Source organism: Rhinichthys klamathensis, unplaced genomic scaffold (genome assembly GCF_029890125.1).
Source record: "Rhinichthys klamathensis goyatoka isolate OS25496 unplaced genomic scaffold, OSU_Roscu_1.1 h1tg000098l_1, whole genome shotgun sequence".
Taxonomy (NCBI): Eukaryota; Metazoa; Chordata; class Actinopteri; order Cypriniformes; family Leuciscidae; genus Rhinichthys; species Rhinichthys klamathensis.
In genome coordinates, this window is record NW_026606637.1 from 6810063 (window position 1) to 7098420 (window position 288358).

The 288358-nt window shown below is 39.3% G+C and overlaps 1 protein-coding gene across 1 annotated transcript; it reads right to left on the bottom strand.

The window, feature by feature from the left end:
* Positions 1-86328: 86328 nt before the first annotated feature.
* suclg2 (succinate-CoA ligase GDP-forming subunit beta) lies at positions 86329-217540 on the bottom strand. Its single transcript, XM_056252827.1, has 11 exons — positions 217416-217540; positions 196337-196478; positions 162395-162494; positions 160322-160412; positions 156845-156997; positions 155443-155532; positions 151088-151184; positions 148565-148726; positions 146092-146234; positions 95436-95556; positions 86329-86572 (listed from the first exon to the last, which is right to left on the bottom strand). The coding sequence occupies exons 1-11, from the start codon at positions 217497-217499 to the stop codon at positions 86457-86459; spliced, it is 1299 nt and encodes a 432-aa protein (XP_056108802.1). The 5' UTR covers positions 217500-217540; the 3' UTR covers positions 86329-86456.
* Between the last annotated feature and the right edge of the window lie 70818 nt (positions 217541-288358).

The window sequence follows — 288358 nt, forward strand, 5'->3', positions numbered from 1 at the left end:
CGCTAATTTGATTTTATTCTGTTTTACATTGCATTTTCAATGTTGTTCATTCCAAATCACAAGGTCTTGGGATAATATTGTGCCTGAAAATACTTCAGTATTACTTAGATTCAGAATCTCAGGCAGGCTAAATAATGATTTTTATTTTTAAAAGTCACTTGATCACTCGCATTAGACCATTTTCTTTGTCTATTTAACCTTTTGTCAAACAGTGAAATATAATATTTTGAATGTTTGGAAAATGTGATAATGACCATGGAATGGCAAACCATAATGAAAGAGGCAAAAAACTCTCCCAAGGACAAAAACATGGTGTCAGATCAGGATTTACTATGTAGCCATGACTGTTTGGAGCTTTGCTCAATTTTTCACGCCAATTAGAAAGCTGGGTAACAAGTTTTGAAATGTCATAGCTAAAGGCGTGACTAGCTAATGAAGCGAGCCCCGGATGTTCTGAACTAGTGGCTTGGAGCTGAAAACTCTCTATTTCTCTTTCTCTCTCTCTCTCTCTCTCTCTCTCTCTCTCTGTATTTTTCTTTTTCTCTCTCCACACACACTTTCTCTCACATTCAGCAAATTGCCAAGCCAATAAATTAAGCAGGCCCTGTTCAAGGTCTGGGGACAAGGCAAAGGACACAGAAGAAAGCCCTTGAGAGAGAGAGGCTTGCGCGCTAGCTGAGTGTGGTTGTCTCTGCTTGATTCCCGACCCCTCCACACCCTTTGTATTTTTCTGTCTTTTACGTCCCCCACCCTCGTCATCCATCCCCTAGTGCTTTGGTTTGTAAGTGTTGTCCTTCATGGTCTGGCTTTTACAGAGCTTTCCCTTTTTTATGAGTCTGTGTGTGTCCAAAGGTTATGAAATGACCCATACCAGAACACATTAATATGCACTATGACCAAAAAAAAAACTAAAACCCAGATCAACTCCACCATTTATAACACTGATGAGAATAATGTGGGTTCAGAGCTCATGTATAATGTTCAAACGTCTTCTCTGCTCTATGATCCGTTTAGACCAGTGGTTTTTAGAGTGGAAATAACTGGGTCGCGCAAAGTGTGAAAATGATGCTGTGTTTATGTCAGAAATACGAAAAATGTAAGTTCTAAATATCAATTAGCAAGTTTGCAGGCATAACTTGTACTTACATATTTCTCACATGACAAACCACAATCGTGTCGGTGATCTTTTCAGCTGCGAGAGCCGCATGAGCTGCAGGAAAACACAGATAAATGCCCTTCCTTTCATGTAAAAATTACTTGAGGTTCTTGTAATGAATCAAAATTACTCAAAACTCAGCGGTTGACTGTTTGAATCAGTCAATTAATGAACTCACAGAATCGTCCAGAGCTTTTGCTTTTGATTTGCTGTTGCTTATCTTAAACACTAGGGGCCTCATTTATAAAATGTTACGTAGAAACCGTCCTACATTTGATCTTACGATAATTTCTCAAATGTGCGTATATGTGTGATTTACAGAACAAACGTGCGTACGCCTCTCTTCCAGAAGTGAAACTTATAAATCGTAAATGATCTTGAAATTGTACGCAGCTGAATGGTTTTGATTTTTGCTTTGTAAAAGCCGCCTAATTGATGTCATTAACATATGTCGTAAATATTATGGCCAGAGCACCAGTCAACGTCCAAATCCTTTACTTGAGAACGACTCGCAGCAATAATTGCTTAAATTTTCAAATACATGCAGTTCTCTTCAATTTTCCAAAGTGTGTGAAGTGTGTAAAGTAGTTCGGCATAGACGGCATAAAATATGTCCAAGAGTTTTAGACACGGTCTGTTATTTTAGGGACATCAACGCTGCATTTTCATGCCCCTACAAAACGTCTCGGAACAAAACAAACTGTTACATGTCAGTCAGACAGCCTGGCGGTGCATGGCCAATGAAAGCTGCGATAGAGTTCAGACCTTAGAGTATTTACTTCCGGAACCCGACTGTTGCACTCTAATACTCGTCTTCAGTGTCACATGATCAGAAATCATTCTAATATGCTGGTTTGATGCTTAAGAAACATTTATTATTATCAGTGTTGATAAGTTAATGTTGCTGCTTAATGTTTTTTTTTGTTGTGGAAACCATGCTACATTTTTTTACAGGATTTTTTCATGAATAGAAAGTTCAAAAGAACAGCAAGTGATAAAGATTGCAGAGGTTTTGACGGAATCCTCCAAACTGAGTTGTCACTGGAGTGATGGAAAAAAGTTGCTACAGAGACGTTTCCCTATGAGACTGCCATGCCGAGATCAGCATTTAGACTTACTGAAGTCTTCACACGCCCCTGCGGAACGATACAAGATCACAGATAAAATAAACACCATTCAGCAAAGATCTGTTAAAGCTGAAAAAGAGGTAGAGAGCAGCAAAAAGGATAAGAAGCATGAGTTTCCGTGTGTGTATGTGTGTGTGCCTGTTCAGCCCGCGTGTTGCTAAGGGAGGTATTGAAATACTGCTTCATCAGTCACCACGCTGTGTGTGTCCCATCTCTGGAAAAGGGGAGGAGATGAAAGTAATTTAATGTACATCTATAATTAATTCCCTCTGTGTGTGCATGTGAGTGTGTGTGTGGCGGTCGGCCTGGGCCGTGGCGAGGCCGCTGTGATGGAGTGTATTTATTATGTGCTTTTGAAGGAGGTGGCATGATGGGGCGCGGCCCAGTGACATCGCAGCACAAGACTCATCAGTCCTGCAACGGGCTATGGCACAAATGTGGGGCACGACAGAACTGCAGTGGCACTTTCTTTCTCTATAATTCTCTTTCTTTCTTCTGCGTCCTTTCCAATATCTTTACTTGCAAGCCTTTTTTGTCACAATCTCCTCTCCTTGAAGATCCTTCATTAGATTCTTGGCGCCACTCAGAAAGCGATTAAGGGTACATTTACACGACAAGGATGTACTGAAAACCGAAACGTTTTTCCTTTGCATTTTCTACGTACAGACGTCACCATTGTCAAAACGATGTCCATTCACACGGGATCTGTGAAAATGACCAAAAAGGCTGCATTCTGCTGCCAGGCCAGTAGATGGCGATGTCACTTTGTAAAGAAACATTACGCGCCTATAGACTGCACACGTAATAGAGGGGTGCAGGTATGACGTCACTTTGTAGGCCAATCGGCAGTTAGCAGTTAGTGTCTCTATAGCACTTATTGTGTATTATCGTGCAATTTATAAGCGAAAATTAGTTTTTACGTGCATATGATACGCAGTTTTTCGCGTGCATTTGATACGCAGTTTATTTACGTGTAATACACACGCACCCCACACCACTAATTCTACCAAAACGTATAATACACACGCACCCCCCCACCACTACTAAACCTACCCTAACCCATGCGTATCCTATGCACGTAAAAACTAATTTTCGCGTATAAATTACACGATAAACACACTGCGTGCTATAGAGACACATTTAGTGTGATCGGGTTGTCACACTAGTTACCTCGGAAGAAACCCAATAGGATTTTCTCATAGGCTTTTGGATTATTGCAAAAAAACAAGCTCTGTGATCAACAAAAGTTTATGATACTGCACTTACACGTTTTGTCCATAAATATAATTTCACAGATTAACACAACTTTTATGATTTTTGCAGCCTAAATCGGCAGAAGTAAAAAGCTAAAGGTTTAGGCTATAAACGAACTACACCATGTCCCACAAGTTCAACGTTGTCATCACTAAGCTTCTTTCAGTTTTTACCTAAAGACATTTTCCCTGAGAGTTTGAGTTAGAATAGTTTATAAGAGCACGATTATAAGCATAGTGAGGCTGTGCTTACGTGTTCATCGTGATGACGTTTGATGTCCCCAGGTGCCTTTGTAGTCCCATTTAGCCACTTGTTAGCAAACACCTTTTTCAAGACACGTAACAGCTTAAAAGATCACGAGTGGGGTAATACTGATGTATTGCATGTTGTAGAATAAAACGTGAAAGTGTCTTTAGCTTGTGTTCACCACAGACCTTATTTCAGCCATTAAACCAAAATCCCACTCAAAAAAACAATTGACTTCGGGACGATGGAACCAGAAGTGTTAAATGAACTCGTTTTCATGTTTTGGCCTACAAATTAATGTCATACTTGCACCACTCTATACGCATGAGCATGACATCACCGTTTTCACAAATTCACGTTTTTTTTTACTTTACACGGAGATGACAATGGTTTAGTTTTCAAAAGCTTGCACTTTGAAACCCATTTTCAAAGGTTTGCGTTTTCAGGCCCCCAAAACACTGCTGTCTTGTAAATGAACGAATGGCCAAAACGCCTAAAGTTTTATGTTTTTGAAAACGGTGTCGTGTAAACGGCCCCTAACCTGTCAGTTCAAATGCTCTTAAAGAAGCATTAGTCTCTCCTGATATCAGTAATTAATGCATGGTAAACAGATGTTGAAAGAGGTCAGCTGGCATTAGACAGGTGTGAAAACAGGTAATTGTAATGGGCGGCATATGGAGGTGTGATGGATGAATGTCTTTCCCCCTGTGGCAGCTGGTGACACGCGCTCTCTTTTGACCCACCACGAAGAGCCGGCCAACATTTTGGCCAGTGCTCTATGTCCCCTCCTTCTCATGGATCTTTTACTCTCACACTTCATATTTACTCACAGTTTCTTAAGTTAAATGGATAATCGACCAATATATTGGCACGGCCAGTTTTGTCATATTCACATATTTGGCTTTTTTTTTTTTCATCGACGTTGATCAATAACCTTTTCTGTTTGGCCGATAAGTGTTGGAAACAAGACTTTTTTTGTTTGTTATTTTGACAGTTCACAATCGAACATAAGCTCTCATTCTCCATCTTCATTAGCTTTCTGTCTGTTTAACAGTTCAATAATTGAATAATTGATAATTGTCTGTCCAATAATTGAAAGGCAAATTTTACTTTTTTCATATACTGTCGACATTCAGAAAAATTATTTTAATCAATTCTTTATATGTCCGATAAACATTTAATACAATAAATCTTCGCGAACTTTGGCAAATCCAGCTGTTAGATTGTGTGTATAGCTATATACAGTACATAGTGTATAGCGTATAGCTATATATTAATTTACAAAGTTAAAAAAAATTCTAATGATTTTTTACAAATACCATGTAAATATTACGTAAAATTAATGTAAATGTAATTGCAGAAATCATTATACATGTGTTATTTGCTATCTTTACATTAAATAGTGTGTGCCACCCTGCTTTCATTGTCATGGGCATCGGCCATCAAAAAAATCCCTGTTTTTCTCCAAGTTACATGAAAAACTCACCCTAAAATGGAAATATTGTCATCTTTATTCATTCTCATGTCATTCCAAACCCATATAACTTACTTCTATTGGATCATATATTATAAATCCAACCCTAGTTTCATCGGAAAAGAGAGGCGTTGAAATTCTTCAAATCATCTCCTTTTGTTCTCCACAGAAGAACATTATATAGATTTAGAATGACTCTAGGATGAGTAAATGATGACAGAATTTGAACAAATGCAAATATTAATAAAAATGCATTCTAAAGAATATCTGCTTTTCCATTAATCTCAGTCAGAGCACCAAGATCAAGACTGCATGGTTTGATAAATTTGATATCTAGCTGTAATTACTTCATTGTCTTCAGAAAATGACCTCATTGCCACCAAGCTGTTGATTACTGACAGCTATACAAGCACTTCTTATATTACATGTCTATGTCGCAGCAACTTCCTTACACTCATACAAACACACACATACACAATGCTGTAGGTATTCTGTGTCACTTGGCGAACTCTCAGCAGAGCTTGTTTTTACGGTGGAGATTATTTCATGTAATTGGGCCCTCTGTGGTAATGACCTTGCATCTTTTTTCCCCTTCTCTCTGTAAATTGGAGAAGGGAAATCTAGTTTGACATGGAGCCCAGAAGATGTATTAGGATTCTATGGTAACTGCCTGGCACAATAAGGTCGTGGCGTAAGTGTTTAATTAGAGTAAGTGCGGCCATCCCTAAGGAGAGACATTTTATTACCTCAATATGTCATAGAAAAGATTCACCGACAGGGAGAGAGAGGGCACAGTAAAATATAAAAATGAGTTATTTTTCAGGTATGCAGTAATTACAACACATAATGTGGTTAGTGCGGTGTAAAAACGTTTAAACGCAAACCAAGATTATCAGATATATTATAATAAGGCCGCTTAATCCATTTGCACCAAACCACATGCCTTTAAATTTAGCTATCAACTATTTCTGAAGCATGCACCAAATATTGTTTCCAAACAGGTCTCCCAAACACTTTACAGCCCTAATTTTTGTGCCATGTGTTCCCCAGGCTATTTCTTAAGAGTTTTTAGAATGGGTGTTTTTGATTAAGGCATATTCGATTTGTGGGTAACATTATTACCTGAAGCGTTCTCCAACAAAATATACACATAAGTGTACTTCAAAAATAAGGACTACAAGTAGGCTAGTAGTACCACAAGGATGTGAGTTTGTGTTTGAGGAATCAGACTACTGTTGTATTCCTTATAGCATAACGACTCTTCAAAAACATCAGTCTTTAAAATTCAAGTAGCTATGAATGTGTAGCCTTATGTTGTAGAACAAAAGCTCTCTTCGAGTATGTTAACCAGATTTTATTTGATTAATAATAACCTTATTTTAAACCCCCATTCGAAATCCCGAAAAAACTCATTCAATATAATTGTTTGGACAAACAGATAGACCCGCCCACAAACGCACACCATTGGCTGAGAGTGGATTCTGAGTTTTCTGATTGGTTATCACATCCTGGCTGCCAGAGTCAGGCTGTAACAAAGGCGAGTGTTGCTATTCAGGAGGGCACTTATTTTAATAAAATCAGTCAGTTAGGTCAGTTTCTGCCTGGTATAATTTACAGCATTTTAATTCAGAAGACTAGTAATCTTAGAGCGTTTTGTGCTAATACAAACTCTTTTTGTCAAAGTTCTAACTCGACGCTGACTTGTTGAAGCTGACTTGTCAATACATTCACTGAGGTCTAAACTCAAATATGGACGTGTCAGACACTAGAGGTCAGTATTGCTCCATCAATCAGATAAACACGTCTGAAATAGTTTTAAATGTAAATTTCTGTGCGAATTGGTCACAGGTGTTTTCTCTGTTAGACTATTTAGGGGAAACAGTTTCAGTCAGCTGCTGAGAAAGAACATCATCAGTGAAATGTCAGAGTAATCTCACTCACCTCAATACCAGAAACACTAGTTGTGATTTAAAGCTGTGATCTTTTATAAGAAAACAAACAGCACATTCCAAAGCTGGTTAGTTACAGTGTGGAATCAAAACACCAATCACAAACTGAAAAATTGAATTGACCTTCTATGAGAAGATAAAAAGAGTAGGCCTACTTTTATACAAAGAAAGTTTTGAGTAACAGTGTTGTGGAAAGCTATTCCGGTAACACTTTATAATTCAGTAATAAAGTATTTACAAATCAGTTGAAAACTCTTAGATTATAGTTAATCATAATAGTTTATAAACTGTAGTTAATATATTAATAGCCGATACACACAGTGAGTTGTTCATTCATTGTCACTGTAATTAACACATTATTGTGGTTTAATTAGCTCATTAAGAATGCTTTGCTAACAACTTATTAACTGTAAATAGTTCTCACTTTAGATTACGTAACGGGATATCGGAAAATGTCATAAATTAAGTGCTTTAAAACCAACCTTTATTGGACATTAATTACATAAGTATTAAAAGTTCATTAACTAAGTGTTAAATAATTGTTACCATTATTTCTTCTCTGATTGATTTAAGAAAACTTTTCAATTTTCTTTTTTTGTAAATCAAGCTTGTTCTATTGATTTAAAATCTCAACATTTACTAATACATTATGAAATCAAAACTTGTATCTGTTCATACTGGACCTGAGCTAAAATGAACTAACAATTGTATTTTTTTATAACATTAAGTTAATATTAGTTAATAAAAATCCAACTTTTGATTGTTAACAATGAGCAATACATTTGTTACAGTATTTCATCTTGGTTAACATGGGACCTTATTGTCAAGTGTTACCAAAATGAAATTTGGGCATTTGAGGTCAGTCGAGGTAAATATAAATACAGAAACATCGATGGTAATTTGTTGGTTTGGCTGGGTTGGCCTAAACGTTACATTGCAAAATAATAACAGTCTTGGACTTCATGCCACTGTAATTCACATTAGAAACACAGTCTCTCTCAGTATAGGTACCAAGTGCGGTCAGAGAGATGGATAATTAAAATTCAGAAGGGAAAACATGACCATTTCTCCCCCTGCAATTGATTGGCGAGGTGTTGTTGTCAACATTAAGATTTGATTACTGCTGACACGATGGCCTGAGTGGAAAACAAAGTCGCGTAATGCCAGTGATGCAGTGTGCATATTAAATATAGCACGGATCCTGTCGCTGTAATTAATATGCTGCTGTGGTTTATGAACTTCCTGTCAAAAACAGAGGACCACAGCAGCATGGACAAACATGTTGTTTCAATGCGTATTCATTCACTGTTATACGCTTAATAGGTGGAAAAAGAGTTTAGCATCGCAGCATTTCTGACATGTTAACTGACTCCATACAAGGTTCCCAATTGTTTGAGCTAAATTGATTAGTAAACATTATTATTTTTCACAGTACAATTGACATCAAAATAAGTACAGAATGTATTCAGCTTGGTTTTCTCACTCTCTCTCTCTCTGTGTGTGTGTGTGTGTGTGTGTGTGTGTGTGATGATTCGTTAATCAGAGTTTCTTAGTTAATAGTAGTTACTATGTTAATATTCCGTTACTCACTTCTTCCTGTGTAGTTATTCATCAATGAAGGAACAGTATTCTAGAGTGTTACCTTAATGGATTAACGTCAATATAATTGCAAATTTGAGCACTGAAAAGAGTCAGATGATTTAATCCAAGGTTAATAAAGGAGAGGTTGCCATGCACCTTACTTTATCTTTTTGTAAATTCCATTGAAACATAAACTTACTGTTTAGCATTTTTTCAGAAAAGTATATCCATGTACTTCTCCGTGCAATATTTCCTGTAGAATTGCATCGGTGGCGAGGCCAGAAATCTCCAAGTGGATGGACCTTAGTGAAATCACTATCACTATTTTGTGTGTCCTCTCTTATTTCATTGTGAATAGTATAAAGTGTTCCACATTTCTTTATGAGACCATATTTGATCATTTTACACAGCACGAATGTATAATTGCACAACAGCTTAAAATATGAAAATATTTTAAATATCTAAATATATACATTTTATTAAATCTTGAAAACAGAAAAATACATTTGAATAATAAACAAATATAATTTATTATTTATATAAAGATATATAGAGCAGAAATACTACTATTCAAAACGTTGGGGTCGATAATATTATACATTTTATTTTTTAAAGATATCTCTTATTCTCAGCAAGGCTGCATTTATTTGATCAAAAATACAGATTTAATATATTACAATTTAAAATACCTGCTTTTTATTTTAACATATTTTGAATTGTAATTTATTCTTGTGATGCAAAGCTGAATTTTCAGCATCATTACAGTACAGTCTTCTGTGTCACATGGTCCTTTAGAAATCATTCCGATTTGCTGATTTGCTGCTCAAGAAACATTTCTTATCAATGTTGAAATCAAGTTGTGCTGCTTAATATTTTTGTGGAAACCATGATACATTTCCCCCCCCAGGATTCTTTGATTAATAGAATGTTCAAAACAACAGCAATTTATTTAATATTGAAATGTTTTGTAACATTATAAATGTTTTTAATGTTCCTTTTAATAAATGTAATGCATTTATTATGAACAAAACTGATCTAACTGACCCCAAACTTTCAACCATAATGTATCAAAACCTAATACTTTTGAATATAATATAATGCAGTTTCAGTCACACTTTAGTTTAGAGTCCAATTCTTACTATTTACTATTAACTAGGACTTTTGCCCCAATAAACTCATAATTACTGCTTATTAATAGTTAGTAAGGTAGTTGTTAAGTTTAGGTATTGGGTAGAATTAGGGAAGTAGAATATGATCATGCAGAATAAGGCATTAATATGTGCTTTATAAGTACTAATAAACCAATATCCCAGTAATATACATGCAACTTATAGTGAGAATTGGTCCCTAAACTAAAGTGTTACCGCAGTTTCTTATTATTTCCAAACAAATATTCCACCAACTTTGGGTGGATCAACCGCCAATCTGGATGGATGGACCAGTGCGATCCTGTCTTTATGTGACCTCACCGTTGAATTGCATTATTTGGGCTCACAAGCCTCTGACTTCTCTTTCACAGATACTCCCATTCAAAAGGTCTCTGTATATAAAGCACATATTTCAGTGCACATCTCAGGTCAAAAGCACTGCTCCTGAGATTGTTTGAAAATAGAAAAAAGTTCTTTCAGGCATTAGCCCTACAGAGCAGTTTTGTCCTTTTTTTCCTCCTACTGAGGAGAAAATGAGTGATTCGGCTGTATCTGGGCTCCTTCCTCACTTTCTGTCATTTTCAGGCCAGCGCTCCCCAGAGAGTCCTCCAGCCGTAGGCGTGACATATATAACGCATGGACTCTGTCACGCTGCCTTATTTTAGAGTGCCCCGCTTGGCTGCGGGAACTTTAACTTTATGTAAATCATATTAATAAATTTGCACCAAAGTTGCTCAAAGGATTTTCACCCACGTTACTGGAGGGTGACAAAGGGGGGGGCACCGTAATCCCTTTTGTTCAGTTCCGGCTCGCTGCGAATACTCTGTGTACTTTTGTATAAACGATTGTAGTATGTATGTGTGCAGGCAATACTTTGCCACCTAATGTCATCTTTCCATTCATTACTCATTAGGACAACACACAACAGCATACAGTGTCACTATAATAATTACAGATGTGCCAAAACATCAGTGAAGGCATATTATGAATAATTGATTCCGTTTTACCCTTTTAAGACCTAATTTACCACCTGAGCACCGTTTGCATTCAACTTTCATATAAAACAATTATTTCAGCATTGCTGACTGAGTTAAAAGCATTAAAAGTGTTCCCTTGGTAATGCAGGAGTGGAGTTAAGAGTGATAGATGGATTCAAACTGCTGACATGAATGCTAATCACATATGTAAATGTGGTTGCTGTCTTGCTGCTTGCTGGCTTGTTTGCTAAGAGAGATTTGTTGATTGGTTGGTTAGTTGGTTAGACGGTTGAGTTACTGGTTGAGGGAATTTTTTCAGTGCTCCTGCCACTGTCAGATTGGCCATTATAGTCCACACACACACACACACACACACACACACACACACACACACACACACACACACACACACACACACACACACACACACACACACACACACACACACACACACACACACACACACACACACACACACACACAGCCTGACTCTCAATTATCAGAGCTGTTAAAATATGGAAGTTAATTAGCTCCCTGCAGGGGAGTTTAAGTTTAGAACAGTTAAAACTTAAATGTGTGAAGTCTTTTTTTGCATGAACTCAGACTTACTGATTATACATACTCATACAAACATTGACGTAAGGGATAATGTAGACTGTCATTATCATAATTATTATCACAAAATAAAGCCTGACGGGGGTCTTGTGTCACCTTGAAGATGTTTATGTGATGATGACTGCATTATTCCACTTATTACATAACTATTCACCAAATAAACACATAAATCAAATGTTGATTTAAGATTAAATTATTTCGTGTTACTTGTAGTGATCATTGAGAGACATAACACAGGGACAGGATGAGAATCAGTTATACAACTTTGCCCTGGACAATGGTCTTTATTTAGAATGCTGCAACTGACCAATCAATGAAAATGACTTAGTTTTTTTTACAAACAGGAAAACAGGTCTCATTGCATCCGCTTGTCGGAGAAAGTGAAATATATTTTTATTTTGCACAGTGTATTCGATTTGATAACCAACAGTGAAAACAAGGTAGCCTATTCCAGAAAGCACGTTGCACAAAGTACAATATTGGATGATTTCTGTACTGCAAACATACTTAAAAATAGATGATGAATATGCTTCTAATTTTTTTTGTGCTTAATTTGTGTTTAGAAGCTGTATCATAGTAAGTATGAAATCATAGTAGTATGAAATCCAAAGAGTGTGATATATTTTTCTTCATTTAAATCATTCTTTTACAATATTTTCTTTTTAAAGCAAATAGTCTATATAGCCAAGGAAGTTATTTGTCTATGTAGTTTAACTATCCTGCCTTAAAAAGTACATTAGGAAATATCAGGTTGCAACAGGGGACGTACAGTCTTCAAAAGTAAGTGACATTGAATGTAATACTCAAATAGTCCCTCAAGGCTTTTTTTCCATTTTAGATTCTTTTTAGACCATTATTCCAAGTAGGACAGTGATCCAATTCACAATGGACTAAAGACTGGACAGAGGGCGTCTCCTACCAAAACCTCTGCAAATTCACATGGTGTCCTAGAAAATATGCTGTTTGAGAACTATGTGATAGATAGATAGATTCATTTGTGTATGCTTGCATGTCAGGAGCATTGATTAGTGTGAGCTCACCCTCATGTGATCAATACAGCGGATTAGGATAATTATTAAGCAGAACGGAGATGTGTCAGCTTTAGATATGGTGAATAGGGAAGAAGAAAAGACTTGATGTTATCTTTAGCTCATCATTATTAGCTTTCATTGAGTGTGTGTGTGTGTGTGTGTGTGTGTGTGTGTGTGTGTGTGTGTGTGTGTGTGTGTGCGACTAAGACAGTCCAGCTTCTAATTGACCACACATGTTAGTGTCCTGATGAAGGTCAAGGCAGACATGGGTTTCATGCTTCAGTACTTGAAGAATACAGACAGCATGACAAAAACCAACTGTATTCCTTGTAAAGACATTGGGGTGAAATACTGACAGGGAACCTAACAAAGCAGAACATTAACATGAACCTTGCAGTGCAGACTTTTTTAACAATGTTTATTTACAATACAATGTATTTAACAATACAAAATATTATCTGTGAGAATTTCCAATATAATATCCATTCTTACTGGTAGAAATAAACTAGTGACCTATCAATCTAATTAAAACAGTTCAAAATTATTAAACAGAATCAAAACTATTAAACAGATATGGATATTTAACTGTGACCAGCTGCATAAACTGGTTAGACAAGTCTTACAAGTTACTCATCAATTTTTTTTCTTCAAGACGGGTGAAAATTCTTTAAAGTCTGTTACATAAAAAGGTAGATTGGTCTAATTTGAATAAGACTGATTAGCACTATAACTAATTGCTAGTTGGTCAGACTAGTTCTTAAGACACAGTCTTAAATTGAAGGCATCTATCATGAATAAGCACTCGAACAAGCTCAGGAAGTGTATGCTTCTGTGCCCAGGTTTTTGACATCTGACGACACATGACCTGTGCATTATGTGTCTGGGTGAGGAGCACGTGCGTTCAGTTCTCGGGAGATCTGAAGAGGCCCATTATGAGACATTCACAATGAGGAAGCTCCGTTCATGCTTGGCTCTATTCTCGAGGGTTGTTGGACAAGTGTCTGCGCCCCTTTGCTCAGGCCAAGTGGTACCTGAGGCACAGCGGAGATTGAAGTCATGGGGAACATAGGTCGAGCTGGCTAAGGAGTTCAAGAAAGGTATGTCTCTCAAGTGTTCCCAAGTCACTAGCTCGATCTGCTGGATCAGGATGTACTCTCTCTTGAGTCTTCAGATACAGGATAAGGTGGATGTGGTTGAAGAGGGTGAAGATAGTGCTTGTAGAGAGCCCTCTAAGCTTGCCAGCCCTGCATACAAGGAGTTGCTGGAGGTAATGGCCCACGCCACGACTATATTTGATGAGTGATGAGCGATACCTATTGGGCTAACTCGCTCCAACGTCTGCCTAACAGCAAAAGTGCAAACAGGTTGTGGCCGGGGTGAGAGGGGTCTGTGATGATGCTACCTGCCTGTTTCTTCACTCTTGCGTTGTACAAGTCCTGAAGGTTGGGTAGGTGCATACCAATTATCCTATCAGCTGTCCTAACAGGCCGTTACAGTCTACTTATATCTGATTTGCTAGGTGACCCAAACCAGACAACTATAGAAGTGCACAGAACAGACTCAATAACAGCTGAATAAAACTGTGTCATCTGTGCCTGTGGCAAGTTTAATTTTTTCAGTTAACGAAGAAAGTACAACCTCTATTGGGCCTATTTCACAATGGAGTCAACGTGATTGTCCCACTTAAGGTCCTGAGAGATAGTGGTGCCCAGGAAGCTGAATGACTCCACTTCTGCCCCAGTGCTGTCCATGATGCTGAGTGGGGGGAGTTTCTCCTAAAGTCCACAATCATCTCCAAAGTTTTGAGCGTGTTCAGCTCCAGGTTGTTGTGACTGCATCAGACAGCCAGCTGCTCAACCTCTTGTCTGTAAGCAGACTCATCAAAGTCTTGGATGAGGCCGATGACTGTGGTGTTGTCTGCAAACTTCAAGAGCTTGACAGAGGAGTCTTTGGAGGTGCAGTCATTTGTGTAGAGGGAGAACAGCAGTGGGGAGAGAAAACAACCCTGAGGAGTGCCAGTGCTGATAGTGAGGGTCATAGATGTGAGTTATCCCAGCCTCACTAGCTGTTGCCTGTCTGTCAGGAAGTTAATGATCCACTGATAGATGGGTACAGAGGGGCTGTGTCAGTTCATTCAGGAGGGTATCCGGGATGATGATGTTGAAAGTGGAGCTGAAGTCCACAAACAAGATCCTTGCATAAGTCCCAAGTTTGCTTGATAAGCAAAATGTAGGGGGTCCAACAAGTGTCCAGTGATGTCCTTCAGGTGGGCCAACACCAGTCTCTCAAATGACTTCATGACCACATACGTCAAAGCAACCGGTTTGTAGTCATTTAGTCCTGTCATTTTTGGTTTCTTGGGTACAAGGATGATGGTAGAGCATTTGAAGCAGGGGGAGACTTCACACAGCTCCAGTGATCTTTTGAAGATCAGTGTGAAGATGTATGACAGCTGGACAGCACAGGCTTTGAGACAGGCTGGTGAGACACCGTCTGGGCCTTTTGCTTTACTTATCTTCTGTTTCCTGAGGACCCGGCATACATACTCCTCACAAATCTTAAGTGCAGGCTGAAAGGCAGGAGGGGGTGTTGATGGTTGTGTGGAGAGACAGTCAGAGCGGGTGTGGGGTGTGAGATCAGGCTTTTCAAATCTCCAGTCGTTGATTCTCCACAGTGCTGGGGGATGGTGTCTTGTGGCTGGTGATGGCTTTTCACAGTAGCTTCTCTTAGCTACTGTTATCTCCTTATTTTGGCCTGTTTGTACAAGGCTTTGTCCCCACTCTTGTAGGCATCCTCTTTGGACTGGCGAAGCTGTTTGAGTTTTGCAATGAGCCATGGCTTATTGTTGTTATACGTTAAATAAGTCCTGGTGGGAACACACATGTCCTTACAGAAGCTGATATAGGATGTCACGGAGTCAGTGAACTCATCCAGATCAGTGGCTGTAGCCTCAAAACACTCCAATCAGTCGAAACAGGTTTGTAAATCGCGCTCTATTTCATTGGTCTATCTCTTTACAGTTCTTACTACAGGGTTAGCAGATTTAAGTTTCTGCCTGTAGGCTGGGAAAGGATGAACCAACAGTGATTAGAGAGTCCCAGAGCCGCTCAGGGGACAGAGTGATATGCATCCTTTAACATACTGGACAATTGCTACACTGTTTTACTGTCCCTGGTGGGGCATGTGATGTGCTGTATTTAGACAGTTCACGGCTGAGATTAGCTTTATTAAAATCACAGAGAATAATGAAAGAGTCCAGGTAACGTTGCTCCGTGTGTGTGATCTGATCAGCCAGCTGTTGCAAAGCCGCGCTTACACACGCGTCAGGAGGGATGTACACACTCACCAGAATAAACGAGGAAAACTCCAAATACTGGCAAATAAAAAAGCTTACAGTTACTGAAGAGTGCTACCAAATTAGGGCAGCACATCTTCTTTAACACTGTCACATCTGTACACCAGCCTTCGTTGATATAAAAACATAATCCACCGCCTCTCATTTTCCCAGATAACTTGGCGACGCGAATCGCTCTAAACCACTTGAAGCCCGTAACGCGCTGTCTGGAATGGCTCTGTTCAGCCATGTTTCTGTGAAGCAAAGAGCAGCAGAGTTTGAAAAGTCCTTGTTTGTGCGGGTGAGGAGGAATAGTTTGTCTGTTTTATTTGGTAGGGAGTGGAGATTCACCAGTTGAATGCTCGGCAACAGAGTCCTGAATCCGCGCTGTCGGAATTTCACAAACACACCAGCGCGCTTCCCTCATTTACATCTCTTTGAGCGCTTATACAGGATTGTAGGTTCGCCAACTAGAATGTCCATTAAATGTCTGAATGCTCAAAAGTCGGCAAAAAGTTGTTTGGTGTGCTGTTCCTGATGTCTAAGAGTTAAAAAAAATGGATGTGCTATGGTCCTCGAGTTCGACAGTCCAGCCCAGTAGTGTCTACCCAATAGTTCCGCCTAGAACTTTCTTGCCCGTCACTCCAGCTCCCGACCAGTTGGCTCTGCCTTAGCTCCTCGCCCCTTTGGCTCCACCTAGGACCATCATCCCTACGACTCCACCAGGCTCCCTTGTCTCTCCGGCTCCACCTTGGTCAGTCGTCACTCTATCTGCGCCATGGACTTCCGGGTCTTCAGCTGCGCTTCGGCCGTCCATCCCTTTGGCTCTGTGTCGGGCTCCGCCTTTCACCTCAGCCCTCCGGCACCCCGGCTACATCTACAGTTGCTCGTCACTCATATCTACACATTCTTAAATCAAGATAATTTTACTTGAGTCTCCAAATAACTTAAAAAAATAAATCTTGTTTTAAATTAAGTGAGTTTATGCCTAAAACAAGAACAAATAACTAAATTAATTAACAATTCAATTTTATTAATTAACAATTTTCCTTAATTCACAAGGAAAACAAGTTTATTTTTCTTACCCCATTGGCAGATATTTTTTCTTGTTTCAAGCATAAACTCACTTAATTTTGATATTGTTTTTGCAAAAAAAACCAAGGATTTATATCTAGTGACATTTTGCTTCTAGAGTAAATGTGTCTATTTAAGATTGTTTAGATATTTTACTAAAAATGGGGTATTTTTTCAGGAGAAAACCTCATAGGAAGAATAAAGTCTCCATTTGACTTCCATTTAACTTCATTGCTGTCTAGAAGAAGCATTTGTGATTTTTCTCTCCTGTTGTCAATTAACTTTGATGTGTCAAGTGTTCTCTACTGTTTACAGCTGTGTTTCTACAGTTTTATGTGTGGGAAGTATCTACTGTTACACCATGAATATACTCTTATTGTCAAGGTAACAGTGGGCTCATGGATATAGAGAAATGTCTGGTTGGATCAAATCCTCTAATAGAAAATGGGCAGCTGACTTTGTTAAGTGGATATGATGAAGAAATAGAAAGAAAAAGAGATAAAGAGAGGGGAAGAGAGTCCCCCGCAGCGTGCCCTTCATGTGCTCCTGAGAGCTTTTAATGGGAGTAAATGTTGCCCTGTCTGACTTCCATCCTAAACTCACACACTCGTCCCCCTCAAAGACCCCTGCTGTCCTGTCAGAGAGAGTGTGTGTTTGTGTAAGTGAGCAAATTGCTGTGAGGGCAATGTGAGAGGCCAGAGGGGGTCAGTCATGACCATTGGATGCTGTGACTGAGTTTGTGACCACCTGCGGGGCCGAAAGTCTTCCACTCTGCTGAATCAAAGCTTGTATATTTGTTTAAGTTGCATGATTCATGAAGGGTGACATGTATTGGCACAGCATGAGGAACTGTCTGTTTGTGATGTGATGTGTGTGTGTGTGTGTGTGTGTGTGTGTGTGTGTGTGTGTGTTGAAGAGAGACTGTTAAGGGTGAAGGTGACTGTCAGGATTCCACCAGCTTCACTCACTCCTCCCACTCGTTCACAGTCCCCTGAGTTTTAATCACCATCACCTGCACCTCAATAGTTCACCTCCCTATATATTTAACTCCTTTTCACACACTCATTGTATGGTCTCGTCTCTACATGACACTACAGACTATCACGCTACTTACCTGCAACTTACCCGCTACCTACCTGAGTTCCATCCGTCGATCACCTGCTAACCTTCACACGGAAGTTCAGTCTCCAGTCTCCGGTCATCAGCATGTTCCCAGTGACTCTCTGTCCGCATCTGTATACAAAGACTCTGGTCATCCTTCAGCTAAGTTCCTTCCTGAATATCGTCTGCTTGCATACTCACTAGGGGTGGCACGGTACATGAAAAAACATCCGAACCGTTCGGTTCACTTGTCTCGGTTCGGAGCGTGTGTGCGTCTCACGGTTCGACGCATGCGCAATGTAGCCTCGTGCCCGTATGTGACCTCAGACGTGTGTTTCCTTTTCGCGCGAAATAAGACGTGTGGACATACATATGAGGCTTGTTCGACTTGAACCGGTGCTGCACAGAGCGATCGGTGAATGACATCAAAGTACCGCGAGAGTGACGGCTCCATATGCTTTTCAATAACTCTCGCGGTACTTTGATGTCATAAACCGATCACTCTGTGCAGCGCCGGTTCAATTCGAACAACCCAGTAAAAGTGGAGTATGGAGTGCAGCAGGTCACGTCACGCGTAGAAATGGCAAGTGGGAGAGATAAGGAAGGCTAACCGGAGTTGGAGGATGCGCCAGCGTCTTATAAGTCCGGTGTGTGGGAACATTTTGGATTTCATGTTATGATATTTAAATATATAGCTACAGTGGCACTTTAAGTTTAGATTAGAACTCCAGTCATATGTTTCCAAATACTGCACTTTAATTTCAAGTGAAAAAAAATGTATCCTCACTCTCAGGGAATAGAAGCATTGTTGATACTGTGTTTTTGTGTTGAGGTTGAACTTATGTTTCACTTTATGATTATGGCCTTTGCTATTGCTATAGCCAGAGTTTCCGCTAGAAAAAAATGGTGCCGGTCAAAGTGACCGGCAGAGGTTTCGTTTAACGGACATTTTGATGACATGCCGGTCAAATATCGCCTCTTAATTAGTCAAGTAGAGGAAAACTGGAGGCAGGCTATGTAACTTAAAAAATTACATAATCAGGCCGTATAGAATGCAACATGTTATTATTAGCCTAACTTTCAAACAGACGGAAAAAACATGAACGTCCGATTGGCGTCAATCAACACCAATTGTTTTTTACTATGGTTTCACACACATTCACTTTTTGAAACATTGATGCACGGATGTACCTAATACAAATAAATAAAACATCTCTAGTTAACTAGCAGATCATTAATTTAGTTCACTATTAAATAAGAGATCTAGCGCTAAAATCAGTTGTTTTTGAAATCAAGCTGAGCGCTCGTGTCCGCTGCTATCAGTTGCATGGACGACGCGCTGCGCGAATTGCGCAATCTTCACTCGGACGCGCGTTTCAATCTATCGCCGTTGCGGAGACTCTACACAGGCGAAGTACTGCTACTTGGGCCGGAGATATCACGCAACACCTGAAATAAAGCTTGCCACAAAAAACCGGCGAAAGTAATGATTATGCATGAAACATTTGAATTGTTGATACATTTATAAAGTTGATGATGCAGACTCGCCATCTTCGCAGTAGTGAACGCGCCTATAGAGAGAAATGCACACTTCATATGAAGTGTGCACGCGCCGGCGCCTCCGTGTCCTGATTATATTGTCCACTATATTTGCTTCTCATTTATTAATCCAGGCAAATTTGTTGATGAAACATTGATTAAAATGAAGATACAATTTATACAAAATGAAATAAACTTTAAAGAAAGGCTTTCTACAAAATAAAACTTAATAAGTGGTCAAAATCTGACCCATTTCAAATGTTTTCCGATATGGTCATCTTATGATCCTATCTTACTCATCTCATGCGGTTCCCTTTTCATATAATCAACATAGATGAAATAAAAAATAATAACATCATATTATTTATAAATATGAAACGTATGTTTAAGTTTTTCAACTTCTAATAAGCGTCACACCGCTCCGCTTTGCTCACATGCTCTGGTGTGTAGCCTAATGCATGTGTGCGTGCATGTGGTGGAGGGGTGGGATTTTCGAATAATAATCAACCCAGCGATCTTCGAATATTATTTTTGCTTGAAAATTTAGTTTTGTATAAATTGTATCTTAATTTTAATCAATGTTTTATCAACAAATTTGCCTGGATTAATAAATAAGAAGCAAATATAGTGGACAATATAATCAGGACGGAGGCGCCTGCGCGTGCACATTCTCTCTATAGGCGCGTTCACTACTGCGAAGATGGCGAGTCTGCATCGTCAACTTTGTCAATTTATCAACTTTATGAATAATTCAAATGTTTCATGCATAGGCCTAATCATTACTTTCGCCGGTTTTGTGTCAAGCTTTATTTCAGGTGTTGCGTGATATCTCTGTGCCCAAGTATCAGTGCTTTGCCTGTGCTTCCAAAAATGCATTTGCCCACCTATCTAAATGTAGGGGAGACCGTGAATAACCCCAATTAAAAAAAAAAAACGGTGGAGTGTTCCTTTAAGGCTAGCCTGCCTGGGCCTGGCCATATCTGAAACGTCTCACTCAATCGTTTGTTGTTTAGGTCTATATTAGGCCTACAGCCGTTTTAGGCGTGCACTTTATTTGAAATGCAGCATGCGATGTTGTTTAATAACTTTCAAACGGTAGAGGCTGTTCCTTTATAACATAGCCAAAGGTCGGTGTATTTTTGCTTTATACATTTTAGGCTTATTCTCAAATAAATTAATATTGTGTTAGGGGGGCGGGATTATTACGCAATTTTAATCTGACAATTTGACCGGAGAGATTTAATTTTGTCGGACATTTCTTTTTTTTCCCGGCCAATGTCCGGTAATTACCGGACAACGGAAACCCTGGCTATAGCCTAATTATAGGCAATTATGTTTCATGTATTTTGACTTATTTAAAAGACAGAGTTTTAAGAGTTCCTCTCTTTTTCTTTTAAAAGATAAAAATTTTGTAAGAGCTACACTTAAGTTGGCAGTTTGGTAAATTAAAATAAAAGTTAATTTCAATCTTTGTGTGCTAAAAATGCATAAGTTCCTGTAGTGATAGTGATACACATACTTTTTTTGCCAAATAAATGAAAAGTATCTCATCAATGTCTTCTCTCTTGCTGTATCAAAATCTCACCTAGCTTTCCTCGGAGATGGTCCCAATAATGTGCTTAAAGTCAAGTCAAATTCAGTTTGTGCATGATTGCATGATATACCATTTTTTTTTAATACTGTATCCTAAATTGTGGATAATTAAGCTATATATCATATGCTGAAGTACATTTCTGGAGTGTTAAAGATTAAAAGAAAAAATAACAACAAGAACCATACAGAACCGAAAACCGTGACCCTAAAACCGTGATACAAACCGAACCGTGGGTTTTGTGAACCGTGCCACCCCTAATACTCACCATATCTCTGTCTGGATCTGCAACCTGTAAATAAACACTATTTCACTGTCACTCCTGTGCCATCCGTGACAGTGACATTATTGCTATAATAAATAATTATAATTATTATTGATACAAATTATCAAATTGATTATATGCTGTTTTATTTAATTAATCACAATTCCTTTGTTTTAATTAATTGCATAGTACTGAATAAATAATTAATTAAATAAAAAATAAATAAATATTGTGGCAGAGATATTAAATATATTACAAGAAGTTGTCTTAGTATAATTATGAAACATAACTTGAGTCCATTCTTTTGTTGTAGCTGTCCAAGAGCTTGTGCAAAAAATGCACAATGAGATTGTAAAATACACCGCAAGACTGTTTTGACTAATGTAATCAGATGTGAGATGGCAAAGAGCAAAATCTCTCCAGAGAATGTCAAAGAGATATAAAATGCACAGACACAAACACAGACTCTCACAAACAATAGGTTACTGTCGTAACCCTGGTTCTCTGAAACATCGAGTGGAGAGATCCACCTGTGGGAAGGGCATCCGTACCTGACCTCTGCAGAACCGGGGTTATGACAGTTACCTATTATTCTCTTTTATCATCTCTTGTTCGAGATCCACCTATGGGAGAGACATGGACAGCTCCCCAATTGCCCAATACACTCACAGTGAGGTTCTGTAAGCCAGAGAAAGACGGTCACCCAAAGGGGCGGTGCCTGACAGGTCCCGTAATCATGAACCCACCATACTGACGCACACACATAACTGCTGTGTACAGGCAGGACATGAAACGTGTGTGTAACACACAAGAGAAGGAAGGGTTAGGATGACCCCACCCCCAAAACAGAATGTGCTACCGAGGTTCTAGTGACATCCAGCCATTAGTAACACACAAACGTATGGGGAGAAGCTCAGCTGGCAGCAGAGCAGATGTCCTGCAGCGATACTCCCTGAACAGAGCCCAAGAGGCGACTAAGCCCCTCGTGGAATGAGCTCTGATGTCCCCTGGGGGCTGAACTACCTTCGATTCATATGCCAAAATTATAGCGTCCACAAGCCAATGTGAGAGGCGTTGCTTAGATATGGGATTCCCCTTGCAAGGTGCTTTGGGCCACCTGGGTGCTAGCAGAATGAGAGACAGGCCCTGCTCTCTCACCCTGGCCAGTGTGGGAATTATCAGGCACAGAGGAGGAAAAGCATACAGCAGCACTTTGGGCCATGGGTGGGCCAGTGCATTTACCCCGAGGGGAACGTCCATGTCCTTTAGCGAGAAGAACATAGGACAATGGTAGTTTTCGCACGAGGCGAATAGATCTATGGTTGCCTGTTCGAATCTCATCCATATCATACCCACTATCTGAGGATGGAGGCGCCAATCTCCATAAATTGGGTTTCCCCTCGATAGAAGGTGCGCGCCTCTGTTCAGAATGCCTGGAACATGAATCGTGCATAACGACAAGAAAAGACGTCTGCTCCATCAAAAGCTTGTGAGCTGGAGCGTGAAGTTTCGACGAACGCACGCCGCCCTGACGGTTGATATAAGCCACTGCCGTGGTATTGTCGCAGCGTACGAGCACATGATGTCCCTGCAGGCGAGGCAGAAAATGATTCAGAGCTTTCCATATGGTCATAAGCTCTAAATAATTTATGTGCGCTGAACGTAGTTTGCTCGGCCACAAACCGCTCACCGTTCTGCCCTCCTGGGTGGCACCCCAGCCTGTTAAGGACGCATCTGTCGTCACAACTTTCCGCATCATAACCGTCCCCAGAGGGGTTCCCTGTGCGTAAAAGTCTGTGCGTAAAAGTCTGTGCGTAAAAGTCTGCGCTCTTCCAGTGGTGCAAAGTTGTTACACTGTGTGATGGCCGACAACGTGGCCACACAGCAAGGCGGTAACTAACCCATGCAAAAACAGACATCTTTTCCTTTTGTTTGTTTATATGTTATTTTGGTTACCTTTTAGTACATTCCATCCTTCAATATTTTTTTACCGATCACCTTATATACATTTCATAATAACGACAGACACAGATTGATTCATTACATTAACTTTATTTATCATTTACACTTGTATCATACATGACTAGGTTGAGTGCACACTCTCTAGTTGTCAGTGGTATATTGTGCTAAAGGAGAACTCCGGCGCAAAATGAACCTTTGGTCTAATTACACATTGTTACCTACTCAACCGTTATCTGAGATTTGTTTTCATGATTATCGAATGTAAATAGTTTTATCTCTAAAAACAGTTTAGCCTATAAAGCTAGTATAACGCTAGTATATTGGGCATGGAGTAATGACAAATAAAAAATCGCTTGTTAATACCACTAACAAGGCTCAAAATAGCCCCACGCTAACACGGTAGCATAATGAGGGTCCCTACCTTCAAACCGAAACATTAAGAACTTTGTCAGTGTCCAGACAGTTTAATAAGAAGATATTTTATACATACAGTCAACTTCGCGTATACAGGCAGAAGCCATCTTTGAAAAACAGTCTCTACCAGTTGATCTACGAACGCCGATCGTACTCGTACTCCACCCACCCCTGATCCACGTTCTATGAATCCAAGTCCAGAGGAAGGGCAGGATGGTGACCCTGATCTTGATCGACCATTTCCGGAAAGGAGGGAAAGAGTACTTCAACACATGGACCAAGACAGAGGTCAGTCCTGGATCAAAGAACCCAGATTAGAAAAGTTAAGTGACTCTGATGACATAGAACATTTTCTGATAACCTTTGAGAGGATTGCTGCAGCATGTGGCTGGCCTAAGGCTGACTGGGCGTTCCGCCTGATTCCCCTACTGACCGGCAAGGCCCGAGTGGCATATGTGCTTATGGACATTGATGATTCGCTGGATTATGAGAGTGTTAATTCGGCTATTCTGAGAAAGTACGATATTAATTCAGAATTTTATCGACAAAGATTTCGTTCTCTGGAGGTTGAATCATCGGAGAGTCCCAATGAATTGTACGCCAGGTTGAAGGAGCTGTATGGGAAGTGGATTCGACCTAAAGGTAAAACTATTGAGGGAATTGGAGAACTAATTATTCTGGAGCAGTATCTGCGAATGCTCGCTCCTGAGCTTCAGGTATGGATCCGGGAGCGGGGACCTGATTCTGCTGCTGAGGCTGCATCCTTGGCGAATGTGTTCGTTGCTGCACGAGGAAGGAACCAGCCATGGAGTTGGCGGGGTGGGAGAGATTCTGGAAAGCACCATGTCTTTCATCCGCCCCAGCATTACCACTCTGGTAAGCCTCCTGTAGCAGGAGAAGCTGAAGCGGTATTGCTCAAATCACCTAAGAAAGTGCCTATTTGTTACCTGTGTGGCCAAGAGGGTCATACCAAGCCTGTTTGCCCGAAGAACGTTGTTAAGCTCTCTCAAGTCTGTTATGTGCCCAGAAGTAATGCAGCTCCGGTGAAGTCCGAATTGTCCGTAAAGATGACCACTGTGGAAGTGAACGGAAAGGAACTTCATGCTCTGGTTGATACTGGCAGCGACCAGACGTTGGTACACCGACGGTTTGTTTCACCTGCCTTGATTAATTTTACTGACCAGAGATTGATATGATGTGTCCATGGTGATGAGAAACTGTTACCTACTGCGGGTCTTTATATCACAGTACAGGGACAGACTTATCTCATGGACGTGGGGGTTGCAGATAATTTGCCGTATCCTGTGATTCTGGGGCATGACCTACCCATACTTTTGGATTTACTGCAGTCAGAACAGCTTTGTAATGTTGTGGTAAAAAGGGCCAAAAAGAAACCGGAAGAGGAACCGACACAAACACTCAGTACTTTGCCTTTCTTTGATGTGGATATTGAAGTGGAACCTTCAAAGTCACGGAAGTCCCGTGGTGAAAAACGACGAGACAAACTTGCATATAATGTTTCCAAGACACCGACTAACCCCTCGTGTGACTTGTTTCAAAGTTTCCAGGTGCCTACTAACATGGTCAAGTTACAGCAGGAGGACGTCAGTCTAGCTCCGTACCTCAAGAAGGGGGAACAGGAAGCTACAGCCAATGCGGATGACACTGACTCTGCCGAAAGGTATTTGTTTTCAAAAGGTATTCTGTATCGTCAGTTCGAGTCAACAAACCAGCTTGTCGTGCCACAAGGTGTCCGAGAGGTAATCCTCCAGTTGGGTCATTCGATTCCCTGGGCTGGCCACCTAGGGAAACACAAGACCTTGGCCCGCATCAAGAGACACTTCTATTGGCTCGATACTGTAAAAGTTGTCCTGAGTGTCAGAAAGTCTCCATGAGAAGTCCTTCCAGAGCTCCATTACAACCTCTACCTGTTGTAGGTACACCCTTTGAGAGACTGGGGATGGATATTGTAGGTCTTGTAGAAAGGAGTCGAGCTGGAAATAAATTTGTGCTTGTTATCACTGATTATGCAACTAGATATCCTGAGGTGTTCCCGATGAAGTCCATTAAAGCCAAGTACGTAGCAACATGCTTAATACAACTCTTTTCCCGAGTTGGATTCCCCTGTCAGATCCTTACTGATCAGGGCACTAACTTTGTCAACTCTCTTAAAGCAGGTATATCAGCTTTTGGGTATCGAGAGTTTACGTTCCACTCCTTATCATCCGCAAAAAATCATGGCCTCACAGAACGTTTCAATCAAACACTGAAGCAAATGCTTCGCAAGTTCGTCAGTGAGTTCGGCAAAGATTGGGACCAGTGGTTGCCATATCTCTTGTTCGCATACAGAGAAGTTCCCCAGGCCTCGATGGGGTTCTCTCCCTTTGAGCTTTTATATGGACGTGAGGTGAGAGGCCCTTTAATCCTGCTTCGGGAGCTGTGGGAAGGAGCACAAGGTAATGAGAATTCGGTAAACGTGATGTCTTATGTGCTGCAGATTAGGGAACGGTTGGGAACGATGGCAAAACTGGCTCAAAGTCACCTGGCTGAGGCATAGAGATCTCAGAAGTCATGGTATGATCGGTCTGCCTGTGAACGAAGTTTTAACCCTGGCCAGCAAGTGTTGGTGATGTTACCAAGTCAGGAAAGCAAATTATTGGCAAAATGGCAAGGTCCATTTGAGATCCAACGGAAGCTGGGACGCACCACCTATGAAATTTCCACACCCGGCTTGGGACAGCCTTGTAAAATCTTGCACGTTAATTTGCTGAAAGAGTGGATTCCTCGTCCTGAAAAGGAGTCACAAGTCTTGATGATTCAACAGGTGAGGGAGGAGGAGGAACTAGAGGAGCAATATTTGCCTCAACCGGTCACGGAATGTGTTGATCTGGAGCATTTGCCCAAGGATCGCCAATCCCAAGTAAGAGCCATTTGTCACTCTGAACTTTTTTCGGAGTATCCAGGAGCCACAACATTGATTGAACATGAGATTGTGTTGAAAAATGATGCTGTTGTCAAAAGAATGAGTTATCGAATACCTGAGCGATTACAAGTCTCTTTGAGGGAAGAGATTGATTTGATGCTGACGTTGGGAATCATCGAACCCTCTAAGAGTGAGTGGTGCCACCCAGTGGTTTTAGTCCCCAAAAAGGATGGAACCTTACGGTTCTGCATTGATTTCCGATACTTGAACTCTGTTTCCAAGTTTGATTCCTGTCCAACACCCCGTATAAGCGACCTTATTGACCGTTTAGGTCGAAGCCAGTATCTGACCACCATCGACCTCGCCAAAGAATATTGGCAAATTCCTCTCACTCCTCAATCCAGAGAGTTGACTGCCTTTAGAACGCCCTGGGGACTATTCCATTTTAAGGTTCTTCCTTTTGGCCCGCATGGGGCTCCAGCCACTTTTCAGAGGCTCATGGACCAGATATTACATGGTGTGTCTTTTACGGCCGCTTATCTAGATGACATTGTTATCTATAGTGACACTTGGGAACAGCACCTACAACATCTACAAGAAGTTCTGCGGCGACTACAGCAAGCTGGTCTTACCATCAATCCACTCAAATGTGCTATAGCACGGACTGAAATTGAATATCTGGGCTATGTCATTGGTAAAGGGGTGGTCAGACCCCAGGTAAAAAAGATTCAAGTGATTCAACAGTGTCCTCTACCTCAAACACGGAAAGAATTGAGGTCGTTCCTGGGTATGGCAGGTTTTTATAACCAATTCATTCCTAATTTCTCTGGCAGAGCAGCAGCCTTGACGGATGTGGTGGGTTCCAGATGCCCCAGTCAACTTCAGTGGTCAGAGGGAGCAAAGATGGCTTTCCAAGACATCCATACTGCACTGGGTGAGGACCCTGTGTTGCATAATCCTGATTTTAATGAACCCTTTATTGTGCAAACAGATGCTTCCGAACGAGGCATTGGAGCGGTGCTACTGCAAGGGAGAGGTGACGGACGACAATTGGTGGCTTGTATTAGCCGTAAACTTTTCCCGAGAGAGGTCCGGTATTCTACCATCGAAAAGGAGTGCTTTGGCTGTGAAATGGGCTCTGGATTCCCTGAAATATTATCTGCTGGAGAGAGAGTTTATTGTGGAAACTGACCATAAGGCTCTACAGTGGTTGAAAAGGATGAAGGACACTAACAGCAGGATTACTCGGTGGTACTTGGCCATGCAGCCCTTCCGATTCATCGTCCAGTATGTTCCTGGAAAAGACAATGTCACAGCTGACTTCCTCTCTCGCTGTGTTGGGGAGATTTCTGAAGTGGGGGGGAGTGTGATGGCCGACAAAGTGGCCACACAGCAAGGCGGTAACTAACCCATGCAAAAACATACATCTTTTCCTTTTGTTTGTTTATATGATTGATTATATTTTAGTTTTGTTTATTATTCTATTTACATTTTGTTTATTATAATTATTTGAGGAAGTTATTTTTATGACCTCTTTATTGATAATTTGAGTTAATTACTTTATTGTAATTGTGTTAAGTGATGATTGTGGTGTCCCCTGTGTGTGTTTAATGGACTAGTCCTCTGTATATATAAGTTCCCCATGTGTCTCATTAGGGAGGTCATGTTGGTTTGGTTAGTTTGATTTGATTTCTGTTAAGTCTGGTTCTGTTCAGTTGACCCTTTTTCTTTATGGGCCCAAGACCTGACTTTATTTTCATTCAGTTTTCAATTATTTTGATTTTGTAACTTTATTTTTTGTATTTAATAAATAATTTTTGGTTGGAAATCCTGTGTCCTTTGCCCTTGACTGCTTGGTCCCTCACACACTGTAACAACAAAGTTGTTACACTGCTCACTGTTACAGAGTGGCAAAGATCGCGAATCGGGCTGAAATGTAGTGACAAAACCCATTTCATGAACGCTCTCATCCTCAGGATTCCCAGTGGAAAAACCTGGATAGATGAAGCCATAAGACCCTGCAGCCTGAGACATGTACGGTATTGTACTTTCGCCCCCTCTTTGAACTGCGGCAGGCAGTTCATTAGAGAGAGAATGTCCTGGAACACTTTCTCCTTTGATTCGGCTATAATGAGCCAATCCTCTATGTATATCAAAATCCTCAGACCTGACATTCTCATTGGTGCTAAGCCCGCCTCCGCACACAGACAGAAACTTCGAAGTGGAGAGGAGGAAGGAGAAGTTCAGGGCCCTGACAACCAAGGCCGAGGACTTGTAAGGGGCCTGGTGAACTGAGGCAAAAAAAATGGTCCATCTTGTTGGCCTGGCTTAGGGTGAGCGAGCAGCCCGCCCTTGGCGGGGTTAAGGTGCCTGGTGATGGAGGGCTCGATAGCGGGGGGGGGGGTCACCCATGCCAAGAGCCGCCATATCCTTCACCTCAAGGCACATGAGACTGTGCTTGAGATCGAGCGGGTCGCTCCAGTTGTGCCTCATGTGCTTCGCGCACGCTGGAAGGACGGGGAAGAGTTGTTTCCTAGTACCGGGAGGGGGTCCCAGCACTTCCCCGTCGTAAATGTCCCTTTCCTGGTCGGTGCCGCTCTGTGGAGCCGGCCACTCAATGTTGAGGCGAGCGGCCGCTTGCTTACGCACTTCCTGGAGGATAGACTGAGGCAAGGCCGCAGGGGCGTAGGCCTGGGGAATGCCAGAGGGCGGGATGGCCTCCTCGTCCTCTGAGACCCCAAGAACATCCTCATCGCCGGGTCCGGCCGGTTCGTCAACGAGCGGGAGGTTGCCCGCGAAGATGTCCTCTTCAGTGAACGCAGGATTGGGCTGGTCAGCCCAGATAAGTGAAGTAGTGCCCTGGGAGGCCCCCGGTAGCGCTGTCGTCACCTTGTCCCTCATCGCAAAAGCTTCTTGGGCAGCGTAAGGCACTGACTGCACTTCTCCAGGTTCTCCAAGGCTTCTTGAACGTGTTTGAGGAGGAGGAGTGGAGTGGAGTGAAAGTGTGAGAAGGAGTGAAGGTCCTTAGACGCGATCAGTGCACCACACGCGGTCGGGCAGGTCCGTGATAGGCTGTTCCCCGGAGAAGCGGCAGATTTAGACAGCGACATACCGGTGAAAAACTCAGAAAAATACCTGGCAGGCAGCCGTGGAAGTGGGAGCAAGTTAGAAAAGCGAGAGTGTGGGCGGCTCCGGATGCAGAACACAGCTAATCAGGCTGAATAAATGACTGTCACGTCTGGTGGAGGCTGATCTGGCGATCTGTCCTCCTGAAGACACGCAAGTGAGCAGTGTAAATCCAACCGAACTGTGTAAGTGCAGAGATCGCGAGAAGCGAATGTCAACTGGAGAACAGTAGCGCATGCAGGCTTTATATACCCTCAGGTAAGGGGGTGGGGCCTTACCTGGCATTGGCTGCGTGCTTCTGCCTGTCTTGCCAGACTTGGTGCAATTGAATGCTTCTGCAGAGGTCAGGTACGGATGCCCTTCAAATAGTAATAGGTGGATCTCGAACACGAGATGATGAAAGAGAACTCTATACTTTTCAAATATTCAGATGAGTACTGTTCCGTGAAATTACTAGAAACAGGTTCCATGTAAAAGGTGTGAGTTATAGATATATTAATATTAATATGAGATATTATATATATCATGCAAATGAAAGAATTAAATCCATGTGTTATTACAGACCAAGCAAAGGTATGAAGGCCCTTTTATAGGGTGTTCCTCCACTGGGGAATCAATGGCTGCTCATAGAACCATATGGTAACTGGTTGTGAAAAAAAAAAGCTATTTTTGTTATAACAAAGCATAATTTTGCTCTTTGATTCTTTTGGTCATACAGAGTGATGTCCAATATGCTTAGGTCAGCCAGAGTGCCTTTTGGCCATTTTGATTTTGTAAACAAAATAATGTATTTTACCAATACTTTGTTCTATTGAAACAAAACATTGCAATTTTCATCATGCACATGTCCTGGTGTTATTTGAGCAGTTTTTAGTAGAGAAAATTCTAAATAATACTCTGGTCAAAAAAGTCATGATTCACTTTCTCTCCTTAAGTAGTGAGTGCAGTGTTTTTGTAACCTGTTGTGAAATCTGAGTAAGGGAATCTTTTACCCACACGAAAAATTCTAAATCGGTTGGACTATATTGAAATTATTGGATTTCACCCTTGTAAAATTGTTGAACAATGTGACCACACCTTCAAAGCTTGGCAAAGTAGATTCCAAATTTTGTCCGCTGCTCATTTGCATCAAGTTGTCATGATGCCTCAAATTGCCAATGCTCATCAAAAATTCATGGATTCCAGTTAATATGAACCATCACTGTTACAGTTTTCTTTGTTTATATTCTAAGTCAATATGTATTCCAGGCTTAAAAAGGGTTGCTGTATTTAACAAATAAATCAAACCCTTCCAATGTCGAAGAAATCTCTTGTTCTTCCATAACTAGTCTGCAAATTAGATGCATCATCTAAAGTGAGCAAATATGAGCTAGGCAGACTGATGACTCTAACAGTTAATTTGTTTGTCACAGATTAACTGCTGTCTCTACACACAAACACGACTAAACACACACCCACTTGCACAAACAGAAAGCTGCACTAATCCTCTAAGCAAACTCCTACTTAAACATGTCCACTCTCATTGTTTGGTTCTAGAGGAGATCCAGCCGAGCCATAATGATTCATTCACAGTCTGACAAGCTGATTTTACACTATCAGAAAGGCCAGAGCAAACAGTCCCAACATTTGTTATACAGCAAGTATTTTTGGACAGGCAGAGAAGGAGCCATAGAGAAGGAAATGGTAAGGTTATCAAATAATATTTGGAAGGAGAGAAGCAGGAGAAAGAATGCCAGCCAAACCCGGTCGCATTAACCATGGCACGAGTCCCAGTAACCTGCTCTGTGGAGGCCAATCAAATATTCTATTACATTACACCCCAATTTTTGCCCTGCGCTCCATCCTGTGCCAATTTGAAGGGGCTCAGTGGACCAAGAGTGTTGTGTATATGATGCCTCGTGGAGGAAGTGTTTACCCTCTCGCCATCTGTCTGCATAGTTGGACATATTGGAAATCAAAGTGGGGGGACAGAAGGGGACCAGGCTCCAGGGTGCTAAAGGCTCTGGCTCGGGCCGGCACCGTTAACCAGCTCATGAGTCTAGACGTACACATGGAGCCAGTGGATACAGAGTGTGTCTAACAGGTAAAGAGAAGTCATGGGCCAAACACTGAACAAATGCCCAAAGTCTGAAGACAAACAGAAAAGTACAGAAGGGTTCTTAGCAGCAAGACATTTGGATGTAACCCCAGACACATATGTGTTGATGAAAAAGTTATGTATGCAAAAATTGGAAGGCCATCCTGAATGAATATTTGACCAATATTAGATCTGGAAGAAGAAGAAAAACATGATCTCTTTCAGGCTATTCTAAATCTTGTTATCAGTAATGGGAAGTTTAGTTTTGTAAGATTGGAAAAACTAGTTGAGGAACGACCACTCCTCGAGTGGACAAAGGACTTTGCTGCAAATTAACATTTGAACTCCCCTTCGTGCACTATCGAGACAAAGGTCTCACCTCCCTCATCCTAATCTACATTTCTTCCCCTCATCCCCCACTCTTGCTGAGATCACCCAAACTCACCCAATAATCTATATGGTTTAATGTGAATAATTATCATCGAGTATTATACAATGTTTAGTATCATTTGAAATGTCTCAGGGCGACTGGTATAAATGTCTCATTTCCAAATACGTAAAACAAAAGGTAATAAGGTTTTTAAGAGTTTTGAGATAACTGATACACGAAGGAAGATGGTCTCTAGAAAAATGGTCACCTACCCTCAAAGGGTGTGAACTCTGAATGCAAATTACCATTGTTAGCTAATGTTTCCATGTGAAAAGCTATATAATGAAATACAGCAAAAGGATCGGGCCTTCTGTACCTCAGATCACCCTGTGAATGTTGAGAGCCGCTAGGACTCTCAGCATCATGTATCTCCTAATGTCGGGTTCGCATCTCTTCTCGGATTTTTGCTGAACCAACACAACAAAATCAGTCATTTCAACTTTTTTCAAGTTGTGTTTTTTACAGTGTTCCAGAGCATTTGATGTTTTGTATTGATTATCTTTGAATTGATTATGAAATTCACATGATACATTTACCTGACATAATAAATTGTAAACATTTGATTTTATTCTAATCGACTCTGACATTATTTCCAGTAAAGAGTTAAAAGAATAGTCAAACATTCGCTCATTCAATGATGCACAGATATCATTAAAACCTTTTCATTTATGGAGTCAGATGAATATACGAGTTAATACATGAGACAATGTATTGCATTTAATCAAATCCCTTTGCCACACGGAAAGTTTTTAATGATATATGTGACAGTAACGCGCAGAGACCTTCCCTGCTGATTGGATGAGCCTTTATTGGGCCGATTTTGCCGGGCTTTATAGTTTGAAGTCATACAGTGCAATGGAAATATTTCATCAAGCCATCTGAATTTTCACCAACATTTTTGACTTGAAGTCAACAACACAAAACTTCGCATTTTTTTTAGATTTTTGACACATAAACAGTCAGTCGGGTACATAGACGGACAGATATTTGGTTGACAGACAGACAGATATTTGGATTACAGACACATACACAGTCAGTCGGATAGATAGATAGACAGTGAGTCGGATAGTTAGACAGACAGATAGATGTGTGTGACCAAACTACGCAAGCCCACTGGCGGAGTTCAAATGATTATGAAACATTTGGTGAAAAACGTTCCAAAAAATCTACTTCAGTGAAAGGCACTTATCTGAGTAGGTGAGAGCATGTGATATCAGCATGTCTTTCTCTCGGAGATGATCAGGCTAACATTAATATATCAGTGACTGTGTAACCCTCAAAAAATTCAGAAATGCCCTCACAATAAATACGATTGAAAATATGAAACTATATGAAATGAGCCATATGAAACTATTCCTCTGCTCCTTTCCATCACCTGCTCCCTCCTCCTGGCACAGACAGGTGTCCGAGCAAACATCCATCAGGGCTGGATGACATCAGGGCTTCAAACTGATTTAGATACGGGTGAAATGCTAAGCCCGTATCCCAAGTGGAAAGTACTAATTGCTCAGTGCTGGTCTGAATCCACCAGGCAGGCTGCCAGGGGCGGTCGAGAGCAGTATGGAAAAGGAAAAAGAGGAAAACTAGACACATCCACAGAACCCTGGAAGCTGGGACTGAGGAATGAAACTTGATGATTCCTCAAATTCCAATTTCTTACTTAAGACCCATTTCCCTTTCCTCCTCTAACAGTTGGGGTGGCTAATTAAGCACGCCCCGTGCCCGATGCAGAGGGCTCATACTGTTATCGACTGGCATATGCTCCAGTGACTATGGGCAGATTGCACGTGGAGGGGTCCATTAGAGAAGCCAAGCTGCAGGAGCGACTGCAGAGCCCACTGAAGATGGAGAGGAGATAATTGGGGAGTAAAGACATAGATCCGGCCATCCCATGAAGACCCTTAAGGCAGCAGCCAATGAGCAATGAGCTTCCAAACAGGCCACTCTGTGGTGCCTCTAAAAACCTCTATAGTGTCATTCACCCACAGGCCTATTAGAAAATACTGTTGGAAAACTATTAAATTACAATTAATCTCCAAAGTGAGAGTTTTAAACTCAGAGCTGTTTCTGCTTTGCAAGTAAACATTATTGGTTACTTTGTTCATTGTATATTGTTCATATATGTTAGTTCGATTATGAATATAGTGTTTTATTTTATTAAAAAATATTGGTTAGTATTTTCATTGTTTATATGTTAGTTTAATTATGAATATAGTATTATTATTTGATTTTAGTCAGATGGGCTTCAGTATTAACCAATAAATGCATACCTCGGGTTCCCCTTCAGGGACTACCGCTGCGTGTAATCGCAGTGGGAACGCCCTCAGCGTGACGCGTCTGAAGCATGAATGAAATCAGTCAATGGAGAGAATGAGCGTACGGCGAGTGACGTCATCGACCAGGAAGCTATAAATATCCCCTGAGTACACAATACGCCAGCTTTTAGTTACTTCAGCAGCTCTGTGTGTGTCTGAATCTGTCGATTGTGTTTGTCTGTTTTGTCAGGAGTTTTCACTATATATATATTATATAAAAAAACCAATATGAGCGAGCAGTATAAGAAGTGTGTTGGGAAGTGCAGCAATGCCCAGTCGGCTCTCGAGGGAGTCGATTGTCAGCATTGCGAGTGTTTTCCCTTGAGAACTCTGCGCTCGCGGCGATCGCTCTTCGAGGAGAGTGATTTGCTGCGAGCTCCCCAAGGCTCGGGTCCCGCTTCTGTTGAGGCAGAGCGGCGGCGCTTGTCTTGGGGCTCGCAGATGGATCTCACTGGCGACGTTGAGACGGGCTCCGGCCTATCTCAGCTATCTCCGCCGAGATCTAGTGCCTCTCACCCGGCTCTGGAAGCACGCGCTGCGGCGGTTACTTCTGCCCGGGTGGAGGCACATGATGATGTTGAATTGAGATTTTCCAGTTCTGAGGAGCTGGATGTCGAAAGTTTTGCATCAGAGAAAACTAGTTTATCACATTATACTGCAAATGAAGAAGGTTTGATGGATGTGTTATCTCGGGCTGTTGAAAAGCTGAAAAAAAAAAAAAACAGTATCGAGTGGCCAGCTGATAGACAGGTTTCTAGAATTAAAAGCAATCTAGATGATAGATTTCTGTCTGCACGACTTCAACCTTCTCGCCGGTGCTTACCGTTCTTCCCAGATCTTCATACTGAGGTGTCAAAGACCTGGGTTAGACCGGTTTCAAGCAGAATTTACACAAATCAGTCCAATGCTTATGGTAACATTGTTGGTGCTAAATCTGCTGGTTATGTGACGATACTGTAGGCGGAGGAGACGCTCGCGAGCTATCTCTCTCCTACTTCATCGTCTTCACTTAAAGCACCGGCTCTTCCACCAAAAATAAATAAATAAATAAATATATATACCTCTGTGCTGGTGGGGAAGGCTTACTCGGTGGCTGGGCAGGCGGTTGCATGTTTGCATACGAAAAAATAAAAATAAAAATAAAAAGACTTTTATGCAGGCTTTTCAGGCCGATCAAAGGAAAATCTGAGGGGGTTCCCCGCCGAGAGAGACTTGCGTTCACCTCTCTTAAGGGTGCCCTGTCTCTCCCGGCGCCCTCAGGGGCCCGTCCTACTAACCCTGCCGAAACAGGGCGTAGAAGGGTCTGGCGAGTGCTTTCCCGAGGGACGCTCGCCGCCTCTAAGGAGGGTTCTAGTGTGTTCAGACCAGTCGTTCCCTGCTGGTGCGCCGTTACAGGGCACTGTGTCTGTCACGCAGAATGTTCAACCAGAGCAAAGTTTTTCGTCGAGTTCGTCTTCCAAAAGAGCACAGCAGAAGCGGAGTGTCAAGTCTCGTGCCCTCCTGCAGAGAAACTGGAGGGACGAGGCGGGCGCTCTCCGGCGCGGCCTTCTCGGGGCAGGACTGATCTGAGGACAGTCATTGTCGCCAGAAAGGCCGCGTCGAAAAAGTCCTGACGGGCTGAACGTCAGGACTCTGAGGGTGGTCCCCATCGGGAAAAACTTGAGTTCACCGCACAAAAACACGGTGCCCTGTCTTTCTCGATGCCCTCAGGGGTCTGTTCTACTAACCCTGCCTATACAGGGCGTAGAGAGACTCGGCGAGCGATTTCCCGAGGGACGCTCGCCCCCTCCAAGGAGGGTTGTGGAGTGTTCAGACCAGCTGTTTCCTGCCAGTATGTTACAGGGCGCTGTGTCTGTCACTCGGGATGTTCATCCAGAGGCCAGCCTCGAGAGGCTGGTTCCCTTAGTAGAGCTCCTGGCGGAATGGGTCCCCCACCCAGCAGGGAGTTAGGATACTACTTCATCGGGAAAAAGAAAAATCCTGACGTGCTAAACGTCAGGACTCTGAGGGTGGTCCCTATCGTGAAAGACCTGAGTTCACCGCACAAAAACACGGTGCCCTGTCTTTCTCGATGCCCTCAGGGGTCTGTTCTACTAACCCTGCCTATACAGGGCGTAGAGAGACTCTGCGAGCGATTTCCCGAGGGACGCTCGCCCCCTCCGAGGAGGGTTGTGGAGTGCCCAGGCCAGCTGTTCCCTGCCAGTACGTTACAGGGCGCTGTGTCTGTCACAGGGGATGTTCAAATCAGATCCGAGGACTGGTTTGTCATGATAGATCTAAAGGACGTTTACTTCCATGTATCTATCCTCCCTCAACACAGGAAGTTCCTGAGGTTCGCTTTCGGGGGCGAAGCGTACCAATATCGGGTTCTTCCGTTCGGCCTAGCACTGTCACCCCGAACATTCACGAAGTGTATGGATGCTGCTATAGCCCCGCTGAGGTTACAGGGCATCCGCTTTCTGTACTATTTAGACGATTGCTTGATTCTAGCTCAATCGGAACAACAGGCGGTTCGGCACCGAGATGTCGTTCTTGCTCATATCAAGTGACTGGGGCTGAGGCTCAACGCCAAAAAGAGTGTTCTTTCTCCATTACAGAGAACCACTTTTCTAGGTGTAGTGTGGGATTCAACGACGATGCAGGCACTATTGTCACCTGCTCGTATTGCTTTGATTCTCGCTGCAGTAGATCAGGTCAAGCTAGGCCAGTCATCCACTGTAAAACAGTTCCAGAGACTGTTAGGTTTCATGGCAGCTGCGTCCAACGTGATACCTCTTGGCCTCTTGCACATGAGACTGTTACAGTGGTGGCTCAGGACCAAGGGATTCTCCCCGAGGGGAAATCCGCTTCGCATGATCGTGAGTTCGCGACGGTGTCATCACGCCCTGATCATGTGGAAAGATCCTTGGTTTCTGTCCCAAGGCCCTGTGTTAGGAGCTCCTTGTCGTCGCGTTATGCTAACGACAGATGCTTCTCTCACGGGTTGGGGGGGGCGATCATGGATGGTCGCCCGGCTCAGGGTCTGTGGGAGGACCATCATCGTCTGTGGCACATAAACTGCCTAGAGATGTTGGCGGTGTTTCAGGCTCTGAAACACTTCCTCCCAGACCTAAGGGGCCACCATGTTCTTGTCCGGACAGACAACACATCGGTGGTTTCTTATATCAACTATCAGGGGGGTTTGCGTTCTCGCCCGCTTTACAAACTGGCACGTCAGATCCTTCTATGGTCCCAGGGGAAAATTCTTTCTCTGAGAGCTATTTATCTCCCGGGGTATTTTAATCAGGGGGCAGACATCCTGTCAAGACAGGGGCCGAGGCCCGGGGAATGGAGTCTTCACCCCGAGGTGGTGGAACTCCTATGGAAACATTTCGGTCTTGCCGAGGTAGACCTATTTGCTTCTCGAGAAACATCACACTGCCCGCTGTGGTTCTCTCGCAGCCATCCAGCCTCGCTGGGGTTGGATGCGATGGTACATCCGTGGCCGAGGTCACGCTTGTACGCTTTTTCCCCGATCGCTCTGCTCCCAGGAGTTCTGGAGAGGGTTCGCCGGGACGGGCTCAGTCTCCTGCTAATAGCCCCGTTCTGGTCGGCCCGGGTATGGTTTGCGGACCTAGTGTCTCTCCTCGACGGCTCTCCCCTAGAGATACCGATCAGGAGAGATCTGCTCTCTCAGGCGAGTGGGTCGATCCTTCACCCCCGTCTAGAGCTATGGAGGCTGTGGGCTTGGCCTCTGAGGGGGCCCAGCTCATAGATTCTGGTCTCTCGGCTGAGGTCGTTGAGACCATCCTCCGATCCAGAGCTCCCTCCACGAGGAAGTTATATGCGCGAGGTGGGAACTTTTCACCTCTTGGTGTGGAGAGCGCCAGCAGGACCCAGTTAACTGCCCGGTTGGTACAGTGCTGGATTTCCTGCAGGACCGTCTCTCCACAGGGTTATCCCACTCCACACTGAAGGTGTATGTGGCGGCCTTAGCTGCTTACCACACCCCTTCAAATGGAGGTTCCCTCGGGAAACACCCACTTATGTCTCGCTTCCTTCGTGGCACCTTGAGGCTGAGGCCTGCAGTTCGCACGAGGGTACCAGCTTGGGATCTGGCCATCATCTTAGAAGGTCTCTCCCTTGCTCCTTTCGAGCCCATCGAGGAAGTTTCGGAAAAGTTTCTTACTCTAAGACTATCCTTTTTCTCGCTATCTCATCTCTAAAAAGAATTGGAGATATTCAAGCACTTTCGGTGGCTCCCTCGTGCCTGGAATTTGCTCCTGGTTGGTTAAGGCCTTTCTCTTTCCGAGACCAGGTTATGTTCCTAAGGTTCCAACTGTTTCTGTTAGACCTATAGTTCTGCAGGTTTTCTGTCCTCCGCCTTTTCTGACGTCAGACCAGGAGAAAATTAATTTGCTGTGCCCAGTTTGGGTTTTAGATGCTTACGTCCACAGAGCTGCCCTGTGGAGGAGATCGGAACAACTGTTCGTCTGTTTGGGTCACCTAAGAAAGGGTGTCCTGCATCTAGGCAAAGGATGAGCAAGTGGGTGGTCGAGGCCATCCCACTTGCTTATGGGTCGGCCCATCAGCCTTCACCTTTGGCTGTAAGGGCTCGTTCCACCCGGAGTATGGCTGCTTCTACAGCTCTTCTTTCAGGAGCTTCTCTTCAGGACGTTTGTGATGCGGCAGGCTGGTCCTCACCGCACACTTTCGTTAGATTTTATTCCCTCGATCTTAGCTCCACTCCCGGGGCTCAGGTTCTCTTGTCGGCTTGTGTCTCCTAATGACACACGACGGGGATTTGGTCGTATGGGGATGTGGGTATTGCGTTCCCACTGCGATTACACGCAGCGGTAGTCCCTGAAGGGGAACGTCCCGGGTTACGTATGTAACCCTAGTTCCCCGAAGGGACGGACGCTGCGTGTCCTGCCATACTCTCGGCATCCCCTTGGGTCGCTGCTTCAGTAACTTTTAAGCTGGCGTATTGTGTACTCAGGGGATATTTATAGCTTCCTGGTCGATGACGTCACTCGCCGTACGCTCATTCTCTCCATTGACTGATTTCATTCATGCTTCAGACGCGTCACGCTGAGGGCGTTCCCACTGCGATTACACGCAGCGTCCGTCCCTTCGGGGAACTAGGGTTACATACGTAACCCGGGACGTTTTAGCGACCTGGGACGTCATCCACTACTCTCCCCCTCTCATTTTTTTAAATTAGACCCCCACCTTCTTAATGTTCCTCAATCTATTCATTATCAACAATATGACCAAAAAACAAAAACAAAAAAAACCCTGAATGTTTGTTTTCAAATAATTTTTTTTGTAAAAAGTATATAGGTTCGCTAACAACCTGAGGTATGTAATAGTGTCCTTTTTTCTGCGTCTAAAGCACACAGCGGAAGTGCACTTAGGGTGTGTCCGAATCCACTATTGCTAGTTTAAGGAAAAATGGTCTGCACGCCCGATGCATGGTCTAAATATAGGGTTGTCCCTATTCTCTTAATGAGTCATGGGTGTGTTTTGGGCGTAGCCTAACATGCAAAACAACAATCAGAGTATCATCTCCCATTCCCTTTAAAAGCCAGTTGTGTTGCACCATGGCGGATTCACTATTTACATGGCGGAATTTGCAAACGGAAAGACTGAACGCGTCTCCAGAGAGGAAACGGATCTGCTCGTGAGCGACGTTAAAGCGCGCGAGCAGATCATCTACGGGACAAGTCGGATTCCACCATATCTTTATGTACACAATATTAATCTTTTACATTGTAATCATTTTATTTTTAATATTTGGCATGTTTGTGTGCTGCTGGGCGTCCCTGTGTGTGTAATAAGCAAAGTGTACCCGCGTTGTGGACCCACCTATAGGCGCATATTACTAACGTACTAAAATACTGTGCCATTGACTTTAGACCAGGTTTCAGTTGGTCAATGGCGCAGTCTATTTCAGTTGCCTCAAAATAGCAACGCACCAACAATGCGCCTGAACACACCTCGGTTTCAGACCAGCACACCCATGGGCGCACAAATGGGCACAAATGCATTTGCTATTTAAACAACATGGCTCAGGATGTGAAAATGATAACTGCGTCGGACTGAAACTAGCAAAAAACACTTGTCACGCCTGGCGCTGCATTGCGCCGGGTACATGATAGAGCCCTTAATCTCTGACATCTCAATAAGTATATTTAACCTTTCTTCCTCAAGATGGCAATGTCTGATAAACAATGATGGCGTGATGCATCAATATAGTAATAAAAAAACCCCTAAAGAATTCAGAATATTGACATGGCTCAGCGATTTTCTGCAGAGCACGTAATCAAGTGCTAGCATCGCTTGGTAGTGGATCAGATGACGGAGCTGTCAGTGAAAAATAGTTTGATTTTGAAGTTGGTAAAAATTATGGTTTTGAGAATAATGTAGTGAATGGTGAAGATCCAGGATCCGGCGACTCAAAATGGGGGTTGGAGGTAACGGAACAAAAAAAAAAAACACTGCCTACGTAGGTCTCTGACTAAAAAAACCTAAACAACGCTGTGTGTACATCAGGGCAATGTTTATTTTAATTTCATAACATGCACTGCATGGGTGCAAAATGTGAATAAAAAATAAAAAAAATACACTTTAACAATCGTTTTCACAAGCAACAATTATCCATCGGACAATTAAATTAACCAAAAAAAAACACTGGATGAGACAAACACTCCATCATGTGACCATATATCCAGCAACAGGCTACTTGTGGGACTTAAATATACACATAGAAATTAAATGAAGTTTTATGTAAACAAAGTTCGGGAGGAGCATGTTCAGGTAATCATCCAATCAGCGCAAGAAGAAGCCAGTATAAAAAAAGCCTTCCCTTACCTCCTGTCTCATGACTAATTTCTCAGCATCTGACTCCGCCTCCGTGCAGTCATGTCCGAGTTAGAGCTCTTCCCCTCCGACGACGAATCTTTCATCACGGAGTCATCTCAACCGCAAAATGCAGATCCAGCAACCCTTCCTTCTCCAGCAGCCAACAGCAACATCGAGCCTCCATCCTCAACCAGGGGACGTCGGCCCTCCAGATCCTCTCCGCATACTCCAAGGCGCCGAAGACTCCCCTCACCACCGCCAGCGAGGAACTCATCATCTTCATCATCTTCCTCCGCGCCTTCCCACCTTCCAGCTCCCCCTAACATCCCTCCCATAGGGAAGTGGACAGTTAAGGGGCTAAGACAAGCCCTAATTAATTCTGATGCAAATTTCTCCCGCAGGATGAAAAAAGCAGAATTATTTGATTTATATGTCACCTTACAATCTTCTCACCTTTCTGTTTCAGCTCCAATTCCTTCGGCTCGAACGAGCAAGGCTCGCCGGGCCCCGATCGCTCGTCCCGCAGTACCTCCTTCCTCACTTGCAGCGCTAGGCTCCGCCCCCGCGCCACGGCGTCACAGACCTTCCGCTAGCCTGGGCCGCGCCCCGGAACCAGTCACGGATGGGCGCCAACCTCCTCCAGGTCAACTCCCCTCCTCAGCCCCTCCCATCGTGGTACCTCACACTCTAGATCCCGGCAGTTCCACTTTCTTACACGATCCCCAAACGTTTTTCTTCCCTTCTACATCTTTCAGTTTTCCTCCTTCCCAAGCGTCAGGTGCTTACCCTAACGTGAGGATGCCTCCGTTAGCCGGTCAATCGCCGGCGCATTTCTTTCCCCTTCCACACTATGCTCTTCCTATTCCTCCTCCTCCACCTAACCCGGGGGCCGATCTCCGCGTGAGGATGCCTCCGCAAACGGCCACAGCCCCGATTTCCCATCCCTTTAACCCTCTCCAAGTGCGTTCTCCTTTCTCTCTCTTCTCAGCCACTCCTCAACCAGCCCCTCCGAATGCAGTAGCGTCTGAACCTCCTCCAGTGACGAACAACATCAGAGCTCAAATCCTAGCAGGTGCAGATGTTGATTTGGGTTCTCTCCTGTCCTTGTTTCCTCCGGCTGAGTCCAATCGCCAAGTAGACTGCGGCGACATTTCAGTCACTCTAAAAAATAACTCACAGGTTACATCACGTTCATTGTCACTAGCCGAATTCTGTATTGCCTTCAGCCGTTATACAGAAATCATATGCTCGTCTTTTCCCCATAGACGGCGCGAGCTGAACGACTATCTGTCTATCATAGCGGAGCTCGCGTTGTCTTACGGGGGTAGTCATTTTTATACTTACCACAAGCTGTTTTCCGCAAAATGCGCCGTCCGCGTTTCCCAATGGAATCAGTGTCCCTATTGGGGAGCGTTGGACACCGATCTCCATAACCGAGTCTTCCTCGGGTGCAGAAATATCTCCTGCGCAATCTGCAGATCCACAATCCATGCCACCACGGCATGCCCCCAAATTAATCCGTCGATCCCTCCCTGCCCAGAGCAGAATGCCATAAAATCCACAAGTTACGTTCCGCGTCACGCAAGAGAAGATTTTTCAATCAGAGCACCATACTCGGCACCCGATAGACAAGTTTGTAGGAACTTCAACGAAGGGAGATGCCCAAGACAACGCTGTCGTTTTCTCCACGTCTGCGATTTCTGCGGCGGCGCACACGCCCGCGTGATATGCCCAGTCAAAAAATCTGTCAATAAAAATGCAAAAAACGATCTCTCGACTCCTGTGAATGTTTTCCGTCTAGCCGAAGAATTATCACACCACCCAGATGCCAACTTCACAAATTATTTACTGACAGGTCTCAATCAAGGCTTTAAACCCGGTGTAGAAAGCCATCCCACGCAAAATATTATCTGCGCTAACCTTCAGTCCGCCTTAGCAGAGCCCGGAGTAGTAGATAAGCTAATTAAAAAAGAAATTGGCAGAAAAAGTATTATTTCGCCGTGCGCTTAACTTTCGGCTGCAAAAGCAGCCCAAAAATCTTTGACACTCTCTCTGAAGCCATATGTTGGATCCTTTCCAATAATTATGCAATTCCTCATCTTCTCCATCTGCTCGACGATTTCCTAATAATTTCACCTCACGACATCATCCCCGAGGCTCACCTCCTCATAGTGAAAAAAGTTTTCGCCGAACTAGGGATTCCGTTAGCCCACGAGAAAACATCGGGTCCAACTACATCCATCGAGTTCTTGGGCATCAATCTGGACTCAGCAAAATTCCAGGCCTCACTGCCTAAGGAAAAAATCCATCGCATCATTTTAATCGCATCCAATTTTACAGACAGCTCAGACTGTTCAAAACGCAAACTTCTCTCGCTGCTGGGCCACCTAAATTATGCGATGCGCATTATTCCACAGGGCCGACCCTTTATCGCGCATCTCCTAGCCCTCTCTTCATCCGTTTATGGGCTGGAAGATCGGATCATCCTTTCCGACGAGTCAAAAAAAGAGCTAAAATTATGGATTAATTTCCTCAATCAGTGGAACGGCGTAACTTTTTTTTACGACGACTTTATCTCTCTCCCCCTCGATATCAAACTGTTCACAGACGCAGCTCCCTCGATCGGCTTCGGCGGCTATTACCAAGGACGCTGGTTCGCGTCTCCCTGGCCCCCTCAGCTCCTGGACAAACCCCAGTCTTCAGCCTCCTCTGCCCTTTTCGAGCTCTACCCAATCGTCGTCGCAGCTTCCCTATGGGGGAAAGAATGGTCAACCAAAAGCATCCAAATCCATTGCGACAACGAAGCAACTGTACACTGTATCAACAAAGGTCGTTCTCGCTCACCTGCGCTTATGCCACTCCTCAGACGCCTCATATGGATCTCCGCATGCGACCAGTTCTTAATAACTGCAAATCACGTTCCAGGGGCTCAAAATCAAATCGCTGACTCTCTCTCCCGTTTCTCTTTTCAGAAGTTCAGGATGCTGGCACCAGAAGCAGACCCCACTCCAACTCCAGTACCTCCTTATTTTCAGCTGATCTTCCCATAAACCATCCGCTAAAATCCCTCCTGGACACGTCCATCGAATCCATCCTCCAAGCCGTCTCTCCCAGAACCCTGCAAACTTATTACACCGCATGGAAATCGTTCAAATCATTCCACCTCTCTCACAACCTGTCGTTTCCCGAATTTTCTCTTTTAACAGTTACTTCATTCATATCTCATCTTCATAGTATTAAAGGTCTCCAAGCCGGATCCATTAAAAGCTATCTAAGCGGCATTCAATTCTTCCATAAATTAATCCACGGTAAACCTACACCTGCAATAAATAACTCCCAAACGTCCCTTCTAGTTAAAGGAATCCAAAGATCCCGCCCCACGCGCCCAGATACCAGACAATCAATCGCAATCGATATACTCATCAGATGCATCTCATCACTCCGTCTTGGATACCACTCCATCAACACCGCATATACATTAGAAGCTATGTTCATCCTAGCATTCTTCGGTTTCCTCCGCTGTTCCGAACTGACCATTACTTCCTTATTCGACCCAAATATCCATCCCTTCATTTCAGACCTCCAGATCGTAGATAATGAAACCATATCATTTTTCATTAAACAAAGCAAAACGGACAGAGATAAAAGAGGTCACTTCGTTTATATTTTCAATCTACAAACTGCCATCCAACCGTACCATGCGCTTTTTAATTACCTGCAGTATAAACTTTCCTCGTCCAAATCCCCACTCGACCCTCTTTTCACTAACGACTCCAATCATCCAGCGACGAGATTCTGGTTCCAAAAGCATCTTAAAGCAGTCCTCATCAAATCCGGCGTCTCAGCAGAGCATTTCTCTAGCCACTCATTCCGCATCGGAGCAGCTACCACAGCCGCTCAAAAAGGTCTCTCCCAACAACAAATCAAAACCCTCTGTCGCTGGTCATCGAATGCCTTCAAAACCTATATTAGGTCTAGCCGGTTTTTCATCAGAAATGCTCACCAAGCCCTAACTAATTAATTAATTATAATTATCACCTGCTGCGCCTCATTTCAGTTACATCCGTTTTACACAACCTTCCGATTACATCTGGGCTCGCCGCTTGCACACTCGCTTAATATTCATAGTGTACGTTTTTTAAACATATGCAGACTCCCCCGTTCGCACGCAGCGATGACTCACCCGTTCGAAGGCCGGGTTCCGTCCCCCTTCCAAAACGCTGGTTGAACCCTCCCGTTCGAATTGCAGTGAGAGTCTGCCCGTCTTAGTCGTCGCCGGACGACCGTGCTCGTGTCGCCAGGCGGGCTCCCCATTCGTCGGGATGTGAGGGGTCTTTCCCGTGCCCCAGCCCCCCTTCGAAGCGCCGGTCGAGCCCTCCCGACCGAGTCCAGCGGGCGCCCTCCGTCCAACCTGGCGAGGCTTACCCGTCCGATGCCGTGAGCATATAAGTTCCCGTCGGACGCTGCGAGAGCCCTCCCGGGTGAACGGTTAAACTCGTCCACAAATTCACGCTCGCATAATTCTTGCGTCAGCGAGCTGTCAGTTCAACTGCAGAATGGGCTTATCCGTCCGATGCCGTGAGCATCCAAGTTCCCGTCCGTCGTTGCGAGAGCCTTCCCAGTCGAACTGGCAAGCTCGTTCCTTGGTAAATACATACCCTTCACTTTTTGGGGGGTTAAATTCTACGCTCGCTGTCCTTCGTTTATCTGGCATTTTGGGGAGTACTCTGGGGTCGGGCCGAATTCTGAGCTCGGAGCCCTCCCCCCGGACAGCAAGCCAAATACGCATTATAATATTACATCAGATTTCATTAACATGTAAACTCGTGAAATGAAGTTTTATGTAAACAAAGTTCGGGAGGAGCATGTTCAGGTAATCATCCAATCAGCGCAAGAAGAAGCCAGTATAAATAAAGCCTTCCCTTACCTCCTGTCTCATGACTAATTTCTCAGCATCCCACCGCCACCCCTTCACCCCACATTCGGCTGGGTCCGCTCATAGTTACCTATGATCTCTAAGGTTATGGGGGGAGTACTCTGGGGTCGGGCCGAATTCTGAGCTCGGAGCCCTCCCCCCGGACAGCAAGCCAAATACGCATTATAATATTACATCAGATTTCATTAACATGTAAACTCGTGAAACCATATATAGTAGGCTATATATTGCAATGATGACCACCCAATAATAAAAAACACAAACACAGCATGGAATAATTGTGATTTCTTCCTACCGTCATTAGCCTATTTGTCCAAAACGGCCCATACAGCATCGATAGAGCCCCGGGCCTCCATTCCCCTGCTTCTTTCTCTACACCTAGTGTCCAGTGCAGTTCTATGTCCTTTTGCAATCCATGACCTCACGTATGGAAAGGGGTTGAACCAGGTAAGCGGCGGCCCGACAAGGCAAAGGAAGAGTAGGGAGGAGATGGTAGAGGGGAGAAGAGACGCCCTGTTTGCTGTACAGATTAAGTTCATCTGGGAAAAGCCCCTCTCACACTCAGCACTTGAGATGGGGACAGTGTTGACCGCAGCCAAGAGGTAAATCAGTTCATCTGGGATTAATGTCCCATTATTGTCACGGTATTCCCTGAATGCCCTGATGACATTTCGCGGGCTATCAATCAGGGGCGATTCTAGGATTTTTTCAACTGGGGGGCACAAGAGGGGCCACAATTATTACAGAGGGGCCATTCTTATGTTGTGTATTTATTTATGTAGATATCCAAATCATTTCAAGTTCAGTAAGCTTTAAAATCAGCAATGAACAGTGATACCCTATTATCTTTTAATAGCAGTTATTCACTGCTCAAAATTTAAAACAATAAAATACAATTTATATTAACTTTTCACTTTACAAAAGTGAAAGAAAAACTGTAATAAATAAAATAATCCAATGTATTAGTGTACAACTCACAAATAATAATAGAACAGCCTTATTTATATAAATGCATAATTATATAAATCATTCAAATAATAAATACACAATTAATGAATTCATATAACTGTAATAAAATTGTAATAAATCTTTTTTAAATCCTTGATTATGCGGCGATGGAATATGCAGGATATTTATGCAATTTTATGTGATGAAATTGCGGGAACTTGCAAAAACTGCGGTTTGATGAAAAAGAGAGAAAAAGTGATTCCCTAACACCCTGTTCTCACTAGGCTACTATCTTAATGTAAAGAGCTATTTCTTATTACTTCCTATGATAAGCAAGCATACTACATCACAGAAAGTGCTGGAATTTTTCATTTTGTTTTATTTCAGACCTTAATAAACACATGGCTCAAACTTACAAAACATTGATGAGTCAAACAAGTTCTGTAGCTTTACAAAAGGAATATGCTACAACTTCTGTAAAAATTGTGACGATCGTCCTATGCACTCATCAGCGTTGCCCTGGAGAAAGACGCGAAACACCTGTGCTCGCTCATCATGGCTCGCTCGGCCACACCTGTCATCAATTCCCACACGGCCATATAAGCGACATGAGGCTGAACAACGGGGAGGAACAGGCTTCTTGAAAGCTGAGAACTAATGTGTCGTCTCTTGTTCTTTTTCCAGAAACCAGCGTGTGACCGAGCTGGACGAGTTACGAGCACAGCACCGATTCACCGCACCAAGGAAACCTCGAATTGAGAATACCGCCTCACCTCAAGAAAGCCGCTCTTCACTCTGCACTCTTCAACTTGCACTCTGCACTTATTCCACTTGTAAATAAACAATTAATCTGAGCTCTCCTTGTCGCGTGATACTTCCGCCCGTCACAGTGGTGGCCGTGTGAAAAGCAGCGATTTCCTGGTCAGCCTGGTTCTGGCGTGTGGCCAAATGCTCCGCAAACTGTTGCTGGCGCACGCTGACCTCCGTTAATTGTCGGAGAAGCTCTTCCATGTTGAGTGGAAAGAGTACCGTTCGTCAGGAAGGGAATACTGTGAGTATCCGGAGATCGCTTATCGACGGGAACTTCCTTTCACCCCCGCATTCTCCACCACTGTGACGGGCGGAAGTATCACGCGACAAGGAGAGCTCAGATTAATTGTTTATTTACAAGTGGAATAAGTGCAGAGTGCAAGTTGAAGAGTGCAGAGTGAAGAGCGGCTTTCTTGAGGTGAGGCGGTATTCCTTGGTTTCCTTGGTGCGGTGAATCGGTGCTGTGCTCGTAACTCGTCTAGCTCGGTCACACGCTGGTTTCTGGAAAAAGAACAAGAGACGACACATTAGTTCTCAGCTTTCAAGAAGCCTGTTCCTCCCCGTTGTTCAGCCTCATGTCGCTTATATGGCCGTGTGGGAATTGATGACAGGTGTGGCCGAGCGAGCCATGATGAGCGAGCACAGGTGTTTCGCGTCTTTCTCCAGGGCAACGCTGATGAGTGCATAGGACGATCGTCACAAAATGAATAAATAAAATATGAAAAAATGTTTCCTGTTTTACAGCTTTTCAATGATGTTCATGTCGCGTAATTACGTCACTTCATAACGTTCCCATGGCAACAGGGGGAAATGGCTGCTCTTGTGTGAAGTAAACGCAACATTTTTCAACTTTCTGCTAAGATATAGCCTATGTGACTTTCTTTTTTGCAACAAAAATGCGGGGATTATGAAATCATACAAGCCCCGCATATTTTGCGTAGAAATCGGCAATTTATACGGCAAAAGTGCGGCGTATTTGAAAAAATGCCCCCGCATAAATATGCAGACTTTGGCTCATTATGCATTGAATCATGCGATCGCATAATCGCGCTTTTCTGGAGGGACTGAAAGGTGATGTTCATAATAATAAATTCTAGATGGAATAGCAATTGGCATTTTACAGCACCCTAGTGCCAATTTTGGGAACATGCCATGATAGCTTACAGCAACCTATTTTTGTGAAATCATACTCGAAATAAAAATATATTGCAGGACTTGGGACTTTCAGACAACTGTGGACATCTATACTTTATTTTTATGAAATAAAGATATTTTATGATATTTACAATATTTCAGTTAAACTACACTTGAACAATAACTTTTATCTTACTTCTTAACAGTTGGACAAAAAAAAGTGTTCAATGAGTAGTATACAGATTACATCTAGCCTACAGTCATTTTATACAACAGACATTTTATAAAAATATATCAATAAAACCTAAATCAATGTATTCGGTATTGGACATCAATTTAACATTGACATAGATGTTGAATTTACATTGAATTTTGGTCACCCGACGTCGCAACTAAAATTTAACCAAATATCAACGTCTTATGACGTTGTGTGCCTGCTGGGAATAATCTGTTATGTCTCATTTAACAGACGCTTTTATCCAAAGCAACAAGTAGGAGAGCATTTAACACACACTCGGCACAATCCGGCGCGACGAGGTCCATACGGGTTCTGTTGTCTTACACGTCTTACTGCGTTACAGTAGGTTAACAAGGAAACTTTATGTGTGATTCATGTCATCGCGACATACTGTAACACATTATACAGTGTGTGTCAAAAAAATGATGTAATCGTCCTCTGTTTTTTTTCTGGGGTGCTTGCATGGAATACATTAGACGGCCAAACTGCAACTAAACGAACACGAAAATTCGCAAGAGCAACAAGAGATTTGAAGCACATGGCAGACGCGCCCAATAGATGCTTCGCGCTGTGATTGGCTGAATGTTAGTTCACTCAAGTCTAAGTAACAAATCAGAGAACACGGGCGGAAATATTGGCGCTGGGTCAAAAAAAAATGAAAAAGAAATAGAAAAAACTCTAGCTCGCTATTCTTGGTCCTCGTTGAGAAGCATCGCGACGCGGAATCATGAATTATTCTACTACAAACTGAAAGATTATGATTTGAATTTTTGAATGACAGACAAGTAGAAGGGTGGGGGCACACTGGGGGGCCAATCAGTTTTCAGCAGGGGCCAGTGCCCCCATGGCCCCTCCCCTGTCTACGCCACTGCTATCAATGCAAAACTGCTGGCAGAGCGTCTCAACTTCACTCTCCCCGAACAGCGCGTCACCATCCTGTGGCCAATATTGTGGATAAAGCACTTTTAAATCCTCAATTAGCTTGTTGTATCCTGTTTGGTCTTTCCCCCTGATAACATGCGTTTCTCCAGATTTCTTGCCAGGCTCCCAAAAAACATCCTCTGGTCCAGGGTTTTGTCAGTGAGCCGCCCTGCATGCTTTCAGTACGCCCTCCTTTCAGTACACCCTGAAAGGAGTTTTCCTCGACCCCGCGCTGGCTCAATAGGCTGTATCGACCGGGCCGCTCAGACATAGCCTCGAACACCCTGATCTGTCGGCAAAGGGCTTTATGCGCCATTATGATATTGCATTCTTGTTTTTGGAGCTCGAGAGACAGCTCTGACAGTTCTTGCAGCGCGTCATACATGAGTCCTAAATTGTAAACAAATGCATGGGATGAAAGGCGCTTTGCCATGCCATTGTAGCTTTCCCGAGTTGCGCTCTCGCGAGCAGAATCCTCCGCTGCGTGCGTAAAATGTCTGTGGAGGGCAGGATAACTTCTCCACACAGCTTCGACTGTTCTGAGACTAGATGCCACCCATCTGTTGTCTAACACCCGACCAATTTTACACAATTGAATGTTCAAACCGTCAGCACACTCTTTGAGCTCCATGCACTCGGTTTTTGTTTGATGTGCTGTACAGTGCGTAAAGTTTATCCATGAGGATTTTGAAATGATTTATAGCCCCCATTTCTTTCATCACATCACCAACTGCAAGCTCAAGTCGATGCGCAGAGCAGTGCCACACCATGATGTTTGGGAAGCGAGTTTTAAGTCGAGTTGCCACCCCACTCTTGCGTCCGAGCATCACTGACGCACCGTCACATGTGAGACCGCCGAGTGTTTTTGAGAGGAATGCCTCGTCTAAGTTTGCGTGATCTAAGGCATCCAACAGTTTGCGGACAATGCCTTCTGCGCCAAAATCATCTAACTCCACAAGATCAAAGAATATGTTCTCGGGAGATTCCATCTCTGGCAACTGCATTCGTAAATACACGATTAATGCGCTCTTTTTATTTAAGCCTGTGGCCTCATCCAACATGAGTCCGATTTTTGGAGCACAAGTGACAATCCTCTCAAGCAGTTTTTTTTTCATGTCAGTTGCAATATGCTGTTGTATCTGAGAACATGCCACGTTAGAGTGGAGAGTCCTCCCCATATCCACACCATTCATTTCCTGACAGTTTATTTCATGTTCAAAGCCGTGAGCTGGCCTGTGACGCTTGGCCTCTGTTGTAAAGTTGACAAGACGGGGGTGGTGGATGGAAGAAGAACACAGGGTTGGCAGTTTGGAAACTCGTGGTTTATTTAACTCCCGGTGCGAATCTAGTTCCCCTGTTGTATAGCCGGCTTTGTTTGTCCTGAGCCTGTAACAAATTCTCCATGGAGAGCCGCCCCAAAGTGTGGAGTTTTGTTCTCAGTTCCAGGACATACTGAATTTCATTTTTACTGTTCGAAGGTCCGTCCTCCCAAGCTTCTCGCAGGACATCCAGCACCCCGCGGGGCTGGCGTCCATAGAGAAGCTCGAATGGGGAAAACCCAGTGGAGGCTTGCGGGACCTCGCGCACAGCAAACAAGAGGGGTTCTAGCCATTTATCCCAATTTTTGGCGTCTTCGTGAACGAACTTACGAATCATGGTTTTCAAAGTGCGATTAAATCGTTCCACCAGTCCGTCTGTTTGTGGGTGGTAGACGCTGGTGCGAATCGATTTAATGCCCAATAACTCGTACAGCTCGCGGAGAGTCCGTGACATAAACGCCGTGCCTTGGTCGGTGAGAATCTCCTTTGGGATTCCCACCCGGGAGATAAAATGAAACAGGGCGTCCGCCACACTCTTCGCAGAGATGCTGCGGAGTGCCACTGCCTCCGGGTATCGTGTTGCATAGTCCACTAGAACTAATGCAAAGCGATGCCCACGTGCAGACCGTTCTAATGGCCCGATGAGGTCCATACCAATTCTCTCGAAGGGGACCTGCATCAAAGGGAGAGGGCACAAAGGTGCTTTTGGAGCGACCGGTGGGTTAACCAACTGACATTCACGACACGACGCACACCACCGGCGTACGTGCTCATGAATGCCCGGCCAGAAAAATCGAGTCATTAGACGGTTTAGTGTCGCCGCTTGTCCTAAATGACCAGCCATTGGATTACAGTGAGCCGCCTGGAAAAGCATTTCCCGACGGCTTTTTGGTACCAACAATTGGGTTGTATCCTGTTTGAGCTGAGTGTCTTGGGTCACTCGATACAACCGATCCTTTATCAGAGCAAAATAAGGATAGACGAGCGGTCGATCCGGTTGGAGCAGCTGACCATCGATAGAACGGACCTGTTCAAAAGCGTTTTTGAGCGTTTCATCCTGGGACTGTTCCAGGGGAAAATCATCGTGCTGTGTAAGAATGGTTCTCTCGATAGCACTCCGTTCCCCTGAATCAGTAACCAGTGGTCCTGGTTCAGCCTCTCCCACCTGAGCGACCGCCCCCCTTCCCCGCTCTCTATTTTCCCAAGAGACATCCGCACCTAAATATCCCAATAATACCCTAAAACCCGGCCAATTGGTTCCCAAAATGAGCGGATGTCGGAGGTGTGGATTAACCGCCACCTCCACCCTATGTTTTTGTCCCCGAAATTGAATATCCACTGGTACTATAGGATAACTCACCACATCCCCGTGCACACACCGTACTTTAACCATGCGGCTCGTATCCAATGCCCCCGATTGAATCAGGCTTTGATGTATTGAGGTTTGGTTACAGCCCGAATCCACCAAAGCCTGATAAGTACCCCCCTTAATACTCACAGGTACTTGGTACAGGCCAGCTTGATCGGGGGCAGCCTGTGGAGTGTCTGGGACCCGGACTAATGTCCCCACCTCCATCTCCGGACACCGGTCAATAAAATGCCCTGGGTCCCCACACCGCCAACAGGCCGGCCCAGGCCTACCCGCCGCCCTAGTGGTAGAAAGTGGGTTAAGGGATTGATGTGGAGAGAGAGGAGGTGGAGAGCCAGACATAGAAAACCCGCCGGGTGGTCCCGAGCCCCTCGGCGGTGCGCGCTGGCCAGCCGACAGTCCTGCTGGTGGTCCACTTTTCCAGCGGGGCATCGGACGCGGCGGGGCACCTGGCCGGGACCTGGGTAAAGGGATAGGTTTAAAGGAGGAGAGAGAAACAGATGGGAGGGGTCCACCAACCCCTGGGCACGCCACCATTTGATCCTCTGCCAGGTGGATGGCCTGGTCCAGCGACGTCGGTCGGTGGCACTGGACCCATTGTGCAGTTTCCCTTGGCAGACGGGCGACGAACTGCTCCAGTACCACCAGGTCGAGGATGTGATCGACGTCGCTCCCCTCGGCCATCAGCCATCTGCGGCAGGCGTCCCGGAGCTGTTGCGCCATCACAAAGGGTCGGCCGTTTTCCCCCAGCTCCACAGATCGGAAGCGTTGTCGATGTTCCTCGGGGGTGCGGCCGACCCGCTGAAGGATGGCGCGTCGAAGATCTCCATAGACCAGGAGGTTGGCGACTGGTAGCTGCTGTGCGGCGATCTGGGATTCCCCTGACAGCAAGGGAATGAGCCGCACTGGCCAGTCCGTTTGGTGCCACCCACATGCCTCTGCGGACTTCTCAAACAAATCCAAAAATGCCTCAGGATCGTCCTGAGGGCCCATCTTCTGCAGAGGCATATGCTGGGCCGGGGTCGATGGTGGTCCCGCGGCCCGAACCTCCCGGTCCATCCAGCCCCGGAACAACTCCCGGTCCTCCTGCTGGGCTTGGACAATCACCCGGAAACATCTTTCCTGATCGTCCCTGAGGCCCAGCAGAGCTTGGTGTTGTTCCTGGTGCAGCCCCGCGAGAGATTGAATTACCTCCGCAAACGGCGATCCTGGCACGGACATGTTGGTGGCGGGCCTCGTTCTTCTTCACTCCCGGGTTTCGGCACCAGCGTTGTAAAGTTGACAAGACGGGGGTGGTGGATGGAAGAAGAACACAGGGTTGGCAGTTTGGAAACTCGTGGTTTTTATTTAACTCTTCTCAAAATGAAACAAAAGCTTGCGCACACAGCGCCTTCACCGTATCTCAATACAGCATAAAATAAAGTTGCTTAAATCAGCAATTCTCCTTGTCTCCGTCCGTGTGCACGAGTTCCCAGGTCTCTCTTCCTCAAACATTCTCCGTGGATCCTCTTTATCCTGTCTCTCCACACCAATCACTGCAATTAGACACAGGTGTTCATCATTTGCACTTAACCCACTTACAAGCCACTCGTTTCCTACCTCTCTCTCTCACTGCAGTACCAGCTGGACCACGCCCCCCTTGCCACAGCCTCCTTGTAAGCGGTGCGAAAAATTCTGCCAGTCATTTGCACCTGGTCGTTTTGGATATTGATTACTGCATTTACCTATATATTTTCGTTTGCTTTATCACAAATATTTAATGCCATTACATGTGCTTTAGTACTCCCATGCTCAAAAACTTTTTTCCTTAAGGCTCTTTGCTTTTTTCTTAAATCGGGCGCAGATGATGTCACTGAGCCCGAGATCCATTCTTTTGCCAGTTTCACACCTGCAGTTTTTTCCGGACCGAGTGATCCCACTTTTTTAGAAATGGCACAGCCCAGTCCAGTTTTGTCCATTAAAAGCCAGGGATAACTTTTTTTTATACTGAGCGTCCGTCCAGATTTGCCCAGTTTGAGTGTTCCCGACAAATGTACCTGCTGTGTCGCCATCACAATCTCTCGCAGATTCAAAGTGCCCATCAGCCGTCTCGTCGTCATCTTAATCTCCTTCCCTGTATGGGTCATCATCATCCCCGCTAATGACAGGTGCAAAATTAGCAGCATTAATGGTAGGCGTACTACTGCTGTGTTCACCGTGGTCTCCACATTCTTGATCGGTGGAAACGATTTTTGCTTGTTTGGGATTTGACTGGCCAGCGTATTTGAAAAGTTAAGTAAACTTTGCTGTCTTTTTGACATGTTTTACCCAAAAACGAGGCTAACAAAAATCTCAGCACAAGAAGCGCGCATAGCATGTGTCACTTGAAGTGCCGCGCCACCCCTCCCCCCTCTTGTCTTACCCTGAAAAAAAATCACGTCAAAACGCATCGAAAATGCAGACACAAGATTTTTGTGGGACTTCAATGGGGAATAAAGACTAACAAGACAGATAACAACATTGAACACTACACAAACAGTAATTTTATTTTTTCAATTTAGGCGATTCATTTTCCATAGTGACACAGAAGGTGCCGGATCCAATAAAAAAGGTTCCGGATCCAACATCGGAGGTGCCGGAACATGTTCCGGCGTGTTCCGGCTTAAATTAATCCCTGCTTATCATAGTAATAAGAGTAAATTATGCATAACTACACGCAATTAACCCTCAACCAAAACCTAATCCTATCCTAGCCCTATAGTAGGTACATGTTGTTAATTATTATAACTCAGTAGCTACTTAAATATATAATTACACTGTAACAATGACATCTTAAAATAAAGTGTAACCGATATACATTACAGGTCGCTAAGCACCCGAATATGTAATAATGATTGGCAAAACATCCATGCATTTAGGAGTTAAGGAATCAAAAGAAAACTTTTTTTATACTTTCAAAATAAAAATAAAAATAGCTGTACGTCAGTGCTTTATTACGTGCATTAATTTAACTTATGTTCTAAGTCTAGTACTTAAGCGATATGAAACATTTTCATGGGTGGCGTTTTTGTAAAAGAGCAAAGTCTTTTCATTACCGTACAATATTTTAAAAATGTGGGCTGTGAATGAGGCAGTCAGGAAGTCAGCAGACTGAAGATGATTTATGCTATCACACATAAAAAGTGAAATACAGTAGAACCATCCGCAGGGACAGAGAGAGATCTGCTCTCTGCTTCAGGGGTTTAGATACCTTACTCTCCCCCCCATGAGAGTGTTTACCACTTCCTCTTCCTCCATCTCTCTCTCATGAGAGTCAACCCTTTCCTTCTCTCTCTCACTCTCAATCTCTCAAGAAACTCTGGTGACCCACCCTAGAGAAGAGCCATGCATGACTAATATTTATTCAGTTATTCATTCTATCTCTCGCCATTTGTCTCCGTATCTCTTTCACTCTTTGAGAAAATGAGAGTTGATGCTTGTAATGAGCTTAAAATACAGAGCCGACCGACAGGCTCCTCAATAACCTCAAAGCTGCTTCAACCTACCATGTCGACTCTAATTTAGCGCAGCATCAACCACCAGATATTTTAAAACCATAGAACTTGATGAGCATGAGAGTGTATGAAATACGACACTGCGCAGAGCCACACACACACACACACACACACACACACACACACACACACACACACACACACACACACACACACACACACACACACACACACACACAAGCTTGTGATCAGTAAGATGGGAAATGAACACTGTAACACATGATTCTTAGATCAAGTTTACTGCATAAAAACAACCAGAGATTTACTTCAGTTTTTACAGTAGTTTTTTTATGTTCTAAACTAAAGTATTCGTAACACGAATAAAGCATCTCAGTGCAGCCTTTAAATTACGATATACTATATAGCCTATAACTGTTTTCTTTTGCAGTATAAAATATCAAATTAAAATACGAATGAATCATTAAAATATAGTTTATTCCTGCAATGGCAAAGCTGAATTTTCAGCATCATTACTCCAGTCTTCAGTCTCACATGATCCTTCATAAATCATTCTAATATGCTGATTTGCTGCTCAAGAAACATTTCTTATTATTATCAATGTTGAAAACAGTTATGCTGCTTAATATTGTTGTTGATATGATTTGAACTTTCATCTTTCATCAAATAATCCTGAAAAAAAAAATCAGGATCATTTGATGAAAGATTAAAGTTCAAAAGAACAGCATTTATTTACATTTTTTGTATCATTATAAATGCCTTTACTGTTAATAATAATAATAATAATAATACATTTTATTTAAAGCGCCTTATCAGGACACCCAAGGACACTGTACAAAGCAGATAAATTTTTTTATTTTTTTTTAAACCATTAAAACAGTAATCAATAAAATTGGCAAGACAACATTGAGGTGCGGGACAGGTGGAATATGATTGTCTAAACAGCAGAGTTTTGAGTTTGGATTTGAAAAGTTTAAATGAGTCGATGGAACGAAGATCAGGAGGGAGGGAATTCCAAAGATGGGGAGCAGAGCGACTAAACGCCCTGCTCCCCTTTGTGACAAGACGAGCAGGGGGAACAGAAAGCTGGCAGGTGTGAGAGGATCGGAGTGAACGAGTAGGGATGTTTAAATGGAGAAGATCTGAGATATATGGAGGAGCCATGTTATGAACTGCTTTGAAGGTAATGAGAAGTATTTTAAAGATGATCCTCTGTTTGACAGGAAGCCAGTGAAGTTGTTGCAAGATGGGAGTGATATGATGAAAAATGGGGGTCAGAGTAATCAGGCGTGCAGCAGAGTTCTGTAGGAGCTGCAGCTTCTGGAGCGACTTATTAGGGAGGGCAAACAGGAGTGAGTTGCAGTAATTTATTAGCTTTGGAGAGGGTGTGAGGTGTGCCCACCAGGAGGACTTCGGTTTTTTAACTGTTCAGTTTGAGAAAGTTGGATGAAAACCAAGAGTGAATTTCTTGGAGAGAGTGTAAGAGAGGTTGGTGGGAGTAAAGATGATGGTTTAGTAGAGAGGTAGAGCTGGGTGTCGTCCGCGTAGCAATGAATTTTAATGTTATGTTTACGGAGGATGTGACCAAGAGGGAGGATGTATATGATAAAAAGGAGAGGCCCCAATACAGAGCCTTGGGGCACTCCAGTGGAGGCGGGGAAGGTAACGGATTTCTGGGTTTTTAGTTGTATGAACTGTGTGCGATCAGAAATGTATGAAGTAGACCAGGCTATGGGAGTCTGGGTGATACCAATAGATGATAATCGACAGAGGAGAGTGGGATGAGAAATGGTATCAAAAGCTGCTGTGAGGTCCAGAAAATTGAGAATTAAAAGTAACCCAGAATCAGAAGCCATGAGAAGGTCATCTGAAATTTTAATGAGTGCGATTTCAGTGCTATGAAGGGGACGGAAGCCAGATTGAAACTGCTCGTAGATGCTATTCGACATGAGGTGATTATGAAGTTGAGAAGCAACTGTTTTTTCCAGAATTTTGGATATGAAGGGTAAGTGGGGTCCAAACCTGTTTTTTTCAGAATGGGTGTGACCGAGGCAATTTTGAGTGAAGGGGGGACTGAACCGGAGCTTAGGGAGGAGTGGATAATCTCAGTGATGAGAGGGGCAAGTGAAGAGCAGCAGGATTTAACCAGGGTGGAGGGAAGTGGATCGAGCTGACATGTGCAGGGTTTAGATTTATGAATAATGTCCGAAATGGCTTGAACAGAGGGAAGGTCGAAACTTGAAAAAGTAGTAGTTGGGGAAGGATATGGGGTGTTATAGTTGCCTCCAGAAGCTGCAGCTCCAGAGGAGGTCAAGTGTTTATGGATGTCTGTAATTTTGGAAACAAAAAAAGACATAAGTTTATTGCAAAAGTCTTGGGATTGCATATGGTAGGGAAGAGAGTCAGGAGGTTTTGTAATGGAGGTGAGGAGGGAGAACAGGGTTTTAGAATTATGATGATTAGAGTGGATTAAGTGAGAGTAATATGCAGATTTAGCTGAAGAGAGGGAATCCTTATACAAATTGACATGTTCCATGTACATATTTTTATGAATGGTGAGTCCAGTTCTGTTAGCAAGACGCTCCAGCTGACGGCCCTGGGATTTCAGAAGGCGTAGGGCGGGAGTGAACCAGGGTGCTGAGCGGGTGAAGGAGACTGATCTGAATCTCATAGGAGCATGGGTGTCCAAGAGAGTGTGAAGATTTTTGTTATAGTAAGAAACTAATTCATCAGGTGAACAACAGGCAGGTACACTTGGAAAATTATTGATATCAGATGCAAAGGTGACAGTGTTAATGTCCTTGATATTCCTGAAGGAAATGGTACGAGGGAGGGTCAGTTTAGATAGCGGGAGGGTGATGTTAAAAGTAATAAGCATATGATCTGAAAAGGCAACAGAGTGAGTTTTACAGGCAGAGGGGATGACACCAGAACAACAGACTAAGTTCAGTATATGCCCCCCACAATGAGTTGGAGAGTCGATATATAAGTGCAGACCGAGGCTTTCCAGGGAAGATGAAAAGTCTCTGGAGAGCGGAGAACTGATATTATCCATATGAATATTAAAATCACCCAGGATGATTAAGTAATGGGATAGAGTTGAAAGATGAGTGAAAAGCTGAGAAAATTCATTCACAAAATCTTTGTTATATTTTGGGGGACGGTAAACAGTGACCACAACTGTGGGCGAGGGTCCGGGCAACAGTGAGGCAGAGTACTCAAACGATGAAAATAGAGGAGAAACAGGAATCGGCAAAACTTTCCAGGTCTCGTGATGAAACAATGCGAGACCTCCGCCACGTCCAGAAGCACGGGGCTGGCAATTGTAAACAAACCCCGGCGGGGCAGACGCGTTAGGGGGAATAAAATCATTAGTCACCTGCCAGGTCTCAGTCAAACATAAAAAGTCAAGATTATAGTCCATAATGACATCTCTGATTAGTGGACCCTTGTTGTTGAGAGAGCGAATGTTCAGGAGACCAAAGTTGACGGTGGCAGAGCTACTTTTACAGGCAGAGTTGGCCACTTTAGGCAGACTAGCCAGACTACTGTGATTAGCTCCTCGGCTAGCGTTACGAGAACGACGGCGGGTGGTAAACCAAGTTGGTATGGAAGAATAAGAGTTCTTATAAAAGCGCTTACCGCACAGTCCACGGTGGATATATCTCCGGTTCGGCTGGAAAAAGATGTCCGACGGAATGGAGCAACCTGATGGGGGCTGGAGGACATCAACATGGCGTCGGAGCTTCAAAAGCTCAGCAACAGAGTACTGGAACAGAGCGTCGACCTGCAGGTGGGCAAGAAGCCAGCCAAGCACGAACCAGAAAGCCGACCGGTGGATCGACGCCATCCTGCACAGGAGAGAAAGAGAAAGGCCGGGGGCCGGAGATCCCCAGGTAAGCAGCAGCGGTGAAGATGTTAGGACGCAGTCAGGATCACAGAAGAGCGTTAATCCAACAGATACTGGTCATAAGCAGCAACCAATGTTGTACAGGCGATATAATGATTCAATTTGATCAGAGTGAAGCACTATCTGTCTGGAAATTCGCTGGTGTTGTCAAAAATGTATGCCAAAGTTCTACCGGTGAGTAGCGGCGACAGTCACGCCAGCGTTCACTCAGGCCGCCATTCCATGGTGATTTTGATCAATGTAATGCATCCTTGTTGAAGTACTAATTTATTTCACACAAACGCACGCACGCTCACATACACACACACACACGCAAAAATAAGTTCAGGCCCAACATTTATAATGTAAATTAATTAAACTAAAAAAAGGCATGCAAACTGTCTCCTCCAATTTCTTAAGTTCTTTCTCTCTTTTTAACAGTGAAGTGTAAGACAAAAGATCGATAGTTGTGTGTGTGAAGCATCCCGAGAGGTGCGGGTCGAGAGACACTTCTGGAAGGCCAAGGTCCCCCATATTTTTTTCTGTCACTGCTCTCTCACTTCCAATACGCTTACTCCTGAATGAAGGTTAAATCCACAGCAAAAGCACAGAAGAAGAAAAAAAAACTGTTCTTCAGACCGTTCTTCCCTGGGTTTTAATACAGAGCGGATAAAATCTTTAGTGTGAATCTTGTCATGTTCAAGCTGCCAGTAAAGTTGAAATCATGCCATGAATACTAAATGACACTCATAGCCCAAAAACATTTCATGATGTTTCACATTACACCTGACAGGTGAGTAAAATTACAGCTTCATATCAGTGTTTCCTGTGCAATAGTCTGTATGATAAGTTGTAACGAATATTTTCAAAGGACTCTTTTTTTTCATAACCCCAATGTCAATAGTCTTATTGTTGCTGATTTATACAAATTGTCATTAATTTATGCATTGATTCGTTCCATTAAAAGTAGGCTATACAGTTATGTACTCTGAATTTTGTTTAGAGTTTTTAAAATACTTTTCGTAATCGTAAACCCCTTGGCTATTTGAGATAGATCCTAAATTCCAAAAATGCTGTTATACTGTAGACCTTCATGGAGCGAAAATGCAAAAAAACGTATCACCCATACACTGTCTGAAAGCTATATTACCTGGCATCATTTCCTCTGGTTGCTTTCCCTTACAAAAAATACGTTAACTTCAAGTTAATTTTATTAAGGATACTTAAGTAAAGTTCAAGTATATATTTTTAAATATACTTTATGTAAGTATACTATGTACAAGAAATATAGTTGTAAGTGTACCGTTTTAATACTTTTTTTTTGTGTATAAAAGTATTCTTTTAACAGTAGTAAACTTTTAAAAAAAAAAAGTTTTTCATTTGTATTGCAACTATACTGCAAGTGAACTTATCGGTATACTGATAGTTAAGTTTACTAGTTAAATATATGTAGCACATGTATTAGTTTATGAAAGTACACTTTGAAGTATAGGCCTACTCTCAGTAAGCTGCTAGTTCACTAGTTTTATACTGCAAGTAATATAATTGTAAGTTTGTAAGTTTTCTTTAAGTGAACATAACATCATTACAGTTTACTATATGTATATATATATATATATATATATATATATATATATATATATACATACTTAGTTTAAGTATACTACTATGTACCTTTAACTTTAGGCTGCTTGAACTCTTTCCGTTTTAAAAACATTTTATTCTAGCTTCATGCATACTTTTTGATCAAGACTTGAATGTGGGCAAGTTTAATTAAAAAAGCAAAATTTTAAACAAAAAGCTGAGAAAATTGCATGTTTGTCAAAGACTAAGTCCGGATCGGATTCAGAATGATGATCAAAACATAGATGGAGAGTAGATCAAGTCCATCAACACACTCAAAGCTTCACTGTCGTAAACCCTTCATGGGTCGACATTTCATTCGGTAACGTTAGGCAGTTTTGAACTTATTTGCTGTTTAATGTTTGATGCACCTTAGTTAACATTTGAGTAAGCAATCTTCTATCACTTGTTTCTGCTTCTTCACCTGTGTTTTGATCCAGAGATTCTGTACTATTTCAGTAGATACGTAATAGCGCCCCCCTATCGGTGAAAACATGGATAGCCAGAAAATTCTGTCAGTGGCTGGGAAAGAGTAAAGTAGATTTGAAGTAAATTCCTATGTACACTACAAGTGGACTAGCCAACACAAAAATTCTGATACTCAGAAATAGAAACATCTGTTTTTTTATTTTTTATAAATCAATATTTTCAAACAATGTAAGTCTATTAGGACAGTACAGGTGAAACTCGAAAATTACAATATCGTGCAAAAGTTCATTTATTTCAGTAATTCAACTTAAAGGTGCAGTGTGTGACTTTTAGCGACATCTAGCGGTTCGGTTGCGAGTTTACACTAAGGGCTCAGCCCACCGCTCACCCCTCCCTTTCGAAGAAGCTATGGTGGCTAAAACGGGACAAACATCGTCGTCTGAGACAGCAGAGAATAGCCAGCGTAAACCAAGTTTCTGTACCACAGTCCATTATAAACCACATCATGGATAAAGTTTCAGGTGAGGATCAAGGGTCTTAAAGGGATACTCCACTTTTTTGGGAAATAGGCTCATTTTACAACTCCCCCAGAGTTAAACTGTTGAGTTTTAATGTTTTTGAATCCATTCAGCCGATCTCCGGTTCTGGCGGTACCACTTTTAGCATAGCTTAGCATACATCATTGAAGTGGACAAGACCATTAGCATTTCTAAAAAAAAAAATGATATGACGCAGCGCGTGAAAATAGGCTACCTTCCGTCAACACAACGGAACTATTTGCAGGCGCTGCGTCATATCATTACGCCTGCTGCACTCATGGTACGGCAGTAAAGTTTCTTGATTATTACGCAGGAATGGGAGTATAGTTCCTAGCCATATCAGCCTAGAAAATCGCAACTTTACATTTTCCGTCGGTCTAAGTGCACGATGTAACTACAGAAGAGTCAAGTTTTAAATAGGAAAATTATCGAAACTCTTTGGTCATTTTTTTTTTTTTTTAGAAATGCTAATGGTCTTGTCCACTTCAATGATGTATGCTAAGCTATGCTAAAAGTGGTACCGCCAGAACCGGAGATCGGCTGAATGGATTCAAAAACGGTAAAACTCAACAGTTTAACTCTGGGGGAGTTGTAAAATGAGCCTATTTCCAAAAAAAGTGGAGTATCCCTTTAATACATAATATAATAATAGTAATCAGCTGATTGTCTCACGAACGTAACCAGCACATTCTCCCCACATAGCAAACCCATAATACAGCGAGGGAGAAGAGCCACATGAAACTATGCAACTATATATTTTTTCTAACAGGGTAGTAAAAGTTTAGCTGGCTAATATGAGCTGTTACTGTGGCTGAGCTGGTTAAAGCGTTAAGCCTTGTTTAAACTCGACGCATCCGCATGAGCCCAAAGGTGCGTGCGGCAAAAATGACGTGTTTGTAACAGCGCGCGCGCCTCCGCATCCCCTAGACACCACTTACTACACACAATAGGCTTTTTTTCTCTGACTTAAAATGCTTCCAAGATCGACGGTTTGGTGATTCCTGTAACTGTTTTACGGTCAATGACAAGAGTAGCCTACTAATCAGCTGTCTCACGAACTTAATCAGCACATTTATCCCCACATAGCAAAGCCATAACACAGCGAGGGAGAAGAATTAAGTTACATGAAACAATCCAACTACATATTTACACCACTGACAAGGGAAAAGTCACTACTCACGGTGTTTATGACTAGCTTCTTCTAGCTTCCTGTGGCACACCGAATAATGATAATAATTCAGGCACATTGTTGGCGCGTTGCTAGTTTGAGACAACTGAAATAGACTGCGCCATTGACCAACTGAAACCTGGTCTACAGTCAATGGTGCAATATTATTATTTTTATTTAAAGGGAGCATTAGTAATATGCGCCTAGGCGGGTGCACAACGTGCGTACACTTTGTCCCGTAGATGATCTGCTTGTGCGCTTTAATCTCAGTACGAGCAGATCTGTTTCCTCTCTGGAGACGCGTTCAGTTTTTCCGCTTGCAAATTCCGCCATGTAAATAGCGAATCTGCTTTTAAAGGGAATGAGAGATGAGACTCTGATTGGTTTATTGCACGTTACGTCCAAAACACACCCATTACTCATTAAGAGAATAGGGACAACCCTTGCACCGACGCACCGACCATTTTTCCTGTCGTTAAACTAGCAAAAGTGGATTGAGACACGCCCTAAGTTCACTTGCCCCATGTGCTTTAGACCATGCTCTTAGATCCTTAAAATAGGGCCCTTAGACTTTTCTGTCAGTACAAGTCAAGTATACTTCATTGCAATTTTAAGTAGGCTATATTTCTGAGAAGTGCATAAAGTATACTTCTGAGAAGTACACAGACTGAAAGTATACTTTTTTATTTACTAGTTGAAAAGAAATACACATTAATAGCACACTTCTTCTAATAGCACATTTCTTTTTCGTAGGGGTTGGTAAACCCTTTGATGGCTAATTATCTCGACCATAACCACTGAATGTTAATTAGCTTAGAATCATTTGAAAAATGTATGCTAGTCTATTATTGTGATATCCACCTTGATTTACCTGACAGAACATTTCCTGTCACACCAGCCCTAATCATCCCATTACATTCATCTGGAATGCTTCACTAACCTTGTGTTTAGTTAAACTGGCGAACATGACTAAAACCAACTTGGCGTAACGACAATTTAGCTTAAACAAAACAAAACAATCTTAGGACAAACTGCTCTTTGTCTCAGCAGATGCATACTTTGCAGTCGAACGCTCACAGTTTTAATTAAACTGACCAAGTTCAGTTAAAGAAGGCTACATGAACATATGCAAAATGCTGCCCAATGCGACTCGATCCAGCGGGCTGCTAATATGCCGGGTGATTAGCGCGCAACAGGTGTGCTAGCTAGCTGAGGGGAAGCGTGCAGCGCTTGGCTTCATTCTGCCCACTTATTACACTGTGCTAGTCAGGCCTGTTCATTCACTCCAGCAACATCCATCTGCTCTGACATTAGTGGCTAAATTAGCCGCTTAATGTTGCGTATTTGTTTAAGTAATTGGCTAGTAATTAATAACCCGAAATCCTGCGGGCTCACAGTTTAAGAAGTTTAAGCTGCCTCTTCTGAGACCATGCGATGGCGTTTTGATGTGATCGCATTAATAATTGTAAGTATTTGAACGTGTGGTGCTAGAACACATATTAGCATAAGCTTAACAGCATTTAAATGGCTGTTCATATTTTACATCAAATTAATGTTAGGAACATTTTAATGTTTACAATAATTTAGATACTGTCAAAACACACATACACACACACGTCACACAGACACACACGCGCGCGCACACACACACACACACACACACACACACACACACACACACACACACACACACACACACACACACACACACTTTAAAGTCGGCATGAAACAGAAGTTGTGATAGTCTTTTCCTCCCTATTTTGACGTATATGAAAGTGAAACGGCTTCTCGAACAACAATAACAAAAAATGTTTTAAATTCCATTAAAAAATTATTTGGATTTCATGGTGACTAAGTATGAATACAAATGAGATCACCCTAGCTGCTACATAGAGGTCCTTTTAAGATAACTAACTTGTATACTTGTCAGTGCAAACTGTGAAGGGATTAACATTTTACAGACTTAAAAAAATAGGATCATCACATTAAACAGAATTGGCAGAAGGAAAGGGGGAGAAATCCAAGCGGTTTTTGCAAGGTACTGTAGCATGCAATTTGGATGCTCTGCCCTCGGCAGTTAGGGTTTGGAAAGCAAAGCTCGTTGGCATACTTCCCTCTCCTTCTCTGGAAAAAGCTGCCAGTGAGGTGGGAATTGCTGAATTAGTGCCACATTAAACCTTGACACTAATGACTGTGTTCAGAGGTTGTTTTTTATAAATATTTGATGTATCGTCATCTATGGAATAGCGGGGAATGACAAAGTGAGGGAATGAGCCAGAGGGAGGTTGAGGGGAGAGAGAGGGAGAGAGAGAGAGAGAGAGAGAGAGAGAGAGAGAGAGAGAGAGAGAGAGAGAGAGAGAGAGAGAGAGAGAGAGAGAGAGAGAGAGAGAGAGAGAGAGAGAGAGAGAGAGAGAGAGAGAGAGAGAGAGAGAGAGAGAGAGAGAGAGATACAGAGATAGAGAGAGATACAGAGATGACAGAGAAATAAAACACAGCATCGCACCAGAGTGAACGCTGCAGCTGTAGGATGAGTATTGCTGGAATTATTACCATCTAGTCAAGGTTTTTTTTTAAAGAAGTTTCTTATGCTCAACAAGGCTACATTTATTTGATGAAAAACAGTTAAAACTGCAATATTGTGAAATATTATTACAATATAATATAATGGATTTCTATTTGAATGTATTTTAAAATGTTGTGTATCCCTATAATGGTAAAGCATCATTACAGCATCATTACTCCAGTCTTCAGTGTCACATGATCCTTCAGAAATCATTCTAATGCTGATTTGGTGCTAAAAAACTTTTATTATCAATGTTGAAAACAGATGTACTGCTTACTATTTTTGTGGAAACCATGATGCGTTTTTTTCAGGATTTTTTGATGAATAGAAACACACACACACACACACACACACACACACACTTTATTTGAAATAGAAATCAATATGTAAAAAAATATATAAACATCTTTAGTTTCAAGTCGTGCAATATGGCTCTATATCAGCTGGGCTGTGATTCGGACGCAGGTAAAATCACCATATCGCATTACCCTTTCTATGAAGGCAATATTATGCCATAAAGAATCGCATGCGCAGGGTAAGATTTGTGAAAGTGTACATAAGATTGCAAGTGTAAATTAAATTTGCATGCGCAAGAGAAGATTTGTAAAGGTGTAAATCGCCTTTAAGAAAAGAAAAAGAAAAAAAATATTTGCAGGATTTTACTGTATCAATCCTTAATACAACTATATAGGGAAAACCCGTAACCCCAAAGATGGCGGTTGTATGCACATGTCCCGCCCCTCCCGCTGGAAAGCCAATCGTCTGCTTTTAACAGTCAAGCCGGGGAACATTTAAGCCTATCGTCTGGTTCCACTGACGCATGCGCACAGTTGAGGTTTGCGACAGCGCAAAATACGTTACTGTTTGAAAAGGCGGCAGATTTGATATGCAGTGTATGTTTGAGTTGTGTAAATATCAGACATCAGAAGTCTCCCGCAGATTGATAGCGGCTCCCTGATGCCCGCAAATTAGTTCAAATCTCCCGGAATCTAGAGCGAGCGAGCAAGAGCTCGCACATACTGTGCTTCAAACTGTGTAGCGCGCGCACGACAGAGGGAGAGAACCCTTGCACATGCGTAGTAAAAGTATAACCTGTGGGGAAAAAGGCCTTTTAAACCTTATTTTAAGGGGAAAGTCATCAAACTTTTTCAGTGATTTTTATCATAATTTACTGTTGTTTCTATACATGCAGTTTTTATGTCCCGGTGACCAGTGAAACTGCAGTTCTGACTCTCTGCCCATTCATTTAGATAGGAGCCTGGTCTTGTTAGTCCGAAATAGCTGCCCGGAGGCGTTGCCAAGATAGCGGACGAGTGGCATGACTTGCCTAAAAGGACTTTGGTGTAATTCATGTATTGTGAAGCTGCAGCTACATGCTAACACAAAACATAGGATCTGTTTTCCTCTGACTTCCATTTTTCCGCGCTTACACTTTTGGCACGTTTTTTTTGCGCACAGATACGGCCAAAGGCAACAAAGCCTGTGAACAGCAATTTGCAAGCGAAAAAAAACAACAGAGACAGGAACAAAACAGATTGATCGTGTAAAACCAACCTTTGTGTAAAAAAATAAACTGTTGCAAATGTCTGAATGACTTGTTGTGTACAGTTTCCGAAATAACCCTATTTGTACAGTTGCGTTTTTCTTTTAGCTGCGCTTACAGCTTTGGCACGAGTCTCTCACACAAGCGCAAAGAGGAGAGCGGGTCCACCTTCTTCATGTAGCCAAACAAATGAGTTTCTCACTGACTCTCGATTTACTCTTATATGATTGGTTCAATAAACACACCAGTCGCCAGAACACATCTTTATCTTCATTTGGCTCAGCATCGTTCTCAAAATGGTACTTTTAATGCACACATAGCTGTTGAGTAGCTGTTCATCCATTTGGCTTTCCGCGCTTGTTTGGATACCCCGTTTCTATTGGCCACGCGGGTAATCGTCACAGAGCGCAGCTGCGAAAGTTGAACTATTTTGAACTTTGTCGCGGCGCGTGCGCAAGCTCACCAATGGTGCGCTCCGCTGCCTGCGTGTGCGCTTTGGTCGACGCAACAACAAATTTTTTCCTCGCGCGGCGCAAGCCATTTAAATAAATGGGGTTTGCAGCGCATTCCGCGTCCTGTCTGAAAGGCGCTTTATACAACAGTTTAACGTATGCAAATAAATTCGAAACACCTACGCTTTTGTATGTGGAACACCACGGATTCAAAGCTGCCGTTGATAGTTAAACAGATGCGCATAAACCTCTGTTACTAAAACTCAAACATCACTTTAGAACAAAGCTTGGGCCTCGGCCTTGAAGTAGCTACATTAGTGCCAGTCCACTTTTTCAACACCGATGGTTCCTGAAGTATTTTTTCCATAAATTTTTCCCATAGGGATTTTCAAAAAAGTGCTATAAGCCATGAACCAAGCAAAATATGTATTTTTAAAATCGGACAAAAAGACAAAGGTACAACTTACAAGACGGCTTTAATGATGGAAAGAACTACAATCCCATATGAAGCATTGTGAACAACAATCAAATTAAAAACGATAGAGAAATATAAAACTATTCATTTAAAGTTGTTGAGTATTTTCTATGTAAAAATATATTTTCAGTTTATTGCAAAATATGGATATTATAGTTGGGTGTATAATATGTATTCAACCAGAAGTTTCAGCATGAATTAACTCCTTCTTTTACACCGCCCATTTTGGCAGAGGGTGCATAGCCAAAATAAAAAGATTGCTGCTCATGAGTAACAACATACGGTATATTTCGAAAGCTGACACTTTTCTAGAAACATATCTAGCGGGTTGTCAAAAACTCTTAAGGTTGTCTGAATACTAAGGCATATATCTTTAGTCACCCAAAAACTATTCACAGATGGAAAATAAGTGGTAGAAACTTTGGCACCTTTAGGTGTCCAGAGGCATAGCACATGTTACTTGCTTTAACACATGCAGAGTGAAGGGATTAAGATACCTGGGATTTCCTAATCCATCCATGAGAATTTCCTTTGACACTACTAAACTTGACAACTTTTTAAGTGTAAAGTGACTCTATAGGTGGCGATTTTTCTCCCACAACTTTTCCAAACTGTCATTGTCAAAGACAATAGTGTACAACAGAAAACAATAACCAGGTCACCTTTCCCTGCTCTTTGAACATGTCAGTTTGAATGGTAATACCCTAGAGTTGCGATGCTACTGCTATCTAATTTTAAATCTGACAAAAATACAATAAGCAAACATGCAGAGTGTAATGAATACCGCTCACGGAAAAATCATCCTCGCTGTAAATTACCGAGGGAGACATCTGATTCTGTGTGAAATTCTAATCCATATTGATCCAGTCAAGCTACTGATAAGAACGGAGATAAATATTCTTAGTTATTAAAGGAAAAGCCCCAGGCAATTACTAGCGTGATGGCTTAAGCTATTAGTTGGAGTTGAGTTATCAATGGTTGGAAGTGGATGAGGGAATAATCAGTTCGTATAACCTTGCGAGCGTGACAGTGACCTGTGAATATTGTTATAATATAGAGCAAACTGTGTGTATTTCACAAGCTGCACCCCTGTGGCAGCAGTCCAGAGCAGCAGACTCATTAAAACAGAGAAACTCACAGAATGCAGCTTTAAATAGGAAAACAGACATGACCCTCGGATATCAAGACCAACTTGAAAGGACTTTTCCTCTCCCATTTTAAAAGAGAAGAAAGTGCCTTTTCATGATGGGTAGTTTGAACTGCATTAGCTTGCATAATTTAAGGTTAATGAGACAACAACCCAGCATGAATATATAATCTCATCTCATCTCTCATCTCAGCTACTCCACGACTGTGGGCGTTCATTAAAAAGGGATCGGGCAGAATGTTTTAATGATTTGTGAAACCATTAGAATTTCAGAGCGCTATTACATCATATTCGCATCCATTCCCCAGCGTTTCCCTCTCAAAGAGAAGCTGCAGACTCATTTAACATCCTCTCAAATGTTGGGGGAGATAATTTGCTGTAGAGTAACGCCATGAAAACGAAATTATCACTGGCTCAGGATCAGTTGCTTGCATTTGTAACTTGAACCTCATGGAATGAAGGGAGTCCATACAAAGTATTCATGTTAGCGGCTATACTGCTGATTTCACCAAGTGCAACATGTTCCTATATCAACATCTTTGTTGATCCTGGAACAACATTCCAATGAACCAATCAGATTTGAGAGAGACATTTACAGTGTATGTCAAGTTGTGGCTTACAGCCAGAGTTAGGTGCTTCTACATCTATTAATCTATAATTTCCCTCTTATTTTAGGGATAACTTGTAGGTAGGGTTAGGTTTAAGGGTAGGGATAAGACTACTTTTCAGACAGTAATGTTGTATGTAGTATATACTGTATAACCATTATGTACATCACTTTGTTTTGCTGAATAAACATAACCACAGTGTAAGTTGGCAGGGTAGTAGGAAATGGTATGTGCAGACAGATTTTTCATATGTAAGAGCACATCATCAGCATAATGTGATATGAATCTGCCCGCAGAGGACTATCAGACAGGAAACCATCTGCGTTTGTCAACCAGACTGACCTTCTCTAAACAGCAACCAACACTATAATAACTGATTAATCAGCAATAAGTAACTTAATCAATCTGAGATTTTCTGTTGAACCGTTTTATGGAGTTTTAAAACCAATACAGATGCTTAAACCAGTCTGAGATGTGAATTTCAAAAGGACATGCTAGTGAGCTATCAGCATTGATATAATCAGAATTTATTTTCAAAAGCACGTTTATATTGTATATTCATCTGGTTTAGGTATATGAGCAGAGCATTTAAAGGGTATCAAAAAAGGAACAAATCTGTGGGCCGTATTTTAAGGATAAGCGCATGGTCTAAAGCGCACTGCGCAAGTGCACTTAGGGCGAGTCTGAATCCACTTTGACTAGTTTAATGTTGGGAAAAATGGTCTGCGCGCCCGGCGCATGGTCTAATAGGGTAGTCCCTACTCTCTTAATTGGTGTGTTTTGGGCGTAACGTGCAATAAACCAACCAGAGTCATCTCCCATTCCCTTAAAAAGCCAGTTATGCTCGCGCCATGGCGGATTCACTATATTTACATGTCAGTCAAGTCAAGTCAAGTCAAGTGCAATATTGCTTATTGCTTGAATTTGCCAGGACACTCTTGAAAAAAAGATTTTTAATCTCTATGAGTATCTTCCTGGTTAAATAAAGGTTTAATAAAATAATAATAAACGTGGTGCAGGACATGAAACAGATAACTGTGTCGGGCTGAAGCTAGCAAAAAAGACTTGCGTCGCGGCTGGTATGATAGGGCTGTATGATAGGGCCCTGTCTCTTTAATGTTTTCTTTTTTCTTTTCATTCAATAAAAGTGGATGGTGACCATAAATGCATCATAAAAGAAATCCATTTGCTATATTATAAACTTTCTGAAGCCATATGAAAAGTTTTACGTTATTATTCACAGAAAATCTTGCTTGATAGCTGTGCTCACCATTCACTTTTTGTATCTATAAGAGCAGCTTGGACATTCTGTTAAACATCTCCTTTTGTGTTCCACAAGGAAGAAAGATACAAACTTTGCAAAAGACTTGGTGATTAAATGATGAAAGAATTTACAATTTTGTGGTGAACTAGCATTAAAAAAATTGCTAAATCATATATTTGTCAAGGATCACTACATTTTTTTGGTGATTTTAGTGTTTTTTCAGTCAGAGCTTAGTGTTATAATTACAGGGGTTGGACATTGAAACTGAAACTGTTTTAGACGACAGTTATTTATTAGTAAGTTGGAGGGCCTTTTTTTGCAGCCAATGCAGCAACAATTCGTCTTGGGAATAACAGATACAAATCCTTCAGTGGCCAGAGGGATTTTGAGCCATTCCTCTTCCAGAGCAGTCGCAAGGAAAACGTCTGACTTGCTCTTCCAAGATACCCCAAAGTGGCTCAAAAATATTTAGGTCTGGTGACAGTGCAGGCCATAGGAGATGTTTAACTTCACTTTCATGTTCATCAAACCATTCTTGTCACAAGTCTTCCTGTGTGTATTGGTCCATTATAGTCCTGATACATGGCACCACCTTTAGTGTACATGGTCCTCCAGAATGGTTCAGTAGTCTTTGGCAGTGATATTGCAGCCCAAACCATCACTTATCCACCTCCGTGCTTTACTCTGGGCACTCAAAAGTCTGGGGGCCAGATGTACTAACGCTTTTGCGCCCACTTCAGGCGCATCGCAAAGTGCGCATAAAACCATGGCGAGGTATGTACGAACGGGATGCACCAAGATGAAAGTGCAGACTGCCTGTCGTGGGAACTGAAAATGGCAAAATGCGCTTTTCGTGTCATGCATATGCATTCATGGGATGGTCAAGGGGAAAGTGGGAGTGTCACATAAAGAGATGGGAGGGGAAGCTTAAACTGCGCCTAATTATGTATTCCGCGTTATGTACAGAAAAAGCCGGTGAAAGCGCGCCTCTATTTTGCGCTAAAAATTCTCCACCTCTTAAAAGCAGGTGTAACTTAGGAAGCGGGTTTCCTGGCATATGCCTCCTGGTGAAATGGCAGCAGTAATCCGAGCAAGACGAAGACATAGAATCACACTTTTTCAGTTGAGTGAAAACGAAATCATTAAGCGTTACAGATTAAGCAGCTACGCAATATTACAGTTACTGGAAGAAATCAAAGATGACATCGAATCTCCGACTCAGCGTTCACATTCCATTCCAGCAGTTTTTAAACTCCTCGCTACATTACAATTATTGATATCAGGATCATTTCAAATAGTCATAGCATCAGCAGTGAGAGGAGGAGGCCCATTCAATTGCGCGTTTAAATACATGCAATTTACGGTATAGTGGGTGGGGACAGGCGCTGATTACCTGATGAACTGCAGGTTTGGTACATAACACGCACACTGCGGTTTCACATCAAGCGCTTTCTGCGTCTTGGCCTGCGTTCGCAAATGTACGTACATCTGGCCCTGGGTGTTAAGTCTCTTTGGGTCTTCTCCACAGTGTATGTTGATTCATCAGAGAACAATACATGTTCTACATTGTCTACAGCCCATGACCATGAATATTGACTCTGTGGAGCTCCTGATGAACAGTTTAGGTGGAAACAGGGGATTCGAGGTGCATTTAATTCTGCAGTGTGTTGGTTTTATGCAGATGTGGTTTTATGTTTTTTGGATACAATTTGGGTTAGTACCCGGACATCCATTTCAGACAGCTTCCACTTGCGTCGACAGTTACTCTTGTCGGGTGTGGTTCTTCCTATTCGTGGTGGTATGCCGACATTAGCCTGGATACCATAGCTCTCGATACACCCTGCCCGTTCTCATCCTTTGGCGTCATACACGTGACGCTTTGTACATTTCGTTGAAATCTTACGCACATGGCATCCTTTAGCATCAATATGAGACGCAGAACCCAAGGCGTCATTCAGGTGACGCGCGTCTAAATCCAACGCACATGGCATCGTTTAGCGTCAATATGAGACCCAGATCCCAAGGTGTCATAACCGTACCCTACCCCAGACCTAAACCTACCCACATAACAGTGCGTGTTATATTGACGCTAAAGGATGCCATGTGCGTAAGATTTCGACGAAATGTCATATGGCGTCACCTATATGACGCCAAAGGATGAGAATGCGTTGATACACCACAAAGACTTGCTGTCCTGGTTACAGATGAACCAGCGAGACGCGCACCAACAATTTGTCCTCTTTTGAACTCTGATATGTGTCCCATTATGTTCTGTGGATTGCAATATTTTAATGTACAGCTGTGTTGTTGCTCTGCTAATTCAAGCTTCACACTCTGCTCTTACTGATGGAATGTAAAATCAGTAAAGGTTGGCCACCAGGCCGCACATATAGGCTTGAATCCTCTAAAACTATAGTGGCTAGTCAGTTTTTCAGTTTCATTGTCCATTGTTCATTTCTGTATTGCAATTATAAGTCTCCAGTGGCTAATGTGTGGATGTGTTTCCTGCTTTACTCTTCATTAAATCTTGAGTGAAAGAGGATGTCATGGGCACAGACAGGATAGAAAACACAGAAATGATAGTCATGTAATTCCTCCACTCGGCCTCAGCAGATCCACTTGTGTGTGAGAGGAAGGGCCTTCCGCTTTCTACTTAATGACATAGTCGTGCAGACGGGCCGTCATCCCATGCTGCTGTAATTGGACTGGGGGGGGGGGGGGGGGGGGGGGGGGGGGGGGACAAAGTGTCCTAACCCCTACGCTGTTCCACCAGCCCAACACGACAACTAATCACCTAGCAATTTGCATGGAGAGCTTCGCAAATCAGCCTAAATAACGCCGCACCAGTCTGAGAGATGAGTTTTTAATCTCTGCGAGATGAGATACTGACCCGAGTGTTTTCTTCCCCCCTCCTTTTTTCCCTTCTTCTTTCAGGTTTTCATTTGCGCTCTCTTCTCATTTTTGCAATGGACTGCTGAATAAATGTGCAGAGGCAGGAGTCTCATCCCGAGGAAAAACAGGCCTCTTAAAAAAATGAAAACGAAGAAGCCACACTTGTCCCTGTGAATAAGTCTCCTCTAAAATGCAATCAAAGTGATGACAGATATTTTAGCAGGAGGGAAATATTCTAGTTGAGCCTTTTTCAGATGATCAGACAGTTATTCATCTCTCATTGCCCCTGCTTGACCCGTGTAATGGAGAATTTTACAACTGGAAGTGTCTGAAATATCTAGTGGATGTAAGTAATGAGAGCGTTTAGGGGGGATGGCTGCTGTGAGATCTATCTGAGGGCCATGGATCAGGACTAGACGGAAGGGTTATGAGACACACCTGTCTGACATGGCTGTTGGATTACAGTGGGAAAGTTTTCAACGGAAAGTTTCTGGAAGATTTCTTGAGACCCTTCATATACTTTATTATCAGGACAGCACTTAATATGCAAGTGCAAGCCCACATTCATCTGCAACGTACTCCAAAAGTCTGAGTACACTTTTAGAATGCTTGTTTGGCATTTTTTCTAATTGTATTAGAAATTAGCATAATGGAGTGAAGAGTAGAATTAAAAAAAATAACATACATTGTATTGACTTTGTTTTGAATATTCTTTAGAATAGAAACAAAAACATTTTTTTTCATCCATCCATCCATCCATTCATTTATGTATTTTTGTATTAATGTATTTATCATATGATTTTCCTTAAGTATTTGTATCCATCATTTATTTTAATTGTTTCCTGTTTTCTTATTTTATTAGATTTTGGGCTCTAGAAATGTACTAAACAAAACAATCATCTTTACTCTTTTTATTATTGTATACACTAGTAGGTTATCTATTATATACTGTAATAGAATAAAGGAAATCTATATAAATATACAGATTTATTTATATAGTGGCTTTAGAAACTAGGGTAGAGGTAACTTTCTTTATGATAATAATTATTAATAATAATAATAATAATTATTACCGGTATTATTATCATTATTAATGCAGAAAGATACATAGTTACCAGTAACTTGGGTTCTAGAAAGGAAATATATAAATAAAATACAACACTTTACAATAAGGTTTCATTTCTTAACATTAGTTAACATGAGCTAACAATGAACAATACAGCATTTATTAAGCTTTGTCCATGTTAATCTCAGCAATTACTAAAAAGCACAAGTTATTAACATGAGTTCATGCACCATGAACACATTTATTAATCATTTTTTTTACCAATACTTTATTTAAAATCTTGTTGACATTACTTACTGCAGTGTGAACTAACATGAACAAACAATGAACAGCTTTATTTTTATTAACTTACATTAACAAAGATGAACAAATACAGTAACACATTAATTGCTCATTTTTAATTCATGTTAGTTAATACATTGACTAATATTAACTAATGAACCTTATTGTAACGTGTTACCACAAATGCTGCAAAGATATATTTGCTCATTGTTAATGTTAGCTAACACATTAACTAATGTTAACGAATGAGACATTATTGTAAATCGTTACCAATAAATGTTTTATTAATTTGATTGCAGAAAGTTTCCTGGCTTCCTGCAAAGCAATGTTCTACTGATTTGTGTTTAGATGTTTTTGTTTGTCCAAACAGCATCCCTTATCACCAATGCAGCATTCCAGTTGTGCAGCAGGTGCAAGAGCAGCTTAAAACAACATTCATATTAGTGTAAACCCTCTAGAATAAACAAAACAAATTCACAAATGCGATCCTTCTCTTCACAGCGCACACACACCCACACATCAAAGTGCAAAGCAGCAGGGAGCTCTCGTCACGGGCGAGGATGTCAGCCCTCATCACCTTCAGAATTTGTGGAGAGGTGCCGCGCTGTATATGTAGCCTTCATCGTCTCATTACAAACCTGCTTCATCAGACGGCCCAAACCACTGCTGACAGCACACTCTTCCTCCGGTCGCACTCAACACACTCGCCACGCCACGCCACACACTCAGAGCTGTTTTATCCCAATGACATTTGACATGCACAAGCTTTATATATTCCCCTTGAGCAGCAGGGCAGGGAGGAGGAGATTGAAGAAACAATGGGCAAAAAGAGAAAGTCACCTTTGTCCTTTTATTCCTCATAAGTGTGTTTGTGACATCTGGGTGTATGCTCCAAATCTATGATTACAGAATTCAATTTGGAATTGTAAAAACAGCAAGAATTTGTTTGTTTTTTGAGTGATCACATCAAATATACGGATTTACACATTTAAAAAAAAATATATAGGCTATATTTAAAGGGATACTCCACCAGTTTTTCTTATTAAACTATGTTATTCCCTTAACTAAGACGAGTTGATACATACCTCTCTCGTCTCAGTGCGTGCACTATATCGCTCTGTATTGCCGCAAAACTATGTTAGCACTTAGCTTAGCCCATGCATTAAATATGGGCCAAGCAGAGAAGCGACCAAACACTTCCACGTTTTCCCTATGTAAACACAGTTACTCGAGTAGTGTAACTTGACCTGGGCTGGTGACACAAAATAAACCGTTGCGCTTTTCTAAGCGTTTAAAATTGATGACTATATTGTATGGCGGAATACCATAACAATTGCTTTTGAGCACTTCGACTTGGCGCAATAATATCTTCACTCGTGAAAAGTCCTCTTACCGGTTCCCGCTTCCTCTCCCCCTCCCTCTGACATTTCCGTCAATACAACCAACGTGACATGCGCCGGTAGTAGTAGTTCGAGCGGAGTTGACGAAGTAACAGGTTGTTGGAAGCTAGTTTGTGTACAATAATGGTTAAAGCGTGCATCGTAAAGGGTTGTAAAAATAAGGAGAATGTACATAGTGCTGTCATTTTTCACCGAATTCCAACACAACACATACAGCGGAGAGCTTGGTTAGCTGCTTTGAACAAGAATCCCAAAACACCATTGATGACTCTGAAGAAGTGGCGTGTTTGCTCCGAACATTTCACAAAGAAGGACTATACCTGCACAGGAACACGCCTAAAGGATGAGGCTACACCAACAATATTCAGATCACTTACAGAAAGCCCGTGGTCTTTCGCCAGCTCCGGTCTGTTCTGGATCATATCTTTCTTGCCTCTCACGGTCCACAAGAGCTAATGGTGCGTTCTATTATAGCCAACGAACCGACTTCGACCTCGGATATGACGTCACGTCCACACTTCAAGCGTTCTATTATGTTTTGGGCGTCCGAGTCGGAGAAAAAAATGGACGCCACCCGTTGTAATGGTAGCACTGGCTGAGTACCAGGCGCTGCAAAATAAGTATGTGCTTCACCTTACAGAACACCGAGGAAGAACTTGAACTTGAAAATGTTCACTTTATTTCATGTTAATCTTCTGTTAGCAACGCTAGCAACGTAGTAATTGCACTCACAACAACCGATTCCCATACCTACAGGGGACGCAGTAATACGAGTGATTATAATCGTCATTTAAAATACCAAAGCGGTTCAAAAACAATGAAAACAATTCATACTTTCAAGTCACACAGGGCGCAGCCATCTTGAATTCCGAAACGGAATTCTTGCTCGGTGTCCTCACGGTTGTCCGACGTCCGAGAGGAGAAATCCGAGGAAAGGGGGCGTGTTGCTACGCAACGTCTGTCTTCCGATTCGGATCTCCGAGACGGATAAATAATAGAACGCACCATAATTCCTCCTCCGTGTACTCGGGTTCAAACAGATATGGCTCTGGGTCTTCTAAAAGAAGTCATAATCATCTACAAAGTCCGCCATTGCAAATGATCTGCAGTTTTCTAATAGCACAGGTAGTAAAAGTCACGTTGGTAGTATTGACGGAAATGTCAGCAGCTGGATGCTATTGGAGGGAGAGGAAGCGGGAGCCGGTAATCTTTTCACGAGTGAAGATATTATTGCGCCAAGTCGAAGTGCTCAAAAGCACTTGTTATGGTATTCCGCCATACAATATAGTCATCAATTTTAAACGCTTAGAAAAGCGCAACGGTTTATTTTGTGTCACCAGCCCAGGTCAAGTTACACTACTCGAGTAACTGTGTTTACATAGGGAAAACGTGGAAGTGTTTGGTCGCTTCTCTGCTTGGCCCATATTTAATGCATGGGCTAAGCTAAGTGCTAACATAGTTTTGCGGCAATACAGAGCGATATAGTGCACGCACTGAGACGAGAGAGGTATGTATCAACTCGTCTTAGTTAAGGGAATAACATAGTTTAATAAGAAAAACTGGTGGAGTATCCCTTTAAGGCATAGGTACACAATCAGAACATACTTATTAATTTATTTATAATATTCATAAAAATATTAAATATGATATTATACATAATAAATATAATATAAATACTATTGTATACTATAATAGAGTAATATATATTATATATATTCAAATATAATAATAAATATACATATTCAATAAAATATTTTTCTCTAAATGTTCATCACAAACAAATGCAGTTGTAAAGTTGTACGATTTTGATGAAACTTGGCCACTTAATTCAAAAGACTGTAAATCATTTTATATAGACAGTTTGCAGTAACAATCTGTGATATTTGAGATAATGTGTTATAAAAGTGTCACTTAATATAATATACGTATGTATGTGTATAAGTTTTTAATGTTGTTTATGTCTATGTAGTGTTTTAAAGCCCCCCTGTGGTGAAAATCAAGCTTTTAATGTTGTTTATATGTCTATGTGTTATTTTTAATATGCTTTAAGACAAACCATGTGCAAATTCCTCAGTCAACACCATTGCTGAGTATTTTCTCCTTAAAACTGCAGTTTTTGATTGGCATAATGGATGGGAATGTTAATGTATTTGGTCAAGTTTCCTCTACTGAGGACAATAAAGAATGAATCTGAAGTCTTGATGGAATAGATCTGCTACGCTGCTGCTGATTAATGCTGCTGCAGAACAAGTAAAGAGACTTTCTATAACCAATACATTCACAGACATTGCTGTGAGCATGTAAGACTTAAATACAATGTTATTTTGAAAAACCTGACACGATACAAAATCATGGTTACATGAAAAGAGTTTTTACTATTATAAAAATACAGATTTGTGAGCATTAGCGGAACTGAAAGTGTGAGAATAAACACAAAACACACATCATCGTTGTCATCGTTGAATCCGGCCAACCATGTTCGCAGCGCCGCATGAAGTCGAACACACCTATTGGCTCAAAAAAATGAACCACAGAACTGAGTGCTTCAGGCATTATAGGCACAGTATAAACCAAATTTAAAAACCAATAGTGATTATCACAAACTTTAACTGTTCAATTAGTTAAACCACTGCATTTTAGTTGAATTCCTCTAGCCATCTGATCTGAATGCATCAGCGTGTCGGCTGTTTTTCCAGTGTGTTTTTGTGTTGGGTGTGTGTTTATGTCATCGCCGCACCTGCTCCAAAGTCCACCAGGACGCTACAACATCTCATTATCGGGCCGTTTTAAACCAAACGCTCCTGCTCTCACTTCTGTTTTAATTAGAGAGGCTTTTTCAGAGGTCACATGAAATGAGCTTTTAATTAGTGTCAGCCATCAGTTGATTTCCTCTTTATTGAAGCCGTCTCTCTGGATACCTCTTTGTAGTTAATTGGATCAGAGAAGCACTCACAAATACACATACAAATCACTGTCAAAAGTTTGCCGGAGAAGAAAGTTTGTCAAACAAAAAGAAACTAACAAATATTTGAAAAGACGGCACGGTTGACTGCCAGCAGTGTATTCAGTCAGCACCTTTGTTGCATCCTCGTTTAATTAATAAAGGGCCATTAAGCGCTCGTTGACAAAGGAGGATAATATACAGCCCCAGCTGGTAAGGGGGGAGGGAATAAATTGAGGGAAAGAGAAAGGAGAGACGACCATTTGGAACTTTTACAATACAAATGAGGGTATAGAACAAGTACAATCGTGATTGAAACAGTAAGAGCAGGAGTGGCTGAAAAGGCTGACTCTAACTCTGTAAGACATGGACAGATAAAAGAGAGGACACATGACAAGCGTGGGAGGAGATGTTAGTAAAGCCTCAATGTACTTCCCCAAGAAGTTTAGCCTTGGGTAAACTAATAGAATCCTTCATAAGATGAATATGGCATTATAGTGACATTTGAATGTTTGGTCACACTTTAGAACCGAGTCCAATTCTCACTATTAACTACAACTGTTGCATCAATAAACTCCTAATTACTGCTTATTAATAGTTAGTAAGGCAGTTGTTTTGTTTAGGTATTGGGTGAGATTAAGGGTATATGATCATGCATTAATATAAGTTTTGTAAGTACTACTAAACAGCCAATATCCAAGTAATATGCATGCTAATAAGCAACTAGTTAATAGTGAGAATTGGATCTTAAACTAAAGTGTTACAGAATGTTTAATACGGTAACAGATTGGCATTGTGATGCTGCTTTTACACTATATGGACAAAACTATTGAGACACCTGACCATTACACCAACAAAGACGGTCACTGCATTCTAAATACATAAACATTAAAATGGAGTTGGTCCTCCCTTTGCATCTATAACAGCTTCCACTCTTCTGGGAAGGCTTTCTTCAAGACTTGGAGTGTTTCTGTGGGAATATTTGCCCATTCATCCAGTAGAGCATTTGTGAGTTCAGGCACTGATGTAGGACGAGAAGGCCTGGCTTGCAATCTCCGTTCCAGTTCATCCCAAAGGTATTTGATGGGGTTGAGGTCAGGGATCTGTCCGGGCCAGTCACCAAACTCATCCAACCATGTCTTTATTAACCTTGCTTTGTGTAATGGGGCAGAGTCATGCTGGCCTTCCCCAAAATGGTCCCACAAAGTTGGAAGCATAGCATTGTCCAAATTGTCTTGGTATGCTGAAGCATTAAAGGGCATTTTGCAGGTTTTAACCTTGTATGTTATATAAAATACCATATGAAAAGTTAATGCAGGATTTTAAAATAGTTTTGCAAGACATAAGGGCACAAATGTAGTAGAAAATTGTGTCAGTTTCCTTGACCGCTTTGAAAAAACGCTTTTTTTTTTTCAACATCGCGTCATATTACGTTACGAGAGGGAGTCGTTTACCGGGCTCTGCGTTTGCTCAGTGCAGAGTAGATTGGTATTCAGTGGGAGTGGCCGTGATTCAGTGTGTTTTCGGTAGTTATTGTATTTCAATTTATCATCGTCATGGTAAATTATTGTGAATTATGGCCTGTTAGGACATCGAGTCCAAAGGTTTCTGAACAAGAAAAAGGATGGTGCTATTTTTTGGGTGCGTTTTGTGCAGGTGAAGAGACGGGACTTCACTTCTGCACCTGCTTCGAAAAACGCGGTAGTGAGTAGCGTTCACTCTAGACCGGATGATTATAATCCAGGCGATATGATGGAGTTCAACATGGGATGCCAAAGCAAGAACCAAGTGAGACTCTGGGCTGGTGTGGTTCCTTTGGTGCACACTGTCACAGCACCTTCATCGGGTCCGCCCGGTCCGTCGTCAGCATGTGGTTCGGCTGCCGGCGGGAAACATGACGGTCACGGATCCGTCAGAGATCACTTACTGTAGATATGTTTTACAAAATGTCCCTTGTCTTAATTTAATTAATCAACATTATCCTACATAAACTTGTAATGTAATGCATTTATGTGTTTGTTATTAGTCTGCTTGAACATCAACCCATTCCATGAAGCTCCCGCTGGTGTTTCTGTGCTGATATTAATGCCAGTGGAAGTTTGGAACTCTTCTGTTATGGAATTAGAAGAGCGTTGATGACTTTTGTCCATATGGTGTGTTTGGTCACATGATGCTTTAAGCATAAGAAATTACTTTAAATCCCTCAATTAATCCTAAAACAATATGATCAATATTATCATTACGTACATAATATATAATTTTATTCATTATATTTTATATAATAATAAATAGAATAATAATGAATGAATAAAATATATTATCTATACTCCACTATCTAGCAACACTGCAAATTGTGAAGCTTCACACTGACGAGGTCAAGAGGTCAGACTGTGACATTTGGAAGCGTTATTGGTAAAATGTTAATTCGCAATATTAATTTATAGTTCAGAGTTCATCAAACTAAAAGATCAAAAATTATAAAGGAGATGGAAAGATATTTCCTCACTGAGTATAGATAAAGACAACATGGATGTCCTTTTTCATCCAACAACAAGTTCTATCAACCTAATATTCTAGCATAAAATGCTAAATAATCTAGGTAAAAGGTACAGATTAGGACTATTTACATACTGTGAAAGTTTTGATATGAGGAAGGCATGCCACATACATGAGGAACAAATAAAGATCAGAAATAATCACAGTTATTGCATCGAAGAACAAAAATAAAGCTGGAATAGAGAATTCAAGACTGTGAGATGTATTATTTCAGGCAAAAACAAAAAGTGAAATAAATTTTCATTCAAGGGATCAAGTGTGTCACTTTAGTAACTTTTTCCTTTTTCATCCTCCACTAACTCAACCCCTTGTTAAGGAGACAAAGAGTAATTTAAATCGATCTAAAAGTGCTGCAATTACAGAATCCCAGGCTGCAATTCTATAAGAGGGAAATGGATTTCTCTGCCCATCTGTGCTATATGGCCAAACCATGAGACCTGAATATAAAGCACGGACTAGATAACAAAACCAACCACCTGAGAGCGCTTTCGGCCAACATTTTCCCTTCAGCTTTGTTGTAAAACATATCCAGCACTGTCTTTTATGGCTCGCCGCAATAATGCCGTGCAGAAATCCATAAGACGAGCCTCTTTGTGAAGTTTTACAGTGACAGAAGGCAATCCTTTAGACGACGATACTTCCTAAAGCTCAAGGACAGCAAGAGGTCAGGAAACTGGCAGACTTATTCCTCAGGCAAGTTTTCTGGAAACTTCTACCTGACCTTGAGAAGTACCCAATGCAACTTCTGTATTAAACTCATACAGAAGAGCTCTAGACGTCCATTTTAGACTCCCACCATAACGTACTGAAGTGGCAGCACATAATGAGTGAATAGCCCATGTGTCTGACAAGCCAAATACAACCGCGACACGCCATCTACAAAGCACATTGCTGGTTTATGAACTAATAAATTTGTGGCATTACCTCTAAACGACACAATAAATAACCAATATTCCTGAACGGATGACTTGACCTTACTGTCCAGGAAGAAAATTGCGCTTTTTACGAAGAGGCTGGCGATCAGTTTCACGCTAAACTCAAAAGACAGATTCCCAAAGTGGCAATTACCGTTTTGACATCTATTCTGGAGGAAAAAAAAGTGACCGAAATACTTTCAAAACTGAACAAATACAAGGGTGTTTAAAGAAAGATGGCTCTTTAATGAGATCAGGATATGGAATAGCAGCTTTCAAACCACAATATGGCAGCTAGCTATTATTATCTGTTGTCTTCACAGTCAGTATCATCTCAAGGGTTGGCGATAAGACGATCCTAGCGGTTTTCAGCTCATCTATATTTATATAAGAAAGCGGCACTAATTTTGGTCATTACATTTACCTTGCCCGACACACACACACACATTCAATGACCTCTGAATTATACAATGACGCAGCAAGAGCGTATTCTAACAAGACTCAAACTCCACAGTGTAATCCATCAACACACTCGTATTTGACACGCTGAAGGAAGAGCTTGAAATAGGCAATTATTGAACCATCTCCTCGATTTACACCAATCCGCACTTCACCTTCACATGTAACTTTGTGGATATGTACGCCATGTCAAGACATCACTGGGTCAAAAATCAGCACTTTGTAAGGCCGAGTGGGTTGGTTTCGCCATTCCCGCCATCAATTTGACTTCGAGACTGAAGAGTGAGAAGTGAGCGGATGAAAAAGAGTAAGAAGACGAGGAGAAAGTGAGACCGAGGTCTGTTGCTCGAGGCACTTGATCTGGTGCGAGTGTGCTCTCGGATCGCCTGACAGATAATCCATTAAATGTTTCAACCCGCTGACAAGCATGGATTTCAGAAAACGCCAGTGAACACACACTCTTGTATGTAATTATGGCTAGTGGATTAAAAACACATTTTTCTTAATGATACTCTTATTTGCAGACAATTATTCTAATGCTCAATCTAAAAAAAAAATAAACTTCAACTCTTCTCAAAAAAGTAAACAAAAGAGAAAAAAAAGTTGAATTTTTCATTGAAATATTTTATTTTCACTATTGTTGACTCATTTTAGATATACATTAACTTTGAAAATACATTCAGGATTAAAAAAAGCTATTTATATATTCATCATGGGTGTTTAACTTGTAAAACATCCTCATGATAGGCACAGTAGAAAAACCACACCACTTTATGTTTAATAAAAAAAATCTTATTGAATATACAATATAATGCACTGATTTTTTTTTACATGTAATCAGGAAACTTACTTCAATAACTTCAATATTGCATTTAATGTTGAATAACCATTTGGCAGTACTTAATCTAGAGTTTTAAATCTTATACCCATTAAAAGTCTTATCACACTCTTATAAACAAGGCAAACCAAAAATCAGACTGGGACGGTGATATCATATGGAGATTAAGAAATCAATATCAGATTCGAGATGTATTTCACAGTTCAGTTGCATAAAAACGAGGCTATTCCACCACATGCATTGTTTCATGGTTTACTTAAGGCGATACAAATTAATATGGAATGCAATTAAGCATTTTTTATCTTAATATTTTAACTTGAAAAAATAAATCCATACTCATAATCAATAAAGGAAAGTTTCCATTAAAATGCTTAAAGTAAGGCAATGAATGAGTTATTTATTTAACTATAGAAATGGCTGGATTAGATTGAGAGCCGGATTTTAGGGGCTGTGAAGAAGATCTCAAAAACAGTTCTGTTCCTGGAAAAACTGGGCAGACTGGTATGTAGCTGTGGTTCAGAAGGCAGGCGAGAGAAGAGGCTTCTTCTCAGGAATTGTGTGCAGTTTTCTCTGTGAATGAAGTGTGTAAGGCTGTTTTGTTTATGTCATGGGGATGCAGGCCACAGCTCTATTGGTGTATGTATAATAATGGTATGTTTGTTTTGAGAATGTGTGAATGCATGTATGATTTTATTTCCTGGCAATGGCAGCAACAGCTTTCCTGGCCGCATCATCGAGGTCACTGGCAGAGGTGATGGGAAGCCCGCTCTCAGACAGGATACGCTTCGCCTCATGAACATTGGTTCCTGAACATGGAAATATAACAATAGCAAAGACACTTTGGTTAATGGGGATTTTTATGCCTTCACTTTTATTCTGACACACAGATTCTTATACCATCAAGGATGCACAATAGATTTTAATTGGCATCTGTATGTATATATATATATATATATATATATATATATATATATATATATATATATATATATATATATATATATGTATTTTATATATATATATATAGGATATTAATAATATCCACTGTTGGATATTTAATATTGGACTAATTTCCAATAACAGTTTTTCACTTGGACATAACATTAGAAATGTAAAAATTATTTATGTGCATCTCAGGTTCACGAATAATTATAGTTGTAGTATGCATGATATATTATAAAAATATCATTTTTATTATTATTTATAGCTAATATTTATTATCCAATTGTGTTTACTTATTACAGACAAACTTGAACAATTTCTGTAATACCAAACTTATACTTTAAATATATTGATTATATCTAGGCCCACAAAATATAAAATAAATATGATATATTAAATATTATCAAATACAAATATACACAAAAATATATTTTTTGTGTGATAATTTTTTAGACAAATTAGTATAGGTTTTAAATATAACCTATATCATAATTAAAAATATAAATGATATTATATAAATACAAAAAATGAAAATGGAAAAAAAAAAAATACAAAAATGAATAAAATAAAATATAAATAATATAATATATAATTTTGCATAATATCAATATCATTTGCATAATACCAAACTTAGCATTAAAATAAATAATAATACATTACATAAATAGGTTATGCCATATTATAAAATAATATTAGTAAATAAAAATATTGCTTTTTTTGAGAGTATTTATAGTTCAGGTCAGTAATATTGCCCATAACTAAAAAAAATATATATATATATATATATATATATGTAGAAATAATATTATATAAATAGAAATGTAAACAATAATAAAACATAAATAAATAATATAATATATAATACATATCATGAAAAACAGTTTAGTGATATAGGCCAACAAATTAGGTTAGGTCTATAATATTGACCATAACATAATGAAAATATAATATGACATAATATAATATAATACTTATTTAAAAAATATATATTCTTGAATATCTTCGCCTGAATTTGAATATCAGTGCATCCCTATCATGATGTAGCCTACCATCCTTACAATAAGGCCTAACGAGGAAAATCTTTCTAGACTTAAAAAAAAAAAGTGTTTTCTCCAAAAACTGACGGGCAAGGATTGAGTTTGGGGAGTGCGTCTCTGCTGGTTTGAAGAGTCAGTGGTTTCGAAAATGCGTTAGGATCGTTCCATTGGCTAAAAAGGACAGGAAATGTTCCATTGGCTGAATAGTAATAGCGTTGTTCGTTCCATTGGCTGGAAATGCAAGTGCTCCGTTTGCTGGCCGGGGGGACGTGTTGGTGCCAGCTGCAGAGGTCCCGAATGAGCACGCGCTGGATCATTTTGCATGGGCTGCCCTTGCGGTCTCCACAGTGACTCTGAATGTCACTGAACTATGGCCCCCTGACACACGGCCAGGGGCCGGGGCCAACACAATGAAACAAATCAGAAATCTGAGGATGGAATGAGAAGGAAAGGAAGAAAGACGACAAGGATAAGGAATGTCAGGTGTGAGATGAGAGGAATGACAGGCAGAGCACATGTTGAGCAGCTGGTGATGACAGAGGTGATGATTTCACAGGTGAATGTGCAGCTCCAGGGGGAGAATATCACACTCACAAAACATGTGAAACGTGAACAGAACGTGTCAAAAGAAAGACTAAAAGATGGATATCTCTCTCTCCTCTCTCTCTCTCTTTTTTTTTTTTTACTTGAATTTGTTTTTAAATGTCTGAAAAGATAAATTGAGCAAAAAGGTTGTCTAATAAATATTATAATAATGTTTTCCATTACATTTTTAAATTTGCTTTTAAAATTAATGTAAAACTATTTTTTTCACTTTATTATGCAGTTCATTTTAATTTATAACCTATATCATAATTTTTTAACTTTATTGTATTTTATATTTTATTTGACTTTTCATATACTTATTTAAAAGTTTCTTTTTTATTTAACTATTAGGCTATATATTTTATTTACGTTTTATATACTGTATTATAATATATTTAATGCTTTAATTATTCATTAATATACTTTAAACATTTACTTTTTATTTAACTATTATATTTTAAATTTATAAACTATTATATTGTAATATTTTATTTAATTATTAATATACACACCATACACATTTTTAACTATTATATATTTTATTTTAATTTAATTTATTTTGTTTTATTTTATATTTTATTTAACGTTTTAATTTATTTTATTAACTTTATTATATTTTAATGTTATTTAATTATTCATATACTTAATTTTTTTTAACTATTACAATTTTTTATTTTTTTATTTATATTTTATTTTTATAACCAGTTTTATATTGTATTTAATGTTTTTTTTTAATTATTCACATACGTATTTAAAATGTATTTTTTATATTATGCATTCTATTTAATCATTTATAACTTTTAAATGCATCTTTGATTTTAAACGTAACTTTATTTATATATTTAAATTGATAAATATACACTTTACTGTAGAGATTGACTAGAAAATAACAGAAGAAAAGGGGGAATGGGGTGAGCCAGGCTTGAACCTGCATCGCCCACATGAGCACCACAGATCTACATGCTAAATGCTAAGCCACGACTCCAAATCCTCATCCGTTTATGATCCATGTGGCAGAAAATTAGTTTAGAAGCATGCGTTATCCTGCATATTGGCCTACATATAAATCTGAACATTATTTGATTAGTTCTGGAACTCTACCTGTGCGAAAATGTCTTTTAATGTTTCAGTATATTTATATATATAATGAATCTCTATAGCCATGTATTAGTATCTCTCCACGTACACGTCTGTCTGTGTGAGTGTGTTGTTGTTGTCCTGCAGTGTAATTATGATAATACTCGCTCTCTCAGGAGAGAGGATGTTCTAATCAATAGCAGTTTCATGAGGAATTCAATTACCAGCACCACTTAACTACTGATATTTCAGCGCTTTTGTCCGCTCGCACAATAACTCATTTCTAACACGTCTCCCACATTTGGCAGCACAAAACAATCAATTGTATAATTTCATTAGCAGAGGACGAGGGCGAGCAGGGCCGTGTGCTGGGAGGATAGAATATCCGCCGACTGACACCGCTTCACAATGCTGAGTCGTCTAAGGGCACCGAGAGCAAACTTAAACAAAAGCCATGAAACATACTCACACACACACACTGAAGAGTTTTATGCTCAGACTGCTCTGATCTGCGGCACTTTGATGGCCTTGTGTGTTGTATGTTTTCTTTTTAAGCGTCAGTATACATACAGAATAAGTTGTGAATGTGGAGATGTGTACAGTATATTGATCTCAGCTTCTAAGAGCTGACATGACCACAGTTTTGTACTCATTTACTGCCACTAGGTGCTGCTAGAGACCAACTTAACACCAAAACCAAACAGAATCAATCAATATGGAATGGCCTATGAACAAGGCATACATTAGAATGAACTAATCTTTAAATACACACGTATTGTAAAAGAAAAAAACACTTTTTAAAACCAAACTGATATGATTTGCCTTAAATTATTGTACGACTTTCAAAATGAGTGATACACATCATATTTTAGGAGATTTTCATGCAGAAATCATGCTTTTACATACTTTCTCCTCTCAGTAGTAATTCTATGATATTTTTGGTACAAACAAGCAATTTACACTATTGAAAAACACAAAAAATATAAACATTTTATATCATATCTAATTACAATTTGAATAATGCTTTATGCATCTACAGTATATGACATACATAGCCGATTCGTTTACACAGACAGTGCAGAATCCGAATATATAATATATGCAACAGCCTTTAGGGCAGCAATGCCAATATATCTGTACAAGCAAACAGAGGTGATCAACACAATTATTAAATTCAACATTATTCTGCTTGCCCTTAAAGCTTAAAGAGAGGTCAGTTTTTGACTCACAACATCAGATTCAGCACTCAGTTTTGAGCATAACAATCATAAAACCAGACGGAGCAGTTCAAGTGCTTATAAAAAGACGAGAGGACGAATATTGATATTAATCAAAATATTTCGATTTTTAAATTTGAAATCTGCCCAATGGATTTGAGTAAACTTTGATGGCAACTAGGTTGCACTGTTGGCTTGAACTGAGTACTATTGAGTACCACAGATCATCCAGCATGTTGAAGAACAAAATCTAATATCCATAACAGGATGTTCATTATGCGTCATTGACAGCCTTAGGTGTCTATATGAAGGAGCTGATTGTAGAAAAGCTGGAAGAAGAGAGTACGAGTTTCACGCACACATGTATAACTGTAGTCTTTCTTGGAAAGGTGGGACTTATGGAGAGGCTGGGGTAAGAGAAGGGCCTGAATCAATAGACAGCTAATACAAACTAAACTCCAAGCTGGGAACCATCTTATAGTGATCTGTCAGACATGATCAGCCACAGACAGAGAGACAGAATAGAGGATCGATCTGTAAGCAGCATGCTGCCTCTTACACCCATTACCAAGGGCTTTCAGGCCACTGTGGCTAATTCACTTTTCCAGAGACGGCAGGCGAATCTGAGTCAGTATTGCTTTAAGGCATTTTCATTTGGATGGAAAATGCTTCGTGAAAATGGTGTCTCAGTAATTACTTTTGCACTGTGTATGATAAGAAGGCTTTTAGCCATTTAATTTAAAAGGGTAGTTCACTCTCAAAAAAAATAAAAAAAAATAATATACATTAGGGATGTGGGAGAATATAGACGAATAGTTGATTAAACGATACTGCTGCTAGTCGACTTGGAATACTAGTCGTTATATGTACAGTGGGGAGAACAAGTATTTGATACACTGCCGATTTTGCAGGCTTTCCCACTTATAAAGCATGTAGAAGTCTGTAATTTGTATCATAGGTACTCTTCAACTGTGAGTGACAAAATCTAAAACAAAAATCAGGAAACATTTTTTCAAAGAATGATTTTTAAGTAATTCATTTGCATTTTATTGCATGACATAAGTATTTGATCACCTACCAACCAGTAATAATTCCTGCTCTCACAAACCTGTTAGTTTCTCTTTAAAAAGCCCCCCTGTTCTCCACTCATTACCTGTATTAACTGCACCTGTTTGAACCCGTTACCTGTATAAAAGACACCTGTCCACAACACTCAATCAAACAGACTCCAACCTCTCCACAATGGCCAAGACCAGAGAGCTGTGTAAGGACATCAGGGGTAAAATGGTAGACCTGCACAAGGCTGGGATGGGCTACAGGACATTAGGCAAGCAGCTTGGTGAGAAGGCAACAACAGTTGGCGCAATCATTAGAAAATGGAAGAAGTTCAAGATGACGGTCAATCTCACTCGGTCTGGGGCTCCATGCAAGATCTCACCTCGTGGGGCATCACTGATCATGAGGAAGGTGAGGGATCAGCCCAGAACTACATGGCAGGACCTGGTCAATGACCTGAAGAGAGCTGGGACCACAGTCTCAAAGAAAAACATTAGTGACACGCTACTCCGTCAAGGATTAAAATCCTGCTGCGCACGCAAGGTCCCCCTGCTCAAGCCAGCGCATGTCCAGGCCCGTCTGAAGTTTGCCAATGACCATCTGGATGATCCAGAGGAGGAATGGGAGATGTGTCATGTGGTCTGATGAGACAAAAATAGTGCTTTTTGGTCTAAACTCCACTCGCCGTGTTTGGAGGAAGAAGAAGGATGAGTACAACCCTAAGAACACCATCCCAACCGTGAAGCAAGGAGGTGGAAACATCATTCAAGGGGACAGGACGACTGCACAGTATTGAGGGGAGGATGGATGGGGCCATGTATCGCGAGATCTTGGCCAACAACCTCCTTCCTTCAGTAAGAGCATTGAAGATGGGTCGTGGCTGGGTCTTCCAGCATGACAACGTCCCGAAACACACACCAAGGGCAACTAAGGAGTGGCTCCGTAAGAAGCATCTCAAGGTCCTGGAGTGGCCTAGCCAGTCTCCAGACCTGAACCCAATAGAAAATCTTTGGAGGGAGCTGAAAGTCCGTATTGCCCAGCGACAGCCACGAAACCTGAAGGATCTGGAGAAGGTCTGTATGGAGGAGTGGGCCAAAATCCCTGCTGCAGTGTGTGCCAACCTGGTCAAGAACTACAGGAAACGTATGATCTCTGTAACTGCCAACAAAGGTTTCTGTACCAAAAAGGTCTGCTTTTCTGATGCATCAAATACTTATGTCAATGCAATAAAATGCAAATGAATTAAAAATCATACAATGTGATTTTCTGGATTTTTGTTTTAGATTCCGTCACTCACAGTTGAAGAGTATATATATATCTTTTTTTTTGCACATTTAATGTTTTGCTTTATATTTTTCTTACAAAGGCTACATTTAATCACCCTCATGCTTAAGGCAGGGTAGGCGATTTGTTTAGGAAACATTTTTTTGATATGCTGGTTGAAAGACTTCACATCCTGATAGCAATCCCTGAGTGGTCTAAATTTATTTATTTGTATATACACTCACCGGCCACTTTATTAGGTACACCTGTCCAACTGCTCGTTAACACTTAATTTCTAAGCAGCCAATCACATGGCGGCAACTACGTGCATTTAGGCATGTAGACATGGTCAAGACAATCTCCTGCAGTTCAAACCGAGCATCAGTATGGGGAAGAAAGGTGATTTGAGTGACTTTGAACGTGGCATGATTGTTGGTGCCAGAAGGGCTGGTCTGAGTATTTCAGAAACTGTTAATCTACTGGGATTTTCACGCACAACCATCTCTAGGGTTTACAGAGAATGGTCCGAAAAAGAAAAAACATCCAGTGAGCGGCAGTTCTGTGGGCGGAAATGCCTTGTTGATGCCAGAGGTCAGAGGAGAATGGCCAGACTGGTTCGAGCTGATAGAAGGGCAACAGTGACTGAAATAACCACTTGTTACAACCGAGGTATGCAGCAAAGCATTTGTGAAGCCACAACACGCACAACCTTGAGGCGGATGGGCTACAACAGCAGAAGACTCCACCGGGTACCACTCATCTCCACTACAAATAGGAAAAAGAGGCTACAATTTGCAAGAGCTCACCAAAATTGAACAGTTGAAGACTGGAAAAATGTTGCCTGGTCTGATGAGTCTCGATTTCTGTTGAGACATTCAGATGTTAGAGTCAGAATTTGGCGTAAACAGAATGAGAACATGGAACCATCATGCCTTGTTACCACTGTGCAGGCTGGTGGTGGTGGTGTAATGGTGTGGGGGATGTTTTCCTGGCACACTTTAGGCCCCTTAGTGCCAATTGGGCATCGTTTAAATGCCACGGCCTACCTGAGCATTGTTTCTGACCATGTCCATCCCTTTATGGCCACCATGTACCCATCCTCTGATGGCTACTTCCACCATGTCACAAAGCTCTAATCATTTCAAATTGGTTTCTTGAACATGACAATGAGTTCACTGTACTAAAATGGCCTCCACAGTCACCAGATCTCAACCCAATAGAGCATCTTTGGGATGTGGTGGAACGGGAGATTCGCATCATGGATGTGCAGCCGACAAATCTGCGGCAACTGTGTGATGCCATCATGTCAATATGGACCAAACTCCCTGAGGAATGCTTCCAGCACCTTGTTGAATCTATGCCACGAAGAATTGAGGCAGTTCTGAAGGCAAAAGGGGGTCCAACCCGTTACTAGCATGGGGTACCTAATAAAGTGGCCGGTGAGTGTATATCTTCTGTGGAAGGGGTAGGACCATAAAATGCCCGTCCAATCATTGCATCCGGTCCGAATGCAATGATACGATGTTCTACCTGCCTGTCAATGTATGCATTTCTATACCTCCGCGCACGCGCAGACATCACACGTCATCAGTGCGTTTCAGGCTATGCCGAGTTAGACAGACGTCAGTCACAGAGCACAGGAACCGAAACAGCAACCCCCTTTTACAGTTCTTCCAGAAACAAAACAACGAGCTTATGCTACTTTCACACCATAACTACTGTAATTCGACATGAGGTGTCGAAATCACGTGACCAACTTGAACCTGTTGTGAAATCTGCATGGAGAGATTTTTCACCCTCCCATTGAATTCCAGAGCGCCTGAAATGACTGGATTTTGCCATGCAAAAATTCGCCAAACGACGATAAATGTGCCTGCACCTTCAGACAGAAAGTCATACAGGTTTGAAATGACAGGAGTAAATGATGACAGAATGGGTGAACGGTTTCTTTAACCATTTAAACTGTGTTCAATGATGTATCAGGCAAATCGCCATCAGGTTTGGCGACATTAAAAGTGCAAATATTATCAGAAAATTAAATATAATGCGTATTTAATTTAGCTAACTATCTTCATGCTGCTCTTGTCCTATATTTAAGCGATCCTCAGAAGGACAGGCTACGGCATGGACAAACGAGGGGCAGAAAACTAATGGAGTGGAGTATATGACTCTCTCTGGGCAAAACGACTCAGCTGTTTTCTGCCAATTATCCTAATGGCCAGATGGGATCAGGCCGGACCCGGTGTCACACGAGCAAGTAGCATTAGCATACACAGGTGAGAGGTCCCGCAATCAACGCCTGGCCCCTCTGCTCCTCTCACAGCCACCAACAACTGCTGTGTCGTGACGCGCTTGCTAACCAACACCAACAAACTCTTCACTTGACAGACATGGCTTTTGTTAAAGGGTTTTACTGAGCACATTTGAAAAATTAAAAGGTAAATTGGAACCTTTGATTCCAAAAATGGCAAATATTGTTTGGCCACACCCACCTTCGAGTCTGACCACCAGGGGAACCTTGAGCTCCAGTTCTCGGCAGGCCTTGGTGATGCCGTTAGCAATGATGGCACAGTTAACAATCCCTCCGAAGATGTTTACCAAGATGGCCTCTACCTGAATGCGGAAATAGAAGTGAAAAAGATGCTTTATTGAGATAGAAACGTAGCCTGTCTTGGCAAATGCAAAATTTAAGAAGATAAAAAGGCAAGAAAGAAAAACCTTCAGGGTTCTTGCATATTTTAACCAGCACATGTCTATTATTACTGGATAATGTAAAAAACATACAAAAAAACAATCGATTTCAATGCAATTCAACATTTTAGAGTTTAGGATACTAGGAAAGCTCATATTCATGCTGAAAGATCATGGGAAATTCATGGCAATTTCTATTATTTATAAAATGATATAACATTTCCAATATTTCCAGGCTTTCCATGACTGGAGAAAACCCAAAGCTCACATGAATGAAGAACAGCTGCCAAATCGGCTATTAACACTAGTGTGCTAAAACCTTCATGGGGTTGGAAAAGAGATTTGGGGTGCTTAAGTCCTGAAATGAGCAGCCCACCTAAAGAGAAGCTGGATATTTGAGTCTCGCACGGTATCAGCTGTGCTAACAATGCTATATAATGACCATAATTCCTCAAAAGAAAATAAGCAGATTATACTTCAACACGATCTGACAATAATTTACATAAATGTATAGTAGCAATCAAAGGGATATTAAACTGTGCAAACACACACACACACAGTCATAGCACAGCTCATGATTGTGTTACTCTTACAAGGGAAGAATTTAAATAACTCAATGTTAATTCATTTCAGTCAAATTAGCATGCCAACAGATCAGATTAATTTGGCATGTTTACTCAATCTGTGCTAATCTGTGGGAGTGACTGCTGGTAATGATGTTTACATGTCTGAGGATTAGAGAGATATTGGCAGATTATTATCGAAAAATGCTGTTACCCACCTTACCGTCTAATTGTATATACCGTATATTCGGAATAAGAATTTAGGCAATAGCAATGTCTTCTGAACATTGGGATGCTAATAACTCAATCATCTGAGGTCACACATCACATATAGCTTGTACTTTGTAATTTCACACTATAACAGCATTATGCAATGTCATTTTAGGTATTTTAAAAGCACTGTGACATTATTAACTGTGTTCATCCTGCATTTTAAGCAGAAATTGTGAAATTATAAATATAATAATAATAATAATAATGACAAGAATAATACTAATACTAATAATAATAATGTATATAAAAAATATCACTACGAACTGTGTTGATCCAGCATTACAAAGGGTCATGGAATGTAATAATAATAATACTAATAATACTAATAATAATGTAAAACACGTAAAAATTTTACAATTAATTTTTTTCAGTATAATGAATAATAATAATTGGATAAAATAAATAAAATGAAAAGTGGTAATGGAATGTATTATTATTATTATTTATAATAATGATAACGATGATGATAACAATAGCATGTAAAAAAAAAAAAAAGAAGCCATTATTAACTGTTTATCCTGAATTTTTAGACCCACAAAATTATGTAAAATTATAAATAATAATAATAATGCATTAAAAAATAAATTAGGTTTTTCCTACATGTAGAGTAAAACGTAGTTATTATTATAATTATGATAACTATCATTATTGATGATAATAATAATCAAAATACATATATTGAAAACCTTGTTATTATATTAAATTGTTAACATTATGAACTGTTTATTCTGCATTAAGCACAGATTGTCAGTAAAATGTAATAATAACAACAATAATAGATAAGTAAAATAACATAAAAAATAAACATTATACATTTTAATATTTAAATATTATATTATTTAACTCCAATTCATATATAATACATAATAAACAAAACACAAATAGACTTTGATGCCTTCAGAGATTTAAGACAACATTTTCGATAATTAAATAGATTTTGCAGTGGATACAGGAAATGCAACAATTCTGACAGCCCTCAGAAAGGCTGATTCCCTGCACTTACTAGTGAGCAGACTGAGACCCAGCCACACATACATGAAAAGAACAAAAAAATCAATGATCAACCCAAAGTCTGACAGAGAGGAGAGGTGAAAAGACAGAGACAGAAATAGATAGAGGCCGAGACTGACAGACAGGCAAGACGCCTCCTCCTCCTCCTCCAACAGGTACAAGCCCACCTGAGCAGCCAGATGGCACATCCACATCTTTACATCCTGAGATATCGCATACAGCTAGTGTCTCATTGTCAACTTGAGATATAAATAAATCCACGCCAAAACAAAAGGAAAAGAAAATACACCTGGCTTGGGTGTTGCTGACACAATAAAGGGGCGCGCGGTGCCAGAGACTCCAGCATGTGACCCTGGAACGGCAGATTCCCACTCACACAGCAGATGAGTGTAGGGTCTGTTAGTCGATCTGACAGACTGCATGGAGACAGAGAGAGAAAGTGTCTGTAATGTCCAGCTGCTGATACTGGGACTGCCAGGTATTTACCATGACTGCAGAATGTCTACATCTGTTGCGCGTTCCCCATCAATCCCCATCTGAACTACTGCAGATTACACATTAATGTACAACTCTAGCAGGATGTGGAGAGGAAAAAGCATGACATGTATACAGACTAGGGCTGTCCCCTAATAGTCAACTAAACGTTAGTCGACTAGAACAGGCTTAGTCGAACGAAATTGTATTAGTTACAGTTACAGATATGGCGAGTCAGCATCGACAAATTCGTCTTTGCAGCTGAAACTGACTCGGAAAACACTAGCTTATAATAAATAATGAAAATATCTTCTTGATATTTTTTCCCCGACACATTCAAAATTATTACTTTTGCTGGTGCTTTGCGGTAAGCTTTATGCGTGCGATTTAGCGTGGAATATGCTATATTACATCTATTAACTCTTTACCCGCCATTGACGGAAATTTCCAGCTTTTTGTGTTTTCACTGTTATACGGAACGTGGCGCTATTACACATCTTCTCAAAGATTACGGAATAATCTCCTGATCAAAACACATGCAAAGAAGCAGAAACAAGCAATAACATATGTAATCATATGCATATGTAAAATAAACAAAAGTGATATAAAATGTTACAAAAGATTTCTTTTTTAAATAAATGCTGTTCTTTTTATTCATAAAATAATACTGAAAAAAGTATCATAGGTTATAAAAAAATATTAAGCAGCTCAACTGTTTAGTAATGACGCTGGAGTAATGACGCTGGAAATTCAGCTTAATCACAGGAATAAATTACATTTTAAAGTATATTAAATAATAAAAAACATTATTTTATATAACATTTCACAATATTAAAAAACTTTTCTGTATTTTTGATCTAATAAATGCAGGCTTGATGAGCATAAGAGACTTTAGATGTAAGGTGAAGTATAATGTAAGGTGAATACAAAATATGAATTACAATACATACATAAACAATTATAAATGATGTGATAAATCTACAAGCAACTAAAATTAAGATAAAAACAAAACAATTTGTGATGTATTTTCTGTCAACTTAAGACTGAAATACAGGTAGATAATTAATAGTAATTAAAATTAAGGCGAGGATAAAATGTTAAGATTTAAGATATATATTGAATACATATGAACTATATATTTAAAAATGATCAAATACGTGATTCAAATACAAGAAAAGAAGATTAAGATAAAACAAACTGATTTGTGATGTCATTTCCTGTCACATTTGAGTGACATCTGGTGCATCATAAGCTCTGTGCTGTTCCCAGGAGCTTGAGGTTTTCACTGACATCAAGCTGGTTCTTTACAGTCCCCACACTGGCACTAGAGGGCAGCACAGATCCAAGAGCAACAGCACAGTCTCTCATCCTCCAAACTATAGCATCGACAGAAGCAGCATATTTTTCAATTCGGCCTTTATTGTGCACAGTCATATATCTTCCAGTCATGCGTTTCCTATTGACATCTATGTTTATTAATGATACAGGAGGCATGATTTATGCTTTCTCGTACATGAGTAAATGCTGCTTCGTAAAAATATAGTGCACTTCGCTCAAACTGCCAGTGGGATTTCGAATGAAAAAGAACAAACGCGATAGAAACTGTCAGAGGTGCAGGATCTTGTTTTCTCATTTTTCTTTTTTTTTTTTAAAACAAACTCGTTTCGTTTCACCGTTGGAATGTCGACTACACCTCCAGGCTTGCACATTCTGAAGCACATTTCAAGCATATTGAATTAATGTTAAAGTGGAGCACACGCAACTCAGCTTAAATAAAAGCAGCTTTGCTTATGACAGTGAGATGAAAAGGACGGCTGAATGTATTACAGGTAATGATGCTAAGTGGCAGAACACAGAATACAGTGTATTGATCTAGAAAAACAACTTTTTGTGTATATGCTACACATGAAGCTTCTTACTCTTGAGTTTGCTAGTGTTGGCTGTCCACTTATAGATAACACATCAATTCTTACATTTATAGCTACAAAGACCCATTTCATCAACTCATTGCTGTGCACAAGCTCAAATCATATCAATTTATAACCAATTAAACTAATTAATGATTCAATCAGCATGTTTAATAAATGAAAATAAGCAGTACAATACAGCAGTAGAGCTTTGAAGACATCATTATGTCATCTGTACTCCTAAATGATACTGTAGATAGACAGACAGACATACAGAGAGAGAGAGAGAGAGAGAGAGAGAGAGAGAAAGAGAGAGAGAGAGAGAGAGAGAGAGAGAGAGAGAGAGAGAGAGAGAGAGAGAGAGAGAGAGAGAGAGAGAGAGAGAGAGAGAGAGAGAGAGAGAGAGAGAGAAGCTTGTTGAAGCCATGAACAAAAAATCTAATTGGTAAATGCTCTTTTTTCTTGCAGTTTATATATCACAATTCTGAGAAATACAAATTGTGAAATATCTCACATTTCTGACAATTTCCCATGCATTTCTTTGTTTATATCTCAGAAGAAATAAAGTCAGAATTGCAGTACAAGTACAAACTCACAATCAGTCAGAACTATGAGATAAAAAGTCTGATTTGCCTTTTTTTTTTTTTTATATCCCATTGTGGATACAAGCGTTTATAGCTCTTCCATAGAGAGAGAGGAGAGAGAGATACAGATAGATATACTGTACTATGTTTGAGCCAAACAATCTGCATTTTGAAGGATTTTCTGCATCCAAATAAGCAGAAAGGTGCCTCAAACAGTATCAAGCTCTCTTAAGCAAAGTATCCCATCTCAGCTACTCTCAAAGTTGCTGTTAGTTTGCAGTGGGTCTAGCTGTGAGCAACTGCATCAGTACATTGTCTTTGTCTGTTTTCCCTTTTAAGTAAGCAGCCTACTTTTGACTAGGCCTTTTCATCTTTATTTGCTTTGGAGTATCTTTCGTTTCAGGGAACGTTCTGTTCTCTGTGAAACGAGACGGCTCTGGCGTTGGCATCGGGTTTGTCAATAGCTTGTACACTCACTGCACCCACTGGTCAGTCATTAGTTTCCTCCAACATACTCTGTGATGTGTTTTATAGCCTTGGAACAATAATTCCAAAAACAAGATGAAACAAAAGCTGTTTGGTTTAAAAAAGGAGGCAAATTCCGATTAACACGCCGCCCATTAGAAATACCGTTGTGCCACTATCAGTGCCAGGACGCCTGTGGTGTGGTCGGGCAACGCTGGCATTATCTTCCAACCGCACATTGGCAGCTGTGCTCCCAGAGAAAAGAGTGTCTTGACCAGCGCTAATCAATCCGCGCAAGTGCATCTGTCTTTTGTTAAGGCCTAACAGATTGTGCTAAAGGAGTGAAAACGTGCGTCTCTCTGTACCCTATTAGCACAATTGTTCCAGTTTATCTGCGCGATGCAGGCTTCGCGCGCTAGCTTTTGAATGCTGTCTCACCTTAGTCTCATTTTTGATGTGGAATGCTTCAATAAGCCAGAGGTCAAGGGTTAAAACCCAACATTATCAAATAAAGAGGGGCGGCTGACAGCCGTCATCAATCTGAAAAAAGGAGCGGAGGGCAATTGTTTGTTTTAGCACATGATTAGAGGACCAGAATAATGGCGTTTCTGTACTGCCCTACAAAGCAAAAAGGCAGTAACTGCATTTTTGGTCAAAAATGAGTTATTATCATTTTCATGACATTCAAGGCATCCTTTGTTATGTGACAAAACATCTTATCTCAAATGTGTGTCGTTTTGGAGAAAAATGGTAGTCGTTTGTACAGTAACTGCAAAAAGCCCTAGTGAAACAAAGCAAGAGTACAGTAACATCCATTACTGTATTCTTGTTATGTTTTACCTAACAAAAAATAACTGTGTTGCTGCGCAGTGTAGTTACTGTTGCCATGGTGAACACACAGCTGATTTCGCGGCATCCTCACGGGACGGTTTTAACATTCGCGATTTCACGCTTCTAACTTCCACAAATTTTGTTTGAGATGCAGTGTTTCCCCTAATTGTTCCCCTACCAAACTAACACACACACACACACACACATACGCGCGCGCTGAAGCACGTGTGTGACGCTCGAGCTGTTTTTTTGCCTATATGAGGACACGGTCTTCACGGCAACCCGTCAAAATAAAAGTTCGGTTTAACTTGACAAGAAATAATATTACTGCTGTACAGTAGAATTTAGAAACGTCGCAATGTAATAATAATACTAACACTACAAATAAATTAAGATTAAAACTTAAATTTTAAAGGAATAATCACAATTTTTCTTCAATGTAATTTTAACAGTAAAGCTCATTGTGCAGCATGTTGTTTGACCAAAAATGTTTGTTTTTAAAATATTGTTTAAGTTTAATAATAGTTTATAATGAAAGTTTCATGATTTCAATTAATTAGACATGATTTTTGATTACTAAAAATGTACACCCCATATCCGTAACACGCCCGCTCCGCAACACTAGTTTCGCAACACAAAATTTTTGAAAATGTTGTCCAAATGGTTCAAATTATTTCAAACACAGTGTATCAGACTCAGAGCCCAAGTTGTGGCAAAAAAGTTTTTGGAGAATCTGTAGTTACTGCCTTTTCCCTTGGTATGGTGCCACGTTTTTGGTAAGTAATACAAAGCAAGAATACAGTAACTGCAAAATAGGGGTAAAATATCAAATTAAATATGAGGATTGATATGTACAAAGAATAAGCTAATATAAAGTAACAAAACAGCCACATGTCCAATAATCTACCTACAACTACTTAGGCTGGATGACAGGATAACTTTAAAGTCATTTTTCTCTGTTCTGCACTCTGCGTAGTTACTGCCTTTTTGCTTTGTAGGGCAGTGTAGGTATGTAGACCGTAATAGATGGATATCATGCAGATCGCTTCCTTAGCAGTCCGAGCATCAATACAAAAGACTCCTGACACTTTTTTTTTAGGAAAAACAGCATGTTATCAGAGCTGGGGAACACTTCTGATGGACAAAATGCTTTAACATGTGCCATTTAAACAGCTTGGGCTTCATATCTCCTCATATCAGTCACCCAAACTTGGCATAATCATACAGATATGACAATAATATTCAAATATTTTGGCGAAGTGTAAGCTTAGTGACAGAAAAGCCAGTCCCGTCGATAAGAAAGTTAAAATGCTTTTTTCCTTTTTTGATATCTCCGTCTTTTGGCTCTCCTCATTTGGCACAATCTTATCGAATCTAGAGGCTATTTTCCCTCTTCTGCTAATCCATTGCCAGTGGTTCTGTCGTTCCTCTGGAGCAAAGAGAAAGGAAAAAAGGGACGGGAGGATAGGAAGACGTGGTTTGGTCCCAGGCTGTTATTGAGGGCTCAGATTGGGCCTGGCACAGGGGATAAGAGAGAAATAATTATCCAGCCTGCTGAAGCATGACAGCTTCTCTCTTCACCCAGAGTGAAGGAGATGAAGCATTATGTCAAAAAATCAGCGGGCAAAACATAGACAAATCTTGACACCGCCATTCCGGGTATCACTTCGTGTTAGGAGACACTTGAGAACTGCCGGTGGACTTTTCTTGATTGACAGCTTTTGACAGGATCTTTCTTCCGGCTTTTGGCTGGAGCTGAACGTATCGAATGCTTCTTGGTCAACATAAGTTTCAGCATGTACGGATGCATAAAAAAAGAGAAATGTTAGAATTTTGGGATTGTCCATCTTTCTCAAAAATAACAGCTTCATGATGGTGGCACACGGATCCCTTTATTAGGGCTCTTTGATTTCCAAAGGTGATGCAGAAAATGAGGACGAAATAATGGAATTGAGTCATTCAAGTCATTCAAATATACAGTAAAATGCAGAATGGCATGAAATTTGAAAACTTTTGCGTGTAGAAATGAAATGTAGGGCTGTTCATTTATTCAAATTGAATATTAAAGCTGCAGTCCGCAGTTTTTCCTCTTTGTCGCCATCTCTGTTCGAAATCTGCAATTGCAGTTATTCGCGGAATTATCAACTTTACGCGAGTTGTAGTTCAACACCGCACAGTGCGGATGAACACAATGTTGAGTGTGCAGCTGTCAGTCGCCGCGCCGGTGTGGATACTGGCATTCAGAATCACAGATTATTATTTTTGGAAGTATGACCAACATAATAATTTTCACCAGGAAATGTCATCTGAACAAGTAAATAACATCCACTTTTGTTCTGGTTCTGACATTGCAGTAAATCGCGCTGATTAAATCTAAAAATCGCTTATCATCACGCAAAACCGTGCAAATTATACTTTGTCCTCAAATTTTTAATGTTAACAACGTCAGCATTGGGTGACTACATGTAATGTCCTTCCGATATTTATCATTGTTTTCGCATGGGCCGGTTGCTTTTTCTGTAGCCAGTCCGAAGTCCGAACAAAGTCTTTTGCATTTTACAGCGGGTGAATCTGCAGTTGTCACTGGTGATTGTCGTTTGAACCTTTCTGGATCCGCCATCAAATTGATAAGTTTAATTATATCAAGTGCTGTGAGAAAAGGCTATAAATCTCCACCTCCAACATCCTCACACGCAATATAGCCTATACTAGCCGAGACTCTTCTTTATGTGTACAGATGTGACGTAATGACTCAAAGACATGCTCGAATCTCCCGCGGAAATCCACCAGTACCACTGGAATTAAAAACATTATTACAAGCTTACCGCTTTGAATCGAGCTATGGCAAGCAGATAGTTTTGAACACTGGCTGGTTATGTATTTTCACAAATATGTATTTTGGATAATTTTTACCTAAAAAACCACGGACTGCAGCTTTAAATTGCAAAAAGACAGCTATTTAAATAAGTCTCTGTGAATGTGAGTGGCTTAGTTGCATCTACTAAACATCCTGAAGCAAGAGTGATGCTCATGGTTTCAGGATCTGACGTTTCATATGAGGACAATCCACATGATCATCATCTCCAGAGCTGCTCTCATATCATATTCAAACAAAAATGGACTGAAAGGTCGAAAAGCCGTCAAAATAAACGTTTTGTTTAACTTGAAGAAACTGTGACAGAAATATATTACTATAGTGCAGTAGAATGCAGATCTCAAAGTATAGAAATAAAAGTGTTAAAAGTTAATTTTTTTTAAGGAACATTAATTTTTAAATATAATGTTTTTATTTGAACTGTAAACCTCCGTTGTGCAGCACTTTGTTTGCCAAAAATAAAAGGAACTCATTTTTCAGTAACATTTTTAAATGTTAAAATATGATTAAATTGCCAATGTTTTTTTTTTAATACCACTGCTTTTGAAATCCACAAAAACATTCTGTAAAAACATTTTTTTTAATATAAAAAAATCCCCATTTTTGTAAAAGTTTGATTAAATTGTTGATTTTTTATGAATTCAATTCATTAGTCATGGTTTTTTTTATTATTAAAATGTACTGAAACCATTAAAACAGAAACCATGGAATTCAAGTAAAATGGAATTTTGGGAAAAATTTTACGGATTTCATAGGGCCCTACGTTTCCCTGAAAGACCCTCAATCTCCCTTATTCCAAGAATCTCTCTTCTCCGTAGAGCGGTTTCCCACTGAACCGCTCTCTCGAAACACGTGCCATTTTCTCTCAAAGATCCAGCAAATCAACAGCGGCTACCCTACATTGCTAACGTCTTTTATCTCCCGTACCACGTGAAGTTGCAGTCAGACACGTGCCTGCTCTCCTTCTTTCCGAGAAAGAAAAGAAACCAATCAAAGCAGAAATGGATTTGTAGACATTGACTGGGAGAGGGGGGATTTGCAGTGTGTCCTGGTGAATTGAAACCTTGCGTCGGCTGTATCCGCTTCAAGGTCTGCATCTCTTGTGCCTTAGTGGTGGGGTTGTGAACTGTGACAACTACCGTTTCAGGTTGAAGCATAACAGAGATGAGCTAGACCATCCTTTCAGACGGCACGTCATTCAATTCTCTCTCAACAAACAGAACTCAATACTGTCAATACAGAGAAAGACAGACTGAGTTTTATGAGGACGTGAACACTCCTCATAATGTTGCAAACAAACACATGCGTAAACTCTCCAGACGATGTCAGTAACGTGTTTCAGCTGTTGGTAAAAAGTCGGATCATGGAAATTTGAATCATTTTGACCGGACGATCAATGAAATGGCCTTCAGTATTTCCTCAAACCTGTCATTTAAATGTTTGAACAAGTTGCCTTCACCTGTTGATATGATTGAGCATTTATTTTGTCATCATTAGCTATATCCAGCAAAGTAAACTATCATTTCTTAGGGTAAATGTACATGTCTTTTCAAAAAAAGGGACACTTGGAAACTCCAAAAGAACACCTAATATCCAAATGATATAAGGAGTCCATATAATTCATACATTTACGCACACACGAAAACATTACTGAACAAAACTTTTCAGAATTCAGTGTACAGTATGTGTACATTTCAACAGCAAAGAACTGGTTTAGAGCTTTTTAGAGCTACAGCCATTTGTAGTGGTGTCCGAAACCATAGTGGACGTTATTGAGTGCACTCATTCAATCCCACATGTACGCTCAACGGCTGTCTGAATTCGCTCAGTCGTTTTCATTCATTTCTTTAAGTGAACTGTATTAGAGGACTAACATAGGGAATAGTGATTGAGGGTTTAGGGAGCGATTTCGGATTCAGCCTATGTCTCACTTGTGGACTTTCTGCGCGAGAGCTGCCTCCAGTGTCGAGTATGAATGAAACAAAGTACATGTGAGAGTTCAGCGTTCCATAATGCTCAAATTGCCCTATTTTGGGTAAAAAAAACACAACATTTTTATCCAAATGAGCAAACTTTTGGACTAAAAGACTCAAGCATTGTAAATATAACAAAAAACAGAAAGGCGTCAGCAGTTAACAGGTTAATGTAATTTTTCCCGACTAACAAAACTGGGTAAAACTTTACTTGAAGGGGTGTGCATAAGACTAACATGACACCTTCATAATCATGACATGACACATGTTATGAATATGAAGGAGGTTTTATGCATGTTTGTGACAACTGTCATTAAGTGTCATTCGCTCAATTATGACATTTTTAATGCAAATAGGACATTGTTTGAGATGTCTTTGTTATGACACCTTGACATAAACCAATACATCATAACCTGTCAGTGTCTTTGTCATGACAACTTGACATTACTAAGACAACACAACCTGTCATAAACATGACATAGCAGATTAATTATCAAACTTAAAAAAACACTTAGCTTTATTGGTTAACATTACATTAAACTGTCAGGTGGTTGGTTTTGACATTGGCTGTCATGAAGCCATTATAACTGTTTAATGACAAATTCAATTTGTACCACTGTAGTTGAGGTCACGAAAAATATTCATGACACAGTTATAATGGCCTTATGACAGCCAATGTCAAAACCAACCACATGACAGTTTAACCTAATTTGATGTCAAGTTGTCATGACAAAGACACTGACAGGTTATGATGTATTGGTTTATGTCAAGGTGTCATAACAAAGACATCTTAAACAATGTCATATATGCATTCAAAATGTCATTATTGAGCGAAAGACACTTAATGGCAGTTGTCATAAACATGCCTAAACCCTACTTCATATTCATGACATATGTCATGTCATGGTTATGAAGGTGTCATGTCAGTCTTATGCACACCCCTTCAAGTAAAGTGTTACCAAACTGTTGATCGGCAACTCCTGTAGACTGGGGTAGACCAAAAAACTCCCATACTGGCAAACTTACTTTTTTTTGGAGTGTGGGTAGAGACAATATTAACACTATATTGATATTTCATGGTTTGAATGTCACGGTTATTGTCAATACTGGTATACTGGTTTTGAAATCTTATTGGTCCAAGATTCTGCTCAAATATATGCTGATGCTTTTCGCTTTCAGTGTGTACAGAAAAAAGACTGGAGAACCTGTGATGTCATGCCTGGTTAGAACACCATGACTTCTGCCGCCTGGCTTAAAGGGGCTATAAAACATACTGCCGTCTCTATGTGTGTGTGTGTGTGTGTGTGTGTGTGTGTGTGTGTGTGTGAGTTCCTCTATGCCTTTAAGTCATTTTATGTTTCTTCCAGAATTTTCTAATCAGACCGTCTTTAAAAAAAAAGAAAAAAGATGCACGCGACTGCCCATCACAGCTCAATTTAAAACCTGACGATGGATGCAGGCTCATTTATGAGAGAAATCTGAAGGTCTCAAAGGTCTCGGAAGACAATGTGCTGCAGATATAAAGAGAGAAATGGAAAACTGATAAAAAGAAAAAAAATACACACTACAGGCCCCAATATAGTCTTTTTCGTTCTTCGCTTAGGGGTAGAATGAAGTTCGACATACGTGACTGTTAGCGAATGTCCAACGCCGCCCACACTGCTGAGAGCGACGTTTAGATGAATATGTAAATATGTGCTGCGAAATCCCCTTTCTCTCAATAACAAAACACACAACAAAATTGAGAAAACAAGAAGCATTTAAATAAAGCATAAGAAAAGCATCTGATCATAGCAACGTAAATATGTTTGCACAAGCTCTGCAATTCAGCACTTAAGTAAAGTCATGTCATGTTTTATAGCACTTTACACAACAGATTGCTTAAAATCAAGCAGATTTACTGTATCAAACATGAAAAACAGTGTCAGAGACTCATTTAACTTCATTTCTACTATAAAGCAGCTCCTCTAGTGTTCATGTCTTCACTCGCGGACGTCTTACCTCGACGGACTGAACAGGAGAAATGAATCAGAGAAGAGTTCAGCGTGAAAGAAGGCGGAGCCTCCGCGCACACCTACCTATTACGTAATCGCCACGGACCAATGGTAGCACAAAGGTGTTTACCAGCCGGAGCGAACTTTTCCAGAAAGTTGTTTTGAACTCCCAAAAACGTACTCCAAACGAACTTCGTTTCAGCCTGATTTTGTTCGAAATTACATCACATTAGTTCAATCTTCTTTTTCGCTTTCGCGCGTCAGTATTTTGACCTCCCAAACAATGGTTTCATTTATATCTTTTGCTGTAGTATGTCAGTAGGAAATTTCAATTAACATTTCCAAACAATCATTTTGCCATGAATTGTAATAATCCAGTGAGATTTTTGACACTCAAATACATAAAGAATATGCAGAAATGATTAAATGAAAAACAGGATAAAAAAATTTGAGCAATCAAGCAAGCATGATGAGAAATCTGACACGTCAGTCAAGACGGCAGATTTCATTTCCTCTCATGAAGCCTTTCGCTCATGCGCGCACACACACACACACATATGCGCGCACACACACACACACACACACTGCTGCTGTGTTGAGCGGCTGACATCAGCAGACAGCGGCAGGAACATTATTCATCCCGGAGAGAGACGTGTCGTCAGTGACAGACAGACATAAATATCCCATAACACCCTCAGAGGGGTTAATGTGTGTCGATCAGAGAGCATTGAGACAGGGGAACAGAGATGTTCAACAGACAGCAGATGTATCACACATGCACAAGAGCACAGGAACACATGCAACACTCACAGGCCCGTCACTACACGCCGAATACAGGAGAGCAGAGAAGCACTTCGGAGTGGAAATCCTGCTAAATATAGGAAGATACCCGACAGAGAATCAACTGACACATTCACAAATGTATGAAGTGGGATCCTGCTAAATTTGAATTGACTCGAATTTCACTGAAACAGAACAGCTATGGTATCTGACTGACTCACTGTCATTTCTTTAATATCAGAACTTGTTGATGGTTTAAGACAGGTGTTTTACCATATGGAGATGGTGAAGACAGGACCTAAAGTACCTTCTTGATACATTACTGACATTACTTTCCTTTTTGACTGACATTTACCTAGATATCCAAATTGTAAAGAATTTAACAGTTTCCGATTCCTTAATGGTTACACAATGACGATTCTTTTAGTACTAGAATATAAATTAAAGCCGTTTAATGACTTTTCATAAGTCTTTTAAAAGAAGGCATAAATGCAATCCAATAACTGGCCTTAATTAACATATTAAACAACAATACTGAACAGAAAATGTGGTATTTTTTGAACCACCATTCAAAAGCTGGTAAGACTCTTAATGTTTTTGAAAGAAGTCTCTTATGTTCACCAAGGCTGCAGTTATTTAATAAAAAATACAATAAAAATGTAAACAAAAAAAAGCTGAATTTTCAGCAGCCATTACTTCAGTGTCACATGATCCTTTAGAAATCATTTTAATATATTTTAGCGGAAACCATAATTTGTGTTCTTTGATGAATAGAAAGTTGAAAAAAAGAGATACATTTAATGCATCCTTGCTGAATATAAATATTCATTTATTTAATCATTTTTTCTTTATAATACTAATAAGAAATTCATAATGTGAATTATTTAACTAATCTTTGGAATAAGGTTCCCAACACTAGTTTTAACCAACTTAACTAGTGCAACCAGAATTTCAGGAGTGGAAGAGAGAAGTTATGTAAAATACAACATATAAACATACAAATATTGAAGCTCTACATACGAACTACTACTAACTAATCAACAAGTTGACAATTCAACCATCCCTGTAATTGACTGCAAACGCTGGAATGAAAAGTCTGCTTTTTACATTCCTGAAATGTACATTTGGAAATCAAGAAAAGTGATTTACAAATGCTGTTTGATGTTGACATGAATACACACAGACTGTTACATTTGACTCACCTATACCTTCCTGAAGTGAAATGTATCATCCAATACACCAAATAAAATCTTCACCTCCTCAATACAAGACAGAATTTTCAGACAACCAAATTCAATGCAGACAGATCTAACCGAGGCCATACAACCCTCGCACACACACACACACACTCTCCACTGCTGGCCTTGAGATCTGCTAGCTGTACTCAAGCTGTGTGCGTTTACAGTTTTTCCCATGACAGGCCTGGGGTTGAAAAATTTATAGCAGTGCATTTCCGCACAGGACGTTCCCAACATCTACTTCAATCATGGAGTCCTGCCACAAGTAAACTGCGGCGCTGCGTTTTGCTGCGAGCCAGAATTACTTTATTAAATTGAGAAAATGCATAATACACACAGAATGGCATGCATAATCACCTCTGAGACTCGTCGCAACAAACCAACACCGCATATAAAAGGCCGACCCTCCTACTTTGTTCGCGACGCTCCGTGGCCAATCAAAATTAATTTATTCTAATGTATTCGTGCAGAAGGTCAATTATCCAAATGATTCAGATTGCGATTGCTCCGGACCTTAGAAGCCAATGAGGCATCTAAAGGGCATCTGTGTGTTTTTTGCAAGGCAAATCGTCCTCTTTTAGTTACAGTTTAGAGACACGTCTCAGCCTTTGTAAAAACGACACTCGCTAATGGCAGCAGAACCGGTCTTTAACAACAGCCGTAAATGCAAACCTATTAAACATTAGCTGGCAGTGGAAGCTATTGCCGGACAAGGACGGGGAGCGATGGTCAGCTATGTTCCATTAAAAATGTGTGAAATGAGTTTGTAAAGTTGTAAATAGCTTAAGATACTTTGTATTTATTAAGTCTAAATAGTTCTTCTCATCTATTGTCATATGGACCATATATTTACAAGGTGCAATCAGTAATCTTTCCCTCATAAAGTTCCCATAAAGAAATCAACTGCACGTTTGAGAAACGTTTCTAATGGGACTAATGGGAGTCAATATATACTTGACCACATAACCAGCTGAACCCTACTGGCTTTTTAAGTAGCACTTTACAATAAGGTTTTATTTGTGTCAACATTATTTACATTAACTAACAATGAGCAATATATTTTTATAGTATTTATTAATCTTTGATAATGTTAGTTAATAATAATGCCCATGTTAGTTCAGAGAGCATTAACCCACTGTAAAAAGCGAACAGTTGACTTAAAGGAGTGGTTCACTTTTGAAAAAACTTTTGCTGATAATTTACTCAGCCCCATGTCATCCAAGATGCCTATGTCTTTCTTTCCTCAGTCGAAAAGAAATTACGGTTTTTGATGAAAACATTCCAGGATTTTTCTCCATATAATGGACTTAAATGGGAACCATACGGTCCAAGGTCCAAAATACAGTTAATAACAGTTTCAGATGCAGCTTAAAATGTCTTTAAACGACACCAGACGATGAATAAGGGTCTTATCATGCGAAACGATCGCTCATTTAAAAAATAAATAACAACGTTTAAGTTTTATAAGCTCACATGCTCGCCTTTCTCTGTTCTGTGTGACTCTCCTGTTCGAACTCGTTCATCAAAATGAACAAATCTTTTTTCGAGTCATTTGATTCATTTAACGACCGAAATGAACGAATTGACTCGGAAAAAGATTTGTTCATTTGTTATTAACTGTATTTTGGACCTTGGACCGTATGGTTCCCATTTAAGTCCATTATATGGAGAAAAATCCTGGAATGTTTTCATCAAAAAACGTAATTTCTTTTCGACTGAGGAAAGAAAGACATAGGCATCTTGGATGACATGGGGGTGAGTAAATTATCAGCAAAAGTTTTTTCAAAAGTGAACTACTCCTTTAACTGAAACTAATAGAAAAAAATTGTTCTTAACATATGTCATCATAGTTGAAAATGTTTTCATAAAAAAAAATATTTAATGTAAAAACTATTCCAGTGCAACATTAACACAAATACTGAAAAAATAACGAATAAATATGAATATACTGTATTTGGCATTGTAAGACAAAATTTTGCGTTTTTAAAAGAAACTTACAGTAACAAAAATACAAAATAAAATTACTGAGCGTGTCCAAATGTAAATCAGTCATTCCCATATTATAATTAGAGATTATATAAATTAACCTAAGAGCATCTTATCACATATTAACCCTCACATGTGTGCATACTGTATTTATAGCCGTGATGATAAAGCAAAGAAAAAAAAATTGTGCACAGAGACTGGATAATTCTCTTTTCTGCCACTGTTTAGCGTGCAAGGCAATTTGGCCAGGATGAAATAACCCCAGAGCGTTTTAATCCAGATAGATGGAAAGCTATATTGATATGGCGCATTGGCCTTCAGCAGAGCCCACTCTAAAAATAGGGCCTTTTAAGACCACTAATTTGTTATTCATCTGTGTGAATCACTGTATCACTGCACTTATTGAAATGCAATGACTGGTTTCTGCTGCCTCTCCACCCAAACTAAATGAGTAATTTAAAAATTGATAGAATTTTCTCTCTTTCTCTCACCCTTCTCTCTTTCCTTCCTACCCTTTTCTTTATCGTTCCCTTGTTCTCTGTCTCAGACTTCTCAAGGCCGCCCCACAGAAATATCACAGCCACAACATGTGGATCCAATCAACATCAAATTTGTAAAAGTAAAAAAAAAAAAACAGGAGATGTGGACACCTATTAGTGGCTCAAATGATGTCATGTTACCTCGCAAAAGAAAACACCTCCATTCTGACATTTCTCCAAACCAATTGCAGAGAATCCAGTGAAACTTTAATGATCCTTGGACCTTGATTCGGAGACTTCGGTTAACTATGAATATCATTGATTTTGCAATATACTAGTATTTTAAAGGGGTCGCATCATATAATAAAAAAATAAATGTGTACCAATAAAAAATGCAATGTTTACCTTGAGAGATTAGGCTGGTCTTGTACACATGCAGGTAACGCTTCAGTCCTGTTACCCATGTACTTACTATGTACTTATTATAGTAACTATAATTACTGGGTAATAACTAGGTACTAACCCTGAACCTACCCCTAACCCATGTACTTACCTTATATTAGCCAGTACTTTCTAGGTAAGTACACTGTAAGTACACGTAAGTACTGTACTGTAAAAGGAAACGTTACCGACATGCATAACTGTTTTCATTTGTTCATTTAAAATGAATGTGGAAAGAGAGGGAGGGAGAAAGAGATGTACTAAAATGGGTACGAGTCTCTCTATGGCAGGACCAAATGACTGAAGCTTCAATCTGCTTGGCTCAGAAGCCCATCAATTAGCCATTGCAGCTTTGCTCAGGTATTAAAAGGATCAAATCCGCAAGCTCAGGCTCAGATGAGCTGAGGTACTCGATTCATGAGTCACTGAAGTCTTCACACTGAGCCCAATTCCCTGTCCAGCAGCCATTAAAGTCCAGCATGGAGGACACAGTGCTCATGTAACTAAGGCCAGGTTAATGAGACAGCTAGAATATAAAAAATAGAGGTACACAAAGATGTAGTCTTCTGCAGAGACCGAATAAAGACAAAGGACCCGTGCTAAAAAACAAACGGGAGCAATTGCAATCAGCACAATGCAAACTATTATTTTAACTATTTCCAGCATTTAAAAGAAAAATTGCCAGCCACCGCCACTTGATCATTTTCACCAAAAACGTAATGGCCCGCAGAACATTTTGTTGTATGAATATCTGAACATGCAATATATCAAAAGAAAGAACAAAATAACCGTTTTATTCTAGCTTTATGCATTCCTGTTTTTATGAAGCCTTGGGTAAGTTTCATAAAAAAGCAACATTTTGAGCAAAAAGCTGAGAAAATGACGTCTTTGTCACTACGTCTGGATTGGATTCAGAATGATGACCAAAACATAGATGGAGTAGATCGAGTCCATCAACACCCCCAAAGCTTCACCGTCCTATAACTCGTCCTGGGTCGACATTTCATTCAGTAACCTTAGGCAGTTTTGATTTATATGCTGTTTAATGTTGATAATTGACCGTTCGCAGGCCCCTCCCCCAAAACGGCTATTGTCCAATCACACATCATAGCAACCGTTACTATGTGAGCAGGTCCGTCAAACATTGACTCCAAGCAAGATGGTGAAGCGGTGCGCCCTAGGCGTTTGTAAATCGGACACTAGGTACCCCGAGAGATTGTCTGGAGGAGTTGTGTTCTTTCCGTTTCAAAATCCGAAAACACAACGTGCGCTGTCCCTACAATGGATAAAACAGTGTGGACGGCCCCACTCCCAGTTAAATGTGTCGATTCGAACATGGTTAACTCGCGTGCAGCGTGCGTGAGACTGAGACAATGAGATTAGTCAAAGACACATGGAGAAAGCAGATCAAAAGGATCCACAAAGGAAGTACGTTTTCTAAAGTGTTGTTGTTAACATGATATTTTCGGGGGGAAATGAGCAGCAGTCACTAGCAGTGCAGGTAGCACCTGTAGACTAACGTTACAGTTTAGACTAACGTTAGAGGAGTGCACGTTCGCAACGGGGAACGCATGAAGCTTACTTGACAACATCAGTTCATATCAATATCGTAACGAATAGAAATAATGTATGGTTATCTGCATCTTTCCGTCTATCATGTATAGTTACTTTTTAAACACGAAAATCGCAATCAGCATGACGCAAGCGGTTGCCGTGGTAATGACCAACCTGCTTGTTAAAGCGAATGAATAATCCTGTATCTGAGGCAAAATTACTAAATATGCAGCGCGAGTTATATATTTCTAACTCCAAACAATTAGCCACTGAAACAGCTTATAGAATCTTCTTCAAGGCTGTGCTGGTTGCATTTGAGGTAGCTGCTAACGTTACAGGTCATGGGGTTTCTCAGATTTCGCTTGAGACCGGTTTGAGAGCTTGAGAGCATTATTAGCCTCGATAGTAGTCGTGTCTCCTTCATTGCGTATTTTTATATTTTGAATATATCCCTCCACTGCATACTGTAACCCCTTTTGCCTCGATCTGGAGGATATCGCGGAGGTATTGCTCCAAAAAAGGTCACTGACGCACATCTTCCCGTCATGGCAATCTGTGGCGCTGGTCGTGTTTGACCATTTGTTTGACGGGCGTAGCAACAATAACTAGGGGGCGTGGCTTTTGCGAACGGTCAATTGTGTTATTTTACAAATGCATATGATTACATATTATATCGCTTGTTCCTGCATCTTCTTCGCATGTGTTTTGATCAGGAGATTCAGTACTTTTTCAGAAGATGTGTAATAGCACATTGAACCGTATAACAGTGAAAACACGGAAAAGCCGGAAACTTCCATCAATGGAGGGGAGAGAGTTAATCAAATTCATTATAATATGCTGATTGCAATTAATTGCAATCAATCAAACATCAATATTTGATCCGAAAAGCCTACAAATGTTGAGAACTCAACTGATTTATATATTAAATACAAAAAAACAGCTTTTATATATAGAGTAAATTGTATATAACATACAGGACACATTCTGCACATTCTGTTTTTTATTTGTTTGTCTAAACATCCACCAGATGGATATCAAGATAATAAAAGAGGCATAAGATTAAATGCATACATTTTTCTGGACTAGAATACATTGTACAAAATGACTGTGTTAGATTTGAGAGCGCAAATAATTTGTAATAAAAAAAATAATTTGCATTGCATTACAAAAAAATGCAGAATAGAATCATTATCTGAGCAAACAGTTTGAGTTTCTGCCTTTCCTTATTGAAGTAAACAGAAACTGAACTTGCATGAATAGCTGCCCAGGGGCATTACATTACCAAGATGGCCTGCCCTGAATTCACATTCACTCCCATCTACCTACCATCTAAAAACAAAAACAAAAACATCTTACTTCTCAATATTACCCACACACTTACACACATACAACAGGTAACCCTCCCGTCAGCCTCTGATGCAGGCCTTTGAAAGCCTTCCTAAAAGATGAGCTTCAGCGATTACGGGAGTGGACAGTTTTCTAATTATTCTGTCAAACATCAATCCGGCCAGCTGATGCGGACACTCTAGCTCCTGATGGACAATGTAATCACTTCTGTACTTCCAAACAGAGGAGCTGGAGCGCAGACAGGTCCTGACAGAAGTGGTGAAAAATGTGAAATGTGAAAGCTTCTATCAACTGAAAAAAGAAAACCACATAAAATGTAGCTGAATTTAGGGGGAGATAAAAAAAGGAAGTTCCATTCACAAAATATTAAGGATCAATTGAAAAATGCCACCATAAGAAACCTTGAACGTATTGAACTGCAGACCAACTTTGGCCCTGTTTACACCTGGTTTTGTCGGTCGGATCACAAGTAGACAAGGTAGATTTCTTTGAGGGGAGGGTCTATGGGTGGGTAAATGTATGGGCTTTTTCAGATCTGGCGATCTAATGGACGAAATAAGCTTGCGGAATTTACATATGAAAGCGAAAGGAGACGACGGAAACATACAGAAAATGGCAGCTTTTTTTTTTGCTCTGACAGCCGCAAGACCATGCTGAACACTGAGTGTGTGTTAGAAATCAGGAATGGTGAGAGAATATTTTGCTTCGGACTTCAAACCAAGCTTAGGTCTTCAGCTGACAAAGTTTAAAGCACGTCTGGCTGGCGTGCTTCTTATAAAGTTTACGCATTAGGTCAGTAGGTGGAGAGTAGGTGGTCTTTTGTGGCTGTTCGAATGCATTCGACCACACAAGCTTCTATACACGAAAGCAATCCGGTCAAATTTGTTTTTGACTACCTCTGGAAGTGGAATAAATTGGACAGGCTCAAAATGTTTTAGACCCCATTTACACCTGTATTTAGCGTCATCCACTTTTGACTGGATTGACAAAAACGCATCTTAATACCAGGTGTAAACAGGGCCTTTGAGGTTTTTGAGAAGATCAAGGAGCAGGTACTGGTCAAAAGCATCCCAATAGAGAAATGCAAAAGTAGAAGAACAGAAACTAGACAGTATAATATCATAACTGTTAGCCTTCATTAGAGCTTGAATGTGTTCCCGTTTAGATTTTGAAAGAATTAAGTCCATTAAGTCAAAAACTGACTCCGTTTACTCTTTTCTATGAACTCTGTTCATATTAGGGGTTGAACGACTTCAGATTTTTTTAAGTCGACTGTTATGACATCAAAGTCGAGTCGACGTCGACTAGTCGATGACGTCATTCATAAAAACACAAGAGATGGGACTGCTTTGCAACATGCCACAATTTGCAATTAATTAACAGAAAATTATACTGATGCTGACAGACAGCTCATAATGGGGCCGTTTACACCTGGTCACTTCATGTTTTTTTACTGATCTGATTTATCAAAACGATGCCATTTAGCCTACACCTGGTCACATAAATATGTTTTCGCAAAACAGATATAAATCCGATCTTCAAACAACGCGCTATGCAGATTTAACGGAGTTCACGTCACCGAAAGCAACAATAATGAGCTGCATTTTATTGATCATCAGAGCTCAAAATCAAAGACCGCAATAAGAGAAACAGCACTGGTAAGATCATTTCTGTTTCTTTACTTTTAATGAAGATGATTGTGTGTTAAGCGTCTGCGACTTACTTTCACTTTGATTTGCGATAGTTTGCACGTTGGCTTGATGAATAGATGCTCGAGCTGCTCATATGCGGCGATGCGTGTTGCCATAGCTTCATCGCTATAGGCTAATACGCTCTCACACGTTTATTTTTAGCATTGTTGGGAGAAGTCCAGTTTCAACAACCAGATGCATTGATTTACACTTGTCCAGTTTCGTCTGTTAAGCGGCCCAGACCTCCTCCTGAGGCGGTTTGAGCGATCGGATTTAAATCCGTCTCGAGTGCGTTTCGGAGGGCATTTACACCTGGTCTTTTCACGATCGGATATAGCTATCAGATCACAGAAACACTTGAAGTGCCCTGGTGTAAACAGCCCGCAGTTACATCATCATTTAGGATGAAAAGAAAAGGAAAAAAAGCTATAAATTCACATCTGTGCCTTAGTGATGCGCAGATCCAAGTAATACAAAATAATATTCCAATTAACTGCGGGTGAATTAGCTACATCATTAATATGTTTAAATAAATAAATGAAAAAAAAATGTTTTAATGATTTTAATAAAGATACTGAACTCTCATTTCCGGTAGTGAGCGTGCGTCATGCTTTTACTTTCGTTTTCAACAATATCTAGTGTTAGGTTAGTAAAGTATTTACACACATTTGATGTACCAATGCTGCTTTCTTGCTGCAATGACCCTCTGGGCTCTTCATCTGTTGTCGTCTGCAACATGTTAGTATCAAAAGTAGCGCAATCATAGTGTCACATGATCATCGCGACTAGTCGACGTCAAGCTTAAAGCGTCGCGGTGTTTCATTAAGGTCGACTAGTCGACTAATCGACTAGTCGGTTCAACCCCTAGTTCATATTATGAAAAAAACACCAGAGCATACTATTAAATATATATATATATATATATATACACACACACTCACCTAAAGGATTATTAGGAACACCTGTTCAATTTCTCATTAATGAAATTATCTAATCAACCAATCACATGGCAGTTGCTTCAATGCAGGTGTGGTCCTGGTCAAGACAATCTCCTGAACTCCAAACTGAATGTCAGAATGGGAAAGAAAGGTGATAAGCAATTTTGAGCATGGCATGGTTGTTGGTGCCAGACGGGCTGGTCTGAGTATTTCACAATCTGCTCAGTTACTGGGATTTTCACGCACAACCATTTCTAGGGTTTACAAAGAATGTTGTGAAAAGGGAAAAACATCCAATATGCGGCAGTTCCGGGGGGCGAAAATGCCTTGTTGATGCTAGAGGTCAGAGGAGAATGGGCCGACTGATTCAAGCTGATAGAAGAGCAACTTTGACTGAAATAACCACTCGTTACAACCGAGGTATGCAGCAAAGCATTTGTGAAGCCACAACACGCACAACCTTGAGGCGGATGGGCTACAACAGCAGAAGACCCCACCGGGTACCACTCATCTCAACTACAAATAGGAAAAAGAGGCTACAATTTGCAAGAGCTCACCAAAATTGGACAGTTGAAGACTGGAAAAATGTTGCCTGGTCTGATGAGTTTCGATTTCTGTTGAGACATTCAGATGGTAGAGTCAGAATTGGGCGTAAACAGAATGAGAACATGGATCCATCATGCCTTGTTACCACTGTGCAGGCTGGTGGTGGTGGTATGGGGGATGTTTTCTTGGCACACTTTAGGCCCCTTAGTGCCAATTGGGCATCGTTTAAATGCCACGGCCTACCTGAGCATTGTTTCTGACCATGTCCATCCCTTTATGGCCACCATGTACCCATTCTCTGATGGCTACTTCCAGCAGGATAATGCACCATGTCACAAAGCTCGAATCATTTCAAATTGGTTTCTTGAACATGACAATGAGTTCACTGTACTAAAATGGCCCCCACAGTCACCAGATCTCAACCCAATAGAGCATCTTTGGGATGTGGTGGAACGGGAGGTTCGTGCCCTGGATGTGCATCCCACAAATCTCCATCAACTGCAAGATGCTATCCTATCAATATGGGCCAACATTTCTAAAGAATGCTTTCAGCACCTTGTTGAATCAATGCCACGTAGAATTAAGGCAGTTCTGAAGGCGAAAGGGGGTCAAACACAGTATTAGTATGGTGTTCCTAATAATCCTTTAGGTGAGTGTATATATATATATATATTTATAATATTTAATTGAAATGTAATAACGGTTTTAATAATTGATTATTGTGATTACTATGAATGATTATTCTCATTAAATATGCAGTTTCAGACAGAAAATGTCATATTATGGAAGTAACATGAGTTTTTAATGCATTTTCATGTAGATTTTTATAGAAGAGCAGCAGAACTACAGAAATCAGGGTTAATGTCTAGCACATGGTTGTGTTTCATTGGAAATCTTCCCTGTTGAGTGCGAAACTGAGCATTGTGGCGGGCCAGATAGACAGAAAGTGAGGGCTTGACCTAAGTTACGAGAGACAGCGTGCTTCAGCAGCCATGTAATGAAAGAAACATTTCATGCGATTCTCATCATCTTTCCATTACAAGGCAAAAGAGGTGTGCTGATCAGACACAGGCCTGATATCAAACCAAGCCACTGCAAGCCAAATTACGCTGACAGTAATCTCAGTAAACACCTCTCAGCATGCTTCATCATATCAGAGAGAGAGAGAGAGACCGGGATATAAGTTAAAAGTATTCAAACGCACTCATAAAACTACACCAAATCCAATTAATATGGTTGCAAAACTTGAGTACAGAGCCGATCTGAGGTTTACAGTGATGCGGCTAAATGTGATGTGACGTAAAGATTGAGGAGCCTTGGGTGAGGGTGACGAGTCTGTCTGCTTGCATCAGTTTTATCATACATCATTAGGTTAATTATGGCACAGGCCCAGGCCCACAGAGGGTCACTTCAGGACCAGGGTCTCCACATGGCCCCCTCCTAATAAAGAGAAGTACGAGAAAACGTAGCTAAAGTATCAGCCTACAGGCAAATCAAGCTCTAGACTGAGATGAAGATGCGAAGAGAAAGAGGCTTGGAAGATTATGGTTTATTGATGTAAACAAAAACAAAAAAATCCATTGGCACGTCTAAGTAGATACTGGCAGGGAAATAAACCACCTAAACGGAACAGAAAGGCGCTTGTGTGGAAGCTAGAGGCAGGAAAACACAGAAAGTTCAGCTATTTCAACAAACGCTACCTTTTTGAATATTTGAATATGGGATTGATATGGACTGGCCAGAGGGAGCAACAGGACTTTTCCCAGTGAGCTGGTCAACTTTGGGCCAGCTGCTGAAAACAAATGCATAAATAATATGTGAATATACAAAGAATAATTTAGAAGGAATGAGTCCTAGCAGGTAACTTTTCCCAAGCAGTAATGCTGTACTTCCCATGCCAAGACAGATGTTATGAAAAAAAAACTTCATCAAAATTGTAAAATAAGTGGAATGAAATGTCCAGGATTTGAACCAGAGTCTAAATATATTTCACATGTTGATGATTTATTATGTTTTAATTTTCGCTGTATGTATTACCAAAAGTTTTACATATGAATTGATCGGTTTAATCATAGTGTTCTGAAGAGAGACAATTTCTTTTTGTGATGCACATATTTAATTTAGGCTTTTATCCATGCACATGATCAACGCACACACATAGAGCACATCAAACATGGTAAACGCGGAAGCTCAACCATGCTTGCTTGAAGCATTAGAACCAATGAGGTTTTAGGAGTAAGAAAATGAAAGAATCTAACACTAAGTTTTTTATGTTAAATGCCAATACAATACCAAATTATTTTGGTTCAAATGAATTTGTCACTTGACAAAAATAATAATATAAATGCCTTTTAAAAAGTTCAATTTATGTATATCAAATTAAATTGCTCTGCATTTGCAAAAAAAAAAAAAAAAAAAAAAAATCATTTTTTTTTGCTAGGGAATCAAATCAAAAACCAGTGAATTAACTAACAGAATTTAAAGATACCCATCCCTACACACTAGACAGATATCAACATAGGACCAATGTAAAATCTCAGTCCTGAAGTGAGAAACTGAGAACTACTGCAGAAGGCAATAGTTATGCATTTATGTGATACATATAGTGTGGGATGATGTGGTGGGACGGCTTTAATCTGAATCGATTAAAACAGTTCTGCTCTCCATTCTCAAACCATCTCTGCTTCAGCGGTCTCACAAATAAACAACCAGATGATTATTAAATTACTGAGGTGAAATTTACATTCCACTGCAGTGCATGACTCACATCTAACTTAAAGGCATTTTGCACACGTTAGTAGGTCGTAGCTGGCAATGGAAAGCCTTTACTGGCGGAAGTTCAGATATAAGGCTTACTTGGTTCATTTTAGACACGCAATGGTTGTTTGTAAATGCACACGCATGCAGCCTGTGACGCGAGCTAACGCTTGTGGCTAGCGCACAATAGTGGGTCATTAGCTTAAAAGCTGTATCAGTACATAATGGGGAATTGAAGGACATCAGTCAACTTTCTGCTTCATAAAGCTCATCCGAACAGCCATAATGCCATTGATTGTAGCCACTAGCAAAGAAGGAGATCTCTTGAACATATTCATCAATGCATCCCTCATGCTGAGGGCTTTGAGGTGATTGTGGCAACAAAGAACGCAAACATCTGCTTCATTGCTTCTGAACAAGTGATAAACCGTGAGTGTTCATGCCGTAAGGTGGTATATTAGGAGTGGATGAACGGTTGGAGGCAGGATGGATTGGACAAGCATGACGATGCAACAATGGCCAACGTTGGATGACGTTGTCTTTATTAAGTGATCTAAGACCATAATCAATGAAAACGACTAAAAATAACAGATTCTGCAGAACGTAGCAAACTTAAAAAAATTATGAATACATACATACATGTAAATACATACATACATGTTGGGTTTCAATTTTTATGGAGGACATTCCATAGACATGATGATTTTTTTATAATGTATAAACTGTATTTTCTATTCCCAAACCCTAAACCTACCCATTACAGAAAACATTCTGCATTTTTACATTATCAAAAAAAAAAAAAAAAAAAAAAAAAAAAAAAAAAAAATTGCACGATTTAAAAGCCGTTTTCCTCATGGGGACCAAAAAATTTCCCCACATGGATTATTATTGTTTCAGATATTGCCATCTTTTTGGCCATCTCTCACATGCACAAACACACACGCAACGCACACGTTTCCATGTTCTATGGGGACGTTCCACAGACCTAATGATTTTTATCCTGTACAAACTGTATATTTAATCATCTAACCCTAAACCTAACCCAAAATACAACCCTGCATTCTGTACATTTTCACAAAATATCATTTAGTATGATTTATAAGCTGTTTTCCTCAGAGGGACCAAAAAGCAAACAAACAAACAAAACAACACTTCTTTATAATGAATAACTTTTAAGTCAGTTTACTTTATATAGCAAACACTGAAATTATACTGCTTTAAAATGACTTAAATGTTATTCATTTTGTCTCAGTTGGTAGTTTTTCCAAGATATTGGGTGTCCGAAATGTTTGTTTTATTGCTGCAACCACTTAAAAAGGTTTGTTTCCCAGCTAAAGACAGTCATGATGAAGCCTTTATAGAGTCAAACTCTTTATGATTAGTGTGATGATATAAAGAAAGCGATCAAAAATATCCAAGTGGTCTCATACTGTCTACCTCCATGCATTGCACTGGAATGCTAGCCTTGCACTGAACTCAATTAATGGGGAGCTAAATAGACAGCACTGAATTTACCAGGACTAACAGGAAACTCTTTGAAATGGTGAGCTACTTTAGGAGGACTGCACATCATAACCTTCCTAATGTTCCATTTAGCAACTGAGGCAATAATCGCCAACTAAATAGTCTGTGGTATCATGCTCGAAATTGTCAACCGTAGGTGTTCATATAATGATGGAGGTGCACTGTAAGGTGGTGGAATGAAAATTGAACAAATTGGATCTCATCTTTACACACCCCAGGATCCAAACTCCATCCATTGTTATTGTTATGTTAGCAGGGAAGGATTGGACACGATCCACGCTAATGAGCAAAATGAAAAACCAATCAATGCACTGCACAGTCTGAGTGTATAATTCACTTATTAGTAGGAATCAGTAGCTACGTTCACATGCTGCCCAATAATCTGACTGACAGCTCACTCAGAAAATCATCAGACGGAGTGCAATCTAAATGTATTTCTATCCAAATGAGAGAGGTGGTGCAGATGTTAAATAATCCATTAAATAGAAGCATAATTGTGATGTATACTACCTTCATATCTGGATATCTTGTGAGAAAACATCTTGTGTACATGCTAAAAGCAGTGTTCAGTCAGGAGGATTGGAGGTTTATTAAGTAAAGTTGGCAACATGAGAAGAAAGCTTGCTTAGCTTATTTTTTAGATATGTTCAAAAAGGCAAACACGGCAATTATACACTGCAGTGCCATGCAGAGTCATCTAATGTCTTTAGTCAGCGGATTGGGTGGACCACTGACAGGACTCAAGCTTCTTTCTGTTGTGTATAACATTGACAACACTTGCTGCTTTGCGCGCGCAGACAATCCATACAGAATATGCAGTGCAAAAGTAAACATTGCAGATTTCAGGGAACATAAACAGCACATTTAGAACCTGCAATCGGATTGAATTGATTCAGATTTTCAGAGAGAGATGATCATAGCTAATCTTAATATTTTAAAAGTATAATATTATTAACAGAACTTAACTGCAGTGACCATTTAAACGTGTGATTTACCGTACACTGCATTTTAGATTTTTTTTATTTATTAGTTAGTTTAATTATGAATTATAGAAGGCTTGTTTTCAAAATTCAGTCCGAGAACATAGAAGGATTTAAAGTGTTGCTATAAATGCATTATTATCGCATCACTAATGGGGCAAATATTCATGTTGATTATGTAATGCAGGCAGTGCTGAAGGTCAGGTAACCCTCAGTAAAGGACACGCTGATAAAGCCGAAGCTTAGAATTCTTTATGAGACAGTGTAAGACAGAGTTACTAATAGAGAGACATTTGAAGTGAGAGCAAATGTCACATAATTGAATTATGACACACTGAGTTGGGTTTTATCACAACAAAATTCAATAAAATGCCACAGGGGATCAGAGAACTGAGCAAATAAATCTTTAAAATGAAAATAATTAAAAAAAACAAATCAATTCATTCATTGGTTCCTGTCTACAAATGATTAGGGTTGGTAAGATTGGTTTATTGTTTTTGAAAGTCGTATATTAACTCTTTCCCCGCCAGTGTTTTTGAAAAAAAGTTTCCAGACACAGCCAGCGTGTTTGATCATTTTCACAAAAGTTTCATGGCCGCTAGAATGTTTTGTTCTATGAATATCTGGACATGCAATATATCAAAAGAAAGAATAGACCCTCTGCTTTTAAACAAAACAAAACACTTTTATTCTAGCTGCATGCATTCTTTTTTTTATCAACACTTGAATGTGGGTTTCATAAAAAAGTAACATTTTGAGCAAAAAGCTGAGAAACTCAAGTTCGTGTCAAAGACTACGCCTGGATCATATTCAGCATTATGCTCACCATGTCTTCATTTATTTAATAAAACTACAGTAAAAACAGCAATATGATTAAATATTTTTACAATTCAAAATAACTGCTTTCCATTTTAATATATTTTGAAATGTAATTTATTCCTGTGATGGCAAATTTTCAGCATCATTACTCCAGTCTTCAGTGTCACATGATCCTTCAGAAATCATTCTAATATGCTGATTTGGTGCTCAAGAAACATTTCTTACTATTACACATGCATTGAAACATATTGGTTTCAATTACCAATATTGAAAACATTTGTGCTGCTTAATATTTTTTTTTTCTATTTTTTTTTTTTGTCAGGGTTCATCGGTTGAATTGAAAGTTCAAAAGTACAGCATTTATTTGAAAGATAAACTTTTTATAAATGTTTTAATGTCACTTTTTATCAATTTAACACATCCTTGCTGAATAAAAGTACTACAAATCTGAATGGTAGCTTACATATAGTATATACTCATTTAATGTTACAATATCTGATCGAATGTTACCATAAAAAAGAGACGAAAATACAAGAAAATAGGGAAGTTGCAAAAGTAAGAACGTTTTTTCCCCCCTTCTTCACCAGCGAAATATGATCATCCCTTGTGGAACATCTGGCGATGAACTAAAAACTTTCTCCAGAAAATATGAAACTTTCAGCTCACCACACATGCATACTTTTCAATTTTTAATGGTATCGTGTTTCTGAGTGGTATGGAGAAGAAAAAAAACAAACTCAGGCCTACTGAGAAGAAATGGTCTGCAGTTTTGCTAGTGGGAGCGAGAAGTGCTGGGCCTCGACAGACTCACTTCATTATGGACTTAACTCCCTTTGGTCCCTGTGAGGGAGAACGGAAGATGAGACTGACTCCGAGAGAGAGAGAGAGAGAGAGAGAGAGAGAGATGAGAGGGTAGAAAAGGGAGAGAGGATGAAAAAAAGAGAGAGTACTGCTATATCTGGGACAACCGTTGACATGACAAAACGGTTCTCTACGCAATAACAGTAAAAGAACGACTCAATTAGTGTGGCTCCTATCTCGGCTCCTTTATCGATCTTCTCCAGATGAAGAACAGCAGACGAGAGAGTTTTCAATCAACCGCTACTTTCTGAAGAAGGACAGAGGCGAGGTTCACGCCGGGTGAAAATCCATGGCTGGAAATATAAATAAATATGCAAAGCATATATACAAACGCTTGGTAGGCAGGGTGTGTAGGTTCGTCTGACCCGATATGTCGCAATTGAAATGCCTCTTCTTTCATGGTTGTGTCGAATACAATTGCTGGGCCTGAGTCGGACACGAACGGAAAGTGTCCCTGCGGATAGATCAATCGGACAACTCATCAGAGGCAGGGGGCACTCAGGACAATTCAATCCCTTTCAAAATTAACCTTCAAGATAAGAAGAAAAAACCTCGACTGCTGGATACAGCGCTGCGACGCCCCCAAAGGGAATGTTTTTCGGGTTTCATGCCGAGTTTAAATGCTACAGCAATCTCTTCAAACGAAGTGGAAAACAGCATGTAATGAACGTAACTGAATTTGTGACCGTTCTCGGGGCGTAATTTCAACGTCATTTAAGGAACCAGTGGACAGATGGTTTTAGTCTCAGCGGTAACACGGACATTTTCATGCGTTTTTTTCAATTTGCGGACTACACGCGCTTTCCGTAATTCACGCCGCCCTCTTGGTTAAGGAAGTAATGAAGGTGCAAATTTTAAAGAGATGTGCATATGAGAATTTATGTTTCTATTGCTACAGATGTGTGTGTGTAAGCGAGTGTTGTTCTGGCATCGCCATCTGTCCCCGGCATTGTGTGAGTGATTGTGTGTGTGTGTTTCTGGAAGAGCTCCAGGCGAGGACTCATCTGCTTCATCAGGCCTCCATCAGTCCTTTGACATCGGAAAAGAACAGCGACAAGTGCCCGAAAGCCCAACAATGCTCCCTACAGCTGCGCACCTCGCAGACACCGTCTAGTGTGTGTGTGTGTGTGTGTGTGACGGACATGAGCTAAAGGAACATGTCTAACATCATTAGATGAATATATTGTACCTCTCTTAGGTATCTGAAGTCACACCCACACACACACACACAGTCTCACTCACAAACACGCTCACACATTCAGACAGTCAGACAAACACGCTCACACATTCACTCACTCACTCAGTCACTCACTCAGTCACTCACTCACACAGTCACTCACTCACACAGTCACTCACTCACACAGTCACTCACTCACACAGTCACTCACTCACACAGTCACTCACTCACACAGTCACTCACTCAGTCACTCAGTCACTCAGTCACTCAGTCACTCAGTCACTCAGTCACTCAGTCACTCAGTCACTCAGTCACTCAGTCACTCACTCACTCACTCACTCACTCACTCACTCACTCACTCACAGTCACTCACTCAGTCAGTCACTCACTCACACAGTCACTCACTCACACAGTCACTCACTCACACAGTCACTCACTCACACAGTCACTCACTCACTCACTCACACAGTCACTCACTCACACAGTCACTCACTCACACAGTCACTCACTCACACAGTCACTCACTCACACAGTCACTCACACACACAGTCACTCACTCACAGTCACTCACTCACAGTCACTCACTCACTCACACAGTCACTCACTCACACAGTCACTCACTCACTCACACAGTCACTCACTCACACAGTCACTCACTCACACACACAGTCACTCACTCACAGTCACTCACTCACTCACACAGTCACTCACTCACACAGTCACTCACTCACAGTCACTCACTCACAGTCACTCACTCACAGTCACTCACTCACAGTCACTCACTCACACGGTCACTCACTCACACGGTCACTCACTCACACGGTCACTCACTCACAGTCACTCACTCACACACACACACAGTCACTCACTCACACAGTCACTCACACACACATTCACTCACACACACAGTCACTCACTCACACAGTCACTCACTCACACAGTCACTCACTCACACAGTCACTCACTCACACAGTCACTCACTCACACAGTCACTCACTCACACACACACACACACAGTCACTCACTCACACAGTCACTCACACACACACACATTCACTCACACACACAGTCACTCACTCACAGTCACTCACTCACACAGTCACTCACTCACACAGTCACTCACTCACACAGTCACTCACTCACTCAGACATTCACTCACTCACACACTCACTCACACACACAGTCACTCACTCACTCACTCACTCACTCACTCACTCACTCACTCACTCACTCACTCACTCACTCACTCACTCACTCACTCAGTCACTCACAGTCACTCAGACATTCACTCACTCACACAGGCACTCACTCACACAGTCACTCACTCACTCACTCAGTCAGTCACTCACTCACTCACTCAGACATTCACTCATTCACTCATTCACAGTCACTCACTCACACAGTCACTCACTCACACAGTCACTCACTCACTCACTCAGACATTCACTCACTCACACACTCACTCACACACACAGTCACTCACTCACTCACTCAGTCAGTCACTCACAGTCACTCAGACATTCACTCACTCACACAGTCACTCACTCACACAGTCACTCACTCACTCACTCAGTCAGTCACTCACTTACTCACTCAGACATTCACTCATTCCTTCAAATTTATTTATTAGGATAAACCCCTTGAGATGCATCATCTCGTTTTCGAGGGGGTCCTAAGGTACATCACAGCCGTCACAAAGAACAATTAAAAAAAAAAAAGTACAATTATACATATTGAGCAAACAAATACAGAACCACAAACACAAACACAAATCAAAAAAAAAAAAAAAAAAAAAAAATATATATATATACATAAAAAATAAAAAATAAATAAATAATTAGAATAACAAAATATAAACCGGAATATACAGAACTTTACAACCACTAAATAAGATTGGCAGAAATACATTTGAAATTGAATGTATATAGTATATATATATGTATTTGGATCACAAAATAATAATACAATTAATAATAAAAATATAAATTATAATAATAATTCAACTCATTGTGTCAGCATCATACATTACAAGAGCAGTCAATCACAAAGTAAGAAGACAGAGTATGCTTAAACATCCCAAATGAAGTGATGGATCTAATATCGGAAGGTAAGTTATTCCAATCTAAAGTGGCTTTAAACATAAAAGCTCTTTTGCCAACTGTCTTCTTGGCTCGGGGGACAGAGAAATAAAGCTGAACAGAGTGCCTCAAATGATAATTTGAAGTAATAAGAACAAAATACTGTTTTAAATAAGAAGGGTAATTGAAATGGATACATTTGAATATTAATTGAAGCCAGTGGATTTGTCGTCTTATATTTAAAGATGGCCAATTAAGGGCTTGATACATTGTGCAATGATGTGTGAGAAAAGGGCATCCAAGGACAAATCTGCACAGTCTGTTATATGCTATTTTAAGACGGGAAAGGTCTGATTTTACTGAGTTTTGATAAACAACATCGCAATAGTCAAAAATCGGAAGTATAAGTTGAGAAGCGAGTTTCTTGCGCACACTTAAAGTAAAACAGTTACGAGATCGATATAAAACATTAATTCCATAATTGACTTTACGTAAAATATGACCAATATGAATTTTGAAAGAAAGCTCAGAATCAAGCCATACCCCAAGATATTTAAATTTTTCAACTTGAGGCAGAGGAGTACTGTCAGAACAAGTTATTATACAAGAATTGGATTCAGATTTGAGTTTTTGTCTGGTACCAAAAATCATGAGATATGTTTTAGTTTTGTTGAGCAATAATTTGTTATAAAAAAGCCAATCTTGTAGAATTTTGAAATCATACTGAAGACACGCTTGGATTTGAGGAAGATCATGTTTAGAAGTATATAAGACAGTGTCATCGGCATAAAGTTGAGCACAACAGTTTTAAAAAATTGATGGTAAGTTATTGACGTAAATAGAAAAAAGGAGTGGTCCCAAAGTTGAACCCTGGGGCACACCTCTATGCTGAGTTAGCAGATTAGATTTATTTCCATGTATAATAACACATTGTTTTCTATTGTGGAGGTATGAACTAAACCACAATACTGCATTTTTAGACAGGCCAATAGCATAGAGCTTATCTAAAAGAAGATAGTGATCAACAAGGTCAAAGGCTTTTGTCAAGTCAATAAATATTGCACCTGTAAGTTCACCATTATCTGCAGCAGAGAAGACATCATTGGTGAATTTAAGAAGGGCTGTAGATGTAGAGTGGTTAGATCTAAAGCCAGATTGAAATGGTGATAATATGTTGTTTACACTAAGAAAATGTGAGAGTTGATTATAAATTAGTTTTTCAAACACTTTAGCAATAGAACATATAATAGATATGGGTCTATAATTGTTAAGATCTAGTACATCTCCTCCTTTATGTATTGGAGTGATGCGTGCACTTTTCCAGATAGCTGGTAACTCACACGAAGACAAAGAGAGATTGAATAAATCAGTTAGTGGATACATAAGTATATGGGATGCTAGTTTGATCAACTTATTATCTAAACCATCCAGTCCAACACCACTGTTCCCTTTTAATTCATTTATGACATTTTGCACTTCATCTGGTTGAATTTTCCTAAAATAAAAAGAACTGTAATTGGGCAAAGGATTATTTAAAAAACCAGTACCCAGATCAGATTTGGGAATTAAGGTAGAACAAACAGAAGAGAAATGATGATTAAATGCTTCAGCAATAGATAAAGAGTCATGTAGAATTGTATTTGAGACTCGTATTTGGTTAATACAATGTTTATCTGATGTGTTGGTAATAGTTTTAATTTTTTTCCAGAATTGTTTTGGATTCTGAAAATCATTACTAAGGCTATCCTTATAGTAGTTGGACTTTGCATTACGGGTTTTAGTCTTACTCATATTTCTCAGCTGCCTGTATATTTCCCAATCTACATTAGCCCTTGTACGACGAAAAATTGACCATGCTTTATCCCTCTGCCTAAAGAGAGAAATAAGTTCAGAGTCAATCCAAGGGAGGTGTTTACCCTTGACCAGGACAGATTTCCAAGGAGCATGTTTGTCCAGAACATCAATAAACTCGGTGTAGAAGAAATCCCAGGCGTCTTGAACATTAGGTATAAGTTGGTATCTGTCCCAATTTATAGCGATCAGATCCTTAAAAAATAAATCTGAATTCAGTTTCTTATATTGTCTAATTTTGATAAGTCTTGGTGGTGATTTAGGTAATTTGATCTTCCATACACAATATACTATCGAGTGATCACTAAAGCAATCAGACATAACACCTACACTTAGAACTCTATCTGGGTGTGAAACAAGTATCCAGTCAAGCAGGGATTGAGATGTAGGAGTGATACGAGTTGGTTCCTTAATTAACTGTGAGATATTTAAATTACTAAATAAATTTTTCACTTTATCAGATGATTTATCTAACCAGTTTTTATTGAAATCCCCAAGTAAAATAATTTCATTTTTACTGGAAATGGAGTTAATAGTAGATATCAGGTGATCAAAAGATTCAGCTGGCGAAGAGGGTGGTCTGTATATGCTCCCGATAATTAAGCTTTTATTTTCGTGAAAAATTACTTTAACAAAAGCACATTCAAAATGTAGAGGCTCAACTGTAGGTATGGTAAACTCAGATATGAGCTCAGAGGAAACATATATAGCCACCCCCCCACCTCTGGAACTCCTATCAGATCTATATAGGATATAATTTGGAAGATTAATTTCAGTATCTGATATATTACTATTTAGCCATGTTTCAGAAAGAGTAATTATGTTAGGTTTATGTAATGCAACCCATGTACGAAGTAGATCAATTTTAGGGATAAGACTCCTAATATTTAAATGTACAATTTTTATTCCTTTAGCATCACTCATAGAAAAAGCTAATTTTAGTACTGTTACTATAGTCACTGCTGCTCAAACATAACTGTAAAAGTGGTTGGATCCAAAAAAATAATACACAATTAAAGAGGTTGCAAGATTCATTTGATACAATAAAACAAAAACACGAACACACATTACATAGACCCACATACAAAACTAAACACAAGAGAACATTACCCAAGAAAGACCCAGCAACCCCAGACACCATGTTCCGGGGTATTTCTGTGAGTAAACAAAATTATGCTGGAAAAGAACATCTATTAGTCTCAAGACTCAGTCTGCATTAATATGAAATAATGGAAAGTGTAGCTCAAAGAGTATAGCAACTTCACAGGCAGCATTTAAAGTCAGTAAGGGAAAAGAAAAGGAAAAGCAAAACAGTCAGCATGATGTAAACCAACAACAACTGAAACTAAGAGCAGTCACCTCTTGTCTACCTATAACACAAGAAGAGTGTCAACACCTCAAAAAAATAAATAAATAAAATAAATAAATAAAAAATCCTTTGTAATCGTGTTGTTCACATATTATGAATAGGAAGAAAAAATAAATAAATACTTGTGACAGCAAGATGTAAACAAACAACCACTGAAAGCAATCAACGGTTGCATCAAACAACAAACATTCAAGTATCAACAACACCTCAACAAACTTAACAGTTGCGTTGTCATATTATGAACAGGGAAAGAGAAAGAAAAATGCTTGCAACAGCAGCAGGATGTAAACAAACACAACTGAGAGCAATCACTCGTTGCATCTAATAACATCTAACTATAACACAAAAGGAGTGTCAACAACACCTCAAAAAACTTTACAGTCTCGTTGTCAAATGAAGAGAGAGAAAAAGAGTCATAATTTGCCGTTCAACAGTTTTGTTGGTATACTCGTATGCAACAGCAAGCTCATGCCTCACCTCATCGGGTAACTTATGGAGAAGTTAAATTGCACATGAACGCAGCTTCGGCGGCTTTGTGGCAACTGAAACGCTGCTGTTTTCCATCAACAATAACACACAGCGTACAAGGAAACCGGAGAAAGTACTTCATATTGAGATCACGGAGCTTACGTTTGACAGGATCAAAGTTCCGGCGTCTTTTCGTCAGATCAGCACTGAAATCTGGATAGATGAAGATGCGACTCTCGCTATATTCCAGCGTCTTTTTCTCTCTAGCGAGGCGAAGGATTTTGACCTTATCCTGGAAGTTAAGCAGTGTGATCATAATTGACCTGGGGCTGGCTCGATCACTCTGTCGGACAAACGGAGTGCGGTGGGCCCTCTCAATGATCGGTGTCGTAGGGAAGTTGCTTCGTCCAAGGAGTTGTATGATCAGCTGGGACATGAAACCGACGATATCACCGCCTTCAGCGGTTTCATGCACTCCCACGAAACGAAGGTTACAGCGACGGCTCCGGTTCTCCAAGTCATCAACTTTGTCCAGCAAGTAAGAATTTGATTTCTCTAGTTGCTGAACCCGAGCCCCGAACTCATGTAGATTGTCCTCATTAGCTCCCACACGCTGTTCTAATAAATTAACTTGTTCTCCCAAAGTGGTTAAAGAATTCTGAATGCTGCTCAGACTACTTTGTATGGGATCCACTTTAGCATCAAAGCGTGTCAGCATATCAGTCTTGATCTGTTGAATGGCGTCCCACAACGTTTGTAATGAAATGTGGCGCTCCTCCATTGTGGCAAGGACGCATATGAAATGTCCAAAATATATCTCTTGACTGTGTAGAACAGCTTTGTTTAATGCTTGACTTGTTTGGATAGAAGTCAGATCACAATCACATGGATCAGCATAAAGGATCACTTAAAAGGCTACTATACCATGAATAAACAGACTTGTGCTTGAGATGCGTTCACTCACGCAGCAGCCATCTTGGAGCAATGATTCACTCATTCACAGTCACTCACTCACACAGTCACTCACTCACACAGTCACTCACTCACACACACACACACAGTCACTCACTCACACAGTCACTCACTCACACACACATTCACTCACACACACAGTCACTCACTCACACAGTCACTCACTCACACAGTCACTCACTCACACAGTCACTCACTCACTCAGACATTCACTCACTCACACACTCACTCACACACACAGTCACTCACTCACTCACTCACTCACTCAGTCAGTCACTCACAGTCACTCAGACATTCACTCACACACACAGTCCCTCACTCACACACACAGTCACTCACTCACACACACAGTCACTCACATAGTCACTCACTCACACACACAGTCACTCACTCACACACACAGTCACTCACATAGTCAGTCACTTACATAGTCAGTCACTCACACACACAGTCACTCACACACACAGTCACTCACACACACAGTCACTCACACACACAGTCACTCACACACACAGTCACTCACTCACACACTCACTCACTCACTCTCTCACTCTCTCACTCTCTCACTCTCTCACTCTCTCACTCTCTCACTCTCTCACTCTCTCACTCTCTCACTCTCTCACTCTCTCACTCTCTCACTCTCTCACTCTCTCACTCTCTCACTCTCTCACTCACTCACTCACTCACTCACTCACTCACTCACTCACTCACTCGCACTCTCTCTCACACACTCTCTCTCTCTCTCTCTCACACACACAGACCCACACACCCCTAAGGTAAGCTGAGGAGGACGATGACAGGAAGTGACTAAACAAGACTAGGATATTTCATCATTCATAAACCCCATCGCACAAACCCATAACTAAAGGCTTTTCAACTCATTTTTTTCTTACGACTTCATCCACTTCACATTGCTCTCTCGGGCCCTGGAACGCCATTATCTGGCAGCCATTGATAAATGAAGTAAAGATAAAGGAAAGAGAAGCTAATTAATATCGAGAGGAGCTCCAGGTTGCACATCGATACAGTGCCTTAAAACATGATCTAACCTAGGAGAGAGAGAAAGAGAGAGAAAGACAGGGACAGATAACGGAAGAGCTCGAGCATAGCGGCCTTCCTTTGAGCCACGTGTGTAATGATCGCAGGAATAATTCGGAGGAGATAGCAGGGAAATATCGGATGAACATTTTACTTTGCGCCCTCCTGTGCATTGTACGTGCTCGTGTACGACCAGATCAGATTTAGCATTTGTATTGGACAGCGATACACTCAGGAATACACGAACAGACCTTATCGGGCCGAGATTTGTGTCGGAAGGGAAAAAATAAAGAGACCCAAAGGAAAAACTTCATACACCGCGATCAATACCTAAACCAAATTAGACAAGGGTATAAAACACCAGAATTGCACTTAATGAATAAAGTGTAATCTATGGTAAAGGATGGAGTGAAAGTAAGGTTATCTCATTTCACGGGGATGGTGAAGCAAGATAAACCCAGTATCCTTCATTATTTCAAAAGTTTAGTATACAGATAAGTTAAGTTTGGGACAGATCCTACAAGTGTCCTTATACATGAGAGTAGAGTTGAAACGATACCAAAAGCGTTAGTAGTTGATACCAATTCAAGTGAACTTTCACAATTCTCTATACCAATTTTTATACAACAGCATAACATTTGTAGAAGGATTTTTTTTTTATTGTAATATGTATTATATTTAAGTGTATTTTGTTTTGTGATGGCAAAGCTGCATTTTTTGCAGCATTACACCAGTCTTCAGTGTCACATGATCCTTCAGAAATCATTCTAATATGCTGATTTGCTGCTTAAGAATAATTTCTTATTATTATCAATGTTGAAAACAGTTTTTGCTGCTTAATATTTTTGTGCAAAGAGTGATATTTTTTGTTTTGTTTTCAGGATTCTATGATGAATAGAAAGTTTTAAAAAAGCATGCATCTTTGGTAACATTATAAATGTCTTTACTGTCACTGAATAAAAGTATTAATTTCTTTTAAAAAAACTGACCCTAAACTTTTTAATGTATCATTGTTTCAATAAAAATATTAAGCAGCTCAACTGTTTTCAATAATAACAACTGTTTTAATAATAACAACATTACAGTTTTTACTGTATTTTTGATCAATGCAGCTTTACTGCCTTTTAAATATTTTTGTGGAAACCATGATTAAAAAAAAAAAACACTTTTATTCAGCAAGAATGCATTCAATTGATAAAATGTGATTCTCAATACAAAAATATTTCAAATAAATTATGTTCACTGAACTTTCTTAAAATTATTCGAACGTATTCTTAAAATAATACTGAAAAATCGATCACAAAAATATTAAGCAGCAAAAACTGTTTGTATATTGATAATAACAATAACCATTGTTAATAATTGAGCACCGATTCAGCATATTGGAATGATTTTTAAAGGAATCTCTATCCATTCTACACAGAAAAAAAGTCAGTGCTTGGTTGAATGATCTTTTCTCAGCGCATAAATGGACAAGACGATTATTCGCTTTTCACAGCACTGCCTGCCCGTCAAACGTTTGAGGTGCATTTATGCTCAAAGTTATGACAAACTCTCATGCATGGAGAGATTGTGTGAACACCAGTTAAGTGGTCCGTATTTGTACTCCTGTTGAGTATTATGTAAGGTCAATGACGGGGAGATCATTAAACAAGCCACATTTTGTCAAATACAAGTGAGTTTGAGTCCAGATCCTGTTCGCGCCGCGTCACCCTATCATGTTGTATCTCTTCTCTTAAAATCAGGAAAGTTGCCAAAAGAGCAAAAGAACCACGTCTAAATGTCAGTGAACATCTTCCTGCACATGGACCTACGCACACATTATTTAAACCAGAACAAAAATGACAATGACAGTACAAGAGTGGCTGTACTGTTGAACAGATATCACACTGATCAAAGTAAAAGGCTCGATGAGACAGACAGCAACCTTTCTGACAAAAATAAAATAAAAATACAACCCATTGTAAGCAGATCATCAAATGCATCTGTGGAAAGCCTCTTCATTGAGGTCTTGCATTAGTCAATGACAGCCTGACCAATGGAGACTCTCAAACTAATTGGATATATAGTAGTCCTCTATGAAGTTCCTGAGAAAAAGATCACAGGCCATGTTTAATAAAGTAATATCAAAAGCTAACATTTATGCAGAACACCCACTTTTATTAGACACTGTCTATACACAACAAGCGTATTATTCTGCATGGGGGTCATTTATGTATTCATCTCTTGTTATCAATCAGGCTTTCTGACTAAAAGGCATATCTGGTGCCGCTAGATCTAATAGAGATCAAAGAGCACTGGATGATGTGTTTGGATGGAAACATAGCCATGTTCATGTCCCAATGTTGCGAATTTAACTAATGCTCAAAATTGAAATATCGCATTAAATATTTGCGGATAAAGCACCGTTTCCATCCAGTGAGTCGAAGAGAACAAAATCGTCACTTCCTGATAAACTGCGGATAAATATCACTAAGAAAAATGGAAGTTGAAGCAGTAGGAGAAGCCATTGTGTAATAATTTTCATAGTGCTGTCAAATTAACACGTTCATTTTTCAGTTCAGTTTTCAGTTTAACGCGTTAAAAATATTTAACGCAATTTAACGCAGTATACGTTTTTTCCACTCATAATTTGACAAGCGTTACATTATATGACCACACTCTTATTCATGCAAATGCTTTTAAACAATTCAAGCATGATAAGACACAAAAGAAAAAGACGTGCGGTACTGGAGCGCGTCTGTGAATCTTCACTGACACACACACGACTCGTGCACAGAAAGCTGCTTCAGACGGTGCTTGAACGGACAAAAACACACACAATTATGCCAAAATGCAAGTATCCTCACAATTTGCAAGTATCCATGCAATTTAATCCTTAAATTAGTTAAATGAAGCTTTAAATTGGATGCGTGTCAGATCCATGTAATGTGCGGCAGGTCTTAAAGTGACAGCAGCCTAATAAACCTGCTGCTGTTTGTCATTAAGGATAATTAAAGAAAAAAAGAAAAGAGAGAAAATCACTCACTGCTCTTGACTGAATAACTTTTTTTTAGCTTTAATTAGGATTAATCTATGTTTAATTTATAATTTATGGACTTTTTTTCTGTACATATCCTACCTGCTGTTAGACCTACCTGAAAATCTTAAAGCACTGTTTAGTTTGCATGGGTCAAAAACAATGAAACCAATAAAACCTTTTGTTCATTTTGACAGGGCAAGTAACAAATCTGAACCAGTCTGACTAGGCTAATATAATTTTTTTTTAAAAGCTACGCTTCATTAACCCTGAAAAAATCTCCACAAAAATATTAATTGGCAGAACTGTTTCCAACATTGCTAATATTACAAGATAATTCTTGAGCACTAAATCAGCATATTAGAATGATTTCTGAAGGATCATGTAACACTGAAGACTGAAGTAATAATGCAATGTAATGTAATGACACACTTGAGGTGAATTAAGCAGTATAAAAATGCCGGGAGCTTTAACTTTTTAGTGTTAATGTTACCCAAATATAGTACAGAATAACAACACTTCTCTTAAGTTTTGTGCTAGTAACAGCGCCAAATGGAACCGCAATGTCAGACCCCAGTTGGCTCAACCAATGACAAGTCAACCTGAGCGAGTATTTGATGTTTGAAACAGTCATTAGTTTTGCAGTTCTATTTGGTACTGTTTGTGGCACAGAAATTATACACCTCAGCTTTAAATTTAACATTGCAAAGTGCTATTTATTGTGTCAGAAAGATCACATTTTGACTCTGCACTGTGACGTTTCTGGTTGTAAGGCCAATGACTGCAAATCACAGTTTATCCTCATCTCATCACTGGTTCAATATAGCAGAATGTGGACTTAACAGAGAGGTTGTGATCTCACCACATTTCTTCTTCACAATAAATCACTTTAATCTTCAGCCCTAAGACTCGAACCACTGCAGTGCAAAACCCCCCCCAAAAAAACATCAGACCCCAGAGCGAAACCGACTTATTAAATCATGAGTCATTTTACAGTTTGCATCCCCTCTAAATCTGCAAAAAATTACCTGGACTTAAAACAGAAAAACTATTTTGCTACTTCCAAGAGATCTTACTGAAAATCCAATAGATATTGCCTCATTCAAAAAAAAAAAAAAAAACATGAAGGATTTGCATTTCTGAGCAATTTTTTTCCCCTCCCAAATTTGCATAACAAGCTCTCAAACCCCTTTTTTGAGAAATGCCTTACGTGAAGAACATTTTCAAAACAAAACAAGCATACTCCAGAGACCTCATGCACGCAAGGTAATACTGAAAGTAGCTTCTTTGCTGCTCGCTTGCTAGCACATCAGAACGAACAGCGCTGGGTTTTATTGTTTTTTTGTAAAGCATCATCCATCATTCTCATGGGTGGGAAAGAAAGTTTTGAAACAAGTGTTGACATTATTGAAAAAGCGAGAAAGCTCCCGACCACTTAGAAGCTAACTTGTTTTGCGGGACTGCCTAAACAGGTGATTACTAGCGAGTGAGGAAATCACATAATAGAACACATGCTCCACGTGTTCAGACTGGCAGCCGATTGGCTCAAAATGATGCAGACGCCATTCAGCCCGTGTGTAAAGTTTAGTTATTGTTTGATTATGTATTCTCCGCTGTTCCTTGAGCTTCAGCAGCCCGGACACAAAATAAATGTGTCTCCTGCCAGCGAAACATCGTTCTATCAGTCAGCATTAATGGTCTGAGAGCAGGGGCCGAGGATCTGGCGATGCGGGGCTCTGCTGAGCGCGGTCCGGGGCCAGACAGTCAGACGCAGGGGAAATGAGCTCCATTACTAAGGTGGCCATGTTGGGGCTGGGAGATTGGGCTGGCTCTTATTGCCTGTGTTCGGAACAAATGGGAAATGTGATTCCCCCGGGCCCCAGACAGCCAAGAAGGGACGACTGATCATTATACACTAACATCACCAGCACAATGGAGATGACAAGGGCATGGAGGCCCCAAAGGATACAAATGATGGAGTATGTGCAAGATGGGAGCGAGAGTATATTTGTGTGTTTGTACTCGTATATATAAAGGCCAGAGTCGTGCCTAATGTTGAGCAGACAGTGGCGCAGACAGTAATGAGGAGAGCAGAAAGAGGGCTTCTCATCCCCCAACGTTCACCTTTCTCTCACTTTTACATTACGCTACCGCATCTTTCCATCCCGTTTTCCTCTCTTACTCGCATGCAGTCGCCATGCTCCTGTGAGAGTCCCTGACCGTGAAGCAGGACAGAACGAGCCAATAGGATTTCTCAGCTCAGCCACCGAGGATGTTGAATAAGATATGAGTGATTCTGGAAACAGAGCAGGTAGCTGTTCAAGAACAATCAAAAGAATCAAATTCTGAATCAAAGAGGTGCAAAAGTATACATGAACACCTCAGGGTTCCCACACATATTCCATTTTAATATTTCATACTTTTCCAGACTCAAATGATCAGGCCATGCTTACCATAAAGGTTTTAAAATCCAACTGTTAATATGTACTGTATGTTATATTTTAAGTCATAATCTCTGACTATGTATGCTATTATGTTGCCAAATAACTTCCGGAAGATTGTAGCTACTGACAAATCAATTAACACCAACCCCAGACAAGATCAATGCACAGCATTTTATTAAAACCGCAATGCTTGTTTTAGCAACATTATTTATTTATTACAGCCCATGACCGGTTAAGAGTTAATAAGATCTTCCAATAGAGTTTATATGTGGATGTTTCTGGTCCCAGTAAATCTCAGGTGACCTGAGGACAGTTCTGTTGTGAATTATCTGTCTTTTTAATGTTGCTGTATTAAAATAACACATTGCTATGGCTATTGTTAACATTAACTTTAATGATAATACAATAAAAACTGTAATACTGTGAAACATTATTACAATTTAAAAGAACCATGTTCTATTGTAAATTTTAAATGTATTTTTTTCCTGTGATGACAAAGCTACATTTTCTTATTATTATTATCATTTTTTGAATTGCTATTTTAAATTGTAGTAATGTTTCACAATTTTAAACATGAAACAAACCTTACAGACCCCAACCCTCTGAATAGCAGCATATAAAATATAATTTGTAAATAACTGGCTATACATTTTATTTAGATTTATATTTGTTTACCGGTATATATATTTATATAACTATACAGGTACGTTCTCTAACCATGTAAGACTTGTAAATTCTGGCCACTTCCATCTAAAATAAAACTATTTACAAATATCATTTGTTAATTAACTGCTATACATAATATTTGTTATACTGTATATAAAGTGTACATTCTCAAAAATCATAACTTGTAAACTCCAGACACATTATTTTCCATGCAAGTCTAAAATAAACGATTATAATTTACAAATATAAAATACAAATTAGATCATATTTTATAATAATATTTATAAACATTTGATTTGTTTTGATGTGGTAGCATATATAAGCTGAATTAAACTATTTGGGATGTTAAAATATGTTTTCAAAACATTTAATCTCATTTAAAAAAAAAAGTTTGTCTGTGGAAACTTTATGCTGCAATGAGTTATGTCATTATCTGGTTTTCAGCGTGGACCCAACACTGAAAGAGGCTGGCAGACTCCCGGGTCAAGCACCAGCACCATTTTGGAGGCATATTCAATTCCATGATGCCTTGAGCAAACATGTGTCATCTCCAGTATAGACTGATTGAGCCATAGCTCCAAGATAACATATTAATGTGCTGTACGGGACATCCCACATTCATGTAAACAGTGTTTTGACCAACAGAACTGACACACAACAACATTTGTTTCAGATTTACCTTGCAGCAGCAAGCAAACAGTATCAAGCTCCAGCGCTGGCTCCTAGTTAACCTCAAATACACATCACACAACCCGGTGCTGCAGCCTTCTCTACCCAGGGCAGGTGAAATCCCCACCGGTCACAATTACCCAGCAAAGCACCTTCATCAAACATCCAGTGCCTGGGAGCACGTCTGACGTGCCACAGCCCTAATTCACTCCCACTCCAAACTACACTGCATAGGGACCAAATAGCCATGAGCAAAAACATCTATCCATCCACGTCTCCCACATCTAACTTCGAAGGGAGGGAGTGGGATAATAGCGTTGTTTAGCCATTGCCATTTGGATTCAACTAGCAGGTGCTTTCGGCTTTTTCTAAAACCGTGGCAAATGTGAAATGTTTTATTCATGTTCTATGATAAAACTTTGCAATGTACTGTGTGTGGTGCGTATTGACAAGGTTACAAAATAAAGAGTTCTCCATCGCTCTTTTTCCACATTTCAGTGGCATAAATAAAAACCCTGAACAATGGTTATTAACAAAGACTGACTTATGTAATCCAAGTGTTACAAAATGTGTCCACTCTGCACACACTTACATGGTACTGCATTAATGTATCAACCTACCTATTATAAAGACAAATAAAGAAAAAAAATGGGAGAAAATGCCCCATGTCTGATAAAAACAGGAGAGAAACTAAGAAAGCAAGAGTGGGTGACAGTTCAAGAGTCCCTCTACTCGGAGTTGCCAGGGAAGGTAGCTTTAGTGAGTAAGAATAAAATGAATCTTGTTTATCAAAGGAGTGCATTTACACAATGCACTTGCCTCCCCGCAGACTCTAAAGAAAGGGTTTCACAGAAAGACAGTACATCAACTTAAACCCTCCATGTTTCAATGTTAAAGTCCACAATAGTACAACACAACAATTCTAGCTGTACTTAAAAGAATTCAAGTTCAATCGACAGCATTTTTTCGCAATATGTCGATTACCTCAGACATAATTTCACTCATCCCTTAGCTCAAAACATTTGTCTGCGTCTAGAGGGTTTAAAGCAAAAAACTAATATTTGTATTAAAGGTCTTACATTAAATAATATCCTCATAAGTGACTTAATGTAAACAAGGAAGTTATACATTACTTCCTTTCTTGATATCCTTACACAAACATTGCACAAAAGTTTTCATTGGCAACATAGTTTGAAGTTAGCTATAACTTTACACAGGTTAGTAGTAGGGGTGTAACGGTTCACAAAATTCACGGTTCGGTTCGATACGATACACTTGTGTCACAGTTCGGTTCGGTACGATTCGGTACGTTTCCGATACAGCAAAAAGAAAGAAATGCCAGAGAAATTTCCTTGATTTAATCTTTTTAATTATATTTTTATTAAAACTAACATCATAAAGTATGATATTTTTTAACTTTGAGCAATGATGGAGCTATACTTGACTTTTCTTAGGAGCTTATAAAACAAAACAGCTCCTTGGACAAAATTAAATGTAATATTGTAGTAGTTATAAACAAAGGTTTATTTTAGTTCAGATTAACATTTGAGGGCAGCAATTGTATTCATAATGTCAAAATAAAACCGACGTGATGTTACTTGAAAGCATTATAGCCTACTATTCCTGCCAAACTTCCATGGTTACAGTTAGTAGTGTTACTACAGTAAACCCATGGTGAATGTTGCTGATCTGTGGACACTGGATAGTTCATTCATGGCACAATGTTTCTTCCTGGTTTCCACGTCAGCGCTGTTTGATCCGTTAATAACGGAGAAATGCGAATGTTTCTCACTAGATCTTGCAGCGATGTTATTACTTCAGTGGCGAATTCAAATGCTTTCTTTACTGGATTTGGCTGTGTAGTAACAGTGCTGATGATTAAGATCGGCTCGCGCTGTATTTGTCCAAACTGATAAACGGTCCTTCAACCACACAATAACGAGTGGTTTCGTTCCGCTTACATTACATTTGCCATTTGATGTTGGGCAATGTTGTGGTCACGCACATTATGAGCGCGCTTGCCACGCGTGACGCGCCTTCATTTGAAATAACGAAATTTTGGTCGGCAGGAAAAATGGTCCAACGAACCGTTCGGTTAAAAAATGCGTACCGAAAACCGAACCGAAAGCCTCGTACCGAATACGTGTATCGTTACACCCCTAGTTAGTAGGTAATTCTTTCACAGTTGTCTCATGTAAACATATAATATTTATGTATTTTATGTCACTAATGGACATTATTTATTTTCTGTAGTAATCAGCATTATACATCAACTGTTGTTAGCTAAGCTTACTTTGTATTGAACCTCAGAACATTCTTTAAACTAATATAATCCTATACTTGAAGAGCGGTGTACCTCAGGTTTCGGTTTTAGGGCCATTATAATTATAATTTTTTAGTCTATTTCTCTAGTTTTTTTTTTTTTTTTTTGACAGGTGGGGATGGGTTAAGTCCGAACACTAATCAATTGGTAAATTAATGAGAATGATTTGAAGGAAGCAAGGGGAAAAAAACAAACAAACCAAGTACCAAAAACAAACAATCCAAACATTACCGATGGAAGATAGAAGGGAACTGCGTATTTCATCACGCCAGAGGATCCAATAATTAACATTCCCATTAATATTCCTTCCACAGAGCCTGGGTGGCTCTGAACGCTTCTGTGAAATGCAAATTGCTGTACACAGAGGCTTTAGAATGGGAACTGCGTGACTGCAGGGGAGGGCTGCCACTCTACCCCAATAGAGCTCAGACATTTTCAGGTACCTCATTGATGACAGGAGGGCATGAGAGACAGGAGGAAACTGGAACTTTGAGAAATATTCAACACAATTTTTCTGCATTATTTATCTAATCAAGTATAATTCAGTCAGCAAAAAAATATTAAGGACATCCATCCTTATTTTTGTCAATGGTTTGGAACAATCATTGGATTGACTTTCTGGAAAGGGACAAGGAGAAATACCTTTAAATAAATTGACCGTTGTGTTTCATAGTTTTCTTTGTTTTCCTTTGCTAATCAATTCATTGAAAAACAAAAAAAAGTGTATCTTCTATCTGACGACAACAATATCACTTTATGAGCTGCAAAACTCAAAAAGCAAGGTGTGCTATTAAAACCCAAAACTCCTGTTTACTGATGCACAGTGAGCATGATACTAGATGAATTCCATGTTTCACATTATTGTAAACAGAGTTCTGTTATGAAGACATCAGTGTGCATCCCGAATACAAACACACTGAGTTGAAACCAAATCAGGTGCATATTGACGTGTGCTTACAACAAATACAAGCAAATTATCAGCATCGTGACAAAAAATCCGGTCTGCTTCGGCAAAGGATCATTATCTGAAAAACAACTCCACAGCTCATAAAAGCTGCAAGCTAAAGGATCTTGTGCTCCAGAGCGAGTAATCAACAGGAGGAGGACAGGAAGTGTGTCTGGGGGAGAAAAGGATTGGTGAAAAGATGAGTTATGAGGTGTGTGTGTGTGTGTGTGTGTCTTGGTGTGTTTACAATTCCAGAGCTAAAAAGTGTGACTGTAGCGAAGATATTGATCAGAGCACAAACTCGTAATGATGGTAAAAAAGAACTAGGTTCGGCCGCAAGCCCAGTCTTTTGTGGTGCCTAAGGAGTCAACAAAATTTCAAATGGAGAAAACTTCAAAGAAGTACTAAATTGAGAACTGTAATGAAGTTAAAGGACAGCAACTTTTATTTTATTTCTTATCAAACTCTAAAAACACCTCTATATGAACCTTCTATGGGGTATTTACATTTTTGGTTTGGATCAACATACGGTTTAGTCATTCATACCTTGGGATCGGCAGTGAGAAGCTTGAAGGCTACGTACACCTGATTCTCCTTTACACCTCCACCCAGGTCCAGGAAGTTAGCAGGCTTTCCACCATGCAAGTCGATGATGTCACATGTTGCCATAGCAAGGCCAGCACCATTTACTGTGGATACAGATCATTGTTCAGACATTAAAAATGAAAATTGTATCATCATTTCCTCACCCTCATGTCGTTCCAAACCTGTACGACTTTCTATATTCAGTGGAACACAAAAGGAGAAATTCTTAAATAATGTGCCAGTCACTCTTTTGTACACAATTACAATGAATGGAGACCGGAGCTTTCATGCTTCAAAAAGCACATTCTGTAAATGCACAAACTTGCACACTATATTCCAAGTCTTCTGAAGCTATGTGATACATTTGCATTTTGAATAGATGGAAATGTAACTAGTTCTTACACTGATAACCAATGTGTTCAGTGAGTTCTATTATTCGGATAAGTGAGATTTATGAAAGAATCACAGGGACTATTTGTGAATTGGATCAATTGATTAATCGAAAAGACCAGACTCAAATAATGTGTCCATGATTCAGAAATTGCTAACTCCCTCTGTCAACCTTTTTAGTGAGCAACAATCTGTTCTTTATACAACACTAATCTATGGAGTCATATGAACCGTTTAACATTTCATAGCCCTAAAATCGACCTCATTATATTAAAAAGAATGTTCACTCCATTGCTAATTCTAATTATTAATGTAGTGAGAGAGAGAGAGAGAGAAGAGAGAGAGAGAGAGAGAGAGAAGAGAGAGAGAGAGAGAGAGAGAGAGAGAATAAGCGTATGTGAATCAGTCTGTGCGTCTCTCAACAGTGTTCGACAGCAGCCTTTCGACTAATAGCATAACTAAGTTTATCTGCTCCAAGAATAGCGCCGTTATTACTACGCTAGGGAGAAATGTCATGTAGCTTTTAAGTTGTTAAACTATTTTAGTGATACAATCGTAATAGCAGTGCTGACAACACGTTTCTGTGCGAGTGTGTGTCCGTACTGTGCGTTTGAGTGAGAGAGAGAGAGCGATAGGAAGAGAGTATGTTTCATGTATATAATAAAATGTAATTTTGTGGGGAAAAACACAGAAATAATTTGTCGTTTTTATCCTATTGTTTACTTTATTTATTTGCGTGGTTAGTGTCCTTGTGGGTTTTGGTTCTTTTGCTGTTGTAGGCTGAAAGGACCTTTGAAACAACTGAAATCGTTTGGTGAAGTGATATGGAACTGTAATGCGGTCAAGACCTGCCAGGAACTACTTTTCACTGAAAATAATTGCACACCTTAGAACGTTTTTCAACCAATCAGATTCAAGCATTCAACTGCCCCGCAGTATAACATTTAATAATATTCAATATAACACCAGAATATTCTGTTAAAAAATACTGTTCCATGGAAGAAAAAAGTCATAAAGGTTTTGAATGCGAGTAAATAATTACAGTACTTTAATTTGTCCTAATTTTTTGGTAAAGCTAATGGGCTTTAAGTTGCTTCCAAATCATGGACTCATGTTACGTATATACTACAGCCTGAGCCATACAGCACATTTACAAGAAAAGCACAGGCAAAAGCAAATAAAAAAGTAATTTGAGATCCCAACCCCATTGAAAACACAACTTAGGCTCTAAATCTGCTGCCCACTGCTTCCCAAGGAAAGCAAATTGTGTCTGGCTAAAAGTATACGGGGTGTCAAGAGTGGTTGTAGTATCTGTGTTAGCCGGCCTGGTGAGCCCTAACTCGTGCTTGGAGTTGAACGGCAGCCAACTGATTCAGCCATTTCCTGCTCATCTCACCTCTCCTGGCTTCACACATCTCCTCTTATTCTGTTCTTCAGTGCTGAGCTAACGTGCTGGCACAGGCTTTGACACTAGACTCAATAAAGTGAAATTCAGCTGAACAGCTGTCGCTTTGCCAGTTTACAAAGCTTTTAAGGTGCGAACTAACTGCGAGTAAATTGTGCGTGAGTGTGTTTGTGTCTACACGACAAGGTCAGTTAGAGTCACTTCTGCGCTCGTCTTGTCTATACAGCTCTTTCTTGGTGCTTTACTCTGAGAGCGGCGTGATTTATAATGAGGGACCACTCAAATGTGTAGACTAACAATCATCTTGGTTGAGTCGTTTTCCGGAAGATTCCTGCTAATTAGAGCCCATCGGTTCAGGCAGGTCCCTTATGGAGCTGTTAGAGAACTGCAGGAGATGATGACTGGATCGGTGCCCATTTGGTAACACCTTCAACAAAATCCTGTTCTCAAGACTAAAATAAAAGCGTTTGAAACTACTAAGAAGAGCATGTCTAAAGCTGGATTTGAAATATCCCTTGAGATATGAGCGTGATGTGGAACCGGTTTCTGAAACCTTTGAAATTGGAATGTTTTGAAGAAGTTCATCTTATATCGTTTTATAATAACAAGCTAATGTATATAGGAAACATTAAAACAAACCAAAACAAGCTATGTTTCCGTCCAGTCCGATGTACTTGAGGTCATATTTGGCCGCCTCGGTCTCCGTGGGGTCGCTCTCCGCTGTGTCGTCCATGGCGAACACGGCTTTCTGTCTGAACTCAGCGTTGTCGTCAAAGTTGATTTTAGCATCGAAGCAAACGACTGTGGACAGACAGCAGAATTCAGTTAATCATATACTGGCATATTTATATTTTACAGTTAGTCAAGTTTCAGATCTGTTCAATTTGTTCAATGTGCTACCCTGATTATGTGGGAATATAGCACAAAGATATCTTATCACGTTTTCTAAGTAACTGTGAGCGCTCTCCTGAATAATAATAATAAACTCAAGAAATTGATAAAGCAAAGAGGACCAAGTAGTCGCATCAAGGTGATGCATCTTTCCAATGGCTTTTCAAAGCATCTGTTATTCTTCAAATATGGGAAGTGCATGTGGCAAATTGGCAATGGCAGGTCCAAATCTAATAATTCACACTGAGTGAAAGGGAGCTGCATACATGTAAACACAGCCATATAGATCTAATGACAAACGCGCATTATTACGACACGATCTTCACTGACATCATATATACATCTATATATCTCACTTTATACAGCAGGACTATCTTATTCAACAAACACAGATGCTGTATAAGAAAATTAGCTTGGGGAGTTTTTTTGCGACTGTCGTCGCTGTGTGTGACCAGACCTAGCAACTCTCTCATTTGTAGTGTTTTGCAGTTTCTCGCTGTCTCCAGAGTCTGCAAGGACCCAGAACTCACTAACAAAGATAATCTCTGTAGGGAAGTACACTGGGTTCACTGACCTCCTATCAAACTCAACTGTACACTGTTACCAGGAGATTTGTGTTACTTACTTTTGTAGAGAACTGAGTCAAGCCAGCCAGACAGTAACAAAGAACTAGATCAGTTTCACCATCACACAAGCTGACAAAACAGTGTCACAGCTGTTTTTTAATGAAAGCATGCAGCTTGACGATATGTTTGAAAGTACTTTAAGTAAGGGAGACAGACTTTTTTTGTCACTTTTTGACAAATAAAAAAATTAAAAAGAGAACAAACAATGCATCTTAAGACAGCCAAAGCAATTTGTAGACTTTTATTTGGAGGTTGCTGGAAAAATGTCAGTGTCAGAGTGGTGTTTCCTAAAAAGATCTATTATGATTTTAGAGAGAAAACTAACAAACTTACATTAGCAAAAAAAGGAATGCTTGAAAGACACATACACACAACCAGAAATACAAAGACTAAAGAACAATAGAGAAATGTGTAAAAAAAAAAATATATATATATATATAAAAAAATAGTAACACTTTACAATAAGTTGTTATTTGAAAACATTAGTTAATGCATTGGCTAACATGAATTAATAATGAGCACTATATATTAACGCATTTATTAATCTTTGTTAATGCAAGATAATAAACATAATTGTTCATTGTTTGTTCATGTTAGTTCACAGTGCATTAACTAATGTTAACGAATACAACTTGATTTCAATAATGTCATAAAGTAATGTTAAAATTAACATTAACTAAGATGAATAAATACTGAAAAGAAAAGAAAAGAAAATGAAAGAAGGACAGGAAAGGAAAGGAAAGGAAAGGAAAGGACAGGACAGGACAGGACAGGACAGGAAAGGAAAGGAAAGGAAAGGAAAGGAAAGGAAAGGAAAGGAAAGGAAAGGAAAGGAAAGGAAAGGAAAGGAAAGGAAAGGAAAGGAAAGGAAAGGAAAGGAAAGGAAAGGAAAAGGAAAAGGAAAAGGAAAAGGAAAACAAAACAAAAAGAAAAAGAAAAATGAAAAGGAAAGAAAACAAAACAAAAGGAAAAGGAAAAGAAAAGAAAAGAAAAGAAAATGAAAGAAGGACAGGAAAGGAAAGGAAAGGAAAGGAAAGGAAATGAAAAGGAAAACAAAACAAAAAGAAAAAGGAAAGAAAACGAAACAAAAGGAAAAGAAAAGGAAAAGAAAAGAAAAGAAAAAAGGGAAAAGAAAAAGTACAGAAAAAGTGGCAGCACTTTTGTGACGGCCCCTATGAGGACTAAATCATTTTGCCATTATGGTGTAGGGCCGGGATGATTTCTCTCCCCTTCTTTAATTTGACAGGCTAATACTGCAGGCATTACCCTCTCTGGACCTACTGTATGTAATTTCATACCAATAAACGTTACAACATCCTACATCATTTCCTAACAGGTACCTATAAAAACAAAACAAAAACAAAAAAACAAGTGGAAATGGTATTGGAAGTAGCATTTGGTCATATTAAGAACATATTTGTGCCAGGGTTACGTTGGAGAAGCCCTGTAAAGTTTTGCTGAGGCAGCCCTCTACATATCCATGTGTTTAATATAACCATTAGAATGAAATGACATTTATCCTTGGAAGCTGCAAGGTCTTATTTGGATCTTTACAGGAGCTCTTCTGCAATCTGTGAGCAAGCGTTTCTGTCTGTCATTCATGCGTGACTACCCACCCACACACACACACACAAGCGCGCCTTACCTTGTCCCTCAGGTGTTTCTCCGAGTGGATTGACTTCGACTTGAGTGGCGTCGACTTTGAGGAACAGATCATAGAGTCGTTTAATCTGATCTGCAGCCTGTGACAGAACCACAGAGAGAACTAATTACCCCAGATGCACATTTGCAGAAGAGCTCTGAGAGCTTATATAAGCCTTGAAATCTCTCAAGCGAAAAAACAACAACAAAACAAACATGTATATATTCCTTCTTTGGGTCATTTACTGTACACTGTCCAATAATGAGGATGCATCTTTCACCGAACCCTCACTCTGCTGGTCAGAACGTATACTCTGGGTCACTGCCAAGACAATGAGAAGTTGCCTTGGAAAACTTCAAATGTGACAGAAATTGATTTGGAGTCGGTAGAGCCAGCAGGGAGTTGAGTCGCTGTGGCAGTTAAAGCGTCCCTGCTGAGAGACACGCCAATGTCCAGCGGCTCTCTCCAATTCTCCAGCGGCTAAGTAAATGAGGCTTATGACAATTGGGAACATTTGAAAATTGGCTATTGAGATGCCAGATTTTGCTAGCTGTATGAGATTCTGTAATACTTTTAATTCTGTACTTCTGTAACATTTTGTTGATGATTTCGTATTTTCTGCTTTCGTAACAATTTCACTCTACAATTGATTGTTTCCTCATTTTTGTAACTCTTCCGTAAATTCTGTAACTTTCCGTACTTTTATAACACTTTCATGAAACGTTTCATAATATTTTAGCATTCTGTCATTTTGTGACACTTTCATAGATGATATTTCGTCCTTTAGTAAAAATTATTTTGATTTTGCAATGCTTTCGTATTTAATATGTTTGTGATACAACATAATATTTCATACTTTTGTAACATTTTGTGAAAGATTTTAAAACACTCTTGCAAAACTTTCATAGATTTCTTAATATTTCATGTCTTAGTAACACTGTCATGGACGATTTTTAAGTACTTTTGCATTTCGTCTTTTTGTTGCAATTTTCATGGATTTCTTAATACTTTAATATTTTATAATATCTCATACTTTTTGCAACACTATCAAGAAGCATTTCATAATGCTTTTATACTCTCTTTGTAACATACATTTTCATATTTTGACTTTCTGTAACAATTTTGTAATGTTGCAGTACTTTTGTAATTCAAATACTTCCATAGATTTTGCAATATTTCATACTTTTGAAACAATTTAGTTAAAATTGTTTAAAAGTTTTAATATGCTGTACTCTTGCAAATCGTTTATTCCAAAACATCAGCTTAATTTTTTCATCCTTTTACAGTGGATTCCATATTAATATTTCATTTGTAACACTATCAGGGAAGACTCCATAATACAATGAAAATCAATTTTGTTGATTCATGTTTTTAATACTTCTGTAGATTTCGTAATATGTTATATGATTTTCAATACACTTTCATACAAATCAAATTTTAATATTTTGAAAGATTCTGCAATACTTTCGTATTTCTTTCGTTTGGTATGCTTCCATAGATTTTGTAAAATGTCATACTTTTGTAAGACTTTTATAGAAAATTTGACGATTTATAGTTTGTAACATACAATTTTTATATTTTGCCTTTTTGTCGAATTTGCATTACTTTTGTAAATAACATTAATAGATTTTCCAAAATATATTTTTAGCAATACTTTTGTCCAAATCGGCTTTCATGGTCCTAATCACAGCAAACTCCTAAATTCCCCAAAATGTAAAGAGTAATAGTTAAACAATATTACATGTAAAGTGTATTTAAATCTATCTACAGTTATCTGTTTATTCTTTTCATTAATAAAAGCAGCACCCGATCATTCCACAACAGCTGATGTTTGAAGAGAGGTTAAGACAGGAAAGATAACCAACTGCTTATCGCTCTACACTTTGCCATCTCATGTGCTTTCTTAAAGCACGTCATCCGAACAAATTCTTCTTTCAAAGCATTTAAGAGCTGAAATGACATCTCCCTTTCCCACAGCCAAAGGAAGCTCTTTTGATAATGAGCGCATTCTGACAGAAGACACTGTAGCGCTGCTCTCATCAGCACGCACAGGCGAGCGCCGGCTCTTTGTCATATCACTGCACTTCAAAGTGGAGAAGCCAAGTCAACGGTATGCCGCATCCCAAACATTCTAATTAGCATAGACTCAAATGGATGCTCGCAAAACACGCGCAGTAAAGGGGCGACTTTACGAGAGCCAAACTGACAAGCTAGACATTTAGCAGTAATTTCCATACCGCCAACACTCCGAATGTCTATGCGGACAGAAATATACGCTTGTATACACAATTATGACATGAACTAAAGCAGATTCCTGTAAAGTGCTTAGCGTGAATGGACCTGTGCAGTTGGAAAACACTGATTCTTTACAATCTTTAGCTGCCAAATTTTGAAGGGAGGCGAGGTTCATTTAAAAAATGTGCCCATACAAGGTTAAACAGATGTCCCCATACTTTTTGTCAACACTGTCAAAAAGTTATGTAAACAAAACAAAATATATGATCATGAAAGTCGTATTTCCATATTTCACCTGCTATCAGTTCAACAAAGTCTCACCATGGCTCTGGTGGGTTTTATATAAAAAATATATATATATATTAAAAATGTAATTAAAAATAAATGAAATATTTTAGAATTACACAAATTATACATTTATGTACTGTATATATGTATGTTTGTATACAGTCATGGTCAGAATGATTGGCACCCTTGGTAAATATGATCAAAGATGGCTGTGCAAATACATTGTTTATCCTTTTGATCTTTTTTTTTTTTTTTTTATCACAAAAATTGTACCTTTCATTCAAGTAAAACAATTGAAAGTGTGTGTATGTGAGGAGGGGGAGGGGGGATTTACCCAAAGAATATAGTTCTGATGGGCAGCAAAAGATTGTCGAGCTTCACAAAATAGAAAGTGGCTGTAAGAAAAAATAGTGAAGCATTGAAAATCCCCATTTTGACCATCAGGGCAAAAATTAAGAAGTTCCAATCAACTAAAGATGTTACGAATCTGCCTGGTAGAGGAGGACATGCGTCTATGTTGTCTTAATGCACAGCGTGGAGGACACTTTGAGTGTCCAAGGCTTTTCAAGGATCACAACTGGAGAATTGCAGAAATTAGTTGAATGGCTTCTATGGTCAGATAAAACAAAAAGAGAGCTTTTTGGCAGCAAACCCACCAGATGGTTTGGTGCAAACCCCATGCCCACGGTTAAAAATACTGCTGGATCTGTGAAATTGTGGGCCCATTTTTCTGCTGGAGGTCCTTGACACCTTGTTCAGATACATGGCATTACGGATTCTATAAAATGCCAACAGATAATAAAAATCTAAACATCTGCCTCTGCTAGAAATCTTATAATGGGCTGTAGTTAGATCTTACATCAGACAATGATCAAAAACAAACATTAAAATCAACATAAAAAAAAATGGGTCATGGCTGTCCCAGTTCCCTGTCCTGAACCCTATAGAAAACTGAAGAGGAGAGTGTATCAACATGGACTTGCGAATTTTAAGGATCTGGAGATCTCTTTTCAGGTAGTCAAAAGGAGGTTGCAAAAAAGTATTGAATAAAAGGGTGCCATTAATTGTGGCCAACGTGTATTGGAGAAAAACATTTATTTCAAAAAAAGATTGAAGATTGAAGAGATTTCCCCCCCATTTTCAAATCGTCTACTTCAATGAAAGATTCTTGTGAATTTTTGGAATAAAAGATCAAAAGGATTAACAATGCAGATTTATTTTCCCTGGCTTCTTTGTTCATACTTACCAAGGGTGCCAATAATTCTGACCATGACTATATGTGTGTATGTGTATTATATAAATAAATAAATACATACATAAATTATAACAGATTGACCTGAAAATCTGTGTTAAACCATCCTGCAATCTTAGTTCGTTCATTCAAGCGGATGCAAGATTCATCAATATATTTGCCTTTATTTTTCTTTCTGAAAAGTGAAAATATGGAAGACCATACAGAATCTACTGTGCTAGAGTCACTCTGAGAGGCCTGAGGGTAAATGTCTTTAAATCTTGGAGATTTCAACTTATCGTTGCCGCAAATCTGGGCCTTTTTTATAAGTGGCGGTTTATGTGAGCGATGTAACGGTACAAATTGTTGATGACCGGTGATTTCTGCTCAGGCCTAAACACGTATAAGTAATGTTTAATGACTGTATTGGCAGAGACATCATGTCCAGTACTCTCGCTTTTTTTCCACATGACTGAAATGGAGACATAGTGGATGGGGGGAAGGTGAGGAGAGGTGAGGTGAAGTGAGGGCCACTGTGCTTCTGTTCCGACACACACTCTAATGGCACAATCTCTTCGGCAGCGATTCAGGCCAAACCCATTACCTGTCTCTCCAATGGTCCTTTGAATCCCAAATTAGCTGCCATACGTAGAGCCTGGTCGTCTCGGACCCCTTCGAATATATCTATGACTTCCTGAGGCAAGAGATGGGAGAGAGAAGGCAAGAGGAAAACCAACCATCAGCTATAATTTGACACAAAGAGGATGTTCGTATTAAAATAAAGAGAGCTGCAATTAAGCGCTGGCATGCAGCCAACCTCAAACGAGAAAAAGACGAGAGCTGGAGAACAATGGCTTACAATGGCTTTCCAATTATAAGGCCATCTCTAAAAGATCACTCATACACAGAGATAGACACACAAAAGAAAGATAACGCATAAGACCAGATGTCACTAAGAGCTACAAGAATGAGACACAGCTTTTACATGTCTTAATGAGGAAGACGTCCATTAAAGGGGACATATCGTACATCTTTTTTTATCATATTATTTTTATTTGTGGTTTACTTATAAGGGTAGGCATGTTTTTAGGCAAGTATCCTCTCTCTGACCCTTAGAAATAAACCCTTTGTTTTTTTGCAGCTTTGCATTTAAGACTTGTGTGTAAACACAAGGGTGAGCATCCTTTTTGACAAAATAATTTCCATGACATTTTGATGGCTTTAGTTTTGTGATACTTCTACAGATTTTGTCACATCTCATACTTTGTAACACTTTCGTGAGTTTTTAAACCATTTATATGCCATATGTCCACAAAAAGCTTTATATTTTTACACTTTTGAAACCTTCAGTTTTGAAGATTTTATTATACTTTCATATTTCCTACATTTATAATAAGTCCATATATTTTTAAATATTTCTAACTTTGGTAACACTTTCATGAATCATTTCATAATGCTTTCATACAAAAATTTTTATATTTTGATTTTATGTAACAGTTTTGTAGATTTTGTACTACTTTTGTATTTCATACAATTGTAATACTTTTTTTGTCAGGGAATTTAGTACTCTTGCAAAACATTTGCAGAATTTACATTTCATCCATTTTTCATAGATGTCACAATATTTCATACTTTTGTAAGACTTTCATGGTAGATTTCATAATACATTTTAATACATAAATATCTTTATAGAGATAAACTAAATTTGTAAGTGTATTGTATTAACAAAAAAAGTGTTTTGTACAAAAGTAAAAAAAAAAGTGTCAAAAACAACTTAAATGCAGCTTAGTGAAGGATTTGGCTTTATCAGATATACATATACATATATACATAACATTCTTCTAATTCTATATTTTGTTTCTATAAATAGATTTATGTGGCTTTTTTCTATAAGGAAGTTTAGTTCGAAACATCAAGAAGAAAATACACCCCTTTAGCACAAAATCTCAAAGAAACTCAACTCCTACACCCTTGAAATCCGTTTCAGTCAGATATAAGTGAGATACCTTGAAGATGAGCTCTGGTGTGGTTGCAGCCACTTCCTCTATGTCCACACCACCCTGAGGGCTTCCCACCATCACTGGTCCATTACAGGAGCGGTCCATCAGGATGGCGAAATATGTTTCCCTGGAGATATCCAGAGCTTCTGCAACCATCACCTGCTCAGCACAAACACATCCACCAGGTGAGACGGCGATTCATCATTGTGTGCTATCTATTCATTATGGTGTATCAACAGACACTGGTTTTTTGAAGCAGGGCACAAGTTTACTGGCTGCAGGCCACTGCTGCTACCTCTAATACAAGATAATCAGCCATCATTAAACTCAATGAGAGATGGCAAGTGGATAAGGAGAGAACCACCAATAACAGGGTTGAAATGACAACTAATAAAAATGGAGGAGTGATGGGAAGGAAGTGACACAAAAGAGGATGAGGGAAGGATGGATGAAGAAAAGCAAGGGAAGACAGAGGTGTGGTGTAGGTGTTCGTAAGTTTGAGTTTCGCCCGCAACACAGTACAATCTTATTTCCCCATGGAAACATGCTTTCTCACCATTAGGTTTCTGTCGCCTCTACACTGTCAAATAAAAGGCGCAAAGGCTAAAAACAAAACAAAACAACAATAAAAATAATTGATTAAATACATTTAAGACACAGAATACAAGTTTTGCCGCTAGAGGTCGCTTATTCAAAACAATAACAATTAGCGAATGCTAATGAGAGAAACCTGCACAACACACCGGCCTCGAGTGGTGAGAGAGAACCCGGCCTGGGACATTTTACGTTGCTGTATTTATTATGCTTATATGTTGTAGTTGTACGCTGCTGCTTCTTTCATTATGTTGTTTATGTCTATATTTAACGTTTGCTGGTTCCCGCCTCCTTTCCTGAACCTGAAATTTGTTACATTTGATCACTTAAATTCACATCATTTGATCTCATTCTAATGAAATAGCCACAAGTGCTGAATAACTACTCATACAGGTCACTTTATTTGACAAATTAAAATTGTGGGGTAACAGCGCTTTTTTACTTACTACTCAATACATTTGAGTGTGTTGAAAGTTGTTATAACGTTACTCTGTGCATTCGCTCGGTGGCTGGTATGACACACTTAAGCTAGATCGATATTAGAATATTATTAATAAAAGCTGGATAACTTGTGTTGCTAAATGGCATGTAGTTAATTTTAAAATATACTGTATGGCAAGGAAAACGCTGTATCACTGTTACTTTTAGGCATGGTACAAACATGTTGCTCGTGGTAAATCAAGAAAAGAGAGTTGAGCTTTATAACAATGATTCATTTTCTGTCGATAAAGGTATCCAAACAGCTCACCTGTCTAATAAAACGCATAATATATTAAAAGGACTTTGGTGTTTCCATGGTTTTTACAGAAGTAAAACCAGAAATCGAGGGTAACACGGATGTGACGCCATTGACAGGCGACACAATGACAACGGGCTGTTACACTGGTTAAAACTGTGAATTTCTCTGGATTTAAACATCGTTGGAAACATTCGGTAGCCTATAATGCAAGTACACAATTGAACAAAATATTTAAAACTATGCTAGTGGTTTTTGGATATTTTAATGCAAAAATCTTACATATTGTGCCTTTAAATTACTAAGCAAGAACTCTACTGAGCATGTGTTGAAAGTGTCATAACTCTTACTTGCGACTAAAAAAAAAAAAAAAAAAAAAAGAAGAAGTAGCGTATTACATTTGTCCCAGTTTACCCTACATTCCAATCTCCAGCACCTATGTCCATTTTTATCCTTTTCAGCTTGAGAAGGAGGCAACAAGAGGCAAACGTTAGCATCTCTGTTCATTCTATTTCCAACATCATCCTTCCATCTATTTTATCCTTTACTCTATTTCTATGCTTCTCAGTCTATTACAGCAGAAAAGACAGAGAAGGCCAACAAGACCTGAGTGAAACACGGCACATTGACGGCATTCCTCTCTGAGACTGACAACACAATGACATCCTTTTAACACAACTAATATTCAAACTCTCATCCATTTTCAAACCCCTATAGGGCTGAGAGCTATAGAGGGGAAAAAAAACTCTATTTAATACATATTTTAATATTTATGTATTTATTTCAACCAAAATGGTATTTGAAAGAAGTTCTGTTTTCTATTTTAATATTTTTTAAAATGCTATTTATTCCTGTGATGAAAAAGCTGAATTTTCAGCATCATTACTCCAGTCTTCAGTGTCACATGATCCTTCAGAAATCATTCTAAAATGCCAATTTGCTGCTCAAGAAACATTTCTTATTTTTGAAACATCTTATTCTATTTTATTCCCCCAGGAATATTTGTGTTGGGGGATGTCTAATGTTCAAAACAACAGCATTTATCTGAAATTGAAAACTTTTGAACGGTAGCATAATACATTGTACTTTGTTTATGTACTGTATATACTAGCCTTTTTGATATTCGCAATGTGTAATTGCATTTCACTAGCAAACTTTTCACTCATATATTGCTGCGATTAAGTATAACAACAACTTCTGAAGGCTTAGAGAAGGGCACCAATTTTACAAAACATATTTTCTTCTCAATAAACCGATACTGAATTCATGAGGAAAACCTCATTATACAATAACGCATCCATGTGAGAAGGAAACCAGAGGGCTCTTGAATAGCAAATGTGACACGCTCTCAAATGCAGTGAGAGAAGTTTGTGGGGGGATGCCGCACGCTCGAGCTGGCATTTTCAAAGCATTTATTTAGTTTTTGTTTGTATGCCACCTCTGTTCCTCCTCACCACCTCCCTTATGATTCCTCCTCACCACCTCCCTTATGAATCTGTCCTACTCTTTCAGCCGTGCACTTCCACCCCCCATGGCTGTTTCAGGAAAATGATAAAAATGTGATGGCGTCCTTATGCAGAAAGTTTTTTGGCGGTCGCGTGAGAGAGGTTGGCGGGAGTAAAAGCGAGTGATGATGGGGAGCTCTAAGTTGTGTTTAAAGAAGAGAGGACAAACACATGCTAAGCGCAGGAAGCCATCATTACCTCCTGAGGGAGAGGGAGATAAACAGTGATAAACATACGGGGTGGTTGTAGGAGAACGCCATCTGTGTGGGTGTCAGGCATAGAGAGAAGCAGAGAAAGAGGGAAGAAAATGATATTTCTGCTAGTTAGTGACGCATGGAAATGCCTGTTTACCAACATTCCCTGCACACCGAGATCTGACTCAAATGGTTTATTCATCTCAATGACCTATGACACCAAACCTAAGCTAATTGTAAAAGAAGGTTTCTTAAAAATAGAGCATATTTAAATGGAACAGGATGATACAGCTTTGTCCTGAAGCCAAGAAGTCAAGGAGAGTAGAGAGAGAGAGAGAGAGAGAAAGAGAGAGAGAATTTCACTTCCAAGTCCAAAAGCGATTATTTATTCAGTGGAAACAACGTTAAAAAGAAGAAATTATGCCTGAGATAAACAAGGTGCTCTCCTCCGTACCGTTTTTACTTTCACTCCTTCCTTAGGGGTCTGTTTGGTGGTCAGATTGAAGCCGAGCATCTTACCAGCCAACTCTCCAACAACAGCAGGACTGAAACAGAGATATGCTTATCGTTTTAATTTACTACAGTACGACTGTTTCACGCAGCTTTCAAATGACAAATACTTCTAATATATGTATCTGTAAGCATTAGTGTTGCAACATAATTCATAGCACGCATAACATCAAATAATCGCAATAAGCTTTGTGCTTAGTTGCTTTTGATAGGAAACAAACTCTTTCAAATTATGTCAATTTTATAATGAAATTCAAACAATATGGTTTTGCCGATCTTTAATGTGGCATGACAGATCGATGTAGAACGTGAATCAATCATCTCTTCCCATGTATACTAGTTATAGCACAAAATAAACATGAATGAACATCAGAAGGTACGTTGAAAGATAAAGTATAACTTACTGAAATGTTTCATGCCTCATGTAAACGCTGAGATTTTTTTTTTATGTTTCGAACTTGGGGAGCATTTTGCTAAATATATGCACCATTAAATATTCACTATATTTTTACTTAACCCATTGTCTTCATGACTTAATGCATGTTTGAACAAATGTCATTAAAGTCATTACAGGCACCGTGTAAAAGTGAAGTTAATTATAATTATATCATTAAAAAAGTTTATATAAATTTTTAAATATTATATACAACTTAGTTTTTACTTGAGTGTTCATTATTAAAAACATGATTAATTGATTATTACATAAACTATTTTTGGTTTTCATGCTTAAAACTTTAATTTTGGTTTCAGTGTTTCGGTAAAAAGAAAAAAAATTGTTGCATCATTAATAAATATTACTGTTTTCTAAGAATATTTCTCACTGTTTGGGGGGGGGGGACAAAAAAGTTTATTTATTATGGCTCTCACAAAAACAAAGATTGGACTTCATATACTGTACAAAATAAACAATCACTTTTTGTAGAGAGTACATTTGAACCTTTTTTAGAATAGCATTATTAATAATAGAATGCTATTAATTTATACATCAAAACTAAATTTTTTATAGTGTGAATATGTATTTTTAATTACACGTCATTTGAACAACCAGTCAGTAACAGACTGATGTTAGTCTCTCAAACCTAAAATATACATCACACAAACTAATCTTGATTAATTTTGAATCAGAAATGACTTGCGGTTCAGTGAGGGAGTCACTCAGAACTTTGATTTGATCACTCAGAAGTTTGATTCAAGCTGCTGATTCATAAACAATCTTGAATGTTCAGTGAATCTTTTTCACTCACGGATCTAATTTTCACAGATCAGACATTGCAGCTGAGCTCACGCTGTGTTCATTGTTGCGTACAGTACTCTAGCAAGATGATATTGGATGAAACTGCATGTGGACGCATGTTTTCCAGACTATTTTATATTTCATATATCTGTCTCAAGGCATTCTGATACCGTTGTCCTATCTCTCTCCTCATAAATTTCTGTCATCTTTTTAGTGTACTACTACTAATAACAATGATACAGGCCAAAAAAAAAGAAAAAAGTTTCAGTTGTTTAAGAAACACATACTAGCAAACTCGGGACGATTTCTCAGGGACACAGAAAGCGATGTGCTCATTTGCTAGATAAAACAAATCAGGCAGCGTTTCAGAGCGTTTCCTCTGGACGATTCGCTTCATCCCAAATGCAGAAGTACACTATGTGACAGTGATACACGACGCAGGCATTCAGTCATAAATCAGTCCCTACTTGAGGAAAACTCGTGGCTTTCTGGTAAAGTTTTAAGAGATTGCCATATTTCACATGTCTCCTTCATTCTCAAGGGTTTTTCACAACATTCTTATAGTTTCTATCACACTTATAATTTGCTCAGCTGAGGAATCCATCATTCCACATTACAACGGAGTTTTAAGAACATCACAAATGCTGAGAGCAGCGTGATATTCTCCGCTATTTTCTTGGTGAGAAATACAGGATGTCAAGCAATGGCATGAGTTTGAGAGGAATGAAAGACTGGAAAGCAGGTCTATTCTTTCTCAGAAAATGGGTCTGGGCAGGTACTCACTCTTTTGTTAAATGCACCCCTCCTTTCAGGCCGCTGTCGAACAATCCTTTGCCTCTTCCTCCAGCTAAAATCTGAGCTTTCAGGACAATCTCCTTCGCTTCTAAAGTATCAAAAGGGATAAAAAGGGTTAGAGCTCCAAAATGCCAAGAAAAAAAACTTGCCCCGGACACACTGTGGTGCTTATGCGGGTGACGCAGGTTCAAATCCCGCATGCAACAGTCCCATTTCCCCTTTATGTTTTATGGTATCTACTCATACCACAACACATAATCTCAGCAAACATAAAGATAAACAAGCGAGCAAAAAAGATATGAGATCGGAAGAGGTGTTTTCAGATGTAATTTGATTTGAAATATTATGATGATCTCCACAGGCATGTTTTGATGATGCGTCTTCCAGAGCGGTTAGCAATTTTGTTATTATTTCTTTCATCCCGGTAACATCACTGAGACGGAAGCACACGGATGAGGAAATAATAGCTTGTCATGAGACAAACATTTGATCAATATTGTGGCATATGAATCATTTTATACAATTTTGTGAAAAGGACCATATACTGTTGAGCGACAGCAGAGTGACTGAGATTAAAAGGACCTCAGAGAATTTTCTTTTTCTCAAGGTGAGCGATTTATTTATTGTGTTCTATAATCCACATATTTGACTTACTTTTTCCAAAGGTAAGCTGGAAAAAACAAAGTAAAATAATATACCCAGAACAAATCTGCAATATTTATTAACTAAAAACAAATAAATAAATGAATATTTAAATAATGAAATAATTATTTACTTATTTCTAGTATTTAAATAATTATTAAACAAATAGATAAATTATGCATTTCTATTTTATTTACATTTTACTTAAGTTTTTCTACAGTAAAATTTCATATTTCATTCAATGTGTTACTTACAATTTGCAATTTCTGAGTGAAAATTGTTTCAACACCAAATACTTTTCAGTGTAGTAATTCAACATTAATACAACAACAATCAATAAACAACCAACAAAAGTAAGCAAACAAAAAAAGTGTACTGTATGTTCGGGAATAAATTGTCAAAATAGTTTTTCTAGTGTCAGAAAACGTATAAGCTTCTCTAGTGTCAAACTTATAAGCAAACATTTTTGCAAGTTTGCGATTTAGGGTGAGGAGGAGGTTTAAATCTTGTCACATTCCCACAGCATCCAGATAGACTCATCACCTCAGCTCAGACAAAAAGAAAAAGGAAGGGAGACAATTTTGAAAAACCAGAGGAATAGATATTTGACAGGTGCAGTAAACCAATAGGGGCACCTGCAAGATGAAAAAGTTGAGAGCTCTGTGAAAGTAAAGTTTATTATGAATATACTTTAATTCAGCCTTGAAAAAGTATCGATAACAGTAGTTCAGTCAGTGTAATTAGAAGTATTTTATTTTGATGGTCCCCTTTAGACATTCTGTGTACTACTGTAAGTAACTTTGCTCCTATGTATATGTCAACTACTATCTTTAAGGTGATGATACACAGGGCAACTTTTTGAGCAATGTTGCTGGGCAATCTTGCCGAGCGATTGTTGCTTGGGCACTTTCCCATTGAAAATGGGCAATACGTTTCTATCTGGATAATTTAGATCGGTCGTGGGCCCTGTGTCTCAACTGGTTCCCCGTTGACGGCAACATTGCCCAGCAACATTGCTCAAAATGTGGCCCTGTGTATCATCACCTTTAGAGTATTGATTCTGAGTCAATAATTGAGTCTGATTAATATCTGCTAACACATTATTTTGATGCTCCCCCAACAGACATTCTACTGACTATAAGTAACTTTGCAAGTATAGGTCATCTTATTCTACTAACCTTAAACCTGTCCCTAAAAATCTACTAATACTCTAATGAGAGTTAGTTGACATTTAGGTGCAACGTATAGTCAAATAAAGTATAGACGATTATTGTACCTGCATTTTTGTGCATATTCAATTATCAAAACATTAACTTGCTAAACTCAATAACCTTCCTTGGCTTGAGCAGAAGACTATAGTTACACTTTAGATTAGGTGTATTTAACAACTATGTATACTTACATCAGACCAAATCTTAGTTACAATGTACTTATTGTATTAATGTTATATTGCAAAACCCTTTTGCTGATATTGAAGTGGGATACGGGAAGGTTAGGGACAGGTTTGGTGCTATTTTTAGGTTTGAGGGTTGGTTAAGGTGTAAGGAAAGGGTCAACAGTGTAATTGTTGCCTACAGCTGTAATTTCATGCAGGTATTTTTACAATACAAGCAGCACCATGTAAAAGAAAAGTATGTAAAAAATAAGTGCATTGTATCAAATAATGGTAGCACTTTATTTTACAGTCCTGTTCCCCATCATGTAAATGCTATGTACTAATTATAGTAATTGCAATAACTGGGTAATAACTACTAACCCTGAACCTACCCCTAAACCTAACCTTAACCCATGTAGTAACCTTATATTACCCAGTCATTTCTTAGGTGAGTACACTGCAAGTACACTTAAGTAATAATCAATAAATAATCATTTATAAAATGTTAATATATTAAGTAAAATGGGACCAACTTCATACAAACAAAGGTTGTGATTGGTAGGATTTTTATGTCTCTTATATTCACCAAGGCTGCATTTTTTAATCAAAACAGTCAAAAATAAGTAATATATTATACATAATAAAAATCCTTTTAAATATTATAATATTAAAATACATAATATACATAATATAAATCCTTTTAAATATTATAATATTTAATATTAAAATAACTGTTTTCTATTCTAATATATTTGTTAAAAATCAGGATTGTTTGATGAAAGGAAAGGTAAAAAAAAAAAATATTTGAACAAAATTTGAAAAATAAATATTTTATAACAATGCAAAAGTCTTTATTGTCCCTTTTGATCAATGCAATGCATCATTGCTGGATTTTTCCAAACAAAACAAAAAATTATCTTACCAACACCAAACTTTTGAACAATATTGTATATGTTTAATTTGTAATATTTTTGACATTTTAATAAATCAAAACATTTGCAACAAGGCAGGAAATGATGAAGATAATAGAGAGGAATGATATTCAGGTTTAAATCCACAACAGCACCGCAGCTCAACATGATGGAGCATGTACGCTAAACGCAAGGCCATGGATCCCACATAAGTCATTCTTAAAGAGCCACGCTGCTCTTCATGACCCTCGGGGTGGACATTAAGAGTTCTCACACTTTAGGTGCTGATTAAGACTCACTATCACCACTGGGACTCACACAAACCACAACTCAGCCACTGACTGGAGTGCATGCATAATTTATCACTGCCACACAGAGCTGATAGCATTGATCATGTGTGCGACCGTGAGGGATAAGAGCGCAGAAGCGGCATAAACAGAGATACAGAAGACGCTGGATCACTTCATCTAAACTAAGAGAGATATATCAAAACAACTGAGGAGAGGGCTGGAGAGGGTGAAGATTTAGCAAAAACAACTCCTGTCCTGATAAGAGATCTGATAGTGTTAGACAAAAAACTCCTGCAATTGTGATGAGCGCTGTAGAAAGACAGAGATGAGAGTGATATGGAGTGAGTGAGAGAGAGACATTGAGATTGAACAATATGAGGGACATAGTTGTCAAAAAAAAAAAGTGGTCAACAGGAGTTAAGATGCATTTACACTTGTAGTCCGGTTCTCTCGGTTCTTTTGATCCGGACCAAAAAAAAAGAAAATGATACATTTACGACACCTGTACAGAGCTTTAGTGGGCAACGTAACTCCTATGACAAGAAAAAACAAGTATGATTGAGCATTCTGTCCTTTTTAGGTCGCATTTCATGGCATCACATCCTGCTTTTGGTTCCTTTAGATGTCTTTAGTCTGCGTTGCATTCATATTTCGGTCAATCCGCACCAGTTTGTTTGGAAGAGGACCGAGACCCAACTTTTTAGCAGTCTCGGTTCGCTTTTTGGTGCGCACCAGGGTTCGGATGGCAGTGTTTACACTTATTCAAATGAACCTTACTAACAGAGCACCAGAATTTCCCACTGTAGTCAATCATTTTGTCCCTTAAAACTCACCTTTGATCACCAAGATGACATGTAAATGTTTAGAATGCCTTAAAATAGCTTGAATATAACTCACCGCCCTTGCCTTTAGTATCCGCGGTTCTATTAATATCCAAATTATCCCCGCCTCCACTCACTCACACCAGCTCAGAGATCCACTCGATGATGATCACACGTTGATGTGATTGGTTACAAGGGAGTTTGTGATGTCAGAAACACCAGCAATTTCAAACTGCGTTTTTGAGACTGCCCTTGGTTCACTGCAGTTTTGGTGTTGACTTATGAATTTGCGCATGGTTTGTCTTAAAGCAGATTAAAAACACCACGTAGACATATAAACAACTTTAAAAGCTTGATTTTCACCACAGGGGGACTTTAATAAAAGCAAACCTGCCAAGTGTGAACACCCTTAAAGTCGACATGAAAGGAAGTCTTTTCTCATGATAGTCTTTTCTTTCCTATTGTGATGTATATCCAAGTGAGACGGCTTCTTAAACAAAAACACAAAAAAAATCAATACTGCAACTCCATAAACAAACAAGAATTGTCCATTTTGATTTCATTGTGACTTTAATGTTGGATTAAAGAGATAGTACACCTATAAATTAAAATTCTGTCATAATTGATTCACCATCTCATTCCAAACCTGTATGACATACTTTTTTCTGTATATCAAAGGAAGTTATTTTGAGAAATTACTTCTTTTTTTTTCTCTCCAATAGAAGTCAAAAGTAGCTCAAACTGTTTGATCTGCTGGTCTTCTTTTGTGTTATACAGAAGAAAGTAATTCAGGGTTTTGAGCGAACTATGCCTTTAAGGAGTTGCATAATTGCCAGAAAAGTAATTGATGTCCTAAATCTTAACATAAAACAATCAGGCATCTACAAGGTTAGGACAACAATGCTATGCAAAAAGTCTGCTGAAAGAGATTGAGAAATTAAAATGCTCTAAAGGAGATGAAAATTAGTTCGCATTTGTGATTTAATGAACAACCATATAAATACAGTTGTAGGAAAATTCAGCAATCATAAACAACACGTGGATTTTGTGAATTCAGCTGCTAAGCTACTAGGCTAAGCTGTTAACTATAAGCTCTTTATGTGGTGAAATGTGAATTACATCAATATGAATAAACACACACACACACACAAAAATCTGTTGTTTGTGTGAACAACAGACGTGCTTTAACAGAAAGGTTTATCCAGCCATTTTACATCACTTAATTGTTGTTGTTTTTTTTAAATACTTGAGTTTAAGAAAATAGCTCATTAAAATTGCCGCCATTACAACACAAGTAAAAAATGCTAACATTTTGTACGATAAAAGCACTGTAAAATACTACACAAATTATTTATTTTATGGTTTTGATTTTACTTCACTAACCTCATTACAAAGTACTCAATATAATTAAATTTATACAACCATTCGAAAGGTTGAGGTCAGTATAAGATTGTTTTAATGTTTATGAAAAAAGTATTTTACGCTCAACCAAGGCTGCATTTTTTGACCAAAATAAATAAATACAGTACAACTGAAAACTTACAAAATAACTGTTTTCAACTTTAACATTTTAAAATGTAATGTATTCCTGTGATGGCAAAGCTACAGTGAACGCCATTACTCCAGTCTTCAGTGTCACATGATCCTTCAGAAATCATTCTAATATGCTGATTTGCTGCTCAAGAAACATTTCATATTATTATCAATGTTAAAAACGGTTGTGCTGCTTAATATAAAACCATTATGCATGTTTTTTCAGCATTTTTAATGAACTTTTCTTAGAAACTTCAAAAGGGCAGCATTTATCTTTTGTAACATTGTAAATGTTATCTACTGAATAATTTTATTAAGTATTAATTTTATATTAAGAAAATTTCTCTGAGCCCAAGCTTTTGAATAATACCTGTATTACAATTGCGAATGGAAGTACAAAAACATATATAGCAGTACAGAAACAGCAGTACATCTGCATGCATATCCATAGAAATAATTGTATATCATCATTACCAAATCAAGTACTGCATGGTATCCAGAATTCCAGTACATTATGTGCCATCCATCACTTCACGTCAATTATCTCTATTTAGCGAGAGCAGGAGTAATGCCCATGCCAAATGGTGCACTTTAACTCACAGCATCCACTTATTTCTCATAGATTAATGATGTGAGCTGCAAATTAAAAAGTGGAGGAAGTACATGGCCCATGGCTTTATGGTTTTAAAATGAGTTTATACATCACACACACTTTTTTTTTTTTAATACTAACCTTGTAATGCCTTGCAGTTTCGACATACTCATGTTGACGATTTCATTCACCCATCACCAGAGTGACACTTCAAATGCCTTCAAGAAAGAAAACTACCTTTTTGATTGTTTAACCTTAAGCTACACATCAAATCACGTCTTAAAATGATATATGAAGTTAATCCAGACGTTTTTCTCTCCAGGAACAGCCTGAAGCTCCAAGATCTATACGGTCTTCTCAAGATCAACAGACCACAAATGCCTCAAATGGGAGTTTGTTTCAACAGCAGTATTTATGTGCAGGTCGTGTCTGCCTGCTTTTGCCACATTTGTGTACAATGTAATATACATCAGGCTGTTTGTGAACATTGTGTGGGCTGTGTCTGAGGCTGAGATGGGCCAAGTAATAACTAAGAGAAAACACATTTTGTCACCTTATACTAAAATGTATTTTTAGGTAGTGTGGGTTGGTATATTCACACTTTGTTGCAAAAATAAGACATTATAGTTGGCAAAGTGTCCTGTATTGCAGTGCCATTCTCATGTTTGAACAACAGCTATAAGAGCTGCACATTTTATTCATCATTTTGTTCTTACAAAGAACACAGTGGAAGCTAAAATAGCCAGTGTTATTTTAGCATCACTGATGTAAAAAAAAAATTTGTTTTATTTGAATGAAAATATGTTTTTAGTTACCGTTTTAATTATGTGTTTTAGACATTTTTATTAGCTTTTTTTATGTCTATATAGTTTTATTATGTTTTATTTTTAGTTATTGTAGTACTTCAACTTAAAGGGGTCATGAACTGGCTTTTTAATTTTTTTTATATTGTTGTCTGAGGTCAACTTATGACGTTCGCTTGGTTTTTACATTCAAAAACATCAAAATGAATAGGTAAAAGGCTATTTTCTACCCTAGTTTTGAGCCTAGCTCAAAAACGCTCGGTTTTTATGGGCGTCTCGCATTGAAGACTTGGAAGTAAACGCCCACTGCTGTGAGTGGATAACAGTTTTGCATATTATAATGAGTTTCGTGTAATGTGCGAATCGGTGGGCGGGGCTAAACCGGCCGTGTTGAAGTAGGCGTTGATCTTCTTCTGTGGGGGTGGTGTTTTATCCTCTTTGTCGTCATAGTTCCCTACTTTGAAAAACAACTCGTTTGCTGAGCCTGGTGTCAATTAAAGCTTTTATTGGACTAACAAGGATGTTTTCAGTTCTGAAACTTACAGGATATTCTTATAATATGATGACCTCTTAGATGTCAAAAGCTCAAGGAAAATTTGATTTCTCAGTTCATCACCCCTTTAAAGGTAGGGTAGGCAATTTAAGAGAGGCTAGCAATAGCAAGCTAGCTTTGAAAGCATGAGATCCCACCCTCCCTTCAGAGTGTCTCCAAAGCCACGCCTCCATCAAAACACATGAACACACACAGCAGAGTCTGCAAAGAGACAGCATTAAATTAGTGTCTCAAAGTGTCTCAAAGCACATTACAATATTAATGAACGTAAAAAACTTAGAGCTCATACTTGCACCACCTGACTGCTGCAGATTCATTTCAGCATTTATAGTTTTGACATAGAAACACATAAATCCGAGTCCAAGGACGTGAACAGCTCCGGGAAGAACGTCACGGGTTGCCATCTCGTATATTACGGTTATGGCATGGTGTGAACGCAGCATAAGCTTGTTGTTTTGGTTCAGGAGTACTGTAAAAGGCAGCTGCTGTTTGTTTTCAGTGCTCTGTGACTGTCTGTGTAAAACTCTGTATAGTGTTACAAAACAGTGTGATGTTTGCACGGAGGTCTGGAAATAAATTGGTTGACAGACAGGTAGGACATCCTATCGTTGCATTCCAAATGCAATGATTAGACGAAATTTTTTCGGTCCTGAGACTTCCACAGAAAACATTAGAAATGTTTCCTTGGCAACTACCTGAAGTAAAGTGTTTTATATTTTATTGTATTTCAGTTACTGTTGGTTTTAATTTCAAATAATATTTCTTTTAAGGTTTTAGTTAACAGTAATAACTATGATTTAACTAGCTGAAATAGCTGCAGGTTTAGCAAAATTAAAGGAGCTGTATGTAAGATTGTGGCCAAAACTAGTACTGCAATCACTTTCAAATTACTGTAGAGCTGTGTATCCCCTCCCCCTCCTCCCTGACTCGAGGTTGCCAGATCGGCTGCAGGATCCAGCAGGAACGTGACGAGCTGCAGCTGTGGTAACTAGAGCAGAGCTGGCGACCCGGATGCCGCAACATTACTGACTTCGTGATTGGTAGATAGGTGGAGGGTGGAGCATCAGACCAAAACACAACATGACAACATCAACATCAGTTGAGGGCTGCAACTGCACTTTTTAAATGACAATATCCTGGCCAGACTACTGTTGTCAGTGATATAAGTATTTGAAATGTACATGATTTCTTAATGTCTAGTGACATTTCAGGGCCATTTTATGATTAATTGAAATAAATTTCTTACATACAGCTCCTTTAAGACCCAATGTTTGATTGAGACATAATTGTTATGATTAACTGAATAAATTACATTTATGTATCTATCTGACTGTATTTGGACCTTGGTTAAACACTGTACATTAAGTTTTATCTATCTATCTATCTATCTATCTATCTATCTATCTATCTTTATTTGGACCTTTATTTATTTTTTAATTGTTTTATTTATTTGGACCTCGGTTAAATACTTTACCTAAAGCTTCATTTTTTTAATATTATTATTGTTTTATTTATGTATTTAACTTTATTTGAACCATGGTTAAATCTTTCTTTATCTATTTATATATTTATTTAGTTATTTAACTAAAAACTAGTCATTAAAAACCATTAGGAAAACACATTCTAATTGTCTTGTGTCGTCTCATTCAGATATACAGTTTGGATCTTTGCCAACCCAAAATTTAATACCTCAGATTTTTTTTTTTTTTTTTTTAAATAAGAGAATTTTAATGTATTTTAAATACCTACTGTACAGATGTCCTATAACAATAATATATATAGTCTGTATTCATAGTCAATATTTTATTCAAATATATAACACATCTTGTACCATATATTACTAATGTGGCATTACATCAGACATCTAATGACATGAATCGAATGTTTTCTTCCCAGCTAGCATTAAATGTGCCAACTCAACAAAGGTCGACTTCACAAACAAATTGTCCAACATGGTGTTTGTTCAGTACACTGTTTGATTATCTCATTAATTAACTGAGCTGAATGCTAAATTAACATACTCTGTTAATTCAGGGTATAATTTGCATTACTGTCATTTCATCATTTAAAATGCAGCCACAAATTAAGTATTAAAAATTCGCCCTATAGCCAGAGTTTAAAATAAACAAATAAACTACTGCTTACTGAAGTGAAAAGCTAATATTTTCTTGCCCTAACATACTGTTCGCCCCATCTCATGTAAGGAAAACCCCCAAATATGTTTGTACAGTTCGTATGGCATCAGGAGTAATTGCAGTAATATAGACACATCCCACCCCCCAGCCCTGCAATTCATCATTAATGAGTTCAAAGGAACTTAAAGCTTATATAGCAATGACAACAGTCAGTAGTTGAGCGCCGGGCTGCCGTTTCTGCTTCATGGTTTCCTATGTCTTCAGTCCCTAATGTCTCTCTAACTGTAGCCATGACTGCAGGGTAAGAGACACAGAGGTGTCCTGTTGTTTGATATTCAGTGAGAGCAATGGGGCTGCGGTAATGGGGTGTGGAGCGGGGTTCAGGGAAGACCGTACGGTTTCAGACAGCTGAGAGAAAACAGAGGGAAGTCAAGATCCCTCATGTGTGTTTAAGACCTTAAAATGGGTCGAGACAAAGAGAAACGTACTAAACAGGAGGACTGAGTTAGAGAAGTACTGTTTACTGAAGATTACGTGTCGCTAAAGGGCAAATATTAGAAAATGAAACATCCTATCATACAATAACAGGGTCATAGGAAGTACTTTTGTGTGCATAACAGTCACTGCAATTACAGCAAATACTATAATCTTTTTAATCATGCAATGAAAAACATCATTAGTTGCTATAGGAAAACCATCATCAAAAACATCAGCACTATTCAGACAGAAATAGATTTTTTAAATGGCATCGGAGTTACAATATTTAACATCAGACATTTGTGATTTCAAATAGTAATTTAGATATATTTAGATGTATTTTTTTTTTTTTTTTTTTTTTTTTTTTATTAAGGTGAGTCTATTGTTTGGATGTGGTTGTTACATAAGGTTACATTACATGAATTTTATGAATACATGATCACACCTACTACTACAGCAGTCATCCCAAGATTGTCCCGTCCTTGGATAAAACAATATTTTTAACAGATATACGTGAACCAAAAACTGTTGTTTTCCCCCAAAAATGCTGGTAAAATGCTCTAAGTCCATTTTGAGGGTGCTGGACGGACGTATGGACGGATAAATTGCCGGATGGATGCCTATTACTGACATGTTATTCACAAAATAATCAATAAATGTTTTACTATATACACTACTGTTCAAAAGTTAGGGGTGAGGAAGAATTATTCTTCTTTGAAATAAATTATTTTATTCAGCAAGGACGGATTAATTTAATGAAAAGTGAAAAAGACTTTTACATTGTAATAAAAAAACATATTTCAAAAAAATTCTGTTATTCTAAACTATCGATTCATCAAAGTATCCTTATAAAAATGTTTCAAGGTTTCTACAAAAATAGTAAGCAGCACAACTGTTTTCAACATTGATAATATGGATGCACCGATATGAAAATTTTGGCCGATACGATAACCGATAATTATTTTATTTTGAAAGCCGATAACCAATAAATTGTCCGATAAATCTAAATCCAAGTTTTTAAATATATTTTTGAGAGCCTGATAACAAAAACAAAAGTCTCACCATTAAAAGCCATGTCCCAAGCACACAATTATAATGTTCTCATTATAATTTGATGTATGACAGACTTGTGCTGCACATGTTGCACTTAACTGTATTTTCCTTTTTTGAAGTGATTCCAATTGCATTTAAAGCAATTCAGAACCATCATGATGAACAGTGCGCATCTGAATTGTCTGAGCTGAAGGAAATAATCCATTATTTATCAGCTTTAATATATCGGACATTTTTTATTGGGCCGATAACAATAACATTATGGCCGATATATTGTGCATCCCTAATTGATAATAATAATAATTACTTTTCTTTAGCTCCATATCAGCATATAAAAATGATTTCTGAAAGATCATCTGACACTGAAGACTATTCAAATAGAAATAGAAAACTTATTTTAAACTGTAAAAATATTTCACCATTTTACTTTTTATTGATGTTCAAATATAACAGTTATAACAACACACATAATCTGAATCGAATCCTTGAAAATAAAAATCAATACTCAGTCCTAATAGGCAAACAACTACAAAACTTATAAACACATATAAACACTGTCTTTCTGTGTCCTAAATCCAACTAATTTGTGGTTGGATGACAAACAGACCACAGCTCAGACTCGAGTGCTTGACCTGTGTGAGCCGTCGAGCCGCAGTGTTTTCCACCTCTAGACATCAGCGTCTGCTCCTGGCTACACAGAAACAAGTCAAAGTGGAACAATGATCCGGCTCTAACTCCTGTCTAATGATGCCCGTCTGCTTGGAAACAGAGGAGAGGTTGATAAGAGAGGGCCACTTCTTCTGTCTCAAGTTTCATGCGTGTTAATTCAACTTCAGCTGTCACCATCAGTCAGCTTAGTTCTTGTTAAATTCATCCACCTGCTCCTCATCAGTCATCACAATACTTCATAATCATCTCCCACCTCCATTAGAGCCTTGCCATGTGCGGCAAAGTAAAGAACCCGCCGTGTTTTTCAAACTACGTTTCACAAGATCACAATACAGAGTGAAAAAAAAAACAAAAAAAAACACTATGCTAACGTATATCTTGTTTTATTATCTCAATAAGTGGATCCTTAATTTGCAGTTTTCTAAAGTAAACCGAATATACAAGAGTGTGCACACACTACACATTATAGGAGTACTGTATGCAAACTATATGTAATAAGACCCTAAATTTTTATCTGCCCTATTTTTTGTACTCTTGAGATAAAACATCGAGTATGTAAGAAATGAAATGTGCTTTTAAAATATAGCACATAAAAGCTTAATTTCCTGAAGGAAATAGTGCTTGGAACGCAGAAAAAGACTAATATTAAAAGTTGTAGGTGAGGTTTTAGGCTTTGATTCTGTTGTCATAAAACACAGCATTGTCTTTGCAAGGTAAAGTAAAAAAATACATTTTAAAAAAACGTGAGAAATTGAAAATATTAATTTAAAAGAAGTCCAAAATTCTATCAAAAAGACAACGAGAGATGTTAGTAATTTTTTTAAGAGTTTAAGTCATTAAAGTCATTTAACAAGAGTTTAAACAGGAAGTTTGGGCGGGACATATTCAAAGGTCTCCCTTATTTCCTTTTCCTTTCCTTTTTTTTTTTTAAACAAATAGGCAGTAGGCTTTAGTAACTTCACAGCCATCAACTGTGATATGCTACTTGCAAGTAGCTGCAGATAGTATCGGGGAGGGATTTGTTTTATAACTAGCATTTGATTGGACAAAAATCTGTGCAGTGCAGGATGAGTCATCAGTAATTTTGGTATGTTTTTTCAGAAGAAAAAGACTGTAAATTGTATGCATAAATCTGCTAAAGTCAATAGAGTGCTTCCTTGCAATCACTATAATAAATAGCTCAAAATAATCTAGATGAGAAGAAACTTAAAAAGTTTGTGACTAAAGTTATGCAAGACATTCTTCTTAAACAGTAAACATCCATTGGTGAGGACAGAACCGCAAATCTGCTTTCACGATTATCTCCGGCTCACACAGCCGCTAAAGAAAATCTATACTTAGTGTAGCACTTGTCTGAATTATTAGCAGTAATTTAGTAGATATTCTTTTTACTTTAGTTTTATAATAAAGATAAGATTTGAATTTCGTCAGAAGGATTAGGTATCGCTAAGGAGACAGCGGGTTGTCATGAAAAGTAACAGACAGACACAAGATTAGAAGTATAATTGGTTTCACTTTAAATAAAAAATAGAAAATTTGTCAAGTAAAAGAAAGTAAAATCACAAAATCACATAAACAATAGTCAAAACGATTGACTATGAAAATTCCCACCTCGAGTGCACTCTTGTCGGTGTTTTCATATATATACTCACATAGTCAGTTTAACACTCAGAAAGAAAATAGAAAATAACAAACAAGATGCAACAGAAAAGAGTATAATCTCTCTCTCTTGAGACCCTTAAGTGTCTCACGTAAAAGTCCCAATGTCTCTCAAATCTGGATTGTGGTTGACCCTCAAAAAAAAAGAAGAAAAATTGTTCTTAAAATCAAATTTGTGATCGAGTACGAGTAGCACTGGAAACTCAAGGAAAGGATATCGGCCTCCTCTCCACAACGTGATGTCTTCTCCCTTTCTAAAGACTGGGTTGGCTCGCCATCAAACACGGAATCTACAGGATGTCACAGAAGGTCGTGCAGTCATCACATCTCCACGATATCAAGAAGAAAGAAAAGAAAAGAAAACGGAAAAACGAAAGGAGAGAGAGAAAAAAAACCTGGCCTGATCACAGACCAGTACATTCATTTAGTACATTTCAAAATAAGTTCCACATCAAAGATACAGAATAACATCTAATACACATTTACAATTACCATTTCTTCATGAAATAATATAATCACATTAATTTACCTCTGAATCAATAGCTCTCTTTCTAATACAGACACGTGGCCAACAATGGCGACGGTGAACTCTGAAATGAACAAATAATAACCATGCGGTTCACTATAACCGCTCAACTGAAGTAATCAGATAACCAGTAACATAAAGTACAAATATATTTTTTTCACAGAATTGATTAACTAATTATTTACCTTTGTGATCGATTTTTCTTTTGCTCTCACACAGGCACAACTACAGGCGTGCGTGATCATAAAATGGCGTCGGTGAACTGCAATGTACAATGACCACGCGGTTTACTTCAGACATTTATGACTACTCGGATCAAAATACAATTTAAAGAGAAAATAACCAGTCCACAGCAACTAATTTACGGTTTAGTAGCAGTAATTCTATCTTATTATGAAGTAATACAGTCTTTTTATCATTAATTATATGATACTGACTCACCAGGTAGAATGTATTCCTCTATTCAATCGACTTCTTATTCAGAATGCATCAAATTAATAAAATCTCGACTTTCTCATACTCTTTCCACAGATTCTCAATCTAAGATTTATAGAAACGGATCACGACGATCAGATTGCGTCTGCTCTTCTCAATCAAGCTCGTCTCTTCTGTCATTGCGCATGCTCGTCGACACCCATGACTCAAATGACAAAGAGCTCTCATTGGTTGATCACTGAGCTTTTATCTAGAATGAATTTGAATATTTATTCATTTTTATATTATTCACTTTTTTCATCTCTTATCAACTTTTATTAAGGGAACAGATCACTAAATTGTGTTTAAATTAAATTAACTTTATTTAACCTGTGTTACATTCTCCCCTCCTAAATTCATGCAAGTCCCTTTGCATGTTCTGCTTGGCTGACTGGTGACCACACTGTGTAAACCATTAGGCAGCAAGGGAAGGACATTCAGATTTTCATCTCCACCAAGAGATTTAACAAAAGCCGAATTCAGACCTTGGAACAAAGATTGGACCACATATATTAATGGGTTTCCTGGCTGAAAATAAGTAAGTCGCTCTGGTTCTCCTCTCTGTCTAACAGAACGCCTCGGTAAGGTGTCTATCTCATCTTCTGATTGTTGTTCTGCTTTTACAGGAACATCTGAACTTTCAACAACACTGGTTACTTCAACTTCATCAACAGAACTACCCATTACAGCATCGATTTGGCCCTTATCAGGTAAGTTACTTTGTTCAAGGACACCGGGAACATTAAGAGGTAAGTGTTCACCAGGTGTATCGAAAGGTAAGTATTCATCAGGATTACCGACTGGTAAGGCTTCAATAAGTAAATTATTACTCTGGTCGCCCTGCAAAGTTTCGCCGGTTGAGAAAGTTTGTTCGGCTGAGGTATCAGCAGAATCAGCGCTCACGGTCTCTTTTTCCGCACAGATATCATGAACTGTAGAGAACCGTACTGTCTCTATATTTGGAGTATGACTGTACTCACAATACGAATTTCCTTCTTCAGGATCAGAGAGAGAAGTGTCATCAATTAACGGAACCTTAGGATTCTGTCGTGTTCGAGGTCTTGAGATGGATTTGTTTAGAGTGGGTGGTTCAACTTCGGGAGACGGTAAAAACCCACACGGGAGCAACAGATCTCTGTGAAGAGTACGCAGAGGACCGTCCTTTCTCTCTGGACGAACAGTATAAACTGGCAATTCAGCTGCCTGACTCACCACAACATACACCTCAGACTCCCACTTGTCTGCTAACTTGTGCTTCCCGCGTATCCTAACGTTCCTCACTAACACTCGATCACCAATCTCCAAAGAACAATGAGTTACGGATTTGTCAAACCTAGCTTTGTTTCTTTCTGCACTTTTTGACATACCACGTGACGCAAGCGAATAACTCTCTTTCAGATTGGTTTTTAGATGCTTGACATACTCGGAATGAGACTGTCGCAGACCATCTTGATACGGCAACCCAAAAGCAAGGTCGACGGGTAACCTGGGTTGACGTCCAAACATCAATTCGTAGGGAGTGAACCCAGTGACCTCATGTTTCGTGCAATTGTACGCATGAGCTAAAGGTTTTACAAAATCTCTCCAACGAACCTTGTCCTTTTCTTCTAAGGTACCCATCATACTGAGCAAGGTCCTATTGAAGCGTTCGACCGGATTTCCCCTGGGATGATAAGGGCTGGTTCGGGATTTTTTAACACCTGCCATTTCACAGAGCTCTTTAATGGTACGTGATTCAAAATCTCGGCCCTGGTCGCTATGAAGACGCTCGGGGAACCCATAATGCACAACAAAATTTTCCCAAAGACATTTTGCTACCGTCCTTGCCTTTTGGTTGGGTGTGGGGACTGCCACAGCATATTTGGTAAAGAAGTCAGTGATTACCAAGATGTCTCTCGTGTTACTCTTGTCCGGCTCTAATGAGAGAAAATCCATACAGACCAACTCTAAAGGTCTTGTGGCTTGGATATTAACCAGCGGTGCAGCTTTTTGAGGCAATGATTTCCTCCTCACACAACGACCGCATGTTCGGATCTTTTGTTCTACTTCCGCAGCCATCTTCGGCCAATAGAAACGAGACCTTACTAAATCTAGAGTTCTCTCTACCCCCATATGACCCATACTGTCATGCAAACTGCTCAATACAGAGGGCCTCAGTTTCTCAGGTAGCACGAGTTGGTAAGTAACTAATTCCTCTACTTGCCGCTTCCGATAAAGCACCCCATCTTTTAACTCAAGACGGTTCCACTCTCTTAGAAAGAAAGGAAGATCTGGGAGTTCCCTCCTGACTGTTGGCGGAGGCTTTTCTCCCGACTCTAAGAAAGACACTACTTCTCGAATGACTGGATCTGCCCTTTGCTCGTCACAGAGGTTCCCTGACAGGTAAGATACAACAGGTAACCCCTCTAAATCACCTTCTTGTGCGTAACTATCAGGTACTGCATCAGGGTGAAGTGCAAGAGACTCAACAAAAGCAGCACCAGACCCAACGTCCGTTGGCGGTCTGACCAGATGCTTCTCACATATCGCCTGAACTACGTCACTTGCGGTGTCACACGAATCTGCAGCTTCCGCGAGATGATTCTGCATAAACTGTTGAATTCGTTCGTACTCTTTTTGCGATTGAGGATTTTCAGGCAATTGTTCCTGCGGTCGCCTTGATAGACCATCAGCATCAGCATTTAACTTGCCTGCTCTGTACTGTAACTTAAATGAAAAAGTGGAAAGGGCAGCAAGCCACCTGTAGCTAGTCGCATCTAGTCTCGCCGTGGTTAGAACATACGTTAAAGGGTTACTGTCTGTAACGACGGTGAATTGGCTACCATACAAATAATCCCTAAACTTTTCAGTTACTGCCCATTTAAGGGCAAGAAACTCAAGCTTATGCGCCGGGTAATTGGACTCACTGCGGGATAACCCTCTACTTGCATATGCAATGACTCGCATCCTCCCTTCCTGTTCCTGATACAGGGCTGCTCCTAAACCCTTGGTGCTGGCATCTGTATGCAGGAAGTAGGTAAGTTTAGGGTTAGCAAAACCCAACACAGGCGCAGTAGTCAGGTTGTCGATAACAGACCGAAACGCTTCCTCACAAAGTGGGGTCCAACGGTCTCCGAACGAATCTTTAGGGTTATGGTATGAACCCTTACTCTCACTCCGTTTAACACTTTTCCTAGTCGGCGGATACCCTACGGTCAGATCGGTGAGTGGTTTCACAACCCTAGAGTAATCCTTAATAAAACGGCGATAATACCCCGAAAAGCCCAAAAACGACCTTAACTCCTTAAGGTTTTTGGGACTCGGCCAGGTTTTTAAGGCTTGTATTTTCTCCGGATCAGTCTCAACGCCGTGCTCAGACACAATGTGCCCTAAATAACGAACGGACGTCTGAAAGAACTTACATTTCTCAGGGGCGAGTTTTAGCCCATACTCTCTGAGCCGAGAAAGAACTTTTAACAGCCGTCTTTCATGCTCTTCCAAAGTTTCAGAAAATATGATTAGATCGTCAAGGAATACAAGTACTTCCCTGAGATTGATATCCTCCATACACTTCTCCATCAATCTCTGAAAAGTACTTGGGGCATTAGTGACCCCCTGAGGCATGCGATTAAACTCCCAAAACCCCAGGGGACAGACAAAGGCGGTTTTAGGTTTGTCTGCTTCTTCCACCTCTATCTGGTAATACCCAGATTTCAAGTCGAGTACCGAGAACCATTTTGATCCGGTTAAGGCGGAAAACGTCTCCTCGAGATTGGGTAATGCATATGCGTCTTTAACGGTTTGTAGGTTTAACTTCCTATAGTCTATGCACAACCGTACATCTCCGTTTTTCTTCCGCACTACTACGATAGGTGAAGAAAAGGACGACTCAGACTCTCGGATAACGTTACTCGCAAGAAGATCGCGCAGATGTTTGCGGACGGCTTCCAGATCTTGCGGATGGATCGGTCGCGCCCTATGTTTAAAGGGAGTTTCATCATTAAGTTGTATACGATGTTTCACTTTTTGTGTATGCCCAAAATCTAGATCGTGCTGACTGAAAACATCAGACATTTCTCTGAGTTTTTCTGAGGTGCGGTCCCGCCATTCTTGTGGCACGGGGGACTCACCGAAATTCAAGGCGAAATTGGATCCCTGAGTAGGTAAGTGCTCACTAGCCGGGGAAACACTCGACTGAGGAAGCACGGACTCAACTGCATGCAGCTCTGCTATTATGCATCGTGGGGGAATGGTTATATCATGCTCTGTTTCGTTTTTTAGTACCACAGGCAACCAGACAGACTGACTACTAGAAGGGGTAAGTAAGCAGCGCTTCACAAACACACCACCAGGCAAGGAGGATTCAGACGGGTGTTCTACCACTACACGCTTATCTATCCCACCTGGTACTGCAACAGAACCCTTCACTACGACAGTTTGACCAGCGGACATGACCTCCGGTACGTTGCCTCTTAATCTCACATGACCCAGAACACCACTCGTGTTCTGCTTTCGCCTCGTTTCAAGGGTTTTCAAAACCACTCTATACCCAAATAGAGATGGCTGGTGCTTCTGGGATTCTGCTTGTAACTGCTGCTCATAAAGGATGTCAAGAGCGTTGGTACCTATTAAGATCAACGGCTGAGCGTGAGACTTCACATCTGGAACAACTAAAGCTACCGTGGCCACTTCAATAGTCACACCCAAAAACTCTTCAGGGAACGTGATGTCTACCTTTACGTAACCCTCGTACGGAACGGACAACCCATTTGCGCCTTCTACCTCTAATATATCGTCAAGAGGGTTAATCGGCTGCTCTGAGAGGTGTTGTTCATAAAAAGACTTAGGCACAGTCGTGACCTGGGATCCAGTGTCTAGTAGACAATGACATTTCTTACCAGCTATGCTGACTTCGGCAACACACCTAGCACCAACTAAGCCCTTAGGTAGGTTTGCATTCTGCTTCCTAGAAGTTTGGCATTTCTTGAAGACACGATTTACAATGGGACCATTTGACTTTAACTCAGTTCCTGTATGGCCCACGACAGGAACTGACTCTAGTTTAAATCAGAGCTAGTAGGGAGATTCTGTGACTCCCACTGTAACTGTTTCTCTCTTAACAGCCTACGTTTAGCGGCGACAAGCTCGGGATTTGGCTCAGAACTACAAGACGATGCAATGTGGCCATCCTCACCACATGTGAAACAGTACCACGGCCTAGGTCTATCAGTTGGCTTCCTGTTGACTGGAACCACACTCGCAGCAGCCCCTGACTTCCTTTGGTCAGGTGGTGCAAGCTTGTTGACTACCTCTCGCGACGGGGTTTTCTTTGGATATTTAGATCGGACTGCGAGATTAGCTAACTGACTCTGAAGTTTGACAATCTGCTTCTTTAACTCGCGCGTTTCGGTTTCAAGAGAGCTCACTCTAGGACCTTCGTCTTGTTCTAATTCAGCAGAAACCCACGCTTTCTGAGAGTGCATAAACGCTCTCTGTTTAGAGGACCCAAGGTGTTGCTTCATTCGAGTTGCTTTCGCAGTATGTTTATCCTCCTCTGTACGAAGCATAAGCAGAAGCTGTGCAAAGGAAGGAGGATTGTTTCGCTTTTGCTCTAGTCGTAGTTCGGTGATTAAATCATTATCCCAGCAGCCCCTGCAAAACTGCTTCAGAAGGTGCCTATCTGCCTCTCCTGGGATGATACCATCTCTTTTGACAGTTGCATTTAAAGCTGACTGTAGCCTGTACAGATAAGTGGACGGCCTTTCACCCGCATCCTGCAACGTGTTCATGAATTTGGCTAATAATTCATCCCCATCCTCCACAGCCCCGAAAGCGGAGTCTAACAGCTGGAGGTAAGCGGAAGGAGGAGATTCAGGATTCAGATGCTTTATAACATCTGCCGCAGGTGGCAAAAGACTGTCTAGTATTCGCCTAGACGCATGCAAATCGGACAAAGAGGGATCTTTCAAAATGAATTCGACACTAGAACGCCAAATGTCGTAATCTACCTCGTTGCCAGGCCTGGGGCATTTTCCTGAAAATACTCTGAGCCTGGGCTGTACATGCCCTTGAGCAACCATTTCACTGCTCCGCACAACATGCTCAACTACTAGTTTTTGGACCTCGGGCGGGTTGAGAAATTTGGACGACGTGCGAAGGGTCGGCTCAATCAAATCGATAGGAGTAGGTTGTGACGCTACGTCATCTATCTGACTCGGTGGATTACGAATTGGGTTGAAGTTCCCATCAGGAGATGCCCAATATGGTTTCTCACAGGTGTTTCCACCAGTACTACCAGAAACAGCGGGCTCTGGTGGGAGGTCAGCACTCATTTGCGACAGCATTTCACTCAGTATAGACTCAAAGTTGTTTCCGCTCAGTTCCGCTATTTCTTTTAATCTGTCCAGGTAGGACTTTGTTATGCTACTACCCAGTTGCTGTGTAAACACACTGGCTAACGCTCTCACATGGCACTTAGCACCGGGTTCGCTTGACAGCTGGTGAGTATACGGCAATGTTGGTCCAAGTGATTGCATCGCTTTATTACTGTTGTACTCAACGATCACGTTTTGGTAGAACTCGGATTCTTTGTCGTCAATGCGCACGGTTTTGACAAACGACCCGTGTCGTTTCAGAGCATCAAACAATTCATCATCACTCGCAACGTCGGTTAAACCACTAACTATTACGGAGTTTGGGATAATAATCCCTTCAGCTTCAATAATCTCCATTATCGTCGCTTGCTTGAAAGCAAAAGGGATATAAAATGTGTAGCTGTTAGTTCTCAACAACAGCGCTGTCTCCTGGCTGGCTCGCCAAAGTTTATGTAGCACTTGTCTGAATTATTAGCAGTAATTTAGTAGATATTCTTTTTACTTTAGTTTTATAATAAAGATAAGATTTGAATTTCGTCAGAAGGATTAGGTATCGCTAAGGAGACAGCGGGTTGTCATGAAAAGTAACAGACAGACACAAGATTAGAAGTATAATTGGTTTCACTTTAAATAAAAAATAGAAAATTTGTCAAGTAAAAGAAAGTAAAATCACAAAATCACATAAACAATAGTCAAAACGATTGACTATGAAAATTCCCACCTCGAGTGCACTCTTGTCGGTGTTTTCATATATATACTCACATAGTCAGTTTAACACTCAGAAAGAAAATAGAAAATAACAAACAAGATGCAACAGAAAAGAGTATAATCTCTCTCTCTTGAGACCCTTAAGTGTCTCACGTAAAAGTCCCAATGTCTCTCAAATCTGGATTGTGGTTGACCCTCAAAAAAAAAGAAGAAAAATTGTTCTTAAAATCAAATTTGTGATCGAGTACGAGTAGCACTGGAAACTCAAGGAAAGGATATCGGCCTCCTCTCCACAACGTGATGTCTTCTCCCTTTCTAAAGACTGGGTTGGCTCGCCATCAAACACGGAATCTACAGGATGTCACAGAAGGTCGTGCAGTCATCACATCTCCACGATATCAAGAAGAAAGAAAAGAAAAGAAAACGGAAAAACGAAAGGAGAGAGAGAAAAAAAACCTGGCCTGATCACAGACCAGTACATTCATTTAGTACATTTCAAAATAAGTTCCACATCAAAGATACAGAATAACATCTAATACACATTTACAATTACCATTTCTTCATGAAATAATATAATCACATTAATTTACCTCTGAATCAATAGCTCTCTTTCTAATACAGACACGTGGCCAACAATGGCGACGGTGAACTCTGAAATGAACAAATAATAACCATGCGGTTCACTATAACCGCTCAACTGAAGTAATCAGATAACCAGTAACATAAAGTACAAATATATTTTTTTCACAGAATTGATTAACTAATTATTTACCTTTGTGATCGATTTTTCTTTTGCTCTCACACAGGCACAACTACAGGCGTGCGTGATCATAAAATGGCGTCGGTGAACTGCAATGTACAATGACCACGCGGTTTACTTCAGACATTTATGACTACTCGGATCAAAATACAATTTAAAGAGAAAATAACCAGTCCACAGCAACTAATTTACGGTTTAGTAGCAGTAATTCTATCTTATTATGAAGTAATACAGTCTTTTTATCATTAATTATATGATACTGACTCACCAGGTAGAATGTATTCCTCTATTCAATCGACTTCTTATTCAGAATGCATCAAATTAATAAAATCTCGACTTTCTCATACTCTTTCCACAGATTCTCAATCTAAGATTTATAGAAACGGATCACGACGATCAGATTGCGTCTGCTCTTCTCAATCAAGCTCGTCTCTTCTGTCATTGCGCATGCTCGTCGACACCCATGACTCAAATGACAAAGAGCTCTCATTGGTTGATCACTGAGCTTTTATCTAGAATGAATTTGAATATTTATTCATTTTTATATTATTCACTTTTTTCATCTCTTATCAACTTTTATTAAGGGAACAGATCACTAAATTGTGTTTAAATTAAATTAACTTTATTTAACCTGTGTTACATTAGCATTCCAGACTCCATCTGTAAGCATTTTTCCTACATTTTCATCATCATCTCTCTTCCTATAGCCATCTCGTCCTCCATTCTCCACCTGTCCGCTTCAACATCTGGCGACGAGAACATTTTGCTGCTTCAGGAAACGGCAAATCTGTTCACAGTACCCTTGAGCGTGGCACATTAACCTTACCTCAAATCTCACCCACCCTCATCAGCCACCGTAAATGGAATCACACCGGGCGCAAATACAGGCATAATAAAGCTTGTATGAGTGCTTTTCGGCGAGAAAAAGAGGTGAAACTAAATGAAAATGATATGTGACTATGGTGAAAAATGCAAAAGAATGGTTGTTTTCTCAGGGTTCCAGGTAGGTAATGATGATGGTAAGAACATTCCATGCACCATCCATCTTTCCTGTATGACAGCATTGTATGCTGAAATCCTGTCAGTCCTGATGCATTCTGGGAATTTATGCAGTGGTATAGCTTCATAGAATGATTCCGCTGACTTGTCAAAATGTCACAGACTTCGCTGAATCTCATTCACTCATAACTTTAGCTGACTGACATGTTATTTCCAAAGTAGTTACCTACAAGGCTTAGGTGATTTTTCAATGTCTCTAGACGATCAAACAGAGGCCTAATTAGTTAAAGGAATAGGAATGGAAATTTATTCATCATTTACTCACCATCAAGTTGTTTCAAACCTGTATAAATTTCTTTCTTCTGCTGAACACAAAATATGATATTTTGAAGAATGTTGGCAACCAAACAGTTGATGTACTCCATTAACTTCCATAGAGAAAAAAATACTAAGGAAGTCAATGGGGTCCATCAACTGTTTGGTTACCGACATTCTTCAAAATATCTTCCTTTGTGTTCAGCAGAAGAAATTCATACAGGTTTGAAACAACATGAGGGCGAGTAAATGAAGTAAGTGAACTATTCCTTTAACTACATAAACACCAGGCAAACTAATTGGTCTGCGTTGCACTGAAACGGTTTACAAAATCTTCACCGTGCCTTGCCTCAAATGTAATGTTTTCGAGGTAATTCTACAGATGACCAACTGTCCGTTTCACAAGATACAGATTGGTTATACTCGGTTTGCTTGCATGGTAAACATCAATTTTGCAAGGAGATTAATCCAAGAGAGGTTGCGCTGGCTCCCAAAAAGCATATTTCAAGCTCACCAGAGGAGGCTGAAGTAATTAAGTGAGTGAAGTTTCCTCAGGGAAGCTGAGAGGCTTTCATTACCCTTTCTGATTCATTGTCCAAACACAATATCAAACAGGGGAGAAGAAGAGAGGGGAAGAGAACTCTGCCTTCGTTCTGAGGCAGGCCGGCTGTGATTGAGTCGGAGTGAGTGTGTAAATCTGGGTTTGGTATCTGACCTCCGGCTGGCTCGCCGCTTTATTCCACTCTCTCCACTCCACAAGCTGTCAACATCCATGTCCACGTCAATCAACATCGCCGTCTTGTCCCTGGTCTCCCTTCAGTTCCCTGTGAAGAGCAGGGCTACTGCTCAGATTTAACTGCTTCACATAGCAGGAGATGTTGGGAAAAACTGGGTGGATGATGATCAATCAGTCTAAACAAAATGAGAAATCTTTATTTTTTATTGCACTACAGAAACTAAGGGTAATTGGGAATGCTGGGTCACGAAGGCCGACTAATCAACTAGTCATCCAAAAACTGACTATAGATGAATAATTTTCCCCTCTGTTTTTTTATAGATGTTTTAGGTGGCAGTGCTTTAATTAGCATGCTAATTAAAATATTTAATTACTGTGCAAACTAAAATCTAAAGCGCAGGATGCTAATTAAAACACAGCTGCAAAAAGAAGAAAAAAAAAACGAAAAAAAAAAAAATCAACTTCACAAATCAACTAGCTGGTTGCTGGATAATGGTCTAAGGGTTCCTCAAACATTTTGATGTCAAGAAATCCTCAAATGAAACAAAGACAGCTAAATATTGAATGCTTTCACTTATAATGAGTGAAAAAAAAGCATGATATTCTGAGTTGGGTCATCTTGAATGATTGGCTTTTGTATATTGTTATAGTACAAAGCCTAAACAAATTATTAAAATATTAAACATATCTGGATAAATCTATAATGTTAGATGTGTAAACTTGAAGAGAAACATTTTTAATTCAATTTATATTTATTTGTATAGCACTTCTCACAATAAATACCCTAGTGAAAAAAAACCTATATCAAAATCAACCACGTATACTAAATGAGGCAAGGGTGTAGAGTTACATTCAAGATATGTTATGGAATGAAGGTTTTTATTCCAAGTAAAAAACGTTTAAATGTGATTTGATGATCAAAGATGAGTTTTAAGGGATACAATTATCGATTACAGGGGGACTTTAAGTATACCAATTTAGTATCCCAAAAGTACAATTGCCAGGTATTTATATTAAGTACATAACTATGTAAATGTATTTGTAGTATACTTAGCATACAATAAAATGTATTTCAAATACGTTTTAGTACATTTATTTTTCACTAGGGTATCCTTCCAAACCAGTTTGACAGTCCTCAAATATTTTTTTGCAAAACCATTTATCTACCTCTAAAATTTCCAATGAACCCCCTAGAAGCCCATCATGGTAGTACTCAGTTTAAAAAGCTCTAGACTAGCTGACCATCGTCTCATTCAGCTTTCTAACATTTTGACAATAACTCTTTTGTGTTGCACAGAGAAAAAAAAGTCATACAAGTATGACTTCAAGTGTGTTTTGTCAGAAAGGAGATGTCATTTTCTTTTCCAACGTGATGACGTAATGCCTGGCGCGTCGCAGACCAACACAAGACGAACAATTGTGGTTAAAAAGTATATAAATGTTTATTTTATTTTTTTAAATGACCGATCGTTTCCCTAGATAAGACCCTATTCCTCAGCTGGGATCGTGCAGAGCCCTTTGAAGCACTTCATAGCCCTTTGAAACTGCATTGATTTGGACTTCAACATGTTGGTTGCAATTGAAGTCCATTGTATGGAGAAAAATCCTGAAATGTTTTCCTCAAAAAACTTAATTTCTTTTCCACTGAAGAAAGAAAGACATGAACATCTTGGGTGGCATTGGGGTGAGTAAATTATCAGGAAATGTTCATTTTGAGGTGAACTAATCCTTTAACTTACCCATCACCTCTATTTACACATTATAAGCCGCAATGAAATCGGTTTATAAATACTGGAAAGCACCTGTTTTCAACTTTATATAGCATATGGAAAACTGAAAGAAAATGAAACCTGCGGAATAAACTCAGTACATGAAGGGAACAAAAAAACGCTACATTTCATCTTCTAAATTTGGTGCTCAATGGACCATAGAATACCTCTAATAAAACATGCAATTTAGAGCCACATCACCAAAATAATGGTGTGGCAGCTTCTGCTAGTAGAACGCTGGCAGCACTGTGAGGTCTGCAGGCGTGAGGTATGATAATGTGCCATGTGTAATATCAACGCAGCCGAGCCGTCAACAAACCGAAATTACATTTTGATTTGTGAGCTCCCTCAAACGCAGCTTGTATTCCCTTTGTGTGTATTTGTACAATCATTTGAAAGGCATTTCTTACAACCACTGCACAAATCATTTCTCCAATTACGATTCTTTATGATCCATAAATGTGGAGCTTTCTGTGTTACTGTAATTTTTTTTTTTTTTTTTTTTGAGCCAAAATTCATTAGTCATTGATTCCTATAGATTTTCTTGCAAAATAGTGCATTTTTGTTTTTAATAATAATATTTTATACATACATTATATATATACAGTATATGGATAGTCAGGTTGCTATTATTGGACAGGCAACAGGCACTAGACGCCATTAGCACTGTCCTTTTGTTTTTAAGGGGGAAAAAAACACAAATCTCTTTTATCTCAGATCAGAGAATACAAGAAGACCAGCCAACCAACAGCTCTATGAAAGTCACAGCTTTTCAAAGTGAATGACAGAATGAGAAAAACTGAAATAAAAAAGCTATCATACATAATGAAGAGAAAACATGAGTCATTAAGTATTTTTAAAAAGCTAGACCAATCAAACGCACATACAACATTTGTAACAAGCAGGGACTAAAGTACTACAACATTTGAACTATTACTATTAAGGCTAAGTAAATAAATAAATTATATACTTTCAAAAGTTTGGGGTCAATTTATTAATGTTTTTGAAAGAAGTATTTTATGTTCACCAAGGCTGCATTTCTTTGATCAAAAATACTGTAAAAACAACAATATTGTGAAATATTTCTACAATAATTAAAATGTTTTATATTTTAATATATTTTAAAATGTAATTTATTTATCTGATAGCAAAGCTGAAATTTCAGTCTTTAGTGTCACACAATCCTTCAGAAATCTTTCTAATATGCTGATTTGATGCTCAAGAAACATTTCTTATTTTTGATCAATGTTGAAAACCGTTGTGCAGCTTAATATTTGGGGGGAAACACTGATACATTATTTTTCATGAATAGAAAGTTCAAAAGAACAATTTATTTTTAAATACAAATCTTTTAGAACATTATACTTGTCTTTACTGTCACTTTTAATTTAATTTAACTGTCACTTGACTTTACAATTTAATGGTTCCTTGCTCAACAAAACTATTCAAAATCTTAAAATTCTGTAGTGTACATATTTGTAACACCATTAGGAATGCACAATATATTGTTACAATAATGGTTACATTTATTTATTCTTTTTTTTTTTTTTTTTTTACAAAATAGTATAGAATTTTAATGTTGTGCCGCTTATTGGACGTAAAGTTATCCACAAGAAATTTAATAACGGATCATCCATGATTTTTTTTTTATAAAAGTTTACCAGAGTGGGCAATAAACATGAAACACCACCACACACACACACACAAACAGCCATTATATGAACAACAAATACCAAATATATGGCATTATGGAATGCTAGTCAGTTTCTAGTGAACACAAGGCGAGAGTGAGAAGGCTTTCGGAACGAGGGAAGACTCGGCAGATGGCGCGTATGCAGTGGGTCTGTGGAGAGACATATGGTATGATGCACTGATGAAGAGCCTGGAGAAGAGAAGTGTGAAAGCATCGATGCTTTGAGGCCCTCGGAGAGCCAAAGCTACCAGTTTCACCACAACTGGACACAACTGATGCGGATTAAAAAGTTAAATTAATATATTATTGATAATCATTTAATAATTTGAAATAATGAATTTAATAATGCAAATATTATCTAAAATGATGAGGAATATTATATAGCATGTGATGATAGAAAATGGGACATGGGTGCAACATCCTTGAGCCTCCATTGCTTAAACACAGCTACCTTCTTAATTATTCTCCACTAAGATCAAAAGCAGTGGCTGTGATTGATAACAGCCTCAATCCAGATGATGTAAAAAGCTGTTAAGAAAATATAATCAGCTGCGAGTAAAGCGATGAGACTCTTGATCTCACCCTTAGAAGTGGATAGCTTGACAGTAACTTGTATCACCTTCATCAAATGTTTCAATAGAGCTACAATCAGAATCTTTTCTCAAAGTTGTCTTAACTAGTCAAGTCTAACTATATATGTAAAACCGCTCCACATATGTATACTTCAGCCTCTCTTCTCAGGGTTGTTGAATGTCAGAGTAATTCAGCATACCGTTGTAGGTTGACATATGAAAGTCGCTGCCTCTCTAATAAGGACACATGAGATTTGACTGCCATGCATAAACCATTGCGGTTTATTTTGAATATTCATACCTCTCTGTATTAACACATCCCTCTCCTGTTAATTGTCAGTCTAACTCTCTCTGTCATTTAAAACAGGTTCTAATTTCTGAATAAATAAGCGAGGAAAGACACCTGAAGAAAGTTAGTGTGAGAAAAGGAACAGTGGGATATGTCTGACTGAATTTGTTGAACAAACGGTCATCTAGACAAAGAAAGGGTTAAATATTTATCCATCTATGCTTCTCGCTGCACAGGCCTGGTGGCTCTGAATAATGCAGACAGTGAGAAAACCATTCTGGAACATTCTAGTGGACAAATCCATCAATATTTACCCAGCAGATGCATCTGTCAACAGGACCTGCGGTGGAAACAAAGCAGGCCAACATGATTCAGCGGTCTCATTGGCTGGGAAATATCTGTTTGCGAGTACCAGGATGGAAAGGCGGCGAAAGTAATGATTAACATTTATTTTCCTCTCATGTCAGAAGACGGTGTTCTGGGAATGGGGGTTATACTGGAACCTGCGTCGTATTTATTTTTTAAAGATATAAAGAGCCCCTCTCTGAGGCGAATTCACATTTGATTACAGGTGTTGAAATCTTCTTGGTTTCTAGCCAAAAATGAGGAACCTCTCCAATTCCCCAACCCTTCAATCTTGGGTGGATCTCTTCCTCTTAAATAGGACAAGAGCACGGTGGAGATAGTGCGAGAGAGTCTTTCTACGGTTGAGCTATGCAACCGTTCTCGCTTTGATTTATTGTTCCGTCTCTTTAAAAGTTCCCACCTTATCGTCCAATCAGAAGTCAGCGGCAGCATATTTTAGCTATGCTGTGTGACCCCACTTTCAGTCTTCTCTATCTTACCCCTCCTCTATCTTTCTTGCCCTCTTTCACACTCACTTTATCTTTCGTCTTCTCTCTCATTGTTCCTTAGTGTGGGTGTGTTAATGTGCACGTGTGTGTGTTGGCAGCAAGCAGAGCTGCATAATCGAGTGGCGGTTGGTGACTGATGAAGGAAGCATCCGACTTGCCCCCTTTGACAGTCAGATTACTTAACGGCACAGGGGGTTGTTTAAAATGGGCAGCCCCCCCGCCATCAGTGCCAAACACAGGACCAACTTTAGGACCAGGTGTGGGATCATTAGTGTCACAGCCTGCAGTCAGTCAACAAGTAAAGCAGAGTGTCAACAGAGAAACTCACCACCCCCTTTTACATTCACCCAGTCACTTGTCTTTTCATCCTTTTTTTCCCTTTAACGTGCTGGATGAAAAAATTGTTTCTCCACTCTTCTTCCACAGAAAAACAGAGCTACGAGCTAGTACAATGAATTCCTCCTACTATCTTAAAGGCATAGCTTACTTAAAATTTGACAGTGCAATCTTTATTTCCACACTCTTGTTTCTTTTGAAACCTGTATGACTTTCTATCTTCTGTGGAACACAAAAGGAGATGTTCAGCACAGTGTCCGGGCTGATCTTTTCCATACAGTGGAAGTGAATGGTGACCATGACTGTCAAGCAATATTTTAATAATTCCTGAATAACGACTCAAATTTGTGTTTGTTTCTCAGACAAAGCTATCAAATTCGGAAGACTCTGAATACAGCGAATGGGTCATGCAGCTTTAAAGATAACTTTAATGATAAGCTTTATGGACTTGAAAGCACTTGGTCCCTATTCACTTACATTGTATGGAAGAAAGCAGGGTTACCATTCTTCTGAACATCTACTTCTGTGTTGAACGGATGAAAGAAAGTCATCCGTTTTTGAACAACATGAAGGTGAGAAAATTAGTAAATGAGTGACCTGAATACATTTTTTTTTGGGTGAACTATAATTTAATACAGGGCCAATGTGGTCATATAGACATTGGTGCTGTTAACTAAAACTATAAAAAAAAAATGTTTTTGATTAATAAAATAAAAGTAAAATTAGAAATGTTGTCTTGGTAATTGTCTGATTTTGTTTAATTTTAAGCAAATAACTAAAAATAAAATAAATTAAAGTTAAATAGAAATATTAAGAAAAAACTAATAAAAATGACAAAAGCACATCACAAAAGCGCTAAACCTTGAAATAAAATTCAAATGAAATCTCAAAATATGAATAAATATATAACATAAATATAAATATATATACAAGCATATAAATACTACTAAAATAACACGGCACAATACGTATTGCATTGATACTTAAAATTAATTTAGAATAATCAAATGTTTAAAACTATTATTTCAAATTTAAATAAATAACATTTATTCTTAATAAACTCACTAATAAAAGTCAAAAAGGACAATAATGCTAATAAAGCTGACGGGCGAACAAGCCAAAACAGGAAGAGCATAAAGATGCAGCATCTTTTCAACACTTTGGCATATTGCAAGAAACTCAAAAAACAAAAAAAAACCTTTAAAAGCATCTTTACTGTGGGTGAGGAGCACTAAACCGCAGAGCTTAAATTGAGCTGTCAGCTGAATTGCCGCATGGGTAAGTGGGCCCAACTGTGAGGTGGCATCTCTGCACTGGGGAGAACAGCTCACTGCACTATTGAAGTCACAGAAATCCTTCACGTCTCGCTTGGTCGCTTCGTACATGTCACCTGGGCCCGGGCCCTGCCCTATCCCACAGGAACCAGGCTGAAACACTCAATGTGCAGGGGTTGGAAATGCCATCGAAGCGTGTTCCAAATCGAGTCGGAAAAACAGATGTCATTGTCTCACTCGCAACGTTTGATATAAGACGGCACCTTGTTCGGATTCAGACTCTTATGAACAGCAAACCCTATTTGAATGTAAATATTTAATCACAGACATTAAAGGCCGAAAAGCTGGACATGGAACGCTAAAGCCTGTTGTGTACAGTGAGATAAGCTGGAGATTACAGCTGTGAGCCTCTGGAAAGCATCCAGCTTCTCTCACACATGAAACTGAATGTGGTTTAGAAGACTGGGGCTAACAGATATAAGTTCACCTCTTGGATTTAGCTCGGACTGCACCGGTACATCACAGACATAGGGCCCTATCATACACCCGGCGCGATGCAGCACCAGGCGCGACGCAAGTGTTTTTTGCTAGTTTCAGCCCGACGCAGTTATCATTTTCACGTCCTGCCCCACGTTGTTTGAATAACAAATGCATTTGTGCCCATTTGTGCGCCCATGGGCGTGCTGGTCTGAAAACGAGGTGTGTTCAGGCGCATTGTTGGCGCGTTGCTATTTTGAGGCAACTGAAATCAAAGTCAATGGTCTGAAGTCAATGGCGCCTATAGGCGGTTCCACAACACGCGTACACTTTATCCCATAGATGTGCATGCTTCAATCTCGGCACGATCCATTTCCTCGCTAGAGAAGCGTTCAGTTTTTCCTAGAGATGCACCGATTGATCGGCTGGTGACCGGAATCGGCCGATTTTCACGTGATCGACCATGATCGGCGACCGGCCGGTCAGTCTGACATGCCGATTTTATGCCGGTCAAATGCACTCGGGCGCCGCATGATTAACATCGCGCAACATCAGCATTACACGTGCACACGGAACACACATGTAGGAAACCTTGTGAATTAGACCGTTTCACACCGCAAGCGTGAGCAGCAGGGTTTTTTTTCTCTTCGGCGTGCATGTTAATCAATGAGTGCATTCACACCGGGAGCCGGAGCAGCGCGTGAGCGTCAAGCAGGAGCTTCGCGTGAGCAACAGTGAAGCGCGGGTTTCAGCGCAGAGTCTATTCTGCTCGCGCTCAATTAAAGTGAAAGCATACTTTTGATGGACAAAATAAATATGATTTCACCCCAAAAGAGTCCAAAATGCACAGAATTTGCACGTCTGGTGTGTTTTAACAAGAAGTAGCCAGGCTATGTCAGAAAAGAAAATTAAGACTCAAAAATATTTATAGAAAACAACTTGTTTTTATTCCCAATCGTTTCTCTGCACATGCTCCACTTGTCCTGTTTAGCCTGGCTGGACATGTGTCAGAGAGAAAAACAGTTTGAGAAATTGCCATTGATGTACAAGTGATTGCAATAGGCTTGTGTGTGTGTGTGTGTGTGTGTGTGTGTGTGTGTGTGTGTGTGTGTGTGTGTGTGTGTGTGTGTGTGTGTGTGTGTGTTGAGAAATATATACTGCAAGGGTAGGCTATATTTATTTTATTTTTATTTGTTATTTATATATTATTTTATTGCCATTACCTGTTTTCATACAAAAGTTTAGTTTGCTAAATATATAAAATTTTTTTAGTTGGATATTGGATGTGAAAAGGAAATGGTTCTTCCATAACACTGCACTTAAGATTTGTGTGGATTTCCCACACCAGGAGTAATTTATATAGTCCTATTCTATAGCGATTATCTGTTAAAAAAAATGTTCTATGCAAAATGTTCTATTAAAGAGAAGATAGAAAATAAATATTTGTGTGTGCTGTAAAGTGGTTTAAAAAAAGGAAATCGGAATCGGCTAAAATCGGTATCGGCAGGTCAAACTCAAGAAAAATCGGAATCGGCCTAGAAAATTGTAATCGGTGCATCTCTAGTTTTTCCACTTTCAAATTCCGCCATGTAAATAGCAAATCCGCCATGGCGCGAGCGTAACTGGATTTTAAAGGAAATGGGAGCTGAGACTCTGATTGGTTTATTGCACATTATGCCTAAAACACACCCATTACTCATTAAGAGAATAGAAACAACCCTTTTAGACCACGCCGACCATTTTTCCCATCGTTAAACTAGCAAAAGTGGATTTAAACTAACAAAAGTGCGCTTAGATCGTTAAAATAGGGCCCATTGCGGTCATCAACTGATATGCCACATACAAAATGTGCTTGTCTCTAGAAACAGAAGCTCACAATAAAAAGGCATGAAAGAAAACAAACATGAGCATGCATGGATAACACATCGTGGGAGCAACAAACCATGTAAAACAAAAGAGAAGCAGAATAAATAAGAGACCTTCTGTTTTGTTGACCCTTGAAGGCATGTCCACCAGAATAAAAGCATAAACATCAATGAAATTTGTGTTCTGCGTTCTCATTGGTTAATTCTAGCCCTCATGCCCCAGCTCACTGCGTGGGAGGCCAGATCTTGCATACAAGCACCGATCGAGTTAACAAATAACCATTACCTCATTAGCATGTTATCAATGAAGTGTTACTCATGCAATCACATTGCTGACACTGAAATCTATTAGAGGGACAACAGCTCTACATTCTAGACACTTACTAGCGAGCTGTTTGTAATGAGGAGGACACTTACTGAGTCTCTTGGCGGCCTCCAGGGCTTCAGAGGCGGTGTCAGCCACAAAGAACCGCTGTACGGTCACGCCACTGTCCTGCATCAGCTTCTTGCTCTGGTACTCCTGCAGGTTCAGCCATCTTCTGGGGCTCAGCCTCGCAAGCTAAAAACACACACAGAGTATGGTTTCATTAACAGGGCCGTCGTCAATAAAATATATGATATGTGAATTCGATGTGTTGACCAACATAATGCCGCTTGGTTTGAATGTGACTTTTTTGTGAGCGGTGCTTCATGCATCACTACACTACTGATAGTGGACTATGGACCTTTTTCTAGGCATGCTAATGCGACCACGCCTTTCGACTATTTAAATAAAATATATGATATGAACCTTTCGATCAAAGGAGCTTGAAGGGAAGCGTCTGTTCTGTCATATGTAGTAACGATACATGACAATTTAATAAATCAAAGTTCAACAGAGATTTTTTTTAATACCGGTATATATAACATTATTGTGTAGATTCTATTAAATAACAGTTTTATTATTTGTCTTGCATTTTTTATTATTTTTATTATATAGTAATATTTTTACAGTTAAATTTAATTTTGCTTGTTTGTTTTTGAAATTTTACGATTTAGTTATCGACAACAAAGAAATGTTTTTTTAATATACGACATAATTGTGTAGCTTCTATTCAAGAATATTATTTTTATTATATTTTATTACACTATTATTATTATTATATGGTAATATTTTAAAAACTCATTTGATTTAGCTTGTTTATTTATTTTTGTACAATTTTGCGATTAAGTTATCAAAGTTCAACAAAGAAATGTTTATAATATTACATAATTGCGTAGATTCTATTTGAGAATGTCATTATTACATTTTTATTACAGTATTATTACACAGTAATTTTTTTACATTTTATTTTATTTTGCTTGTTTGTTTTTGGAATTTTTACAATTTTACGATTTAGTTATCAAAGTTCAACAAAGAAATGTTTTTAATATATTACATAATTGTGTAGATTCTATTAGAGAATATAATTTTTATTACACTATTATTATTATTATTATTATTATATAGTAATATTTGTATTGCTTGTTTGTTTTTGGAATTTGATGGATACAAACCAAGTGTCTAAGAGTACGTTTACACAACAATGATGCATTTAAAAACTGAAACGTTTTTGCCTATATGAACAGTAATACACATGTGCATGACATCACTGTTTTCACAAATTTGGCAATTACGGCATCGTTTTCACAAACGTGCACTTTGAAAACCATTTGCATTTTCAGCCTCCCAAAACGTCATTGTCGTGTAAATGAACGGCCAAAACGCCTAAAAAGTTTGCAGTATTTAGTTGAAAACAATATTGTGTATCAGCCCCTAAAAGTGCAGTCACAATTATCATTGCCCAGCAAAATACATGGACACACAGGATATAGCGTCATTCTGTTCTGCCATTACCATGACTACGTCAAACAGGTTTATTGAATTCATTTTTTTCAAGCACATCTTTGAAGTCATTTCACAACAGACATCCACTGTAATAAAGCGGCTTCAAGTCTCGTCTCTTTATTCATGTCTTGGCTTCCATTCAGGCTAAGATTTCTAATCATTGCAGCTCAGCACTAGGTTAATATTCACACATATTCAAGACCACGTCCTTTGATGAGTATTCAATGTGTAGTTAACAACCCATAAGACACTCATTAAATAGACAATTCCCCATTATTCACCACTGTAGAATGAGTAAAACAGGTTATCAGAGCAGCACAGTGTTAAATCCAGTCAAGTACCTCATTATTTGGAACAACTCTCTATGGCTTCTACTAATTGAGCGTCTACGTGTCTCCATGGAGAATAATGAAGGTGGCCACCAAAGTTGGCAGGCTGTGGAAGAACACCGGGGAAGCGTGCACTCAGAAGTGCATACTTATTCAAACATAATGAGACATCATCACTAACAGTTAAGTAACAATACAAGGAAAATGTAATGTGCATTTATACAGCACAATGTGGACTTCCGCTCTAGAGTTATTTTTTTAGTTGACAGCTATGGGCATAGGTATAAATGTGACATTACTGTATGTGGCATATTGTTTACAAGCTGTTTTGTAAGCTTTGTAAAAGTTTGTAAGCCTCCAACCACTCACTAACTTAATCACTTGCTCTCTGATAAGAGTCGGATGATGCACTACTCTCATTCTCGGCAGTGTACTTCTCAACGCCTGCATTTCATCATTTCACTGAAATACATCACAGTACGCTTTGACTGCTGCATGGGCTACACCGAATTATATTATTCATCATATCATTGCATTTGGTGCTCAGCACATTTGTCATTAAAGAAAACGGATCGCAAAAGCATTCGGTTGGTAAGTCAAAATTTTAATACTGCGATGACAATTTCCAGACGCTGTATGGATTGTACAATAAATGTTCACACTCTCAACAAGCACAGAATAAGGCATCTGTAATAGACTTTGGGTTGTGGAACCAATTTTTTGTATTCCTATAAAAAATAAAAAATAACAATAAATCACTAACGGAAAAAATGGCAAGTTTTCATATTTTGAGACCATGCCCCGTTGTGGTGATATTGTATTATTTTAAATACCTTGGTATTTAAAGGTGTGTGTGTGTGTGTGTGTTATATTATAAATGAAATAATAAACACATTATCATGATCATTATGGTGATATTGTACTCTTTTAAATACCTTGAAAATGTAAATAATTAATGTCAGTGACATGTATAATAATGGCAATAATATGTATAAATAAACATGAAAAAAGTTATGACAGCTACAATCACCATGGCATACAATGATATCATAATCTGTTACATGTATACTAATGGCAACAAACAATAAACACATAAATAATAATTTATTTATTAATAAGAAATAAATAAATACATACTTTTTAAAAAATTATATTAATGATTCTTTTTTTTCTTTTTATTAATGGTTTGGAAGACAAGATTTTGTTGACAAATGCTATATATACCTGTACATTTTTAGCTTTGGTAAAACAATAATGTGACAATCCAAGTCATAAATTAACATTTCCATGATTAACATGAAATACAGGATAAAGCAATAACGCTTTACAATAAAGTTCAATTCAATGAAAACATATCTCTCCACAAGACTTGGACTAAATCGTTCGATTGTACAGATTAGTTTTATGACACCTTTATGATCTTTTGGATCTTCTAAGTTTGGGTTACCTAAATTTCCAACAAATATAATTTTATATAGCATCTTCTTAGTCCTCTGAGGGTCATTCCTAATGGCCGTGGTGTAGCATTCAATGCATATTTGTACCTCTGTATGGGGGTGGATGGCCACATTTAAAACTGGAAATAGCTCCCTGTTGTACAAGCTAGCTGTTGTTAACATAGCTCCTTATGCACAAAGAGTTCAGTGGAAGGACATTGGGTAATAAAGCTGCCTTACACATGAATCTAAGCATACCTTGTGCTTTAATGCTCCTGATCTGTTGTGTGTGATGTCACAAATATGGTGACTTTGTAATATAGTGACAAAACACAAAGTTGTGAATCTCCTGAAAAGTTTCTGATTCCCCACACAGTTGCAGGTTTTTATAGACTTCACAGACGAGGGTTTATTTTCTGACTGTTCAGACCACAATGGGTTTTTACGGTTCACTGCTTTTTATTAATACATGTGGGAAATAAGTGCTGTTTTCTCAACAGATTATGCTTTATTGCATCAACAATATATAAGGTGTGCTATACATAAACAAAAAAATATTAATAAAGAGACATGAGAGATGGTGACAGAGACAATTCTGAAAGGGTGGGTTCTTTCAGAAAAAGAAAACAGGCGAGTGATAAGATGGACGATACCTTCCATTAGTTTTTTTTTTATGTTAAGCTCATAGGCTAAGCTGTTAATGTGTTAACTGAAAACACAAAGAACGGGAAATGTTTAGTTTGACACTTTTAGCTTTGGTAATACAGTATAATGTGATATATAATCCAAGTCATACACGATAAAGCAACTCTGGTAGCACTTTACAATAAAGTTCAATCCAATAACATTAACTGTTCATCATAAAGCAAACATATCTCTCCACAAGACTTGAACTAAATCGTTTGGGTCTTACGGATTTGTTATACAACACCTTTATGATCTTTTGGATCTTCTAAGTTTTGGTTACCAATACCTAGACTTCCAACGAAGAGACAGACACCTCTCAGTTTTCATAAAAAATATATTTGATTTGTGTTCTAAAGATTAATCAAAGACTTCAGTGTTTTTAGAAAGACAAATGTTAATTTTAGGGTGAACTATCCCTTTAAATATGTCCTAGTTTTTAAATACAAAAACCAAAATATTGGTATTAAATATTGGCCTTTGACTGTATAGCAATTTTTGCATGTTCTGACATACTCAGCTTGTAGAATGTCAGTTGGAGGACCATCACAATAAAGAGTTAGCAGATAGCAGACAGTCTAATATGAGTGCTCCATTTATGTCATCTGCTCCTTTAAATGCTCGAACTCTTTAAGGTCGAGTGGACTCTGATTGGCTGTTAATGTTTTTATTGTTTATCAGATGGAATGAGTTTCTATCATTTCTATTCAGGCACAGAAAAGAGCACCCATAAAAAGCTGTCTCCCAAGCTATCCTCAGATTGACGACCTTGTGTCAGTCAAAGAGAAGGAAAGCAAACTCTGGCATCAGATTCCAGGTGTCAGGTGTATGAACATCTAAATCTGGATTCTAATGAGAAAAATTATAAGTTTGAAAATATCAACTTGAAAGTCTGGATCTGAGGCCATGATATTTGCCTACCGGTAATACGTGTTGTGTTTCTGTCTGTCAGGTGTTATTGGCGTTCCTGCTTCTGGCCCAGCTTGATTACCCGGGCTGTGGAAGTGCCAAAAGAGCTCCATGGCAACCTCTTTGCAAATGTTAGCTGTAATTGTTTTCTCCCCCCCCCCCCCTGCTATATTTAGCCAGAGCCCATTTTTGTAGCTTTACAGGTTATTAGTTCACTCAAGGACAAAGGGAGGTTGAGGTGCATCGGGGCCGAGAGGTGGGCTTCAGGGGCGCGAGCGCGGAGCTCCGGGAAGAGGATGGCAGGTGTCTGATCTCCCCTGAGACTCTGCCTCAACAGTAATTATCTTCATCAGCACTCTGGAGACACCACCAGTTAAAAACCAACACACACACACACACACACAAGCACAGCTTTCTACACCAAACAAACATGCATGCAGTTGAAGGCTTCAAAATACAATTACACATGCTTAAAAAAAGCATGCTTAAAAGCACAAATACACACACACACTTAAAGGATTATTAGGAACACCTGTTCAATTTCTCATCAATGAAATTATCTAATCAACCAATCACATGGCAGTTGCTTCAATGCATTTAGGGGTGTGGTCCTGGTCAAGACAATCTCCTGAACTCCAAACTGAATGTCAGAATGGGAAAGAAAGGTGATTTAAGCAATTTTGAGCGTGGCATGGTTGTTGGTGCCAGACGGGCCGGTCTGAGTATTTCACAATCTGCTCAGTTACTGGGATTTTCAAGCACAACCATTTCTAGGGTTTACAAAGAATGGTGTGAAAAGGGAAAACATCCAGTATGCGGCAGTCCTGTGGGCGAAAATGCCTTGTTGATGCTAGAGGTCAGAGGAGAATGGGCCGACTGATTCAAGCTGATAGAAGAGCAACTTTGACTGAAATAACCACTCGTTACAACCGAGGTATGCAGCAAAGCATTTGTGAAGACACAACACGCACAACCTTGAGGCGGATGGGCTACAACAGCAGAAGACCCCACCGGGTACCACTCATCTCCACTACAAATAAGAAAAAGAGGCTACAATTTGCAAGAGCTCACCAAAATTGGACAGTTGAAGACTGGAAAAATGTTACCTGGTTTGATGAGTCTCGATTTCTGTTGAGACATTCAGATGGTAGAGTCAGAATTTGGCGTAAACAGAATGAGAACATGGATCCATCATGCCTTGTTACCTCTGTGCAGGCTGCTGGTGGTGGTGTAATGGTGTGGGGCATGTTTTCTTCGCACACTTTAGGCCCCTTAGTGCCAATTGGGCATCGTGTAAATGCCACGGCCTACCTGAGCATTGTTTCTGACCATGTCCATCCCTTTATGGCTATCATGTACCCATCCTCTGATGGCTACTTCCAGCAGGATAATGCACCATGTCACAAAGCTCGAATCATTTCAAATTGGTTTCTTGAACATGACAATGAGTTCACAGTACTAAAATGGCCCCCACAGTCACCAGATCTCAACCCAATAGAGCATCTTTGGGATGTGGTGGAACGGGAGGTTCGTGCCCTGGATGTGCATCCCACAAATCTCCATCAACTGCAAGATGCTATCCTATCAATATGGGCCAACATTTCTAAAGAATGCTTTCAGCACCTTGTTGAATCAATGCCACCTAGAATTAAGGCAGTTCTGAAGGCGAAAGGGGGTCAAACACAGTATTAGTATGGTGTTCCTAATAATCCTTTAGGTGAGTGTATATAAAACCGAATATATAGAAACAGAATAGATGCACTCATATAGAAAAACAATACATAAATAGTCTGGCATGTCGTTACTATTATTTACCAAAGAATCATTTATTTTCTTATGTGGTGGAATTGGGCTTTCATAATACGCTTTAGTCTAATGTGGCTGACTTATATGTGTGACATGCAAAATATTGTCGCACTATAAGCTAAATCTCCTTCAACATACCAATTGATAACTAAATCTAAATCAAATTTACCCTTATGAAGTGACAGGAAAGCAACAAAAGCTCACCACCATAAAAGCCAACACCAACATAAAACCCTATATATATATATTTGTTTTACTTTCTCCATGAATAATCAAGCCAATATTTTCAAATTCAAAGAATAACACATTTACATTTATTCATTTAGCTGACGCTTTTATCTAAAGCGACTTACAATTGCTATATATGTCAGAGGTCGCACGCCTCTGGAGCAACTAGGGGTTAAGTGTCTTGCTCAGGGACACATTGGTGTCTCACAGTGGATTCGAACCCGGGTCTCTCACACGAAAGACACGTGTCTTATCCACTGCGCCATCACCACCACCCAAACACAAATTTGCAAGCGATTTTTGGTTAGAGTTTTGCTTTTGGCAAGCATGATGCAACATCCATGACATTCTGCATTGATTGTTTAAAGTCAATCTGCATGAAATCTTTCAACAGCTCAAAGCAGTCCTACAATTTTAGCATCTCATCACACATCAATTATAATAATAATAAAAGTTTGTCACATTTATATAGGGCTTTTTCTTGACACTCAAACCGCTATGCATATGGAAGGGGGGAATCTCCTCGACCACCACCACCAATGCGCAGCATCCACCTGGATGATGCGACGGCAGCCATATTGCGCCAGAACGCCCACCACACACCTTAAGAGGCTAAGATGATGGACAGAGGCCAATGTGCAAATTTGGCCAAGATACCGGGGTTAAACCCCTACTCTTTTTCGAAGGACATCCTGGGATTTCCTGGGACCTCGGTTTAACCGCCTCACTAACACCTCCTCCAGCAGCTACATATAGTTTTCCCAGGAAGTTTCCGACAGGTACTGACCAAGCTCAACCCTGCTTAGCTTCAGTGGGCAACCAGTCTTTTGGCTACAGGGTGGCAGCTGAATTAGTAAATAATCCTAAAATGAACCTATTCACTTTACTGACCTAAACAGAAACATTTGCTTTTCTTCTTCAGATGGTGTCCCTTATTAGGATTGAAAGACATAGCTTCTCTGGATCCTCTGGGAGTCCAGATGTCTCTTAAGGACATGGTGGCCCACATCAGATCTTGACTTATCGGTTGTCCTCACACAAAGGTGAGAGGACGAAGGAAAGCTGTGGCAGCAGTTGCATCAATTTCCACAGGATAGCAGATGCTCCGTAAGGACCCCACACCAACCTTAGGAAGTCGGGGACAAAGTTAAGGTTGCCTTCCTTAACATAAGCCTATGTCTTCCTCGATAACATTTATTTGATAAAAGTAATGAAATGTATGGTAGGCCTGCACGATTAATCGAAATAAAACCGAAATTCTGATTTGGCTAAGTGCTCTTTCGTGGTGTGCTTGTCTTGTGCACGAGGGTTAGAGATCTTTAGATTTGAGAGTACAAAACTCCATTGGAAAGAAAGGGCCACTGCAGTGCAGTAATGATGAAGTCTATGCAAATCCAGCTGGATATATGAAAGTAATACACGCACACTTCAGACGAAGGGGGAAAAAACACTCCAAAGTGCTGGAGAGGGTCTGTCGCTCTTGAATGTAATAGACTCCTGGATCAGTCATTGCTCTTATAACCCTATTCTGATACCGGCACTGCTGCTCATTAACAGTGACAGATAAGAAAAACAGCATTTTGAATTGTGTTTGGGTGGTGTGTGTACTAAACGTGGTGGAGTGGCATGGGGAGCAAGTAAACACTGAATTTTAAATATCACCAACATATTATGTTAAAGACAACGTACTGTAAACGACATTTAACATCAATAATATAACATTTCCAAGGCTTTATCGGGATGTGAAAAGTATGCTATAATAAGATATTAATTACACAAATATAGACATTTTGGTTGATACCGATACAAATACATTTTGTTTCGCCCAAAAAAAAAAAACCTAGAAAAAACTGAAAACAAATAGAAGAAAAAAAAACTATAAAAAAGTTTTATAAAAATGTTTACTTTTCTCATTAGATTTTAGCACGGCTCTTCGTTGCTAGGAAACTTTGTTTTGTATATGCATTTAGGGATGCATATAATGTATATAAAACTTCTAGGCGATACCAATTACTGTCAATAACCAACAAATGACCGATAATAAAATCTAAATAAATCTATATAAAAAGACCTACATAAATTAAAAACAAAACACTAAAAACTAAAATCAATCATCAAGAGACATTAAGAGGCATCACATTATTATAAGCAAGTGCCATATGGATATTCATTTTGAGATTTATTAAATTAATAACGTGCATACCTATTATCTCATTTTTCCCTACCTGATTGGATTTGGTAACATCAAAAGTAAAATAGTTTCAGAGGTGGAGAAAGTTATTTTGATCAATTCTTTAGAATAGTGTTCACTCATTAATCATACATAAGACTGAATATGGATTTTAAATGTTAATATAACCGGTTTTGATTCCATGTCATCTTTAACTAACATTAATAGTCTGCCTGACCATATGCACCATTACCAATGCACAACAAACTGAAAGCAAGCAGCTGCTTAGAGATCCAACCTCATAGCGTCTCTCCAGGAAGACATTTAGTGTTAGAGTAATTCATGAGGATGTTTAAGCATACCTGACAGATGGGGGAGGGGGACACACAACGCAAAAAGAATATGAGAAAGAAAGAAATCAACATCCGACCTTAAAAAAAGCACAAAAGAGGAATCGCATGCAATTACTCATCCACTAAACGTGAAATCTGCTGGGGTTTTCACAGAGTTTACAAACAGACAAAAAATATTACAGAATTGCTCAATGTGCCAAAACCCCAGACAGCGCAGGCGAATCAATGTAGACTACATTCAGCCCTTCAGTACAACATTAGTCTGCTCTCCGCATTAGCATGACTTAGACATTAGGCCGCTTCATCAGCAAGACAGAGAGTGGAAATCTCAAGTCGATGAAGGATTGATTCCTAAAAGACTTCTTGCGGGAAGACAAAAAGAAAAGAGTAGTAAGCAACACAACTGCTTTCCTCACTGGGGAAAATTAGTTCCACATTCGCATATTCATGAGGGGATATTTACAAATCTGTATTGACCAATCCAATTCCTTTGGGAGAAGGAAGAGGAGCTTAGGAGCTCAAACAAGGAGATTTTCTGAGGACAGGATTATGAGAGCTTTTCTTGAGGTCTTTCAGAGGGCAATGCCGTTTCATTGTGCATAATAAAAAAACATTAAATCAGACATGGAATTTTTCATGCGTTTCCATGGCATAACATTTTTAAAATGCATATATAGTTTGTATAAATCACTGAATAATGTACATTCAAGACATACTGTATTTGCCATATCAAGACCTCTTTTTCCCTGGGTTAAAAAAAAACCTGCATAACTATAGGGGCGATGACTTAATATAAGATAATACAACAGTAAATATCAGTGTTGTTATTTACAACTAAAATATTCAAACATTTTAAGTTGGAAGTACTTGAATTACTCAAATTTAGGGTACGTTTACACAACAACGATGTACTAAAAACGATGAGTTTTCATGTACAGATGATGTCCGACGTTGTCAAAACAATCCCCGTTCATAAGGATCCGCTAAAACGCTGTATTATGCTGCTAGGCCAGTAGTGGGCGATGTCACTTTATATAGCAGCGGTTCCCAAACTTTTTTTCCTGCGCACCCCCTTCTATGTCCCAACCGGGTTGGCGCACCCCCAATCCCCACTTCCAAAAAAAAAATGCAACAAAGCTTTGTTTTATCGCCCTATAAAGACTCATGTTTAATCATGCGCTAATAACCAGAACACGCATGACAATAACAACATCAACAAAGTTTCAATATAATGCAACAAAGCTACGCACAAGCTTCCACTTTTAACCCTTTCACACATAAGTTTAAAATATTTTAACTGACCCCCCAGCGTGAGTTTTTCAAGGCGACCGTTATTTAGAACTTGTCACTTTAATGTTTCCATGGTGATGCGTCATTACTTGTCACGTGACACAACGCAACCACAACACAGCGCTGAATGAATGATGATCTGCTTTTATGTCATTTTTCCTTTTTTATCAAAAATATTCACAAATGTATTAGCTATAGCTTGAAACATTGATATTCCGATTGTCAAATATGTGCAAGTGGATGTGTTTTATTGTTCAAACACCTTCATAACGATCGTTAGTTTGTGCCACAGTTCAGAGAATCGGATCTGTTGGATTTACAACACGTGACGTCAATTCCTCCACTTCTCACGAAATACATGAAAGTAAGAGGCCGGTGAACTGGGAGAAGAATAGGGTAAAATGTGAAGCTACGTACACAATGTGTATCTGATATGAATAAAACGTATCGCATAGAACGTTTAAAACGCTTCCATAGAAATCAGCAAAATCAAAATCATTGTTTTGCTAGTACTTATGTGTATTTAAATGTCTGAAACCTAAAATAAACATTATGTGGTTGAAAACACTCAATGGTTGTGATATATGACAGCACTGGCTCAGCGCCAGCCAACGCGCGAAAGCACATCTGTCACGTTACCGGCAGCAATGCAGAGCAGTGCGTTGAAGACAGCAGCTGTTTTCAACGTTTCTATCAAAAACTAATAAATTATAGTTTTTTTATTTAAAATAAAAGCGATTACAAAGGAAATGTTTACTGTTCATGGTTTTTATTTTATTGTATGGAAAAATCCCACTTACAAAACAGACCGCCATTACATTTTTCCTCTCGCGCACCCCCTGGTGGCAGCTCGCGTACCCCTGGGGGTGCGCGCACCACACTTTGGGAATCCCTGTATAAAGAAACACTACGTACCTATTTGCGAATAACATCTCAGTTTTCACAAATTCGCGTTTTTGCAGTTTACATGATGGAGACTATACACATTGAAACCAGTTTTCACCCGCTTTGTGTTTTCAGGGCCCAAAAATATAGTCGTGTAAATGAACGGCAAAAATGCATAAAAAGTTTTCAGTTTTTATTTTTTAACGATGCTCTGTAAACGGCCCCTAAAACTGAAAAATCGTAAATATCACAAAATATATTGTCATTTTCCTGAAATTTCACTCCAAATATTTCATTTATATCGCATCAATAATATCTTTAATCGATAATTTAGTGACTTTAAAATATAAAGTGTTCTTGTTATTTTTAACTTTTTTAGGATTAGAACAAACGTTAATATTATAATTAGGGCTGTGCAAAGATTAATTGCGATTAATCGCATCCAAAATAAAAGTTTGTGTTTACATAATATATTTGTGTGTGCTGTGTATAATTATTTTGTATACACACACATGCATGTATATAGAAAATGTGTTATTCATATATAAAATATTTATATTTATATATAATATAGATTATGTATTTATATATATATACAGTATTTACGTGCAAATAATTCTTAAATATACTCATGCATGCATATGTATTTATATATACAAAATAATTATACACAGCACACACACATATATTATGTAAACACAAACTTTTATTTTGGATGCGATTAATTGCAATTAATCTTTGCACAGCCCTAATTATAATCAGTACATAATCTGTACAAAAAGTACAAATACACAATTAAAAGCCGCGTTAATATAAGACTAAAAACATTAGGGGGAGGGGGAGAGGGGAACATTTTACTTCAACTCAAAAAATTCTAGGGGTGCCAATAATTATTAAGTCATTCTTTTGATTTTTGCGGGTTTTTTTGAATGAAATATCAAAAGGAGAAACAATGCAGATTTAATTTTTACAGCCATCTTTGACAATATTTAGCAGGGGTGCCTATAATTCTGACCACAACTGTGGAATTTCTACCTGTTGCTCAATTAGTTGCACAGAAAACCACCTGGACCTACTCTGCATTATATGTTAATTCTTTCCCTAATTATCAGCATCTGATGCTTCGACAAACAGTATTTACAGATCGGCCCAGTCGACTGTATCGGATCCTTCACAGCGCAGTCACAGGCCAGCAGTCTCCAGGGGTTAAAACCCTCATTACTAGTCATAGCTCTGCCCTAAAACCTTTGAAATAACTCTTCATAATTAGCACCTCCAAATGGCCTCACATTTAATTAACTTGTGGAATCCTTGAGGGGAGTTTTGATTTAAGAAATTAACACATTTTCCCATTCCTGATAGTAACTAATTGGTTTACTTTATTCAGAAACGATAGCTGCCATTAATCGTGAATAATACAATACGGGTATTAAAATGGTCCCAATCAACGAAACAGATCCACAAAGTTGTTGATAAATCGGGGTTCATAATAATATAAGATCATCAGATTTAATAAGGTGTATTTACATCGTTTCAGCATTTGCACAAACTAACTAGAGAAAAAACATGCTTACAGGAACAAATGGTGAAAATATTTTAATTTAGAACGTCAATATTCTTTCATAGTCACAATATCGCATAATGAAGAAATGATTTAATTAACAGGTGCTGGGGGGGGGGGGGGGGGGGGGAGTCAAAGTAATTTGTGATCTCTGAATGCTCACAGCTCTAGTCGGGTTTTACCGTTTGACATCGTTCAACAAGGTCAGGTGAGCACTGGATGAGCAGAAGCTTTTGACAAGTCGACAAGAGAACTCCGTTAGGCCGTGACGTGTGTGTGTTAGCAGAGCCGAGTTAGGGAGAGCCAGCAGAGCATGCCAAAGGATTTAGATCGCAGAGATTTGCATCATGGGATACGCTTTTTGCTTAATCTCCTAAAGACAGACGCGGGCTGAAGGTGAAGGCAACTCTCTGCAGATATGAATTTAGCAATTAGCATAGTTAATAAGGAACATCCTTCAGAGGAGAGAAGTCTGGAAGAGTGAGGTCAAGTCGGTGGGCAAACGGAAGTGGGCGAAGACAGAATCGTTAACAACATTAAAAGAAGAATTCATACATGTGCCCATGTAACTTTCTTTCTTCCATGCTCAATGTTTTTGCAATAACAATGAACTTTGAAAGAACTGGAGCTTTCAAGCTGCATAAAGGATGCCAAAGTTCTATAAAAGTGGTCTGGTCTATGTGACTCAAGAGCTACAGTACCGGTCACGAGTTATGTTTTTGAAAGAAGATTTTTATGCTCATCACGGCTGTATTTAACCTATCAAAAACACAGTAATACAGTAATATTGTGAAATATTATTACAGCTGTTTTCCACTTTAATTTATTTTAAAATGTAATTTATTCCTCTGATGGCAAAGCTGAGTTTTCAGCATCATTACTCCAGTGTCACATGATCCTTCAGAAATCGTTTGAATATGCCGATTTGCTGCTCAAGAAAAATGTCTGATTATTATCAATGTTGAAAACAGTTGTGCTGCTTAATATTTGTGGAAACTACAGTAGTCAACATTTGAAGTGGATCAAAACCTTTCATCAAAGTTATACATTTTGAACAATACCCGTTCTTGTCTTAGGACAACTTTGATGAACTTTTTTTCATGCACTTCAAATGTTTGGGTTTATTTGGGATAATTTTGTAACAAAATATTTGTATTCAGCAAGGACGCATTCAATTGATAAAACATGACACTAAAGACCTTTATAATTTTACAAAAGATTTCATTTTCAAATAAATACTGTTCATTCATCAAAGGATATTCATCAAAGAATCCTGAAAAAGTGGTTTCCACAAAAATATTTTGAAAGTTTTCAACATTGATAACAATAAGAACCATTATTAATAATTGAGCAGTGAACCAGCATATTAGAATAAGTGTTCCAAGTCTTCTGAAGCCATCCCATAATTTAATGTGAGAAACAAGCTGAAATTAAAATGATTTACTGATAAATCTTGAGATTTACTAGAAGTGTATCCATGGGAGAAACAGCACCGAATCCTTCTTTTGATGTCTTTTCAATGAATCTGCTGATGTGATGCACTAAACCGGTCTGAATCTTTCGTTCATAAATCAGATTGATACGATTTCCAGGTTCAACTCACTCAATGATCCGGTCATGGTGTTTCTGTCAATAACAACATACATTTCAGCCTGTTTCTCACAAAGATTACTTTTATTATACGTTTACGGTGTTCAGTTCTTTTTGAAGCTTGAAAGCTTCAGTTCCCATGTATTGTAACTGCATGGACAAAAGCAACCAAAGTTAAGAAACCTTTCTGTTCAATGGAAGAAGGAAAGTCAAGTTTCTAACAACATATGAGTAACAATGACAGAATTTAAAAAAAGGAGTGAATAAACAACATTTAAACTGTTCTTCAGCTTTATGCCTTAAAATGAGCCTTTGAACATCCACGGGAACACAAACCAACTGAATAAATATCAAGATAGACAGACTTTCAAAGTTTTTCCACAACTGTCATTGAAGCAGCAGGGCCAACATATTGTATAACAACTTTTAATTTCCTGTAACACTAAATACCGCCTCATTATAATCATCATTACAGAAGAATTATCCCAAATGGACCGGAATACGCGTCCCATAGGAGCTCAAAAGAGGCACCTCTCCTTCAAAAGACAGCCGAAAAGAACTCTAAATGATTGCTGCCTTCCTAAATTATTGAAAAAGCCTAAACAGCCCTCATGAGCAACAGAAATGGCTATTAACCTTGGCGGAACGATATTCAAATCCGGTTACAGCAAACTTGCTCTACTGTATCCCTGGTGGCCAGGAAATGTAAATGTGTTCTCGCTGTGGACAGATGGGAGAAACGCATGCTGTTTGAAGTTCTTGCACCAGAGGAGTCGCACCCACCCACCCCTCGTTTCAGATATTCAGCATGCAGACTCATCCAGCAGACTCCCCTGGTCCTGTTTCGACACTCCAGTCGAGCTTTTCAAGCTGCCGCAGCATTGTGAGGCGAATGAGCTTTGACGTCTTCAATCTTTGCGTAAAGATTTTTCTCCGCCCCGCGAACGAACGCACCGGCAAATGTTCCTTTAAGTTTGGAGATGCAGCCGTGGCGCGGTGAGGGTTGTGCTGGGGAAAACAGCTCTGGGATTATCTCTACGTCCAGACAGGAATTTCTGAGGCAGCGTTGGTGTTATCAGCCCTCGCCTGTCTTAAATTGTGTCTATCTTTTTTTTTTTTTTGCCATTGTCATCATTGACAAGCCATCTCTAATTTTCGAGCTGTCATAAAAGATGGGAGTGAATTGCCGTGATACCTACCTGCCAGTCACGGGTCCCGAGCTCCACTAGAGCGGACTGGCAGCTGGCTAATCACAGCCTCTTATCTCTGTGGTAAAAGTCCAAAAAACAGATTCTGTAAAACCTCAAGGCACTCTGTTCAAAGAAACCTGAGTGCGCAGTTTTGTGCACTTGCCGAGGACTCTGATTTAGAGTTCCAATTTGATTCAATTGGTTATATTTAGGTATTTCTCTTAATTATACAGGGAACCTTCAAATATTGTACATTATGAAAATTCTGATCCATTATTAATAATTTAACACAAACAATAATGACAATAACTGAAGACCCAATCACCATATTCAATTGATTTCTGAAGGATCAGACTGGAGTAATGGCTGCGGAAAATTCATTTTTTATCAGCATTACTGTTTTACGTTATTTTAATTAAATAAATGATAAATGCAGCCTTGAGACTCCTTTCAAAAACATTACAAAAAAATCTTGATTATTGGTAGTGGGTTTATAATTAGTGCTAAATCATTAAAACACTTTTCCGTTATGATTGTAACAATCGTTTTCGCGGCCGTTAAAATGAAGATCCGATTAATCAAAAATGTATATTTTTACCCAGGCGTAGTGCAAAATTCGAAGCATGCAAGTCACTGATTAATAAAAACAGCTCATTGATCGCTGTCAGGAACTGGCTGACAGCCAGACTCCTAAGGAGATGGTGAAACATGGATTTGATCCAAACGCGAGAAGTCCAAACTGAGAGAAAAATGGAAAAAGCTGCTCTAATCTACATCTCATTAGTGTCTGAATCACATCTTGACATCTGTGCTTTAAAATGTGCTTCTTGAATTACTTCTGACCTTCACACCCACAATTTAGAGGTCCTTTTCATCTCTACAAATAGTTGAGATAAACCTCTGCATTAAAGATCTATTACCATAAAGATGTCACTATTCATTGATACCAAAAAAAGTCTTAAATAAGTCATTTCAATAAAGATAATATAAGTGCACTTGGCACTATGTACTTTCTCATTAGAGCAGGTCCTCTCTCTCAGATGGATGAGGCTTGTGCCCTGTTTCAGCGGGTTGCATCTCATTATACAACCGAAATGAAAATATATGCTAGCTAAGCACTCTGCATGCACTACTAAACCACCTCTTATGGCAGCAGAGTGGACTGCACGAAGTAATGAAGTGATGCCTTATACACTAAATTGGTGTTGATCCAATGTCATTTTCCTGCATAAAACCTCTCTATATAACTTTTGAAACTCCAGCTCAGGGACAAAATGAATAATAATAATAAGGTCAGAAAGTAACAGATAGTAGAAATTGAGCATTTAGTTCAAAAATAATTTAAACAGACTTTCATGATGACATCAATGCTACGTGTGCTGCATTCTGGGAGCTGGGTCAATATAAATCGACTGCAATCCAGTCGCAAAATCAGGTCAGTCAGTGCTTCGACTAGCTGTGTGTGCTAAAGTCACTGGAAAGATGCTTTTTAAGGCAATCCTTGTTCTGTGTACAAACTGGTGTAAAGATTTATGAGATGGCGTGCGTTTTTGTGAAGTAATTCAAGAATAAAGTTGTTTTAGGACAGTATTGATGCCTTAAGGAAACAGATGTGACATCTGTGGTGTTCAAAGAGGTGTATTGTGAAGCCAATAATGTGTAAACAGAATTTTGCTATTAAATGACTTCTGCTGTTATTTTCAGATTCCCATATATAACCACACCGATATATATGATTATTTTATCATCATTGCGATACTATTAGTATTTATTAATAGTTTGAATTAGCGTTGTCACTGTACCAAAATTTTAGTAGTCAGTACCAATACCAGTACAATTTCCAATTTTGGTACCAGAGCAAAAACGAAGTAGGCTACTTTAAAAAAGTTTGTCCCGTTTTGTCTCGTCCGTTGGTTATCACTGTCAATCACAGCAGTTTCCGATTCAATCGTGCATTTATATATGGTTGTCAATCCAGAAACTTTGCAGTCAAACTTGTATTCAGATTGTGAATAAACAAAGCAAGAGATACGCCATCCCTTCAAACTCATAAGCCTCTCGTGTCAAGCACAAGCTCACTGAATACTGCGAAAACTCCCGTTGTAATAAAAAAAGCTGTCTTTATGTACAATAAATCTCTTATTTACATTGTGTTTACACTTTGGAGGTTATAATGAAAGAATTCGCAAGAGTGAGGGCCGTTTAGAACAAAACCTTGTGCGTTTTCAGCGGTGTTAAAGAAATGAAAAGTCTGTCATGTCATCATTTGCTCACCCTCAAGTTATTTCTTTAGCTGAAGAACAACTTGTGGGAGAGTCAATTATGACAGAATGAAACATTTTTAGAGGAACTATACCTTTAAGATTCTGCCTAACTTACTGACTAGCTCTGAAAGGCCACTGGTTCACGCACTCAACAGATACTATTGTGATTGGCTACAATGCTCAATGCTTGTAAACACATGCCATAAATAAATGATGCTCAGAGAGCACTCAACCAAACACGAACAAGAGAGTTTGAAAGCAGTGTCTATATCAGCCGAATATGTCTGGTACTCTGTACTACTGGTATTGGTATTGGTACTGGTACAGAAATGCTGGTACCGTGACCATCAACATTTTTTTTACTACTGGTAAGTTTGACAACTCTAGCCTAAACTGAAACCAAAAATTCAGGATGCACTTGGTCAAAAACCGAAAATAAATAAATAATTAATTAATTAAATTAAATAAATCAAAAGCGTATTTAATAATCAACTCTCAACAAGCTAAAACAAACATTTAAAAAACACATAAGGCCGTTTTTGAATCAACGTTTTAAGAACAGAACTGTTTTTACTCCAGTTTGTTTATGTAATATAAACATTTAAACGACAATAAATGGTAATAACTTGTTTTCATGATGGATTTATTCAAACAGGCATTAAATAATGAACGAATATGAATACAGTGCATATATTTTGCAAAATGCTCTTCTCTAGTTATTTTTCTAGCTAACTAATGAGTTTATGGATGTTGAATAGCTTTCTTGAGGTTTCATTTGTAATGTTAAGTGAGGGTGTATAGCCTAAAGGCTGTTTTATTTACGTCTTTCCCCAGTTAAAACACTGATTGATTACAGGATCCATTTTGGTTAGTTGTAATGTATCTTTCAACTTACTGATCTGTCACACTAAAGAGCACCAAATGACATTTATTGTTTCAATTTCGTAATAAAATCAACACAATTTTGAAGGTAAAACTTTGCTACATATTAAAAGTAACAAAGCACAAAGCTTTTAGCGATTATTGGATGGCAGGCGCGCTACAAATGTTCAGTGAAGTTTTGCTCACATCATCGCAGACTAAAAGATTTTAGATTTTATAAGCCATATCCTTACCGATTAAAATCGAGAAATTAATATTGTAAATCTAGTCTGTCCACACAGTTGACATGTTTAACTGTTGTAGCTTATCCATGTTGTGTGCATTAAATCAAAATTTGCTTTCGGTCATGATTTCGGCCCACCAAAACCATTTCAGCCTGAAACCATAACCGACATTTCGGTGCATCCCAAGTAAAAAAAAGTATGTCTACTAGAATATATAATAATATATATTATATATAATGATAATATATATATATATATATATATTTAATATGCAGTAGATAGAAAGTTTTATTCATTTTTATTGTAGTTTTCTCTTTAGTACAATACGTTAAACTAAATTAGAATGATAAATGTTTTTTTTTTGCAACTAGCTAAAAAAAACAAGTTTAAGAAGTTTAATATATTTTTTTTTTATTTAAGATAATGTTTATTTTATTTCAAGTACCTTTTTTTGGTGTGGTTTTCATATTAGTTTTAGTAACTATAATAACCCTGCCTTCAAGGTAAATTATATTTTTGCATGCCTTATACTTTGAGGGCAAGCCTCTGTCAAGCAATATTTGTGCCAAGAGTCCCTGAACTATTTAGGGATATCAGTCAGGATTAAAACAGAATAGCTCAGCTCAGATCTATTCAATGACCTACTTGAAACTTTTCTTCTGAGTTTTGTTCTATAATGTCAAAATATAGCCTCCGACTTTCCATATGACTGAATTTCCATTGAAACTGCAATGTTGATCTACTTTGTCCTGTTGTCCTGGTTTACGGTCTGTATGCACACAGGAAACTTTCAGAGCAAACAAAAGCACAAGGTACACAACAAGTCAGGTGACACCCAAAATGAAGAAACATTGAAAATCTCTTCATGTTGCAAGACCAAAAGAAGAACAAGACAATCTGCAAAAAAATACTTAATATTGCAATTATGACAGCAGGAAAATCTGTGTACAGCTAAGATAAATATTAAAATTGACCTTTAAACCTTGCCTTAGACTGACAGCAAATTGCTATTGGCCAGCTCAGCAAAAAGTGTTTCATCACTGATGGGTCAAAGGCTGAAAGATTGACGTGATTCTGGGCTACTTCTCATTGACTGAACGAATAGAGGACAAACCTGAAGGTGAATCAATCATTCCTAGTGAAGACTTGTGGCAAAAAGAGCAAAAAGCCCCCAAAACATTCACATGCATCACCTTTCAAATCAGTGTTCCAGGAATTATCTAGCAAGCTAATGTACACTATTATTACCTTACGTGATTCAATTTCTTGGTCAGACTATTTAAAAGTAAATATTTTGAATAGAATCAGATTAGAAACTTCAATATAGTCCGCTTTATCATATCTAGAACAGAATCATTAGATTTGAAACTTCAGAACAGAATCTTTCAAACAGAAAAATCAGAATAGAATCTTTAGAGTACAATCTCTGTCTAAATAATTTGCAAAACACTAATCAGACTGCATTGAAGGTCATGCAGTGTTTTATAAACACATACATTTGCTGACGTCAGTTATCAAATATCTTGTATAAGGTTAAAGTTTAGAAATAAGACAAATTGAACAATAAATTAATCATTCTCCAAAGAATCCCAGATGGACGGATGGACCATCCAACGTGTCATTCTACTAAAGCATGTATTCAGACCGCTAGTTAAATAATTAAGCAATAAAACGATGCCGGGTTAAATCAGTATGCATTATGTGCAGAATAAATCATCATGTCTGGCGCTATAAACGAACAGACAGCCGCTGCATCACGCAGTACTCAGTTCTTCTTCTGGTCACATCACGCACTGGAGGATAAACGTACAGATCAGCGATCTGTTACCTGGTTTCTGCTCAAAAGCAGTTGTTTAGTGGTCGCAGCTCGGAGTCCTCGCACAGCCGCCTGACATGCCATGGATGCCGCCATGTTGAACCGGAAGTAAGTCCTGCAGCGCTGACACGTGTGTGAGGAGTGACAGTGCAGTGTCAGGGCTGACTTTTGCAATGTTGTATTCATACTCAGAAACCCGTGATTCAACCAAAGAACAGGGTTGGATTATTTACACAACATTATCTCCTTAACCTCCATGTAGCCGATAGGACAAAGGTTCATTTGCTCACATAAATATATGCATGTAAATGTGCAATATGCTATATTAATCTATTCTTACAGTTTTATCATTTTTATATTAATAAAATATTACTATAATATATATATATAACATTTTAAAAATGGAATTTTGTAGGCTAAAATATATTAATATAATTAAATACACCCCTATTCATCCAAAAGATGACAGCATATAAAAATCTATAAATATTCAATAATATTTTTCAATTTATTTTGTTTTTTTTTCATTTATTTTTGTTTAGTATTGCTAAAAACATTACATTTAGCAATACTTACATTTGTTTAGTATTGCTAAAAAGTGATCTTCTATTAGCATTGCCAAAAAGTATTGCCAAAAAAGTGTGAATGGTGGCATATATATATATATATATATATATATATATATATATATATATATATATATATATATATATATATATATGCATTAATGCATTTGCATAAGCTGTAAATAAAATGTTTCTCTTTATCTTGGTTTGTTAATAATTTTTGCCAAAAAATTTGCTTTATAAATACATCAAAATATAAGACATGTATGCATTATATGATGTAATGTAATAATATAATTTGCATTAACATTGTTATGGGATAAAAAGTGAATAGCTGTTGAATAATAAAATATAATATAAAATGGTATTATATGCCTGAAATAAAAATGCCAGCCTATAAAAATCTATCAAATCTATGCCAGCCTATAAAAATCTCTTTAATATTTTCCACAGATTCTGAAAGGGGTATGTAAACTTTTGAGCAGCACGGTGTGTGTGTGTGTGTGTGTGTCTATATATATTAAAATTTTCATATATATATATTTATATATATATTTATATAATAGAATCATATTTTTTTCGTTTTAGAATTATTGCCCAAAATTGTGCTCTTTAATGTATTCGATTTGTCATTATTCTTTTATTATAAATAATCGTACCGATAAAATATAGACATATATAGAAATGTAAGACACACATATATAGACATGTAAGATTTAAGTTTGTTTAATCTTGTTTTAATACTATTCAATCTAGTGTCTGTCTGTGTCTTTAGGTCATATACTATTCAATGCCAAATCCTTACATCACGTCTCCACTAATCAAATGGCAAACAACACAACAGATAAAGGAATCAACACACAAAAGGATCTTTTTGGGGATTCCATGATGGGTTGGATCGGCTCCATATCAGGTCCCCAAACATTGTGGTGTGTTTCCTTGGCATTGATCAAAGTGAGGAGGTTGGATTCTCTCTCACAAATACAAACAATCTATCTATCTATCTTTTCTACTCTCTTCTCTCTTCTCTAAAAGCACTCATTACTCTCTGACACCGTGAAAGGGCAGGAAGGGCAAAATGATCATAAAAAGCTGTGATTATGACAGAGAGACATTTGCTTCAAACTGATGTGTGTCAGCAGAAACCCATTCAGAGAGGATGATGAACTACTCCTGAAGAACATGAAAGCATCTCTCCCTCCCTCCCTTATTTATTTTTCTTTTGTCTAAACAAGCCTCTGCCCCTTCAATGCATTCAAACCAAAACATGCAGCTCAGGATATATCGACATTTTGCAATGGCAGAAAAGCCATTTTTTAAAAGCGTGCATTTATTTCAAACAAAGATTTGGACAAAGGAAAAACGTGCCTGTGGCGACATGAAAAAAGTCACGACACTTTCAAAGTGAAATGTCCAGTGAGTGACGCTAGTTCAGTTTTATCCGAAACAGATGAACGTGAATCTGGCAATGTTTTATTGTTGGATGTATTTTGGTAGTTTAGAAATGTCCGGTGAGTGGCAAAAAAGTTTAATGCTCTATCATGTTTGAATATAATGTACACCGCCAACATTAAACCTTATTCTAAACCTTACTGAAAAGCAAACATTAGATAAAAAAAAAACATTGGCTGAAGCAACCATGCTATTTTAGATTGCTTCTACAAGTCTTTGATCTGTTTTATTGTGATTCTGACTCCGCATTAGAATATATATATATATATGTATATATATATATTAATCAGTGTAAAGTTTACTATGTCAGAAAAAATACATGTAGAGAGCTGGTTCAGGCCAGGGGCCGGTTTCACAAAGATAGACTTTGACTTAGATATAGTAGATAGTCAGACTTCAGATAGTCTGTTGCCTTTGGCTTGCTCAGTTGGGGATATTAAAATTAAATGACCCATCATACCACTGATCAGCTCTACCAAACTTGGATGTCTTTTTCCAGTAATAAACAAACACTGTTAAGTTGTTTTGATTGATACTGTGAAGCAGCTTTGATACAATCTGTATTGTGAAAAGCGCTATATAAATATATTTGACTTGACTTGACTTGACTTCAGATAGACATCTAAATCAGACCGTTGCACAAAGCACTTAAGACTCTGACTATCTTAAGTAGGACTACACTGCAATGCATTCTGGGTAAACTAAGACACTTTTCAAAACAAAAAACATGGCGGATCGAGTAAGCGCATTCAACCACTCAGTGCAGTTTACCTCAGCGGAAAATATGTGTTTGTTGGTGGAGTATAACAGTTACAAAGACATTTTACTTGGGAAATTTTGCGGAGAATGTAGTAACAAGAAGAAATGTTTAATTTGGAAAAATATTGCTACGACAGTTAACAGCGTTAATCCGACCGTTGAGCGGAGCGTTAAAGACGTACAGAAAAGATACAAAAACATAGTACAAGATGCCAAAAAAGAAATATTTAAGAGGAAATATCCAAAAACAGGAGGAGGACCCTAAGAGAAACTTAAAGACACCACTGAAATGGTGAATGATGATGAATATGGTAAGGCCCATATTCCATTTTCTTTCGGCTGTTTGTAATGTAACTGATTGTTTCTGCTGGTTGCCAAGGTAACATAGAGTCTTAGACCTAAGTTAGCCTGGGGCAGAGCCATATAGAGAGAGAGTTGCGACAACGGAAGTTCTAAATGCTTGGTTGTCACGTGATTCGCGGAGACCTCAGATAGTTCCAGGAAGTGCTTCGGCGCCAATTCAAATCGATGGAGGTAGAGAGCTGAACTGTGATTTTTGGTAGTTTGTAGTCAATAAATGCGTTGGTTTACAATATGTATATAATACATTGACATTTGGATGTAGTATGTGTATGTAGTTACAGCAATATTGTTTTTAAAAGATAAAAATCTGCTGAAATTTAATGTTTATTGCACTGTAAAAAGTAATACCTAGATCTAACTTATAAAAAGTGAGGCAAGTGGCTGCATTGGATGTTTTATGTTGATTCAACTTGCAGCCTTTTTTAAGTATATTGAACACTTTAACATTACTTTATACAAACGCAACAAAATCAAGTTGAGTTAACTAATAGTACTAGTATTACTCAGTTAGATAAACCTACTTTTATTGGTACAGGTAACTTATTTATGAGTTGCTACAAGTAACCTGTACTCATTTTAATTAGGTTTTATGAACTTTGTTTTCTTAGTAAAATTAACTTAATCATATGTGAATAAACATTTTAATATTTTTGTTTTTAATTGTCAATAACAATTAAAAATTCAATTGAAGAAGAAAAAGATGAGAAGATAGATTGAAAACAATATATAATTTATTCAATGTCAACCAGTGTCACTTTTAACAGTGACTACAAAACAGCAAATAAATGTGGCCGCACATGTACACTCTAATATAAAACAAACACTGTAGAAGTGTATTTTCAACCTGTTCTGAACAGTACAGTGAAATATCCAAACTGCCCAATCTGAAATGTTTGGATCAAGGTAAATGTGAGCCATAACATCACATTGTATCACACTGGAACTGCAATGTCAAAAATGACATGATGATGGTTTAGGACGCACAGGGTCCAATCCTACAAAAAGCCTCTGATATATCTCAAGTATACACCAGTTTTGAGGGATACTTGAGGTCGAGAGCATAGGTAAGTTCAAACAGGAGGCAGCATGCTTTCGACAGGTTTGGCACACCTCTGACCACGGGCTGTCCTTATATGATAATCCCAATCGTGTCGGGGTGATGGCACATGTAAATTTTCAGTGGGCAACTGCCAAGCTCAGCGTGCACCTCTGTTTCAGCCCGACTCTATTGGTGGAGACAAAAAAGAAACAAGAGTTTGGTCAGACAAATAGGAAATGAGATGAATATTAGCAGACAGGTAGAAGAGATAAGACACAAAGTCCAAATTGTACTTTTGTTGCTAAAGGTGGTGGATACAAGATGGATACTGTGACTAGAACATGTGACCAGAGTGAAGTCTACCATGACAATGCCATAGAGTGTGGGTACTAAAATATCATGATCTACTCTAGCATGAGTGTTGTATTTTTCTGGTTCAAAGGATGCATTACAATAAACCAATTGCAATTGTCCTTGCCTGTACCTGATTGGTCATCACATTACTGTTAATTAAGCTACAGTTTAAATATCTTTCAAGAGCAAACGTAATCACCCCATATCATCACAATATTAATAAACCCACTAAGCAAAATTATGTCCAAAAGACATCTTTTCAACGTCTTTGTCACAAAGACGTGCATTGAAAAGACGTCCACTGAGGAGCCAGAATGAAAGTTTTTACGACTTTTTTTAGGTGTTCTGTAATGAACGTTCACGGAAGCTCCTTTCAAGGTTGAAAACTAGTTCAGATGTGGACAATTTTCAACATCATTTAAGGTCTCATTTGGACAATTTATACTTATTCTAGACCAAATAAACACTCTCAGGATATATTAAATTAAAACTCACATTTATTTCAATGTAATTTCCATGTGTAATTGCAAAGCAATTAACAGACAGTGAAGTTTCTTTTCATGATTTTTGGACAAACACGCACTGACACCTTTAGACAGTTTAGCATCTGTAATTTATACATATTTGGATCGTGAGAGAAATCAGATTCGAACCAGGGACCTTAAGCTGCCTGCCCTAAGTAGACTGTGTTTGTCCAAAAATCATGAAATCATTACTGTCTACTTAGGGCAGGCAGCTTAAGGTCCCTGGTTCGAATCTGATTTCTCTCACGATCCAAATATGTATAAATTACAGATGCTAAACTGTCTAAAGTTGTCAGTGTGTGTTTGTCCAAAAATCATGAAATCATTACTCTGTTTGTGAGTTGCTTTGCAATTAGAAATTACGTTGAAATAAACATGAGTTTCAATTTAATGCATCCTGAAAGTGTTTATTTGGTCCAGAAACAGTTTAAATTGTCTAAATGAGACATTAAATTACATAAAATATGTCCACATCTGAACTAGTTTTTAACCTTGTATGGAGGTTCCCTGAACGTCTATTGGACTTACAGAACACGTATAATCTGATCAAATTGTAATTGAATCTATTCTGAAGTTTGTCTTACCTGGATGTGAAGCTCGAAGACCCCAGGTAACAAAAGTGCTTGGGTATCTAAAGACCGGGAAAATGTTAGATGTTAGAAATAAGGTTAAAAAATCAGTTGTAAATGTAACTTCTTTAAGTAATAGATTAGAAATAGTTTAAAAATCTAGACCAAAAATATGTCATTAATTGACTATGCAGCATTAAAATAACGTGGATCAAATCTCTAAAATCAGACAGACTACTAAACATACATCTCTACAGTCTAATCTGTGCATCTGCTTTAGTAATGCAAAAGTATAATAACATAATCTCTGAGTCCTGTCAGACAAACACACAAAACAAAGTGTTGTCCATAAAACATCACATCTTACTTTCCCTTATTTGCCCGCACAACTATTGCCTGAAGGCTCGAAATTGCGACCGTTTCGATAACATTTGATCCCGAAATTTAATCTGTGCAATCTAACAATATAACTGAGGGCATTTGTGCAAATAATTATTACATACGTAACTTGTATGTGTTTTTAAACGCTGCTGTTGTCTGCCGATCGACCACACTGTGCAGCCATCTTAGCTTACCATGTGTGCAGGATAGCTAGCTATACAATTTGCAAACCTAACCTCAGCTCCCTAGTGGAGTAAGCGATTTTGCGTGACTTTAGTTTACATCACCAGTCATTCGGCTAAATTTGCTCAACTTACCGTGTTAATCAGACCCTGAAATTCAGATCCGCTGCAGCGACCAAACAGTTGAAGTGCCGAGGAAGATATTGCATCTGTCTGGAGTCCCCGCCAGTGAAAAAGGGATAATGCCAACTTATAAAATTTAAAATATTTACGTTTGATGAACACACCTGTCACATCGACAGCTGCTCAAATAAATTGTGCATTGTCAACTCACTTTTATAACATTTATTGTACACAACAACCACATACAAATAACTACCCAAATAAATTGCATGGGTTTTATTTAAAATATATTGTTATATAAAAACTGATATATTTTAAGTAAAGAGGAAGTATTTTGATACTTTTTTTGTATAAAACCAATAAAATAAACTAGATTACAAATATTTAAAATATATAAAACCTACTTTGTGGGTGTAGCACTTTTTACAGTGTGTGGTCAACCAGTGTTGCCTGCCTTTGTTAACATATTTTCTGGCTAACTTTACCTTGGTTAAAGACCGTTTTGCAGTTGTTTTGAAGTATTTTTGTGTTCTTAAACTTGTATGTTATTTAAGGGTTATCATGTAATGTTCACTATGGTTTCACAAGGACAGGAGACTTCCAGGAAACAGGTGATTGTCTTAAAAAGCCATTGCAAACAAGTAAAATGTAAAATTGCATTCATCGTAATGTTTACAATGCTTATGCACTTATTACTATATAAATGAATACATAATATATTTCATTTTAAAACAAAACATGATTATACACACACACATACATTATTTTCTAAGTGTCCAAGTAGCCTACATTATTTCCTTAACATAATTTGATAAATTCATGACATACATCACTTTAATCTATAAAACCTATTTAGTTTAAATTCATTTTTAGTACATTTGGATAATACATATTTTATGTTTTGTTATCTTAAAACCCCCAAAATGTCAGGTTGTGTAACTGTCCGCACAAATGAACAGACTAAAATACTAATTTAAATGGTGTTTTAATCATAAAAAAGTAAAAATGAAATTCTATGGCATCATTTTAACCTTTCATATAAACAAATTTTATACATTTCAGTAGATTTATAGCTGATAATTGAAAACCTTTTGTCTAACAATTTGTATGTCAGGGGGGCACAACTGCAAACATGGCTCTCTTATTATGGTAATTGCAGTGTGCATGATAATGCATTGTCCAGAGGAGCCATAATGATCCTTGAAGATCTCTATCAAATACTGGTAATTGCTTTAAAGTTATGGGTAGGTTGGTACACTTTCAGATGAATTTAAACACTTAGAAATGTTCACAACTGAAACTTGTTCAAATACATTGTTCATGACACAAAAATATACATTACATCAGTTTTGAAAAGATTTTAAAAAAACATTTATTTGTTTATTTGTCAATGACCTATATATATATATATATATATATACATATATATATATATATATATATATATATATATAGGTCATTGACAAATAAACAAATAAATGTTTTTTTAAAATCTTTTCAAAACTGATGTAATTTGTTTATTTGTCAATGACATATATACACTTTTGGACTGAATTAGCACAATGGGATTTATAAATGTCTAATAAACTGCACGTCAAGCATGTTGTCTGGCCTTTCCTCTATGTTGTCAGACACAGAAAATATGCTCAAGTCAGGAGCAATCTAAATAGAACAAAAAATGTTTTGTGCTAATCATACTTAGGTGTATCTGCACTTTTTCCACAAAGACCAACACTGGGAAGTTTAATGTTTATTAAAAATAGGGAGCAAGTAAAGTCTTGCAAAATCCAAGGAGCTGAGATTGATGAGGGTACAGCGTCAGTGCAGGAGTCTTCAGGATCCACCGAATCCTCTTTGTGCTTCTTGTGTTGAAAGAGATGAAGGAAACAAAAACGGGATAAATTATATATAGTTAGTATATAATACAGTTATGGTATTTATAATACCCCATTTAGCCTAGTGTGATTTGATCTAGAACACGGCTTGCTGCCGTTTTAACCATGTTTTTTAATCTTACTTATAAACTTCCATCTCCCTTTCCCATCAATACAAATCAGCTGAGCTAAATCATAATATAGACAGGTAATAGTCAACAGAAACACAATGGGTCTCATTCATGAAACATTCGTAAATATGCGAGTGATTTGCGCGTAAAGAGACCTTCCCGAAAACTCTTCTCCTGATTCACAAATACTTCGTAAACGTCAGATGTGATAGTGAAATGTGTGTGTGTGTTAATGAATTCCAATCAGTCGTAAATGGGATGCGCGTGCACGTTCATTCTCAATTACCATAAATCCCGCACATTAAATCCGACTGACAACTATATATGGGCATCATATTATGACATGAATGCGAATGAAAAAAAAAATCTCAGATACAGAAATTGAAGTTTTATTATCAGAAGTTCATTCAAAACGCGTAGAAGTTAATTCAAAAGTTCATATTTTCAAGCGTAGCCTACATAGTGGCGTATCGGGTCCTAAAAAAAGGAAGCTTGGCAGCATATGGAGTTTCATCTGTTAACTATTAATCGAACATTCTCAGAAGTGAGAAGAAAATGGTTCGACATTAAGCTTGAGAGCAAAAAAAACGAATTAGTTCACTTCGGAAAAATAGTATTCAAACTGGAGAAGGACCACCACCGCAGATGCTATTACTGGCTCTCATGATAAGAAAAACCGTATGTAATTACTATATAATATTTTTTCAAATATTAGCTACATATTTGTTGATAGCTACATATTTGTTGAATATGTAGCTACCCGATTAAGGTGAATTAAAATGCAGCCTTATTAATGAGCAAAACGTTCGGGTGTTAAGCGCACTATTTACGCGTGGCTGGGAGCAGGTGTAGATTTCTTGTGTACCAACTAACATTGGAAAATACGAACATTTTAATGAATCCGAAAATTTACGCCAGAACCACTTTACACACGATTTACACAAAAATTCGTTCTGCTCGTGTTTCATGAATGAGACCCATTGAATAAAAAAACGCCAACCATACGTTTTTCCTTATTCAAATATGAAATCTAAAATAAGGATTTTTCCCCGTTATTGCACATTTAATATGGAATGAAACCGATATTCTCATTTTATCAATTACAACTATCACACTCCCCAATGTTATATTTAACCTCTGTTTAGAAGTATTTCCCTCTTATTATACAACAAAGGATAAACATGCATTAATAGAACGGGTTTAAACATTAATATGCTGTTCGTGGTTTGTTATGCGGTACTAACTTTATCCAATGACCTTTATTTTACCTGATAACGTCCCCTAAAACTACTAATTTAGAGAGCAATAATCAACTAGCATGCTTTAATACAGTTAAAGTTACAAGCTAATTTGATTCAGATGTACTGATAATATACAATCTTATTCTTTAAACGTCTTACCTTTTAAAAGTGCATCACAAACGGTCTATTCTGCTGCAACTCTACCGCGCTGCTGCTACTTCCGGGAACTATTGAGAGGCTCCGCGAACCGCCATTGCTGTAAAAAAAACGTTCCATTGGAGTCAATGGAGTTGTCGCAACTCTCACTCTATATGGCTCTGGCCTGGGGGTAAGGTGTCTAATTGTTTTGGTCTAAATTAAGTCAGTTTTTATTTTTGTGAAACAGTCTAACTTGCATTAGACTAGTCTATGAGCAAATTTTAGTCTTGTCTAACACTATAGACCGGTCTAAAATAGCTTTGTGAAACCGGCCCCAGTGGTTATGTGATGCAAACCTGAAAATGTATTAGTTTACTAAGCATGTATTAATATAAAAGTGTTTTAAGGTCATACAAAACAGTAGTATGTGCAAGGAACTGTGTGAAAATAACTCTGAAAATAAACTAATCACAATTTTTATGTTAAATGGAATAAAAGTTGTTGGTGTTTTACTGCATATTGTGTTCATTTCAGCTGGAAACTGCGTTTATGAGGCTAGGTTGATTTATTTCCCCAACTACCTATATTTCATTCTTAGACTTTGTGCTTGCCCATCTTTTTCCAGCTACTTTTTAATGGGAATAGATCCATATTTTCTTTGTCTTGAATATTCTTTACCTTTCACCTTTTTAAAATCCAGCCGTCGTACACAAACAAAACTTGCACACAAGGCACAATATCCCAATCTGTCGACCAAGCTGTCTTTTTGAGGGAGGATGTTTGTTTCATGGTATAAGAGCTCTGTATTATGATAATGAAGCTGACCTGAACTTAGATGTTTAATAAAGGACGAGGATTCTCCTCAGCCCACCGAACAAAGCTTTTTGCTTCTCATGCCGCATTGATAAGCAGGGCTTATACAAACATTTATGCTGCGGTCACATTTTCCACAGACGCGTTTTGTATTTAAATTCCAAAGTGTTCAGAACGCAAACTTTTCCAGTACAGCGGTCGGACCTCACGATTGCCATCGTTTCGGGCTATTGTTCCAGATCCAGTGTCATTCTAAGACTGCGGTCTTGCAGCACAGGCTCTGTTTCAAATGTTTCTTCAGTCTTTTTCTTGTTTCAGAAGCCGTCCGAGAATCTTCCAGCTACGTTCTTTTTGTAGAGAATGTATTTCATGTCCAACTTCCCTCGAGATGTGAAAGCCCCAGATGTTGCGGTGCAGTGATAACACCTCCTTTGCTTTCAACAAGAGTGAGGGGTGCGAGAGCTTGTGAATTCTTTCATAAGTAGTAGTTTCTGAATGCAGTTCCTCCTCATCTGGACCTAAAAGCGTCAAATATTCAGAGGCGGACAGAGTACAGAGCTTTGTTACTTGAGTAAAAGTACAGATACCCCTTGCTAAATTTTACTCAAGTACAAGTAAAAGTACTACATTCAGATGTCTACTTAAGTAAAAGTACTAAAGTACTTGTTTTTAAAAGTACTTGAGTATCAAGAGTACAAGAGTAGATTTTCTAAATATTGCATTACTAATCTACTGCCACAGTGCTTACATTTATGCGCAGAAACGTCCTACATGGAGTTATGAAAAATGTTAATGTTAATACCTTGGAGAATGTAAAAGGAATTGAAAGTAAAATCAAGTCATTTTCATCTTTTTACCATGTTGCTTTGTTTAATTTAATTAAATTTTTTGGGGGTCCCATCTTTAAATGCGGGGACAACACACACACCACATGTAAGGGTGGCGCTGCCAATAAAGCACCTAAAAGCTGTCACATAGAACCGGCAAAAGGAATGATTATGAATATGTAAAATATAGCAAGGAGATATTTTAATTGTTTATTAATAAACACTTGTTAATAAACAAGTGTTTTCTTTGTCAGTGTCGGCTAGATGAAGTTGACGATGCTGACTCGCGATCTTCAGCAGTGAACGCGCCAGAGAGAAATGCACATTTCATACGGATTACATAAGCAGTCTGTAGTCTGTTTTCTTTTGTTTTGATTTTTTCTGTTTAAAAGTAGACATGTCTGTGAGAGGCAAGTAGGCTACCTTATACACTGAGTTTCGGTTCATTTATGAGACGAGATCCAGTTCACAGGCCGGCGCCTCCGTTTCTTATCTATCGTCTGCTATTTACTTCTTATTTATTAAACCCAGGCAATTGGTTGATGAAACATTGATTAAAATTAAGATACAATTAATGCAAAACGAAATTCAGGTTAAAGAAAGGTTTTGTGTTTTCTGTTTGAGGTCTCTGTGAAAGTTTTAAAGCATTTTTTATGCCGCTTTCAGAGCGCTCACGTACAGTAACGGAGAACACGTCCATAACATTGTTTTTTCCTCATAAATGCAAACCGGAAAAATAAAATAAAACAAAATGAATATTTTATGTACTGTGGAGACTGAGCGCCAACCCTCCTTCATTCGCTGGGTAGTAGCCTACTTTGGTTTGCGCAGTGTAATTCACATAATCAGTAAAAATATATTTTGCCTCCTAAAGTTTTTTTTTTTAAGAAATCAGAAATCCCTCGTGGCTACGCCACTGCCACATTTGAACCTGACTGTGTTAAACACACCACATACTCAAGAACATCAAACCAAATGCTTGGCTTACATTAATGTGTAATATAAAATCTGACCATGGAGTTGACTTTGGCGGAAAGCTGAAAGTGATTGCTGATAGGCTGTCCCAATCAGTGGCGCCTGCACAATCCAATCACGTTTGAGAGGGAAACAACAAATTGAGGGTTTCCGAGATTTTGCTTTTTTTTTTACTTTTTTTTTCTTTTTTTACTCGGGTACTCACGGTTATGGATAGAAATGTATTGGAGTAAAGAGTACAATATTTGCCTCTCAAATGTACTTGAGTAAAGTCATGAGTACTCCCCAAAAATGATACTCGAGTAAAGTACAGATCCCTCAAAATTGTACTTAAGTACTGTACTCAAGTAAATGTACTCCGTTACTGTCCGGCTCTGCAAATATTCAAAGCCAATGCCTGCCTGAGGACAACGGGGCCCGTTCCATCTTTTCTTATACAAGCAGCCCAGTTGGAGCCAACAAAGCTTTCCTGCATGAGCCTCTCTCTATGATCAATGTGTCTAACCCCTGCGCGCAGGTAGATGCATGCATACGCACTGCGAAAGCGAGAACATCTGGCCCCCTCATTGGACATCAGTGTGACTCTGACAGCTATAGGAACTATTGGCCTCATTAGCTAAAGGAGAAAGAGGGAAAGAGAGCGAGTGATGCCTAATTTCCCTTCCTTTCACAGTCTGGTTCTCCAAACACCGAAGCCCCGAAGCACGCTAAGCCTCTTACCTCTCTCTGTCTCTCTCTTTTTCCTCCACAAACCAGTTCTGAAGTCTTTTCTGCTCCCCTTCACCCTAACCCACTTTAAAAGCTATTCTCCTCCAGCTCAATGCAAATAAGGCCATTTCATTTTACTATGCTGGCAGTACGTCTCCCACTAAAAGGAATGGGAAGCGGTGGCACTCTCCATCTGTGCGCGGGATGTGGTTCCTTTTAATGCCTTGGTGATTTTTCTTTTAGAGTATTACCAGAGTTAGCACCGAGGGCTGTGAATATTTCTAAGGTACTGCGTGTATATAAAATGCAGTTATAATCTGCAAACGGCCTTGAGTTCACATTCAATTTCATGACATGTTTGCTCACCAGTTTTTGTGGCATTAGACGGCTGTAAGAAAGCCTTGTTTTTTATTCATGAAAACGCAGTATGATGCAAAGAGCTGAATGAATGCATGCAACTGCTGAGTCAACAGCTCAGACCTAGTAGAAAGCATAAACGCGCAATTTTAGGGAAAAATCACACCCCTCTCATTGCCAATTTTCCACATTTTTACTTATATTCTTTTTTTACTTTGAACAACTTGTCCTTTAAAATTGTTTGGTATTCTATCATATATTAATTTTAGTAATATTATATTTTTATTATTATATGATGATATATATATATATATATATATATATATATATTTTAATCCGTTTATTTTGAAATGGCATAAATTTAAATCAATATAAATGTATACATAATATAAAATAGGATCATTTACTAAGAAGAAAATGTAATAAAAGAAGAAAATTATGGAATGTGTCAAACCGTGACAGACTAATTTGAAAATAAACATTGCAAACATATTTATTTAAATGTGTACATAACAGATTTATGAACATAAAAAAATAAAGCTAGTCCTTGGTGTGAAATCTGAGCACCTGAAATAATATGCATGCTGAAGTATTAACTTTTATTGTTAATGACAAGTTATTGTATTGAGAATTCTTCATGCTTTAGAGATTATTTATAATTTATCCAAACCCAATTTCATGAGAAAACTACAGAGCTCCTAAGAGGACATGGTGATGTGAAAAATAATAATATTTTAATTAAATTTGCTTTTGCGTTCTTTCACAAAATTGTTGTGTTTCCCTGAGAAACATTCCATTTCCTTGCAAAACTTTTGTGTTCACGATTTTTAGAATAAAAAATATATAAGCATGAATGTCCAACGCTAAGCCCAACCGTAAGCAGATCTTAAAAAAAATTATTATGAGATTGTACGAATTCTTATGAATTCACAAAAATGAAAATTGGTTCTAAATTGAATCATCTTTAGAGTTTGTTAAGGATATTGCTTTTCACACCTTGCTTTTAAAGTCACTATGAAATCAAAATGGACAATTCTTGTATTTTTATTGATTGTTGCAGTATTTTCTTAAAAATGATTGATCTGTGCAAATCACAATATTTAATCAAAATAACTTCCAGTTACATCTCTTATATGATCTCTTCTCATGATTACAGGGCAACCTGTCACTCACATGACATCACAGCAATAGCAAACCAAAACGATCTAGGCCTACTCAATTCCCGATGAACAAAATCAAGTCCCGCCCTACATTTATTCTTGTTCGAGAAGCTGTTTCACTCGGATATGCGTCACAATAGGGAAGAAAAGACAATCACAACTTACATTTCATGCTGATTTTAATGCGGTCAAGTGATCCAATCACAGAAAACACAGGTGTAAATGGGGCCTTTATCAACAGACATTTTGATCAGTATATTCGTTGACGAGATCAACACTGATTTGAGATTCCAACCATGGATAACAGTCCTTTCATACCTCTGTTTCTGAGTGACAGGAGATGCACATTCTGAAATGACAAAACGAATACGACCGACTGATGTTGAATGCATTGACGATGTCACACGATCATTCATCTCCGTTGCCAGATCTTTCAGAAGAGCACGTTAAATCACTTTCATTGCCGCCAGGGCATTGATTTCAAACTCATGTTCAGCCACTAGATGTGATTTAATACGGCAGTGTATCGTATGCAAGAGCAGCGTGCATTTATATTCAACACCAATGGTTCAACCAGCTACATAGAAGTATTATAGGCCTGCCAATCATGTAAACAAATTCAATCTTTACCATGGCAGAGCTGCTAAACACATACCCACAGGAGAATTCAAAAGGCACAATGTGCAGAATGGGTATATTGCTTTTTGTTGATGGGACTCAGACGTGCTGTTCAACATCCAATTTCTTGGTTTCCATTTAGTCTTGCATTGCCGCTTGACTAAAAACTAAAAAATCTTACTGACCCCTAGATTTGATAGTAAGATTCAATTATATCTGCACATCCTTCTTGGATGGATAGTCACACTTTTAAACACTTAATTGAATCAAATGAATGGCATTAACATCTCTGTAGCTCTTCTTTTTTTTTTTTTACTGAGTCCTGTGCAGTAAACATAATTATTTAATTCATTGAAACAATATTCAAATCATAGACTTCAAATCTGCTACAGAGCACATCACCTGCTGTCTTGCACATTCCCCTGCGTTAAAGCACAAAGAAGTGCATATGAGGATCCAACAATATAAAATTTATGCTCAAGCTTTGCACACTTACCTGCCTATATCACACTTTCAGATTCTGACCATTTCTGCTCCACTCAACAAGGCATTATACCATCTCTCCATCTCACCATCACCCTCCCAAATCTGTTGAAAGGAGTTCTTAATGTACATTATTGCTTTTGTGCAAACTAGTTTAGTAGTTATGAGTTTAGTAATCCTAGCAGAACAACAGAAGATGACAGTGAATGACTCAGTGATTTTATGTAGCACCCAGAAGCTTTGGTATAATTCAAACACTGATCTGGAATTTTAAAGAGGAAAAGGGAGTATCTGGGGATGTTTACTCAAGGCCCCTGTGTGTGTGTGTGGTATACATACAAAATAAACACGACGAAGGGCTAAAATCTCTCACATGCTTCAGGTTCTCAGCTTAATCATTGGGATAATTTACTCTCATCCATGTACTCCTCTGGCAGAGATGAATAATACTCTGACCCTGATGTTTGAAGGATAGAAGAAACCTTTAATAAAGGTATTAAAGCAGTCAGAAATGGCGAGTTTACACGACACAGTTTTCAACTAAAAACTTTGTATGCGTTTTGGCCGTTCATTTACACGACAACAGTGTTTTGGTTGCCTGAAAACGGAAACTTTTGAATCCTTGAATTTCGTTTTCATGGACTTTAAGTTGGTTTTGCATTGTTTGCTGTATTCCCTTTCTGTGTCTTTGGTTTTCATGTTTGTATGAGTTTGGTGATTCTTTGTTTGATTAATTTGCATCCTTGGTGATCCATGAGAGACTTTCAAAAACATAAAAAAATATTGCATACCCCAAACTTTTGAACGGTAATGTACCTACTACCTAACAGTGTTTAATCTGTGTCATAAAACAGATCATCTCTCATTCCTTTTTTCAAGGGTCTCTCTGTCTAATTGATGTCTCTGCCATTTCTTAAATTTTGTCTTGTGCCTGCTGAAGTTGTAGCTGTAATTACAGAATTGACTTGAATCAGGATTGAAATAGGCTACTTATTGATAGCCTACTCACAAAAAAAAAAAGCCCTTTTCATACGATGTAAAATAAGTCTGGGGTCAAATGGGGGGTCAAAGCGTTTTTTGGGAGGGTCTTGAGACCCCCCCCTGGCGCCGCCACTGGCTGTCAGGTGAGTTGTATCATCCTGACATATTTGATTTGATACCCACAAAAATTACAAAATGAATCAACATAGAAGATGCATATTCAAGTCACTATATATTATATGTCTTCAAAAATGACAAAAAAAGGATCACATCATTGACCCAAATATGTAATCTTCAGTTTCCTTTTGTGCGCATCTTCCTTTTTGTTTTCTGAGTAAGTTATTCACCTTGTTTAAATGAGGAACAGCTGTTCGTGGAACAGACTGCACATTGAGTTAAAGAACATTGAGAAAATCATCTGTTTCAAAAACAGATGTTGCTCTTGCTATAGAGCACAGAACCTGCTGCTTTAATGTTTAAGAACTAGACAAAAGAGCATGCTTATTTATGATCGTACATCTCAAAGTAACTTAATGGCTGGTGTAGCATTGGGGGGGAAAACGGATTATTTATAATACCGTGGAGTTCCCAGGCTCAGCATGTGGACAAAGTGGGCAGTAGTGCAGGTTGGCATGGATGAAAGATATAAGAGACCCATTAACCTTGTTATGTCGCTATGAGCCGAGGAACCTCTTTCACTATCTTAAGCTCTCATCACTTATGGGCCCTCAGGGGACCTGCAACTAATTAACCTTGTGGAGACAGGCTCTGTTGTAGTGGGCTGAGGAGAGAATATTAAGAAACCTTTCAGAGGGCCATTAGCAATGAGATTAACATATCCAACTTTCAAGTGGATTCTTGACACAAAACCAATATTTGTTCGAACACACACCGCAAGTGATCCTCTGAATTCAAAGTGACACCCTGGGTGTCACGTTATGTCTGAGCTTGAATTTCGTTTTCATGGACTTTAAGTTGGTTTTGCATTGTTTGCTGTATTCCCTTTCTGTGTCTTTGGTTTTCATGTTTGTATGAGTTTGGTGATTCTTTGTTTGATTAATTTGCTACACCTGTTTCTTGTTTCCTCCCTTTGATTATCCTTTGAATATATATCCCTGAGTTTGACGTGTTATGTTATGTTATGTTATGTTCAGGCAAGAATTAAAACAAACAAACAAACAAGGCTCAGTAACTTACTATTTTTTAACATCTGGAGTTCATTTTCTACTCAAAATGACACATTCATACTCAAAAATGATCCATCGAATGTTACCGTTATTGCTTATTGTGTACCAAGTATTGAGTTCAGATGGGTACTACATCATTTATATTGTGTAGATATGTCATCTATTCATTATCTACTGTGCTATTTACAGTAGATGTTTCCAGGTAAATCATATAATTTAAAAGCCTGGCTTAATTCAGTGTTATATTGATTGAGTAAAATTTACAGACAGAGTAACTAAAATGTGTAGATTAAGTAAGTTTTACTTATTGTTTACTTTTCAGTGCAGCACTCATGAGGACAGCTGTTTGGAAGGTCTGGATGATTTTTTCCTTCTTATAGAATATTCATTATATCTGGAGTTTGACCCCTCAAATCTGATGCTAATGATGGTGTAACTGAAATTGACACTTTCACTTAACAATAATGAAATCATTTATGTAAAGTATATTAAAATATTGGTTGCACTTTATTTTACAGTACGTGCACTTGCGTGTGCCGTGTTACCTAAGAAAGTATTCTGGTAAATATAAGGTAACTACATGGGTTAAAGTTAGGTTTAGAAGTAGGTTCGGGGTTAGTACCTAATACCCAGTTATTGCAATTACTATATAAAGTACATGGACATGGGGAACAGGACTGTGAAATAAATAAATATAACGATTATAATATGTCTCATTGGTTCCAACTTGACATTAAGTATTTCATTCTAGACACCAATGTGTGATTCTTTTTTAAGTGATGAATTTCTCGAGACAGTGTTAAATATTTTGAATATATAAAAAATGTGAAGGCTTGCCGGTTAGTGAATAAAACTGTGAATCTTGTGATGACTGCTCTGTGTAAAACCTGATAATAGACAAAAGCGTGGGGGAATGAAAGTTGAGTTTCTGTCTGCAACTTTTGTGAGAACTTTATTCTAACAAACCAAATACATTGTTTTTTTTAACATATGTGATCATGGTAATACTGTTTTTTTAAATATATATATCTACAAGAAAAGTTATGTATGTTTGGGACATATACAAATGTAATGCCTTTTTTGAATATGTACAATAGAAAATGGTAATATCATGGTCTGTTAAACATCAGTAATACAGTGTTTATATTGTTTTATATAGAGTGTAAAAAAATATTTTACAGCAAATAAAATAAAATACTATTCCAGTCTTTCTGGCTTTATATATACATATATAATTTTTGTATATTTTTTTTTTTTTTTTTTTTTTTTGTTATTGTAATTATTAGTTAAATTAGCAGTTTCTGAGTGAAAATTGTTAGGGTTAATGGAAATATGGCATTTTAGCATGTGTAATGAAAATCCTTTTTTGTAGCTTTTTTATTATTATTATTATTAAGACCATGATAGTTCCACAGTAAAGTTGTTCATACAATGCAATATGTTTTTCTATAGATCATTCGACATGAAAATGTAATTGAGATTCTGATGGTAAGATAACCCAGTAAATTGCTTCGCTATGATGTGAATGGTAGGAATGGAATGTTTTTTTTAAAGGAACGGCTGTGACATTGTGTGAAGGTTGGGCAGAGGGGTGGCAGGATGGAGCATGTTCAGAGACCTTCTGGGGCTCATGCATAATGCTCTTTGTGTTTAAGGCACAGGTTGGCCAGGCGGAGGAGAGCGGCGGAAAAGATGGAGGTGATGGCAGGGACTACTCCTCCAGAATCTCAAGCAGCTTCCTCTTCCCCCTCCTCTTATTTGGAAACAGCCAAGTTTGTTAATGCAGAACAGAGGCGAACAAACGTCTCCCCTGGGTGCTATTTTAGCTCATGTTCATTTCGCTGTCTTTTCCCTCCGCTCTGTTGTTGAGTCTGATGTATTAACTTGCAATCTTATGAAAGAGAGGCTAAAAAAAATGACTGTTTTGACACAATCTTAATAGTCATTTTCACGCAAGATTACATTCTCTGCATATCGTGAGTCGCTGTGTCAAAAGAGCAGCCTATAAAACAGGAAAACTAATAAATCTGGGTACGATTCAGCAAATTCTAATTCACTTGTGCCCATCTAGACCCAAAAACAATTATATTCTAATTACGGTTTTGTAAAGTACATTTTCCGCAATGATTATATAGAGCAAGGACAGACGGAAATAAAGAAATTCATGGTGTGCAATAATTCTGAAATTCATCATCGGTTTCCGGCATGCATAATGAACTATATTCTTAAAACATAATTATAGTATTTTATTATATAATGCCACATAGGCCATTAGCCCATGCTCCTACATTTATAACCACATGAATAAATAATTATAAGCCCTTTTATCGCAGATGAAGTTGTTTTTCCCCGGCGTGCAAATTACACTGGATTTTGACAAAAGGACCCAAACAGAAGTCACGTTGATCTTACATGTCTAGAGCTCATGCAAATGACCTAAACTGAATCTTATGCAAGGGATGCAGTTAACAGACACGCCTACAGGTGCACCCCAGGCTGAGAGCTCGTATTACGGGCAGAGAGAATGGACATGCCCAGGGCTGTGTTGTGAAGGATTCATCTTAGGAGGTAAGTATCAAGCATTGCAGCCCAGCCATGACCCATGAATGCGTGATGAGCATTCTCCAAGAAGAGTGGAGGAAGATAAATTAAAGGAATATGAGACTATGCAGTCCATGATGTAAATCAGAGACCATTAGGAATTCATTAAACACTCTCCAGAATATAGAGCTGAAATATGACTCCATGCATGAGAGGGTATTAAAAGAAAGTTCATGGGTAGTATAAAAGATAGCAGTAGGTAAAAGGTCGAGCTGAATTAGAGGAATCAGAGTGATAGATGGAAGGATGGACTGATGGATAGATGGGAATAATACAATTAAAGTGTAAATACTGTCTATATTCAAATATTAGTTTCCTGAACAGTTTTTTTTTTCTTTCAAAAAGCATATATTTGTACAACGCCATTTTAGTGATCCTTTCAGCAGGTTTCCTCATTATGACAGTTGGTGGCAAGTGACTGTACTTTATTAGTAAATCATTTATTCAAATGATTCATTCAAAAACACTAATACATTCGGAAACGAAACAAGCAGCTTTGTGAATGAGTCACTGAATCATTCACTCAACTGATTTGTTCAAGCACACACATTTCTTCAGGAATGAAAGAAGCGACTTCATAATAAGTGAGTCACTAAATCATTCACTCAACTGATTCATTCAAACCCTTCTTCATTTAAGAACAAAACACAGCTGTGCTGCTCATTTGCCACGCAACTGTTCTGTTGTGGTTTTGTTTGTGTCACCCCTCCATCCAATCCCTCAGTGCTAGACTCCTCAGCTCCTTCCACTGGTTCTCTTTCCCAGGAATACTAACCATCTTCACCTGCTGTCACCAATCAAGAACTATTATTTAAACCACTGTCACATTCACACCATTGTCTGATCTCATTGCTCATTACGGTGACTAATCTGACTACCTACCTGTCAACCTGTCTTGTCTGTCATCCTCTTCCTCACCCTCTTCATCTGCTCGGCAGCCTCGGGATCCTCATCTGTCCTGAAGACCTGCAAGATATACACAAAGACTGATTATCAAGTTAAGTTACCTGTGTGGATTCTTTACGTTGCCTTACGTTTCTGAGTTGTTATCCTCTTGAAATAATCATCATTATCTCAAGTATCATCATTAAAAGTCTTGTTGATTCCATCGTGTCTGTGGTTGGGCAGATATTGTGTTGCGGTAGGTAGTATGCCATACGGAACCGTTGTCCACTGAAACTGCATATTAACGCACCAGTGGGGCTCGACAGCCTTAGTCAACGGGTTGGCGCGTATGGTTGGGTTGCGGAGAGATTGTGGTTAGGTCTCAGCACCAGGAGGGACGTAGAGGTCAGTAAGCAAGGCTGAGTTGAGTGGGGGACGGAGGGGGGTGATTTTGGGACGCAAGAGTCACTGTCTTCATGTTTTATCATTTACGCCTGTGTTATGGAAATCATCATTATGAACAGCAGCTACGCTAATTATTTTCCCTTTTTGCTTTTCTGCTGTTATCTCGGGACGCGAGTCCCGAGAAAATGGCGTTTGTCAGCTCCAGTTTGTATCCAGCCTCTCACGGAGACTTCAGATGCTCCAATCACAAAGCCTGTGAATTGACGACTCAACACGGGCGATATGGACTCTCTATGGTGGACGGCACTGATCCTCAACAACTCGTCTTAATACCGGCGTGATTACTTGGACTTCCAAAAGATGAAAATGGATAATTACTCTAAATGTTCCGATCCAACCTGACTTGTAATGCTGCCCGAATCATGCACTGTTCCTTCGTTGGCCAGAGGAGAACTGGCCCCCCGACTGAGTCTGGTTTCTCCCAAGGTTTTTTTCTCCATTCTGTCACCTGATGGAGTTTTGGTTCCTTGCCACTGTTGCCTTGGCTTTTGGCTTGCTTAGTTGGGGACATTTAATATTCAATAATATTATTGATCTGCCTTACTCAAGGTGGACGTTGACGCAATTTTCTTTTAGAAACAAACTTTGTTATATTGTTTTCATGTTATCACTGTGAAGCGCTTTGATACAATCTGTATTGTAAAAAGCGCTATATAAATAAAGGTGACTTGACTTGACTTGACTTTCTTCAATTGTGACAGTTTGGATGTACTTGGCATCCAAACTGTCACAAAGTGAAAGTTGGCAAAGTGAAAATAGACAAACTAACTGACAATTTTATTTTTAAAATGATGTAACGTGAAGTATACAGTTAAGTTAAAACAGTCTTTAAAACAGTATTTTGATAGTGCAGGAAACATCACGATTGTCATGGTCATGTTTAGTTTTCACTGTCTTGTTTAGTTTTAGGACACGTTTACACGACAACGATTAGCTTAAAGGGATTCTATGCAGTTTTATATGACTTCTTTCGGGTTGAATAGTGGCCGTCTCGCCCAACCCCCCCCCCCCTCCCCCGGTGCCTGTGAGCGGAAAAATCTCACTTGCAACTTTGGTGCGGCGGGCCGCCGGCCTCAGCATCAGGAAGTATCGCATGATATCAGCTCTTGCGATGTAACATATTCCTTTACGGCACTGCACACATACACACCCCCATCCAGGAACAATGTAGAGAGGGATGGAGTTTGTCACACTATCGTCATGGCTGAGCCGGCATATAAGATGCCGAAAGCTAGGAAATAATTGTCGGAGGAACAGAGAAAGAGGAAACGGCAGACTGACCGAGCAAGGAGTCAGACACGAGCATAGGCGTAATTTGCGGGTGTGAAATGTCCCCATTGAAACATCTCGCGGCACGGATGTACCAATACAAACAAATAAAACATCTCCAGTTAACTCTAGTAGAGCATTCATTTCGTTCATTTGTTAAATAAGAGGCGATCTGAAATGTGTTGTTTTTGAAATCAAGTGACCAAAGTGCTTGCCGCTCATAGACTGTTGCCGCTGCGATCAGTGGCGTGGATACAGTGTTCTGTTGTGACGCGCATAGTCTTCACACGGACGCGCGCCTCAATCCGTTGCAGGAACTGAGAGACTCTATATTTGTTACGGTGAAATCACAAAACCTAATGCACAAAAAACTTGTCCCTGCTTGATATACAATCACTAATAAACAATCGGTTTTGATGAGGAAAATAAACTATACTACTAGTACAGATTAGAACCCAGAACCTCTGACACACTTGGCAAAAGTTCTGCCACTGGACCATTAAAGTTCATGGGGATAATTGTCGGATCTATGTATTTAAATCACGTGAAAATTCTCACCACTAACAACATATATTAGATCTCATTAAACGACAAATTAAACACAATGTACTATTGTATACTATGTAACACGTCACGCCATGTCACGCTCTGCGTGAGTGGTATTTACGACATTAACGTTAAATACAAGTTCTCCACAGCGACTCTAGGGGTCACTGTTTGGCAAAAACGGGATTCCTGCCTGGTGTCCCTTTAAAATGGAGAAGTTTTTCCTTTGAGTTTTCCGCGTACAGACGACACTATTGTCAAAACGATCCCCATTCACACGGATCCACGAAAACGACTAAAAACGCACGGTAAAATGTTTTACGTTTTTAGTTGAAAACGGGGTCGTGTAAACAGCCCCTAAGTCTTTTCATTGTCTGGAGTGTGTGAAGTCTGTTGTAATGGATTAGAGCCCGGAACACACACACACACGCATCTGAAGGACAGACACAGAGCTGGGTTACTGATGACTTATTTTATAATGAGCTGGATGAGGAGGTTTTGACACTGATCCTGCTGATCCCGTCCAAGTCATCCAAGCCGTCACTGATTAAGGCCAGCACCAATTTTCATTGTCGTGGATGGTCCCATCCAGCCTCCCTCTTCCTCCTCCACTGTCTAAGCCATCCAGTTCTACAGCCTCATCTCCGCTGTCTCCCTTCAGCTCCTCAGCTCCATCAAAGGTTCCACTCTGCTGCACAGATCCGCCAGCTGCTTTCCAGTCATCAACTCCGCCTTAGCTAGTCGATCCCACAGCTCCACCTCAACCCTTGAAGCCCTGGACTCCACCTCGGCCTTCCGACCTATCGGCTCCACCTTGGCTCAACACTCCACTCCAGCCTGGACTGTCATCCCTCAGGCTTCGCCAGGCTCCCTCGTTCCTCTGGCTCCACCTTGGTCCATTGTTGCTCTGGATCCACCTCAGACTTCCCAGTCAGCAGCTTCGCCTCAACCATCCACCCCTCTGGCTCCGCTGGGCTCCTCTTTCCCTCCGGTTCCGCCATTTTCCTCACTCACACCCAGGGCCGGCGATTGCTATAGGCGAACTAGGCGGTTGCCTAGGGCGACAAATGTGTTGGGGGCGCGGGCGCCCTCTAGTGTCGCCCTTGGCCTACTTCCCATACACAGAATTAGAATGACAAGCGAAACAAAAACATGTTTATTAAACATGATCATCCTAAGGCGCCCCTCAGCCATACGTTTAATTACTTGTCAGCCTGATTATTAGATTGAATGGATGATTATTTTATCATTTCCTAAAGGGAGGGTGGGGGTTAGTTGCGTTACGTTACGTTCTATGGTTACGTTAGGCAAGTGCTCAGCTGCTGTGCGCGCTGATCGAAAATGAAGCGGTCTAAACCCTTTGGTGCACAGGGACGAAAACGGAGAAAGCAACAAGATAAAGGGGGGGCGCGCCAAACTCAATATCGCCTAGGGCAACTAAAGGGTTAGAGCTGGCCCTGCTCACACCGTATCTGCCCCAGTCTGCTAAGCCCACGTCTCCATCTCGGTCATGCCCGCCTGCAGCTCCACCATGGCCCTCCAGGCCTTCGGCATCACCCTGGCTCTTCGACTCTTTGGCTCCACCTCCACCGTCTCCACCTCCACCATCTCCCTGGTTGCTCTTGGCCCGGTAACTCTTTATAATAGTTTTCATTAATAAATCATTAACAAACATTATACAATGTTTAACAGATCATTAGTTAATATATATTTACATCACAAGAAATATGAGATAATGTGCTTGGTAATATTTACTAATGAACTTATTAAAGATGCATAGTGATTAACAGATCATTATTTAATGTAAAATGAAATGCTTACAAATGTCATTAAATTCATTTGATCATGCACTTTTTTTAACAAAAAAAAATAAATACAAATGATTTTAAAAGAAATTACACATTGATTAATCTTTTTTTACATTTACAAAATGTCCTGGAAAAAAACTGCTTCATTAGTAATTTTAAGCACTTCACACAAACTATTCATGTTAACATATTATTAATTAACGCATAACCAGTCTGTAAAGATCACAATGCTAAACACCAAATGTCTTTGTTTGCTGGTATGTATGCAGACTTCTACTATTTACACATTTTTACAAATCATTTATTAATTATTTGTTCATGTTTTTGCAGTACCCAATCTAAAGGTGAAACGTATAGGTATAAACGTTACTAATCATTTAGTACCTTCATGGGAATTCACCTCAATGGCAAAAAGTATCTCAAATGACCTGAATTCACCCTTTTTTCACCTTTTTAGCAAATAATTATTATAAATTATTTAATTATTTGTTCTTGCAGTACCCAAAGTAAAGTCGAAACTATTAATCAGACAGAAGTAACACAGTAACCAAATAATACAACTCAACATAATAATAATAAAGACAAAGGTCCATCTCTTCCTTTGGAATTAAAGAAAGGTGACCTCTGCTCTGTCAACTGTCATCCATATACATTTTTTAGTAATTCGTCTAATGTCCGTCCTTCGGATGAGACGTTAAACCGAGGCCCTGACTCTCTGTGGTCATTAAAAATCCCATGGCACTTCTCGTAAAGAGTAGGGGTATTACCCCGGTGTCCTGGCCACATTCCACCCATTGGCCCCTGCCAATCATGGCCTCCTAATAATCCCCATCCACTGAATTGGCTCTATCACTCTCTCTCCTCTCCAACTATAGCTGGTGTGTGGTGAGCGCACAGGCGCCGTTGTACTGTGGCTGCCGTCGCATCATCCAAGTGGATGCTGCACACTGGTGCTGGTTGAGGAGAGACCCCCTGATATGATTGTAAAGCGCTTTGGGTGTACAATATGAAAGCGCTATATAAATGCCTCATTCATTCATTCATGTTACATGTGGCCTGAGAAAATCATGTCTATTATTTTGGTTTGTTTGTTTGAGGTTTTAGTAAAAATTATAGAAAGAAATTGAGAAGATTTTACATGCAGTGTTGGGGCTGGGGCTGGTGCCACGAGGGGGCAAAAGGGGGCACTGCCCCCTCAGTTTCAATGTGTCTTCCCTCCACCCCCGAAACGTGATTGATTTTAACCTATTGACGCATACGATCACACCGGTGCGATTAGTACGTTTCGAATCAGAATTAAAAAAAAAATTTTCTTCAAGCTTACTTTCGTACTTTGGCTGGCGCTGAGCCAGAGACGGACACGCTCAGTGCTTTTCATATATCACAACTATTCAGTGTTTTCAACCACCTAATTCATAACATAGTTTATTTTAGGTTTCAGAGATTTAAATAGACATTTAAATGAAGTAGCCTACAGTATATATATATATATATATATATAAATTAGATTTGTAGTTTGTTAAATTCAAATTCCATACACTGATGTCTATGGAAGCTGCAATAATAATCCTTTCAATTATAATTTGACGAAGTGTTTTATTCATATCAGATTATATGAACTATCCACTATAGTTTTGGACACCACTACTAATGGCTGTGCCCTCAAATAATGCCTTTGAGGGTATAAGGGGCGATTTCAGATTCAGGCTTTGTTTTCGTTTTGTGCAGGTTGCAACAGTTCCGTTCCGTGTGACAGAAACGCTTTGTGAAGTGGAGCCTTCAAAATTAATTAACTGCGACTTTTTTTAGCGCGGTTAATCGTGAAATGGGTTAATCGCTGCATCCCTATTCTGCACAGTGTGCTATATTTTAAAGCGATATGGACAAGATTAGGAGGAGAACAGTTAGAGATTAGGAGGAAACGGCAGCTTTACCTAGCTGAATGGTTCTGACTGAGCTGTGATATAAACCAAACGCTATTGGCTATTTAAAAAAGGGGAGGAGCTGTTTGATATGTCCCGCACTGTATTCCCGTTTCAGTGGAAATTACGTCACATTGAATAATGCTGAACGTTTCAAGGCACTTCAGTGGGCCTTGAGTGTACGTTTAGCCGATATGCTTAAAACGGAGAAGTTTTTCCTTCGATCCCCATTCACACGAATCTCCAAAAACAAATGCTGCATTCTGCTGCCAGGCCGTTAGATGCCGATGAAACACGCATGTGCATGGTGTTTTGTGCAAATGTGCAAACTTGCACTTTGAAACCTGTTTTCAAAAGTTTGCGTTTTCAGGCACCCAAAACACCGTTGTCGTGTAAATGAACATAAAAAGCCTTCAGATTTTAGTTGAAAACGGTGTCGCCGTGTAAACAGCCCCTTACAAGTCCAAATGAGATGGTGATTAGCTGCAGGTGTGTAATTAGAGTGAGAGCGGGGCAGATTCTAGAATTTAAATTTCTTATTGTAATTCAGGTTTTTCATGTTATGTCCCTTATTGTGTCCGCTCCGCTGTCACTGTTTAAAAAAAAAGCATTCTTCCAGTTGCACCATACAGCACAGTCTGGACTCTGAAAATTGAATTCCAGTGCGGCTCCATTATTTTGAGCTGTTTATTTGTGCATGTCTGTTCACATGTGAAGCGCTGTCTGAGCTGCGTTCAGATAGATATCAGCATTGCCATTCAGCTCAATTTGGTTTTGGAAGTGTGACCACACAGTGTGACTACGTTCATTGTGGTCTGCGTATTACAATTGTCTCTCATTTCGAAGGCACTCAGCATACACAGTAAAAGAAGTCACTACTCGCCACAGATATATATACATATCAGTGGCGTATATCTGTTTAGTAAGGAGACAAAGTTTTCAGTGTTATCAATAAAAATACAACTTGTGGGCTTATGAGATCATTACATCATAGAGGTTTTTTTATAAGGGGGACCCCTGCAAGGGTTGAAAACATTATGTCAAAATGCATTATCATGTGAACTGCAAATTTAGTCCACTTAATTAAGTGTAAACGGAATTTTAAAATAATTGCTAAAAATATCTCTCTTCGATGTCTATCTTTGCATGCTCATAAACCAACGGCTTCATTTTACGTACACCGCATTTAATGAGCTCTGGCTTTGGTATTGTGAGCAGTCCCATGTGAATACACTTCTGGATGTTTTGATGATTAGAAAAGTTCTAAAATAGCTCCACTATATCAAACAAGAGAGAATAAAGCCACTGCAACGTTCTTGGCCGAGGGGTCCGCTGCTTTCTGAAGAAAACCACAGAGGTGATTGTGAATGGGCCTATTGTTTTTGAAATGAAAGCGGACACATCCAAAGCTCCGGCACTCGGGCAAAACAAGCCCTCTTCACCTTCGACTCTCCCCCTCAGAAGTGCGGCAGCGTATGTTCCTCACATCCTTTCACCTAAGAAAAAACAGAGAGATGTCATAACCTGAAAAGAACGAGAACGGAAGAGAGAAGGAGAGAGAAAAGGCCTTGATAATTAAGACAACAGCTGTCACGGTATATTCTGGAACCCACCAAGAAGGTGGTGTTTAATGTGACAAAGGATTGATATGCGGCTGTGGTGAGCCCACAGTGGCCGCTGTGCATTGAGTGGGTGTATTATGTGTTAAGATCCAGCAAAGTATGTTCTTGATGCTATCATTATATTACCAAAGAACATTCTTGGAGGTGTTTCTGTTATAAAACAAAAAAAAATCTTTTTTTTTTTTTTTTACCTTTGAGATAACAAGCGCATTAGTAGAGGACCATCGCACCTCTCAGACAAATTCCCATATGTATAATTTCTTGAAATATAGCATCTGCATTTCTCCCGAGCAGATTTTCCTCATTGAAATTCTTCATGTGTCACACAGCATTTAATGGGAGTCTTGATGATTACAGATCGGAGGCTGGGAGTTCCCCAGGTGTGTAATTGCACTTCTTCTGTTCTTTGCTCTTCTGTGGAGGAGTTTGAATTAAAACAGAATCCATTAAAAAATAAGAGCGAAATCCTCTTTGTTTAATCATTTTTTATTATTTCTAGCCTGCTCCTATAGAGCCCTCTATGACCATGTTTTTTTTTCTCCCCCAAACCCTGCTTTTTTTTTTCTTTGTTTATATATTTGTCGATTTAAGGGATTTGGCTGAACGGGTCTAAAGAATATGGTGCTGTTCCCTCCCACTGTTTATGACAGGTATTCCCAGAGGACTGCAACTCATTTCTGGAAGCATGTAGTGTAGAGATGGGGCCATCTCATCTCAGTCTGCTGAAACCCCTCTGGGGCTAAAGACACTGTCAGGTACCCTCCATCTGACCTTCCTCAGGTCTCTGTTCACGGCACTACTCTCCTCCTTTAGCGCGGCAAGCGTGAACTACCATCGGGAATCCTAAGTGCGGGCTAGAAAAATCAGTCAGGCTCTGACTTCTGTGCTAAAAAAACTATAGTTTACAAAACAAATGCTTCATGACAATAATTATTTTCCTAACAATTTGCAATAAGATCTCATTCGTTAATCCATTAACTAACATGAAATAACGAGCAATGCATTTTTACAGAATTTATTTATCTTTGTTAGTAGTTAACGGTAGTTAACATAACGTATTCGTGTTCATGTTAGTTCACAGTGCATTAACAAATGTTAACAGATATAACTTTGGATCTTAAAAATCTATTAGTAAATGCTGAGATTAACATTAACTAAGATTAATAAATGCAACGGAGCCCCCAAAGGCACATGGTCGTGGGAAAAAAATATGGGATTGGATTAAAATAATATTTCAATGGTTTGAAACAATGCAACTTTGCGTTCACTTGCAAAGGTTTTGCGTTCCCTCATAAAACTTTTGCATCCTCCTAAGAAATTCACTCACAAAGAACTCAAAAATGTTTGCGAGTGATCTCAAAGTTTTTTAGGAGAACGCAAAACATTTGCGAGCGAACCCGGTTTCTTATTTTTGTTTGTGAGACAGGAGGAAAAAAAAATATTATTACTTTATTCAACAAATTCATCTCTTCCACATGCATGTGGTGCTGATGCAGGAGCCGGCCAATACGGAGTCAACGTTCTGACGTAGAACCCGGAAGCTCTGCACTGTGTTTACAAAGTGAACGGCATCAGAGACTGACACGGAAGAGAAGACATTTTTGAATAAAGTCGTTCATTGTTTGCGCACAAAAGGTTTTCTCGTCGCTTCATAACATTAAAGGAACACTCCGACTTTTTGGGACTTTAGTCTTGACTTGACTCTAGACTTGGGCGGAGTGATAACCACAGCACCTAAAACGCGCTCTCTGCTCCTCACCACGGCGCGTCTCAGGTGCTGCGGTTATCACTCCGCCCAAGTAGCAGTGCTTCGCCTTCAGAGAATATAGTTCCCAGTATATACGGTTAAAATATGTCTGTGTCTCATGTGACTTTGTTTTTTGTACACTCTGTGACTATACAAATCACAACATGTAAATAGGAAAATGTTTGCGTTATTTTGTCACTTATTTGGATTAGTATGCTAGCTGCAACCATTTACATCCAGTCTTTGTGCTAAGCTAGGCTAGCGGTGGGTGCGTCAAACAGACTTATAGCACGCACGGAGATGAAAAAGGTATGGACTTATCTAACTCTGGGGGATAAGGTGAATAGGCTAAAGTCCCAAAAAGTCGGAGTGTTCCTTTAAGGGTGAACCACTGTAGTCACATGGACTATTTCAGTTTTTACTACCTTTCTGGGCCTTGAAAGTGGTAATAACGTTGCAGTCTGTAGGGGGGTCAGAAAGCTGATTTCGTCAGAAATATCTTAATTTGTGTTCTGAAGATGAACTAAGGTCTTACAGGTTTTGGAACGACATGAGGGTGAGTAATTAATGCAAAAAGAAACATTTTGGGTGACTAACCCTTTAAAACTTTAAATTTGCTGGAAAATTATGGAATGCAATGCCAGTGTCAAGATAATGTTTAGCCTAAAATGGATGACAAGTGTAAGATTTTCAGTGGCAATGCAGCACTGCATGGCCCAAAATGGTAAATGACAGTTTCATCAACTAGCCAGGGCAAGTGTCATCATGTGACACTGGTCTGTCACTTTGTTTAAATGACTGTATTTTCATTCTTTTCATTCTCTTCATCGATTGGAAGGGCCCGTTCACACCAAGGACGTAAACTATGAAGATAACTGTAATGAGATATTTCTTAAAATCGTTCTCAGTATTAAAGAATAGCAGAGTCCACACCATAACTATAATAATAATGGCACATAGAAACAATATCATTGGGATCACTTTCAGAACGATTTTATCCAGCTGAAGAACAATAAAAACATTGAGAGCCAATCAGAATTAATCCTGCTGTAACAAGCTTAAACATTTAAAGTGACAGACAAGTATGCGCTTAGAATAAACAGAACGATATCGTCCGCTGGTATGGACGTTAATATAGTTTATATTACATTAAATGATTAAAGAAGTCTGACATCCATTACCTTGTGTACCTTTCCAACTGAAAGATCAAGTTATGGATGAATCACACTAACATCGATAACATGTATTTGGAAAATATACTGGAAAAAAATATATAATATTTTATAAAGTATACATAATATAAATATATAGGTTTATTTTATTTTATTATTCATTCCAACTTTAAGTCTGGCTTAAGTGTCCAAATACTATGCATTGTAAATCAAAATGAATGTGTAAGGGGACAAGGCTGGAGATAATTTTAAGAAAGATATACTTACTCCAAGCATTCTAAAAATGGAAAAATTTTAGAAATATGTAGAGGCATTATTTTAGATGTGTGACTATAAACTTAGCTTGGTCTAACATTCCCACAATAAGGTTTGAGGTTATGACTTGTTTTGCTAAAATCAATGCCTTGTTTAGTCTTAACTGACAGGGTCTCTGATTGGGTTCAAAGCTAACGCAACTGTTGAACAATGAATTCATTCCATCTCTTTTCAGTCCGACAACCAAAGAAAACTATTTTTGTTGTTTCTCTCAATGCTTTTTCATTGCAGTGCAACCTTGTATTTAAAAAAATTGTTATCTTAAAGATATTTATTTTTTCAAATTGTCTAGCTTTTAAAAATGAATATGTTTAATTTGTGATCCCTTTAACACATTCTCTTGATTAAATTCTCTCTATATAAGTAACTACATATCAACTAACTCTCATTAGAGTATTAGTAGACTGTCTGCTTAATATCTGCTAACTCTTTATTGTGATGGTCCTCCAACAGACATTCTACTGACTATAAGTAACTTTGCAAGAACATTTCAACCTATTCTAACCCTAACCATATCAGTCTACTAATACTCTACTAACACTAGAGTTAGAGTTAGTAGACATGTAGGTGCAACGTTATATAGTCAACAGAAAGTGTTAAGAATGTGGACCATCAAAATAAATTGAAACCATTAATATAGATACAGGTATAGAAAATACAATTGTATTGCCGTGTTGAACAGTGATATTGCAGCTCTTCTTCTGACAGCCTAATCCTGCTCTGTACACATAATTGATGTTTATTTATTTATTTATTTATTTATATATATTTTATAAATTTGTCCATTACACAATTAACAAAGATAAGAGTTTTGCTTTTATTTTCAGATTCTTGAAGCTATGAACATTCTGTGCTCAAGTGATATTCCACCTTCTCCTTTTTTTCACACACTCTTTTCCCACAGACAAGGCAAAGGAGTGTCTAATCTGCAGACCATTTGCAGCGGAGGACTCAGGTGCATGAACAGTACCCTATAGATTTTCATCATCTCTGTAGGCAGACCTCAGGCCCTGCCCATTTAAAGGGCATCTGGTGGGCAGACATTCTGGAAGGAACTAGTAGCATCATGTCACAAAAAGTGAAAGACCGTTTGATCATTTCCAGTGTGACAAATGATGTTACAGGAGGGAATTTACCTCTATTTTGATTTAATTGGACTGTAAAAAGTTAAACAACAAATGCAACATTTTCTATTATACCTTGTTCCTATGATCCATATTTCCCTTCAAGTGGCCAATAGAAAAAAGACACTTTATTTCCAAGGTCCACTTTAGATATTTTACTATAAGTAACGTTGCTGCTACATGTCAACTAAGGGTGTATTCACACCAGGAAAGTCCGATAGTTCACTTGCTTTGGTCCGGACCAAATAAATGTTTTTTTTTTTTTTTTGTACGGTTCGCTTTCACACTGCTCTTTTTGCAAGTGAACCAAAATTTGTAAACAAAACCACACGTGTGCTAAGGTCGTCCATTCATTGGACAAGGATTCTCAAGTAGGGAAAACAGGAAGTGCAAAAAAGGCTCAGCATGGAGATATTTCGTACTGCAATATTTATTTTACTAATTTTGTGTTATTCTGTACAAACGCAATATGAAGAAACTGCGCAGAAGACGGATAAGGTATAAAGTTTTCATTCATATAGAGGGGCTATGTTCACACATTCAAATAATGAGATTCTTATGCTAACAAGTGCTGTCAATGTTAACGCTTGCGATTAAGTTTGTCCAGTTTAACGCAGCATCATCCTTGTATTGTAACTATCGTTACATTATATGAACTGCAAAAGCTTTTTTTGCATCTATGCGCGATTAGACTAAAGAGAACGCTCTGTATGTGAATGTCCTGATGCACACACTCATTCATTCATTCCATTCCAATGATGCACACACGACGCGCAGAAAGACGCGCAACAGTATCGTGTGGCCAGACAGCGCGCCGGAATGGAATTCTCTTTCGCACTTGAACAACAATAACACAAACCATTATGCCAAAATCTCCGACTACGGAAGCCTGTTAACTCAAAGGTGCAGTGCTTTCTTGCAATTGGGTCGGTTCATGTTCACACCGTAAACGAACCGTACCAGAGTTCGTTTGGAACCGTACCGAGACCACCTCTTCAGCTGGGTCTCAGTTCGGTTGTTTGGTCCGCACCCGAGTTCGATTGCTGTATTCACACCTGCCCAAAAGGTCCACACCAAAGGGGGAAACGAACTAGAGTTCGATTCAATCGAACCAAACAAGGCAGGTGTGAATACACCCTAACTCTCATTAGAGTTTTAGTAGACTGTCTGCTTTAAGGACAAGTTCGGAATTTTACACTTAGGGTGTATTCACACCTGCCTTGTTTGGTTCGATTGAATCGAACTCTAGTTAAAATGGATGCAGGCCAAAGAATTTTCGGTTTCTGTGGTAGCACTGGAACAATCCTTCATAAAACGCATTAAACTTTAGTTTACAAAGAAATGTAACAGGTATGTAATCTAATGTGACAGGTTTTATCGTAGTTTTATCGGGGGTGCTACCACAGAAACCGAAAATTCTCGGGCCAGCAGCATGTGTCCAAATTTCAATCTTAACCGTTCTATTTCATCAGAAATTATCTTAAAACAGGGCTTTAAGTGTAAAATACCGAACTTGTCCTTTAATATCTGCTAACAATTTGCTATTTTGATGGTCCCCAACAGACATTCTACTAACTATAAGTAACTCAGGAACTACATGTCATCTTATTCGACTAACCAAAACCCTAACAGTCTACTAATAATCTAATGAGAGTTAGTTGATACAGTATACAATAGTTGCCAAGTTTCTTATTGTTAGAATGTCAAAAGTGGACCCTCAAAATAAAGTGTAAGCGAAAAAAGGATACTTCCATGCAGGGAAAAGGATGACCACTTCAGGATCGACCTCATCTCATATCTCTGGGATTAGCACAATAGCAAGCACCAGGAATACTTTAGTACAGGGATTAGCCTAGTCCTTACTGTCAGGTTTTAACGTGGTATATGGAAGATAACAATGATTTGTCATTTAGAATACACGAGGAAATCTATGTGGAAGCATATGCAGTACTAAGACCTGTAAGCTGCAAAGCTAAGTGAGATAAGCAAGCAGTAGCTTATTGAAGATAATTAAATTTCTAGCATATTGCCTGATTTGTTACTTTCTCTCTCTTGTCTTTGATGAAAGTAGTTTGCAGTTGATTTAGTCATAACGACCGTGTCTGAATATGCTTTTGGAATATTACAAACTACATAAAGAATAGCCAAATATCACTAAGTATGTTGCTACTTTAAATTTTCCATGTAACAATGAAGACAAAGCTGTTTTTAAAGAAGCTCCTCATAGCATGAAAAGTAATTTACTTGAAACTGTATGACTTCCTTTCTTCTGTGGAACACAAATGGAGTTATTTGTAGCAGTCCAAGCTGCTCTTTTGAATACAATGAAAGTAAATGGTGACCATGACTGTCAAGCGAGATTTACAGTAATTAATTACATTTCAGGCTGTTCCTCAAACAAAAGCATCATATGGCATCATAAAACTTGGAATATAGAAAAAAGTCACATGGATTACTTTTATGATTTTTTTTCCCCCATCGGGGCTCATTTTCAGTCTATGGAAAAGAGCAGCTTGAACTTCAAAACATCTTATTCTGTGTACCACAGATAAAAGAAAGTCATACTTGTTTGGAACGACGTGAATGTGAGTAAATGATGACAGAATATTAATTTCTGAGCGAATGGCTGACTGTGAGGACCATTAAGAGTATTATATAGCAGCATATCCCTGCTGAGAAAACAAAATAGCCTAAGCTGGTTTGCTGGTCTTAGTCTCCCAGCATACTGGTCTTTTCTGCTGGTTTTAGAAGGGGTTTGGGCAATTGTCAGCTGGCCGTGCTAGGAGACCATCTTAACCCAGTTGAAACTAGCAATCCAGTTTAGACTTGTTTAAGCATTTTTTCCTCAAGCAAGGATATACACTATTTGTAATGTTAACCTCATGAAATGTGATTGCATTAACATTAAAACATATTTGCTATCTCCTCAGGTCTGCTTTTGTGCATGATAATACAATTAAACTACTGTACCTCCATTTCTCAGACTGATTACCCTTGCAGGCAGAAAAACGGTTATATCAAGAACAGTCACTCTCCCGACTCCAATAAAAAGCTTCTGATATATGCATAATCAGACTTACATACTCTAGTGAATCTGCAGGCTGGTTTTAAGGAGATTTAAAGGCCATTTTCAAAAAAGTAAAAGCCACTGATCCGACAGGCATTGTGCTTGTGTGTTTGGAGTTCTATAACACATCCAGACACAGTGTTGATGGTCACTGAGGGAAAGTGCTAAATGAATTTGGAGTCGATGGCAGATGCTCCATAATTCCGGCCAAATGTGAGCTTGGCCGTTGAGAGACTGGCCGCTCATGTGTGGATGCTATAGCTGTTCACTTTCAGTCTCCTTTTGCCGGAGATGGCACTTCGTCTGACCTGGTCAAGGGGAAAAGTGTGAGTCAATCTTTGCAATAGCTGTAACGCTGAAGAGAACCACGTCTCTTTTTTTTGGCTAACCTGATTATACCGTTTCCCCACTCCAACAGACGCTCGGTGTAATCTAAAAGCAACACCTGTGCCTCTCTGCAATGCAAATAAATGGAGCACTAAAGAGCTGGAGACAGACCAACAGGATTTGAGGAGGCTACTTGCTCAAAAGTGACCTCTAGGGATTCCAGAACACAGCTCCGCTCGGCCAACAATGGCTTCAAAGGCTCTTTCGTCACCAGATCCTCATGGAATGTTGACTTTGTCTTAATCTGTGTGCTGTGAAGGTGATGAAGACAAGGATGAATTTTGTAGACACAAAAACAAGAACAACAAAGCAAAACATCACACGGGCACGATGATCAGTACTCACAGTCTTCCTACGCATCTGAGAAACCCGTTATTGAGCGAGAGGCGCCTGCTTCTTCCAGAGAGACTTAGATCATGTACCGGGAGTCCCAGTCATGGCCATTTGATCTTGTCTATGTCTAGGCTAATTTCTGGCATTACCAGCCAACTAGCCCTGGGTAGAAAGACAAAGATCTATGGCAGTCATGGTGAGTTTAAAGAGCCTTGCCCTACCTGATCATAGTCCACTGAGCTGTCTGAGCACAAGATTAACACTCTGTCTAGGGTAAGTGCACTTTGTCACAATGCTGAAAAGAGGAAAAGGAAGGCAGCCAGCAGTACGCCATAAACATGTTTTATTGCATCGCAATGGGGCACATGGTTTTAATTAATAGCCACTGAGCTGGTGCCGATACCAAGCATTGGAAGTAAGACTGTTGCATTGTGGGCCAGTTTGTTCAGTAGAAATAAATGTAAGATTTTTATTTTTATATTTGGGTTTGTTAAGATTATTTATGATTTTGAAAAAAAGTCTCTTATCTGATAGAAAATCTGAAATATTGTAAAATATTTTTACAATTTCAAATAACTGTTTTCAATGTTATTATATATTTTGAAATGTTATTTATTCCTGTAATGGCAAAGCTGCATTTTCAAGCATAATTTCTCCAGTCTTCAGTGTCACATGATCCTTCAGAAATCATTCTAATATGTTGATTTGGTCTTTAAGAAACATTTCTTTTGACTATCAGTGTTGAAAACAGTTGTGCTGCGTGTGCGTGCCTGCGTGCAAGATGGTGATCTCGATTCGAACACCCGTACAATCTTATTCCTTGATGAAAAAACAATGACAAATTAATTAAACATTTTTTGAATAAACTGCAGCAATTAATAAATTATCAGAATCTCTCTCTCCATATATATATATATATATATATATATTTATATATATATATATATATATATATATATATAAAACCGCAATAAGTAGGCTTAACTCAATAAAATGACATTAACAAAGTCCAAGATTAAGTAAAAATTTACATTTTAAATAGTAAACTACACAAACATGTTAATTGTAAATTAACTGAAATGTTGAATACAATTTGTTTGCATACACATCATTATAACTAAAATCTTTTACAATTAGCTATAGCAAGAATTAGTTCAGTTGAATGTGCTAATACAATTAACAAAGAGACCATACATATTTACAGGTACTTAACATGCTGTTTATATGCCCCCGGTTTCACAGACAAGGCTTAAGTTAGTCCCAGACTAAAATGCATGTTTGAGCTGTTTTTACTGAAAGCAACTTGCACTGGCATATCTTAAAATATGTCAGTGCCATTAATTTGTCTCAAGATGCACACCAGTAATGTTTTTATTTTTCTATGGCACGTTTATAAAAGTAACTTAAATGTCCTATTGAACTAAGGCCTAATCCTGGTTTATTCTAAGCCCTGTCTGTGAAACCAGGCCATAGTCTTTTAATTGTGCAGTCCATCCTTGACCTAAACACAGGCTCTATACTGTTCACCACAATGGTAACCCCATGCAAAACTGCACCACAACAGAAACTCCTAAATCCCAAATAACAGAAGATTAAACACTAACACATCTCTCCCTATATTAATGTGCAAAAATGACACTTAATTTCAACATTTAATCTCCTTAAATGCAGTCTGACGCAACGCACGCAGGGAACTTGAACTCTGCTGAATTCAGTTTAAGTTCAGCTTAGTGTAATCACTTATTGAGTTCACTTAACTTTGTTCTGTTAAGTACAATTAACTTTCTGTATAATTTGAGTGAAATAAACTGATTTCATTTGGTTAATTTTACTGTTTGGGTTTACAGACTGTGACAGAAAACAGTAACATTTATTCCATGTAATAAATGGTTGTAGCAGAGGGCAGGAAAGAGTGAGATGATATAATGGAAAAGCATCTATTAAAGTCAGGGTTTAGGATACAATGAAAAATACATACAAGTCAGGTAGAGGATACACTTCAAAGTCTCCTCAAAGACAGGCGGATGGCAGCACATAAAACTTTCATAAGCACTTTAAAATTTAGATTATAAAAAAAGTCCGGCAAAACAAAAAAGTAGCTCTTAGATGGATAACTTGTCATATGTAACTTAAAAACATATTTTTCCAGCAAATCCCTGAAATATGAATAGTTGGATCAGAGTCCGATGCCAGCCCATGTCCATCTCTTTCTGAGGTTGGCACATTTCGATAGCATCTCATGAATTATAAAACAGTGGAACGATGAAATTGAAAGGCAATAGTTTTTCTTGGTGTTTTATTAATTCTCAAATCTCTGACCGTGTTCAATAACCCGGGATCTATTTTGTAGATGCGACTTTGAGAGAAAAGTGTGGGTAAAAGAAAAAAAGCTCTTGAATCCTGCCTGAGGGGTGCAGGAATACATTGGGGATATTTTTGTGGCTGTGTTCTGTCAAAGCCAATAGATTTGCACCTGTAACTGCTGCTACAAGAGCCTCTGGAACAATTAGAGCACAGCAACATTGATTGAGATTGAGGGAGCCTGGGAGTCTGTTGATCACACCTGTAATTGCTGCAAGGGGGCTTTTATTAAACTGTTCAGACATTTTGGTGCCAAGAGTCAAAACCGTTAGTTTGCAATGAAACTTACACTGTTCCCCAAAGCCCAAGCACCAAAGGCTTCACGGCTGTGTGGCTTAGCACGTGAAAGAGTAAGAGAATACTCTGGGAAAATGTGTTTAATAATAACAAATATAACAATAAATATTCATTTATATTTATATATTCATAAATATGAATGACTATTTGTGTGTATTTTTTGTTACTCAGATCTTTTCAGAATGTTCTTCAACAGATCTTTTCAGCATGTATAAATATTTATTGTTAATCTGTTTTAAAACATAATAAAAGTCTGTATTCTGCAAGTAAATGACAAAAAATATTTTAATCTAAATTCATCTCTAGTTTCAAATCTTTGTGCATATTTGAAGTCTGAATTATGGATATTTCCAATGCACATTTTATTCACTTGCAAATTGAGCCTCTGATTGAAAAGTTGAAAGTCTGAGCATAATAAATATCCAATTAGAGTGGGTTTGTGTAAAAATGTCCAATATCTTATGTATATGCAAATCCTGTCTGTGGAAAGCTTACTTCTGTTGATGACAGCAAATTTTTACTTCTTTGTGAAAAAAAACAGAGAGGGTCAGCTCTCTAAAACTCTAAAGCCCAGGATCATATCATGCATTTTTAATGGGTTAGTGATACGATTAGAATTTCACAGGGCTGAACATCTTGTGCATGTTTAATTTTGATTGACAACCACAAATGCACCAAACAACTGATTCAGGTGGTGAGGACAACAAACTTGAAACCATACTCTCTGTTACTACAGTGTAATAGTAGTGTGTATCTGTCAGAAAAAATAATAATTAAGAGGCAATATTTGCTGCCTGCAATAGATTTTCAGGGTTTTTTTTTTTTTTTTTTTTTACCTTTATGAATCATAAAACAATCCATTTAAGAAGCAGTGAGTGATTTCTGAGAAACTCTGTTGATATTTGAAATATTCAAATATTCTAAAATACTTCATTGCTCTGCCCCCAAAATGCACGATCACACAATGCAAGAGTGGATGTCTCTTTTCATCAAATTTTTATCAAAGCAAAGCAAAATAATGCTTTACGAAAAATAAAGACGAAGATTACGTATTACACCTTTCCGCTTTTCTAATATTAATGCAGGTCCTAAAGCCAACACAGGCTTATTGGAAAAACATATACAGTATGTGGCAGCATTGATACATAGCAATAAGTACATATATACTTGTTTTCATGCGACTCCTTGCACAATATTAAGTTTTGACCTCAAAACCTTTTACCATAGTGCATGATTTGTAAACGAATTTGGAGTTTTCATCCCTTTTTGTATTGTGGTGTTTGGGCCGATCCACTTCTCAGAAATAGCTTACTGCACCTTTAAATCAAATATTTCAATTTAATCAATTAACTGAAATAATGTTATGAACAATTAAAGTTTTTTAAATCAAATAATCATCAAAAACTACATTTGCAAATAGTGATTGTAAATAAACATTACATTTTATTTAAGTTCTATTTTTACTGGACAAAAAATAACTTCCATATCCATATACCACAAACCATTTCTCTGTAATCTATTATATTCACTCTAATGGAACATCCCAATCAGTTTTAGATTAAGTTCACATTTTGTGTCTTTGAGAAAGAAAGCGATCTGTCAGCACCAGTATAGCACCGTGGGCAAACATGGATAGAGTCTCATCTGCCAGAACATTGGAGAAAGAGTTTGAATTAGCCTGGAGGAGGATAAAAGGGAAAAGCTCCACACAATTAGTTTGCTATATAGTAGCTGTCACTAACTTCGTTCCCATCTCATTGTTTTATTGCAGGTTATGCAGAAGAGTGATTTGCTTGCTTCCTTCTTGGAAGTCTGCCAAATCTCTGTCTCTTTATCTTTGTCTCTCTCACCCTTTTCCCTTTAACTTCAAAACAATTAAACTTTTCCCCAACTAAATTCTCTATCCATAAAGGCAAAAAAAAAAAAAAAAAAACTTCTGAACTTCCTCTCTCATGACCTTTTAAAATGCTTGTTTTCTAGATTTGTGATTGTGTGTTCTTCTGGATGCCCCACTACAGTAATTAAACATTTAATTAGGGCCGGATCCAAGTTTCTACTTGTGAAACAGTTCAAACATCCTTACAATTTACAATGCTCCTAAACTGTTAAGATACATTTTAAACCGAACTTTTCTTCATCAAGCACTGTTAGTTCATAATAACACATTTTGAAAGGTCAAATCTCAATTGCTGAGTTTCTGAATCACATAGAATATTTGAAAGACTAAATGCTTTACATGTAGGCAATTCATAATTTCTTGTTAGTCATAGCTGGCACTGAAATTTCATATAGCATTATATGTAGATGAGTGAACACTAGAGAGACCTTGCAGATCAGTTGATACAGTCTCATGATGGGAAATAAGTCAGTTGACAAACACATAAAATCACTCATTAACCATCCACAACACTTTCATTGATTAACCAAGATGTGTTCAAATTAAGGATGCTATATTGGTACCATAATGGTTGTCGGCCAATATTACCTTTGTCGTCATCTAACACCCACTTAAAGCGAACACTTTAAAACACTAATAATTTGATAACATAATGTACATCGTTAAAAATGTTGGGGTAAGTGAGATTTTTTAATTTATATGGTAACACTTTACAATAACAGGGCATGAATAATCATGTACTAATACCTGAATTAATAGTTACTTCAACATGAACTCATGATTAGTGAATATATGAACTAATCATGAATCAAAAAAAAAAATGATCATGGTTTTCACACACACAAAAATAATAATAATAATTACGCAGCACAAATGATTTCAAAATTGATCATATTAAGATATTTTATTTGAGAACCAAATCAGCATAATATAATGATTTCTGAAGGATCTCCACTAAAGACTGGAGTAATGGCTGCTGAAAATTTTGCTTTGTCATCACATTCAAATTATTTTATAATTAGTTTGAGACAATGGGACTTATTTCAGAAATATTTCCACATTTCTAAACTTGTCAACAGTAATGCCTTAATTACAATGGTTCTTATCTTAAAGACAAGTCTTTCTCTGTAGCTTTTTCTGTAAGTTTCCTCATCCTCAGCTCCTATTATTAGTCAAGTACCTCAGGTTTCCATACTGGGCCCACTTCTTTTTAGTTTATATATACTTTTTTCGTGGGAGTATTATTTGGAAGCATAATGTTTCTTTTAATCTTTATGCTGATGTTACCCAGCTTTATTTGCCTTTGAAAGCTTGCAATTTCCTTCGGCCTTATTACATGGCATTATTGTACGTCCCCTGATCACGTCTAAAATCTAAGGGTGATAGAGCCTTTTTAGAGCACTTATAAAATCAGCTACCCTTTGACATCCGCCTTGCATTTTCCAGTAGAGCTTTTTAAACTATGTTCTTTACTCACATTTTTGTATTGTATTTTTTTATTGTATTGTATTATTTCTGTTCAACACTTTGCGGTTTTAAAATGTGCTATATAAATAAAGTTTACTTACTTAGTGTAAACTTAAACTTAACTGATAAATGTAGTAATTTATCGGTTATTGAACATAAGATTAAAATAATTAAAGGCTTAATGACATCGGTTAGAATTTTAATATCAATGCATCCTTACTTCAAATGTGTGATTTTGTTGGAGAAAGTGAGAAAAAGATGGGCTGTTGTTCTTGGTTTTTGGGAGGGGGTTAATGTGCCGGGGCATGTGCCCCGTATGGCCCGTCAGTAACCCTGTCCTGCATTACCTTGGTTTTAATGATTGCTTCTTGGGCAAGAAAACAATAATTCTCCAAGGTACCCAGGGATGATAAGTGAGCGGCTGAGATCAAAGCAGGATGGGCGGCGTGTGTTTTGGGTAGCTGTGAGTCACTGATGGAGATGTTGAGTGTTGTCCATTTCGATGAGATTTATGTAAAGCAATATGTCTAATAGGCTGCTCCTCACTCGTCCTCTCTCTGAAACTCACTTTCATCTTGGTCTATGATTAATCAAAAAATGTTTGTATGTGCGGCCCCTCAAATGGAGTGAGGGTCATTTCATGTGGTGTGTTGTATTTTCTCTAAACACATTGATAAAGACACTGCACACATCTATGTGAGTGTGTGTGTATGCCCATGTGTTTCTCAGTAAGGGGTGACTATAACAAGCATCCAACAGTCTTTCCACTCTTGTGAAGCCAAGATCAGAGACGTGTGTGTAGCCACTGGTGGCCCCTTAATCCAAGAGAGTCTCTGCAGATGGGCCTGAAAACACTGTTTACCTGTTCTTTGTCTTTCTCTCTCTGTCCCTCAGGTCCAAGATGCATCTCATTGTGTGTATTTATAGAGCATTTAAAAAGGACATATGGAAAACAGGATTTGCTTGCCCTTAGTCTATAGCTTCCTACCCAGTTCATGCAGATAATTAATAAAAGTTGACATGCAAAAATGGTTAATTCAAATATCATTGTTTTGACATCAGGTCCACCCTGTCGATCAATGGAAAGAGCTGTTCGTAAGCATTCCCATTGATCACAATGACATTGCTTGATTGGCACAGAACCTTAATATTCAGAATATATATTTATATTATATTGATATTTGTATTATACATACTTAATTTATATTTATACATTTATAAATGAAACGGCACTCTAAACAATCATTATTATTAACTATTTGCATCTATTTGGTTTTATTTAAACAATAATTTTTTTGAAAATCTATTTATTCAAATTGCCTAGAATTGGCATAAATCTCTTGTGAAAACAATTACATTTATTTAGTTAAAAAGTATGAATATGGTGGAATAAGTGATATTTATAGTTCAAATGTAGATTAAAACTTTGATTTATGATTATAAATATATAAACCTGTTTTTGTGTATTTAAAAAAACATTCAGATTCTTATAATATTACAGAAATCTAATGTTGTTCTTACCTGTTTCATGTATGTATGACGGACAAATATGTATCACAGTTTATTAGTTTGTTAAAACTGTGTAATCCAAACGGATGAAAATTTTGAGAATGATTGAATGAATGAACGAACGAACAAATGAACAAAAGAGACATCTGCAATATGTTGCTTGCAAATTAATATTCATAGCGTTTAATTGAGGAAGATTCTTACCCAAGATTACAAGATAGTAATAGCGGCAAGGGTTACATGCTAACCAACCAAACTTTGACCCTTTTAGATAATGGTTTGAATTACACCATCATGCAGTGTTAGCCAAATAGAAAATAGGACATTTTCAAAGGTCAATAAGTTACAGTTTCTAAAAACGGCCTGTTTAATTCTAATGGTCACAGAGTGAGTGGAAAATGGTCTCGTAACTAAATTATGACAATATTCTAAAACAAGATAAGAGCTAAAACAGAGTGGAATATGGCCCAACTAATTTTACAATCTCAAACAAATGCATAGGTTATCATTCATAACAGTATAACATGAATTAAAAGAAATACATGCAGTCAAACCTGTGTTACTCAATACTAGTCAAAACTTAAATCTCTCTCTCTCTCTCTCTCTCTCTCTCTCTCTCTCTCTCTCTCTCTCTCTCTCTCTCTCTCTCTCTCTCTCTCTCTCTCTCTCTCTCTCTCTCTCTCTCTCTCTCTCTCTCTCTCTCTCTCTCTCTCTCTCTCTCTCTCTCTCAGGACTAATAATTCCTGAATGTCCTCAATACACTATAGCTCTGACAATGAGCAATTCAAAGACAATGTCAAGAGGAATGAAGTACACCAGACAAACTCGCAATGCTCCAGGCAACAGCTGTGAACTTAATTGGGTTTAATTCATTGTTCACTCAACAGAGGGAAAAGAGAGCAGAACTCTGTTTTGAAGCAACTGAGGAAAATGACATGCTCTTTGACAGGCAGGTTTGCTGTGACTGATCGCAAGTTCCCGATGCCCGCAAAACACATTTACACTTCAAAGAGGGCAGAATATTTGTTTAAGATATTCCGCTTTTTCTTCCTCTTTTGTGTGTATTTCTGGCAAGGTGACAACAAGAAAAAGATCTAATCATTGAAGACAGAGAAATGCGTTGAGACGAATGTAAACCAAGAAACAGACAAGTGTAAAAAAAACACTTCTCTTCTCAGACCGAACCTTTACAAAGCCTTTCACACTTGGCATTTTCAAAATAACGCCACTTGGATTTTCAGATAGATTGAAGAGGATTGTGGGAAGCCATTTCACTCAACAAAAACACACAATCCTTTTCATGGTTCTTTCTAATCCTTGACCATTAGAGACAATTCTACACGGTACTTTAGAGGAAAAAGACTCAAAAACATCCTACCAAATCCCAAGGACCAGAGTTGGGGAAAGTTACTGTGATATCTGTCAGGAGTTATAAGCAGATGAGACAGGAGTAGCGAAATTCATCCATGATGTTTATTTTTCACGTTCTCACACACATTACGTCAGAACACAACAGTACAACAGATCAGACTTCCTGTTAAAAATAGTCTCAACACAATTCTACTTATGTACACAACAGTTACTTTTAAAAGTAATGCATTGCAATATTATGTTTCTCCCTAAAAAGTAACTAATTGCGTTAGTAGCCTTTTATGGAAATTAATGCGATACATTTGCTTCAGCTGGGCTGGCTTGTTTGTTTTTTAATAACAACAAAAAAGTTATATTTTTGGCAAGCGTAAAGGCCTTTCACACCAAAGTGAAATAAATAAGCCTCAGGCTGAAGAAAATGCTCATTTACGGCTGTACAGAGGGCACCGCTCAAACAAAAGAAAATGATGCGGAAGAAGTTCAACAATCTTACTTCAGCAGTAAAACAAAAAATGAAACATATGTGATGTTTATCTAAAGTCATTTTAGCTTATTAGTGTGGTTGAATTAGATCATAGAAGGTCAGCAGCAAAGACATTGGTTAATAAAGTAAGATCAAATACATAAAGTATTTTGTCTCTGCATGCACATACTCTCGATTTTATCTTAACAAGAGAGCTGTCGGTCAATAATTGGGAAAACAAAGTAACTTGCATTGCTTATTTGAAAAAGTAACTCAGATATTTTGATGTAAATTTAAAAGTAATGCATTACTTTACTAGTTACTTAAAGTAAATCTGATTATGGAACTCGCGTAACTTGTAATGCGTTACCCCAACAATGCTAAAGACTAAACCGAACATGCCTATGAAAAATTTTCAAGCCATATTCTATATTCTCGTCCAAATAAACATATTGGCTCACCTGAACGTCCACAAAAGCTTCTCTATCTACTATGGGATGTCTTTACTGTGGCAGTCAGCAACAGAAGAGCCAATGTCATTTCTGACGTCCATCTTTCTGCAGTCTTCACCGCAGCCTCGTAAAAACAGCACCAGGACTGACGTTATACGACATCCCATAATACCCTAGTCATGCATCGATAGGTTGTGTAAGACGGGTAAAATCGTTATGATTAACTACTTATTTCTTCAAGTTATTTATGCATGCCCATTACAGGAAAACATGCCTAGAGAGACACATTGATCCCATCCTTCCGGAGTAAAAATGTCTTTATTGTATTTCAGCTAAGCAGCTCCTTTATCTTGCTTACAGTATCGACATCAAAGAGGGGCTGTTTACAGACTAGAGCCGGTCCACATTGATGACTTTGATGGGACATGGAGCTGCGAGGGCTTTCTTGTGATCTGCATGCGTGTCCAGGCCCTGCTATTTGAATATCTTTCTTTTTTTCTTTCTTTTTCTTTCTTGAAAGAAAATAAAGAATTTGAAAAAAAAAAAAATTTAAACATAACATATAAAACCTCAATTAACTCACTAGACATTGTTAGAGGAAACCAAGAGTGGATACATCTGAAAAAAAGGAAGGTCAGTCACAAGTATTTTACCTTAGTGTAACTGATAATCAGTTTACATTGTATTTGAAAGGTTATTATAAAAAAGAGAATGGAAATGCTAAGTGTTATCTACAGTGTGATGAACTGTTTTCAGTTTACTAAGAGCCAGAGCTCTGTACAGCTCAATGAAAATTACATTTCTGTTTATTGACGCAATTGAGGAGGTCTATAATAAACCTGGAGAATCTGTTAGCAAAACATGGCTACTTTTTAATGGCTGTCAATGGAGAAAGATGCTTTCTGAAGGCAGATGGTGTACCAGTGAGGGCTAATAGGGCCATGCTAACCAGTATATTATGTGTCAATGGTTGCAGTCCAAAAGTTTGCTGTCTGCTCATATACAGTATATACTCGCCAAAGCCAATTTTATTTGCATTTTTAATTTGTGAGTGTTCATTTTGGACCCTGGATTGGACAGAAAGAGGGGTAGAGAATGAACACACTGTGGCTATTCCACTCCCACAAAATCAAAACTCAGTCTTTGCTTTGCCAAACAAGAGGACCTATTTACATTCGTGTGGGTTTGCGCTTCCTACTTACAGATGGAATGACTAGGATCTGCATGCCTAAAAAAGCTTTCATACTGCAATCAGCCACCCGACACGCTCTGCCAAACAAAGCCATCAATATACACACTCATTTCACCTGGTTAGTGCAGAATACTTTGACACACACTTTACGTGAACACCATTTTATCACTCTGCTCTTTCATGTGGATATCTCGCCATGTGGCTAACTGGACTTATTTCTCGACAATTCTTGACTCATAGCAGGAGAAAACAGCTAATAGGATCTCCGGCATGATTTACGGCACATCCAAAATGTTGTGTGATAAAGGGAGTTTAATATCACTGGTCATCCATCTTCAGATTTGTGATGTAGTGGTGCAACATTTAGAGGGGTTCGTAACTGTAATAGCGCGTAGATAATACAGTATCAAGGCATGATTTCAGTGGAAAAGATTAAATCATACTGTATCTTAGTGAGACTTTGAGGAAATCTCAAACCAAATACGATTCACATCAAGCCCCGAGGCTTTATATTTTGCTGACAGATACTGGATAACAGGAATTGCAGTGCTAAAATTGGAGTTTTGCATTGGCTGACATCATTCTATTTAAATATCCTGTATCTTTTTAGGTTATCATATCTATTTTCTGTCCATGTTGGCCTAAAACTTAAACTTGATCCAGAAAGAGACCATATAGGCAAACTTTACTGAAAATATCAGACATAGAGAGGATCTGGGAGTCGACACATCACCACAGCAGTTCTTCCTCAAAACTATATTGTCAGTATGACATACTACAACTATCTGCTCTGCTACATAAAGCAGCCACTAACTGAGATTGATGTAGATGAGTCCTCAGAGCTGGTCAGATTCTCCCACTTATATTTGGGAAATCAGTATGCGCTCTGAATTTCTTAAACAGCGTGTGATGTTAATGATATTACATCAGTCAAATGAATGGTGTTAAATGTAGGGATATGATATATGGCTACGGATATATGGCCTATGGCGATACCGATTTCTAGAGAACAGGGTGGCTGATGCCAATATAATAGTGATTCATAAATAATAAAATTGAATGTAGAACACATGTTTTTGAAAGAAGTCTCTTAAGTTCATCAAAGCTGCATTTATTTGTTCAAAAATACAGTAAAAACAGTAATATTGTAACATAATTTTAATATAATAAAAAATGTAATTCTTTCCTGTGATGCGAAACCTAATTTTCAGCATAATTACTCAGGTCTTCAGTGTCACATGATTATTCATAAATCATTATAATATACTGATTTAATGCTCAAGAAACATTTCCTATTATCATCAATGTTGAAAACCGTTGTGCTGCTTAAAATTTTTAAGGAAACTGTGATACTGTCACGAATCTGGTCCATGCACTTCTGGTTGGTCACCACCAGAGGTCACCCACTCACAGCATGGACTCTTGCACTTCACTACAATCCCCATCATTCATTGCATTGACGACACACACACAGCTGATTCCACTAATCACGCTCACACCTGAGAACTATCTCACACTCTCCCCTAGTGTTAGCTTCTCTACAGAGCCCATCCAGTGATCTTAGGCCCTGTCCCAAATGGAACCCTAAGCACTCGCGGTCTTCCTCTGAGTCCGCACTTTCGCGACGTAACGCCGCTTTGAATGTCGGGAAGAAGTCTGCTGTGGAGTCCGCATCAGCGTGGGCTCGGCAAAAGTGCGCATCAAGGGCGCAAATCGACCGCAGAGGGGGCGCTCGTGAGCACCCTTCTGAGATCTAAAAATGACAAATGGGACACACTGCGGTCTCACGGACTTAACGGACACGCGCACGCGGCAGCCATTGTAAGTCCACAAGACCGAAAGTGCACATGAAGTGTGCCATTTGGGACAGGGCCTTCGTCTTGCCTTGTCCTTTGTGTTTTCCTGTGTTCTGATTCCTGCCCGTGTTTCCTGGATTCACCCTTAGCCTAGGCCTTTGGACTCTGTTTGTACCTCGTTTGGATTATTGCCGTTTAACTGGATTTTCTCTCTTTGCCTTGCCCCCTGTTGGATATTGTTCGCCGATCGTCTACCCACGCTTGCCCTAAGGATTACTCTGTGTCATGCCTCTGCCATACCTGTTTTCTGTTTATTGACCTTGCCTGTATTATGACCATGTTTTGGAAAAGCCTTGCATATGGATCTGCATGTCTCTCGTCTTGTTCGGCCCGTTACAGAATACTCGGCCCCAGGGATCCAGCGGCTTTCCCTGTGGATATTGGCCAGGTATGGACATAAATGTATGGAATGTTATTAAACCTCAAGCAGGGCTTTTATACAAGAGTATTTAGATCTCGCCTATTTTTCTGATATGCCAGACTGTGTTCTTTTGTGAGGGCATTAATCAACCGCTCAAATCACGTTTAATCCGTGAGGGTCCCTGTTCATCTCTGTCAGTTTATGGACCATTCTTTGTTGACCGTTGGTTCAGCGTTCACTGTGGGTGTCGCAGGTAATGGCCACCGTACCACAGCACGCTCACAAGATGGCGGAAACCAACATCCAGTTCCGTCATAGCTACCAATCATGAGTCAAGCCAAGTCACAAATGATCGTCATGAGTCAAGCCAAGGCACAGTTGATCGTCATGAGTCAAGCCAAGGCACAGTTGATCGTCATGAGTCAAGCCAAGGCACAATTGATCGTCATGAGTCAAGCCAAGTCACAATTGATCATCACAAGACAAGTCATGTCAACTGATCGTCACAAGTCTCTTCACATCTCAGCGGATTTTCCAGAGTCTCGTCATGTCACCGCTGACTAGCAAGAGTCTTCTCACGTCCTGTCTGCCACAACCAGATATTCAAGGTCAGTGCTTCGATTTCCCAGTCTGGTTTCCAGTGTGAGGGATGGTATTCCGCAGCTGGTATCCCCAAACGTACTCACTTTAATCCTTCTGTTTCTGCACTAATGACCTTTTCGAAGCCCTTCCCATGATGGGGATCGCTCTGTTGCGTTTGTGCTGCGTACACCACCTCAGAACTACCCCAGGCGGTGGCGGCATGAGCTGCAGAACCTCTCGAAGCGGCGATGCTCACTTCAGCCCCTTGTATGGTGTTACCGCCCAGCAATTTCCTCTCAACCTGTCATGTCACGGTCAAAGGAACCATAGATGAGCATTGTACCTGTCCTGTTAATGAACTTTACCTGATTCTTAATGCTACCACTGTAGAACCTCCAGAGGTGGCGGCGTCTGCTGCAGAACCTTCGGAGGTGTCAGAGGTAACTGTTTATGAATCCTTGTCCTGCCCTGTCACGGCTGTGGAGGCCGTCTGTAAATCTTCGTCTTGCCCTGTTACCGATCCTGAGACTGTTTCCATCGTGGCCACCACCGAGCCAGAGACTGTTCGCGTCGCGTCTGCCGAGCCTGAGCTCCTTCACGTCGCGTCTGCCGAGCCTGAGCTCCTTCACGTCACATCTGCCGATCCAGTCACTGTCAATGAGTCTGGTTTTAAGCGGTCTTCCTGTCCAGTTCCAATCAATGCTGAACTATCATTGTGTTCTGAACTGATTTTGAACTTTCTGTCCTGCCTGATTCCATTAAGGAATCTAAACTTGAGTTGTCTGTCTGTCTGTCCTAGTGCTGTTGTTGAGTCTGAATTTAAACTATCTGTCCATCATGATTTAAGCATTGTGTTTGTCGAACCATGTGTTCGTCCCATTTCAATCTGTGAATCTGTTTTTTGCCCCACTAGTCCAGTCACGACCCCAGAAACCTTACCCAAGCTCTCTTTAGGCTCTAGTAGCCCTGTCACAGCCCAAAGACCTGCGTCAAAGCCCAAATGAGTCTGTTTTTGATTCCACTAATCACGCTCACACCTGAGAACTATCTCACACTCTTTATAAGCCTTGGACTTTCTCTCCCTGGGGCCGATTATTGTATTGCGTTTAGCACTCCCCTAGTGTTAGCTTCTCTACAGAGCCCATCCAGTGATCTTAGGCTGCGTTTACACTTGGCATTAACATGCGATCACCGTGATCCGATCAAGCAGATCGGATCATTAGCCTATCAGGACATGGTGCGTTTATATTTGTTCACATTAAGCAGCCTCTGTATCTGGATAACCGATCGGATTTCTGTTTCCCGCATAATATTTAAATCAGGTCTGTGGCACGACACCAGATTAATAGTAAAGATGATACAAATTAAACAACATCCCAAATGCTTTCACTCACTCACTTTACTTTCATATGCAATCTTCATTAATTAGATCAAATTATATTTTTTGAAAGAAGGAATACTTCCAGAGTTGATCTTACAAAAATAACTGGGTTGATCATGTTAAACAAGTCACATCATCGATCATCTGGGTTTAAGGTTGCGTGCAATGACTATATTGACAGAAATGGGAGATTGATAAACATGCTGAAACAATAAAAACATTAGACATTTAAAACATTAAAAAATTCCGATTCCGATTATTCCTCTGGCATAGCAGCGTTCAGCTCTTCACTAAGATCTCATGACTGACTGTGAGTGAAGGCTACAGGCGATCGCCTCGTTCAGATAATGTTGCACAATTAAAATGAAAAATGACACACATAAATAAACTGTTTTTAAGATTGACGTTTATTGTTCAGATAAGTTTAATTTTGTGTCTAAACTGCATCTGGCCATTACTTTCTGACAGTCACGCGGGGAGACTGGGCGGGGATTTTAATTACGTTCACCTGTGAATGCAGACACGTTGGCTGGATTGCGTTTACATTACTCTGAGATCCGATCACAATGCGTCCTCGACTACCTCCGAACCGGGACACGCTGATCGGATAACATTCCGATCAGATGTGCGTTTACACTTGTCTTTTCAATGTGTATGTGGACAACATCCAGATACAGGTCGCATGTTAATGCCAAGTGTAAACGCAGCCTTAGTCTCGCTTGTCCTTTGTGTTTTCCTGTGTTCTGATTCTTGCCCGTGTTTCCTGGATTCACCCTTAGCCTAGGCCTTTGGACTCTGTTTGTACCTCGTTTGGATTATTGCTGTTTACCTGGATTATCTCTCTTTGCCTTGCCCCCTGTTGGATATTGTTCGCCGATCATCTACCCACGCTTGCCCTAAGGATTACTCTGTCATGCCTCTGCCATACCTGTTTGCGGTTTATTGACCTTGCCTGTATTATAACCATGTTTTGGAATAAAGCCTTGCATATGGATCCGCACGTCTCATCTTGTTCATCCCGTTACAGATTTTTTTTTTCAGGATTATTTGATTAGAAAGTTCAAAAGAACGGGATTTATTTGAATTTATGTAACACCATAAATGTCTGTCACTTTTGATAATTTAAATGCGAATAAAAGTAGCAATTTATTAACAAAAACAAATATTACTGACCCCAAACTAAGGAACCCAAAGCAAAAAGTTATTGAGAATGAGAATGTGATGTCAGGCGTATCACTCCGCGTTGCATTGTGGGAAGGATTCGCCATCTTGGTAGGATACGCTATCCGTTGTCATGGTTACTTCGACCGTGAGACCGAGAGAAATAGCGACAGAGGGAGAGAGCAGCTTGATATTTGTTTGCATTTTTGCGATAAGGCACAGTTTCTTGGGAATAAATGAAGAAGGGGGAAGCAAAAGGAAAGGGGCTCTATCGGGAGAGACTAAATAACAACACCAAGCAGCGTTATTTTTAGAGAAACTAGCCTACTTGACATTAACAACATGGACCCGTACGACCTGCAACAGAATGGACGAAAGACCCAAAGCACTACCACCTTTCACATACCCTGACATAGTCAATTACCTGGTTTGTTTATGGCATCAGTGCCTAACGTTACTGCCTACACAATGCAACAGTTCAGAAGCTTTAAGTCATTAGAAGCTTATGAACAATTCTGCTGCGGCTGGGTGCAAGACTTAGAAACCCCCAAACATGTAACGTTAAACTGCGAGAGTTCAGTCATACTTGATGTTTCAGGCCTCATTCATATGTGGAAATAAATCTGATATGAATCAGATACGTGCATTTGCACCTGCCGTGCAACGTTAAGCAGACAGATCGGACATTCCCCTGTCAATGCGAATCGTACGTCATTAAAAAAGTGTCTTTTTAAAACATTTCACGGTACAGATATATCTATAACAAATGAAACAACTCTAGTTGAATAACAGAGTATTTATTTCGTTCGTTTGTGTTAAATAAAAGGCGAACTGTGCTGAAATGTGTTGCTTCTGAAATCATGATTTGCTGTTGCTGCTGTCAGTTTATTGACCAGCAGTTTCTCTAAGCTGGCTAGCATTGTTATTTAGTCTCTCCTTATAGAACCCCTTTCATTTCTCTTCCTTCTCCATATCTTCCAAAGAAACTGCGGCGTATCGCTAAAATGTAAAATGTAAACAAATACTTGAACAAATAAGCTGCGCTGTCTCTCTTTCACTATTTCTGGAATGTTTAGTCGCGCCTCTGTGAAGTTCTGAAGGTGTTGCCCCTGGCAACCGATAGCGTCTCCTACCATCATGGCCGACCGGCTCAGACCCCGCCCAAATCGGCACGTGACTCCTCATTCTCAATAGCATTGTTTGATGTTCAGCAGATCAACAGCCTGAGCAAACCATCAGTTTAGTTCTAACACGCCCTTCTTAAAAAGGGGTAAGGATACTTGATGTATCAAATGAGACTAAGTTTAATACTTGTGTGGCGGGGCTGGTGCACAGGGGGTCAAAAGTTAGTTACACTTCATGTACGAAATGAAGAAATTAGAGAGCAGACTACGCCACCCCGTTACGTGAACGGGGAAAATGTCCTAAGACACACAGGTTCGCTACCACAGAGGACAAGAGACGTGGATCTGAATACAAAATACTTTATTTTTGCAACAATAATTATCTTAAATATCTAAAAACACTGACTCAGGGGGCACGGGTTTACACTACTTCGGTGTGCACCAGATCAAAAAAAAAAAAAAAAAACTTTCAGGCTAAGGCTTACCAGTAGGGCAGCTAGCTGGGCAGTGAGTATCCTAAGACCACACCACTCACCAAATTCTACTCACACAAACACTCTCATTCTCATACTTGCTAAGTGAAGGAACGCAGGTGCCAACGGCAAAACACTCGGTGAAGGAAACAACACCACCACCAAAAAGGGCAAATACAGCTAGCTTCCCTACACCGGGGGCCTTCAGCTCCTGAAAGAAACAAAAAAAAGCACAATAATATACAGTATTTCACAATTAGCCACAGACACGTGTATCACGTTATAGAAGAACAATTCAACCTATACAAGGAAGGTCAAAAACGGCCAATTACTGGCCACAGAAGTTAACCAGGCGGCTTAACCCAACGAGTTTAACGCTACATTACATTGCCATTCAAGCCTGGACACAACGTGGAGCAGCCAACTGCTATAAACAAAAACCGAGCAAAACACATTTTGCAAATCAAACAATACAAACGGAAAACTACTGTTTGGACAGAGTAAACAGATGAAATCACAGGAAACAAATAAAAAAAACAGTTAACAGACTGCTGGTGGCAATATTACAAAAGGTGGGGCTAATGTACATAATTACTGGCACGTCAAACTTTAAGTGACGGCTCTGAGACTAGCCACTCTTCACCTAAGCCACCAGCATTAGCATAGAGCTACAAATATAGAACAATCAGGAAACGGTCACACCATGGCAGCAGAACAAACAGTGCAGTCTAACAGCATTGTCTAGGGCGCATTTGCCCCGCAGTCCACAGAGACGAACCGCTCACGAGCGGATTGACGTACTAAAACCAAACAAAATTAATGAATGAATGAATTTAAAATCACCCACCTAATAATGTTCAAGTGGTTAGATATACATACCCAGTAGTGGCTCGCTAGACCCACAAAATATTCAGGTGACTCACAGCTTCGTTCACCATAGGCAAACCACAAATGCACAGGTGTTCCATCGGATCACACACCTCAGCTGTAGTAAAAGACAGCCTGCACCCAAAAGCAAGGTCGCACCGATCCCAGCCATAACCTGGCTAAAACAAATACATCCCCACTTTAAAAGTACATGTGCACGAGCAGCAACATTAGCCAAACAGCTAGGTACATACCTCCCGCAGAGCTGCGCACGCACCCACACAGAAGCGATCGTGACAATGACGCATAGCCTGGTGGCCTGAACTCCACCTTAAATAGGCCAGGTACGGCTGCCAATAGGCTGTCACACAAATAGGGCGGGGTCAAACCCACCCTGCCACACTTGCATGTCTCGTCCATTTGCATTAAACTGTCCTGATGCAATTCATGAGGCTCCAGTTGATCTTTGCTGATGTGGTCTTGATGAGAGAGAACCAGTGGTAATCAGAGGATCTTTGGTGAATGGAAAGACAAGGCCGCAGCCTTGCGCAAGCTTGGGAGTCCTTGAGGGACTTCTGGTTCAGCCTCATCTTCACGTTAGGACTTCTCAAGAAGGACCAAGAGAGTCAGAGAGCAAGAGGGCAAGAGGACCAGAGAGGACAAGCGAAGAGCTAAGAGAGAGCTGATCTTGATGATCAGTGATTTTTAAAGCATACAGATGTCACACCCTCTGGAGGTGTGTGAGCCAATCAAAAGCCATCCCTTTTTTTTACGACCCATTGTCTTCTAGCAGGGCATTTGAATGTTTAATTTCATTGGGTGTTTACGAAAAGAATCTACAATATTCTTATAATACTAATGCGTCATAAAGTTAGCAAAATGAAATGTAAATTAACAAATGGGGGACTAAGATTGGAGTTTATAGACTAAACATGCTACACATATGATTTTGGTTACCCATAGTATGCAAGTCATGTTTCAGACCAAAATAGTTTAGAAGAGAGAATGAAACATAGGCCAAACCACCACATAAAAGGAAAATTATGAGATGGAAAATTAGATACATGTTAAGACATTTATCACATGGTTATATATATAGAATATATAGGATTAAAAGGGTTTATTTCTTCTTCTCAGCAAGAATTAGGAGACAATTCTCTCCACATTCTTTTGGGTCATAAAACTCTTATCAGTCTTAAGGTGTCCTGTGACAATGGGTTCTGCCAGAATTCTGAATTGGCTTCATTTGTGGGGGAGGTTTCATAGAACTTTGTTGGCAGAGTGAGTTTGTTGGATTATTCATTAAATATCATGAATAATTTGTGTGTCTGATTGGTCCAGACGCTACAATATATATATATATATATATATATATGTTTATATATATTTATATAGTTGTAGTCGCAATTAACAAATTACAATTGCAAATCAGGTTTATTGCCAAAATTTACACTTTCAGATGTTTGCAATGAAAAAAAAATCTAACAAAGGTTATCGAAATAGCTCAACACAACAAATGTTTCAAGTGGTTTCGCCAAATTCAACTGAAAATGCAAAAATGCTTTGAATGACTTCTGCATTATTCAACCCCAGAATCCCTCGCAACAGCACAAATCTGCAAAACGGGTGTTGTCTCAAGCACATATGATGCAACTAATCAAGGGCTTCATTAGTTACAGCAGGTGTGCTTGAGCTAGAACACATGAAATACCTGAACTGGCTAGGTTTGTTAAGTGTCATGTTTGACTGCATGTTAGAAATATGAAAAAGTCAAAAGAATGGTCTAAAAAGTTAAGATAAGATATCATCGCCCTTCACAAACAAGCAACAGGATACAAAAAGATAGCGAAGGCATTAAATGTTTCTAGATACACCGTTGGAAGCATAGTTTGCCAGTTCAAAGGTAAAGAAACAGTGGAGAAAACGTCATGCCTTCAGTGAGGAAGCTGAAGTTTGGGCGTCATTGGACCTTCCAACAGGACAGTGATCCCAAGCATACCTCAAATTTCACCAATGTTTTTTTAAAATGTTTTTTTTAAATATATAATAAAAGCTTGGTGGACACATATATATATATATATATATATATATATGTAAACATGCATGTATCTTTACTGAAAATTATTGGCTTAGACATGCTGTAATTCTGCCATGTTCCTCAGTCTGTGAAAAACCCCAAGATCCAGCTGAGATGAGTTTGAATGCATTCTATTGATTCACCACGTCAAAAGGTCAAAACAAGAAGTCCAATGTCTTTTCAAATGGTGAGAGAGCTGAGAAACCCCGCTGTGAGATTTGGCTCTGTGTTTGTGGCATTGTGTACGCAAGACCAAACAAGCCCTTACAAATGTCATCTCTCTTTTATTCCCTATAAAAAGATCAAATGCACCCGCACAAGAGGGCCACCAGGGAAAGCCACACACATTTTGTAATTTATAAAGAAAATCAGGACAAAACTTCATCTCTAGAGATTCACACACATTAATCACCTTATAATGAACATCCATAAACCCACACTGGCTTTTACTTTTTCAAAAATTTGCAGGTATTGGTATTTTATTACAATGTTGCTTCTCGCACGTAACATCTAGATCAGGGGTGCCCAATCTGGAGATCTACCAACCCGCATACAGTAGTTCAGATCTAACCCTGATCCAATACATCTGTCTGTAATTATTAAGTGCTCCTGAACATAGACAAATAAAATACATAGACGCCTCATTGGCCACTTGATCGTATGTCAAGTGTGCTGCCAAATTGGACTGGATAACTTGCCGTAACTCTCATAATTGGACTGAAGAAAAGATCCCTGACTGTTTTGAGGTTTTACAAACCCTCGTACAATCCAAACCATTTCATGTAAGTCTGAAAAGTTGTTTTTTGTTTTATTTAGTCACTATAACATTATGTTGACAACCAGTTTGCCACCAAAGTCAGACTATTAATAGCTAGTGATAACGCTAGCTATGAAAACATCTTGGTTGCGTATGCAACCCTCGTTCCCTGAAGGAGGGAACAGAGACGTAGTCGACGTCGACTGAATGGGATGACGCCAGGGAGCCAGTCATCTTCGAGTACTATTGAAACGAGCCAATGGAATTGGCGTGCGTGATTTGCATCACACACTCCGCCCCCGCGGCGCGGGTATAGATACGGAAGTGGATGCACGCACTAGTTGCTTTTTCGCTGAGGAGCCGAGCATAACTCGGAGTCAGCGGTGGTCCAGCAATAGTGGTGAAGGGACTACATCTCCGTTCCCTCTTTCAGGGAACGAGGGTTGCATACGCAACCGAGACGTTCCCTCTCAGTTGTTCACGTTCGACTTAGTCGACGTCGACTGAATTGGATCATCATTGAAAACGTCACTAGTGCTGCCACCTTCCAGTGCCTAGACAAAAGCCTCCTGATCCCCCCGCAACTTGAGGCGGAGATGGGACAGGGCTTAGGCCAGGGAAGTCACTGCTGTTCCACAGGAGCACTGGGAAAGTATACCCTATCAATGGAAGGAAGGGACGCTGCGGAAGCCTCATCCTCCCAGAAGGGAGGTAACGTGGAGAATACACATATGGATAGGGCGGATGACCGGGTAGTACCACATATGGAATGTCCCTGGGGTGGCTCCACCCTATGACAGGGGGAGACTCAACTGGACAGTGACGGCAGACACGGGCTTGCCTCAGGGAGCCGTACAGTGGAAGAATACACATATGGGATTGCCGTAGGGATCACAACATATGGACCAAGCCTAACACAGGTTCCACCAGTGCATACGAGTGATAGGCCTGGCTTCGGACATTCCATCACGTCCCTTGCCGAAGGCTATGGAGGAACTCGACAGGGTTCGGCTAATAAGGGGAACTCTACTGGAGCAAGAATTGCTCACGTATCCAGTACATAGGAGGGGAATGGCGTAGCAAGCCGACACTTCAAACCGGGCTTACAGTGAACTGGCTTCATGTGAAGGGAGCCCACGGGAAGCAGCGGTTCGACACATAGGCTAGTTGTCTAGCGAACGTGATATGTGTCGCTCTGCCCCTAACTCTATTTAACATCTGTTCAGCGAGGCACTCTGCATCAACTCCTAGGAGGGAGAAAACTCTCACTTAGGAGGAGCTCACCACCAATGTTCCCTCTGATTTTTTTTCTTGCTGAGCAAAACTTTTTTCTATTGGGCGGACATTTTTCGCCACCTGAGCAAAAATATTCTTTATACCTGACCCATACAGCATGCGTAGAAACACAATGGTTTCAACATTCAGTTGAAACTTTTAACTTGAATGTGCCATTTCTATTTTATTTGACTCTTGATGTAACTTATTGGTATCAAATCATATTTTTGAAAAACAAGCAGTTAATTAAGAAGTCACTAAATGAAGCACATTTTAGGTTACCTGATATTTTTTTACAGTGCTGTTAACTGTACAGTCTTTACCAAGAAATCATATGAAAAATAATTTACAAAATCTTCTGCAGGACAGTTCAATTCTTTGCAATAATAGAATATAGTATGAAAGAAAAGTAAGCTGTTACACTGAGATGGTTTGGGAAAACCATAAAGTAATTTTTGTACAGTCAATTAATTGTGTACAGGAAGCATTATTAAACCATCAAAGTTAAATGATTGTTTATTGTATATTTCCAATATTTTCTTTAGCAGGGGGTTTCAAACTTTTTAATGGCAATGAGCCCTAAACAATACCCTTGTGAGATTCTTTATTTAGGCTTATAATATAATACAATATAGGCCTAATATAACCTAAACAATACCCTTGTGAGATTCTTTATTTAGGCTTATAATATAATAAAATATAGGCCTAATATAATATAAAAAAAAACGATTGAAGTATTTGAAGTGATGTAATATATATATTATAGGGAAGGGGGATTCAGTGAATCTGAAGTGATCGAACACCTTTGGGATCTCCTCATGGAGAGACTCGATTCAACGAATAGGTTCCACTTCTAAGGGGGAGCGTGCCTTATTTTGAGAGGGTGCTCTCACAGAAGTGATGGTCTTTGTGGATAAACATTTTTGTGGTAGTAAACAGAACCTCCGCGTCCCGTTCTTTTTAGAACATGACCTGGAACTCTCCAAGGTCTAAACGCGGGTGCCATCATGCCCCATCCCTGAGAATGTACTCAGAGGAAGGAGTCAGGAAGGGCTGTCGAGAAGAGGTGTCATTTTGTTCCAAATAAGCGGCAACTAGAAAGATCTGCTCCATTTTCTCCCTGCTTTAGCACAGTTGTGTGCAAGAAGGCTCACTAGGGAACACAATTCTGCGGGGGCCCCGGGGCCAGCTGTGGCCAGAGTTTTTTCTGTGTCGAGGGATGTCCACTCAGACATGAGAAAAAACAACTGGCGGAGGGACTAGTCCGGGGGGCAGCAGATGTAACTGTGCAACCCCGAAGTGGTCCCAAATAGCTGGACCACCTGGGGACGGAGACTCCACTCTCCCTGGGCCATAGGCTGTCATGAGGCTCGTCAGCGGGACGATTGAGCAGGCCAGAAGAAATAAGTGGAATGAAGCGACCTCAGAAGCTTCTGACTCCGAGGAGGAGGTGGCAGGCGAGTTGTGGCAGGCGAGTTGTGACATGCGAGGGAAGCGTAGCGCTACGGTCGTAATGTTGTCTTTTCAGATCAGTACAAATTCGCTGAGTAGTGGTGTCTCAAAGCGAGATGAACTGCAAGCAACTCGAGGCAATGGATGCCAATACAGTTGGAGGGCCGTCCAGACCACTGTTACTGCATGCCCTTTGTACTTGGCCCCTCAGCCAGTTTTGATGGACACTCGTTCTAGGGACCATTGGCCCGGAGAAACAAAAGGGCTGTTACGGACTGAGGGTTTGGCGGCAGGCCAGGGTGCTTTCACACGGAGCATGCCGCTCTGCCACAGCCACCTCGGGACTCGGCCGTGAAGTCAGTGCTGAAGCGGTCTTCATATGGAGGAAGCAGAGCAGCTGCATCTACCATATGCCCCTGGAGCCTCTGAAGAGTTTCAGTGGGACCCTTTCTCAAATCTATACAGCACTAACCATCCACACACTCTTTTTCAGAGATGCGGTGGACCGAATCCATCTCCAAACTAAAAAAGAGATCCTCAGTCCGTGGACGAGTTTACTCTTTCTCAGTTGACCTGAGGACCCAACTGGCTATGAGCACTTGGAGGGTAGGACTTTGTACTGATACTTCACACCTTTAGAACGCACGAACACAGGATGGCCTGTGGTGCAGAAGGATAGAGATCTGAAGTACATGTCTCTCAGGTTGAATGCTGAGACCAATCTTGGGGATGGAGCATTTGGAAATGCATCTCTGTGTAACAAATTGAACGGAGGCTTTTGAAAAAGGGCCCGTCTTAATTAACACAGGAGCAAGATGGTTGTGACCCACTTCTCTAGGGTACAATGAAGTACGGGCTTATAGAAGCCGGCCTTCATATCGGCTGGAGGGAGCGGCTGCATCACATCCTTCACCCGTGTAGACTGCGATGTGCGCACACAAGACATGAGCACTGTTCAACACTTTGGTGTGACTAAAGTCACTATTTTTAGGAGCATATTTGCTCAACACCTAGGTGTGATGAATATCACTGAGCTTGGGCGGAAGCCAAGCGAAAAGGAATCGCAAGCCGAGTCTGGTGGTATAGTTTGGGGCCATCTGGACCGGTTGAGATGGATTTTTGGCTTCCACAAACCGGGCCAGGGGACCACAGGCGTACCTGAGGTGGGGCAGCAAGGTGGAGGACATGAACCCAGCTCGGAAGGCCCGAAGGCGGCTCGAAGCAGGGTCTGAGTGTGGTGCACAACACTTACCTGTCTCCACGAGATGGCTAGGGATGCGTGAGAAGGCGAATGACCGGGTCCTCAAACCGCACCCAGCTGCCGTGCTGGCGTTTTAGAGGGGGCTGAGGGGTGCAAGGCTTTACCGGGTCGCACACCACCAGACTTGCCCTCTTGGGACCCAGGAACAGAGGAATTTACTCTTTCTTTGAAGTGTGGGTACCGCTTGCTCCGCTTTTTTGGGAGCCAGTGGTGGAACAGACACACACACAAACAAAGACTTCACCCGGCCCTCACCCGGGGGGAGGGAGTGGATCGGTGACCAACTCCAAGAGCATCCTCCTCCATCCCTGAGCGGCCCGCTCAGAAAATGCTTTCGCTGTCGCTTGCCACCTGGCTTGGCAGCGCCTGAAATGGGCTAAGCGTCCCTACTGCGGCCGGCTCCACACTGAGGCCTGGCTGGAGGCTGCTGCAGAGGGCCAGCGGGAGCGGCGGCAGGGGAACGCCATCGGCAACAAACAGGCGGAGAAACTGCCACCGGCGGCGGGGTGGAGGCAGCAGCGGGCCGCCAGGGCAGGATGTCCTGTATGGCCTCTGTCTGCGCTTGGGCGGCAGAGAACTGTTGGGTGCAGTTCTCTGCCACTTTGCCGACCAGCACAACCTGGTAAATTGGGGAGACCAGACACCGAACCTTGTCCGCATCCGCCATATCAACCAGGCTGAGCCAACGATGGCGCTCCTGAACCACTAAGTTGGACATCGCAAGACCGATCGCGCACGCCAAGCAACTCGTGCCCCGGAGGGCGAGGTTGAATGCAGTGCTGTGCTCAACTATGAGCGCACGATCTGGGCAACCCTCGTCCATGTCCCTGAGTGCCCTGGCCTGATAGACCTGTAGCAGCACCATGGCACACAAAGAGGGAGCAGCTTGCCCACAGGCTTTGTAAACTCTGCTAGTCGGAACGGACGAGAACTCACAGGCCTTAGGGGGGAGACGAGGATCCCCGTCCAAAAGGCAGCGGCCGCCGGACACAGGTGCACATGTGTCACGACAGACCGCTCCACTGGAGGGATAGCCTCGCAACCCTTCACCGCTCCTCCGTCAAGGGTAGTGAGGGGGAAAAGCTATTCAGGCAGTTTCTGGCAGAGAAAGGTGCCGTCCACAACCTGGTAAGCTCTCCATGCACTTCGGGAAAGAAAGGCACTGGGGCGGCGAGCTGAGAGCCAACATGGCCCGCCCTGAGATACCAATCCTCCAACTGAGACTGAGTGCGACACGGTGGAGGATTCCACTCGAGCCCGGCAGCCTCGGTGGGATCACCAACGCGCGATAGCTGACAATCACCAATAGCTGACAATTCTGGATCTGGCTCGGGCAGCGTTACACTCCCAGAGGGAGATAACGCAGCCGAGTCGTCATCTTCAGAGGCCAGCTCAGAGGCCCGTCCGATGCAGCTATCGACATCCTATCCTCTGGGGGAACTATCCTATCCTATCCTTCGATCACCCATCCCACATGGCACCCGGGGGTGGAGCATGCTAATGGGGACTCTAGCTTTGTGGACGAAGGTGAGTCTCGATCTCAACACCGCGACAGTCATATTCCCGCAATGGGAACATGAACCGTCCACAAAAGCTGCTTCAGAGTGCTGTAAGCCCAAACACGTGATGCGACAATTGTGACCATCAGAGAGGAACAGGGAACGACCGCATCCAGAAACGCACGGGTGCAATGCCAGCAGCCATATCACCCTGTAGCCCAAGACTGGTTGCCCACTGAAGCTAAGCAGGGCTGAGCCTGCTTAGTACCTGGATGGGAGACCTTCTGAGAAAACCAGGTTGCTACTGGAAGAGGTGTTAGTGAGGCCAGCAAGGGGTGCTCACCCTGTGGCCTGTGTGGGTCCTAACGCCCCAGTATAGTGATGGGGACACTATAATGTCAAAGAGCACCGTCCTTCGGATGAGACGTTAAACTGAGGTCCTGACTCTCTGTGGTCATTAAAAATCCCAGGATGTCTTTCGAAAGAGTAGGGGTGTAACCCTGGCATCCTGGCCAAATTTGCCCAGTGGCCTCTGTCCATCATGGCCTCCTAATAATCCCCATATATATATACACTGATTGGCTTCATCACTCTGTCTCCTCTCCACCAGTAAGCTGGTGTGTGGTGAGCGTTCTGGCGCACTATGGCTGCCGTCGCATCATCCAAGTGGATGCTGCACATTGGTGGTGGTTGAGGAGATTCCCCCTTCCTTTTGAAGCGCTTTGAGTGCCTAGAAAAGCGCTATATAAATGTAATGAATTATTATTATTATTATCTTGAAAAAGATGCAAATGCACCCGTGTTGCTCTTTCAGGAAATAGGACTCATCACCAGTGCTGGAGCACACCACGGCAACACTGAACTCTCACCTTTCCGCCCTCTAACCAGCCGTCAACAAACACAAACATTTAGAAATTTGTTGCTGTTAAAACAGCAGTTGAGAGCTCAAAGCTTGTGATCACCGCTGCACTTGCGCTGTAGAAACCACCAGCACTGGGAGAGTCTTCCAGAAGAACACCGACACACTCGCTCGTTGTAAACAACAGCACTCTTCAGAGACATCAAACAATCGGCTCCAAAGCGAAAGGCAACTATTGCATGCATCCACTTCCGTATTTATACCTGCGCCGTGGGGGCGGAGGGTAAGTGAATGAATGAATTGGCTCGTTTCAATAGTACTCGAAGATAACTGGCTCCCTGGCGTGATCCCATTCAGTCGACGTTGACTACGTCGAACGTGAACAATTGAAAGGGAACTGAGACTTTATAAGAAATAATATAAAGTTCACATTATTCTTATGAAGTATGAGTTTATAGTTTATATGATAAACTAATCAATTAATTTAGCCACTGGAACCAAGACAACACAATCCTCAATGAAGGCTGAAGAGAGTCTGTCAGTGGACTGTTCTCTGCATTACCAAGAAACTGCACCTCTTCTGCATCTGCACCTCTTCTGCATCGCATATTCTGCAATTGGAGACAGAACCTTTTTCGTACTCCACACACATCATAAACGTTTGAAATCAGTTGAGAAATGTAAACTTTATTCTGCTTTTTGTCCAGAAAAGCCACAGCTCCCCAATTTTTATTATTATTAGTATTAGAGCAATCTTGCCTGGACCAATATAGCGCACTCATTGACGTATTGCAGCAACCGTCCAAAGCAGCCAATGAGGCGTCTATGTATTGTATATGTCCATGCTCCTAAATATCTTAATTAGCTGGTTCAGTTGTGTTTGATCAGGTTTGGAGCTAAACTTTGCAGGAAGGTAGATCTCCAACAGGATTAGTCAAAATCTGATATTAATCACAAATATTATTTATTTTTATTTATTTTTCATCCACTTACCCTCCTATCATACAAAATCATTAATGATATTTTTAATGCAAATTTCAATCATTACTGTTTAATATTCAGACCTTTGACGGCTGAATATGTAAAAACATATCAATCCTTCATTAAGATAAAGTGCATGACCGTTAATTGCAGGGCAATACGCACATTGCCCATGTGGATATTTTTATAGTTAAACAAATGGTGAAATGTTAAAGCTGCATAAATACTGCTAAAATGCATATATAATAAGCAATCATTTACATACATACAATAGCACGTAATTGTACAAAATACATGCATTATGATGGCAAGAGTCAATATCTTGACTGAGGTATTGTCCTTCAAAAAAAAAAACCCATTTAATCATGGACAGTGGTTCCACGTGATTGAAACCCAATAGAGTCAACCATGTACAACTAACTAGAATCAATGGTGTTTAACTTGAATGAATGGTTTTAGTTTAACATAAATAAATGGTTTTCATTTCAATTGAATTATTCAAATAATCCTACAATTAATGATTTTTGTTTAGTCCTATGATTTACATAACAACTAACTAAACACAACACAACACTTCACCACAATAGTAAACCACCAAAAACACTAACATACTGTAACAGAAAATTTTAAATACCAACATAACAGAGCATTAAACATGAACAAGTCTCTCCATTTTCTCATCTCGCTAAAAATTAAAGTAACACTTTCTTTAAACATTTTCTGAAGCATGATGGGAAGTGAAAGTCCTGTTTGATAGGGTTACTTGATTGAAACATGTTATTTCAAAATGAAAACATCAAGTTTAGTCAAAAAGTAACTGTTTCAAGCCTATTTAACATGAAGCAATCGCATTTGAACCAGAAACCTGATACAATGTCAGAAGAAATTGTTTAAATAAAGTGAACAGCATCAAATTGATCAAATCAATTATCAAATTGAAATGTTCTAACAGAACAAATTAAAGGATGAAGAATATCAGACTCAGAGAGAGAGAGAGAGAGAGAGAGAGAGAGAGAGAGAGAGAGAGAGAGAGAGAGAGAGAGAGAGAGAGAGAGAGAGAGAGAGAGAGGTAATACTAGCATTTCAATTACATTATGGCAATTGTTTTTTATCTTTGACGCAGGTTAATGAAACTAATTAGTCTTCGCTGCGCAGAAGCTTCTGGCACCCCAGATAATTGCTATTCGCTGAGATAGCAAAAGTCAATTTTGCCTCACACAGCGTCTGGGAAAATAAACATTGAAGCTTATCACTTCTGAAGCCACTACATGAGAGGTTTTACATCAACTCGCCACACTTTTTCAGTCTTGGACGAATCCTGCGAACGAACGAATCCTGTAACCTTAAAGTATGCACTTGGCAGGGATACTTGCAAGTTCACAAACAGCAACCAAAGATATGGTTTTAAAATAGAGTCTGATTAAACAAATAACAGGGGGTAACTGTCTCATTCTATGTCTTTATCTCAGGCAACAAGGACTTTAACCATACATTGCAAGTACATTGTATCCATTGCACTTTCAAGTAACAGCACTCAAGCTACTTTTACCTTTACAATTTAAACACCAAAACAGTTTAATTTAAATTTAATTTATCTTCTGCAAAATAACTCTTACAAAACATAAGTTCATTGCTATTAGTATCCTTTTAAACTAAAAATAAAACATACTTTTAGTCTGTACTTCTCAGAAATATACTTAAAATTACCGTAAGTATATGTGGTAAGGTTCAATGTGGGTGGAAGGAAGAAGACAGGGTGACTGGGACTCGTACTTTTTATTAACTCAAAATATAAAAGAAAACAAAGGCTGCGCCACATGCGGATTCACCGTAGCCTCGGCTATAGCAATGTTCATAGAAGTAAGTAAGTAAGTAAGTAAGTAAAGTTTATTTTTAAAGCGCTTTTCACAGATAAAAATCACAAAGTGCTGTACACGAGAAAGGTAAAAACAAAACCTTATATAAACAATATAAAAATGTATATACAGTACATATGTAAAATCAAAGTGACACTAGTTAAAACCCATCAACCAAAAGCTTTCTTAAATAAACAAGTCTTCAGATCTTTTTTAAAAGAGTCAACAGAGTCAGCCAGATGCAGAGACAGGGGCAGGGCATTCCACAGTCTGGGGGCAACAGACTGAAAAGACAGGTCCCCTCGGGTCTTATAACGAGTCTTGGGGACCATAAGAAGGTTCTGGCCAGAAGACCGAAGAGTGCGGCTAGAGGAGTGCGGACTCAAAAGGTCCTTGATGTACTGTGGGGCCTGACTGTTTAAGGCCCTGAAAGTCAGCACTAAAATCTTAAAATCAATCCTATATTTTACAGGAAGCCAGTGGAGAGTCAACAAAACGGGAGTGATATGAGACCTTCTGGGGGCACCAGTTAGAAGTCTAGCATCACAATTTTGGACCATTTGCAGTTTGTTCAGAGCAGACTTATTCAAGAAAGTAATGACAGAGTTGCAATAATCAAGTCTAGTTGATATGAAAGCATGAATAATAATTTCCAGATCCTTCTTTGACAACATTTTGCGTATTTTAGAGATATTCCTGAGGTGATAAAAGCAGTTTCGGACAAGCTGTTTTGAGTGTATCTCCAAAGACATGGCCTGGTCAAACACAACCCCCAGTTCCCTTTCGAGGGAACTCGAACTGCGTCGGTGACGACACTAGGGGAACGCCCTTCAGCGTAGCACGTCTGAATTTATGAATGAAACCGAATCCAATCCTATTGGCGTTGCGTGATGACGTAGCGTGTGACGGCATACACGGATGTGTACAAAAGCACGCCGGCACACAGAAAATGTCAGCTTTTTGCTATTCAGCAAGCACTCTGTGTTGTGTTGAAATCAGTTTGTCCTATTTGGTGTTGTTTGTCTCAGTTCTGATTTATTGTGAGAATGAGTGAGCAGTTTAAAAATTGTGTGTTCCCGTGCCCTCGCTTTATCACGGCTGGGGACACACACGAGATGTGTGTGGCTTGTTTAGGAATGCAGCACGCCCAAGCAGCTCTCGAGGGGGCTGCTTGCGGCCACTGTGATTCTCTTTCTATGAGAGTGCTGCGTTCCCGTCTGGCTTTATTTTCTGAGGATGGCCAGATGCGCGCTCCCCGCGGTTCAGGTCCCGCATCTGCCGAGGCGATGCGGCGACTTAGATCGTGGGGTTCGCAAAGGGAGCTTTCAGAGGGGGTCGGGACTGCCGAGGCACTTTCCCAATCCTCATCTGAAAGCTCAGATTCCCCTATCCCCCGTTCGGGAGCCCGCTCCGCGGCTTCTCCCGTTCGGGATGTAGACCCAGTGCTGCAGCTGTCTGATTCTGAGGAATTAGATGTGCTCAGCATTGTGGAGGGGGATCTGCATGAAGCACACACACACACACAAACTGCGCCCAGCTATAATGAGCTTTTGGAGGTAGTGACACGGGCTGTGACTAAACTGCATATTAGTTGGCCACAGGAGAGGCAGGAAGAGCGAGTCAGAAGTAAACTCGACGAGCGCTTCCTGCAGCACCGTGCACATCCTCCGCGCCGGTCTCTACCGTTCTTCCCGGATTTACACAACGAGTTGTGTAAATCCTGGAACAGGCCCTTTTCAGCGCGCCTGTCTAACCCCCCGATGTTGAACTATAGTGACATTATGGGGGTTAGAGAGAATGGTTATGGAACGATGCCTCGGGTTGAGGAAGCTTTAGCCAGTTACCTCTCACCCGATCTTGCATCGTCCCTTAAGACGCCGGCGCTGCCCTCCAAGCCATGTCGCACTACATCTGCGTTGGTGGGCAGAGCCTATATGGCGGCAGGTCGGGCTGGTGCGAGCCTGCACACGATGGCCATTCTGCAGGCGTACCAGGCCGACCTCTTAAAAGACATGGACCAGGGCGAGGGTCCTTCTAGGGAGGATGTTGCCGAGCTTCGTAAAGCCACAGACTTGTCTCTCCGGGTTACCAAGGAGACGGCCCGCGCCATCGGCCGCTCCATGTCAGCTCTGGTAACCACGGAGAGGCATCTGTGGCTTAATCTCTCTGGTATCAAGGAGAAGGACAGGGCTTTTCTTCTTGATGCACCCATTTGTACCTCTGGTCTGTTCGGCGAGGCGGTTAATGCTGTCGTCGACAGATTTCAGGACACTAAAAAGCAGAGTGAAGCGTTTAGGCAATATCTCCCTCGCCGGTCGAGGTCTAGGAAGTCGGCTGCTAGAGGGTCAAAACAGCCACAGCCGTCATCCAGCTCCTATCGCCAGGGCCAAAGAGGGAGTGTCGCTTCTAGAGGTCCCCCTCAAGCAGCTTGGGACCCTAGGCAGCGCTCTCACCCACAGCCTTCTGGAAGGACGGATCTGAGGACCGTCATCCAGTCCAGGAAGGCGAAGGGAAAGAGGTCCTAACTCCTGTGGGACCTCCAAGGGCCGCCCCCCCCGAGAGAGAGCGACCGAGGTCCCCTCTCTCGTCGGGCCCTCAGGAAGCTGGCGTCAGTATCCCGCCGTCTCTGACGCATCGGGACGCGCCAGCTTCCAGCGAGCACACGCTGTCTTTTCTGCCCCAAAGGCTTGCAGTCAGACAGCGTTCGCGCTCGCACACTGTGAGTCGTTGTCGGTTTTCCCCTGCCGGTCTTCCGCTTCAGGGTGCCGCCAAGGGCTTACACAAAACACTGGACACCAGCCCCGAGGGGCTGGTTCCCTTGGTGAATTTCGCAGAGGCATGGCAAAACCTCACGAATATTTCTCCATGGGTCCTGCGCACTGTGGAAATTGGGTACAGACTACAGTTCCAGGTCCGCCCACCAAAATTCAACGGGGTGGTCTGGACGTTAGTGCGCCCAGAGCAGGGTCTGGTGTTGGGACAGGAAGTCAACTCGCTGCTAGAAAAAGGGGCCATAGAGCGTGTTCCCCCACTAGTCAGAGAGTCCGGGTTCTACA

Excerpts from the sequence above, each read along its gene's own strand:
- suclg2 (XM_056252827.1), bottom strand. The coding sequence starts at position 217,499 with ATGGCGGCATCCATGGCATGTCAGGCGGCTGTGCGAGGACTCCGAGCT. Across the intron at positions 196,479-217,415 it reads TGCTTTTGAGCAGAAACCAG|CTTGCGAGGCTGAGCCCCAG; the intron begins GTAACAGATCGC and ends GTGTGTTTTTAG. Across the intron at positions 155,533-156,844 it reads CACCAGAGCTCATCTTCAAG|GAAGTCATAGATATATTCGA; the intron begins GTATCTCACTTA and ends CTCTTGCCTCAG.